General features: G+C 39.3%; 3 protein-coding genes and 1 long non-coding RNA gene across 4 annotated transcripts; 2 read left to right on the plus strand and 2 right to left on the minus strand.

Moving 5' to 3' along the window:
- The first annotated feature begins 10,951 nt into the window (after window positions 1–10,951).
- Window positions 10,952–196,103, plus strand: nrxn3a (neurexin 3a). Its single transcript, XM_036150709.1, is given in 26 exon segments — window positions 10,952–11,182; window positions 27,096–28,189; window positions 42,365–42,385; window positions 45,135–45,161; window positions 47,452–47,463; window positions 104,101–104,402; window positions 105,738–105,899; window positions 119,833–120,126; window positions 120,280–120,427; window positions 121,428–121,811; window positions 134,364–134,567; window positions 136,071–136,097; window positions 141,611–141,730; window positions 141,952–142,072; window positions 143,042–143,302; window positions 143,450–143,640; window positions 145,224–145,397; window positions 150,592–150,711; window positions 173,690–173,871; window positions 174,569–174,740; window positions 177,007–177,096; window positions 178,613–178,920; window positions 180,777–180,861; window positions 193,453–193,700; window positions 193,703–193,886; window positions 193,889–196,103. Coding segments are annotated over 25 exon segments (4,986 nt in total). The 5' UTR covers window positions 10,952–11,182; window positions 27,096–27,504; the 3' UTR covers window positions 194,353–196,103.
- A 12,407-nt stretch (window positions 196,104–208,510) lies between these two features.
- LOC105917770 (trihelix transcription factor GT-3a) lies at window positions 208,511–211,318 on the minus strand. The gene is made up of 4 exons (XM_021310116.2): window positions 210,811–211,318; window positions 209,404–209,466; window positions 208,831–209,126; window positions 208,511–208,741 (listed from the first exon to the last, which is right to left on the minus strand). The coding sequence occupies exons 1-4, from the start codon at window positions 211,169–211,171 to the stop codon at window positions 208,580–208,582; spliced, it is 882 nt and encodes a 293-aa protein (XP_021165791.2). The 5' UTR covers window positions 211,172–211,318; the 3' UTR covers window positions 208,511–208,579.
- A 2,735-nt stretch (window positions 211,319–214,053) lies between these two features.
- On the minus strand, window positions 214,054–223,529 carry dio2 (iodothyronine deiodinase 2). Its single transcript, NM_001309956.1, is given in 2 exon segments — window positions 214,054–218,349; window positions 223,166–223,529. Coding segments are annotated over 2 exon segments (801 nt in total). The 5' UTR covers window positions 223,391–223,529; the 3' UTR covers window positions 214,054–217,773.
- A 9,540-nt stretch (window positions 223,530–233,069) lies between these two features.
- Window positions 233,070–235,046, plus strand: LOC118566989. The gene is made up of 3 exons (XR_004933423.1): window positions 233,070–233,107; window positions 234,691–234,850; window positions 234,943–235,046. It is a non-coding gene; the product is annotated as an uncharacterized LOC118566989 (long non-coding RNA).
- The last annotated feature ends 2,454 nt before the right edge of the window (window positions 235,047–237,500 follow it).

Consider the following 237,500-nt stretch of genomic DNA (forward strand, 5'->3'; position numbering starts at 1 on the left):
TTGCTATGCCCCTTAAACAGAAAGACATTAACATTGTATATTTTTTTCTGTATTTAAGAGATATATCATTATCACAAGATTTTCCAATATTATCTCACATCACAACTTTTACTAACTTTGGTCTTCAGCCTCACTAAAAACCAGAAAATGCAGACAATTAAACAAGGCTAGATTTCCGTAAACCATCAGCCTGATCGCTGTGTTGCCACACTAAAATATCACATTAATTATTTAGAAAGGAGCCCTGAGCAAGCATTGAGGGCAAATAGTGTTCGGCACATGGATGTACTTTTTTCTAAAACTGGCATTTATCTGTTAAAATGTTTTTGACAAATCGGTCTGGAGGATTTGATTGAAATTTGACTTTGTAAAGTGCCTTGAAATGGCGTGTTGTGAATTGGCGCTATGTAGAAAAAACTGGACTGAATTGAATCGTGTTTTGTACAAAACAGAACTGTTTTCATCAGTTGTAAACCATTATCACCAACGTTATAATAAATAAACATTTAAAGCAAACTACTCTGTGTAATGAATCTGCATCATATACATATTTTACTGTTCTTAAATGGCTTGCTGCCATTAAATTACTGTTCACTGGAATTCACATTTATTCAGATTTGCCTGTAGAGAGTGAGTCATTAATCTGGTGCTTTAGATCCACTTAGATCTCCAACTTGGAGACTTGCTGACAACGTATTCTCACAGCTCTTTGCTTACTGTTTGGGCTGTGCTCAGAAGCATTAGTTGGTCATTGTCAAAGTTTTAATTAATTAATTTTTAAATTATATGTAGGTTTAAACGTAACAGCCTGAATGTTCAGAGCTTTGCTGCTGAAGTCTTGGAGAGCGCAGGAAACAAGTCAGTCTTTACACACTGTAAACCGGCTTCACTTCATCTCCCCTGCTCTCTAAAGGTACCAGGAGGCCTATAACGCTGTGCAGTCGACAGTTAAAGACTATTGGAAAGCCTGTCCTTTAAAAAACAATGACACACTTGGTTTTGGATCAGGGCTTCATCTTTGGTAATGGGGCTGCTGCTCAGTCTGTTGTACTAAAGAAAGCAGAAGTGAAACATTAAGCTTCGTTCCTTCCCTCATCTACGGTCATGAGACATGGATTGTAGTAATTGGTAAAGGCTATGTTAAATTGTATTTATGTAGTTCATTTGGTATTTCCCATTAAGTGAAATTCATCAGCTTTAACCTGTTAAGACCTGAGTTTTTGGTCCAAACATAGGCTTTTAGACACCTGAATAAGGGCTGACAGAATAGTTTCTCTTCAAACATAAATGTTTGATCAGTTGTAAATCTCCTTTACAGATTTGTCGGGAAAAATTAAAATATACGTCAAAAGAAAAACTGATCATTTCTAGGTATCGAAAAGCTTATGTTCTCGGGTCTTAAGAGCTATTAAAAATCTGTCTGCAGGGGACATTATTTACGTTAACCTTTAAAAACCTTTGATTTGAAGAGAAATTATTAGAAATGTCATATAAAATAGATTTTTTGTTTTGAATTGTGCCACTAATGTTTAAACTGAAATTCAATAATTATTAGAGCTAAAAAAATAATGTAATCAGGACTTAATTTATTATTAATCACCAATCTACTGCCATCACCTATGTTGGTTGGTTTGGTTTTTGTCTGTTCACTTTTATACTCTTTCTCATTTCCAGGAGCCCTCCTCCTTGGGTGGGACTTCCCAGGTGATGGTCCACCGTTTAACTTTCATCTCAGGCGATCTCTAAACCGCAATGATTCCTCACTTTGGTCCAAAATCTAATTCTAAATTGGAACCTCACGTGTGGGGAAGAGATAGAATATTGCTGGAACTTCACAAACATTAAAAAGCCCATACAGTAAATAACTCCTTTCTTGTTTCAACCAAGCAATGCACAAAATTATCAAGTTTGAACTGTCCAAATTGGTAGAACTTCTTAGTGCTGTGGTCAGTCTCCATCAGCTGATCAAAATAATCCGTAACCAAAACTTAACCAAGATGGTTCAGGATAAGGGTGTAGAATGCAGCTTATTTTAAATTCTACTTTCTTTGATTTAAAATCAACAACTAAATGTTTCTAAATGAATCCCAGTGCAGGAAAGGCTACATTGGTCTAAAATATTGTAAATAATGAAAGGCCTTAGTAAAATAAACTCAGCATTTAAAATATTAAGCTTAAAGCTAAAAATGTTTCTGAATATAAAACTTTTTATCACCACCTGTTTGTTTACCCTTCAGACTGTCGCCCTCCATATTGGCGGCTTCCCTTGGCTTTAGCTTTGTTTTTTTCCCTTGCCATGTCCAGCTTCAGTGGCAAGCAGAATGGTGCTCTTTGCTTTACCAAGGGAGGCTTTATACCTATAAATCCTCCTTTGATGCCCAACCCTTGATGATTTATTTTATTGCTGTTAAGGTACTATGTTCAAACTGATGCCAAACATGACAGAGGGGAAGAGGAATAACAAGGACAGAACAAGAGAAAGAGATAGAGGACAGAGAGAAAAATAAAACATGTTGACAAAAATTACAAAACCCGCCAAACACCTGCTACAAAAAAATCATCCAATGGCCACCACAGGGTTTTGATTGATTTTAAAAATACTGGAGTCTTGATTCCTCAGCGGGTGAAATTATTGTGTGTCTTTTAGTTGTAAAAAAAAAAAAAAAAAAAGAAATCTGCTTGAACCAGCCTGTTGGTGTCAAGTCTTTTCAAAATGTGGTAGGACTCTAAAAGTTGTTTCCCCAGCTTAAGTTGCTTAAGTTATTTTTTAGTGTGTGCACGGTTGTCAGTCCTGTGTGTCTCTGTGTTACCCTGTGTTGGAAGTACCCCACCTTTTACCCAATAATTTCTGGAGATAGGTACCATGGATGGATGGTTTAAATTATCAAAAGCAGCGCAAACAAAGTTTAACACAGACTGCCCTAGCTGGCTGCAAGCAGCTTTTCGGGACGTAAAATCGACATGATGCAGGACAGGAGAAAACTGTCAGAACAGCAAAAGATCAAGTTCAAAGAAAACCGCGCTTGTTTCATTTGAAAGGCTTTAAGCACTGAAATGTAAAAAAGGAAAGACCCTGGGAAGCTCTAAACAGCCAGCGTTCGATAGCACTCCTCTTTGTTAGAAAGTGCCTAGATTTGCAGGATTGAGGCTGTAAAAAAATAATGTCCTGAAGTGACAAGCAGCTTGAAAGAAGAAAGTTTAATGAAAATTATGAAATGGTTGGTGCTTCTGAACTTTTATTGGGGCAACGGTGGTGTAAGATTATTGAGGTCGTCCTGTAACGGGTAGGTTGCTGGTTTGATCCCCCTGCTCCGACCGTCTCAGTTGTTGTGTCCTTGGGCAAGAGGTCTTGCCTTCACCCACACTGTGGCAGCGATGTACGGCTTCTGTCAGTCAACCACAGGGCAGCGGTGGCTACAAACACAGCTCACTATTGTGAATGTATGGCCGAATTTAGTGTAAAGCGCTTAGGGTGTCGTCTGACTTGATGAAGCACTATACAAGTACAAGCCATTCCCCATAATAAAATCCAATAAAAGCATCCTGTGATGTTGTTTGAGATGATTTCTGCTCTTCTGCCCCACGTCTTCATATAGAACAGCCATGAATCTGTTGGTGAGCGCACGCTGAGAGGTTCATGTGCTCATCTCCGGAAAACATCTTAATGAAACTAATATTGATAATTTAGAATGAATTTGGCACGGTTCCTAAAAGCTGAAACGTCGGACGGTGCTGTGACTGCAGAGGCATTGAGAGAGCATCAGTCTGCAGTTTTAATAAACACCGTTCATTAGCAGGTTTCCATGGCAGCACGGTGGAGTTGAAAGAATTTTTTAATCATGTGTGCACACGATGGGCTCCACATAATATCTGAGATTTTATCAAACATATTGCATTAATATTATTAATATTTCTGATTCGTTTTGCTCTCTCCATTATGCGTTTCGTAACCCTTTTTACGTTGTTTAACACGCCTGAATAATAACATTTGATAACCCTTGAAAAAAAGATTAGGAGAAAGGATGGATGTTGCTGCTTGGTCCAAACTGACAAGGGAACTCATAAATTTCCCACCTAAAAAGGCTGTAGAACCAGTGTTTGCACTTACACTCTTTTCTTCAAAATAGTCATAAATTAATACAAAATTTAGGCCCAGTTTACAACGATAAACGATAATCCATTGTAAACAGGATTATTGTTCCGTCACACATCTACATGACAACATTTTAATTATGATCTCCTCGCACACAGCACTGGTAAAAACATTTAAAACTGTGTAATTCAGCTACCTTTATAGTTTTACTGCTATAGGCTTAGGTTACTGGAGTATATCAGGATCTAATTTTCTCACTATATTGAGTTCTACTGTTCTTCAATTATGCATTATGTGTTGTCATTTCTGCTTTAACTTTCTGTTCTCTCTCTTTTCTCTTCATAGTAGGTACACCTGGTCTGGCGTTCTGTTAACTGTGACATCATCCAGAGAAGACGGCTCACCCGCTACTACCATCTAATGTAGAACAGATTACTAGATCAATGTGTGCTTCTGTGCTTTTTGTTTCTCTTGTTGTGTCTCTGTTCTGTCTTCTGTAACCCCAGTCGGTCGAGGCAGATGACCGTTCATACTGAGCCCGGTTCTGCCGGAGGTTTTTTTTTTCCCGTTAATGGGTGGTTTTTCTTCCCAACTGTCGCTTCATGCTTGCTCAGTATGAGGGATTGCAGCAAAGCCATGTACAATGCAGATGACTCTTCCTGTGGCTCTACGGTTCCCCAGGAGTGAATGTGCCATGCCACTAGTAGGCAGTTTGTTCTTTGAAACGCAACAACATAAGCATGTGTGCAAATACTCCCTGCTTATAAAGGCGCAACCACTAAGACATGGGCTCAGTCCGAATAGTTTGTCAGGGGTCGCCATGATAAGTGCTGTCCGAATAGTGCAGTCAGTAAGGAAGGAGGTAGGAAAAGGAGCCTGCATGATTGCTTGCACGGCTAATATTGCCTATGAACCCAGTGACATCCCTTACCGGCGCTAAGAAGCCTTAAGGTATCCCACAATCCTTTGCATTGCATAATTTATAAGCACAGCCCCCTCATGGAAATCAATGAAGATGTCCGAAGAGAAGACATTGCGCACTTTGTAGTTCATTTTCGGAAGGCCTGGATTTCCGAAAGATCTGGATTTGACTCAGATCGTCCATGTGCGTTTTCATCTCATAATTATGTTGGACTTAGAGCAGTCTGAAGCTCCTTTCCTGTCCACAATAGACTTCTTACTGTTGACCCTGTGAAAGGTCAAGGAATAGGAGTTAGGAAGATTCCAAAAAAGTTAAAAAACAAAACAACTGGACTTTTTTCCGAAATTTGAAGGCGGTTCGCTTCCGGTCCAGAAAGCTTTCTCAATTCAAAATGTCTGGAGTAGTGTGGAGATCCAAGCTATATAGTAATGCCCAACAAAGGGCTTGTAATGGCTTAGATAACATGCAAATTGAACTGAAACAGGTCCACACCTCTGCAATGGGGAGTCGTTAGCGTCGTTATTGGCCTGGTTTACAAGAGCGACGTTTTGATCACCTGTACGGAGGTGAGGATTGAGGTGATCCTCAGTCTACAGGAACAGGAGCTAGAAGATATTATTAAGGGTATTCAGACGGAGCCCAATATATTGATGTATAATATATTGAGATATTTTGACTGATTGTGTCAAATCCATAAATCCCTGTATTCATATTTTCACTTTGCAATAATAAATTAAAGGGACCAGCATTGCTGATTTTAAAGACATCATTCCAAGGGTGTTTTTTTATTTATTCAGTCAGATGTTGTTACAGTTCTGATTAGTGTCCCGGTTTGTCATCCGTCTGGACCTTGATCTCACCCTGTTTCTCACTTCTATAGCTGCTGCATTTTCCCCAGAAATCATTCTTTTACATTGCGACCTGATGGAAAACTCATATTTGTTCACCTGGTGAACTTAATGGGCGTGTTTTCACCTGGACATCATTAGTGTTGTTTACTTTGTAAATCAGACACTGGTATGGAGCAGATGGTTGGTGAAAAAGATGGAGCTAAAACCACATCTTAATGGACCCATGCCCTGACTGTGATTCTCTAACCTCTTGGTTGTTATCTCCTCCCGATCTGTGTTAAATGTGACAAAAGTTGTAGGATATCTCAATGCCATGACTGGGTGGAATACAGCTTGGTTTTGAAGCTGAGCTGACAGTATTGTACAAGCGTCAAAGTAACTTGATTCCACGCGATGACAGGTGCGATATTGACCTGCGTTTAGTGAAAGAGGAGAGGGGTGGAAAGGTGGATGAACAGGTAAGAGTGAAGGAAAGGCAGTTGGAATTTCACCATCATCTGCTGTGTGCTTTTATTCATAAAATAGACGTGTCTTCTTTTGCAAAATTGCATGATTAGAAGTAAAAGCATTTTTGGAACATTGCGTGATTGCAAATCCACAACATTTCCTAGGTTTCCATCCTTGTGTTTAGGTAACAGGCTTAAATAAACCTCCCAGGAAGCAGTATTTGACATTTTCAGCATAGTTGAAATAAGATGCTACATTTTTAATCTGGAACTTTTAGGGAATTGTTAAGTTAATTTTGTAAGCATTCTTTGTTTGATGGTTGTGCAAACATAGTTGCAATCTGAGGCTACAAGTTTGGTCTTTTCTTAGTGACTGAGCTTGGTTTGTTAACAAATATATCTCAGCAAATAATAACCAATCGTGGATAATGTTCTCAAAAGGAAAAAGGGCCCCAGATCAAATGCTGCTTTGGGTTCCCTACCAACCTTGGTCCGGACGTACTTCGGCAGCTTAGGGGTTGGTCTTTTGACTCAGGTGGTCTGCTTGTGTTTCTATTTGTTTGGTGTTGAGGTGGATTATTCAGACACAGGGTTTTAGGAGCCCTTATGGTGTTTCTGGCAGGGAGCATCGTGCAAAGTCCAGGGTGACTTCTTGGGATGGTGGTGCTGAGAGTTGCTTTGATAAACCCTCAGGGGGCCTGTAAGTGCCCCCTGAGGGGCACTTACAGGCTCTTGGGCTCCTCTCAACACTCTGGGTGCTTTGGGGCGAGGTCTGGGGAATTCTAAGTACGTAAGGTCTGTTGGTGGCTTCGACCGTGGCACACGGTTTATGGGCAAGTGTTGGTGCGGGATTTGTCCTGTGATTCCTGCTTGCATGGTGTGTGCTTTGCTGCTGTGTGGCCCAGTGTTACAGCGTAAGGTATTGTGACAGTGAGGTAATTATTTTCTTTGTTGCTTTGTTCTTTTTTCCGGGTTGATGAGATGGGAATTGGCTAAAATAAAAGTAAACAGGAATGAATAGAAGGGGGGGACTATGAGAAGAAATAGAAAGAGAAAAAAAACAAATACAGAAGATGAGAGAAATGAAAAAAAAGGGAAGAAGAAGGAGAGATAGCCGGGAAAAATGAAAAAGAAAAGAGAAGAGAACTGAAAGAAAAAGGAAGAAACAAGATGCTGTGCATTCATGATTGAGGCCCTTGGTAGAAAGGAAAAGCTTTACGGTGGGAAGAGTTGGCAGTGTGTAGCCAGCTTGGACGTGATCTTGCGTGGTGGTGGACATATGTGAGGTGGTCCTGTGCTGACCGGCAGGGCAGATGGGTGCCTGGGCTGGGTTCGGGCCACCGGCTTTGGCACTGCTGTTTGGGCACCGCTTTTACCATTAATTGAAATGTTCTATCCCCACACATTTAATACTATAAAACCCAAGGGGCTTGAAGGCGCCTTGTTGGGGCTGACCCATGCTGTCCTGCTGAAGCAGTCTGCAGCAGAAAAGGTTTGACAATGTTGCTTTTTCATCATTTAATTTTGTTTTGCTGGAGTTGGAGTGTTAGTGTTGGGTCGTCTAGCCGTGGCTCTGTCCATGGAGGCAATTTTCTTTCTTCTCCCTTGGTTGGGATACCTGCCCTGTTATGGATGCACTCCAGCTCTGGTTCGTGGGGAGCTCCTGTGGGGGCTTTTTTTTTAGTTAGAATCTTTTGAGTATGCTTCTTTGCATTTTCAATTGGTGGTTTGCTAAAAGGTGTGCATGTCCATGTTGATTCAGGCCGTGCCCTGGGTTCTGGAGGGAATTGTGGATCGGGTATCGGTGGGGTTGTTTGGTGCTGTGGGTGAGTGCATGGACTACTCTTGGACCTTAGTGAGGCAGGCTGTTAATTCACTTAATAGTATGTTGTATATTTGTGTTTTTTTTCTCTCATCTATTTTCCTCACGGTATCATTGTCGGAGTGACAAGATGAGGGTTATTGTTGCTCTAACTTAATTTAGTCAGCTATGCAACACAAGGAATATGACATTACCCCCATCTTGTGGAGCAAATTGGCCTCAATACAATAAGGTATCAAGACTCACCATATGATTTGCATAAATTGTCAGATAGAATCCATGTTACAAAAAAAAAAAAACACTTATCATGGTGGTTGCCAGCAGGCATTGGGTCTTCTTTTAGACCTGCTGTCATGTGAGGCCAGTCAGTGGAACAGGTGACTGAAATCAAATACCTAGGAACAATAACAGATGACAAGCTGACCTTCCAGCCCAATGTCGGCTGTGTGTACATAAAGGCTGGACAGCATTGTTGTTTTTTTTAGGCTAGGGGGCTTCAATCCCAGTAAAAAACTCTTTGTAACTTTGCAAAGTGTTTTCTCCTTTGTTGCAATGTCCTGGTATGGAAACCTCCTCACCAATGACAGGAACAAGTGGAATCAGGTAGTTAAACAGGCCGGCAAGACAATTGGTCACCAGTAAATGTATCCTCCTGATATACATAAACATGGTTTGAATAAAGAAGTAATTTAGGTTTAAAATAACCCAACACATCCCCTGCAATCCTCATTTAAACTGCTGTTATCCAGTAGGAGACTGATGGTCCCACTAACAAAACCTAAGCACTATGAAATCTTATTTATCTCCTTGGCGGCGTTCATTGTGAACAAGGAATATATTAAATAAGTGTTGTCTTTTAGCAATACAGTGATTTTTAATTAATTCAACATCTTGCGTCCATGATGCTGTTAATTTTAGCTATGTTGTTTTAACAATGCATTTTGTTTCTGTTTTAATCCATGCATGTTTAACACTTGCTTATTTTTGTCAAGAGCCAGACAGAGGACCCGGAAATTCAGTCAGACACAGAATTGCATTTTAAAAAGCTTATTTAACAAAAATCCTGGTAACAGTCAGGGAACCACTGTAGGAGCAAGCTGGTTTGAACTTGGCAGAGATGAGAGCAGGCTTTACTCACTGTAGAGTCATCGGGCAAGGTTCATAAACAGGTAGGTAGAAGACGGCAAACCTGTGAGCTTAGTCAAGCAGAAACAAGGTCATGGTCCAGAGATTAAAAGCTTAGTAAGAGCCTGTCAAGGAAAAGGCAGGGAAAGCCAAGGAACATAATCATAGTCAAAACATGGTGATCAGACATGGAAAACCGCTGAACATCTACTGGCAAAAGCTTTCAATAATCTGGCACTGAGTCGGTGGCTGTGGAGTTGTCAAGTAGTGTAGGAAGCAGGTGCAAGGCATGAAGCTGACTGCAGTGGAAAACGTGGGCGTGGCAGAATGCAGACGGCAGACAGACATAAATCGTTGTCATTATCAAGCTAGCTGGCCTGGTTAGTTTCACTGACACGCCCACTCCTGTGCTTTTCTGTGGTCTGCCACAGAGCCTCAGAGCCAGCTTTGTGCCACTTTTGAGACCCCAAGCTCAGGCCTCTCCAACACCTCCGTCTCCTGTTCCTGAGTTCTTCAATGAGGGCGTCCAGGTGGATTTCCCTCCTTCTCCAGGGGTCCGTTGCGTTTCTCCTGGCTTACTCTCCAAGGCTCGTTTGAGGGTGCTCCCAACCCCCACAGTGTTCTCCCGGGCTCAGTCGACGTTCCAGCAGTCCAGCCACCATTCCCCAGAGCTCCTCTGTGGGTTTCAGGGATCCAGCCATCAGTCAGTCTTGGGTTCCAGTCTTCAGAGTCCTAACCAGGGTTTCAGTCTCCAGGATCATCCATGTCACCCGGTAGGCTCCCTGATAAGATCCTCTATGGAGAATCCAATCACTCTGTGGTTTCTCCCAGTATACTGATTTGCCCCAAACCTTTGCCACCGCTGACCTCTTGGCCTCCTGGGCCAGCGATCTCCGGACCCCTTTTGCCACCAGAGATCAGAAGCTGCTGGCCTCCAGACCCCCAGGATACCTGTCTGCATTTTGTTCCTGTGGAAAACTCACCGTCCATGACAAGTTCCTTTGTCTTCCAGTAGTGTTTGTCCTTCCTTAATTATCTCTAATGAAAATATGTAGCCTTGACAAAACAGCTGGATTTATGTTAAGATTAAATTAAACACAGGTGAACCTTTATTTAAGGTTATCAGAGTAACGGATGCTAAATAGGAAATTCACATCACACTATTCTAGGATTTTTTTATTTGGGAAGTATCTAACAAAATAACAGCAATGCATTATTTTCCTTTGTATTACTTTGTGATGGTTTGCATAAAATATTAATAAATGTGGAATGGTTCAATGAATATCATTACCTTCGCAACGTTCTGTGTTTATCATCTTTTTAACAATAAAAATAGCACTGAAAAACATGTTAACTCTTGAAGATTAGGTCTTGGTACTATTTTCCCTATTTGTTCCACCTTTTTTTAAATTAAGAACTGAATTCAAATTTCTTCTTAAATATAAAGCTCCGTCTTATATTAAAGATCTTATTGCCCCATCAGAACTGTCCGACCTCAGCTGCTAGGTTCTTTAAAACAGGATTTTTCTTTACATGTTGAAACTAACAGAAACTAAATGAAACCATAGCATCCATGTGCGCCTTCGCGCACATTGTGCGCACTCTCCTTGCGCCTTTAAAGGGCGCGCGCTAGCGCTGAGTGGAGGGCGGACCCTGTTTGGCGCGCGCGTGCGTGTCAGCGTGTGCGCGCCTCTTGCCCGCAGCCGCCGCGAGTGGCACAGAGCAAACAGCGGCTTTTGTGCGCATGATGCACCGTGTTGGACGCACCTGCGAGGAGCGATAAAGGTAGCCCGAGGACGGCGCTGCTTCCAACTGGATCCTGGATATTTTTTTTGTTAAGGCAAAGAAGGAAAAAAAAGTGGCTCCGTGTACAGTTGGCAGCTGGATTTTAGCAGGTGGACACTTTTGGTCTGTTGATCTGAGGTCAGTAACGCCGTCTGTGACAGTTCAACCTGTTCATGTTAGTGTCCGCCTTGAGAATGGGTGTTAGAGGAGCAGAAACAGGAGGCGAGAGGAGGCAGAGAAGGCTCGAGTTTCAGCTCCTGACGGACAGGTATCACAGGGATTTTACAGGAGTTTCTTTTCCCCCCTTTTACCGGTTTTTACGCACAGACTCGGCGGATGTTTGCGGGTCTCCTTGAAGGAATGGCGACATGTTGGTGTTTTAAATACAGAATTCCTGCCATGTTGGCCTCTAACGTCTCTTTGACAGACAAGTGTAGAATTACAGACCTCTGCGCAGTCCTTATGGTTACAGAATGAATTAGCAATTCTATATTTTAGTAATTAGCATACAGCAAACACTGTAGGGCGTCAAATAGGCCCCAAGCTTCTGTTTGTTTTAACAGAGATAATGTAATAAAAAAGAAAAAGATAAAAAAGTGGACCTCCTTAACCTTGTTTGGGGCTGATGAATAATAAATCCTATGCGCGCCAAGTGTCCAGTTTCCACGCATTGTGTTCACGCATTGTCTCGGCTGCATTCGCGTGTTGAAATGGCACGCACGCTTCTCGTGGACTATTTAAATATTGATGCATATTTTTCGCGTAATTCGACCAGCTTTTCTTTTTTGGTGCATGACCTTGCGTTTGCGCCGAGATGGGCAGCAGTGACCGTTGCATTCCTCCATCATTCCTCCTGTTGGGGAGGAGAAAAAAACGCACGCTGCTGCTGGTGTTTTCTTCTTCCCACCCAGCAGGTCGGTTTAACAAAAAAAAAAAAAAAAAAAAAAAAAATTACAATTTCGAGATTAAATGTAGATTCCTGATATTTGACGATTAATACTAGGCTAGGAACAACCCCCATTCGATCATTTTCATATTCAGAATTGTCGAACAAAATTGAAGCAGTCCGTTTGTAACCCGACGCGACATCAGCGAAAGGATGTAAGGGATTTAAATTGTGAGATGTTCTCAGGAAGCGGGATAAATTGGGCTCCCTGGCCGATAAATTGCATCTGCAGACGGGTTCGCTGAAATTATCTCACTGGAATGCATTTCATGGTGCATCTTAAGCTGATAGTTTATTTTTTTTTATTTCAGTTCATCATGAGTTAACGTTTTAGCTCAAGTCGTGCAGCTTTCATCTGTGTCACCTCCACTGCGACGGATGGTGCGAGATGTCCCATTTATAGGGAGCATCTTTGGAGTTTTTTTTTTTTCATTGCAGAAAAATACCAGGCCTTGCGTGCATTGTACGAAATAAAAACAAATAATAATATTTGAAAACAGGCCTGGATTTTCAATCTGCTTCTCTAAAATCGTCTCCAGGCCGAACAGTGGAGTTTTGGTGTTCAGATTTACCAAAAAAGGCTGCTTTTCTCTTTCCCTCCGTCGTCGCTGCTAAAACTTAATAGGATTAAAAACAATTCCTGTGCCTATATGTATGCATAGATGGATGTATGCAGGGGGAATTCCTAATCAGAATTTTTTTCACCCCTCTTTCCAAACCGCCTACAAAATGGGCGTGACCCGTGTCCCAGAATTTATTTATTTATTTATATACTTTTTTTTTCTTCTGAAGGCCCAAAGATGTTCCTTCATCTGATGTAGACTGGGGCGTTTTTAAATACACAGGCTCACGTAGAGCAATTTGAAATATTCAAGTTTCTTCTTTAAAAAAAAAAAAAAAAAAAAAAACACAAAACAAATCCAATCTACTAAATTCCAGCTTTATATTAATTAAATTAAGAAACGTTTTTCTTTTCTTCTTCTTCTTTGCTTGAGCAGGAATCTCACCTTCCCCCGTTTCTCCTCTCTTTGGTTTAATTCATTGTCTGGGATTTGGATTTGAGGTGGGGGGTATTTGTAATTTAGGCTTTTCTGAAAAATTTCCCCCCTCGTGTTTGACAGCTGATTAACTGCCCTGACAAATCAGCCGCAAAAAGCCAAGGGCTCTCAAGGTAACACTAATCCCTCTGGGCGGGGACAGACTGATACTACGCAGGATTTTTTTTTTTTTTTTTTTTTGGAGAATGCTCTTTTCTTTCTCTCCAGCGTCTCAGATTCGAGCGTGGAAAAGTGCGCGGCCCTGCGGTGCATTAAACGTTATGCACTCAGTATTTATCTCACTAAAATGCAACAGAAACGGTTCTACTCTGACTGCGCTAAAAAAAAACATGATGCATTTTTTTTAATTGTCACTTGCAATAAAAGAAAATAAAACAAAGGATGGGGTTTTAGAAAGCCCGTGTGATGTTACATAAACCGTTGCTGCTGCTGCTTCTGCTGCTGCTGGTGGGAGGTTTTTGAGCAGAAACATGTGCGTGGATTTTAACTCGTGCGTGTGTAAAAAAAAAAAACACGTATTTTTTTTGGTCTTTTGCTCGCCTGCAGTCGTTTGTGGAAGCATTAGGTCATTATTGTGGCGGGAACAATTATCCGTTTAGTGCGTGCGTGTGTGCGTGCAGATGTTGTAAACGCGGGCTTGTACGCGTGGGTTGGAGGTGTCTCTGATGATGTAATGCCATGAAGGGTGCTGCAGCCCGGAGAAGGTGTGTCCTGCCTGCTGAGGAGCTGGAGAACCGCTCGGTGCCCACGCTGCATCGCTATCACACACACACGCACGCACGCACCCACACGCACGCATCCACGCACTCTCCTCCCCTCTACATTTACATGTCTGTAATTAGGACCTTTTTAATTGTGTTATTTTTTTTTTAGACGGACATTTGATTTTTCACCACGAAAAGGAATCTGCATAAATGTTTTAAAACACGAACTATGGACTTTGCGATTTAAATGGATTTATTTCAAACTCTGCAATAAGGATTCAGGTCTGGACAGGCAGTTTGGGGGTTAGAGGGCAATCCCTTTCAAGCCATAATGTTCGGTAAACCTAGCTCTTTTAGTCTTTATGTAATTATTTCTTTAAATCATATAAATCCTAACAGTTTACTGGACATTTATCAAATTATATTTGTAGATGCATATCATCATCAGAGTCCTCTAGATTTAAACTGTCACCAAAAACAGACCCTCAGCATCCTAAGCCCCCCTCGCCTTGACAGAAGGAGATCTTTCCACCATCCAGCCTTGGCATAAAGTCTGTTCCTCACTGCCTTTAAACCCAGAGCTTTATCAGTCATTTTATTTGGCAGCCTTTTATTTTAAAAATGTGAAAGTTAATTCTACTCAACTGATAATATTTTTATATAATTTGAACACAACTGCTGGTGTAGAAGGTTTCTGCTCAAGATGTGATCCATGCAAACGGGCCCCAAAATACAAGATACACGTACAGGTTACACATTACTTAACAAAAAAAGGTTATTGAACATATAAACAGTAAAATTTGAAAAGCATTCAACGATGAAATGTTCCTTCAGATTCAGCTGAAAGACCGTTTTGCCTTATTTAGAGTGCTTAATACAGACGTAATAACACCAAATTAAGAACATTAAACAGATGTTTCACAGAAGAGGTATTAAAATAAACAGGACCCTTATTGTTTTTGCAGAAAGATGAAATGAAGATCATCTTTCTGGGGATGCACTGATGCACCGATTTCTGTCTTCATTTAGGGTCAGACCTGCCAGTTTCCAATTTTGGCTGATTCACCTTTTTGTTTAACACAGAAGAATGAAAGAAAATATGTTCCCAGCTTGCTTAATGACGTGGTAGTTTGGAGACCAACACAAAATGAAGAGTGCTGAAATTATTCTGAAATGTATGCATCAAACCACATGAACTTTGTCTTTTATCTGATTTTTATTAAAACTCAGCAAAGTGCATCTACGTATGTGCTGCTGGTGTTTATAGACTGAACATTCTGTCTGATTTAGCTGATTTCTGAACAGACTCCACACCAATGGGACAGAATATTTGAGCTGTTCCAGAATATTTCATAATAAAACAAAAATAAGTGTGAAATGATTCAAATATATTTTTTAGAGGGGGGCATAAAGATAAACTAATTTCTAGGATGCATCAATCAGGTGTTTTCTGGTTGATATGAATTTCCAGTTTTCTTTAAGATCCGACCTCCTGATTTGGATTTTGACCAATTTTCTTTTTCCTCCCTAAGTACCGTAACATGTAAAAGATAAATAATTGTGCTACACTTTGTTTTGAAAGAGGTATTAATTCAGCATCCAACAGAAAATGAAGGGATTACAAAATGATCCATGATTTAGGCAACAAAGCACGTGTTCCTAACATTTTTTCTGGTTTCTTATAAACTCCAAAAAAGAGCATCGAAGTGCATGATTTCAGTTGAGGCGTTTATACACTAAGAATGGGTGGGGTCCTTCGGTTTTATGGATTTAATGAATGGGAGAAAAATAAAATCAGATTTGAAACGATCACAGCCAATTAAGCAAAAAATAAATAAATAATAATAAAATGCTCTGATTCTGATTTCTAGAAGATCCCCCTCCTCTCCCATTTTCTGTCAGTGTGTGTCTGTTTTTCTGTTCTAATAAACTAATATAATCTAATTAAATCAAACTTAATTTTAGTTTTATCTGGTCATAAAAAAACCAAATCAAATTCTAACAATTGTCTGAAATTAACCAAGGGCAAATTTGTTATGGGAATTCCGGAAACAGTTTGCTTTTATATGCAAATTAATGTTTGTGTTTGAATACGGGTAGCAGTATATATTCCCTGTCACACTTTTACCTTTTTAGTTTTATTCTTGTCGGGCGTTCTGCGTGGAAACACAACCCAACAACTCCTCATTCTGAAACGAATGCCCTGACCTTAAACCCTCCTTAGATGCCTTGACTGCAGCTTAACTTCAGGTGAGATAGACTTTAACCTTGATTCATGATGAATTCATTTGAACGAGAGGCTCTGTGTTTACGCTGATGTAATGTTTCTGTTCTGCAGAGACTACTGGGTCTTAATTAGGAGGGCTCTGAAAACATACTAATTAATATCTAAATATGATAAAGTGAATCTGAAGTATAAGGTTTTGACCAAGCCCCTGTCATTTTCTTCCTCACTGTCATTCCCACCATGGGTCCAACAGAAAATACATTTCCCATTTGCAAGCCTTTAATGAACTATTGCACAATTATTTTCCTGTTCTGTTTGGGCCTACAAGTAGTTTTGGAAATGTAAAAAAATATTTATACCATATCAGACAAATTTTATATTTTTAGATTTGAAGACTGTTTTTTTCCTGCAGAGGAAGGCCTGATTTCTATTTTGTTCCATCTTCTCCTCTCATCCTGAGGATAGATTTGTAGATTTTTTTTTTTTTTTTGGAGGGGGACTAAATAACAGTGTGACGATCTGATGCATCACTGTGGAGGACGGTGGGAAATACGGGCCAACCCCTTCGAGCACCGACAGATTTGAGCCTAAAATGGAGACAGGATGCTGAAGGTGCGTGTCTGAGGTGTGAGGACGAGCGTGAGTGGAGCATCCCTCCCTCTCTGTTTTGTCTCTCCTCCTCCTCCTCTGCCCCCTCCTCACGTCTTGCCCAGATGATGGTGCAGAAAATCGACTCCACAGCAGTGAGATGTGAGCTGCTCGCTCCTCGTCAGTGTGCGATGACAAACTGCCGCGTGTTCTCTCCGAGATCTTATCGCTGTGGAGGACATTTTGTCACCGCTGCAGTGTTTGATCACGGCCGTAAAATACCACCAAGTGGCTCCTATTAAAGCACAAGAGGCCTGCTGGTGCTTTTATTTGCATTCGCACACACACACACAAACACACACACACACACATACACACGCTTGTAAGGCTGTTAATAGGATCCAGAGTGCTGCAGCCTTTTGTCACTGAGTGGATGTGGACTCGTCCCTGCGGGCCTCGTCAAAAGAAGCCTTTCAGAGAGAACAATGATCCATGCCGTTTAGCCTTTTAACCCCTGACGCTCGCCGCACTGCAACACGACACAATGAGACCATCTGAAAATGATGTCTGCATTGGTAAACATGAGTTTACGCCGCATGTGTGTGAGTGCAGTGAGTGTGTGTGTTTGTGAGGGATGATCTGCTGCAACAGAAAGCTGTAGAAAACACAGGCAAAAAGACAGCAAAGCAAAATTACAATGTAACAGGTAAACATTATGTCTAGATTAAACAGAGCAAATCTTAAGTTTGGATGCAAATCAACAAATTGGTGTCTTTAAGAATCAAGCGACATGTTTCATGATCTCATTTTTTCTCAAATGTGTGTAAAAATCTGAACTAATACAACGTTAAGTAAGCTTTCCTTTAAAATACGGCTCAGTCTGCGAAAAATGAAATGAATCTTATTGTGATGATTTCAAAGAAAATAGTTGATGCAATGTGACAACGTGAGGAAAAAGCACAATCACAGGGTTTTATCGTCTAACAGATGATGCGTTTAAAGATGGACACATTTTATTTCTGGGAAGTGATCTGTGTGATCAAAAAGGGGAGCAGGTAAATGGCCAGAGATTAAAGCTGAACCATTTTGTTATTGATCAACTCTGATTGATCAAACACTGAAGAATTAGACTTTGTTACCTGTTACTTATATTATGCATAATTAGTAATGCCCACAATTATTGTTCCTTAAATGCATCAACCAGTGTCATGCAGTTTAATGCTCTCTTTTGAATTTAATAAAATCAGATAAAGGTTAGGCATTAATTAACCTACAGTACATTTGTTTATCTGCTATGTGTCAGGATCCCTTGGAAAAATATCTGCATGTGTCAAAATCAGAATTGGCAGGCCAGAAATCAAAGAAAACCAGTAATTATGCAGGACAACTAGAGTGAATGCCAAAAAAAAACTGTTTTGCATTATTTTCACTTACATTTTGTCTTTTTTTCCCCTCCTTGCTTTTTCCTGCCTGTCTGTCTCATTAATAATCTGCAGCCTTAAAACATTTTGAACCTCAGTAAATCCTTTGCATCCGAGTATTATGCTTAAACTGAAATCTGCTTCTGCATAGCATATTTTCCATATTTTTTCTCTCTTTTTTTCTAAAAATAGAATACATTTCAATTAAAAAGAATCTCTGAATTTTTTTTCCTGCCATGTCATCCAACTGGTGAATGTATACAAATCAATTTGTATTAATTTGTATTCATTCAAACAACGCAAATCATATTTAGTCAAATCATTTGCTGAAACCATTTTTATTTTATTTTAAATCCAGTTTAGTTAAGATCTTTTAAACACCAACCTAGGCCACTCTGATTATCAGATACATTAAATTAGCAGATCTTTATATTTAGAACCAAACCATTTAAGAGTGGAGAGAAGCTGTTGTACCCCGACAACAGCAGTACGCCTTCAGATCTCAACAGGTCCCGGAAAAAAAAAAAATCTTAGTTTGATTGGAATATTAAAAAGTTTTCAGACTCATCAGTAGAAAACTCAGGAGGAGATTATAATAGAACACATTGACACTGTCTTAAAGTTCAACATGAGGAGCTGACGTAAAAAACGCGAGATGCAACAGGCTCTCTTTTCTCAATGTTTTGGTCAAAATATTTGATATATATGAAACTAGTTAATAACAAATACAGCTGTTAAAAAATGGTAACTTGAAAGATGGTTAAATGAAAAAAAACAACATCAATTTAACACTGAAAACCTACACAGAAATGAAACGCGGTGCTTAAAACCTTAATCTGAACCTGACACCCCTGTAGGTAACGGACATGTGGTTCGATCCGATGAGACACAACCATTCTCAGGTGTTGGACTTTTGCTCCAACGTGAGGAATCCAGCACCCAAAAATATTATGGCTGCAGATAAAACTGAAAAGGTGAGAGTGTGTTGAACAGGTTTTACCAGCACAGATGTTTCTGGTTCTGTTTTAAATCTTAAAGCTGAAACCTTTTTTTCCATTTTTAAGCTTTATTTTCAAAGATTCAGCAGAAAAACAAAACTTAAATGAACTCTTAAATTAAAAAAAGTTCAACCCCAGAAAGTCATTGAATGTTAAGTGAAGACTGTTTGCACAACAAGCTACCATAAACTGTACCTTCTCTGTGAAGGGGGAAAAAAATAAATATATATATATCCCACATAAGAACCATGAGGGTAATATTTTTCTGAAGGGGAAGATGCCAACCATCCAGTTAAGGTACTTATAATTGCAATTTAAAAAATATTTCTGGTTTGAGACGGACACTATTATTAAATCGTAGGCATCAATTGAATATGAATATAAACTGTCTTTTGAACACTTGACAGTGGACTTGGATGGAGATGTTGGTCTTGTCCTCCCATGAAGAAATTGAAGTGTTTTTTTCCCCTTCAGAGTTATGCATACTATTTTTATTTAATTTATTTAATTCTATTGTTTACTAGGATAACAAAGAGTATGGACAAATGCTGTCTTATGTTTGTTTTTATGTCAAACATTAAAGCAACTTTAATCAAAAAGATGGCTACACAAACTGCAGCAATCTGGAAATTCTGCCCAGCTGCAGCGCCGCATTGTCAGGGTTTCATCAGCTTCCCATTTTAAATCTCAATTCCACTGAATTACAGAAAATGGCGCCTCAAGGCACCCTTACAATGCAAACAGATACAGTTTAAATCTGTTTTAATGTGGCAATAAGTAGAGATGCTAAACTGCTGTTTGAAGATTGGCGTCTGAAACCTGAGGCCCTCTGTGGATTTGTCTTTTGCCGGGAAAGAATTAAAGTGAATGACGCATCCGTGAGATAACCAATGGATAAAAATGCAAGAGTCTGAAAGGTTTTTATTTTTTTGTTTACCATGAAATGAAAAACATGCAGTCCACGTCTGGGCTGCACGGTGGTAAAGTTGTTAGAATTCTGGGCCTTGCTTCTTTCTTCTCTCCGGGTACTCCGACTTCCTCTCAGAGTCCAAAAACATGACTGTTAGTTTAATCGATGTCTCTGAATTGCCTGTAGGTGTTGCCCAGTGATAGACTGGTGACCTATCTAAGGTGTACCCAGCCTTTTCCCCAGACATGGTTGGAGATGCCTCCATCATGCAAAGATGAGAGGGTATAAAACGGATGGACAATCCAGGTCCTTTGAGATGAGATTAATGTCTCTGATCGTCTTCTGACACCTTGGGATGGCTCCGTTTTAGCAATTATAATAACCTAATGTCTTCAGATGCCGACGTGTTCAAACGGAAAACCCCCATTAAGGACCCCTGCTTTGAAGTCTAAAGTGTTGGGAAAACAGTTGCTCTTTTGGTGCTGCCCTGTGGATTAAACTGCTCTCCCGTGATGAGAAACTCTCCGCGTTATCTGCGTTGGAGTAGAATCCTGTTCACCAACTTGAAGCTGTCTAACATGGCCATTACAGCACTCTGCTGTCGGAGCAGTCCTGCTTGTTACAAAGACAAATTAGAGCGAAATCAGCCTCACGCCGCTGTGCTCAGTGACCAGCGGTAACTCCTCACCTACAGATGGTGTTTCTCAGGTAAATGGCAGTAATGACTCTCTGTTTAGCTGAACTATACACGGCGAAAAGCTTTCCAACTGTCGCAGTTTAAAGATGGAAAGACAAAAAAAACAGCGAGGGGTGGCATTGTTCCTTAGAAGTGGTTGGTTTTGAGAGAAGACTAATTGCTGCTTTTGTCTGAGCCCCTTCTGGTTCTGTTGAGTCTTATTCTGAACGTCCTAGATATTCTAAAAATAGATCTGCCGGCTGGTTAGTTGTCTTTAGATTTCCTGGATCCAGAACTCCAGAACCCATGTACGCAGTCGGTACTCCCAGCTGTTATGTGTCGCGCTGTATTGTTGTTGCCAGTTGCAGCGTCATGGTTCTTAGGCCCGTTTAGTTTCGCGTTGAACGTGCTCTGAACGTTAAGCGTTCGCTTTAAAATCAGTAAATCTCTGTGTTGCTTTCAAACCGTTAATGTGCAGCGATCAGGCCTATGTAAACCAAGAGCGGGTTCTTCCATCTGAAATCAGATCATGGTGGTTACCTGTGCAGGAGGGAAACCAAGACGTCCTTCTCCACACACGCATTCAACGGAGCATCCTGGAGCAGGTCCGGGCTCCTCTGGTCCTCAAGGGCCAGTCTCCTGCATATGTTAGATCTGTCCGTGCCTCACCAAACCCGAATGAGGTTGTCGAAATAGCTTGTAGGTTTAACAGGCATTGAATAAGTCTGCTTATTTCCATCAAACGGGTTGCAGCAGGACAGCACCTGAGACCTGCAGGAAGGCAGCAGTCGAGTAGCAGAGGTGCCAAGTTCACCCCGGTTAGAAGGGGAAATACGTCTCCTCCGCAGATTTCATGGTCTGCCACAATGTCTCCTCCCCGTGGGATGTGACTGTATAACTTAAAAATGTGGACCTACAGGAGGAATCACGTCTGACGCCCGAACCACTTCAGTTGACTCCTTTTGATGTGGAGGAGCAGCAGCTCTACTCTGGGATCCTTACCTTATTTCTGGGGCATCAGAGTCGAGCTGCTTGTACAGAGGTAGCTCATCGCAGCTGTTTGGATCCAGGATCTCTTTCTTTCGGTCTCAATCCAAACTTCATGACCATAGGTGAATATTGGAACATAGATGGAGCTGCCAGAGGCTCACTTTAACAAACCTTTGTCACACATTTCTGTGATATGGTGCATTTGGTTTCCTTTCCATAACAATCCAGTAACCGTCTCGTGTTTGTTCAGATCTGATACAATTCATGTTTTAGCATTAACAGGGAATTACCAGAGGTTTATTGATCATGTTGTGCAGACAAATTACATTTGATGGGCTAGAGGCAACATTTCTGTCCTTTTCGCTTGAAACATTCAAAACTAAATAGAAAAAACACATCTGTAACACGCTCTGAGTTCAGATACCAAACTTCTATCATTGCTGTATTTTGCAACACCCCAGGATGCTTGTTGAAAGCTTTCTTCTGCAATGAGTCTTTCCTTTTTTTTTTTAGTCCCAGCTGAAATGATGAAAGTGGAAATTAATCTATCTGCGCAGGTTTCTGAGACCAAACATCAGCTGGTGATCCAACGGTGGCGCGAGCTGGTTGCATGGGGGGGTCTTAAAACTCCCCTGAAAAGGGATAATCAACCCCCCCCCCCACCCCCCCGACCCCCCATATGCCCCCCCTCCCGATCTTAGCATTGTTGATAAATATAGATTCATATTTTGTGGTTGGTTATCTGATCCAAAGTCAGGTCAAATCACGGCTTCCACGCCTGCTCTGTGTGATCTTATGTCTATTAAACAAATTTTGTAGACAAAAAAAAGCGTTCCCATTGACCTGTGGCTCCTTTATCGTGCAATTTGATTGGTCGGAGTACAAACTGTGCATTACTCAGGCCGCTGGCCAGGCTCTAGCTACAAGCCACCGGGAAGAGTGAACAAAATTGACCGCTTTATTGTACCTACCCGCTCCACCGTAACCGGACAATGAGTCAAAAGAAAGAAAAAAAGCCTGAAAAAATTATTTGTGCATGTGTTCACTGCAGCTGCGCTACTTGCACAGGCAGGGATGGACTGGCCTGCCGCGCTCATTGCTCGAACAGGGCTACGATAAAGGGACACAGCTCATTTCAGAGCAGCGGCGGAGCCAAGAGGAGAGCCTGGAGCACGTGTGTGAGCACAGGAAGAGGTGGCATAACTCGGGCTGAAGTTAGTCGTAAAACCTGAATGCTGACCGAGAATGGGCTGATTGCAAGTTATGGCTGATCATAAAAATTATTTAAAAGATAATTATGGTTACATAGTGACAATAAAAACTCTTGATTCTTACATTCACCCAGCAAGAATCGAGGTGGAGGTTTATTCTAATAAGCATCAGCAGAGTCCTCTGAGGAACAGAGTAGAAGGACTTTCACCTGATATACAGGTAGACTTAAACGCTCTGGCTAGGATAGAAAACAATATGAACCCTCTCTGGGAGCTTCTAGCTGGATTTGCGCTAAAAACATTAAAAGGTAATTTATATCACCACGTTAATTTTCATTCCTACAGCCGGTCCAATTCTCTGCTGACAGAAAAAGGTTTTGCACTGTAAACTGGTAAAATATTAAGCATCTGCACAGTAAGCTCAAAAGTGAGCCTCCCTCTTCTCTACCACATTTTCTGTGCCGATTCAATACGTACAGCTCCGCGTTGTTTAAAGGTGCAGTTAACGACGACAATTGATCCCAAATGTACCATTAATTAATGTCTTTATTTTTTCAGAATAATATGTAATATTATATAAACTAAACAAAGATACAGCTTTATTCAAAATAAAACATAGATACCATTGTATGTATTAGTAACTGAAATATTAATACTGGTAAGACAAAAAATGAGGGTCCAGGATGATGTTCTATGTATTATTTTCCACTCTGGTAAAGAGGTTTAGTGTGGTTTTTTTTCAATTTAGTTTGAGCTTCTGTTTGATATTTGTTGAATTATTAGAAGCAGTTAGCAACCAGTAGCATGCATTTCACAATTTTAAACTCATTACAGCCTGGGATCAGTAAATCCACCATGTCTATATTACTATCATTCGCTGTATTAAATGTGCTTTTTTCCCTATAAATAACTTTGTGATGTCCCTTACTGGCTCAAAGGAGCTACTAGGAATCCCACAATCCTTTGCATGACATGACGTATAAGCACAGCCTATCTCATGGAAATGAACGGAAATGGCCGGAGAGAAGAGAGCGTGCACCTTGTAGTTAATTTTGGGAAGGCTGTAGGCCCGGATTTGCATTGCATAATGACGTCAGAGCCGAAATCAGAAATCGTTTACTGTTGATCCTATGAAAGGTCAAGGAGAAGGAGATAGGAGCGGGACCTAGGCAGTATAATTAGAGGTATTTGGATGGAGCCAAAATGTTTGGTAGTTCATTATACCGTCCCTCAGCATACTACAAAAATGGTGCTTTAAAGCGACCTCAACACAATGATTTGCTCTCAGATGCACCTCAGAACAGGTGTAAAAGAGGGAGAATAAAGGGGTAAATCTACAATGATTTCAGATCAATGCATTGCAGTTTAATTTTATATAGACCTGAACCGAATGATTTCAATGTGAAAAGGAACACCTAAAATGCATGATATCTCCCCTTTTAATCTTGTTTTTCAAGATATCTGTTTAAAGATAACTGTCAATGAGGACAGGGCCTTTACTGCCTGATCCAAAAGTTAAAAGCCTATGGCTATAATGCTAGTAAAAAAAGAGCTCTGTTTTTTTATATTAGGAATAACTGTTTGACTTTGCAACACATCATTCGTTTTTGTTTTCTCAGTCTTGGACTTGTCACTTGATTAGCTATTTATAAAAAAAAATTCAGTTTGAAATTGCAAACAAGGACAGATCTTACCTAGTCTGCACCTTTTGGCCAGTGTTTCTTTGCTGGCTTATATACCGATGATATTGTGATTTGCAAAAAAATAAAATAAAAATTGGTTTTAGACGAATAAAATGGAAATGTAATAAGTCAGAAAATAACTGAAAAAAATGTCACCTTTATCCTTTCCCATATTATTAAAGAAATGCATAAATCAGCACGTATACTGTTAAGCCTTAGGATGCAGATTTGTTTTTCTGCACGTCTTTTATTATTCAGCTGGATTCAGCAGAAAGCTTTTTCTGCATTCTGGTCATCAGATAAAAGGCGGTCTGCCTGGCTGACTCACAGTCATTTGGAGCAATGAGAATAATGGCACTAATTTACCCAGCAGATGACCGATAACTCCAAACACCCTCTGGAGGAGGAAGAACGTGGCTCTTTCACAGGCAGGAGTGATGACATCAAATCAACATTTTTCACTAGATGATTAAAGCGCGGTGGTCTTTATTAATGCTTGTAGCTGCAGGTTTAAAAGCTTTCCCTCTGCTCCTGTGCTCTCCTTCTTTATACAAAATGAAGTTGGTGGTTTTTAAGTGAAAGATTGTTGGCTTCAACTTGACATGGAAACAGAGCTTTAATAGTTGTAAGCACTTTTGAGGACCATAAATGTCAATATGGTAGGTTGATAATGCTTCAAAACAAGTTAAATGCTCATAGAGACTAATGCAATTTTGGTGAGGAGTGAGAAAACCCTTTTCCCACATTTTGGAGCTCCATAGCGCAGCCATGCTTGTCATTCAAAACATAATTTGGTTTAAAAAGGTCACAAAACCTTGGATTTTACCTAAGAAAAATTGCCACTTTCGATTGTACTGTTTTTACACAATCTCAGTTGCAGTTGTATTGAATATTATTGCCCTACAGGATGTTAAGCTTAAATACCGTAGATTTTGACCCTGTGAAATACTGTGAAGCCCTTTGGTTTAATCTATTTTAATGTCCTCAGTTTTCAAAACATTTGCATTCTGTCTCCTTTTGCACTGTGTGTCTCCCACTGCTATAGGACTTTTCTGCCAAATCATTTTCTGCCAAATCCCTCCAGAGTGCTCAAACCAAAACTTTAATTAACTCCATCATATTTTAGGTCTGCAAGTTTCTTGCAAAACTGGAACTGAAGCGTCTCTTTAAACTGCCATTTCTCTAACAGAAAAGACAACAGATACATATGGATTAGATGTAGGTACAGTGTTTTTTGAAACAACTTAGACACAGTGGTTTGTTTGGAAATGAAATCAGCGTCTCCATAAAGCATGCCAGCAGATGGAAGCACTAACATTTACTGGTAGATGGCTTATGTTGACTTTGGATTACAGACAATACAGTGGACCAACACCAGCATAAGACATGGCACCCAAATTATCACTGACTGTTGAAACGTTTCATGGGACTTCATGCAACGGGGATTCTGTGCTTCTTCAATCTTGCTCTAGACTCTGGACCACTCTAAGCTGTGGGCCACTGGCTTTTGACCAACTTTCTCTAAACATTTTTGGATACATCACTCTGTGAACAGCCAGCTTCTTTAGTGATGGCCTATTGTGAAATACCCTCCTTGTAGAAGGTATCACAGACTGTCTTCTGGACATTTGTCCAATCAGCAGTCTGTCCCATGATTGTTTAGCCAACTGACAGACAGAGAGACCATTTAGACGCTCAGGAAACCTTTGCTGTTTTTCTTTTTTTTTTTGAGTAAATTAGCTGATTAGGAAGCAACCCCATGAGTTCCTAAATCCCTATATATATATATATATATATATATAAGGCAGACCAATATACCTTGAAGTCACTGTGAACTGTAAACGACCTATTTTACGTTTTTATTTGCAGAATTATATATATAGTATTCTGCAAATAAAAACGTAAAATAGGTTGTTTACAGTTCACAGTGACTTCCAGGTATATATATATATATATATATATATATATTCTGCAAATAAAAACGTAAAATAGGTTGTTTACAGTTCACAGTGACTTCAAGGCAGACCAATATATATATATATATTTTTTTTATAAGATTCAAAAACTAATTTCCAGACACAGAATATTCGTAAATCCATAATCATAAAAATTACCAGAAAGAAAGGATTGAAATATTTCACTCTATGTGCAACTGATCTATATAACTAAGCTTCACTTTCTGATATGATTAAAAAAATTTTTTTAACTTTTACACAATGTTCACATTTTTTGAGACGGGCCTGTGTATCACTTCTGGCCTGGGAACACCTGATTCCCCAGAGTACCACTAAGTATAGCATTTCCTCCTGCATCTAGTACTTACTGAGAAAATGAACAGTGGATTTAAATCTTGTTCTCAAAAAATTCTAAAAGACTAAGAATGGGCAGATTATTGGCAGAAATTGGTAGTAGGTAAAAAAAAAATGCAATTGTTTGAAGATGTTGGCGTTATCTCAAGAATGGTACCTTTACAAGTCTTGCATTAACTGACCCCTAGTAACTTTGCATGCTTCACCCCCTTATTTAATAATTGTAAACTTTTAGGATATGTTTGATGGATGCATGTTGAAACTATTTTTGCAAGTTAAGTGTTGGTGACCCTTTGCTGATCTCCCACCTTCCTCTTTTTTTCCCCAACAGTGATGAAACTGAGAGAAACCAGAGGATCCACTCACACCTCCACTTCTCATATGACAACATGGAGGAAATCCCACTTACCCTTATAACCAGAGACGATCATCGTACCAGACCGTACACCAAAAATAATGCTCTGAAGATTAAAAAAGCATAATAAACAGAAAAGGATTCCTCTGCACGATCACTGCCTTGAAGTACCTGGACAATTTCTTATTCTTAAGACTGTTAACTCCAATGACTGTTATCCTTCTATCTCCCTGCTCCCTTTAAAAGCATATTTTTGTAAGAAATATCTATATGAATATATCTCAGTACATATTGTGGATAGAACTGGACTCCTGAAATTCAGCCCAAATATTTCCATCTCATTAAATCTCTGCGGAACATTTTCGAGGATAAACTCTTTGCAGCAATGGATCTTGTAGGTTTTTCTATCAGACTGCAGTTACTCCTCAGCTCCTGTCTCGGATTGGAATTTTTAGGTACTCCAGGTCAGTGGGCACGCTACCTCCGCTGGGACGCCAGCACTCGCGGTGACCTCAGCTTTCAGTTCAAGACGGAGGCCTCCGAGTCGCTGCTGCTGTACTTCGACGATGGAGGATACTGTGACTTTCTGCAGCTGGCGGTGGTGGAGGGTCGGCTGCAGCTGCGCTTCAGCATCGACTGCGCTGAGACCACAGTTGTCTCCGACAGGCGGGTGGACGACGGCAGCTGGCACGCCGCCACGCTGAGCAGGTATAACCTGCGCACGGTACTGGTGCTGGACGGCCAGGCCAAAGCCGACGAGGTGAAACCTCAGCGTCAGTTCATGAAAATAGTCAGCGACCTGTTCCTGGGTGGAGTACCTCAGGATATCCGCAACGGTGCACTTACACTGCCTACAGTGCGAACCATGCAACCCTTCAGGGGAACAATTACAGACCTCAAGTTTGGCAGCTCACAGCCCCTGTTCCTGGGAAGCCTTAAGGTGCCCCTGGAGTCAGAAGGTTGGTGCACTGTCAACCCGTGTGAGAACGGTGGAACGTGCATGGTGATAGACGGAGAACCGGTCTGCGACTGCTCCAAAACGGAATACAAGGGCCGCTTGTGTAACGAAGGTAAGACGAGACTTCTCTTTTTTTCTCTTTTTTTTTTTTTAATGATGCATCCTGAGGTTTATCAGAGCTCCAACTGTGAAACACACTCCCCTTGAAATCATTTTAGCAAATTAAGTAATCTGATCTTAAAACTGCTTTTTAAGACCTTTCTATAAACTATAAATATTTTCCAAAAATATATATTTTTTTAAATAACGTCTACCTTTTACTGTAAATGATTGATAGTACCCTCATGTTCATCAGTGTTTCATGGGATACTTTATGTATGATGCTTTGTATGTGAAGAACTCAATGGATTGAACTAGTGTTGTATAACCAAATCAGGAATTGGTCTTGAAAAGTACATAAGCTCACATGTGCTTTCCTGCCTGAAAAACCCACTTTGGTCTCACAAGGAGGGATGGGAAATACCTATAGTAGATTGATTACAGGAGCAGAATGAAAACTTTGTGCTCTCCCCTGTGGAGATATCAGTGAATCCATTGATTCTAATACAGCTACCCTTAAAGACCAAGAAGACACAAGACTTTTCCAACCAAAAATTAACCACAGCAGTAGAGATGTGGTATATAAAACCATCTAGACTGTATTTTAAGAGTTGCATATCAGATGTTTTAATTATTTTTTTTATTATCTCCAAAGTGGTTGCATTTGTAAATCAGAGCTGGTGCTATAGCAATTCTTAATAAATATAACAATTATTTCAACCAAAGTTTGTTCATGCTAATTTTCATTAAGCTAGTGAAAGCTTTTTGAATATGTTTTAATGTTAGCAAATTATATTCAATAATTTCCACTCACTTTCTTTATTAGTTGCACATCAATCCATCTGTGTCAGATTGGTTATGTTGCCAATTGGTGCTGACGTTCACCTGGTTGCAAATCTTGCACATCATGTATTTTTGATCCATGCTTTTGCCTTAGAATCCTAACTGTCCCCATACTAATCAAATGAGTTTACCTTTTTTATTTGATAAATGCTGATGATGCCAGTCATTCCTCTCCTTCGCCATTTCGTACAGTTGCTGTTGTGTACAGAAACAAGGGACATTTCTATCCTTAACCCGTCTTTCTGCCATCTTTTTTTGCTGACTTTCCAACCTAAGGGCATTCTGCTTTTGCAAAGAATAGACATTTTCGGAATTTAGGAGACTCCAGAATAGGTGCACCCTTCTTTCATAAGCGGGTTTTGAAGATTACAGGGTTTTGTGAGAGTTTTGGAGACAAAATTGAAATTTAATGATCAATTTGAAAAATTGAAGAGCCCTACTCATTCCTCAGTGTGGCAAAATCATGAAAGTGGCATTGAGAGCCTGCAATCATGTATTAAGTGATTTAATTAGCACGGTTTTTGGTGGAAAAACCCCAAAAGGTAAATAATGACCCTAAAATTTTCTTTTCTGTTACGAAGAATCAAAGATCCTCATTTTAATCAGTTTTATGTTAGGTACTATATATATATATATATATATATATATATATATATATATATATATATATATATATATATATATATATATATATATATATATATATATATTGAAGGTTGTACGCTTGTGAAAGATACTACATGCCTTTTAAAGTTCCTGTTTATTCCCAATCGGCGTGCCTTTTTCTCTGTGTAGATCGTTCCTGCCCTTCCACCCGGTATCATTGTATCAGCTGTGCTGTAAAATCAGAAAGCTAATCAAAGCACAGTTAACCAGGGAGGCCCAGGTTAATGGCATCGGTCCTGCAGGCAGTGATAAGGGTGCCTCTGGGGAGAATGGAACCTCCTGAGCCTCATTTCTTCTCCCAATCACGAGATGGCAGGTGTTTTTATATCACATCCCTTTGTGCAGAGATTTCTGCGTGTTTCACTCGCTCTGCAGCTGGCAGACTAAAATTGATTTCTATTAAAAGCAAAGCCTTTTACTCATTTCCCCTCCCTGCTGGCCAAATACCAGAGACTTTCATCTGCTTTACGCTGAAACTTCCTGTCGCTGGATGAGTCGGGAGCTGAGAGTATTCAGTGAAATTGCAATCAAGCAGCATATTAAACAGATTCAGGCACCTCTTTTTTATCTGCTCTGAAAAAGGAAAAAAAAAATCAAACTATGAACTTAATTATTCACAATCAATACACATTCTTCAGGTTTTCCAAATCAGTGGCTTCCAGCTGCTGAGGAGACACAATAATCTGAAGCCGTATAAAATAATCAATACTACTTTAGATGAGAAAGTTTCTCTGTAATTAATTCAGATCAGATGTGATTACTTTGTATGTATTGGTTCTACAGTTTTTACCCTCTTGATCTCTCATTGTGAGGCCCTTCTCCTGAGTAAATATGGAATTTACATCCTATTTGGGTGGTTTCCAAATCCTCTGCATACAGAAATGGGGCCAGCAAATCTGGAATTCAAAGATTACAAAATGAATTTCAGTCCTTCTTGGTTTTTTTTTAATTTGTCTGCTGATTAAATGTGTAGCATTTTCCTGACAAGATGATCTTTGTATTCTTTGTTGTTTGTTGTATTTCAATGTGTGTTCATTAAAACAGCAGTGAACAAGCCACAGAGAGAAGGATTAAAGAAAATCTAATGTCTAATATCTTCTTACATCAACCAAGACTGAGTTGAGAGCAGCCTCAGTAGAAACACATTCCACCCTTCTTTAGTTCCAGGGTATCAGAGACGAATAAAAATGATCTGGTCTTCATGAGTTTCTAAAATTGTTGTCATTCCAACCACATGTCTACAAAACAGCAGTTATTTTTTAGCATATATGGAGGAAAAATAAAAAAAGAAACCGTGTGAAGACCTAAGCTCACCCCATGAACCGCGTGTAGCTCCAACATTAGCATCTGTAACTATAGGTGTCGTCTTTCTTCTTTCTCACATTGGTACAGAGGAACTTTGGCTTACTTACCTTTTTAAACGGTGCTTTAGTTCATGGATGTTTGAAGACATTTGTTTCTGGACAGCTCCGTTAAGGTATTAACGCAGCATTTCATGGGAACACCTTGATTCTTTTCTTTCCTTACCATCCTGTTGTAGATTTGCTGCCTTGCCAAGCTCATTGTACTGTTGATGACCTAATTTGGGCCAAGCTTCAGCTGTCAAACGTATTGCATCCTTTTTGAGTCTGGAGCACTTTCTTATGTAGCCCTCCATTACATCGCATGCCATTTGGTATGGATATACATGCAAATCTGCTGCTGTGTTTTAAAGCCGACCATCTCTATTTTGGTCTCATCTGTCCAAAGGGCATTGTTCTAGAAGTCTTGTGCTTAGTTGTAGATGCAACATTGCAAACACAAAGTTTTGCTGCCACATGCTTTTTACAGATAACAGTTTTTTTTTCTTTTAACCTGAACTAAATGTCCTGTTTTTTTTAACCTTTGCATTTAACACGCTGACTGGGACAGCAACTTCCAGTACTTCTTGTTTTTCTTTACGCTGAAATCATTTCTTAAAGACCTTGGCTAGGTGGTTGGGGTTCATTGTCCTCCTGCAGAAAAAGGGGCCAGTCATATCCCTCCCTGATGTTATTGACTGATGGATAATCGTCTGCCTGTAGGTCTCAGCACTGACAACACCAATAATCCTGAACAAATCTCAAGCTCTATTTGCAGAAATTTAGGCCCAATTTGCAAGGAACCTCCACGATTGCCTCTCCAGCCTTTTGCCAAGCTAACTGCATTCTGCTATTGCCAAAGATTTCAAATATTGTCTCATCATTCCAGAGCATGAGCTGCTTCTTTCTGCACACAGTTACCATGTTTTTATGTGAGTCATTGGACCTTGTTTCCATGTCAGAGGTGCAGGATTTTGGCTTGCACTCTTCCATGAAGACCACTTCTGGCCAGACTTTTCCAGACACTAGAGATGGGTGTGGGAGCCAAATTTAGCTCATATATGTTTTAGACTATAAATGAGTGCAGTGTGTGTTTTGTATAAGGTGTATCTCTTTTATTAAAATAAGCAATAAACTGCTAATGTCATCGAATAGGTTAAGCTGAAAAACATTTGTTTATCTTAATGTAGATTTAAAAATGTTAGTCTGTAAAAAGTCTTATTTTGGTAAATTCCTGGTAGAGCAGTGAAGGGGTTACTACTGCTACTGAAACGCTGTTTGTGCCTAAGGGTGGCTGTGAGGCAGCAGCTACAGTTTAGGCTAAAATGAACTATAAGTGAAATTTCACCACTAGGTGAGCTGCTGAGCACTGTCTGTAGACCAAAGCAGGATGTGTGACAAGCCACGCCTCTTTCTACCTACAAAATCTGAGCTGTTATCTGTTTCAATATTAAAGTGCATAAGGATCATGGTGTGTAGCTCACAAATCCTCGGGGCTGCACTATAACAATGCTAACTGTTGAGACTGAGCGATTTGGCTTAAAAATAAAATCTCAGATTCTGTCATAGCAAATCCAACTAATCGATTTTTTTGGAAACTCCTTTTCATTTCACAAAAATACATTTAAAAACGTACTTTTATTTGAAGCATTTCATCTGGCAGTTGACCTGAATTCAAAGTGCAACTAAATACAAGCTGTGAAACATGCTTGTAAACAATGAAAATATTACAAAATTTTGCTGCTAGTGGTATTACACAATAAGCTAAGACATACTTCACTTGTGTAACTTCAAACTAACTTAAAAAAAGTACATTAATAAATTAAAGCGGTTCGTATTGAAAAAAAAAGTTTCCTCTTTACAATATTTTGACAATATATTCATCAGTGCTTGCTGTTCCTCTCTATCAAAGCCCAATGAGTGCATTGGCAAATCAAATCCGACTTTCAAAAAATTCAATCTTGAAAAACAGGATTTTGAATTAATCGATTTAAATGGATTTATCGCCCAGCCTTAGCTGGGCTATCGGCTACTCGCCTCACATAACACTAACGCCAGGCCCATTTCTGGTCAAATTCCAACAATTAACCCACATGTCACAATTGTAGCATTAAATTTAATCAAATCAACATAGCAACACAAATATAACAAGACCGTTACACCAACAAAAACAAACATTTGTCTGGAGGAGTAAAGCTAGCTCTGAGTCAAATTGAAGCTGCTTCTGCTCTCGACCATGGAAACACGAGGCCAAAGTTAAACCTCATTTAGTCTCTTTCCTTAAATGACAACTTCTTTGTTTCTTCTTTTGTGTGTGGTAATATTAGGTCCTGATCATGTTTAGGTGAACGTGGTGGTGGCATTTTATGGGCAGGGAGGGGCAAAGCCTTGAGTGGCAGCTGTTCACATGGATATACATGGATGACCAGCTTGTAAACGAGAGACTGGAGAACAACACAGTTGTGTGACTTCATACCGTATCGTTGATTATTACTCCTTTAAAAAAGCTCTGAGCGACATAGTTTTCTTACAGTAGCCTTTTCTGTCTTAGAGATGGCAGCCTTTGACTACTCCTGCTAGAATACAAGTTGTGGAATAAACCTTTGTTTCTTTCACTGGAGCCATGTGCGCGTTTATTCATCTGTGACCAAGGACACTGCATGAGTAAACCCATTCAGGAAGCCTCAGCTGTATAATGGGTGTACCTGGGTCCAACTGATTTTGGCCAGATGGGAACTGATGGCACAGCTGGATGCCTTTCCGATTCTGTGTTTTTAATCTGTTGCATTTGTTTCATCGGCCGACCATAGTGTCCACGATCCTCAGCGTTGCCCTTTCCTTCTTCAGAAGAGCTTGAGCAGCAAGTCTTGAAACACCAGCATGCTCTGAATTATTTGTTTGAAACAGACCTTGCTGATGCAGTATAAGTAACTTGCGTCTTGTTGCTGGGCTCGGGGCCTGCCACGGTGTATGACCTAGGACATAAAACTGTCTTCCAAAACCTCCACTTGGTCGCAGAGTTTGGCTGTTACCCAATCTTACGCCTCCTACACAGATCAAATATTGAAGTGAATTATATATTTTTTGTTTGCTCATTTTTGCATGTTGTAAATTGATAAAAAAACAAACTGGGATTATAAAATCTTTAAAAGTACATCTTAATAACTGTTGCATGAGAACATTTTGTTCTGAGATAATGCTTGGAAGTTCCAGATCTAAACAAAACAAGAAGACCAACAGAAAACAGCCTATTTATTAAGAACAAGCGTTGAAAACACTGCAAAGGCCGATTGGAATGCGAATGTTTCTTATGCTGCCTAAAATCACCAAACTTTGAACAAATTTCAGCCTCTAATGAAAATCCAAAAGGAGAGTGCCCTATTGCCTTTACAGCAGCTGCTAAGTTCAGCCAGGCCAACCGGCATGACGTCGACGTCGACATTTGAAATATGGTATACAGACAGAATCCTCCAAAACACGGGTTTAAGAGTTGTGTCCCAAAACAAAGAGGAAGTCTGCCCCTTTTGGTCAAAGGGTAATCTTTCAGGATTTTTCAGATGTTACACATGTCTAACTTTGACAAACTCCTCCTATAGATATTGAGATATCGAGTTGAAATTTGGTTAGGATCCACTTAAGGCATGGAGGAATAAAAGACATCCTGGCAGTAAATTTTTTAGCTATCTAGGGGGCGGGTACAGGTTTCAAACTTTGCCTCGTCGCCACAGGTTTCTGTGGTGACTAACCTTCCATGACAGTCTGTAGGTGTTTCAAACTTTGTCTAACAACAGTTAAATATTTTAAATGACACATTCATACTATGGGAAGTCTTCATTATCCCTTTGCCAACAAACAGGAAGTGACCAAAATTTCCTCCAAGAACATTGGATCTTTGCTAAATTTGGAAGACTTCTCTCCGGAGCATAAGCAAGCCTGAGTGAACGTAACATCGTGGCTTGCTCATAGTACCGCCTTGAGCCACAGGCCCAATATGAGGTGGCGTTGCAGAAAAACCGCGGTCAAAACACATGCCAGGGCAGCACTGAGGTGCCAGGGCTTTTCAACGGTGCTAGCAACTTTAATTCGTGATAGATGTGCAAATTTAAATGCATACCCTTCACTGCCTCGTGTGGAAGAGCGTCTGGTTTTACCTGACATTTGATAAGCATCGTATGATGGCTCATTATGACAGAGTAAAAGGTTCTCCTTGACTCTGAAATGCAGTGGGAGGGCAGTACATGCAAATGCAAGAAGCATGATTAAAATCTTCAGGATTTGTCTTCTGGGAAACATGAATATTCAGCTCTCAGTTTCTGCAGCTGACCTAATGTTATCAAGAAAAAATAAATTGAATTTAAAAAAAAAAGAAATGACCATAAAATGCACTGAATGTTACTGCTTTGGTTCTTAATTACCTGGCATTAATTCCATGGTGCCTCCACTTCTTTTTCCCAGAAGGATACAGTATTCCACACATCTTTTACCAAAAGGTTGTTTTCTCCTAATTCTATTGCTGCACACCTTTTCCCTCAGTGGTTTGTCTCTCTAAACAACCACCTCCTTCCACCGCCTTGGAACATGATGCATGACTCAGCACTGCTTCGGAGTGGCTGCACCATTGACCCCCGTACGATAATGGCCTGCTTTTCCCTACCTTGATTTACAGTCTCCATGTTGGAACCTGTTTCTGCTCCAGATTTATGTCTGGCTTTCCCTCTCTCAGTCGTCTGGCTGCCTGGCTGCCTCCTGCGAGGCGGTGATAGGTGACAGGAAGCAGGGAACCTAAGCAGCCCTGAGAGAATTTAGATTAGTTATTGTTAAGGTATAAATAACAGCTTTAATGAGGCTGACTGAGCTGGATTGGTGGGGGTGCCTGCTGTTAGGATAATGTCGAATAACTGAAAGTCAGCTAAACACAGTTTTACAAATGTTAAAAATAATTTTCCCTACTTAAAACATGAGAAACCTCCAAGATTATGTGGATGAACAGTCAGGAATTGAAGAATGTTTTTTTTTCTTTTTTCTTTTTCGTTATAGCGTGCAGATAAGCAGTAGGTCCGTTTCTGCAGGACTCTTTAAGGGCTGGATTAAATAAATGTGAGGTAACAATAACGCATTTCCAGTAGGGGCTCTCCAGGTGATCGAGAATGAAAACAAAAACTGGAAGTCCTGACAGAATTCCAGACAAACCTGAAGAGAATCTGAATTAATAAGAACACAAATACTGGGCCTCCCTACTGAAGCTGCTACCCCCGTGACCCGACCCTGGATAAGCGGAAGAAGACGGACGGACAAATACACTTTTTTTCCTGTGGTTTTAATATACTAATGTGAGTAATCAGACTTCAGCTTGTTTCCTTTCTGCTACCTGCCGTTCTTGTGAGTCGGACGAGTGTTCAGGCTTCAGTTTGACTTCCTGCAAGGATTGAGTAAATTTGGAAATGTTATGCTCCAGCACATTCTTATATTTGTATACCTCGGGATAGCTTTGCCAGATAATTGAGACATCTGAAGCACTTTAGTCACTCTCAAGACAGTGTCTAATGTGTTATGTAAGGACCATTACAGGATGGGGGAGTTAAAGTTCACCCACTACTGTTATGCCTCTAATACTCCCAGTGGAGGTAGTCGAAGAGTTATGTTGATGACTAGATGAGAAAGGGTAGGTGGTGCATCAGTGCTTCGTTATAAGTTATAAGTACAGCTGCTACTGGCTTACTCCCATGAAGGGTTTATTTACCTAAGCACATCCCATAATATCACTGAAGTGGTTGGAAGGCTCAGCATCGTGATGGTTTTACTCATTTCCAAGGCAGCTGAGAACATGGCTGGCGCGATGACCTCACAACTGAAACACTAAACCCGGGCATCGAGTCATTACCCAAAGTCTGTCCAAGACAACTGCAGCGACGGCTCCAGCTCAAATCAGAGTCCACAAAGTGAAGATTTATATGACGTTTAATCTAGTGAGGAAGAAGACGTCCATGCAAATGTTGCTTGAGTGGAGTCAATTGAAGACTTGAACTGGCTCACTGCGAAGGGATGTGAGAAAGTGCTGGAGAACAGAGGGTTCTTTGTCAAGAAGAACAAGATGCAGGCTTTTTATTTCATCTATCTGAATTTATTGTGAATAAAATACAATTAAATAAATGTCCATGACTACTCTCACTGTTGTGGAACCTGGGCCCCGATCGATTGTCCCACCCCGTATGACACGATGTCTTTAAGAAGGCGCCTGGTTATTGGGATTGCTTTGAGTGAAAGACTAACTTCTTGAGTACAAACCGATACTTTTACCCTGCTGTGAGAGGCTCCCATGCTAAACATAGATTGTTCACTGACTTGCAGGTTTAGGTGCCACAAATGCTGGGTTCAGGTGAAAAAAAAGTATGTCGAAGAAAGGGAACACTGTATGTACATAGATCATAGTTGGCAGGGTTCAGCAAAAAGAGCATCTGAGCGCTGCAGGATGAAGCAGCAGACCACAACAAATGAAGCCCTGTTGTGACACCAGACTGATCACGGATGAACTGTGCAGATTTTAGATGACTGGAGGTCTGTCTCTAGTGATGATATGAGTACTGACTCATTATGATACAACAGAGACTAGAAGTCAGCACAAATTTATGGTGGTCACTATGTCATGTCATTTCAAAAGACCTCGGAATCCGGGTGAGGAAGCTGTGTGGTGCAACTGCCAACAGCCAGACTCTAGCCCGGAGCGTGAGTGTTTATATGATATTACTGAGAGTAGAATAAAATGACATAAGGTTTAGGTAAATAAAACATTTAACTTTGAAATTAGGTGAGACAGTCACCAGTAAATAGCCTGTCAAATAAATCTGATTTTATTTATTCATTTGATAGGGGACAGTGCAATTTACTAAAACATATGACATGACAATTCATGAGATAAAAAATCCAGAATTAGCTAAAGGCTATTTTTCATCTGTAGTTACCTGGCCATTATGTTAAAAAAGCAGTACAATACAGGAATATAAGGCATTAGATTGAACTAGACAGATCCTGACACAAAGACAATAAAACACTGCTGCTAAGAAAATAAAAACAATACAGTACAGCGTAAATATCCAAATATAGCACAACCAATGTAAGGCAAGGCAAGGCAAGGCAAATTTATTTATATAGCACAATTCAGTACAGGGACAATGCAAAGTGCTTTACATGATTAAAATATAGCAAATTAAAACAGAATAAAAGCAAGTAGGAATAAAATGTAGATAGAAATTAGAACAAAGAAGTGGTGATTCAGTTAACTAGAACAGTTGAAGGCAATCCTAAACAAATGTTTTTAATCTTGATTTAAAGGAACTCAGGCTTTCCGCACCTTTACAATTTTCTGGAAGTTTGTTCCAGATAAGTGGAGCATAGGAACTAATGTAACTAACTAATGTAGTTTTAGTGTTGAAAGATGGATATATCTACAAGCTATTTTTTCAAATGTTTAGTGGATGCCTATAAATTGATATTTGTCTGATTTAGTTTAGTTAATTCTGAGCAGGATTTAGTCAAATCTAACTTTTGACTGTTGGATGAAATATTAGTGAAATAAAAAGTTAAAGCAAATATATTTAGCCTTTTTTATTGTATTTTATTTTTTTACAGATTTGCATAACTACCAGTAGTCCACTGGTACATCCAGACTGAATGTAATGTTTACCTATATGATTCTCCCCAAAATGTTTCTCTTATAACTTTGGTCCCAGTAGTTTATGCTGCTGTGCACATTTAGATTTGCTCACAAATTCTCCTCAAGAACCTTTAAAACAGGTTATTACCATCTTAGCATGCAGGGAGGACCTATAACCCCACAGCTCATACTAGCACACATCCCAAATGGGAACTTCTGTTGGATATTTTTAAACGACCTTTATTTTGCCACCAATCCATAAAATTCCAGTTTATGGAGTGCATGATGTACACAAAAGCATGGCACACATTTCAGATGTATTTATTATTATGTAACAGCATATACAGAATGTTTAAAATAATTAGATGAAAAAAAGGACAAATTAAGAAAAAAAAATGCTAATGTAAAAAATTGGTTACATTGGTGTACATTTGCAAAACATTTAGGATAACTAGGAAGGGAACATATTCATTTCCTGATTATGGATTACTTTGCATTGATGTGTTGTGTAAAATCCCAGTGAAATAAAGTGAAGTTGTAGTTTTAACGTCAAAAATGTGAAAACTTGGCTAATGAGGCTCCATAACCCTCAGATTCCACATGCTTCGTGATCGCTCCGTTCCGTTCACATACATGCACGTCCAACCGACGGAGCAACCATGTTGTTATTTTAACTAATGAGAACAGATCCACATTCTTCGTCACTATGAACGTCACCATCAGCAGACACGCTCTACATCGTTTGGCGTCAAATTATGGAACAACGCCAATTTCCTGCTTCATCGGGTTCCGGCTGGGTCAAGATCCACAACAAACTGGAAAAAGAACGTCAACAACTTCCAGTTTGTTAATGATAAATAGTGTAAATAGAGGTCGCTAAACACAACATAACTTTTTAAATACAATAAAATTAACTGTTTTATTTCAATATCAGATACAAACCACTCTTCTTGCACCAAATAAGGAGGCAGGTTTGTCTTTTTTTAAACATTTAATTTCAAACGTGGTAATCTTTTCCAAATAGATTTGCATTCTGCTTGTAATGATGATGATCGTACATGATCTCCTCAGCCTCCAATAAACTTCGGAGCGGGCCTGGACGGAGTAATCGCGGATGTAGTAGCCGTTGCTTTTCACGGACTCACGGAGGCGGTCTGGGATGGAGCGGACATGTAAAATGTGAAATTACGGGGTCATGACCAGCAGGGCTGTTGATTTGTACTGTTGGTAAATTTCAGGTTTATGCTCTTATGGAGAGAAAGAGTGGCGTCCACAGTATGTCTGCTTTAAACTGGCATTATTCGATACGCGTGCCACTCTGGTCCGACTGTCAGCAAAACGTTTCCGAGGACACTTAAGCTCAATGACTGTTATCAGATTGGCGACTGGAGTGGAAAGTCAAGCAGCTATGGTTTAGGCTGTCTCATCCCTGTCCTCCAAACCTGTTCCGTTCCACATCCTTGGACATCAGATGGGTTCAGCAGGCCTGCCTCGCTGTTCCTCTAGTTGTCCGTGTGTTTATAATATGAACATTAAACGTGGCTGCTGGTGAAATGAGAGATCCTGAAGCTTTTACAGTAAGGATGATGATGATGATGATGATGAATATTAGCAGTAATGGACATATTTATCTGCAGATGTCGTTAATAATCCAGCAGTGGTGAAATACCCCTTGAATCAGTATGCTTTCCCAGTTTCTGCAGCCCATCATGAATCATCCTTTAAGTAATCCACTCTAATCCCCAGATATCCTCACCTATTGAGGTAGAGTTAAAGCAGAATCAAGCACATTCACTTGGATTATGCTTCCGCTGATGAATAAATAAGTTTTGTCTAAAACACGGTGAGATGATATGTGTGAAATTAATCAGGGGGAGCTTCTGAGCTTGCAGCTGTAGGCAGGCGTTAGAAATGCTTGCGACTGTTTGATGGCTCTGCGGGCTCTCACCTTTTTTTATTAAATATTTACGGCTTCACTATCTTCATCTCTCTTGCTGTCTCGCCGAAATGTACTACAAAGTGGCACAATGCGGGAGAAGGAAATCGTCAAAGGAAGTAGGTCAGGATGGAGAAGCAAATGACAGAGCAGCAAGGAGGGCGGAGGATTCCAGCTGTTCATCGGAGAGGCACAATCTCCGCCTGAGAAAAAAACGCAAGATTTACATTATATGAATTTAAACCTCAAAGTTGGATTCTCATTGGCTTTATTCATAGTGGAGTAATTACTGTCTAGGATAATAAGGGCACGGTGGCCGAAGTTATTAACATTTTACATTTTATTTTAGCTGTACAGTATTCCGGAGTTTTAATCTCTTTATATTTTCCTACATGTCATCCAGATTTTCCTGTGACCTTTTAAAGCGCTCTTGATTAGCACTTCCCCACGCTTTTTTTACGGTCTTTCTAAGGCTTTCCTGAGACCTCAGCTATTCCTCTTTAGTTATGTTATGTGCGTTTACCACTTGTATGTGGTGTTGGCTTACAAATAATCCAGATCAACTCTTTTGGCATACTGTTACAATTAAAGATTTTAAGTCATTTTAAGTCATTCTCTGTTTACTGCCCTTTGCAAAGGTTTTCAGATCCCTTTGACATTTTGTCGTGCAACAACTACCACAGACTGCACTGTGATTGGAATTTCATTGAAAGACCAACACTAAATAGTGTTTACTTGTGAAGCAGAAGCAAAAAAGGATACATAGCTTTTGAAATGTATTACAAATAAAAATCCTAAAAGTGTAAGACATGTTTTTATACGCCCCACCTCTTCTTTAACACCCCTAAACAAGTCAAGCCCAACCATTTGGCTTCACAGCAAATACGGATGGGGTTCAGCGCAATATGGGAAACTACGAGATGAGCTGAAAGGTTTTCAGGTTTTATGTTAAGATTCAAAGAAAATATTAATTGGAGTCGAATACTGCTAAAAGTTTATAAAAACACAAAGGAACTGATGTATTTCCCAACAGAAAACCAGCTCTCTTTTCCTCGTAGTAACTGGACTTCTTCCATGTTGGAGCAGCTCAGTTTAAACTGAATTAATATCTAATGCATACCAAATCAACCACCATCTGCTTGTGTTCACGTATTAACACCATAACATGCCCAATTAGTCCGTGCTCCGAACATTTAATGCATCTCAAGTTGATTACTGTTCATTTTTTTTCTGGCAGCTACATTGCTTCTCAGGAGCCCAACTAAGTAGAAACTGCTCTGTAATCAAAGTAAACCTGCAGTTTTCAGATGAAACTCGTCTACCCAGTACGATGTGTCAGCTTCAGGTTTAAATGCCGACAAATCCTGCACTCAAAGCTGATTTTTATTTTTTTATTTTTCAATAAATGTTTGATTTTGATTTGTTCCTGGAAAAGTCTTGGATTCAAAAATACCTCAACCTCAGAGATCTGCCGTTTGATTCAATGGTTGAATTTCTTTAACCGAGCAGCAGTAGAGTAGGTTATCGTGCTTTTCTTCTTTTCAAATGTCATATAACAAGTGTTGCTTGTTTCTCTCCTCACTGTTGGAGCTTCCTGAACTGTAAAGCAGATGCAAATGTTCGTGCAAACTGCCGGCCATTTGCATGGATTGTAAAGTGTTTGAACAGTTGCATGACAGTCATCATGCAAGAACAAAGTGTGTTTCTAACGCTGGTTTCTCTGCTTCTTCTCTCTGTTTCCTTTCATTGCAGGAGTCAGCAAGACTATACCAGGTGAGTTCAAATGGACACCTAATGAAACCAATCAGAACAGAGGACATTGTGCAGTTGCATATTTATAAACGGAGATAATTGAGTCTATCTACATCATGGTCCTAAAGTACCTGCAGAGACGCATAGTTTTAATTGGAATTTGACTCATTCTTTAATGACGTCAGTCAGGTTTTTAGATAATATTTTATCATCAACAGCTACAACTTCAAATAGTGACGAATGAAAAAAAAAACAATGACAGATTCTTCTAACCTATTAGGTTTTAAAGCTATTTATGACATTTGAGAGACAAAACAATGCTGAGACATCTTTGTGGAAATCAGTAAATCAATTAAAGACTGGTCCCAGTTCTGTTGTTTAGTGCTACCACTTGGTTGTTGTAGGAAAGAATATGTTCCTTCTGTTTTTAAAAGGTATTGGATAACAGAAGTATGCTTAACATGTGCAGCTGCAATCACATGTTTCCATCCCATCACCATGATCTTGAATGCTATATTAATTAGTAGCTTTTGATGATTTATCTGAGGCCATATTTTTTTCCGGGGTAGAATGATTATACATCATAAAGCTGCAGTAAATCCTAAAACCACAAATAGGGTTTACTAGCTTGCATTTACTGTCGATTTTCTCTTATTCACCCAAGGCCAAGGTTATACACAAGGACTCAAATATATACATACATCCCCCTACAAGTGCTACTGCTGGTCATTGATTGTATTTAATTTGATAAAGACGAGACCAGTTAAGGTTTGGTGATTGATTACAATTAAGTGCAGCTGCCAACGTAGAAAAAGGAAGAAAGTTTAACAACATCTATTGGACTGACAAATTGTCCAAGGAACTCAGTTATGGTCGGAGAAGAGAAGGCGTAGGATTGCACAAGTTGGGAAGCTTTTTGGAGCCATTTCCAAATAACTAATCGGCGGTTCAAACAACAGTACAAAGTTCAACTTCTACTGGTGTGTCACCACCTTGCAAAAGTCTAGAAGACCCATATTTTCCCCTCTCAGATAAAAGGAAATGTTTGCGCGCAGTGTTCCAAAACAATTACATTTTATGTATATAGGGACAATTCACAACACGTCATCTCTCGGCTCTTTCCAAAGTCAGATTCAATCAAATTCTCCAGACAGATTGGCCGAAAAGTTTCCTATCTAAGGAATTTCAGTAGATTGCATCAAGTCTATGACCAGCAGCATTCACTCCTCCTGAAAGAGCGTAGAGCCACAGTGGACAGTTGTCTGCATTATCGATGGCTTTGCAGCAATCCCTTATACTGAGCATGTATGAAGCGATGTTGGAGAATAAAACTCCCCTTAAACAGGGAAGAAAACCTCCAGCTGAACCAGAACCAGGCTCAGTGTGAACGGTCATCTGCCTCAACTGGCTGCGGGTTTGAACCATCACAGTGCAAGCCTATGTAAACTGGAAGACTGGAACATTGTTCCAGATTGGAACCCTGGTCAGTGGCAATTTGACACTGCCATGGACTAAAAGGCTACCAGCCAAGAAAGAAGGCCTATCTCCATAATCGGGATCTTCAAACTAGATGTGCAGCGGCCCACATAGACAAGCCAAATATCTTCTGGAAATGTCCAGATGTTTTCCTCTTACTCCCATCGGCGAGAGCCAGGGAAAAAGGTCAAAATGACCCTAACTCCCATAGAGGTCATTTAGAATAGATAAAAACTGAACTATTTGGCCACAATGACAAGAACTATGTTTGAAGCGCCCAGACCTACGAACACGTATCAACTCTCATCTATGCCAGTGGTAGCTTCAGGCTGTGGGTCCGTTTTATTCTGCTTGTGGCGTTGGAGTTTTGCAAAATGTGAATGGCATAGTCAAGAAAGACGACGTACTCCAAATTCTTTATGTTCACCTCAGATCAACACCTAGAGGTTTGAAACTCAAATGTGTCAGTTGCAGGTTTTGAAACTCAAACATCGAGGAATCAATAATGTAGCTTCTTAAATAGCCCTGATCACAACCCTCTTGAAAATGTTTGGAGACGGCTGAAAAGTCAGATCTTTGCTCTGATTCAAACCCATTCAAATGAACTCTGCCAAGAAGAGTGGTCCAGTATCCAGTCAGAATGAAAAGAGAGTCCAAAAGTGTCAGAAACCTTTGACAGCAGCCGTATCTCTTTGCTATTTTCTAATTCCCAACAGTTTTATAGAATAAATGTTCATATAAGAGTCTAAAGTCACTCCTTATTGCATGAGGCCCCAAGTTTGTTTTTTAGATTTTGTAAGGTCGTGGCATTTTCCCTCTTGGGTGAGATATACATTTTAGTCTTTAAAACATTTTTACTCTAAGTTCAAAATAAGAAACTCTGTACCTTTTAGGAATAGTTGATCTCCTCATCATCAAGGCAGACAAAAAAAAAAAAGACCAAATTATCATCATGCAGCTTTAACTGGTTTTAAAGTGAAGATTATCATCTCAAAGATGAAAACAATGTACAAAACTTGTTTTTCCTCCCTAAACATAAATCCTACAGTTATGGCAGGTACCAATTGGTTCATCAGGTCAGTTCTGGTTCTGATGTACTGTTTTAATTCTTCTCTAAAAGTGTGGGTTTTTCCCGGGAAGCCTCCTGCTCACACACAGGAAGCTTTGGAAAGTGATTGTGTTCTGATGTCATGCTTTCTCTTCTGAGGGAAAGCATGTTTCATCCCAATACCACAGAGTATTGAAGCTGAGTGTTATCTTTCCTTCTTTCACTTCCCTCTCTTTTCCTCTCAAGGCCTGGCGCACATGATGGCAGAACAAGGTACGCCTTCTTTACTTCTTCTCTGTAAAATTTACTGTTTGTGATCCTGGTGTGGAGCTGCATGTTTTGATGTGGACTGCATGTGCAAAGTGCATGGTTCTGTATACAGAGATGTGTGTGTGTGTGTGTTTAAGAGCTATCATAAGAAATGATCCAACCGGGATTCTTCTGTGTTTACCCAGCCATTTCTCTAAAATATGTCCAGGTAATCTTCGAGAGGCTGAATCACTTATAAACAAGTCCCAAATTTTTGCAGTCACAGGATTACATTTTGTTTAAATTGTTTGGTGCCGTCTTTGTGCAATTTCAGAATTTATGGTTTAAAAGCAAAAGAAGGTAAAAAAAAAAATACAGAAACTCAAAAGTAATCATTTTCCATGTAATGTTCAGAGCTTCACTTTTTTGGCTTAGCACTTTCTTCATAATGACAGACTGGAGCAGTGCCCGTTTTACCGCAGACCAGGCACTAATTGATCTCTCCATCTCCCGCTCCATCCTACAATCACCCGTGAAGAACATACACATACAAAAACAACTCTTATAACTCCTATTTCTCAGCAGTTCTGTTGCAGATTTACTGCTATTTTGGTATTCTGCCCTCTTATGCACCCCTGTTTGAAGCAAACTTTGCCTGTTTAAAGCAAACTTTAGCTCTCGGATGGCTTCACGTTTGACTGTGAAATATTTAAGCATAGAAAGGTGTTAATTGTTGACTTGATCTCTAAATTCTGGCCATTAACCAGATCAGTGGCAGGTTTTGCGACTACAAGATGACTGTCTATCATGAGGCCAAATTTTCTTATATTGTATTGAACGAATGCCCAGTTTGTATTGGTGGAGCTGAATTCTGGCCAACCACCATTCAATATGAGGAAGATTTGCACGCAGTAGAACTGTGTATGCTCAGGTGGGCCCTCATTTTGTCACGACTTGATCAAAGCAAACAAGGAGGAGAGGTTGAGACACGCCGACTTCGGTATACTCATGTCATCTGCAAAAGTAGCCAAAAAAGCCTTAGGTCCCACCCCAGTTGGATGAACATAGTAGAGGTGGCTTTATCAAACAAAACTGGGCTCAGAAATCCTCCCAACACCACCCTCGTTTGAGAGGAGCTTAGGTCAGCATGCAGAGCAGTAGAACCTACAGCTACAAGATGAATGCTAAGAAAATTATCTTGAGTCAAGACACAAAGAAGCAGGAAAAAATTGCATAATAAGACCCTATTTAAATTTAAGTTAACAAAAGCGTTTTTTAGTCCAGCATAGTGAAAAAGTAAGTTCCTGCGTTGTGCTGGAACAAAGTGATGAGGTTGAAGCAACAACGCTGTTTATTCCAGTTATTTACCTTTCCAAACCGTTCCAGCGTCCCTACCTCATTTATTCATCACCAGACGTCCATGTTTTCCATCTGTTTAACAATGTAGCATGTAACCTGGCAGCTTAGACTAGTACTCGCCATTTTTTTTTTTTTATAAAATGGTTGCATTGCACTTGTAATAAAACAAAATTATAGGACATATTTCTTGAAGATATTTTATTCTTGATGCCTAAACAATGCAAAGAGGTGACAATCTCTAAATATCCGAAAAGTCATCGGTTTGACCGAGGTGTCCTCGCAGAATCAAATGTCTAATTTAAAATAGCTTAACTGTGTTTATTTAACAGTAAGATAATAGGTTAAAAACGTTTATAAAGAGCAATCCAATTCTAACATTATCTGAAATCTAAGATGAAAGTATAACATCAGGTTGAAATGGAGATGGATGTCCTTTTTGAAATCAAAGTTTACAGTAATTACAGAACTGAGATTAAATTAAATTGTATCTCCTTTTAACCAGGAGAACCTTCGGGTCAAACCTGAGCCTTGTAATAATGCAAAACAGCAGGAACATTTTCCTGTTTTTTTTTTGCTGTTGTTTGTTTTAGTTTTTACTTTCAGCTTGTTAGCTTTGGAAAAGTGAACCAAAACAGTGAAAATGACTGATACATTAATTTAATTTAAACTCACTTGGAGCACAGAGTACCTGCATGCGTTGTCTGTGCGGTTCAGGAAGAACGGCAATAATTTAAAAAACAAAACAATGTCATCAGTGCTGTAATTACTGCTCCAGGATTCCTTTCGACCTACTGTGTTTGCATGTTTCAAATGTTTTAGAGATGCTGTGTTCACTGATTAACCCTCATGAACTCACTCTTCGTCCTCTTCTTCCTCCCTCCCTGCCTGGCCTGGCTCGGCTGTGGACTTTCTGTTTCTCTCCCTCCTGCTGCTGCTGCTGCTGCTGCTCTTCTAGCTAAAAGCAAAGGTACAGCCTTTTCGAAATCTTTCCTTTTCCGCCTGTATGAAAAGCGCCGATTGCTCTGTGAGTGTTTGAGTGGAACGTGTTTGATGTTTTAATGTGTTTACTTGTCTGTGGTCTGTAATGCTTTCTCACTGAGGGTGCTTGTGTTAAGTGAGTAATTAAGCCAGCAGCAAATGAAAGAGGGAGAAAAGAGACTTACTTTGTGTGTTCTCTCTGTGTGTGTGTGTGTGTGTGTGTGTGTGTGTTTAAGCGTGTTTCATGATTTGTAAAAAGACTTTAAGAGGACGCAGGAAGGCCGCACAGCGGATCAGTTTTCAGAAGAACCCTCTCCAGCTTTTCTTTCCACAAACCAAAGTGTCCACTCAGCAGCTGTGATCTGCAGGCGGGATTTATAAGATGCTCACATTTTTCTTTTTAGCAAAAAACTTGTCTGACAGAATGTCCTGTAAAGTTGAACTGAAGCATTTCTATTACTGTACATATATTGGTATGTTTAGGTGACATTAATTTAATACTTACTGTAAATCACATCCAGAAAGAAGAAATATATATATATATTTAAATTTTAAATAATTAGAGGCTTCACTATCCATTCCTATCATAGTATTTCTTTAAAGCGTGAAGCCAAAGGCCCTTTCTGTTTAATTTTCAGTGCCATTCCCTGCTACCCACTTTGATGCCCGTTATCTTTGTAGACATCTTGCAACTTCAATCTTAGTCATGTTCCGGTCCTGGGAAAACAGATAAAAACAGGTTTGTAATGATTGTAGGGGTCTCTGTGGTTAACTCCAGTAACACTTGGATGAATTTACAGAATGTTGAAGACCATTCAGTGCCTGAAGGACCAATAACAAGTGTTTAATCTATCTATTTCTTCATGAGCCGAGTCTGTGCATGGATCAAAGCTTCACTGGGAAATTATCTATTTCCCTGGTGTTTGCAGGACTTTAGCTGCAGCATTTTGGAGGAGCAGCAGCCTGAGTGTTTATTTTTATTTTTATTTTTATTTACTGAGATCTATCAAGACATCATTACAATACTATAAGCTGCTGTAGTCGCAAGGATTGCTGCACTGGTTCATGATTTGACAGGAAAATCTTAATTGGCTGAAAGCAGATGACGCCATTATGTTCTTTCTTTTTATTTCTCCACATTTGACCGGACGTGGTGGAGGAATTGCCGCTATTTACAAGGACATTTTTAAAAAAAAGCTGAGCTCACACATTTTCTTCCATGTGATTGTGATTACCGCCCATCTAAATGAACCCATGTCAGAGCTTATGTCCCATTGGTTGTTCGTCTCTTTTTGTAAAAAGAAATTCAGACTCCTATCTCAGGTCATTTTCCTATCATCATTGATTTTGAAGCTCCCTCTCCAGCCAGTAGGCCCTTATCAGCAGGCTGTTCTGGCCATATTCTTACGCCTGCAACAGCTGGACGGTTCACTACGGCTTTTAAGGACTAACACCCCTATATGTCTGATGCACTGAGCACCTCGTTTTGTCCTGATGATTTCCTTTCATCTTTTGACTTTCTTATGAGACTTTCCATGATATTGTGGATTCACTTGCCCCCGGTAGGTTTAAACGTGTCATACCCAAAGCTGAGCCTTGGATAAATGATGTCCCTCATAGATTCTGGTGACAATGTAAGAAAGCAGAATGAAAATGGAAGTTAACATTATGAAAAAAAAACCTTGCTCAGTACCAGAGATCTCGTGAAGAAGCAAAATCTTTTTTTTTTTTTTTGTCTGATGTAATTACTTTTGCAGCAGTCATTGTCCAAGAGTGTTATTTAATACAGTCTACTCTATTATTAATCCATCAGTCTCTTTTATGCATCAGTCACCACGTGTAATAATTTTCTTTCCTTTTTCACAGACAAAGGGCATCTTTAAGATGTGACTACTGTAGATGTCTCTGTTGTGCCCGCTGTTTCAGCTTTATTTGAACCGTTTGAACCGGTGTCTTTTTCAGTTTTCGATAGGATTGCGGTACATATGACACCTAAAGCCGGGCGTACACTGTACGAGTTTTTCAGTCGTGGTACTTATATACATCTCAAACTGTGCGAGGGAACCGCGGGGTTTAAAAGTTCACCGCTCACGATCTGTGTGGCGCGACGCTCGGACGAGACCGGACTGCTCACACTGTACGTCGTGTCCCCTCTGGGACCGCTCACTGTGGTGGCAGAGGCAGGCGAGCGACGGTAGGTGACAGAGCAGGGGTTCGAGCCCAGCTCTGGCGAAGCCCGCAGGAGGCACCGGGCGTCAGGGGAACGGAGGGGAGAGAGGAGGGACGAGACGCACCGGCGGCCGCGCGGCACGGCAGGTCGCCCGGCCCGCCCCCCCAACAAGCGGAGGAGTGCCGAAACAGGCAGCAAGCGCGTTGCGGACCGCGGAGGAATGCCGAAACAGGCGGCCAGCGCGTTGCGCGGACCGGACGGCTCGCCCTCCCCAACACCGGCCGGAGGTTGCTTCAGGGACGCCCGCTTCCCTCCCTCCGCTGGCGGGGACGGGGAGGGCGCCCCCTCGTAGCTCTGCTTGAACAGCAGGATGCGCTCACGAAAACCTCACGACAGCCGACTGAATTTCAAACATGTTTGATTTTCACCGATCGTCCGATTCCTGATCTGGAGGTAGTCGTGAGAATCCAGTCCCCCCTCCTCCCCCCCTCTACGATCAAGCTGAAATTCGGCCGATTCAAAAAATGCTCGCACGACTGAAGAATCGGCCCGAAAAGGGGAAAAACTCGTACAGTGTACGCCCGGCTTAATGATTTTCTAACTGACTGTCTTCCATCTAGATTGATGAAAGATGTTTTTGTTACTGTGGGCCCTGCTTTTCTAACTTTTATTAACTTTTGTCTCAGCTCAGGAACTGGTTTTAACCATGCTGTTGTTCTTATAAAACCCCACTTTGATCTATCTCATTTTAGACAAATTTCTAATTTACCCCCCCCCCCCCAAAAAAAAAAGGTTTTAGATTTTTTTTATTTTTTATTCAACTTCAATCTTTTTTAAATAACAATGGCATCTTTGAAAAAAATCAGTCTGGCTTTAGATCAAGAGATGGTAAATAGACGCTTTATCAAAAGTACATCATGATTAGACCAAAAGTCTGCAGTGGTTCTGGTTTTGTTGGACATCACAGCAGTGTTTGACACAGTAGATCAATCATTTATTTTGTCATGATTGAACCACCATGTCAGCATCTTAGGCACAGCATTAAAGGGGTTCACCTATGACAGAACTTTCTGTCATGATTAATAATTTTACTTCTCATCCGGCTCCTCTTTCATGTGGAGTCCCACAGGGCTCCATTCTTGGCCTCTTTTATTTTCATTTTATATCCTGCCACTTGGATTTATTATAACTCATCAGCAGTTATCCTTCGCCTGCTGTAGAGCTGGTCTACAGATCTACTGGCCTCTGAAGCCAGGTAAAAGTTGCCATTCTTTCCGGGATTGTATTACTGCTGTCAATCAGTGGTTGGGCTAGACATTTTTTTTCTTTTATGCAAAAGATTAAATATATTTGGTGCCAATGCCACTACAGATGTCAGTGCTCTGATTTTTAATCTAACAAACAGTGGTAAAACTTTGGGAATAATTTTTGAGAAGAGTTTTACATTTTAAAATTAAATTGACTCTGGGGTCAGGACACACTTTTTTTTTTACAGCTGATTCTTTTGTCCAACTCTAAGGCTTTTTTAAATTCTTTCTGACCTGGAGAAGATCACCCATGCTTTTTTTGTGCTCCAGACTCAACTGTCGTAATCCTTTTTATGCCTGTGTCTCACAGTCATGCCAAAATCACTGTCAGCTTGTCCAGAATTCACCTCCGGACATGCGTACATTACTCCAGTTTTATATTCTTTAAAGCGGCTTCCTGTTAATTTTAGAATTGATTATAATGTTTTACTGTTCATGTTTAAATCTCCTAACAGCCTTGCACTTCTTTGTTTATTTGAACTTTTAAGTGTTTGTGTGATCTTTGCTGTCATCCAGTTAGCTTTTATTAGACATTTCTAGGACTTGGATTAAGCCCTGGGGTGACCATTTTGTTGATGGCACCCACTCTCTGGAACCAGCTTCCCTAGGAGGTTTGTGCCATCACTGAACCCGGCCTTTTTAAAAGCAAATTGAACACATTTTTGTTCAGAAAGGCTTTTAACGTTACTTAGCATATAGCTTTTTAATTGAATTGTTTTGCTTTGCTTGAGTTTTTAGGATTGTATTGTTATGCACTTTGGTCTCCTTATTTGGATATTTTAAAAAGCTTTATAAATTAATGAATGAATAATTCCCTGAACAATAATGATTTCGATAATCTTTATACAGTTTTAAAAATGCAGCTCTGAGTGCTAAAAGTGTGGCAGAGTGTTGTATCTGAGCCCTGAAACCATGTCTATTTTTTCTGCAACTTATAATGGAGTCATGACCAATCCACTCACTGATGGACACATTAATGTTGTGGGTTCATTGCCATGTGGTGCCACAGAATCATAAAGCTATCGCTCTTCAGCATATTTCAAGAAATGTTGTTATTCGCTATAATCTGAGTAAAGGGGAGCATGCAGATATTGAATAGAAGTGGCACGGGTAAAGGACCCTTGTGGAACCCACATGTGCTTCATCATTGCAAAATGACCCAAGGTTATCCTAGTTTAATCTAAACAATTCAAATATGTTTAGGTGCAAATAAAATTAAAGTTGAAAATAGATAAATTCACCAAGAACATAAAATATACACCTCTGGAACATAAAGTCATAATGTGATACTGATTACAGAATAAAAAGGGGGAAAAAAACACATTTAATCTTAAAACAACCAGAAGCTGAGACAAAATAATCAAATCACCAGTAAGTCTGGAAGAAAACAGCTAGAAATTAGTAGAATTGAAAATTTTATATTTGATGTTTGTTTCAGGGAATTTAGCTGTCCTATTTCCTTTTTTTAACCTGAAAAGTCTTGTATTGGAATGGAAATTTTGTGGCTTTCGCTTCATTATATTCTGCCAAGAGTCTGAGCGGAACCTCAGTTTCTGCAAGTATATTATCAGCAGCATTTCTAAAGTGTTGGAACTAAATTTAAAATCCTTAATAGGCTTCTTAAAAAATGTATTTGTCCCTGTCTTTAATTCACAGATAAACCACCATCTATCTCAATTTCACTCCAGAAAATGTTGATGCTGTGCAGTGATGCTATGAGTGATTATATGAATCCAGCTAATGTTTCCACTTTAATGTTTCTTTCACTAAAAACGTGGATTTTTTTTTAGATAACGTATTCTGAAGTTGATTGTGGGAACAAGCCATCATTCCTCTGGGAGGCTGAATGAGCAAAAACCTGATACAAATGTTTCCCTGTAAAGATTAGTTGGTTTTCAATTTTAGAGTTAAACTCTTTGAACCAAGTCTCTTTAAAATTTCTATACATTTAAAATAAGGTCTCCTGTATCAGTATATTAGGTTAAGGTGAGGTTGGGACCCCCACAGTTAGGTATTAAACAACAAGTTTGAGGCATAGGTTTTAGATCAAATTTAGTATGGAGACCCTAGGATACATTCTGTTGCACTATGTTCCAGATATGTGTTTAATGTAACTTGTAGAACATTTTTTAAACTTCGTTAAACGTTGTCTGTACTAGACATACAATGACACTAAAAAGTGAAAACATCCTTTTAAAATACCAGATTGTCTGATTTATAGTCTAACAAAATTAGACTATAAACACGTTTTAAAACTTTTATTTTCCATAACACTGTAGAAAAAGTAAAGTTTGATTTAAAAACAAAATCATTTTAGAATTAAAGATAAATGAATAAAGTTCAAATAGCCTGGTTGGAGTGTGCTCACCTTTACACTAAAACTTCATTGATGCACCTTGTGCTCCAATTTCAGTATTAAGTCCTGGTTGATGATGATAATAATAATAATCATCATCATCATCATCATCATCATCATCATCATCAATCTTCGGCTTTGTTGTAGACATCTTGAGGTTCTGTGTCAAAGCTAAATTGTATTACGAACTGCTCTTAATTAATTTTTCTATAATAAGAAACCCAAATCTGACGAAAGAAAGGAACCCCAGGGCATGATATTGCCGCCACCATGTTCCACATTGGGCACTGTGTTCTTTTGATCATACCCAGGGTTGTTTTTTTGAATAATATACCTTTTGGATATTCTGGGCCAAACGTTCAAGTTTGGTTTTGTCAAACAATAAAGCCTTTTATTTAATTTTAGCAACTCATTTGGATTAAAACATGATGTATATCAAGGCTGCATTCTGCCATCTAGGAGGGCTTTCCTCTAAATGGTGACCCAATGTTTACACAATGCCCACCATGTTTTATTGAAGAATATTTAATTTTTTTGATTGAGTTAACACTTTTAGGTTCTCAATGTTAAAGCTGTTACAAATAACTTATATAACTATTGATTGCTGTTCATCTGTGAATTCCATCTTTTGTTGTATATGTTATATACATATATAGTAAATTTAAAAATAGCTCAAAATGAATTGAACAATATAAGAATCTGAATCTGGAGAGAATTTAACATTTTAAAATAGAACATTGAATCCAAAGTTTACATTGGCTGGAAGACATGTCCTTGTATGATTGACCTAATATCATGTTTCTATGCCTGATCCAGTTTTTTTGTTAGGGTACAAGTCCTTATCTGTGTCCTTGTGTTTTGAAACACTTGTAAATCACCGTTTTAGAAAAACTGGAAATGTTTGTCAGAACACCGACGTTGGATTAGAAGAAGGCATTGCAGGTGCTTTGTGTATGAAACGCATCCAGGCCTCTTCCCTGCCTGTGATTAGTTCTGCACCCAAAATGGCTTCCCCGGTACATAAGACTGGTGCTCACTCCAGGAGATTTCTGCTCCCGGAGATTTCCTCTCCCCTCCCTCACCTCCGCTCTTGTATCTCCTTGTTGCTTTAATCCCTCTCTCTGCGAGATGGTTGCCATTATTAGGTATTGCACGCACGCAGGATCCCTGTTGTCGCCTGTTCGGCACACGAGAGGCTCCATTCTGCTGCCTGCATGCCAGCTAACTAGTGGCAGAAGAAAACATACTGGGAAAATGAGATAATAGGAAACTGTCTCTCTGCTTCAGAATGGTCTTATTTGACGGTGATGAGTTCAAGCTAGATTCTCTATATTCACTTTTAGACTCCACTTTGATTCTTTTTGTTTTTTGAAATGTTCATTTTCCCTTATCTTATCAGCTGATTCTTTCTTTGCCTCTCTTCCACCTGCAGCAGTTTGTTTAATCAGACCCAGTTTTGTCTCTTCTCGGCTTGATTAGTCTTATTCTCAGTTGATTCTCGCTGTCTTATCGCCTCCCTCTGGTTTAAACACACCATCCGTATGAGTCTTCATGGGACTCTTAATAGAAACACAGGTATGCACAGATAATTGTGTACTCAGATCTGTTCAGTTTTTCCTGAATGTGTACAGCGTGTTTCTCCTCAAACTATGACCACTTTGGAAAATGATGATAATCATTCTTAAATCTTAAATTCCCTCCAATTCAAAAATGCTGTATCTTACAGCACTTTCAGATGAGCCTCTATGCTCATTCTGTTGTTTTTTTTCTCTCCAACTAGAAGAGCACCCAAGGTGACCTGCTTGTTTCGAAATCTGTGATGAGTTGCAGATTAATGGCTTTCATTAATATATTTGCTGTTTATTTTTTTGGACTGAAAACTCCCAAATATATAAATCTGCCTTTAAAGTGAAGGTGTAAAAAAAAAACAAAGTTATGAATGGTTCATAAATTAAGTTTAGACAGTGTCAAACATTTGCTTCCATCTAGCAATCTGAGAGGTTTTCAGAGGAAATTGGTCCAACACTCCCCTCTCAGGCAACATTCTCCACCTTCTTCCGAAGATCCCAAAACACTCTTTGACTAGAATAGATATAATCCTTCTAGTCTAGAGAGTTTTGGATCTGCGCTCAGTGGGATGGCTGGAAGGAATCCTAAACAGAAACTTTCAAGACAGACCAGAGCAACGTTCATAGGGCTGCAGATAAAGTCCGGATCTGTTGATCCCCCGGTCCATCCTTTCCTCAGATCCTGACACCAAAACAGACTATGAGAGACTTCTTTCTCTGCTCAAGTCAGAGACTCTCAACTGAGCTGATGTCTGCATTTCAATTTCTTCCACTTGGGAAATATTGCATTGGAGCTTGAGGAGCAGACTCTTATTCCAGGTGCAAACGGCTCTTGTGCTTTCTGAATGCCGTCATTTGAAATCCTGTACTTGAATACCATGAAAAGGCCTTGAGGGGGAGCCCTGTTTGATGATTTACAATAACTGGAAATATACTGGTTAATTTCACGTTTAAAGAAGCCATCATGGCAAAAGTCAAATTGAGATTTGCACACATTACAGATTGGTGACAGGAGACTGACCTCTGAAGAGGCTTCCAGACCTGTGAATCAACCTTAATCTGGTTGTTATGGAAAATTATGAGACTGTCTGAACTACTGAAGCAAACAAGGGTCATGTGTTTTAAACTGGACAAAGAGATTTATCTCACAGCAGCAGAATCCAGTGAACCTGTTCATGAAAGAGATCATGACTGGGTGGCTCAGTGGAGGTCAGAAGTACTTGGACAGTTGGGATCTGTGCGCTTGACTGAGTGCTGATAAACGAGCCAGACTGGGATCACCCAGCACAACTGTTAGAGAGGGGGAAGGTGGACAGGTTTACTTGGCAGAATTGAGGTGACATATTCAAATCTGTAACTGAAACTGAAAGGAGATTCTGTTTTCTGTTGACAATGGTTTAAAATTGGGTCCCTGAAATGATATCCAAATCGGAATTATTAAGTCAATTTTCATCTAGGTTCTGACAGACCTAGTAGATAGTATTTGCATCAGAAAAGCTGTGTCTGTCTGCATTTTATTTTGTCACCAAATATTCTGTTGTTGGTTCTCGTTTGCAATCAGAGTGTGGATGGATGTAGCGCCGTAGTGTCTGTCTGATTGGACTGAGTGTGAGTTCCTGCGTAACAGTGCATATGTGCTTGGATTAGTCCATATTAAGGAATACATTCATATTAAATACAGTAGACATCCAGAAGCAGAAACAAAGTCACACATGGTCATGTGACTCAGACCAGTCTTGGCGAGGTGCTCTGCGGCGCCACACTGTGCTGAGTGCCTGCTGGCACAGCCGCTTTGCCAAGAAACAGCAGTGAGAACAAAAAAACAACATACCCAGACAAAATGGAGAACACTACACTACCATAACATAAGTGGCAAAAGCAGTCAAGCCACTCAATCACCTGTGACAAAAAAACAACAAACAAATAAGAAATGACTCAAATCTGTTTTTAACTGGTTGGCAATACGCTGATATTGTTTACATTTGGGGAAAAATTCAGATCTACCAGTGCAGGACAATCAGAATAATAGAAAACTGGCAAACACTACCAATACACTTGCACAGTAAAATACCATTGAATTACTGTGCAGCTAAAACTCAAGGATAAGAGACAATTTTATGAGGGCCAAAGTGTTTATATTTTGGACGAACAAGAAGTCAAAATTACGTTGCATGCATAACACCATCCTACCTGCTCCTCCACTCCTCAGAGGGATTGTATGAAAGAATCTCTCGAATACACTCTGGTCTTATTTCTTTCTTCTGAGGCCTTCCTCTTCTTCTCATAAACTTGTAGACAGTTTGCTTCTTGAGACTTTCAGCCATTTGCAAAGAGCCACAATGAATGACTGAAACTGAAGCTCACTGGATATATAAACACTAGTGCAAGGAAACTAGCAAGGAATGTGCACGCATATTGGTGTTACGTGAGCGTGTCACAATGATTAACATGAGAGACAACCAATAGATAAACCAATAGTGATGCCCCTGGAACTCAAAGCTGAAAAAAAAATGTCCACTATACCTTTAAAGCATAAAGCTTCCCAAACCTAAATATTAATTTCTTGTACTTACACGCTACTTTCCAGAACTAAGTAGTTACTTTTCCTAAACCTACTGGAACTCATGTTACTTTCGATGAAGTACAGGTTACTTTGCAATTTGCAATATATCCTGTGCTTTACCAGAACCTAACTTTACTTTCTGATACCCAGGTGTTACTTTCCAGGTACTTGTAAATATATATATTTTTTTAAATAAATCTTACTTTCTAGAAACTTAAAGGTTATTTTTCCACAACTTACACATAAAATAAAATAGCTTCCATGGGATTGCACGATTATATGTAATGCGATGCATACACCCTTGTTCCATTTACCTACAGTGTTCTCTCACTTTAGTAGTGGATAGTGGATAGACTTTACATGGTCTTTAAGGGGTGTTTACAGGTGTATTAAGTACTAAGAACACAATGGGCTCTTCATTACATGTGATGGTGGGTGCTTTTATTATAATAGTTGTTGCTTATTGCAATCTTTATGGTGACAGAGTACACACAAAATGGGGTTTGTGTGCCAGTTCAAATAATATGTAGAGGAGGCCTATCTGTGTAGAACAGTATGGCTGCAGACATAGTCCCCAGGCCCACCTAATAATTTTTTTCTCATTCATTCTCTTATTATATAATCCATAAACATTGTTCTAACCACAACATCTAGCCCCTGAAATGTTGAAGAATGAGGTTGATCTTTGCTCATGGGTTAGGGTTAGGGAAATGCACTCTATCCTGTTTGATTAAAGTCGTTCAGTCAACACTTGCCCTCATATTTGTAGCATGTGTGGGTGTTGTGTCTGCATGTGTGCAAAGTGAACAGGTAGGAGTGTGCATCAAAAGATCATCAAGTAATATGCTAATCAGGTTTGATTGCACTATAGAGGGGTGTGTTCGTGGTAACCTTGAGAAGGCCTATAATCGTGAGATGATGAGTGCTGGGAATTGTCTCACTCACGCACACGCTCCTAAATCAGCCTGGCAGGGACTGACAGCGTAGGTGTATCAGTGTTTAATTTAAAATTCTGCTTTTAAACTTCATCTTGGACAGATTGCACATTGAGAGATTGTGAATGAAAAATCAAGCCCAAGTCAGGTTATGGATGGAACCTATTTAATTAAAGCCCAGCCTGAGCTAAATTAGACCAATGCTTACATTTTAGAGTAAAACAGTGTCAAATGGCTTAATCTGTTTTAAATCTTTTCAAAATTACTACAAGTTTATCCTTGTAAGGAACAGAATAAACCAGGGATGTTTTCTTCAACACGTATAACTGATTTCACCAAGGTCCTTCAAAATGGCCTTTGCTAAAACAACAGATTTAGTGACAGCATTTAATCCCATGCTTTTGCCATACTCAGTGTACAAGTTTAAAAGGTAATTATATATTCTTTTTCTTTCCCTTACATGCCCCTAAAATTGCCTGATGTGTAAAATTAGTCTTCCTCTATTTACCGAAATTGTGTCTATAGGCTCCATTAGTCAGTTTATGATGGAGTGATTTGGGTCTTCTTCGCTGGGTGAGTTAGTGGGTGCGACACACTGCACACTCTCATACACCTGACTACTTTGTTGAGTATCAGCCACCATTGACACATTAGCAAAAGAATATGGGCTAAGTTCAATATTTCTAACTTTCTTACCTCAGAAGACATTACGCCCCTTAACAAATAACCTGTGCAGTCGCAACAGCAGATGCTACTTCCTTTTCTCCCATGTGCACAACGCTAGTGCAACGCTAGTGTCATTTCAACTTGTCGCCAGAGGGGGCAAACTTCTGCAAAAACTCCTTTAAAGTCTGAAAGTTTGGGTGACCCTGAATTAGGTTTATCTTGTCTGAATTACCTTATGGAAATTGTCCTATTTTGCTCATCTAAAAATTCTGAAAATATTTTACAAAATAATTATTAGTCAACCTTAACTAACGATTGTGTTAAACTCTAAAAGTGACCTTATTTTTTATTTTCAATGTGATGATTTTTGAAATAGGAAACGGCTTCAGCCTTGATATTCTATTTTCCTGACTTTGTTTAAATTTCAACTCTCTCTTGACTAAAATTGGATCTGGATAAAGTACTGTAATCCATGTTTCTTTCTCACTGATTAGCATGATGTAGCCGAACATTTCCCAAAGGCACATTACTTGTTGATCAAGCATTGCGTCGGACTTTTGAGGCTTCCAAGTTCTAAGATACACACAGGAAAATAGAACAACAGAGCCAGCAAAAAAAATGGCCTTGCCAAGTCAGCCCAAATACCTGTTCCGTATTCCCAAAGAATCCTAAGACTAAAAGTAGCTCTTAGTGATGTAATTTTAGGAAAAAAATCTTAGAATTTCCCAAATTCTAAAATAATTCTAAGAATTTTACCCCGGTAAGATTAAAGTTATTCACAAATCATCTTATTCCTTAAGAGAGCTCCTAAACATTGTTAGGAGTGCTGAGGAGGACTTTTAGCGAACCTTAAGCAGGGAAGATCGGGAAAACAGAGTTGTTTGGCTGATCCACCACCTAAACAGTGGAGGAAATGAGCACATTAACTTCCTTATAGGGACAATAAGCGAAATATCATTATTTTAGCAAGAAATAACTAAAAAATATTTTTTGAAGATCTAAAGGTATCTTTTTAGATGCACTGTGTTATGACGTCACACATCATCTCTCTGTGTTGTTCTCCAGTCCTTTGTTTACATACCCAGGCCAGCTGCACGTGCATGTTCGTGCATGTGAACAGCTGCCACTCAGGGCTTAGCCCCTCCCTGCCCATAAAATGCCACTGCCAGGCACAAAATGGCGGAGAGTGGACAAAAACGTTCTCTTGCTAACAGCATTATAAACTTATGAGTCAGTTACTTCTTCACTAGACATGTTCCTCTGAAAGGTGATGCTGTTTTGCTGTGTTTCTGTCCTTTTGCAATTATACACATACGTGGCGATGGGTGAGAAAGGGAAATGGGTGCCTGGTTGCAGCTAGAGCAGAGGTAGGCTGAGGCGTGGCTTGATTCACGTCTTGTTTTGGGCCACAGACAGTACTCAAGCCCCACCTAGTGGTGAAAATTTGCACATTGCTTCTTTAACAATACAATTACTAAACAATTATTCATATTTAGAAAAGATAAACTTCATCATCCACATAGGGAGAATTGATTAGTTTCAATGCCCCAATAATTTTTTGAGGATAAATAAATTGTTGGACAAATGTTGAATAATTATGAGTAAAAATTGGATAAATGTACAAAGAATATAGTATAGGATAATTTTTATATTTTATTTACAGAAAATCATCTCGGTACTAAACATTTTAGTAGAAATGGAAAAGTCAAAAAAGTAGGAAAAAGCAGAAAATCTTTAAATACATACCCTAGACAAGATAATTAATACGAGAAAGTATTTCCCTTATTGTACATGATGACGTCAGTAGCCTATATAGTCATTGATAAGTTTGCTTGTGTGATTCCATCTCCTCTCTGGCTTTTGATTGCTGCCCTGAGCGCTTCTCACTTTCCAGGCTGGTGTGTGAAAGTAGAGAAAAAGATGCATTGATCTGCGTGGCAATGTACTTCAAAGTCCAACCATATGCGCCGGTAGCCAGGGACCAATTTACCTTTCAACACTCCTCTATTCTCTGTACAGAGCGGTACGGACAGAGGCACTGCTCCTCTGTTTAGTTCGTTATTGTCCACCTTTTTCTCCACATTGTGTTGATCATTTTATAGGTGAGTGCACATTAATATCAAGTAGATAAAGTAGTAAAATTACCAGTACGGCAAGGAAATATACGAGCCAATCAAAATTATGCGGATGTAAATACATTTTGATGCTGTGTGACAATGATTCAATTTTGTTAAGTTGCATCATCATGACACATTTCTTATTCCAGTATAATCAGTTGATTTCTCTTCTTTTATTTGTAGGAGTGTGTGTGTGTTTGTTTTCTTATATTAACCAATCACAGCTCTTAGAAGACAGCGTCACACCTAGCAACTGGGTCAACCACATCTTCTCGCTAAGATAATGATTTCTGTCATCTCCTTAGTCGCTCTCAGCAACTATCTGAATCACTCTTAAGCTAAGACTCCTAGGTGCAAATTTTTAGGTTAAGATATGAGCTCAGTCAGAGCACTCTGGGAGTCTTTGTGAATATGAACACAAATTTACAGATTTGGTTGTGATAAATGTTTTCGTTTAAATTGCTGCTAAGCTTTTTGATTTTCCTCTACACCTCCATTGTGCTCGGGGGTGTCTTGTGACTTTCTTTTCTCTGTGAGTGGTCTGTAGTCTGTTCTACTTTGTCTAAGGCTATGAATCTGGACAGAAGAAGAGTGGATTGCCCTTGCGGGTTTGGAGACAGTTATCGCAGAAGCATTTTGATGTTGTTTACAAGGTCTGGTAGGATAGAGCAGACTTGACATGTCAGGGTGTTATCCGTGGTAATGCAGACGTTAGTCCAGACTGTCATGGTGAAAAAAAGAGTAGAGCAAATAAGCCTGGCTCTGCATTTACAGAATGACCGTTCCATGTCTTACTTTTGACAGGGATATGGACCCCTAGCAAAATAGCGTGATCTTGAGTAAGTAGCCGAAGTTTTGCTTCTTGTGTAAGGGTGCTTATAGAGATGTGAAATAGAGCTCTGTCATTTGGGGGGAATTTGAAATAGATCCACGGCTCTACCTTATTCAACAGCTGTTGGCAGAGGTATTTTCCAGTTTCTGGGAGACTTGCATCAGAACCACAGGTCCAGAAAAGCAGTCCAGTTCATTGAGAGATCCATACCACAGTAAGCTGCTGTGCTATTTCATTAAGGGATTTTTATGCCGCTGGAAAAACTAACTTGTCAGAGACAGTGTCTGCAAACCCTGAATTCCTTCCTCCTCCTTTCCCTTCCCATATTCTCCCCCTCAGATAAGCTTTAGGCTCTAGAATTTAGCAGTCTTGTTAAGTTAAACCTTTCATCAACTTAGATAATGTGTAAATTAAATCTTTTATGCATAAAATAGTCCCTCTTGGCTGTTGTACTGTTTCAGAGAATTAGTGGTAGCATTTTGCTTTATATAGTTAGTTTTAATTAACAGAAGGATTAGGAAAATGACTGTTGAGTATTAAATATAATTGTGGATTACATGTAAATTAATCTGAATATCTCTGAATTTGAAAACATACATAGTTTCCATGATTTAAATTTGTGGTTTAGGTCATTTACTGACAAGGTAAGAATTTATTTTGCAGGCAAGGTTTTCTTGTGGTATCAGACTGATTGCTAGAATAAACAAACAGTTTATCAACTGCCACGATATGCATAATATTTCAGTTTTACTTACTCATGCAAGCCTCCAAAAAGTCTGTTTTATGAGGTGCACAAGTTCTTGGGGATTGTTCTATTAGAAATAAAGCTGTCATCTTGTGCAACCTGTTTTCTTTGTGCACCGGAAAACGAATGCAGTCCCTACTCTTTAAATACCAGCATAAGCGTTTTCTGTTTTAGAATGTTTATAATGAACAAGCCAGGGGAGAAAGTTCATGCTGCAGCCGATCGATGGAGCGATCCTCCAGCCGTTTGGAAGTCACAACCTGCCACACTCTGAACATTTTTACTAGTTTTGTTTTGGTGTGTGGTAATTACAGCCAGTTTGAACTCCGTGTGATTGCAGAGATTCCCAGGTGAAACTGGCTAAGTGTGGGAACAAAATGTGAGGTCTCTACAGGGTTTGTTTTATTTAGCCACATTGAAACGGTTTAGGACAAACAGGTAATGATGTATTTAGGGATAGACAAGAAATATATTTGGGTGTCCTGAAATATTTTTACTGGTTGATGATCAACCTACTCCTTCACTTGAAATGGTGACAAAAAATATTCCACCTTTTTCCAGTTAAGCATCATGGCCACGTGGCCTGCAGGAAATTTAAGCTCACTCTTATTGTCCTCACAAAAAGCATCTTCCACCAAATAAAACCCCAAAAGCACAAACCTGGGGTCACTTATAAAACATTGAGTGGAATCCATACTAAAAGTGTATGTATGCCCCCCCCAAATGGTCAATGTAAAGCATCTGGATTATTTTTTTTTTTTAATTATTATTATTTATTATGGCGAAGTGGCAAACACGGAGTAAAAGCAAAGATACTTTAGAAAACATTCACAGAGAGGTGTTTATTTAATTTGTAAATCAGAGGTAAAAACTCATAACCTAATGAGCCAGATGAATTTCGTTCCGCTTAGCTCCGCCTACGAAATTCATTTGGCTAGGGTCAGGTTAAAAAACTCATACGTTGGCCACATTAAAAGAACCCGTTAAAAATGAAACCCGATTGCTGTTTTAAACCGCGGATAACAGCCGTGCTCCCTGGTGAAATTCCTCTGAGGCTGCATGTTCAGATCAACACTTAGTGGAGGAAGGGAGACCAGGAGGAATGAGGTTTTCCCCACGATGATAAAGAACCCCCCAACCTCTTCAAAGAAAAAAAAAAAGAAAAACACACTGCAAAAAGCCTTTCAGGCAGCCGATGGATGCTGAGCACTGCATGTGTCTGAGTTGCAGGCACACCAGCACTCTGGGGGTTGGAGAGCGGCCTTTCAACACCTGGGAGGGAGGCGTCGCCACTTATGCAATTAAGTTATAGCAGAATTCAATGCTCAGAATCTAAAGCGGCATATTGGTCATTCCTGGTCATTATCATTGGCCAGGAAATATTTGATCCCTGAAACCACGTTTCATTTCAATTCTCACATCTGCAAGGTCTTCAGTACCTATCCACCGCGCAGCATTACGCACGAGGGTATTTGAATGTTTACAGCAGTTAAAGTAATCGCCTCGCACCTTGTCACAATAATCTGTTAATCTGTGGAACACGTCACCCTGGTGATCATCGGGGAGAGGAACGTGATGGTGGAAAATCCCGATAAAATGGGCTTTTATTCAAGATTCAAGATTTTTTTTATTTATTTGACAGGACCTTTTGTACAGTTATGTGTCACCAGCACAAGCATGAATAACACTGCGGTTTTGAATGCTTACGATGAGGTTGAGCTATAGTTAAAATCTGATATGGTCTAAGATTGAACGTTTGAAAGAAAGCATGATGCAGTTTGGCTGCAATTCACCACTTTACCGTCTGTGTCGGTAATTTCCCCTGTCTCCTAAATGAGCGTATGCATGGGTCAGAGTCAATGTGACGACCGCACATTTTTCTTTTTGATAGATCCAAACTTTTGCGTGGAAAGTGACGTACACACGTTTCAGGCCCCATTTTGTGCAAGCTTTAGAAATGAGACCCCTGGTCTGGTGAGAGTGATTTTTGTTTTTGTTTTGACTGATTATGTACATCTGCATTTTTGTAAATTTGTTGTGCATGCCTTTTTTGTGTTACTCCCCAAACAGGAAAAGCAGTATTGATGTGAGTTCCACAAAGATAATTGTCATTAAATAACGCCCAAAGGATTACTTATGGCATAACGTTACATAAACATCTTAACCAGCCTAATGTTAAAATCTCTAAATTATGTAGGTTTTTAAATATATGTGGAATGACGTGCACTTCCTCTCCTACCTCTTGTGGAGATCAAAAGTTAGCACACAGCTTCAGCTGCTTCAGCTAGAAACCACTGATCAGGCCCGAAATCTGGGAGTAGTGATGGACTCAGACCTGAACCTCCAAAAGTATCTAATGACAATTTCAAGGTCGGCTTTCTATCACCTGAAAAACATTTCCAGGATTAAAGGACTAATGTCTCTGCAGGATCTGAAAAAACTAATCCATGCGTTTATTTTTAGTCAAATTAATTACTGCAACGGTGTTTTCACCGGTCTGCCTAAAAAGTGGATCAGACAGCTGCAACTGATCCAGAACGCTGCTGCCCGCGTCCTCACTAAGACTAAGAAAGTAGAGAACATCACCCCAGTTCTAAAGTCCTTACACTGGCTCCCTGTATCTCAGAGAATAGACTTTAAAATACTTCTGTTAGTCTATAAATCCCTGAATGGCTTCGCACCTAAATACATCACAGACTTGTTATCAGTTTATCAACCCTCCAGACCACTCAGGTCTTCTGGCTCCAGCCTGCTCTGCATACCTAGAACCAGAACTAAACAAGGAGAAGCAGCATTTAGTTCCTATGCTCCAATTATCTGAAACAACCTTCCAGAAAACTGTAAAAGTGCGGAAAGCCTGAGTTCTTTTAAATCAAGATTAAAAACACATTTGTTTAGGATTGCCTTCGACTGTTCTACTTAAACTGTGTTACTGAAACATCATTAGTTCAACTTTGTAGTCCAACTGTTTTTAATGTTTGCTTTTAGTTTCTATTTTGCCATGTTCTATTTTGTTTCTACATTTTATTCCTAGTTGCTTTTATTCAGTTCCCCCCCCCCCCATATTTTAATAATGTAAAATACTTTGCATTGTCTCTGTACTGAAATGTGCTATACAAATAAATTTGCCTTGCCTTTGCCTTGTTCAATACAGACAGATTTTGATATCTACTGTTTAAAATAAGAACTGCTTCTGAGGCGGCACTATTAAACTGAACTGACTCTAACCCCAATCATGTCCAAATCTTTAAATAATCTGACTCCAACTGGACCGCTAGAGTTTTATGTTAGATCTACTGTTGAATAGTCTTCCGGTCAAAATTTCCATCCTATCTTACAAAATGTAACCTCTGATTCTGATGTCTAAAATCACTTAAATATTTGAATAAACTCTTTTAAATGGAAGTAAATTTAATCTTTCTTTAAAACAGCAGGATCTAGAATCCAGGATTCAGTGGGACTACTTACCAAATGCAAGTAGTGTTTGGTTGCTAAAGAAATCGTACTCTGATTTGCCACGCCTTTGTACTTTGGGGTAAAGTCATAACACTAGGGGCATTAAATCCTTGACCTTTAATTTATTTTTGTTGTGTCCTAGCCTTTTCCATTTGCTGGTTGTTACTAACACCCATCCAAAGCCCTGCAGCATCGTTGTGCAGCCCCACAAGGTTGTGATTGTAACCCGTTTGGTTGAAGATGTCGACCCCAATAGTGAAATCGCCCTGGAGCAAACATATTTCAGCAGCAGAGCGCTCCCCAGACGACATTTCAGGCACGGGGGGAGGGTTTTGGTTGCCCGCTTGAGGGGGGGAAAAAAAACATGCCGGTGATCTGAGAAACGATTAAATCCAGATTCCGAGCGACAACATTGCTCGCCCCCCCCTCCTGAGGGGATTGACATGGGCAGCAGCACAGGAGGGAAAGATGGAGGAAGAGGATGAGAGATTATGAGGGGGAGTGTGCTGGTTATCTTAATTAAATGGAAGTGCATTTTATTCTCCTCCTATTGATTTGTGCCAGGGGCTGTGTGCATTGTGTGCGTTTCAAAGGCTCCGTCTGGTCGGTGGAGCTGAATTTACTGATGTGACGACTGAAGTCGATGAACTATTGAAAGTTACATTGTACTACAAAAAAAAAGAAAAGAAAAGAAAGCTGGGGTGTAACAAACAGTTTATGACTGCTAGAAAATTTAATGAAGTCAAGAACTCAAAAAATAGACACCAGGGGAGTGTTTGGATAGGTGTCTACTTTCCTGACTGCATGGATGCATCTATTTCATCGGGCCAGTTCTAGCTGGGCTACACACAAACCAAAAGCATTACTCTTTTCCTCCCTTTCCGCCCCTTCTGCCCTCCTTCCATTTATTTTGATTCCTGAAAGTTAATGCTAACAGCTCTGTCAAGCGACTGTGCTCCAGGCAGCACTGCTTAAATACATCTTTTGCTATTTTAGTGACCTGCTTTCTGGCATGTGTTCTTTTTTCCCATTACTGGGAATGACATTTCATTTACACCACATCATTCATCTTTCCCAAGTCAACACTCTCCTTCTCGTTTCATTCATTTTTGATGTCTTTTTGTTTTCTTTTGACTTATTTTACTGTTTTTGAACATGTTTATACCCTTCAGTTAACACAAATCTACCATCTTTTGTCCACTGCATGAGACATAAAGCATCCTACATTTAGTTTTTCAGTGATGTGTGTATATAACAATACCAGCATGTCGTAAGATAAGTTTATAGAACCATAATTCATGTGAGATGCACAGGAGTTCAACTTCCTCCAGTCTTAAGCTAAAAAATATATACAGACTAAAATCAAAGAGTGCTCAAAGATAAGGAAAAACACTGATTATTTTTCTCCAAATGAATTGTAAATAAAAGGTGCACTTTTATTTACAAAGGGAAATTAGGCATTCATCTCTACTCAGCAAGATTTCTGTGTCACACTTTCAGACTTTTGACTTGACTTTGGTTTACTAACTGTAGCGACCGGGCTTAACCAGTGAAGGAGAGAGTGCAGCCGCTGTCAGATTGTATACCAGTATTTCAACTTTAGCTTGAAGTGACCTTTTAAGGCCAAATGACTTGTTTTTGTGGGGAAAAAAATAAAGTGTAGACAGACTTACAAAGTTTGAGTGGAGTGACAGATGGTCTAGTCATCACATTTTGACCCCCTACATTTCGACCCCCTATATTCCTAGATTGTAGGTGAACATGAGGTGACAGACTTTTAGCTGTTTCCATCCACTGCTGCCATGCTTTGCATAACCACTAAACAGCTGGGTAATGTGAGGTTTTCTGGTCACACAGTTCATGAGAGAATGGTGGTCAGAACAGGAGCTGAAATTGCAACGCTTACCTGAATGCGGCCAGAAAGAAAGAAATTTTTAATGGGAATTTTTCTTACAAGGGTTAATGTGTTACAGTGCTCACTTATAGGGATAATTAACCCTCAGGAAAAAGAGTATGCTCGGGTTGTAATTCCATTTGAGACTGTAATGATGAAACTAAACTGAATCCTGATCAATGAAAGAGATGAGCTTTTCTTAGTTTTCAGGTATAAAAAAACCATGATGTTTGGTTAAAGATGAAACCTCTGCCTCTCAGGCTTGCCATTGTTCTTGTATGTTCAAATGGGGGCAACTCATGCAAAATCCACCTTTGTAGCTGTATATTTGGAGCCTCTAGGAGTGCAGAAATTGTGAATGCAATCTCTCCAGGAGATGCATTGATATCTTTATTTTTGGGTCATATTTGTCAAGCCTTTCAATTTCCGCAGTTTTCTATTACTTTGCTGTATTTGCTACAAAATAAGGTCATGGGCTTCAAGCTTACCAGTCCCTTAAATCCGCCTTTTGTATCTCTGAGTGATTTTTCTAGTCCAAGCTGAAGGATGCCGAAGCCACAAGTGGATAAATCATCAGTTGTTCAGAACAAAAACCCGGTCTATACTCCAACCATGCCCCTACTACCAGCCCTGACGATCCCCGAACCCATCCATCCAGATAAAGGGCCAAAACAATTTGAATGCAAACCATAGCCTTCTCCATGAACCCAGAGGTCCTCGGACCAGCTGGTCATGCCACCCCCACATGACACACCCCTATCACGAAGGCTACACCGAGCCAACCGGCTGGTGCCACCACCAAGGCTGCAAGCCGCCCATCCCGCTCCTCCACACTAGAACTCCACACCCCATTCCTAGGGAGAGCAGAAGCATTTGCCCCAGCCCCATTTGACACCCGAGACCCAATGCCCAACCCCAGCCCAGACCCCGACTAGATGGCCTGCTCCTCGCCCAACCCTCTAACCCCAGATGGCAGTCAGAGAACAAGGGTGAACATTTTAAAGAAAGCTCGGCATCAATAATTAATCCCGGGTACCTGTAACTAGCTCAAGAGTTTTACGTTGGGCAATTTTAATTAAGGGTATACTCTCAGAGGAAACAGATGAATTTGAAAAAGCACTATTTTGGATTTTGGTCTTTAAAACCAGTTTCAATTGCTCCGGATGCATCGGCCTCAAAGGCTGACTGCAGAAACTCAAATGGCTGTTTGCGTTAACACACTCCCCCTTTAACAGAGATACCTGATTCAGCGTTCAGATGGATGATGGTTATTAAAGCTTACCTCATCAAAACTAAAATAAACTAAATGAGACCTTAAAAAGCACATTTGATATTAGGAAAACTTTCCAGGAGCCTGAGACTCCTCCCCAAGCCTGTTTTTTTTATTATTATTTTTATCAAACTCATTCAAACAACCTTGCAGCTAACCATACCACAACCTGCAGCATCAATCAGCACGGCAATTTAATATTGCCACATTGCCTGTCTTTAACCTGTGATCGCTTGCTTTTTTCATGCATTCACATCGTATGGGTACTGCAAAATGGTATTTAGCTTTTATGCAGTTGCATAAAAGAATGACAAAGAATGTCAAGCTAAACTGAATCTGAACAGATCTTTTTGAGGGTTTTTGAGGGAGCTTTTTTAATCTTTTGGGTGGCTCTATGAAAAACAGTGAAGAATTATGCAACAGTCATTTGTAGAGTGCTAATTTGGACTTTTTGTTAGTATTGCTGCCACTACATTTCCCTGAATAGAAATCCCTGAATGAGCCTGGTGTGAAAAGGGAACATTTTTCTGCTGGCTCTCGGTCAAATGCTCCTGTGCAGTGCAGTTTGAGTCGGTGGCATGGCACCAAGGTTAGCTTTGCATACATTTTCTTCTTTGCTGTGTGTCTGACAGTCGGAATGGGCCTTCCTTATCTTCTTCAGCTCTTGCTTTGTTCCACATGGCTGAGCTCCCAATGAGCTGCGGTGATGGTTCGATTGCCTTTAGCCGACCTTAACTGCAGCAATCTTAAAGTTGTGACAGAGAAACGGTGGACGTTTGAGGAGAGAAATGATCTATTGTTGCCATCTAGCTCTGAATGGCTGCTATCAGAAGCATTCGACCCCAGAGAGGAATTATCTCAGATGAAGAAAAACTCCAGTGTTTCAGTGCTGAAGGTGACCTGAACATTCTGGCTCGGCAAATTAAAGCGGCGGCGCTATCAGATGGCGAGGAAGGCTAAGCGGATATAAACACCACATCCATGCGGAAGAGGTGAATGCCTATCACTGATTGATCTCCTTCCCAGATCCATTTCATGTAAGTCCCGTCAGCATAATTCAGCCTACTAAATATTCCCTTCAGCCTCTAAAATTAATGCAAAGTCCCGCAGAATGAGTTGACTGGAAAACATTTGTGCTGTTGTGAGAAAATAAGATATACCTGAGGGCTGTGTGCTCGGCCCACTAAGCTTTTAACATTTATATCCAGATAAGAGAAGTCCATTATGTTGCATGCTGAATGCTCATCAGCTGGCTTTGATGCCACAAAAGCGGTGGAGGCTTATTTTTTCCAGAGGCTAATGCAGAGTCGCTTCAGATCAGTATGCGTGTGTCCTCTGAAGTGGAGAACTTTTAACACAGTTTGTTGCAAAGTTATGCAAATTCCCCTCTTAGACAGCATTTTGACTGATTTATTCAAACCTTTCATTGGAATATTCACCAGATGGCTGTCAAAAATCCAAATATGACAAAAAAGTGTTTGTCTCCTTTCAGTCTATTGTTATAGAATGTCGTTAACATAACAAGCTTTATACCACATACTTTAGCATATGCAGCACCTGGAAAACCTAAAGATGAAAACATCAGGTATTGTAATCAAGTGAAACATCTCAACATACTCCTGTTGATTTAATGGAGAAACTCCTCTGTGGGGTTGCTGGACTTTACAAGGCAAAGTCCAGTTACCCCACAGAGGAAGCTGATTTCAGTCACTTGTATTCAGGTTCCTGTTCTTTCAGGCTTGATACTTATCTCAAAAACCATATCTGAGATTTGGAGTGAAGATGAACCAGTAAATGTAGTGCTTGGCCTTTTAAATTGCAATAATGTAGACAAAGTCCCTGTCTGTGTATGTATTTCCTCCTCTGATCTGGTATCACCCAGGAACAAGACGGAAAATATTTGAATACCTATCCTGAGGAAGAGACTCACCCTAAAGCTGAGGAATTATTCCACCTTTTGGAGTCTAAAAACAAATAATTAGAACAGAAACTGAGTCACAGGCGCTTCAAACTCGGAGCTAAAAACAATCCAATAATCACATCATCCTCATAATACTTTTGGACATCTTAACACTGTGTAAAAGACATGTGTCCCTAAGCAGGAATCAGGAATAAAGATCGTATTCAGGGGAGGACCTAATGAAATGTATTTGGTTCTCTTTTTTTTTTTTTATCTTAACTTGGCCACAAAATCTTTTATCACAAATCAGGTATGTGATTCCACATTATCTAACTTTAAATGTAGTCAAAATGCTATACAGGTTTAACTTGATCTTTTTTGAATATAAATGTTTTGCTCTACAATGATTGCCTGAGGCACTTATGCGGTCTATTGTTCCAGATCTGCATTGACAAATTAGTTTGCTTCTTGTGTGTTTTTCACACCGATGCTCACACTGGCGCCCTCTGCCCTCTACGTGTGTTGTCTCTTTGCTGTGTGTGGATGGTGGAAATCTGTGTCAGTTTGGCCTCGGTTCTACCGTGGGAGTGGGTCACGCTTGGTTAGGTAATACGGCGTGAACATAAGAACTGGAACCAGCCAAGCCTGGGACATTTTCCAAAGCTGCACACATGCATCTCCCTGCTGGCAGCACACCAAGCTGAAGGCGTCCTCTTACTGACTCATATCTGCAGGTTTTACTGTGCAAAAACAAACTAAACCTCCGCTGGTGGTTCTTTGAAGGGTGTTGGAAAAGGCGCCAGTCTCTGTGATGTGAACTCTACATATTTCCATTCACCGATGCCCCCAGAAAACACACTGGATTTTATTATATATTTTGCAATACAGATGATTATTAATTAATGTATTTGTTTGCGGGGTCTTACATTTATCATATATCTGACTAACCCGGAACCTATGGCTATAATTGCGAGTAATACAAGAAGAGAGAAAAGATGTTCTAGTGAAACTATGGAAGACCGGCATAATCAAAAGGATTTGAAGGTTAATTTAAATTATTAATGAATTAATATTTTTAATGATTACATGTCTAACAGACAAAAAAAAAATAATGCTTTTTTTTAATGAATACTGTAAAGATTTCACAAAATACATTTATTTTAAAATAGTCAGTTATCTGCAGAGTTAAAGAATTAAGGTTTTATCAGCCTGGTTTCAATTTTTATCTGGAGATGATATTGTGTCCAAATTCCTTTAAAAAAGCTTTTTCTTGGAGGTGGGAATCACATTTTAACTTTAGCTTTGTTTCTAAATACATTGAAAGAATACTGAAACATCTGTTTATGCTATTACCCGCAGTATTGGGTCAGAGAAAACATGAGATTTGTACCTTATTTTTGTGCAAACTAAGATGCCCCACTTTAGTTTTCGCAATTAAAATGCATGTTTTGCAAATGGTGTGTGTTTGAAGGATCTGTAACCATTCTAGAATAAAATGTAAAGGTCTGACAAGCCCACATATTGCAATGTTCATGCTTGTCTAAATTTAAGGTGATCCTAATTTGCGGGAAAAAAAGCATTGAGAATGCTGCTTTTGTGATTTACAAATGGATTAAGCTTAAAAAATCTCTAATTATGTTATAAGGAATCTATGATCAGTGTAGAATGGTGCAGTCTAGGGGTTTGCCTTTCTGAGTCATTTAGATTTTGATTATAGATCTAGCGCTGTCTAGACTTATTGAACAACAGTGAAATACCCCTTCACTACCGCACCGATAGGTAGTACAGAAGCACAAAGTCTCAGCCAAAGTGCTTTAGCTAGTCGTGGTGTTTTCACATTGCTGACAAATTGTTCATAATATGTCTGTCGCTGTTACTTCTTTTACCCATTGCCCAAAATAACGTCAACGGAAACGATTCAAATGTGTTGGAGCCATTTATTTGCTGTCAGGGAGATGTTTGTCAACTGTTTACTTATTTGCATTGTGCCAGCAGAAGAAAACGAGAAATGATTTAGGTATATTTGAAGGTGGAGCTGTGAAGGCTTTGGTTGGACAATAGGTCAATAGACCAGTTCATTATTATTGTTTTGATGTGGGTTTTTCCCGCATGCGTGCCGGACTGGTAGGCAAAAGACGAACACAATGGCGGACGCAAACAGAGAAACTGACGAGTTCTCCACGTATGTTTCTTCTTTGGATAACGTAGCACAAGATCGTTTTAAGAGTAAGTTGATGGTTGCTGGTATCAGATTGCCAGATCTACACAGCAAAAGCCTGAAGTGATGAAGCGAGTCTGTGAAATGCTGGCCAAGTGTTCCGTACTGCGACATATACAGCTACCTTATAAACACGCAGGCCAATAATTGTAACCTGGACGGCTACAATTATTTTATATTGGGACATAGGCACCAGCAACCCCCGCGACCCCATGAGGGATTAAGCGGGTCAGAATGACCTTTCAGTCCAAATTTAGTCAGATTGAATATTTTTCTGAAACTTTGGCCCTACAACCACCACATCTTTTGGAAATGATGTGTAAAAACTGGCTAGATTTCATCCATGTGCTAAATATATACTGTGGATGTGTCTGCAGGTTAATTTGGTGCAAGAGTACCACAATAAACACTTGTACACTCCTTCCAGGGCTTGTTTATCGGAACTTGGAACAATTCAAGCAAACTCCTCTCCCCAGTTTGGTCTGTTCATGACCATTTTCTGGCCGTATCAGTGTAAGCTGTCATCACAGCACAGTCCTACTTCATTGTCCCCTCATTATTCTGTCCTCGCTGAGGCCTCTGTGCAATGTATCAGAGGCATCGCCTGTAGCCGGCGGTCAGAGAGCGATGACGGGCGTCGACACTCTGATGCAGACATTATCTGCTTATCACCATCCTGCCGACCCAACGTTACTTTCTATGAACTTGTGGTTCCGGCAAGTGGCTGTATAAACACAAACACTGACACGGTACCAGATTGCTTGGGATGCAAGGTTTGATCGATGCACAGAGAGAAATGAGGTAAATTTGTTCAATTGCAGTGGGAGATCTGTAATCATTGCCTCAGTCATCAACTCCTCATGCCTCCCTAACACCCACAGGCCCTCTTCTGGGTGCCTCTTCCTGTTTGCAGTTGGGTGAATCTTAAAGAATTGCATTGATCCCATTTGGATTTAATTACCTCTCCCTCTCCCTTTTGGAAACCAAATTAAGCTCTATTTAGATGTTATCATTCCTTGAGGTGTCTTTGGTAGAGGAGACAATGGGACACTGAATGCTATCAGTGCTTACTCAGGTATGGTAAAAAGTGAAGCCCGTCTTTAAATCAGGTTTATTTTATTTTTTTGTTTTAGTTTTTTTGCAGAATGGGATGTGAAAAAGTCAAACATCAATCTCATGATCCAATTACTAGTGGACTCAACTTTACCAGCAATAACTCTTGATTGTCTCACATCTCTGTGAAGGGATTTTGGCTCACTCTTTCTTAACATTACCTCAGCGTAATTATATTTGCAGGCATTTAGGTTTTTTTTCTCAACTGTCTTAAGATCCCATCAATTCAATTAAATTTTATTTATATAGCGTCAATTTACAATACATGTCATCTTAAGGCACTCTACAAAGTCAAATTCAATCAAATCAGACAGATTGGTCAAAAAGTTTCCTATCTAAGGGAACCCAGCAGATTCATCAAGTTTTGACAAGCAGCATTCACTCCTCCTGAAAGAGCGTAGAGCCACAGTGGACAGTCATCTGCATTGTTGATGGCTTTGCAGCAATCCCTCATACTGAGCATTCATGAAGCGACAGTGGAGAGGAAAACTCCCCTTTAACAGGGAGGAGAACCTCCAGCAGAACCAGAACCAGGCTCAGTGTGAACGCTCATCTGCCTCGACCCACTGGGGCTTAGAGAAGACAGAGCAGAGACACAGAAAGCACAGAAGCACACTTTGATCCAGGAATCCTTTCTTTGTCATACGGTAATAGCGGATGATCTGCCTCCCCTGGAACATGTCACAGCTAACAGAACGCCAGACCAGGTGTACCTACTATGAAGAGAAAAAAAATGACAAAGAACAAAAAGTTTAAAGCTAAAATAACAACAAACAATGCAAATTGGAGAACAGTAGGAGAACTCAGCAGAGTGAGAAAATATACCCCAATGTCCTCCAGCAGCCTAAGCCTATAGCAGCATAACTACAGCGATAACTCAGGGTAACCTAACCACATCTCCGTCAGATTGAGGCCTGAACTTTCGCTGGGTCACCTTGGATATTTTTTATTAGGATTTGTGTTGTAGATTTGGTGTTTGTGTGATACATTTTCTGTTGAGACATTTAAGATTTCAGACAACTGACCTCACATTTCCCTCAAGAGAACTTCATATACTAAGGTTTCTGACACATTGGCTGCAAGGTGCTCCCTTGCTGCGGCTACAAAGGCAGTAAGATGACCCCCACCACTGTGTCCGACAGTTATTAAGATGTGTTTGAACTAATATGCTATGTGATCTGAGCATTATGGCAGAACATTTCTAGTCTAATTTCCTCTGTCAATATGGCAGTGTTCAAAAAAATCTTATGGCTCATTAGATGCCATGCCTTTCTCCTTTAACCTTTTATAAAGAGTCATACTTATTCAGACCTTTTCTTTTTGTCCTGTCCCAAACCCTGAAGGGGACATATCATGCACAATCCACTTTTTTAGCCCTTAAATATATTTTGACTTGCACGTTCTAGGAGTGCAGCAATTTTGAGTGTAGTCTCTCGAGATGCTGTGTAGATAACTTCATATTCTTTTTAGGTCACATTTTTCAAGTCGTTCAGTTTTCTTGTTTTCTATTTTCTGTTTTGAACAATTAATCAGAATATTTGCTGCATAACTGTTAAAAAGATCATGGACTTCCAGCTTACCAGTCTCACGGATCCGCCATTTTTGTTTCTCTGAACAATGTTGTAGACCACCCTGAAGGATGCCGAAGATACAAGGAATGTGGGCAAATAAAGAGGAAGTCAGATCATTGCAGTTCCACTTTATATAGATCGATGCTAAATAATTTCAAGTTGAAAAGCAAAGAATTGAAAAGCATAATATGTCCCCTTTGAAATCCACGATGCTAAGTCCTTTATATTTTTGCCATTTCTGACCATTGCATGGTCTGACTTTGAGGTATTTACTAGGACCTCCACTCTTTGAAGGTTGAAAGCTTTCTTTAAATGTCTTCCACCTTTCCCTCATTAGAATGATGAAACTCAGGTATTTAGGGCATGGCTGTATAACCCTTCTTGAAAATGAGGAATACATTTTAAGAATGATATTTAGAGCAAAATACTGTCTGTGATCAATTCAGACAAATGTAGTTAGTATACATAGACGTAAATGTTCCTGTAAATGCCAAAGGTTTCCTTTATATGTCCTCTCATAGAGCTGGGCAGCTCATTTTCCTCATTGCCACCTGCTTATTGGTTTACAGAGTTTATAGGTTCAGCTGACCACCTCACCTGAATAAATCTGTTAATTGATAAAGTGTCTATTTCAGAGATTTCTGTGCATTTGTGAGTGTTTGTGTTAGCTGTGTGCAGAGCAGATTACTGCAGTGGCCCCTGCTATCTTTATCAGCCAGATGCTCGCTGTGACACTACGCTCACATGACGACTCGGAGAGAGGGGAAGCTGTTATCTCTCTGCCTCCAGATCCTAGAGCGTCTCCTCACCTCCCCCCAGCTCTCCCCATTCCTCCTCCTCCCCTTTCCCCTGTCCCCCTCACATTTTATCCTTTCTTCGACTCTTGTTTTCATTTTAACGCAATTGTTCGTTATTGGTCTGTTGTTTTTAAAATTATGATTCGAGGAGCTAGTACTGGAGTCAAAAAACATTGTACAGACATGTGCTGTATTGTGGCAGGTGATAAAACAAAGATGGAGATGAGCCAAGTGCAGACCAGACAGACCATAGGTGGTAAAAACAAAGCCCATGGGTGGCAGTTTGGATTTCGATGGCTCTCTGAAGCTGTAGCAGAAAGAAAAATAATAGGCAAGCTTTAATGTTGTTTTGGTTCATGGGAGGTTTTCCGAACGTCCTCTAATGTAAAAGCTCTCGATTTGCAACACTTTCTCACAAAACAGTAGAGGAGATGAGTGTACGATTGTTCCAAGAGCAAAATAAGGGATAGTGAGGAAAAATGACACTGGTGGCTGAAAATGAGCCAATCAAGACGAAGCATGTGGTCCGTTCCACACCAGTAACTACCACTTTAATACCGCCCAAACCCCCGGCTGTTCAGCCCCAGTCCAAACACACACACTGAGCAAAGGACAATGCACACAATGGGTTTCATCTATCATCTATTGTTTTTTGCACGGTCCACCAAAGGTGCAGTGTGAGTTTTACCCTCACGGTTTCCCCTCACACACACATTACACCTGATAAACACTCCATAATGTGCACATCCCAGGTTAATTTTATTGACTGCATTTCGTTTCTGCTTATTTTGTTGTTAAAAAAAAAAGGCTCTCACAACTCAAACAGGATGGGTGTTCTGGCTAGTCCGTTCTGGAAATCAATCAGAAAATCACAACCAGCTTTTTCTTTGTGTGGATTATTTTTTTTTTGTGCATCATCAGGTCTTTTCTTTTCATAAAATGTTCTGCAAATATTTATGTAGGATTATACCTTGAAGACATAATCGTAATATATATATATATATATATATATATATATATATATATATATATATATATACACACACACACACACACACAATATAATGGCTTAAAATATATTTTAAAACAACTTATCTTTTACAGTCACACTACATTAAGATAAAAGTAATGAGATAAACAAATCAGTTAAAAGAAAGACAACAAAATGATTAGGGATAAATCATCTGGTATATTATTACATATCGAGGATTGATTTATTCTTCATTGACAAGTTGCAAAGTAAATTTAAAGCTGCAGATCCTTTAATATATATATATATATATATATATATATATATATATATATATATATATATATATATATATATATATATATATTGGATTTCTTACTTCTTTAAATACATGGGCTTAATATGCAGAATATTATTAATTAGTGTAGATTAATTAAGAAAATAAATGTGAATCTAGTGACATAATATTAGCTAGTTAATTAGCTCAGGTTGTGAAACCTCAAGTATTTTGGTTGGAAAACATGTCAATCCAAACTGCTTTTCATGCTCTTCAGCCTCTGAGTTAACAGTTGGATTATGCAAATATTAGCAGACTGCAGAGAATTCAGATTTACATAGTACGCATAGTGTTGGAGGCTAATGCTGATGGACTGCTGGAAGCAGTATCATAGATAAATATTTAGCAGAAGTCTGTCAGTCAGTCTGCAAATTTCTGAGATTTAGACAAGGTTTAACTACTAGAGGAGTGAGGTTCTGTAAGTATTGACTGTAAGCGCTGCAGGGTTGTTGGCTCTTGTGTCTCTCTGTGATAATTGCCCTTTACATCCGGTTGTATAACAAGATTGTGTGTTAAAGTAATCCAATAAAATGTCAATTAAACCTGTATCAAAATCAAATCAAACTTTTTGAGGTGGGAGTAAAAATGGTTAAGGATTGTTTTTGAGTTTCCGTGATTCTGCGACACTGACAGACGGACTAATCTGGAGCCTCACTGGGCAGGGGAGGGGTTGATCATTGTGTGATTATTAGCCCTCCTTGGGGGCTTTTGTCTGGGCCCCATGAGAGAAAGGAGGTTAAAGCTACTTAGCCCGAGGCAAGCCTATCAGTGCTGTCGGGGAACATTATCGCTCCCCTGCTGACCAAAATCAGTTAACGTTTTTGTCAAATCTTCACCGTCTCCTGTCAGCTGAAATCTGGCACAAAGGTTGCTACTGTGGACCAGTTTAAAATAAAAATGTGTAAAGCAGATTTTTAGTTAATACCCATGATTTTAAAGTGACTTTCTGACAAGTTTATTAGAGGGTCAATATCTCACCTGAACTTGATACTGTAAGTCTCTTGCTTTTAGTTAATATAAATCCAGATTAGTTTGTTTGCCCTGGGGCTGAAGTTAAATAGACAGACTTTTGTTAATAGTTCCAGTTCTTATTTAGCTCATTGAATGTCGTTTTTGACTCTCCAGGATGAGCTCAAATGTCAACCTATGTTCTCTGATTGTCACCAATGTTGTCTGAGGAAGTGAAGATCCCACACTTAAATCCATTTTCTTGCAGTTTAATGTCAGCATTATATCCCACGTTGATCCTGAGGATCATTTGTCTTCTGTTTTTTTATATGCAGGCCTATTTAAGCCTTGGTTTGTCACGGCTGTCAATATGAACCCACAATTATGCCAACACAGAGTACATTTAAAAGGTTTATTGAAGAAGGTGAATAATGGCAGGCAGGCAGAAATGGGCAGGAGACCAGAGGATGCAGGTGGTGTAATGAGCAGGAGTTACAGGAATTGCAGGCAGTGACAGACTTGAACAGGGGATGAAGGCAGGAGATGACTTAACCAGAAAATGCAGACCGATGTCTCACCAGAGTGGACAGAGCAAAAAGCAGGACCTCATAGGAAATGGGGCAGAAGACAAGCACAAAGACGCTGTAAAAGCTTCTTCAGTGACGGCTGGTCACAGGCAGAAATCCTGGGTCTGGCAGGCTGAGAACACAGGAACTGGTAGTGGCAAACCGGCAGTACAGAGTTGACTCTAATTGATTGCAGCTGATGGAGCTGATCTGGTGGTGAGTGGTGACAGGGAGATGACTAAGCTGACTGGATGGAGACTGATGGCTGAGAGGTGACAGAGCTGATTCCAGAAAAGTCCAGACAAAATACTAACAAAAACCTAAATCATGACATTATTGAGAGTACTCGGTCTAACTTCCTTCTTTTCAGTAGTACCTATTGAGCTCAACTCAGCTCTACCCAACGCTACTTGGTTTGGTTTGGTTTCCATTACAATTGAGTATCTCCTCAATGACTGGAGTTGTCCCGGAGTCTGAAAAAGTAGTGTCATGTGATTTGTATGTGATACAAACACAGTACAACAACGGAGGACATGGAAAACCTTTTTGTCAGTCTATGTTTTTTTGTCAAACTCTGGGCAATGAAACACTCTGGAAAGGTGTCAGAAGCCACTAAATGGTACAGAATGACAAAGAATTCCTTAATGTAAAAGTACTGTCACTAATGAGTATCTTCTGGTTTCTTCTGTAATGCCACATTGTAAAATAGTAATTTGTGTGTGACAACTTTCCCCAGTAAGAAAATTTACTTCTTTAGGTTACCTTTTCTTGAAATAAGTCATCAATGTACATAAATGTCAATGCAATTCTTGGGGAGTACTCTTGACACTTCCCACCAGTGTATGCTCAGATCATCAAATATAAAATCTTGATGCAAGCACATACGTTCCATTGTATTGATTTTTTAAATTACTAACAGCAGCAAAATATACATTTTAATCATAATTATTTAACTCCTCACACTGTTTTTTTATGTCCCTTAAATAAGAAGTGTGGGGGAGGGCATGTTGTGCTTGACATTGGCTATGTTGGAGCTGGTGTCTGTGTTGAATCCACAGACTGGGCAGAAGTAGGGAAGCTTGTAATAGTCCAAATTAAAAGAGGTGGAAGAATAACTATTGCACACAGAAACAAAAAAACAACACGCACAACACTTAACAAGATCTGACCAGAGCACAAACTTAGCATTTATGCTAACTAGCTAACCCATCCTCTTCATACAGGAGAAAAATGTTATTACCGAGTATATCCTTGTTAATTTAAAGTAAGCTCGTCACCAATAGGATGAGCTATGCAGAAGATGTTTAGAATTACAAAACACTCACCATCATCCCTGGAATCCAGTAATGTAGTGGCTGAGTTGAATCAACTCTTCCGTCCATCAAGGAGTCACTCAAGGTGTCACTCCAGTGATGCAACAAAGATTCCACCCGCTTGGCAACTGGTGACCAGCAGTCTACTAATGTGGGATTTTCAGGTTGCTTCGAACCCTGTCCAAGTAGGTAATAATAAATGAGTTGGTACCAAGAAACCATAATTAATGGGGAACCCTAACAACCAAGTACAGCCGAGTCTAGCTGCAGTGAGTAGATACAGGTAGGTACTATAATCTTATGTCATCAGGTTGAGTCCAAGACTGCAACAGACTTCCATACCTCTGCTGGGCCATTGAACAACCAACCAAAAGGAAAAACAATGCAAACACACCTGACTAATTTTCTTAGTTCAAAGAACTACATTAGTTTCCCTCTGCAAACTACCCAAGAGGTCAGGCAATTGTATGGATTTCAAAGGCTCTTGCTGAATTTGTAAAGCACTGTAGATATCCAGAGGCTGTTCATGTCAACATGGCAATTGGTGTTCTCATAGTGATGAAAACAACATAGTCAAGTCAGCTTAATCATAAAGCACTTTTAATAAAAGCAAGCACTGACTAAAGTGCTTAACAAATAGGCAATGCAGTAAAAAAAATGTACATAAATTTGAAGAACACTAGAAAAAAAATAGAAAATTACAGTAAAATGAGAATAACAGCATGATTAAGAATGTACAAAAGGTGGACATGAGGAAAATACAACTAGATTTTTATGGTAGAGACGCATCAAACTTGTCTGATCTGACAGACAGAGCCATACAGATTTTTTTTTTTTCTGCAATGTGCCTGAAAGCTGTCCACACAGGACAACCCACCATGTCTTTATTGTACTCTTTGATGTCAAAAACCGCAACCTTCAGTTCCTGAAGAGCAAACGTCAGTCCTTAAATGCCGGTGCTTTTGAGATCTGCTTTAAACCACCTGAATCATACAATTTGGTCTTTAGTATCACTGTGTATCTAAAATGTAAGACTCATCTAACAGTTGCAGAACAACAGCACAAAGAAAAGCCTTAGGTGCTCGTACGTATAGCGTACTCAACCTTCTGTTTTTAGGGGCCAGTAAATCTAACTTTCATCTGTTTAACAATGGCAATGTTATTCAAGGGGAACAAGAGATACACATGTACCTGTGATAGAGTGAGCACCATTTCAAAGACTGCTAAATGGTGATGCAGAGATGTACAATCTGATTTGTGTAAAATGTGTCCGTAAAAGTCAACTGGTATCACATCTGGGTGTCATAATCTCTAATGAACTTTATCAAATGAATGTAGAACTAAACACACAAAGTAAAAAACTAAAATAGATATTTCCAATGTAAACAAAGCTAAATAAGCAATTAAAGCGAGACAACCGACTGCAGAGGGGGAGTGGAGGTGATGAAATATGTTTGAGAAACTTTCAACTACTTTGATTGACTGTGTCATTTTCTCATTTGTAATCACTTACCTGCAGTAATTCAGTTAAATTTGAATAATCCTAATTGTAACATATTGCTTTGTTAAAAAGTCAGATTCATCCATCACTAGCCTTACCTCTACAGACTCTGACAGGCGTCTCATTTTCTCCTCTGCAGCATCTCCTCATTAGGACGTGGTGGGCACGCAGCATTAGGCCTGCCACATCTCATCGCAGCAGACGTCCACTCCAGTCTGGACACAGTGTGCGCAAGCACCATCTTACAGCTGTCCTTCAGAAATCACTTTAGTGCTGTGATTAATGCGTCCCCCGTGTCATCTGTACCCCCTCAAAATGCAATTATGTTTTTGAGTTAAAGGACAAACTGTCCATCAGAGGAGCATGATTACAAATCAGAGAGAAATGGTGACTGGCAGAGAAGCTGCAAGAGGAGCTCTGTTTGAAATGGGTTCAATGCGGAGGAAAGCAGTGAAGAAAAGGAAAACATCATAAAAAAGGGGCAAAGAGCCGAGTTACAAATCAATAACTGTAATACAAATAAAAGATGGGGAAAAGATCAGGACTATATAAACAAAACAATCCAAAACCGAATTTTATTGTAATTTATTCAGTAAACAATCGACTTACTGACATTTCATACCTGTATACAGTGAAAACGTGTGTGTTCCCGTGCAACAAGTCTGTGTGTGTGTGTGTGTATATATATATATATATATATATAAAAAAAAAAATATATATATATATATATATATATATATATATAAACACATATATTTTTTGGACTGTATTGCACCCTTAAATTTGCTCAACAATTTATAGCGAGCCTTATAATTGGGGTGTCTCATATATTGTTACCGTTGTGCTTACTGACCGATTTTAAGTGGTATAATGCGCTCAAAAATTTGTTAAGATGTGTAAGTGCGAAACTGCTAACTAACGAAGTCGCTCCGTTCAGTGGATATTCAGAGCATTACGGTACACTGTGTCACTGGATGGACCCCTGAGCTGTCTAAAAGACTGCCTGACTATAATGTCTAAACTAGAAGTGCATTCATGTGAGACAGCCCTAGCCTGGAGTACGCACTAGCAACAATAAACCCAAGTTTTCAATTCAAAATAAAAGTTGTTTATTTTGGCCTTATGTTAGCAACAGGGCAGTGTAGTCCAACTACTCTGTCCTCCCGACAGAAACGGATAGCTCTTTCTCTCTCAGAAGAGAGCTGTGTACCTGGAGGGGTGGAGTGATATTACACACTTGGGAAGAATATTTAATGTGCCTTATAATTCAGTGCGCCTTATGGTGTATATGTCTGTGTGTGTGTATATATATATATATATATATATATATATATATATATATATATATATATATATATATATATATATATATGAATATATATGAATGTGTGTGCGTGTGTCTGATGGCGGGGGTGACTGAGATGTGGACATCAGTCCACAATGAACTGATGTGCATCTTTTTGTGGAATTCTCATCACCTGGTGTGCTTCCATGCACTGATGGGATCTTTTACCATTTTAGGATGAGATATGAAGCTTTCAGGAGCTGTGAGCTGAAGGTCACTGGCATATTTTACAGCAACTAGAGGACCTGTTGATGAATGCCATTGGTGATGGAAGCTATAAAACTGAAGCAAAAGGCCTTTAAGGCTGGCAGGTACTGGGTGTCCAGAGGGTCTGTTACATCTGTCTTTGCAGAAGCAAAAGTCGGGCATGCGAGGAATTTGTGGAAATTCTGGAGGACTTTAGGTCACCTTGAGGAAGTTGAGAGGAGGCAGTCTGGGGGTGTTCTCTGGAAGACCACGGTCATCTCCTCACTTTTGAGTAAGGTAAGCTTTAGATAGTTCTGACTGCACCAGTGAACCACCCAATCAACTTCCTGTCAGTATGCTGACTCGTCATTGTCCTGGATTGGACCGTTAACAGTGGTGTCATCTGGAAACTTCAGGAGTTTCGCAAATTGGTCCACTGAGGTGCAGTCATTTGCGTACAAAGAAGAGGAGTGGGGAGAGTCTGGTGAACCACTGACAGGTGGAGGCTGGTACAGTGAGATGGGTGAACTTCTGGTGGAAGACCTCTTGGTTGATGGTGTCAAATGCCAAGCGGAATTCCACAAGCAGGAACCTGGCAAGGCCCTGGGTGGTTGAGGAGGTGCAGAATGACGTGTGCTCCCAGGTTGGCTGCATCCTCTGCCTAGTAGTTTGCAAACTGCAGGGGATTTAGCTGTTAATGTCCTTAAACACTAATGGTAAAAAATTGTTTAATGACCACAGACATCAAGGAGACAAGAAGTCTGTAGTCGTTTAACCGCATGATGGTGTGTTTCTTGGGGACCCAGATAATGGAACCTGTAGAGTGAAGTCAGTGTTTTGAGACCATTCCAAACTGATACTGGAGTCGTTGAGTGGGATTTTTTTTAGATTTCTGTACAATTCTCTGCCCTCCTCTGCTTGTTCAGTTTGTTCATGGCCTGCTTATAGATGACTCAGTCCTTACTGCTGTAAGCCTCTTTCTTAACCCTACGCAGCTTTCTCAGATGTAAAGTGGTTTATTATTGTTGTATATGCAAAAGGTCTGAACTCATGTCCTCAAAAAAAATCTGATGTAAAAAGTAACAGCTCCAGCAAGTTTGTTTAGGTATATAGGTGAAGCTTCAAAAACACTCCAATCTGTGCAATCAAAGCAGGCCTGTTACATTTACTTTGACGGCTCTGTCTACTTCCTGACAACTTGAAATACAGGCTTAGAAGTTTTAAAATTTTTCCCTATAGGTTAGAATGCAATGAAGCCGGCAATGATCAAAAAGGCCAAAAGCAGCCCTGGTGACGGTAATGTAATTTTTTTTAAAGCTGTGTAAAAGTAGTCCAGTGTGTTTTTATTCTTGATGGGTCACTTAAATTTGCTGTCTGTATATTGGAATGTCATCGGAGAAATGAGTGTAATTAAAATTTCCAAGACCAATGATGAGAAAGCGCATTCTTTCCCCGCGTCTTTTATCGGCTTAGCGAGCTGTTTTTCAGCCTCCGATGAAGGGAGTGATTTTTTGCCAAATGGATTGAGGACAAGGATGTGCAGAATATCCGTTGCCAAAGCTTCACGAGAACACCTGCCTGTTTTGTCGCCTGGGTCTCCAGTAAATCCCACGGTGAACCACTCTTAGCCGCAAAGCTAATCACAAAATTGCTTCCACATGTTACTGCGAAGGATCTCCGACCATCGAGAGCCTTTTAGAATCAGGACTTTTGCGACATGAAATGCTCTTTTTATATAACTGACGTACTCCCGACAACATTATATCTTTAATCAATTTATAACCGCATTGTTGCCTTCTGAATCATAATTGAAAGGATTTGCTGAGAGCTTCAATGTTCCCACACCTAACATAGCCTATGTTGGCTCCCAGATGAAATATTACGTGGCTGGGAAGAAAAACACCAAACACCAGTTCAGTCTCTTGCACAGGTCACAAAGAGTCACTGTGTAATGATTGGAGAAGAATATACCATTTTCATGATCAAAGGAGCACACAAATAAACAAATTTTTCATTTAGCGACCTCCCGTGCTCATTTATTCGGCTTCATTTTCTTATTGTAAGACTTCTATTGCCCCCTCAGTACCCCCTCCCCACCCCCCAAATTCTTGTAACCATGGTGACCGCCAGCTGAGAAATGGCAACGGTGGCCCTTCATTAGCTTTCAACACAGGCTCCGACAGCCCAGATAATAGCCTGTGTATGTGTGTGTTTGTGTGGTGTGTGTGTGTGTTTAGGGATGTGGCATTATGTCGGGCAGTAAATGAAAAGCCTGCAGGGATGAAGCCAAACTCACTGTTATGGTTCAGAGAATTGTGTGTGTGTGTGTGTGTGTGTCATACTTTGTGCATATGTGGGAAGACGAACACATGCGAATGAATGCCTGCAGATATACACAAGGATGCCAAGTGTACGCATGAAGACAACCCACCTTGCACACACACGCCGGGACACTGCTAGATAACTCATATTTGATCCAACGTTCACTACTTCATTTATCACATTTGCTTTTTCCATGAACTGAAAAAAATCTACATCATTCATCGTTAAAATGCAATAGAGTAGAAATATTATAAGAAATTAAAATCAATTTTAAAAACCTGAAAATCTTGTCAAAGTTCAGTTTCCACCTGCCTTCTAATGTACACTTTATCCTTTCTATAAAAGGTGAAGAGGGAGCAATCTTTTTATTCAACAAGCCAGGGGAATTGTTGTGATGAGCAGAAGGTGTCGGCGCTAGTAACTCTGTTATCATGAGGAAGGCCTTTTAGCCTGGGGCTGTGATAGTGGAGATCAACCCAGTATCCAACTGTACAGAAAAAGACAACTAACCTAACCACAGTTTAATCCTAATATCTTTGTAAAATACTGTTGTTGTTTTTTTTACGATGTATTGTCATCGTACTCTTTAATGTATTTACATCCAAACATTGTGATTAAAAAGCAGAATGAATCAACAGTAACATGGGGGTGCAGTGGAGTAGAACTGATCCTTTGATTGTTCATATGCTGTTCAACAATAACAGACCTGTGTCTTTAAAGTGGTTTTTAGTTCCGTAGTTTTATACCCAATGTGGGCTATTTTAGATTTTCTGACCGAATCAACTTAGATTTATTAAGAATGCCAAATACACAGAATGAAGTTGCTGCCCATGTACAGCCTACTAGCACAATATTTTTCAAATCTTCCTTCCTTCCTTCCTTCCTTCCTTCCTTCCTTCCTTCCTTCCTTCCTTCCACTGATGTTTAAAGGTTCCAAAAAAACTTGCCCATTTAAAAAAAAATCTACCATAACTTTTTTTAAATACTGTATTTTTCGGACTATATGGCGCACTTAAAATCCTTACGTTTTCTCAAAAATCGTTGATGCGCCTTATAATCCAGTGCACCTTGTAGTCCGAAAAATATGTTATCTGCATCATTATCAGTCATGAAACTGTCCCACGACAGTTGCCTCCTGACAGGTTTCTCGGTTGTGAAAATGCTTGTATTAAACTCAAATCTTCTTAGCTGCGTTCTTGAAAGGTTTTAATCTGGTACATGGTGGAATATTGTTGAAGCCCGAGGCATCGTGTGTTCCTCTTCATAACATGAGGCTTTAATTGCCTTCAAACAAGACTATGAGTACACAAAGACTCGATTGTCCAAATGCAGTCAAAATGGCAGCACTTCATCATTTATTTTCACTGTGTGATGATGCTTCAGTGCTTCCATTCCGCTGCCTGCTGCCGCTTCTATGTGTTTTAGTACCACACCGCCATTTGGTGCAGACATCCCAACGCACCATTGGTCAAGCCACGGAACAAATGGAAATCCACCAGCATGCTGAAATTGCTGATGGTTATCTCCACTCCTTCCCCCTCCACCATCTTTCCTCTCCTTCTGAGTTGCTCTTCCCTCAGCCACCCGATCAGTCTTTGCACAGTTCAGGGAGGAGGATTACTCTTGTATGAGCCGCCTTCATCTTTTTAATTCCCCACATGCTGCTCTGTATTTATGTCATCCACATGCTGCGACCATTTAGGTTGATTATAGTAGTTAATAATAAAGACAGATAGGGTTTTTTTTCTATTAAGTACAAGTCCAAATTAGCTATGGTATGCCTCAACATTTACTCAAGAGTCTAATTGTGATTGTTGTTGAATATCTTTATTAGATGCACTTTGTTCTGAAACTTGTTTCTCAAAGAACGTCGGCAGCTGTTTGGAATGTATTCATCTGCTTTATTCACAATAAGAGAAAAGTAAGGAAATGTTAAAGCAAGAGCAGAGGTCTGTGCTCCAAACCTGTCTTATTCCACATTTCTCAGAGTATGCTAAAGATAAACAGTATGGCCATTTTTAAATGTTGGTTGTAAGCATTTCTTGTACAGGTAAACATTGACCCTACAAAGTGCATAAACAAAATCAATATAAAACTGAATGTAGCTAAAGATCGTTATAGGAAATAAAACAATTATCTTTTTAAAGGAACCACATGAGAAAATTGAATGAAGTTAGAGGTACATATATATCAAACTTTTTTGTTTTTAATCTTTGATTTTGATATTCCATCTTTAGATACTCTCATTTCGTATTACACTCCAGTATAATGACCAAGTTTTCAACGACCACGAAACGGTCATTGAAAATATGCAGCAGGACTTGGCATACTGGTTTCATGTTTATGGCGTTGTGCTCGCCAAAAGTGTGATCTGGTGCAGCGATGAATCGGTTCCAATCCTTCAGGGACAGAGTCGTACATGTTCTTTAATATTTCTCTGCTCCAACATACCTGAACAAAACAGCAGAATTTTTTTTTTTTTTTTTGCAGCACTCCAAAAATACTGCCTTATAAACAGTATCCCTCCACCCTTGAATTAATCACTGCTCTCACCTTCTGGGTGCTAAACTGATTATGTTGGTGAGAAAAGATTGGCTTTGTTTTCCAGAAAAAGAAAATAGCGTAGACTTTGGCATTTTGTTTAAGTTAACGTCTCTTACAGTCACATAAACATTGCAGCACAGCAACAAACTTACAAAGGTTTTATTAAAGCTTGCTGTTATAGAAGGTTGAATACATTAATTATGCCATCAAAATCATGTATAAACAATTTGATGTATAAATAATTACATTTACATTATTGTATAAGTAATGTTATGGTAAAAAAAAAAATACCATTGGCATTGAAATGCTGCAAATATAGGGACGGGGACACAAAACAACTCAACTCATTTTCTTGGAGACACAACTTTAAAGACAATGCATTACCCAAGTTTTTTTTTTTGGCTTCAAGTAAACAGCTCTAAGGTTTTCAATATGATGATTAATGTAAACAACATGGTTCACATATACCCATGGTCAGTTGGAACAGATGAAGAGAAAGAATCCCAGCACTGCAATCAAACTGAATTGTAGCTTATATTTGGCATTTTCTTCAAATTGAATCAGGTTACACTCAAAGAGTATGCTGTTACAGATCAAATATTTGTTCTCCTTGAATTTTCTTGCTGAAGAAGTAAGTTTTACTAAGGGGAAATAAATAAATTAGAAAGCTAGCCTTTGGCTTTCAGGAGTCTTCTGTTATGTTTCTAGGTCTGATTTTTTTGTTTTTTTGTTTTTAGTTCCAAACCTCAAACCATGTGTGGATTCTGAAAGACCAGTTCACATTTACAGCTCTCTCACAGTTCATTTTTCCTTTTGGTGTTAAAGTTCCCCAATAACCATCTTTTTGTTCATTTGAGCTCATAAACTGGGCCACATAACTATTTATTTACTTTGTCTTTGTACTTGTTGCAAACATAGGTAAGAGGAAGGAGCATTTGTTACATTAAACCCTATTAATATGAAAATGTTCCTGTATAAGGGCATTGGTGTTCTTTACAAATATAAGATCAAGGCAGATCTAGCTACAAACAATCTTCATGGTCTTTTGGTGATCTTCCTGGCATGATTAGTTCGGTTCATCACCACTTCAAAATACTCACTATTTTCAAATTTCCTGATAGCTAATTTATTGTGGGTGATCAATATGTTAATCCACAGTTCAAAGCGTAATCGGTTCACTGTAATGTTTCGTTTGTCATCAGCATGCGTATAAAACCCTCAATAGAGGTTGGTTGCAAAGAACAGGACTTTCAACAACAAGGAAAGGGGCTGTTTTGTTGGAGAATATATATAGAATCAGCTATAAATTTGATTTAATGAAGGAATCCTTTCATTTGCTGCTCATTTAATTTGTTTTTTTATTTATATTATTTTTTAGATTTTCTCCTTTTTAACTTCTCCAGCTAATAATTTGTTGAGAATTTAAAAAGTTGGTTGCGCTGGCATATACTTTAGGATGTGTTTGCAGTAACAATGGTTAACATAAATTATGATATAATAATATAAACTGCATACATTTCATTGTGCCAAAGAAGGCATTTAGATACGTTAATGAAAATTGTTTTCAGAAGCTCTATAATGTGGTCATCCATCCATCCATCCATCCATCCATCCATCCAATTTCTGAGATTGAAACTTGTCAGGAAGTTTCATTTTCAGGCGCTTTTATCATCGGGATCTATAGGATCTTTTTCTTTCGTTCACAGTGTTGGGTTTTGAACTCCACTCCTTTTTTCACTATGAGAGGGCAATGCAACACCGATTTTGCAGCAGACGAGGCTTCAGTCTCTCCATCAATCTCCTGCTCCATCCTACTGCCACTTGAAAACACAATTATACTTATTTAAACTCCCCCACTTCGGGCGAAGATTGACCCCCAACCCGTGGGTAGCAATCCAACTTAAAAAAGTGGAGCTCAAAGGTACAGTCAGCAATTTTTCCAGAGGTTTCCCCAAGCCCCATTTTAATAACTGTCTTATCTGCTCTTCGGCTCTTCAGGGAGGTCGCGTGAAAAAAACTCCCAAGTCCACTCTGGTCTTATTTTTTTCTACTGAGGTCTTCCTCTTCTTCTCATAAACATAAACACGGTGCGTTTCTCGCGACTCTCAGCCATGTTCAAAGTATACAGTGAGAGCAGTGGAGCTACTATATAGGACTAACACCGACGCTAACCGCTAAGCTAACGGGATACATACAAACTAGAAGTGCGCATGCTCAGCCGTCAAGCAGAAACTAACGAGGAACGTGTATGCACATTGGCATTATGTGAGTGTGTCAGAATGATTGGCACGTGGGACAACCAATAGATGAGGTGATAGCCCTGAAACTTGAGGGACAGAGGCGGGTGAAGGCTGGGCCAAACCTCTGACAAATCCCTGCCCTTTGGACTGAACGGCAGGATTGAGTTTTTACAGCCCTGCAGCTCTCGTAGAGATTAAAAATTTTTTTATCTCCTTTTTCTGATTACATAATGTATTGAAAACTGTCACAATAGAAGGACGATTTTACCCAGTATAACAAAAAGCGTTTCTGAACAGGATTACAAACTATAGCTTTAACCGTGTACAGTATAGAGCTACATTCATCAAACTTGCCTGTGCAGAAAGGAAGCCTTTGCTTAACCTTGTCAGGATCACCGTCTACTTCTCTGTGCTCAGAAGCATCTGGGATGCACTGAGAAAGTGTGAAGCTGGATTGTGAACAGATTACAGGTCTTTGTTGAAGGAAATAGAGTAAAGAGGAAGAGGAGAATTCATCCTTTTTTTCAGCAACATGCGCCAAAGACAGAAAATGTTGAGGAATTTACTGTAGAAACCAAAAGTCAAACACAACTGTAGATGTGCTTGTGGAATGGGACAAAATAACACACCTAAAACTGTGCATGGCTTGGTATTCTCAATGCCATAATGGAATGGGAACATTGCAAGGTGGAAAAGATGCAGAAGACATTCCATTATATTGTTTAATAGGTTTCTTCAAATGAAATTAAGGTGATAACACAAAACATAATATAATGTTATGGTATCAACAGACCGATACGCCAAAATAAATAACAGCACCATTTTTTTTTTTTTTTTTAGATTTGACAAACATCTCAACTTTGAGAAATGCAATTTTCAATATGAAGCAAGATGATTTGTGAAGAAAATGTGTTTTATTCATTGAGAAACTAATCTATTTTGAGTTGTCACATAATAATTTGAGTTAGGTGCTGTCATTCTTCTTAGCTGTTTTCCCACATTGACTGTTGACATCTCCCCTAGAAATAATTTAAGGACCAATTTTAGGGAGCTCAGTCATTTCTTATAAATTTGCAAAGATGTCAGGGCATGTCCTGCTCTTTTTGTTCACCTGTCTGCTGAAGGAAATGTCTAAATATTAAACAGGAAAGTCTTCTTGCCCTGTAGCTCGGGTAAGTCTTTCAGGTGCAGTAAAACTCTACGTATCAAAACCACATTTTACGTAAATCAAATTATTTTCTTAGTTTCCCCCCTTTTTTGTAGTCTTCTACTTTCAAAGAAGATAACAGCATAGTAACACGATGCTCTCGGCCTGCCTTTCCTTACATATTTCACAAAGCTCCATGTTTATCTGGATGAAACCATTTTAGGTTGAACCCTCCTTACAAGTGGAAACGTTATCTCCAGAGCTGCTGGAACAAGGCAGCCATTTTGTGCCTTTCGTGTCCACTTCTCGTGTTGCGGCCTTGTGTGAATTCTCCTCTTTGAAATTTGTAGTGTAAGTTTTAGTGTTTGGTATGCAGTTTCTGTGCGGAGTCTCCCTCTGCTCTAATTTACAGTCTCTGCCCCGAGAGGAAGGAAGAGCCCAGCAATCACATTCGTATTCAGTGCAAACCGAGATAATGCTTCTCTCAATTTGCCGCTCCTTCTATCCTACACTCACCACCTGCGTTTTGACAACCACTTTTCAGTGTCTTTTTTTTTTTTTTTTTTTTTACTAGCAGTGCTTCTCCTCTGCAGGTTAACATGTCCTCACAGCAGCAATGTCAGCTGCTTCTTCAGATGATCACTCAGCTGAAGAAGGATATAATCTTGAAATTTTTGCATGCTCTTATCTGAGTTGATCCTGTGCTTTAAACAGCCCAATTTTTTATTCCTCTCTGGAAAATGTTCGACATAGTAAAACGTTGTAATTTCATGGTTCTTGAACATACCTTAAATTTCTGTTTGTCCATAAACAGAGATGAAAAAGGGTGTTTGGGGTTGCCAGAGAGTGCAGCACATTTTATATTCTCTAAAGAGGCACGTTTACCAGCTTGGATGTCTGATATAAAGTTTTCAAAACTGCCAGTGGCGACAAAGGCTCAATTTTTGGCATGGGCGTACCGGCCCAGTAGCCTGGGGCCATAAGATTTTAGGGTTCCAAAAATACAGCATTTCATTACTTACTAGTTACAATAAGATTTTCAGTATTTTTTTATTTATTTTTTTTGGATGTAGACAATTTTTTAAGTATTTTTTTGAAAAAATAAACACTAATTTTTATTTCAGACATAGCCTGAAAACCTTCAGACATATGTCCGTATAGCCATCACTCTGCTGTAATTTGTATATGGGAAAGAAACTCGTATGAGAAGGGCCCCTGCAATGTACACTAAAGGGACCACATCTTTCTAAACTTAGTCTTAGACAAAAAAAGAACACTTTTTCCTGGTGTGTAGGGCATATATTTCACTTGTTTGTGTCATTGCAGAAATAAATCTGCCTGATTTTCTTTTAAAAGAATCAGAAACCGTGGCAAGGTTATCATAGCTGGCAAGCCTTTTTCTATTAAACGAACTACACCTGAATTTATTTTTATCTGGTTAAGAAAAAGTTTTTGTTTCTACTATGTATTATGAGTTAAAAGACATTTGTGCAGGATCAGGTATAGTTCCTTTAAATGCAGTTACTGGTTGAACCTCCACACTGTGAGCTTTTCATATTGCTTTGCACATTCAAGGATCCTTTAAACATTTTTTAATTGGTATCATGTGATATTGTGTTTAATAGAGGTAAAACTGGTTTTACAATCTATTTTTTGAGTGAATCCAGTAAAAGATCTTTAATGAAAACTGAGGAAGTTATAAAGACCTGTGTTTTCTCAAGTTTTTACATTTGCCTGTGACTGACCTGCATTAAACAGTCTATTTTTTATTACAACCCTGTCTTTACTAGTTGGAGGGCTGATTAGGACAATCTTAAGTCTTTAGTGTTCAAGCAAAGGCAAGAAACCTAATCCTGTGAAGAATAGTAGGCTGAGCCAAGAGATTAAGAGAGATGTTAGGACCATAGAAAAAGATCATTACCAGAGTAGAAGACTGATGGGGCTGCTTTCCAGGAGAAAACACTCCAAAGTGGGGCAGGAGCAACACCTAATGAAAAGAAATGGAGACGAATGAGAGTCAGTAAAACTAGGTTTATTGATGCTAACAACGTTATTTAAAGTTTTGTGGATGCAATGTAGTCCAGAGTTGGGTTTATCTCTGTAACATCAAGTTAAGGAATTATTTATTTTTTTATTTTTTTATTCTGATGTGAGCCATCAGATTATGGTGACGTGTTCCCAGCATTGGGACTGTGCCAAAAAAGAAGAACTGACGGGAAAAAAAAGGTTTTGTCTCAAGTTGTTATTCCTTCAAACTGGTACATGCGTATGTGTAATTACAGTATGTGAATTTGATGACATTTAGGTACTGGCCTAAACGGCAGCCACTAGACACCTTCCTTACTGAGGAGTTGAGACCAGTGGCCTACTGTGTCTCTGTAATAGGTCTGAAGAAGCAATTAGCTCTCTGGTGTTGAATGTATAGCTGTTAGTATCTGAAGCAGGAGAAAATAAATTTCTCCAAGTTTTGTCTGCACACGATTAAGTGGAAACCAATTTTTGCTGACACGCTAACGGTAGCATTAAGAGAAAGTATGCCACAAAGAACAAAGGGCAGAGTCCATGGCATCATCCTAATCAGGGGCCTTAACCGCCTAAACTGATCCTTGTTGATGTAAAGCTTTACTCTAAGCCTTCTTGAATAATGAAAAAATAACCTTGCACTATCTCTATGATCGAGCTTGGTCACCAAAAAAGAGAAAGCTTTCATCCAGTAGCTTGTGCTTTTGCTTAGCAATCATTTCTGAGAATAGGTGAAAGTAGTTGGACTAGTACATCTGTAGTTAAGCATTTTGGTTCCACTTCGTTAATCTAGACAGAGCAGAGCAGGCTCAGGTCCCTTTGCCCCTTTGCCAGTTCATACTCCCATTTTGTACCCACATCTTGCCATTATGTTCCTTTCTACTTCCATCTTGTGCCTGTATAGAAACAATTTCCCATGAAATTGCAATGATGAAACCAATGAGTATCAGTGTGTTTTTCTTAAAGGTGCCATGACATTACTGTACAAACCATTTCATGCAGTTGATATTGCTGCATATGTAAATTCTCCAAATATTTACATTAAACAAATAACGCCATGTTGTTGTTTTGTCGGGCCAAATGTCCCTCCTCAGTAAAACGGAAGGGTATGTTAATGATATGCAGCTCTACCAAGTAGACTACACTCTGATTGGTTACAACCATATTTGGAAAATTGGTCAGCTGTCAGGCAGCTCTTCACCGTGGTACAGCAGCGGAGAACTCGCTGCCAGTACGTCAGCGTCACAGAAACGTTATGCAGCTGGCTGCCAGCTCTCTGTGGAGGAAAGCTGGAAAATCATGTAGCTGGAAGCGGTTTAGCTTCTGTTAGTCTACCAGCTTTTAGAGACACACCTTCCTTACATTTAACAGCGTTTAGAAATGAGAAGGGGAGGGGAAGGCTGTTCGCTTGGTGACGTGCTCTGATCGGAGAATATGGATTATGTAGAAAGAAAAACTGCGTAGAAAAATAACCTGTTTTCTGATCTGACCTTTTTTGAGCAAAGAGACAAACCTGACCACCCCTGAGCAGGTCCCTTGGTATTCATCTTTGACATTCACACAGTCTCATCAGTGGAAAAACAGACCACATTGAACCGCCAAAACCTCAGAAAATTTTAATTTGTTGTCATGGCGTTGTTCAACTACTATTACAATTCATTTGTACAACAATTTTGTTATTACACTCTATTTCCATTTATTTTCATTCTGGTTGGCATTTAGAGTTGACCCTTGGGATCCCTGATCAAACTCCAACAACTGACTGATTTTCTGTTGGTAAATGTCATTTTTTTGAGGAATACTGCCACATTTCCTTATAGTAGAGATAAGTGAAACATAGAAAACCATCTCAAACAGTTGTTTGTATGAAAGGTCAACCTGGTGGGAATGGATTTAGGCATGGTTGATACAAACCATCCTGTAAAGACAGCTCCATTTTATATTAAAAAAATAATAGGATATAATGTCATTGTACTTCAGATAAAAGCCTGAATACATTTAATTTGGGGAGAAATGCTCTACCTAGAATGTTTCACAAAATCTGTTCTTCCCAAATTGTGATCCTCATTGAATCTAGCGGCACAAAACTCCCACAACACTCATGATTTATCATAGTAAGCCATAGAGAAATCAGTAAGAAAGGCCACACCTCATAGATCATAATGTCAATGCATTATTTATAAACCAATGACTTATTTATTGCTGGTTTATGTTCAGACTAAACTTATTACCCTGGTGCCAAAGAGGCCTGTCAGAACATTAAAAATTGATGTAAAACAATCCATATTATTCATTTATTCTCATCCACTCAAAAGTATGTTAAAGTTATCAGAGGTGGATTAGCCTCTGTAGTAATTCTTTGAACAATAAAATACAGGAAATTTACCACGAAGATTTACTTCTTTGGCACCGGGATTGGCTAGCAGCCTTCGGATATTAGGAATATTTACCGTGTCTATAGCTTTTTTTTTTTCTTCTGCCATCTCTCCTTGTGACGTTTTTATGGATGACCCCTCACAGGACTCATTCCAGCTCATCCATCAAATGAAGGCTCCAAATAGAACAGCTTACGGATGCCATTAAAACTATTATGCGGTGATAACAATCTCCTCACCTCATCCTCATTTCAGCCATAAAGACCGTAGTTTCATTCTCACTTCATTAATATACCATCTTTCAAGCACTATGGCTTCCTTTCTGGGCTACTTCAATCTCGTATAAATTTCTTTGTGACACTGGATCTCCACATCCATAAAATGGAGGAACGATATATAGAATATACAGGATGGAAACATAGTATCTTATGACTGTATGTGATATATATATATATATATATATATATATATATATATATATATATATATATATATATATATACTTTTTTTGGAAAGTAGGGCCATATTCATATTCTGTCCCTGGAGGAAAAGTTGCTTATGGATGCACTGGCGTAGTTCCTCTTGCACACAGACGGAGCTGCATTTTTCCTCACAGTGGGCTGTAGATGGATAGAGAAACAGGGATGCTTTCTCACCTTGGGGGAGCTATGTTGGAGACCAGATGCAATTTGACTTTGCCTGCTCCAGAAAAAAAAAAAAAAAAAAAAAACAGCAGATAAGAAGAAGAAGCCTCATACTTTAAGGGAGAAGTACTGTATTTATCGTCTTTGCCCCTTTTCTCGATACTGCTTCAGTTTTGGGTGATATTGTTCAGTGTGTCTAAAACTCTGATATTTAAAACTTCAGTTTCAACAGCTTGAAAACGTTCTAAGAGCACAAGCAGTTTGAGTTGTTTAACCCCAGCGTGTGACCTGTCTTATTCTTATTTTAAAGCAGGTGTATCGAAACACAATGACCATAGCTTTGTGGAATGTTTGAGAGAAATGTGAAATTAACGCTGCTGCATGAATACTTTTCAGCAATTTCCCTCTGGGATTATTACAGTATTTCTGATTCTGATTAATGACACACACATATCGCAAAAATGACATCCATTCATTCTTAATGTTAGGTGTCCATACTGAGAATAGCACCAGAGGAAGTTTGACGTTCTTTTGATTCCTGTATAATGAGTTATCACGAAAGACGGTGACTCTGTGTGTGTTCATGGAAAACCTGTGCACATTTTTCTGGCCCACTGATTCACATTCAAAGCAAGCAGGACTTTACTCTGGCATTATGATCTGTACAAAAACCATAAGCCTCTAACTGGACTGCACAGTGGATTGCTAGGTAGTACTGTTGCCTCACATCAAGTAGATCCTGTGGTCAGTGTTGACTGCAATTTTTTTTAAATGGAGTTTGTATTCTGTCCAAAAAAGTTACTATGAGACTTTCACATAGAATAAAACCCGTCCAGCCTTTAGTTCTTGTCATTTTCATGATTATGGCTTACAGATATTGAAAACCCAAATTTAGTTTGAGGAAATTACTACATAAGATCAATTTAAAAAAGGACAATTCAACAAAAAAGTATCACAAACATGTGCATTTCTATGCACTTGGCTTGAAAAAAAGCCTAAAATATATCCCTCTACGTGTAATGAATCTATTTAATATGAGTTTCATTCTCTGAAATGACTAACAAGAATGTTTTTCCAAGAATTTTTTTTTTTTTTTTGCTGTACTTGTACATCCATGGTTTTTTCTGGGTACTCTGGTATCCTCCCACAATCTAAAGGTGTACCTTAGGTTCATTGGTTGATTGACCTGGTTAGATCTCTTTTAGGTGTCTGTGTGTGGGTGCATGGTTGTCTGTTCTGTGACGGAGTGGTGACCTGTCCCGGGTGTCCCTGCTTCTTACTCGCTGATTGCTAAAGATTGGCCCGGTTCCCCAAGGTCCCAGATCTGGGTTGGGCAGGTACAGATATTGGATGGCCATCCAGTCAGATATGGCAGGACATATTACAGAAAATTGAGTGGCGCAAAACTGGAAAATAAGAACACTGACCACAGTCAGGGATTTTAAGCAATGAAAAGCATTAGGGTTAGGCTGTATCCTTTTATAATTCAGCCTGGAAAGGCTTTTGTTGTATAATTAATGCATGTAATTTATGGTGATTTGGGGCTTTCTCATGCATAATATTTAATGACAGTATTCAAAGGAGCTGAGTTTTATATCTATATTTTTAGATCCCCCAGTATAGCTAAATACTGCACTATCGCCAAACCCTCACCGCTGTCACATTTTAACACATCGATGTCATCTTGCAACAGTGGGAAGGAATCTGTTTTCAAGATGCAAGGATCTTTGTTGTCATTATTTACACCAAAGGAGTTTTTGGTGGTACACCGGCTCAGAACTCACACATAACACACAGACACAAAACAATACATCATTTTCAAGTTGAATGCATCAACACCACTTCCTGATAAGCTAAAACATTACTAGAGTATTTGTTGTAGTAGTTAAATCCAAGCACACTTTTTAATGTTTTTTTTTTATGTTTTTATGTTACAACATATTTTTTCTTTTGGATGGAAAGGATGACATTGATTTACCCTCTAGGGAAGTATAAAAACAATAAACCATAATTTTACAGAAATTGTCTTTTTCGTGTAAGCTTTCCAGTTCCATCTTACCCTTTTATTGTATCCACTGTAATTATGGTTTGGTGTTTACCTTTTGCTTTTCCTACGGTCTTTATTTCCAACATTTTTATTTTATTGTCTTTAACTTTTATTTATGCAGGTTGCCCTAAACCTGTCCATTTTCTCCACAACCCGCTCAGGCACTCATCTTCCATTGTTTCATTCTGCATCTTTAATAACCAGGTTGGCTCTTGTCCTTGACATAGTAACGGCTTACTAAGTGTGTTTGACATTTATTACATATTCAGTCCACTATTCATGAAAACATAATATGAATTTCAGGCAGGATGGCATGCATGTAGATGTGTATGTATGTAAAATGTAAAAGCATTTCACTCTATTTTTCTATTGTTTTTTTTTTTCTTTTTTTCTCAAACTAATATGAAAAGTATTTATGCAGACATACAGCAGCCAAACAGACTTGCGGTCCATTTATACAATTTTAATGTACACTACTGATACACCATTAGGTTGTGGTCTTCTGGACACATTGTTTTTTCTCAGTCAGTTTTGTTCTCCTCTGCAGTGTTGTGTAAATCTGCAGAGCCATAAACATCTGAAACAAATGTGGTGTTATTCTTCGTTTTAAAACCAGACTGTTATATTTCTAACAGTTTTACGAAGTTTAATAAAATAATTTAACCAGGAACCTCAGCTTGTAAGATAAAGTGTGCTGATCTGTTTTACTGTGAAATGCTGACATTTGTGATAAGATAATTAAAACCACTAGAATTAAGAATGTAAAGTGATATTATTTGAACAGGACAAGTTGATCTGCATTGTAAATAGCTCTATCTATCTGTCTGTCTTGTACCTTAGGAGTTGTACTGATAAAACTGATAAAACTCAATTATTGATATGAACACTTAATATTTCAGTCCCACGCTGACCAGATATTTGAACTAATCTAATTTAGTGAAAGGTGTTGCACTCTCACAGTGAGAAATGAAGGTTCTGAATCTAACATACATATGGCTGTTGAAGCAGGCCTGTGTGTTTTTGAGAAGAGAGCATTGTGTACACACATGCAAAGAAATATGTTTTTGCAACTTTGTTAACAGAATGTTAAGGCATAAGTAATTCCAAAACGTCCTCTTTAATATTTTATTTACTTATTTTTCTTCTAAAGCAAAGCAATGCTGACCAGTTTGATGTGTTTTGGAACTGTACAAGTGATCTATTCATCCACCACAGAGTCTCCTCCAAGTCACCGGCGTATAGCACCGGAAATCAGCGCTGCAGGTGATGGGCTATGTGGCTCTCAGATACTTTATTTCAGCTCAGCTCACCCAAGGCCTCAAGAACCAAGGTTTTACCACAAGGTGCTCGTTGGTGAGCTACCCCCGCCTCATTGGAAAGAAAACTTGCTTTTCACGGGTTGCAGAATATCCTTATCACTGGAACAACAGGGTGTGTCATTGGGGTTTTGAATGAGGTCTGAATGATGGCATCCCCATTTTGGTTTGTACAGCCTGGTTTGAGGTGGAGTCTTCCTCATCTTAGGCAGCTTTTCTTCTCTTTCAATAGTCATAGCTGATTAAAGTATCCAACGCTGCAATCTTCAAAATCTTCTTTATTGATTATTTGTGGTTTTCCAACAGACCATTGTGCAGGAAATGTGTCCTCCCTCTTCTGTGTATAATTTTCAGACTCCCTTGGTTTTGTCGCATTGACTTATTCCCAAAAATTCTCATCAAATCTTCAAATATTGCATAATACCACAAATATCTTTACTGCACTAAGTCGGGCGTGGTCTGACTAAAAACATCCAATATGTGTGAGTGAAACGGAAGGAGTAGCTTCATTTTTAAAGCTCCTCCACAGAAACCGATCCTGGTGGACTGCACTGTAGTCTGTCTGGACACAAAGTCCAGTCTTAGCAAGAGAGCACGGCACATTAATTGAAGATGATGTTCCAGATAACAACTCCTGAGTGGACCGTTTTTCTGTGTTAGACCTCAGCTCTCCTTTGCCCTCTTCTCTCTCCCTGCTGCTTTCGTCTGCGTTTTCTTCCCCTGTGTCATAAAGGCATCCAGAGTCGGTGGCTTCCCTCTGTTTGATCACAAACATGACCACAGTGTCTCTTCTGACAGGCAATTTCACTGGAAAGATTATTCCTTTGATGTTGGTGTGTGATAGCTCTCAGCAGTCTTTTCTGTCACGTGCAGAGGATTTCTGAAGGTGTCTTATCTTGATGCTTATTTTAGAACAAATTTACAAAGATTATCAGGGGATTATTGCCTCCTTTCCCTTCTCTAGATCAACAACACTGTCAGTTTAAGAACCCAAAGCTTTTCGATTGAGATATAGTATACAGCTCCTTGCAAACATATCCTAAACCCATAAAGAGTGGCAAGAAGATCACACTTTCTTATAGAAAGCCATGAGAACCACTATTTCCAATTTTTCTTACTGAAGACACCAAACATGTGGAGGAAGGTGTTCTGGTCAGATTAGACCAGCATTTAACTTTTTGGCCTACACGCTAAATACCATGTGCAGGAAACACTACATTTCACCATCCCCACAGAGAAAATTGGTGGGAGCAGCATCATGCTGTTGACATGCTTTTCTTCAGCAGAGGCAGAGAAGCCATTCAAAGCTTAGAGGACGATGGATGAAGCTAAATAATGAGCAGTCCTGAAAGAAAACCTGCAAAAGCCAAACACGCAGCCAAAGCTACAATAGAATATTTGCAATGAAAGTATATCCAACTTAGAGTGGTTCAGTCAAAGACCAGACCTGAATCCAACCAAGAATTTATGATAAGACTTGAAAATCGGAGTATACAATTGCTCTTGATCTAATCACACTTGGGTTGAGCTAATTTACTCAACCTTAGTGAATTTAATTCTAAGAAGTATTCACTCAGGCGAGCTGAATGCAAACACACCACCATTTCCAGATCTTTGTAAAAATGTTTCAAAATGTATTTTTTCCTTCCACTTAATAATTATGCTCTATTGATAATGTCCTCAGTGCCATGTTTTATGACATTTTAGTATTTACTGTGTCATGTCAATGTGTGACATGGTGAATGTTTGAGTCCCTGAAGCCACCGCTGTAGAATAAAAACAACTATTGGGTCTGTCTGTTCTGCCTTTCATTGTTCTGAGACATTTGCCAGACTGTGGCAGTTTGAACTAAGGGCGTCCGGAGCGTGTACTGTCCTTGACGATGCTGTTTGCCATCTCTTTCATCTGCTGCTTGTCACCCTTTTCCTCTTTGAGTGGATCCAAGTGTGGGATGTCCGTACTGACAATGCACTGCACCACCATTACAATTTGTTGTAGTTTGTATGCCTAACTGAGTTTGTAATTGTACCATAACAAAAAATTTTTATGGGACATGGCTTCTTCTTTAAAGCCTGACAAGAACAGAAAATCAAAATGTAGGTTTTCCCTCTAACTAAACTAAAGTCATGTCAGAAGAGTAGGTATGCAGTGTGTCGCACAGAAGTAGGTCTAGTGCTCCATATTAGTCCTTGATGCAGGCCTCCGGGGTTTGATTCCTGACATTGGGACCCATGCTGCATGACTTCCCCCGTTCTTTCTCCCAATGTTCTTTCTAATTATTTTGAATAATCTCAATCAGAATCAGTTTTAATCTGCAAGTTGCTTCATACAACAATGCATTTTTACTTTAGCTCCATCTTTGCACTATAAAGACACTTTAAGTGCAATGTATAAAAAAGGTAAGTAGAAAATACGTTTGTTGTGAATATGAATATATACATTTTAACAAGAGAGGAATGGATTGGTGCAAATACATGTGGTCTCAATACTCTGTTACTCTGTTAGGTGTTAATCAGATTGACAGCCTGAGGGAAAAGACTGTCTCAGTGGCGGCTGGTTTTTGTAAATGGCACACTGTAGCACCGACCTGTTGGTAAGAGTCCAGTTAGTATGCAGGATGTGTGGGGTCTGCGGAGATATGAGCTGCCCTTTTTCTGACGTTGCATCTGTACAGGTCCTGGATGGAGGGAAGGTCAGAGCTGATTCTTTCACCAGACCTAACTGTTCATTGCAGTATGAACCCATCCTGTTTTGTGGATGAACAAACTGTGATGGGCAAACCGGACAGACTGAGTAATTGCAGAATAGAAGACATACAACTGCTCCTGGGGAAGGTTGTACTTGTTGAGTTGCTGCAGGAAGTGTGTGGACCATCTCAGGTCCTGGTAAAATGGTGATTCCCTTAAAACCAGAAATGATCCACAGTGTTGTTGAGGTTGGGAAGAAGAGGCAGCGTACGTGGTGTTCTCCAGAGGTCCACCGTCATGTCTTGAGTGGGTTCAGCTGCATGGGGTATAGATCACACCAGTAGACAGGTGATTCCACTCTTTCTCTGTATACTGACTCCTCACTGTCGGGCCAATGACAATGGTGCTGTCTGCAAATGCAAGGGAGCTCTCCTGTCATAGTGTGACGTGGATGAGTAAAGGCCTTTAGTCCCACAAGATCTTAAAAACAAAAGTGTAGAGTAATGTGAAACATAGAAAAGATTAGACAGAAAACTACTGAGTAATGCTGCCTAACATAAGATCATGAGGCGGACTAGTTTGATGTTGTCTTACCGATATTTCTGATCCAGATTCTTTCTTCTTTCTTCCCACCACAGCAAGGGAAGAGAACGTCGCCACCTTCCGTGGTTCGGAGTACTTTTGTTACGACCTCTCCCAGAACCCGATCCAGAGCAGCAGCGACGAGATCACGCTGTCCTTCAAGACGTGGCAGCGTAACGGCCTCATCCTACACACAGGAAAGTCAGCTGACTATGTCAACCTGGCTCTGAAGGACGGCGCGGTCTCCCTCGTCATCAATCTGGGCTCCGGAGCGTTCGAGGCCATCGTGGAGCCAGTCAACGGGAAATTCAACGACAACACGTGGCACGATGTGAAAGTGACCCGGAACCTGAGACAGGTAAGGTTCAGGGGTGGGATAGTTTACTCCTCCAGCAGTTACATTACACACCTATTTTGCTCTGATTGCATACATCATGGCATTTCCATTCATTTCATGCTTTGGTTCTCCCCCTCCTTGTTTATGCGTACACAGATGTTACTGTCCAAATGCACTTCGTTTGTTTGTAGTTTTTTTTTTGTACATTTACATCTTACCCAACCCACCTTTCTGCCAAGCCCACAGGCACTGGACCCGACTTGGTAAACAAACTCCATTGTATGGTAGATATAATTTATCTCATTGTCATTCCTAAGTTTGTCATCTACCTCTTTATTTCCTCCTGTTTTGTTTCTGGCTGCAAAACGTACCAACAGAATTATCTTGTAAATTATGGGAATGGATCGGTAATCTTTTAAAAGTGGAGAATAATTAACTTGCAAACACAGGGTCAGGACCTGCACTTGTAGATACACTCACAAATGCTCTGATAGCATATTTTAATGTCAAAATAGCCACTGTAACGGCTAGTTTGATGTATTTAGATAACTATCTTTGCTTTTTGCTGTTAGTTATTGTTTACTTTTTAAAAAATTAGTGAAGATTGAATTCCAAAGTATTTGGACCAAAAGCAACAATCATTAGAATGAGTAGCTTAATTACTATCTGTAGTTGTTTCATTTTTTTTCATTTTATCTCAAAAAGCATTATGGGGAAAAAAAATTAGCATTTTACTGTAAAAAATACACTTTACACACAACAAAAACAGGAAACCCACTGCAGTGTTTGATGGTTTCTAACGTATTATCCCAGGGAAAAATTGAAGTACTAAATGTCTAAATCTTTGACATGACTGAATTTGCAGTCAGACTAATCATCAATTTGTTTAAAGATTTGTTATTTTTGAAAGGAAGATACTTAAAACAAGTCTTTGACTCGCTTCAAGTAAATTAGTGTTATCATTATGTATATTAGTACTATTAGTGTTTTTGTCTCCATCTGCAAAACTATATCTATATTTATACATAAACTATAACTGTATTTAAACTTCTATTTAGGTACCAAGAGACTGATTATGTTGATCACCTCTTTAAAGCACAATTGCAATTTTTATTAGTTAGTATTTTCTCTTGTCTGGTCTGCAGTGTGAATCTTTTTTTCTGCCCTTCTTTGTCCTGCATGTGTGTGTGATTTGGATGTAACACAAAGTCTTTGCATCATTTCGGCTGGCTTGTGTTCATCAGTTCTCTTGTTATTGCATACTTTGGCCTGTTACAAGCTGCAAGCTTAAAGACAACACTAAAGAGAAATAGTAGAAAATTTATCTTTTTTTTTTCCCCCCTTCGTGGTCGTCAGGTGACGATATCTGTGGATGGGATTCTGACCACCACGGGTTACACCCAGGAGGACTACACCATGCTGGGCTCAGATGACTTCTTCTATGTGGGTGGGAGCCCCAGCACAGCCGACCTGCCGGGTTCTCCAGTTAGCAACAACTTCATGGGCTGTCTCAAGGAGGTAATGTAGCATACTTGGATGAAATGTGATGCATCTGAATTTCAATTGGGGAACCAAAAAAAAAAAAAAAAAAGGAAGAAAAAAAAAATCTATAGGCTTGTAGCCCAAATCCTGACTGCACTACCATTTATGTGGAATCCACTTCACCCTGTTAAGATATAAGACATCATTGACTTTGGGACTTTATCTGGATTTTTCCTATGCAACTTTTGAACTTGTAAAAATCCAGTTAAATAGAAACCATGGACACAAAATCATTTACATGAAGGTCTGTTAAACTTGTAAAAACAGACAGTTTATTAGTTAATAGTCATGGATAAAAAAATTCTATACCAACTCCACTCTGAAGCTACAATGGAAATACGTTTTGGATTAATTTAGATCTTAGAGGGATTCCTTTGAACAGTTATTTTAACTCTACGGAATGATGAGACTGTTTATCAAACAACAACAGTAATTTATGTTAAAAAACAGAACAATCAAGTTTACGAGTTTGAATTTATTGATCATAATTAGACACATGTTTAAATATACCAGTAATAGTTAGTTAAATGTTCTTAAGCAAGTTGCACCTTGACCAGCAGCTTTATGTAGCCAGAAACACACTTCTGACATCATTCTGGCAGAATGTGTGACTGCTCTTCTTCGCACGATTAATAGAGTTTGGTCAAATTGATTTTGTTACACAAACAGGCCTTTTAAGCCTAGTCTATACATTATCATTAGTGATGAGATGGGGCCTTTAGGAAGCTCGTCATTATCCAGCTTCAAAAACTTCAAAACCAATCAGATGAGTGTTTGGCATCATTGGGATCCTGATTTTTCCTGTTGGAACATGAAGCTAACATATGTGAAACTAAGGCAAGGCCCTCTCAGTCCGTAGTGATTCTAAACTGGCCTCACTGTGGAAAGATTTTGATTTCCTGGGAGTTTTTGGGAAAATCCAACTTCTTTTCATCTTCCAGGCCTTAGCAAAGTTGTGAAACATCTAACAAACATCTACTTTGGTTTAGTTTTTTGTAACAGTGATCTTGGAATCCGCTGTTATTCCAAATTTTCTGAATGACTACTACTAACTTAAATTGTCACGGGGTTCCTTGGAGTTTCATTGTTTAGAGATTTTGGTCAGTCCAACGGTTGCTGTCAAACAAAGCTTCAAACTCTTACAATCGCTTACAAGACGATAACAATTCTTGGTACTGGTCAAGTTAAAAGACGCTCTAGAGCATTTCACATCACTCATTAAAAGATTTAAATACATGTTTTAATTTAGCCTGTAATAATAGATTTGACCGTGTGTATAAGTGAGGGTTTGTAATTTTCCACTGATGTACATGAAGACATTATGGCGTCTTTGATGCATATATCGCCTCAGGATTCACAAGTTTAGCTTTAACCACATTGGTATGATGTTTCATATATTTGTGTTTATTATAGTGAATTCTGTTCAGGGAAGATAACGTTCCCTTTCAGCCAAAGGCAAGTCCCCCCCCCCCCTCCCCCCCATGTGTAATATCATTAACATCATGACAATTATTTGCTGCACATCCAAACATTGCAATAAAGGTTTACATTTTTGTTTCAGTTATTTTTGTTTTGTTTTATGCTGTTAAACCCAAGTGCTAGTGTAGCTGAGCAGCATACTGTAAAAGTGGCTTTAAAAGGTTATTGCATCCTGATACCAATACCCAGGATGTTAGACTCTGCTCGGAAAGTTAACACACACCAATACACACCCACATGCAGACAAATACATTTCTCCCTGAAGCTCATGATGTCATATCTTTGCACTTAAGCAGAGCCAGTGGAGTGCACTGTGACTGCAGGGGCTTGGCTTTCTACATCTCACACACACACACACACACACACACACACACACACACACACACACACACACACACACACACACACACACACACACACACACACACACGCTCTCTCTCTCTCTGAGGGTGCCGCATCATATGGCTGCAGGATGTTGGAGGAAGTGGCGCAGCAGCCATTTAATCCCCCTCTGGCCTACTTCCTGCTCTGTGGCACGCTGGGCCTGTTTCGGTCTCTGCACCGCCCACTTCCACTCCTGTCAAGCATGTGGACGGACAAACACACGCACACATGCACAAAATAATTACCGACATATCCATGCATGGACTGATTCGTTGCCTCTTTCTCTTTGTGTGACGCCACCTTTCATATTTGACTCTGTGGCTCAAACACTTTTTTTCCTCTGCTTTGAGGTGCACACAAGCGAAACTCATTAACATACAATGGAGCAGAGTATCAAGATGCACACTGCAGCGTAGTCTCCAGCAAGACGAGCTGCTTTTTTTTAGGTTTCTTGTTAACATTTTAAGACACGGTTTGTCTTTTTGTGCCTTCAGATTAGAACCAGTTCCGGTCCTTGGATTTATTTCTCTCCATCTGGCACAGATTCATTGCTTTTAGTGAGTCTGCACACAAACTTTTAAAAATCCAGAACTCGTCTATAAGCTTCACTACAGTTAGCCTAAATTTACTCCCTGGTTGACATCACGTGTATTCAATAAGAAATTATTTCTAAATAGTTGAGGGTTTTAAAAATCAACAGCTCATGTCTGTAAAAGTATCATTGGTATGCTTATCTTAACCTGATATGAGAAGAAATGAGCAGAGACAAGTACAATGCAGACTTTAATCACAAAGTTCCTCTCATGCTTTGATATAACAAACACACCATATTTGTCTTGATTATTCCAGCTTTTAGTCATCTCGATTTGTGATGTGACCAGGCAATGCATTTTTTTTATTCATTTATTTATTTACTCTATCTTATTGCCTTACGATTACTTTACCATTTGCCACAGATCAAAAACATAACATGATCAGGGTGAGGAAAAAAGCATTACACCATCGCTGAAGCTGAAGTGTGTGTTTAACACACCATTATGCATGTTCCTTCACGAGCAGGAAGTCAGATCGAGTATTGTTACAACCACCCATTTTTAAAAAAAATATTCCTGCCTTATGGCAGAGTCTTCCAATAGGTTGCCAACATTTCCATTTGTATATCCAAGGGAAGAAAAAGATTAAAAGTTTCATAGAATATAATAAAGCAAATTTTTTGTAACTCATTTTACCTTCCTTTTGCTACTGAAGCTCCTTGTTGCACCTTTGTAGAGCTCCTGAGTTTTTCCCTTAGTTATTACTGTAACACTCCAACATAGCTTTCCACAATTTGTGTGCACGAAACACATGAAAACATTAACTTTTTTCTTAAAAAAATTATATTTTTGTAAACAATTCGAACTTTTGTCAGCGGTTAGAGCTGCTATTGTGGTTAGCATTGCTAATACAGCTGCAATGGCTGACTCTCCATGTTTTATACACAAACATTTCATATATCTATTGTATTTTTAGGCATAATTTCTTTGGCTGTCAGATCAAAATGACAAAAATCTGTCAAAAATAAACATGCAGCAACACAGGAAATGCTGAATGGATTGATTGATTGATTGCATGGATGGCCCATCCAATCCAAGATACAATCACATCTCATACAAGTATTGGGTTGGATTAGACCTACTTCTGATACTAATTATATGTAAAATAGAGATTTCCTGATCTTTAATGCATTTTCTGATTGTAAACAAAAAATAAATTGCTATTTATGATCCATGATAATATTTGGACATGTTTGAGTTTAAGTTTTAATGCAATCATTTCTTAAGTAATTTTAATTAGATATAATATAGATGTGATGTTCAGAAACATTTACTAATACTGGCTGCACTACCAGTATTAGTTTTTAGGTCAGTGTAGGACCTAAAAACTGAAGGTCATGCACTGAACACTTAAATTGATAACACACATATGTAATGATTATTCAGACTGTGAAACAACAAGTAAACGATACATCTTGACTTTAATGTTTTTGCAGACTCAGCTTGTCAATGTCCATAACGGTTTCTGTTTGGTCAACCGACAACCCCCTCATAAAAAAGAAAATCCACCTGCTTTACGCTGAGCACCCACCTCCCCGTCAGAGCCCCACCCATCCAACCTCACATCTGCAGCACCCACCAGTTCCCCTCAGTCTGCCGGCCGGCACCTCCTCGTTCTCCTCTCCCCGCCATTAGGGCTAATTTCCCTGCTGCCAGTGCTCTTGTCCTCGCCATCCGCTGTGCAGCATTACGGATAAATGTTTTGTTACCATGGCACCAGGTGCTGGTTGCCCTTGGTAGCTCCTTCGGCTGGCCGGCCCGTGATTATTATGCCTTTCATAACCAGCAATTACAAAAAAGCCTACATCTCCGAGCCTACAAAATACATAATGGCCTACAATAACACATAATTGCTGTAATTGTGGTTGTCATTACACCTCCATCAGCCACTCGTATGGAGGCCTCTGGCTGTGGCGCGTATACTGTCGCCAACAAAGAAACACAAAGGAGGAGTTCATGGGCCTGATAGTGACTACGAGCAGAAAAGAGACAAACGCTGGCTGTTGTCTGATGACTCTTCCTCCTTCACATTGATTTATTATTATTTCGCCATCATTTATTCATCGTTTTTATGCTGAGGGGACTTTGAAAAAAAATTTGCCAAATAAATTACACCTAGCCCAACTAAAGTCAATACCTTATCCCCTTACCGATTTAAAAAAAAAAATATATATATAAATTAATTGGCGAATAAGGGCCATGAATTCACTTTAATTATAAACAATGGATGACAGTACAGTACCAGCAGCACATGTACTGAGATTTTCTGCAAATATTTATTAATTTTTTTTCATAAAGAAATTTTTGCAAATTTAGAGCGAATTCGGAGAGACTATGGAGAGAGAATTTCAGGTCAGCGAACATTTTGGAAAACCACATGGTGAATCGGAAAAGGGATGAAAGGTCCACCCCAAAATGTGCATTCTTTGAGAGGGGAACTGTGGACCCTGAGCGGGGGACATCATGGGGCGATGGAAGGAGCACTTTGAGGGTCTCCTCCGTTTAGTCACCATGTCCTCCACAGATGAGACGGAGCCTCAAGACTCTGGAGAATGTGTTTCCATCAATGAGGCAGAGGTCGCTGAGTTGGCTTCTTCAGGCCATGGACTCCAGTGTGCACTGGAGCAGATTGCTGCTGAGTGTGACGGGGGCCAGGGTGAGAGTGACCTCCTTTTTATCCGAGGCTAGGGTTCTCGCCCCAAAAAAGAGAGCGGACTGCTTCCTCTGAGTTGGGGGGTCATTCTCTGCCTCAAGCGGAGGAGTTTAAGTATCTTGGTGTCTTGTCCACGGGCGGATGGAAGGATGGAGTGGGAGATGAGCAGTTGGGCCTTCGTCTGCAGTGTCGCGGGCGCAGCTCCGGTCTGTTGTGCTGAGAAAAGAGCCGGGCCAAAAAGCATAGCTCTCCATTTACAGACCCATCTGCGTTCTTTTGCCTCACCTGTTTTTATGAACTACAAATCATGATCTAAAAAACCAGATCTCAGACACAAGGTCTCCAGAAAGAGGCCAGGCTCAGGGATAGGGTGATGAGTTGAAAGTAGATCCACTGCTTCACCACATAGAAAGCAGTCAGTAGAGGTGGTTTGGACATCTGATCAGGATGTCTCCTGGGCAGCTCTCTTTGGAGGTTTTCAAGGCACAAGGGACGTGCACTTTAAGTGTTTAAACACTTAAAACTGCAGAGCTTGCAATATGCAATCTCTGGTGGCGCATGAAAATTTAATCGCAAATATATGATAACCTCTTGATAAGAACAACAACAGTCAACATTTAATAAAAAAAACATTCTCAGTAGTTTCAGGCAGGCACTGAGAAGTTTCTGTAAAACTGAGGAAGGCACTGAGGATGAGAAACTCTGCAAAGCCACAATTAGATTAAAAAAAAATTGTTTTTTTAGTTCAATTAGCCTCAATACTTAATCACTGGTCAGTGTTTTACATCAGATTCAGTCTGAGTGACACACACATGTGCCCGTGTACTTAGAGTTTGTCCCTATCCCATTAAACAAATCAGTTTACCAGGGTACTGTTTTTTTACTGGACTGATTGTGGGCTATGGGCTCATGTTGTGATCCTCCGCAAAGCAAATCCTGCCCCCCTGTGGACAAGAGCCCACACTGTCTGGGAGTGCAAAAAACACTCCTCAGAGAGTCTCGTGTCAGAACCATGTGATCACTGATACTACAAGACCAACACCAGCAGCGAGGTGTTGGTTGCAGGTGTGTCTACGTGACGATTAAATGAATATGCAGATGTTTCTGCCGCAGCAGAGATTTATTGGCTAATCAAACATCAGGAGAGAAAAAAAAATCTTGTATCTAGTTCACAGAGAGGAAAAGGCTCAGGAGTAAAACAGTGTTGATCTCAGAAGAAGGGTTTTTGTTTCATATTTCTTACCTTAGTATGATTTGTGGGACCACAGGTAGAGGGAGCGTTTGTGTGTGTGTGTGTGTGTGCATTCTCTGGGGGAGATAACACCTGAATCTGTGCTGGTCGGCAATCCAGAGAGGTAATTTCAAGCCTCAGTCATATTGTGTAACAGTGCTGGTTCTCACACACTGATAAGGGAGTGTGCGTGTGTAATGATGTGTGTCCTGGATGCCTGGTCAGAGAGATAATGCGGTGATGGATTTCTTTCATCTGACCATTGTCGAACATTTTTCCCTCACCTCTGCCGCTGACACACACACCTTTGAATTTCCAAATGCGCGTTTGTGTGCACATGCATGTTTCCTTCGCTCAGAGCGGGTATTCCTCGAGCTTCACTCTCATGTTTAACCTGTAGCCGGATCTGCAAAGTGCTGATAAAGCTCCCTCTGCATGTTGAAAGGCTCTTTCTGCCTGTATTGTTTGGAGGTGGCAGAAAGCTGAAAGTGACTTGTCAAGTTGTCAGCTACACCCCCCGTTTGTCCCTCCTCCTCTCCATAGCCCTTTTAAAAATGATTTAGGACATGTTCTATCTGTGAGTGTACCGCATCCGCACCAGCAAAGTGTGCATGTTGGGATCTGTCAGCAAATAGGACTTACTTTTTGTAGCAATCCTGCATTTTCTTTAATAAGTCATCGTCATAGATGCTTGAATGATAGATTGAAGATTTTGTTTCTTTTTTTGCTATATACTTTTCAGAGAAAGATATTACAAGTGAATAAAAAAGCAAATGATTATTTCATCTATGAAGCAAAAAAGCTGTTAAAACCACCACTGACCTGTTTGAAAATAAAATGTCAAACTCCTAATAAACGAAGACTTAACTGCGGTGAGCCGTAGTTTTTGGTTTCATTTCTCAAGACACAGCCTGGCCTGTTTGAATCAATAAATCACTGAAGTAGAACCTGCCTGAAAACATGAAGTCATCAAGGCAATCTTAAAAAGAAACGTTAGTGCTCTGATCTAAAGAAATATAAGAACATTAGAGATGAGAAACAAAGTCAAATTGTCATATTAATCTGCAAAGGGCTACAAAATTTTTTAAGGGATTGGGACTAGAATGAGAATCGTATAAAGGAGGCCTGGAACCGTTGTGAATATTCTAAGTAGTGGCCGATCTTCCCAAAATTAATCCAAGAACTCAATGACAATTCATCCAGAAATTCCATGAAGAACAATGGAAAACATCTAAAGCACTGCAGACCTCGCTTTCCTCAGTTGCGGTCAGAGTTTATATTTTGACAATAAATATGAAAAATGCATTAATAAGAAAAATTCATGCTCCAAAATAAACACAAAACAATGTCTCACATTTCCCCCAAAATTTTAGGACTCAAGAGAGGTAGTAATAATGTCAACCTTCCTGGACCATTATGAGATTTTCACAGTATACATCCTTCAGTAAAACTACGATTTCATCGCATTGACACAAAAATGTGAAACAAAATCACAATCTCAGTGTTTTCATTTGAAAAGAAAAGCAACAATTATTACGTGCAGGTTAACAATTTTAAACTGCTGCTAATAAAATAATTTAATAAAAAACACAGACAAAAAGCTTTTTTCCAAAAAAGTGTCTAAAAATATGAATTCACAAAGCTCTCAGATACTAACATTTAGGGAACATCTCACTGTAAGTGATCTCTGAAAAAAGCCAGGTAGCATATGTGTATAAATTCTGCACAAGGACCATTAGCTGGTTAAATGAAGCCAAGATGTCCTTCTGCAAAGCAACAGAAACATGTTTCCCTCCGTTAATCTATAGATTCTTGGTTGTTTTCCAGGAATGTTGCTCTATCCCTGCTAGAAGGACTTGTTTTTTTGCGGCTCCGTTTTCTCACTCCGAGTGCAGGTATCTCTTATCAGCACCAACACTTCCCAAAGACCAGACTGATAATCCTTTCTTTTATTCCATTTCGGAGAGGAGAGACTGAAGCTGTTCAGTCGGAGAAGAAGAGGCGGCGCTTTATGAAATGTTGGAAAATCCAATATATCGACAGTGGCAGCGAGAAGAGGACAAATGAAACAAGGGACGGGAAGAACACAAAGAAAGAGAGGGAGAAAGGGAGAGAACTATCTGTGAAGTCCCTCGGCTCCTTGAGGGATGATCTGATTCACTGTCAAATGTGCAGCTGGATTATCAATATTCTGAGCCAAGACCCTCGGTCTGCCCTCACAGCCAGCAGAGCTGTGCTATCTGAGACGTTGAAATAAAACAGGAAAACCAAACAGAGCAGAGGCTGTTTGTCTTGTTCATGTCTGGGAACCCACCCCAGACAGACTCCTAGTGTTTCTCTGTCCCGAGAATTAGAGGAGAAAAAAAAAAAAAAAGAGGCCTTCAATTTTCCACTCGAGCAGATTTCAATTTCCACAGTCATCCCCCTCCATGACTCCAGCCTCCCTTTTGTTCGCGACAACATTTAGGCTGCCGGGATGAAAGACACTGTTTCTCAATCATTTGTTTCCCATCACTCGTTCAAATAGAGGAACCGGGTGTTTGGGAGAAGCTCCGGGATACAGATGAATCAGGGATCAACTGGAAGTCTGCACCAGCATCTGTGTTTCTCTTTTCCCCCAAATGCTTTACTGGATAGAGGAGCAGAGACACCCTGTGTCAGAAGATAAAAGTTAATAGTAGCTTAAATTTTATTGATGAATTCAAGCCCAGAAGGTTTGTTGGATTTATCCATCGTTTCTAGTAAAACAGCAAGGAAAAAATTAGTAACACTGGCAGCGTGAAAGACTTTTGAATTAATCTGTGTATTCTATTTATCTGAATATTCTATCTAACCTGTTTAATCTGTTCTATCTACAAAAGAGGTAAAGCATCCATACACTTGGCAGGTTTAGATTTAAAGTAATTTATTAATGTTACCAATATATTTCTTTTTATTGGCCCAAAGTACTCACTTGAATATGAGAATCTGTGAAGAGGGCAAAATATTAAGATTATGGTAAAGCAGATTTATTTTAACTCTGTCTTGAAGCTCATCACTTTTTGTCAAAGTACCAGTGGAAACATTGGGTTATTGAGGTGTAGATTAATAACATGCATATGTATAGAGTCCACTTAATCCAAGTTGCTGCAGCAGTTTAAAAAAAAAAAAAAGCGTTAGTAAAAGCAGTGGCTGTAAAAGATGCTGTTACACACAGATTTGCCTTTTCTGCTCGTCACATTTGAGAGCTGCCTCCAGTGACACAGAAACAATACTGTGGAGAGAAAGGCTTCCTGATGCAGTGCAAATAGCCACATAAAAAAAAACAAAAAAAACAAAGCATTCTGAGTCGTTTTAATTTGAGGAGGATGTTCTGCTTCTCTTCAATGGTAATTAATTCTGCTGACACCAGTTCACTGCAGAGAGAGGACAAAGGATGATGTGATGTTTAAAAGGAAACAAGGTCGGTTTCAGGTAAATGTTCAGGATGTGAATACACATACTGTACATACAGCCCACTGATCTTAAAGTCCTGAGCAAAACAGTTTATACACAGGAGAATGAGCTATGATTAGGCTATGTTAGATATTATATGAAACTACAGGTTGCTGAAGCTGTTGGAAGCAGTTACTCGGAAAATAACAGATGATTCATAGACATTGTGGATGTCAGATAAATTACATACAGAACATAGAGATGGACAAAGAGGACTGATAAAGGAAATCGGATCAGTTATCCCGGGGGCAGCATGCTCACTTAGATAGTCTGGGACATCATGATTTTACACAAACTATCAGAGAACACCGAAGTGGCGATATATTTTCCACTGATGTCAGGTGAAGAAATGTACAGCACCTTGCATGGGAGTGTATCTCGATTCTAGATTCAATAAGAAGCTGATACAACCTTTATTCTGGGCTCGCTCTTCCTTTTTCCCCAAGTAGAACCTGTACAGAGTCTCAGTACTGATCTGTACCATTTCTCTGGCTTGTTTAGATTAAATGTTAAAGTATAGTTTCTGTTTCGAGAGTCATTTCCTACTAAATAAGTTTTTTATTCAATGAAGACGACTCCTTAAGGGTAAAAGTATCGACAGGGGGCAGTAATCATTAACACTAACTGAAAACCGCAGGGAAAAACAAATCTCACCCACCTCTCCTGATCCTGGGCAGGCTCTTCATCTCAAACTTGGGTCCTCTACCAGAGGCTTGGGAGTGTGAAGCTTCTTCTTAGGATCTGAGTTGTTCCTAAGATTGCGCTCTTCTGGACTGAGATGTCTGATGTTTCTCCAGGTATCTGTTTGACCCATTTCTACAGAGTGGGGGTTATTACCCCGAATGCTCCGATCACCACAGCCACTACTGTTGTCTTCACCTTCCAGACACTTTCTAGTTGTTCCCTGAGTTTTTGGTATTTCTCCAGTTTTATTGTGTTCTTCTTTTACTTGATGTTTCCATCCCTCTGGATGGCCACATCGATCTCAACAGCTGTCCTCTGCTGCTTGTCAATGATCAGAATGTCCGGTCGGTTGGCCATTACCATTTTGTCTGTTTGTATCCAAAAGTCCCACAGAATCTTAGCTCTGTCATTCTCCACCACATTGAGAGGTGATTCCCGTGTTGACCTGGGAGGTCTCCAGTTGATATTCTGTACAGATGTTTATGTACACTATACCAGCCACTTGTTTATGGCGTTCCAGGTATTCCTTTCCTGTTTCTCCTCCTTTCCTTCCTTTTCTATGTATTAAACCCTACTGTGGGAGGCTGGTTGTTTTTGGGGCCATCTTGCCATTGGTTGGACTTCAGTTCCTTCTCTTCCAGCTTCCATTGTCTGAGACATTCACTGAGCACTTCATGCATCAGGGCCATCTTCCTGATATAGTCTTGGACCTTGGATGTTTCATCTTCAATGGTGGCTCTGATGCTCACTAGACTGTGGAAAATGGATTTGGGGTGCCATCCACCATGCATGGTGGGTAGCTTTCGACATTTCGGTGCAGAACCCTGGGAAGTTCCATATGATCGGACACTAGATTTGATTGAACACTAGAGCTCAAAAAAAGCACATCTAGAAACCCAAATTGATCAGTTTGAATACAATTAGTGTGCCAATTGAATTTGAAATCTAAATCGAGGTTCAATTGAACCAAGTTTACAAACTTCCCATAATTCATAGCTTTTGAAATATCTCCACAAGTAATGCTAATATTTTTCAAAGACTAATACAAATGGTAGGCATTTAATAACATTAATAATGGCTCTGGTTTATCTTCAAGTTGCAAGAACAGAACAAGTAAATTATTTAAAGATTCCCACCTAAAACTGCATTACAATAATTGCAATGCAGGATACAGTGCGATAATGGTAAAGATTTGGGTAAATCTTATGTACCCAATCAAAGAATACCAAATGATAAATCCTCATCTGTGCGGTATAATGCTTCTTTCCTCCTATCCAGGGAAATATTTGTGGGTTTGATCTTGTAGGTCTGAATGCAGCTGTTTTGTGTGTTGCAAAAAAGTATTTTATTGACCTGAAAGCAAGGAGACTGAGGGGTGGATTTAAATTACACCGTTTACCTACAAATAAATATTCAGCAGATTGCCATATATGTGTAATCACATCAGAGGTGATGCATCATCTGAAGAAAACTGTCAGAGACACAATGGAGGAAAAGATGAGGGAGAAAAACGTATGGGTGTACCTGCCCTTCATAATAAATCAATAACAGACTGCCTGCACAAAGTGGATAAACTTCAGTTTATTCCTAATCTCTCATTTAGTATTGAAGGTACAAAAAAGCTCCTTTAAAAGTCAAGTGTAAAGTGAATGTATGTCTATATTGCAAAGCCTAAAAAAGTGTTTTTCTCAAGTAATCTCTTCTGCATTTGGTTTCATCAACTATTGATGAATGGTGAATGGCTGTTGTTGATCCAGTGTCGGTTCTAGATGTAGTGCCGTCCATCAAAGGAATCAGAGGTCCCAGCTGTCCAGCTTAGTCCTGCTTTATGAAACTCTTCCACATCCTTTAATTATGTTCTACTCTATACAGGGATAAATATGCAAAACTTTCCCTTTTCTGTAATGTGAACTGAAGTTCATATGTTTTAATTTTTTTGTTTTTTTTCTCTCCTTTTACATACCTATACAACACTGTGGACAAAAACCACACAGTACAGGGCATAATACAAACTATAACCAAACTAATTACAATTAAGTTAAAAAAAACAGAGATATGTTTTGATATTTAAAACCAAAAAATAACTAAATTAAGTAGTTGCTTATTGAAAATACACATAATTTACCAAACTGACATTCCTGAAGAAATATTTTCCAAATACAATAGACATACCAGTATTAATCATGCATTATTATTGTTTGTTTACGCAATCCAGCCCAGACATGATATCATTGCAGAGATAGACATATTAGCATTATGAGATTACAACAACCATTGACAGTCATTCCAAAACGAGTAAATAACATCCCAAACCTCAGATCCATGTTCCAAACTATCATTATGAGTTTGCCTAAGAATACCGTCAAAACTATCCAAATCCATTTCACTCGTGGATTAATATTTACATATTTCAAATTGCATCTCATTAGTTTTACAGCGACGTGTAACAGAAATAAAACCCATCCAACTTCCACTGGTATTAATGCCACCCACTGGCAGGCATGTTCCTTCAAATAATGGTATTCGCCAGAGTTTCCATGAGTGTTGAACTGTTTAGTTAGCTTTCGTTGGTCTGAAACGAAGCTGTGAAGTGTTTGACTCAAGTCCTTCGGTCCTGAAACAAAAACAGCCTGTTGGTTTCAACATCTAGTCTTTCTTATCTGTGATTACTGTGAAACGTGTCTTGTGTGTCACCCGGTTTGTTTCAAATAAATAATTTTATGCAATTAACTCTGAGAGCCAATGCCATTGGATTTGTGGCTTTAATTCTGATGCTTATTTAAAGACCTAAAATATTAGTCTAAAACTGATATATTTATTTAAATAACTAGTTGTGTTATCCCTAGACATCTGCGTTGTTTGCAGATCTCCATCCAGTAGCTCTAGATTCACTCTCAGGAGGACCTGCACTCATCAAATATCAAGCTGTATCAATGGGCTATTTGTTTGTGGGCAAATAACTTAAAAAATGGATGAAACTTTCATTATCCTACATAACTTAGAATAATCAGGCTTTAATTGTGTAATTTTCATGTTTGAACTCTCAGCTGTTGAACAATGTCAGGATGCATGAGTACTAAGATAAAGTAAATCTCTCTGTATTAGTTTGAATTCTTAATAATAGGTTAAGCCATGTTTTTTTTTTTTCAAATGGAGACAGTGCCCAATATTATACAATCTGAATAGGCTTCCTGTTAATTAGCAGGCGCTTGAATAGAAATTCATTTTCACAGATGAGGATTGCATTCATCTGGAAAACCCTGATAAATCCATTTTTTTTATTTCTTTGTCTAATGCTGACAACATAAATTAAAGTGACTTTATTTTAATGTCATGCTTTTTAGCTGATTGCTACTTCTCCATTGTTGCATTTAGAAAAGGAAACCCAAACCCATCCTTTTCTCTTCACAGGTGGTGTACAAGAACAATGATATCCGCCTCGAATTGTCCAGGATGGCTCGGATTCTGGATCCAAAGATGAAAATCCAAGGCGAGGTGTCCTACAAGTGTGAGAACGTGGCCACTTTGGACCCAATCTCCTTTGAGACTCCAGAGGCGTACATCAGCCTCCCCAAGTGGAATACTAAGCGGATGGGATCAATCTCTTTTGACTTCCGCACGACTGAACCCAATGGACTCATCCTGTTCACCCACGGAAAGCGACAGGAGCGCAAAGATACTGCTCGCAGCCAGAAAAACACCAAGGTCAGTTCATAACCCCTGAAATAATTTCCCATTTCATCTTTCATTTGTATAATGTTTCCCTGACCCCGTATACAAGTACAAGGTCACAGGATGCAGAAAGACCAAAAGACGTGTTGCTTCTCCTTATTGGTGCTCTCCTGTTCTCCTGCACAGGTGGATTTCTTTGCCGTGGAGCTCCTGGATGGCAGCTTGTACCTACTATTGGATATGGGTTCAGGGACAATAAAGGTAAAAGCCACCCAGACAAAAGTGAATGATGGGGCATGGTACCATGTGGACATCCAGAGAGATGGACGTTCAGGTCAGTGAAGTAGCTGTTTGTGAAAACTGGAATTGCTGTTGAGGTCCTGAGCTGTGATGCTTGTACCTTTTGTAAGTTATACTCGCTACCTCAACAGATAAGCACTTAGGAGGAAGGTCAGGTTTGGACTTAATCCGGTTCAAATGCCTACCAGCAATTTAATTTGCAAGGAGCAAATCAAACCTCACCAATGTTGGTAATGTGTGTACTTCCTGCTCAGAATATCAGATAACAAGGTAACTACATGTAAGACGTATGGCAACTTGTGCCATTCTAGAGAGTCAAGCTCCTTATAGATCAAATAATTTACTCCCAAATGTATAAACTGGACTATTGAATTTTTTTTTCAAGATTGGAAAGAGATTTAATACATGTAGCTTAGTCTGCATCTGTAGACAGTTGCTTGTTGGTGGTACATTCTAGTATTTTGGTCTGTACAGGACAAATACTTGAGGACAAACTGTCTTTTTACCAGAAATATTTTGATGCTTCTGGCACTTCCTTTCTAGGGCTTTGAACTAGCTCCAAAACCGAAACAAGGCCAACCGTTGTTAAAGTTTCAAATCCGGTACCTTTGCAGCACATCACAGTCTTTACACATTATTTGCAAAACGTCATTGTTGGTGCCTCACTTTTTGAGTTTTGTCTTTAAGATTAGGGTCTTCTTAGTTGAGGTAGCCCAAACAAAATCTACAAAATATTCTGAAGCACCCAGTTATTCTGCTTCAATCCCACATTGCCCTTTATTAGGATTTTAGCCCCATAAGGTCCAAGGATAAATTCAAGACTTAATGCCTCACCAAAAGAGCACTGATCAGCTCCAATTAAGACCCTGAACTAACAGCTGAAATTCCATGGTCCACTTGTATAATGATGTACAGTATATGGCATACTTTGGTACCCACAATGCCAAGCAAGTGATAATGTGAGAAGGTCATAGCGATACATTTTCATAACGTGCTGCGGCTGTTTTTTGTTGACACGTCCCTGTTTTCCTTAGGCACCATATCTGTAAACAGCAGACGGACACCGTTTACAGCAAGCGGTGAGAGCGAAATTCTGGACCTGGAAGGAGATATGTATCTGGGAGGCCTTCCAGTTGACCGCTCCAACCTCATCCTACCCACTGAGCTCTGGACGGCAATGCTCAACTACGGCTATGTCGGGTGCATCCGTGACCTGTTCATCGACGGTCGGAGCAAAGACATCCGTCAGATCGCGGAGGCACAAAATGGTGCCGGTATAAAACCCTCGTGCAACAAGCAACAAGGAAAGCAGTGTGAGAGCTATCCATGCAAAAACCGGGGAGTCTGTAAAGAGGGATGGAACCGATTTATCTGTGATTGCACTGGCACTGGGTACTGGTCACGCACCTGTGAAAGAGGTAAAACTGTGTTTGGTTTTGCAATTTTGTGTATTCTATGTGAAAATCCAACCATTCATTATCTAGAATATGAGGCTGGGGATGGTTGTGTTGGTGCCTATCTCCAGTGGTCATTGGGCAAGAAGCAGGGTAGCCTGGACAGGTCTGTATGTGAAAATGAAGGCCAGTTATTGTTTAAGTCAGAAGATATAGAGCGCAGTGACAAAATGAATAACTGAGGAAGGAAAATGAGGTTGTTGGTTTAAGAAAATAAGTGACCATGATGGTCTGAAAGATTCAAATTCACTAGAATCATGTGACATAGTCAGCTATCATGCTCTGAGTGTAAAAAGACACCTGCCCTAATTACAGCAAACCACCATATGACTGACATATGACCTGAAATGAGAAGGAGCTGAGGAAAAAATTAGACAGGTTTTACTAAAAGACAGGATCTCTAAATACTCAACATAACAAATTTAATATCAAAAATGCTAATCTGAGTTAGACAAAACATTATTTGAGGAAATATCATTTTAAAGAGTGATTTGCTCAGTAAAGATCAATAACCTTCAGGACACTTGATTTTGTTCATGTAATTATTTCTCCTGGATGTAATTACACTCCACTTGGTAACCTAGGAAGCTAGAGGTTGCCTTAGTGGACGACCGGTTATTAGTTTGGTGGGCTACCATATTTTTTGGACTATAAGTTGCACCGAACTATAAGTGGAAATTGTTTAGAGATTTATTTCACACAATCCAAAACTAAAAACTGACATTTAATCTGGTACGTCGATTTATTCAATTACACAGCTGCATCCATCGGCTGAATAATACAGAACATACCTGGGAGGTTGGACGGAGTAAATAAGCATAACAAGCCAGAAACGGCAACCAGGAAAGTTCTCATCAACGCATTTCAACACAACGGGAGGTTACGCTGAAAGTTGTTTACACTGAAATTAGACCGTGAGCGTAGTGGTGTTACGTGCTAACCTAACAGTACGACGCGGATGTTTCACAGGAACATAAAGCTCCGGTGAATCAGCTAAGTTGTAACCCGCCCGGACAACAGACCTGTAAGCTAGTGCTAGCAGTTTTTAGCTCCACGGACAGCCCGATAACAGGGTTCTGTCACGGTCTGGGCCCTTCGCACTGCATCATGCAACACTCCACTGCGTGAATGATACTGAAACAGTGAAACAACATACAAACGTATTCTGACTTTGTTGTCAGTAAGTTAATTTTTCAATACATTTTTAAGTGGTGCAGGAGCAGCGTATAGTTTTCACAAGCCTAGAGCACCGTCTTGCAGCTAGAGATGGCAATGTTCACTACTTGGTTCATGTTGGTAGGTGTGAATTACCATTTAAAATTGATATATAAGTCACACCTGACTATAAGATGCAGGATAGGCCAAACTATGAAAAAAATGTGATTTATATTCTGAAAAATTTGGTAATCCTAAAATTACACAAACACCATTAAATCAACATTACTCTTCCCTATTAATGCTGTACTAATGCTCGTAGCACTATCGAACGAGGGCGGAGCAAACCAAAAACCAGCATTGTGTTTAAACACCATAATCACGTTTAGTAGCCATAGGCTTTCTGTGAGGATAATAGCGCTACGCTAGCAGACATTCTGCACTAATTTAAAAAGACTTTTAAGCTCCATTTGGTTGTAATGAGCGGACCGGACAACAAAAACATTGATATCCCATTGTTGTATAAAACCCTTATGGAAATAAAGTTTGTTATAATCGTAGAAACACACTCATACCACATTCGTAAACGGTGGTTTCAAGAATGAATAAGCTGCAGGTCTGTTACCTTGGTCAAACCTTAAACAGTAAAACACATTAAAAGTAAACTGTTTTAAGCTTGCCCTGCTTATTATATGCCTTTGTGTCTGTTCTGTTGACTTTGGGTAACCAGTTGGAAGCAGCTGGTCCATGCTGAAGCTGGTTTGGGCAGCAAGCAAGCACTAGCTCAGGGGAAACTCCTCGTGACCCCCGGACTGGGATGCATTTACACAGACTCCAATGGGCAGCACTTGGGTTGTGGACACGGGGAGCTTCTTGTGAGGGCCTGCACTCGGCCAGTGAAGGGTGGGGGATCACAGCGTGGCCTTCCTATTGTGGCCTTACTTGCGTGGCTGTGTTCTTAGTGTCCCTACACAACTTAAGGGGGCGATTTTTCGATCAGCTTTTCTCCTGCCAAAGCTGAGGAAAGGTTACAAGCAGCCTGTTTCCATGGCAGTCGGCTGGTTGAGTTCCGATGTGTAACAGCAGGCTGTACTTGGCTGCAATTCTGGACTGCATCCCATGTTTGCCGGTCTCTCCAGTGTGGATACTTTCACAGTACACAGGCAAAGAGGGTGATCCGAGGAGGCTTGGTACATAGCAGTGTTGGCATCCCTTGGTGTGATGGCCAATCCCCTTGGGGCCTCTAAAAGTCTCACCTTTCAGTGGCTTTAAACTTACAGTCGGATTTTATCCCACATGGCCGATTACACAACATTCCAGACAGAGTATTGTGTAGCTTAGCTTGAAAATGCAGTGTATCTTTACTATTTTTGATGTTCTATTTGAATTAAGGTAAGATTCAATTTCAGTCACAATACATTGCTTAATTATTTTAAACATTTTAGTCTGTGTTATGTGTTTAATTTTAAATGTTCTTGAAATAGCCCTCAAATATTAATTTCCTACAGTGAGCAGATTTTTCAAATTACCTAAAATATATATTTTCACATTTATTTTAGCTCACATTTATTTTATTTTTAAAAAGACAGCATATTGTCAGTTAACCATTTTGACCAATAAATCACTACTTAAGTTTAAATGTTTTGTTTTCTGTGTTTTTGCTGCTTGCATCCTGCTGCTATGCTCTGTATAAAACCTTCTTATTGATGTATTAAACAAGCGAATCGTAGATTACAACACAGTCTCACCTGAGTAAAAAACTGTTTCGCTCTCCCACATCTCTCTGCCTTTTCATAATCTCACCACCGTCCGGCTTTACTGCTGAGCTGACTGCAGACGTTGTCTTCAGAGAAATGTAAATTAATTCCTAATCCGTTTACAGCTGACACACAAGTTTTCTGTTCAGCGTTGAGTCTCTCCTGAATTCACCACACAGCTGTATGGAAGGTCTTCCCAAGGCCAGGAACCTACCAGGAGAGCAATGTTCACAGTTAACGAACTCCTGGGAACAAACCTGTTTCTGCATAAGTATCTAAAAATATTGACTTCAATAAGGTTGGTGCTGTATAGCAGAGCGGTTTAAACAGAGTCAGATTCAGTTGGCTTAAAAAAAACACTCTCATAATAATAATAATAATAATAATAATAATAATAATAATAATAATAATGATGATGATGCTTTTTATTTAAAAAAACTGTAAAAAAAAATTCAATCAAATAAATAGCAATACAGCAATGCATCAATCTGAAACAAATAGGAAATAAAACATTTATAGAGAGTAGGCAGCTTTAAAAAGATAAGTTTTGAGGCAACTTTTAAAATAGGGGAGTTAACATTACGGATGTTAGGAGGCAGTTGATTCCAGAGTTGAGGGGCAGAATTGGAAAATAGCTCTGCCAACCATGGTCTTGAGGCGGATGGAGGAGACAGAGAGACAAATGGAAGAGGAACACCTAATAGAGCGAGAAAGGGTGTGAATATGTTGAAGTTCAGACAAATAAGGAAGGGCATGGTTACTAAAAGTAAGGAGGAGTAACTTAAATTGGAGCCTGAATTGGATGGGAAGCCAGTGTAGCTGTTGTAGAATAGGGGTAATGTGTTGGAAAGAGGAAGTTAGGGTCATGATACGGGCAGCAGAATTCTGAACCAACTGATGTTTATTGAGGGTTTTCTGTGGTAGACCTTAGAGGAGAAAGTTAGAATAGTCAAGACGGGAGGTGACTAAGCTATGAATAAGGACAGAAATGGAGTGGGGACTGAGGCGGTTTATGGAGCAACGGTGGAAATAAGCCCAGCGAATAATGTTATTAATGTGGCACTGACAGGAAAGGGTGCTATTAAAGATGACACCAAGACTTTACCTGGATAGAAGGGGAGATTGAGAAACTGCTAGTAGTTAAAGAAATAGTTTTTGGCTTTAGAATTGATACCAATTAGAAGAGCTTCGGTTTCATCAGAATTTAGTTTAAGAGAGTTTGCAGTGAACCAGGAATGAATAGCAGAGAGGCAACATGAGAGGTGAGAGGGAGGTAATGTGGCGGATGATTGGCAGGACAGGTATAGCTGGGTGTCATTGGCATAGCAGTGAAACTTGATATCAAAGAGGGAAGAGGTATTCAATAAAAAGGCCAAGGATAGAGCCCTGAGGGTCATCAGAAGTAACAGGAGAGTGAGTGGAAGGGAATGCTTTCAATTGAATGAACTGAGTGCGGCCAGTTAGGTATGAACAGAACCAGGAGAGGGGTGTACCTGTTATGCCGATGGAAGAAAGTCTATGGAGGAGGAAGGAGTGTGAAATGATATTGAATGCTGCACTCAGATCAAGAAGTATCAGGAGGGGGAGAGGGTTGGAGTCAGCGGCCAAGAGAAGATGGTTGGTGATTTTAATAAAGACTGTTTCGGTGCTATGGCGGGGACAAAATCCAGACTGGAACTGCTCATATAAATTATTGGTGGTAAGATGGGCGTGAAGTTGAGAGGCAACAATTTTTTCAAGGATTTTTGAGATAAATGGAAGGTTTGATATGGGCCAAAGGTTACTGAAAGTATTAGGGTCAGAGCCAGGTTTCTCTGAAATGTCAGTGATCACTGCAACTTTAAAGGCAGTGGGAACAGTTCCAGTGGTCATGGAGGAGCGGATAATAGTTGTAATGTGAGGGAACAAAGGACAAGTGGCAAGGGGATCAAGGGGACAGGTTGATGGTTTATAGCTGGAGATGATATTTGAGTATAGAGAGGGTATAGAGATTGAATACATCCTTTTAGAGCAATACAATTTTACAAGTGTCAACATTATTTACTAAATGTGTAGCATAAAACGATAGTCATGGCATTTTCTCACAGGACATCCATACATACGTCCATTCATCCATACATACAAGTCTGCCAGTCTCCCATTTAATTGACAAAATTCTTCATTATTAGATTTATGGTTACATTAAGTATGTCAGATGTTCCCATGCCCGTTTGAATCAAACAAGCCCCAATCTTGATACTTCCATTGCTGTGTTTAGCAGTAAAAACCTGCTGGTTTTTGGTATTTCTCTACCCCACCTGGCACTTGTTGATTCTCACAAATACACCTTAGCCTACCAATCACAGATAACTGTCCCGTCTGCCTGACCAGTTTCCTTCTCGCATCCAGACCGTTTATTAAAGATTGATCTGATACGGAAACTAATTTTCACATCCCTAACCTTTCAAATTGTTCACACTTCCTTTAGCGTATCAAATAGCCACTTTCTGATCATATCTCCTAATTAAGTTCTTTTTTTTTTCTTTTCCCCCCCTTATCCAGCAGACCACTGAATGATACTAATACCTCTCATTATTACTTTGGAAAAGAGAAGTTGCAGGGCATCAGTGGGTCAATTTGATTGGAAAAATGTTCCAACATATGTTAGAATTAAAATGTAACAATCAGGGGATATTATTTTTCCTACATATTCAAATGAGTAAAACTAGCTTCTTTATGCATTTAATGAGTGTTATATTGCCTTCATAGTTTTCAAAAAATTTCAAGGGAACTGGTTGCACTGTTGCGCTGTAGTAATGATTGCTAATCATTTAGGAGACTCCAGCTTTATCTAAAAGAAGCACATATGTAGGATTATGTGTTTGTGTTGGTATCATAGATGGAATCTGGCAGTTTCTGGGTTCCCTGGCATCATCTTGTTGTGTATTAGAAAGGATGGGATATTTTTCTGCTTCCTCAGAAGCCGGTCTTTCATGTAGAGCTGATTTACTCCACTGGTAATAAAGTGTTAAAGTAGATCTGAGGATGAGCAGCAGCAACCTGGCGAACTGTGGAGACGAAGGAACTTATTTGCATTTAAATAGATCTGTGCATTTAAAATGAGCCAAAAGGTGTGTAGAGCTATTTTCCCCGTTGCTATAGCCAGAAGGAGATCCCTGTTATGGCAAGAAGAAAACTTCAGCCATGATAAAGTGTTTGTATTATTGCTGTGCTTTTTTTATTTTCAACTTTTTGGCTAGGAGTTATTATTATATAGATCCATTTCATAAAGAGCGTTGCAGTTTTAATGTTTATTTATAGTTTTGATGATTATGGGTTTCATCTTACAAAACCCCACACCATAGTTTGTTAGAAAACTTGAATGTTACATAAGACACTGTGTATTATATGCACTTAATACTTGGTGGAGGGTCTTTTAATGAAAGTTACTGCATCAAAGTTTTGTTGAATGAAGGCAGTCAGCTTGTGGAACTGTAGATGACGTCTTAAAGCTATAGTTGGTAATCCTGTTTAGAGATACATTTTGTAATACTAGGTAAAATGGTCCTTCCATCCTGAAAGTAGTTAATACATTATGTATTCACAAAAAGGAGGTTGAAAAAACGCTTTCTGTGGGAGCTATAGGGCTGTAAAAACTCTAACAAATCCATGCCTCTCGGAATCCCTTCTGGATTTGACAGGTTTTGTTCCTGCTTTCATTCCCCTCTGTCCCTCAAGTTCCGGGGGGTATCGCCTTATCTGTTGGTTGTCCCACATGCCAATAATTCTGACGAGCTCACGTAACGGCAATGTCCACGCTCGTTCCTTTACAGTTTCCGCTTGCTGGCTGCGCATGCGCACTTCTAGTGTTTATGTATCCGGTTAGGTTAGCGGCTAGTCGTTCATTGTAGCTCCGCTGCTCTCACCGTAGACTTTGAACATAGCTGAGAATCACAAGAAGCCAACCACATTCATGTTTATCAGAAAAAGAGGAAGGCCTCTACAGAAAGAAATAAGACCAGAGTAGATTTGGGAGATTTTCTCACGTGATCCCCCTGAAGAGCGAGGTCTTGCCCATGTGCAGATATTCAAAAAGAGACTTGGGGAAACTTACGGAAAAATTGCAAACCCTGGCTTTAAGGAAGCCCAGGCCTCTTTAATAGTGGCCTTTGGTTGTCTGCATTGTTGGGTGTAGTGTCTCTCGTCTTCCTCTTGACAATACTCCATGAAATCTGTATTACACCGCTTATTGGTTTTCCTTCTTTTTTTTGTGCCTTTTTCTATTAGATTTTTTCTTTCCACCTAACTTTCCATTGATAGGCCTGGATACAGGAAATTGTGAACAACCAGCTTTTTTTGCAGCTTGCCATCTCAATGCAGAGTGTAACAGTGTGTCATGTCAGCTGTCCTCTCCATAATTATGCACTGTAGACCACAATATAGCTTTTCTGTACTGAAGTCTCTTTTTAAAAGTCCCCTTGCAATATTGTAAACAATTTAGAAAAACAGATTTTTGAGATTTTATTGGCTGTAAGTCATAATTATTAAGATTAACAGAATGAAATGTTTGAAATACAATATACAAGTGTTACTTTTTGAACCAAATTAATGAAAAGAGTAACTTATTTGTTTGTTTTGTTTTTGTTTTATTATTGAGAGACACACTGCATGGAGGTCTTACTCAGAGAATTGTAAATATATCAATTGCGGGAGTGGCCTCCATCTCACAAGCAGCTGCATCCAAGTAAACATGAAATGTCGGCATTAATCTGACAGGCCACATCGCAGCTGGTATGAGGGCTTAAATAGTAATGCGACACCTTCTCAGTCTCAGCAGCCTTCCTCTGCTCAAACATCTATCTGGTGAAAAACATGTAAACAAGTAACATGTCAAGTCTTTATGTCAAACCTGATATGGGTCAAATTTTGGTGCAAACCACTTTATAAAGCTGCAATGATACTTTCTGCCTTTAATTCTAATCTTTTAATTTACTACAGCATCTTTTGGCAACAAATGTTTGGAAGCAGACAGGTGGGCTGTGTCTCCCCCATGTGGCCTTTTGACACCCCTACATCCTGCTGATCATGCAGCAAAAGGGAACAAAAGGACATTTAGAGGACACCTAATGCTTCAGCACAGTGTTAGATCATTTATCATATTAAATTCTTGTGACAGGAATAATAATCACGACTGATTGATTCCAACAGAAGGCTCGAAATGGAACCCAGCCCTTCTGTTCAACTCGGGACAAAAAAAGTCAGGGCTTAAGCTTTCAGGGCATTCTTTTGTTTTTAGGTTCTAGAAAAATAATAATAAAAGAAATTCTAAATTAACCTTTAGAGAAATGTTCTAGCTAATTTGCTTTGTTTGTTGTTTGAAAGATTTAACTTCTGGTAAATTCAGTATTTGAAAATTGTTAATATCTGTTTTGTTTTTTTTACCTTTTTTTCACTATTTATAGGCATTTTAGAAGGATTTTATGTAGCCTACTAACACAAAATAATGCATAATTGTTAAGTGGAAAGAAAATACTTTATTTTCTTGTTATTTGCAAATCAAAATAAAAAACGTGAGACATAAATTTGCTCCAAAATTGGGCCTTATCTGTGTACTGAAACCGTCTTTTTGTTGCCTACATCCTGTGTGAATGCCATATAAAAGGCTTCTATGTAAAACTGAGAAGATCACATGCTTTAGAATCCATTCCATGAAATCAGGTTTATGTTGCTTTCAGAGTACATACATTTTAAATATAAATATAACTTTGGTGGTCAACAAAAAAGGGTTTTAAAAGTAAATAGTTATAAACACATTGCTTTTTAAAAATGGTGGAATTTGTAGATATTTGCGTAGTATGGATATGGATCTCATTCGTAAATAACACTCTACAGCAGTGATCGCCAAGGGGGTCACGTGAGGGTCACGAGATGACATCTCTGAAAATGTTGGAGCGCTTTTGCAACTAAGCAATATCTGGATAAACTGTCATCTGTCTTGCCTACATCATAGTAGTTCATTTTGTGTTAGTATAAGTGTAATCAAACTTTAATCTGCGATAGCCGAGATAGATTTTTTCATTACAACAATGAAGTCATAATATTACCAGGACAAAGTCCCACAATCGTTTGCTCCATAATTTCAAAGTCCTGATACCAAAAAAATATTGCAGATGTATTAAAAAGATTTAGTATTTTGTGAAACCTGGGGTCCGTTCTTCGTACGTCGCTAACTCAGTTAGCAGGATTTCATTGTTGACGATTTGGCATGATCTTGGATCGTTTGGTTCTTCGAAAGACATCCTGCACTTGTTGTCATAGCAACATGTGCGCCAGCTTAAACCTGCTCCAGAGCAGGCTTATTTCATGTAAACAAGATTAGATCACGGCTGCATAAGCGGAGGAGATGGAGAAGTCTGCCGTAGCCATGTCCATTTTTACGACAGCAACCTGTTGCGGAAGGTGCAAGAATAATTTGCAGAGTTTTTCGAATTAATCGCGTATTGCGCAATAGACAGGATCCTTTAGCGCAGCGCGACAGTGTAGAGAGATTTTCTTGGTGGCTGTTTTAAACAGACAAACACATGATTTAACACTGGCTTTTAAAGAGGAAAAAGTGGTGTTAGAGTCATACATCTAAAATATTTAAGTTATTTGTACTATGGTTTGCTTTTTATTTTTATCCTATTCAGTAAGAGGATTTGTTCGGGCCATTTTATTGTGAAGTTTAGCTTTACTTTGAAAGGCTTGCTTCCTGTCGAGCCGTATATTGTATTAGAAAAAACTATGGATGCATTATCTAGCCACGGAGCAATACAGTTTTACCGTGTAAACTGTGGATGACTTGGAAAAGGAAGATTTTTATTTTTTATGGATAAAGATTTTTTTTTAATTAAAATTCCCAGTTTGCACGCATCCTTTACTTCCCGTGCCTAGGAATGACACCGAAATGTGGATCTCTTGACATAACAAGTGCCTTTTTAAAATAAATTATAATAATTAAAGGCTACCATTTTGTAGAATATTCTTGTATTTCACTTTTACTTGTTCCCATGTTTTAGTGGGTCCCGTGGAGGCTCTGATATCAAAGAACAAAGTAAATATTAAATTATTAAAATGCAAAAATTAATACTGTAGAATGTGATAGAAACATCTACCATGGACAGTATTTAAGCATTAATTTGTCTGCTGCTTTTTGCCGGCCCTCTCTCCTGGCTTTAACAGACTTTGAGGTGTTTTAATTAATGACTCAAATTCGGCATAACCTTCCATTAAAAGCTCGTGTTCTGCTGGGAGAAAAACTGTGGGCGTTCTTTGGCCATGCTGAACAGCCAATAGCAGCGTTGCTGATCATTGTTTCTACTATCGATACATTTCCCCTTTTAAACAAACGCATGAACGCGCAGTTGTCTCAGATAACTCAATCCAGCCATACTAATCATAAACAACAGGTGTGTTCAAAGAACCCAATTAGCCGGATCATGATTAGCCGGATGAAATCATCTTGGATGTGTCAGTTGATCTCGGATGTTTTAAGCAACGTACGAAGAACGGACCCCTGTACCAAATGATATCTTGTTGTTGTTTTTTTATTTGGGGGGGGGCTTGCCAGTTTCTGCACTACAGCACTGACCCTAAGGTGAAACTCTTAACAGTTTGCGCCCAGGATGTGTGGCATCTGCAGAGATGTTAGCTGCCCATTTTCCTAACCCCAAACCTTTTTCAAGTCCTGGATGGAGAGAAGTGCAGCCCTGATGATCCTCTCTGCAGACAAATTGCTGTTTGCGCTCTGACCCTGTGGATGAGTCAAACCACACAGTTATGATTGATCACAGGACAGACTGGGTAATGGCAGTGTAGAAGATGACCAGCAGCTCCTGAGGATGGTTGTACGTGTTGAGTTGTCGCAGGAAGTACAGCTTTCTTCCAAACATTGTCTGTGTCAGGACCGTATTCGGGCCCAAACAACGGTGGTTCTGTTAGATATTACATGAAGCTACAGGTTGCTGGAGCTGTTGATAGATGTTGTTGGGAAAATAACAGCTAATTCACAGGCGTTGTGTACATCACAGATATGGCATACATAGATATGGACAATGGGGCTGATAAAGGAAACAGCCAGGTATCACGTGGCAGCACGTACCATTGGATAAACTTGGACTCCATGCTATTTCGTAGTCTGTCAGATTATTCCCAAGTGGTGGCACGTTTTTACTTACGACAATGGGAAGAGGTGATTGGCTTCTATAAAGACTCATGTGACCAGCATTCTGAACTTGCTCTTCCACATCCCTTTTTTACCATGTTGACACTTGCTAACAAAGCCTCAGTGCTGACCTGTACCATTTATCTGGCTTGTTTAGTGGTAAATATAGTGTCTGTTTGTTTTTCTTTTTTCTTTTTTTCCCATTTTTTCTGAAAAAAAGAAAAGAGAAAAAAAAGAGAGAAAAAAAATATACATACTGTTTCTAGAGTAATTTCCTACAAAAGAAGTAATTCAATGAGTGACAGTTTCTCTGGAGTAAAAGGGCCGCGGCTTTTACAAATTGGTGTTTCCGCCCGGTTCTGAAAGTGGAAGACCACTATTTTTTTGATTCAGGGCCCACAGAAGAGATGATGTAACACCAGGCGGTAGCAGTAAAGGTTTTGTCACGACCCAGTCTGTACTGGTTGCACGATCCGTACCATTAGCTCCTTTGCGCACCCCATAAACACTAATGCTTATACAGTGTTTCTAGTCCTGAAATGGTTAAAATTTTATTTTATCATTTAGCAAGTATGGATAAGTACGGACAATGTCTCGAATTCCATCCGTTTTTCCCCAAAGGACCAAAGTATAATATTGCTCAGTTGATGATGTATTTTGCACCTTTTTGAAATGTCATTCATTGTCTGTGATTTGCCAAAAAACATTTTGATTTTAACATGTTACCAATCTGTTTTTGGAGCTACAGACAAAATGCAAACTTATGAAGAAAAAAAATCAAAAGGGCAAATTTCTCTTCTTTTTGGGCTCTTGACAATAAATTTGTGTTGAACTTGACCTGTCAGCGTCTTAAACTGGGTGAAGTTAAAATGCTAAACAAAGCTTGAAAATTAAGATGAACACTGGTTCAGCAGCTGGGATTTAATCTGCAATGAAAATTGGAAAACAACATCTGTGTTTTAATGTTTTAAGATTTGTCTGACCTACAGTTAGGACCTGACTATTTATTCAGCAGATTTCAGGATTGATGTTTTGTAATGCTACAAAATCTGCAGGAAAAAATATTTAACTTTTAGACTGGAAAAGTGTGAAATTTTGACATTAAAGATGTGTATAAACTCTGATTTACAGTCATGTATGGACTCTGTCTAAGTTTTTTGAATTTTCAAATGAGCAATACGTGATTATTTGTTGAAAGGACTTTTATCAACAGACATTCAGACAAAATTCAAGAAAACAAGGTAGATCTCAGGACACTACTTCATGAAATCTAAGGTTCCTTTGACTAGACCTATGATCCAGTACAGACATTTGTAGGGATTGGGACAAAAGCTGTTCTTTGTAGGTTGAACGCCACAGGTGACATGTTCATGTGCAGGGTCATGTCTTTTGTTTAACATCCATCCGGTCTTTCTCCCACAGAGGCCTCCATCCTCTCCTATGATGGAAGCATGTACATGAAGGTGGTGATGCCGACCGTCATGCACACCGAGGCCGAAGACGTCTCCCTGCGCTTCCGTTCGCAGCGGGCCTACGGCCTCCTCATGGCCACCACCTCCCAGGACTCGGCCGACACACTGCGGCTTGAGTTGGATGGGAGCCGCGTCAAACTCACAGTCAACTTAGGTATCGTATAACCCCAACACCAGCAGCACCAGCAGCTCTTTTGTCATCCATCTGCCCCCACATCTCCATCTTCGCCATGAGATGCTTTTACCTTCCAGGGGTAACGTCTCCAGTCCACTGTTTTTTCTTCTTCTTCTCTCATCCTCTCAATTCTTCCAGTGACCTTAAATTTTGCAACAGGCTATAGTTAGCATTTTCTCTCTTGTTTGCATGAGTATTAACACAGTTTCTGCACCCAACTGTTATCCTAGTGGTAAAAATATTTAGCACATCTTTGAAAAGGGAAGCAGAAAGATGTGTAAGATAAATATTGCAACACATGCAGCACAAACAACCAGAATATTTCAGTTTTGGAGTTGATCAGTTAGACAATTAGAAGAAACTCTTGCTGCACTCTTCACTAGCGTCAGGTCATTTCTCTCGTTTGCTAGGAGCAGTATCTTTAATGAACTGTGTGCTTTCTCTGCGTCTTGTTCTTTCCATTCTCCTGTCGGCTTCATTCTTCCATCATGCTGTGTCAAAAGATGGTATTCACCCCTTCAAAGGCCTTAAGCCTGCGGCCCGTCAGGCGAACAGCCCGAGAACAGAGCCCAGCAAAACCTGCAGCTGGCTGCGACCCCATGAACCTCCAAACATTGAGGTTTTTCTTTTAAATTTGTAAAACAATCTTTATTTATACGTCTGACTTATAGCACGTTTAGGATTGATAGTGTTAACAGGCATTAGACGATCTATAAATCCCATTTAGATCATTTTCTTTACTGATTACATTAATCCCTGTCAGATCTTAAACCCCTTAGATTTACCCAGTGCTCGTATCAGCCTGTAGTTTCTTTCTTATATTATAATTATTCCCAGTTTGAGCTTCTGATGCAGCTTAGAGCCAAACATAAAAGCAGAGTAGCACTCCAGACTTCACAGCTGGGGATCCGGTGCCTCTGCACGGTGCTGGTGCTGATTGGATCGAGGCTGTTTGCTCCCACTTTTCTGTTGCGGTTGACGACACATGACCCACCAGCCACGTGGTGACCAACCCACGGCGTCCTCACAGCTGCAGGCAGCAGCTGCTCAGGCCTCGCATTGCATCGTTTCGCACTATTCTTTACCATGAAAAGCTAATCAACCTGCTTTTCCTCTGCTTTACAAAAAAAAAAAAAAGAAGATGATTGTGGCTCAGAAACAAAAAGAATGCAGCAAACCTTTAATCTCTGGCGTTGGGTTGGAAAAGCCTCGTAGCTGGTACCAAAAGTGGCCATTTTACATCAAAGAAAATGCTCAAATGTTAAGCCTAAACTTTATGAGAAAACCAAACTCTTTAACTTCTTGTGTGTACGTTTCTCCGATCAATTGGATATGCAATTAAGGATAAGAATCCAAAGAAATAAAATGGCCACCCTCCTGCATGTGTGCGTCCCCGGAAGGGTGGACTTCTTGTTTTTGGATGTCTGCAGCTGTAACCTTGAAGGATGCAATTTCATCTGTCATTTATTCTTCCCCATCTAGACTGTATCAGGATAAACTGTAACTCCAGTAAGTTTACACTCAAGTTTCATTTTGTTGTTCTTGTTGTCTTTTCTTCTTATATCTGCTCTGCACTGCCTTCCACTTTACTTGAACCTTTATTATGTGGGTGTTCAGTTTGTTTTGGGTTTTGAGTTTAAACATTTGGGATGGGAAAATGTTCCTTTTGGTTGACTTCTGAAGGGTTTATATTCTTAATTCTGAGACAAAGCAAGCAGATAAAAATCGAACACAACCAACAGCCTACACATAAACCAACAAAGCGCTGCTAAACCCTGAGAAAGGGTTCCCAAGAGTTCAATTATCAGGCAGAATTTCTAATGTAGTGGTCAGGAGAAATTAGATGCATAAAAAATAACATATAATAAAACCTATACATTATAGACAAAATTAACCAATATGGTAAATAAAAGGGCATAAAAAATGGGTGACTGATATTAGAAAAATGCACATTGATATACAAATTTTCAGCAATAAACAATTGCTATTAACCGAAATTTTCCCTTCCGCTTCGCTTTCTTTCCCATCATCAGGGAAACCTCACCCATGTCCGTGGTGTGGGCACATACAACAGTGAGAATCAATTCGATTGGCCTAATAATTGTGGGTATTGCAAAACACTTAAATTGCAAAGTGGATTGATTCGAATGATTCATTGAGCAAGTCCACATCACACTGATGTAAACTTAGAGAACCTGACCTCCACCTTCTCAGACAAGTTTCCGAATGCAAAGACCTGTCGCAAATTTGGCAGAGAAACAAACAGAGAGATTTCTACCATATTTGGCAGCTGAGCCAAATATGGTAGAAATCTGCAGATTACTGTGTGGCTCCTGATCCAAAACCCACTGTATCGAATTCCAGACTTTATTTCATAATAAAATAATCATTTAAACATTAATAATATCAACCCAGCAATCCCTGATGGGAACAAGTGTAGTGTTGAGGCTGAAATAGGGGACAAATTGACTTGGAAGTGGGTGGACTGTTGCTTGACCGAAGAGGCAAAATGACTATCTGCATATGAATTCTTCATGGTGAACAACCCCTTGCCAGAGCTAATTGAAAAGATATTGGTTACTAGTATTGATTGCAAAAAAAAAAGCATCCTTACAGAAAAAAAGAAGATTTAGGATTAATTCAAAAACAATATACCGAAAAGACTGCTGTAACTTCAGTTCAGTATATTTACATAGTACCAATTCTCAACAAATGGCACTTCTATTCAATTCTAGTTAAAATAAAGAGCAGTCAAATTCAGTTTATAATGCCAATTGGTGAAAAGTCTAGCCAAAAAAAATAGTGTTAGATTTTGGTTTAGAGTAATCTTTTAATTTACCAAAATGTTGCTGGAAGTAAAAACAAACAAACTAAAAACAACAACTTTGAAACCCAAAAGTTACATCTTTATCTAGCTGGGCTCAGTAATGGTGAAAGCCAGAATGGCCCTCCCCAAAGCAGAGGTCCAAAATAAAAGCATTACAATGGATTTAAGAGCTTTGAAAAACAAGGAAGAGCTATAAATTGGCACATTTTGAAATTTAAGCATATATATATATATATATATATATATATATATATATATATATATATATATATATATATATATATGTATGTATATATATGTATATATATGTATGTATAAATATATATATGTATATGTATGTGTGAACAGAAGTTTGACATTTTATCTTTAACACCTAATTGCTCAAGTGATCAGTGGTTATCCCAAATCTAAAGCTGTTGAGAGAGCAGGGTTAGAAACTCTTCAAGCAACAGCATGAAGACCTCGTAAGTGATCAGTTGTCAATGTGGTTCTATCAGCTCTTAATGTGTGTTGGTTCTTGATGCAGCACCTTCTGAGGGATAGGAGCTCATGGCCTTCCAGCTTAGGTTTACTCTATGAAATTCCCCCAGAGTCCTTGAGCGGTTGAATCATATTTAGCATTGTAGAGGGTGAAATATGCAAACCCCTTCCAGTCTTTCCAAACTGGAGATCCTCTGCTTAGAGCGATTCAGTCTTCTATGCTGTTGCCGTTTTATAAAGATATATGCATGTGTTTTAGCAAATTAAATTAAGAAAACAAAACATTAAATATCTTAGTTTTATACTGTCTACAATGAATTCAAATTCAAATTAGCTGTAATAATTTTTAGTACCATCCACACTGTACCAGTTGTTAAAAATTCTGATTATATGTGGAATATGACAAATCTTCTCTAATATAATTAAATTACCAACCCTCAGTACATTAAGCGTTAGAACCCAAATAAAAATGTTGTATTGTTTAGATATCCACAGGTTTTTTTTAGATATTTTTTTCTAACACCAACAAAAGTCAGTAGTGTTGTTTTAATGATTTAATGAAAGTTTAAGGTGTCATATGTTTTTTTTAAATATAATTTTATGCTTTTCACAGTGTCTTGGTGCACCAGTGAGCTCTTTCTTTTGCTGCTCTCACTCATAGTGGGTCCATAGAGATTTTTCAAGATATCATGTTACTTCAAATCAATTACAATCTAAATATACCAGAAGAAAAGAGTCAGTGGTGTTTTCAGTCAGGTAACTGCAGTGGCCACTGTTCACAAGCTCTGGAGATTTAGAAAAAAGAAAAGAAACATTGGTAAACACTCCACAAAGTTGGCTGCAGTTCAGCCGTACCCATGCCAGAGAACTCTTTATGTCCATCTAAGAGGAGTACCAGACTGACAGCATTTCACATTGTATTTCTTGCTTAATTTCAAACCATTGGACTCTACTCATCAACTGCATACGCATCTCAAAGGTTAAAATACATTCACTCGAGTAGACAAATCAATGCACATTCAACTAAATCCAGACTCGTTTAAACTAAATTCAGTTTGAAGGAGATAAAAATATTGAGTTTAGGTTTTGTTACCATGTTTATGCTCAGTGAGATGTAAAAACCTAAAAACATTTTTTCAACAAACGACACATTTGGTGTTTTTCCCACACAATGATGTGGTTTTCATTAAGAGTGAAGCAGTTCTGTTATTTCATTGAAACGTGTATGGGTTTGGTTAACATAAACTTTTAGGGTTCCTTCAACCGACTCCCCACTTTGGCTTTTCTGAGATGGACTGGTAGGGACGACCAGTTCAGCAGGGATTCCTAGACCACTTTACCTTACTCCAGCTACCTTCTCCATGGAAGACTTTGCTTTCCAAAGTCAGGCATGGAGCTAATCTCCCCAGTAAGTCATGAGCCTGCCACGCTTGTGAAACATGTTTAAAACCTCTCCCTGGGATGACATCCTGAGATGCCCGAAATGCATCAGCTGCCTCCTGTCAATGTGGAGAGGCTGCAGCTCTTGAATAGCCAAGCTCATCATCATCTTATGCCTAAGGGTGATTCATATCATCCTGCCGAGGAAGCTTGTTTGGGCTCCTTGTATTCACACCTTATCACAGTATGATAACGCGCATAAGAGCTCAGCACCAAAATCTTGGACCAAAGTTTAGTGAGCAGTGACTGAAAAGGCAGGCTTTTAAACAGCCTTTTAAACACACGTCACATTATGAGTCACGTAACGGCTGTTCTAAAAGAAGAAGCCGGAGGGCTAGACGAAAGCAGCCCCAAAGATTTAAAGGTGCCTAGTCACGCTCTATGACTTTGCCAGTCTCTACACCAGTAGCGCTCTCTGGTTGCATACAAAGTATTTTCGGATTAAACAATTGCTCCCTGTTGCCTTATGACTTTTTATTTCTGTTTTACACTTTGTTTCTGCTTTATTTGTTAATTAAAAAAGCAGTTTTGTGTGTATTTACCGTAACAAGACCACGTGACGGGAAGTACGACATTGCACATGGGGTCCAAAAAGTCAACAAGGGGAAGCAATGGAGCCCACATATGTTATGTGACGTTATAATGAATGAATACAGTCACAAGTATATGTTCATTCTTACCTGTGAAAGTTAATGCCAATAGATCTGGTTTGTACTGGGAATGGGTTGGTAAAATTACACACAGTACATGAATGAGGTACCTCCAAATCCCTCCACTGTGGCACTTCCAATGTCGCAGCGGCATGGGGTTCACCGCTCAACAAGGCATCTACGTATATATGTCTGGAATGGAGCCGAAGGAGTCAGCAGTACCCAGTTTGTATTGTTTTATTTCATGATTAATGTACGTTTTTTTCTTTTATTTTAGGGTCAAAATTCGGGACCCCTTAAAAACCTGCCAAACACAACAAAATCCCAATGGCTGACGCAACAATATATTGCAAATACAAGCCAAACGCTAACATATTACTGCTTTATTTTAGTGTTGATCAATTTGAGCAGAACCCTATTAACAACCATGATTTGTTGATGGTTTTTAGATTTATAATAAATATTGTAAAATGCGGTCGTGAACTTTATTAAATATTTTTTTCTTTAAGGCAACATAGGTCATAAAACAACAAAGAACAACAATTAAGTTCTTCAACGTCTTGTCCAATAGCAGCCAAACTGCAGCTTTCACTAACTCAAGCAGTTTTGACGAGCTGAAATCTATTGTCCAGGGTGCTTTTGTGTTAAATGTCATGTTTTTTCAGGATCTCTTATCAGCACTCTTTGATCCAGAGCTGTTTTCCTTTAGAAACATATTGCCCTTCTATTAATCTGACATCTTATACTGAAGACTGGGGAACTCCTGTTAGGCTGTTTACATTTTCAACAATGTCTCTAAGCTATCGCCGCTCAGCGAGTAAATAATCTGCTTGCTCTGCAGAAAAACTGTCAATTTAGACATCACATTTGGAACAAAGAACAATCTATTATATACAGTTGAGATATAGCCCAGCTCTTATTACTAGCAAAGAAAACCAATCTTTTTGTTTGGTTGTACAGTGACTGAGTGTCCCTTAGTCTGAAACACTATACGGCCAAGGAAGGAACAGCGAGAAGCTTTGTGGGAGCCGTAGAGTTGAACTGAGCAGTCCTTCCAGATTTAATCATATCAGTCTGATTGTTTCATTTTGATTTGTACTGTTGGTTAGAGTTCATGAGACTAAAATCAAAGTATCAGTCCTAAAAGATTATGTAGACCAAGCCAACATATAGTCGGTTACAAAACCGGTTTATTTAAAATAACTGCTTCATTATGAATGAATGTCAGATAATTGTGTGGAAATTATTTATATATTTGACAAATTAATTTAAGAAGGTGTTTTTTTTTTTTCAATCAGTGTTTCTATTAGTTTTATAATGCAGCTGAAGGGAAATATTTCTAAAAGCATGTAATGAGTAAAAGCATTTTTCCTTTGCAGCAGCATTAATCTGGTGTATGATAAGAACAAATTTGACAACTATTTTGTCGTTTTTTTTTTTCCATTGTGTAATTCACTGGCAGAACCAAACCTTTGTTTCCCCAAATAAATTAGATGCATTCTTGGAAATATTTCCAAGCCTCTGCTCAGCCCTCAAAGCCTGTGCCCAGACTGACTGGTGGGATGACAAAGGTTTGGTTTGAGGCTCACTTTGTCCTTAACTTTGTGACTGACCATTGTTCTCAGGCAAGGGACCGGAGACCCTGTATGCCGGGCAAAAGCTCAATGATAATGAATGGCATACAGTGCGCGTGGTGCGTCGGGGCAAAACCTACAAGCTAACGGTTGACGATGATGTAGCAGAAGGTACTTAATCCTGCATCAACTGGAAATGTTCTCGGTGTTGCTTTTGTCAGTGTTTTCACCATGCTGGGGTGTGTTAGCTATGAAACATTCCTCTAATACTGTTAATGTAATTTTTTTCCTTAAATCAGCCCTTTTGTGTTAGTGTCAGACAGAGTTCTCTTTTCTTTTCGTTTTGTTTGTCTTTCTTTTCAACCCATCCCCTGCACCCTCCCCGTCTGCAGGACAAATGGTGGGCGATCACACGCGGCTGGAGTTCCACAACATCGAAACGGGAATCATGACCGAGCGTCGCTTCGTTTCCACCATCCCATCCAGCTTCATTGGTCACCTCCAGAGCCTTAGGTACACTTTATAGTCATTGGTACATTGAAATTGGCGTAGAAGAGCAAAGGAAAAATAAGTTTAAATCGATCATTTGGACATCTAGAATTTGAGATCTTTCTTAAATGTCCGCATTTAGAGGCAGATGCATATCAATAAATTTGAACATCATCAATATGAGAATTTCTTTCAGTAATCAATTACAAAACGTTTAACTTGTATGGGTCAGTTACATACAGAGAAATCTGTTTCTCAGAAAGTTCCAATATTACAAGTGGGAATTATAAATCATAATTATGGGTAAGACTGCTCACTTGACACTTGTCCAGTGGTCATTGATGCTGTGCACAACAGGGTAAGCCTCAAAGGTTCATATCCATAGGAAGCTCATAGTGTTGTAACCAAGCATAGCAAAAAATTAAGAGAAAGGAAAAGATTGCTATAAGCCCATAGAGTATTATTTCAATTTAAAGTGTAATTTATGCTTTGAATTTGTATTTTAAATTGTAATTTAGCAGATGAACAGTATTCAAAAGTCTTGTTTAAAAATAAGACAAAAATCCAGCAGAGGCCTGAAACGTGGCCTGAGAGATCCATAATCCTTCAGTTAATCATCTGTGAAACAGCTAATAGCTACGATCTCCAAGTCAGAATAAAGCTTAATAAAGACCCAAAAATATACAAATATTCTGACAATAATGAAAAAGTACTAGAATGAAGAAGGGTATATATCAGCCTAAGTCCAAAAACCCTCAGATACCTGGGAAACTCTTGATCAAGACATCTCTAAGTTTGGCCGACGGGGTGCTTTTAAAACCTTTGCACAGTGCTGTTGTTTGACATTTTGGTTCTTTGAGAAGAAAATGCTTCCCCCATTGCTCTATGTTCTATTATAGCTTACCAACCTACATGTTTTTAAACTCCGAAGGACATTATAACCTGTATGGTTGAGGCAGACATATTAGCTGCATGTTCTCTTCCTTTCCTCAGATTTAACGGCATGCTCTACATCGACTTGTGCAAGAACGGTGACATCGATTACTGTGAACTCAATGCTCGCTTTGGGGTTCGATCCATTATCGCCGACCCGGTTACCTTCAAGACGAAAAGCAGCTACCTGAGTCTGGCCACCCTGCAGGCCTACACATCCATGCACCTCTTCTTCCAGTTCAAGACCACGTCTCCTGACGGCTTCATCCTCTTCAATTCGGGGGATGGCAATGACTTTATTGCTGTAGAATTGGTCAAAGGGTAAGTGCTCGTTCGAGAAGGCCACTTTTGCTTTTTGTGCCTGGCAAAGATTTGTTCAAAGAGCTTTAAAACAAATGTCCATGGCTTGCTTCGGTGGCCAGAGCTAAAACGTATCTGAAAGCAAAGTTACTGTTGTTCTTGTTCCAGATACATCCACTATGTGTTTGATCTTGGAAATGGGCCCAACCTCATCAAGGGCAAAAGTGAAAGGCCGCTAAATGACAATCAGTGGCACAACGTGGCTATCACCCGAGACAACAGCAACACCCACACACTGAAAGTAGATGCAATAGCCACAAGTCAGACCATCAATGGAGCCAAGAACCTTGACCTGAAAGGTAGGCCCAGAATAATTGTCACATGATTTTATCTCATTTTGGCTCCAATCAGATGCGTTTTACTTTACCATGTTAAGGAAAGCATTTTTATTTAAATGTATGTGGATCTTCTCTTTCAACTTTTACTTTGAAAAAACAAAGGGTTTGTAGGCATACAATATACATTTTTAGTGTAGAAATAGACAAGCCTAACCCAATTTTGGGAGACCTAGTAACACAGCTTTTGAATTGCAACCAAATGCAAAAAAAGAGTCCATGGTGCATTATAGCATTAACATTACTAATGAAGCAAACAGACCTTATAGCCCTTAAAATATGTTTAAAGTAATTCATAAGACCCTTCCAATCTTTTAAAATGTATATGTTTTTTTATCCATTTTTCACAAAACAGGAACTGATCTACCTGATGTCTTGGGGTTATTGTGGAGTTTTTGGTCTGTGGATTTCCCCATGGGAAACTTTACAGCAAGGTTTCTTTAAAAGTTACACTTGAAATGGTGCAACAGTTTTCTGCCGTTGTTGACAACATTTCCATTGGTTGAAAAGTTGGTTTAGTTAACATTTAGAGGGGTGGGACAGTTTCCCCATACCCACCAACACCACCTGCACTAGAAACTGCAAAAAAATTGAGCGGTTTTAAAAATGATTGTTCCACATTTTTTAAAATAAGCTTTGAACTTCAAGCATAATCTGAAATATGGCTGAGAAAACAAAATCGGAACCATTTTTTTGGGAAAGTCTTTAAGGCAACATTGCTTAAGCATGCTCTGGATGTTCTGCCTTTGAATTTTGATGTGACTAATCAATGAATCAAAATATATTTATATATCACCCTTCATACTGAAAGCAGCACAAAGTGCTGTCGAAGTTTTTTTATAAATAAAACAAAAACAAAAAAGTGCTGTGCAAAATTAAAAAATAATAAACCCGCTGCCCCCGCCCAAAAAAAATAAATAAAAATAAAATAAAAACAGACATGTGCATATAAAATGTGTGAACTGATACATTTTCTAATCAATTAATTGGAAATTATTTAGCAGATGTATTGGTTTATTCATGCATTATTTGCTTTACTAGTAATAGTGTCTTTAGTGTAGTGAAAGTAACATAAACTGTTAACATTAATTCGGCCAGACAACTTTTACCTTCAACTGTTATATTTACTGTATATTTTCTTTATTATAATGTTTGCATGTATCTTGTAGCTGTAATTCAACAGTTTACATACAAAAAATAATTATTTTAACTACAAAAATGCAACCCCTTATATTTAACCAAGGAGTCATTGAGATTACTGCCTCTGCCAGGAAGTGGAAACTAAGCTATACTTATATCTCTACCATGAAATAGATATATATATAGATAGACAGATATTGGTGGATGGATCAAAATAAGTCAACAAGAACATCAACAGGTTATCTTGGACAGGAAAGTCAAATTATTGTGGAAAATTTACCTCGGAAGCTGTGATGAAACAACAAAAAAAAAAAACTGGTGTAATTCATTCATATATAGTTTTTTACGATCTGAACCTGTAAGTACACGTCACATGAAAATATCCCTCTGCTCCCTTTCTTCCTCAGGCGATCTGTTCATCGCAGGACTGGGTCCAGGCATGTATGGAAACCTACCCAAACTGGTGGCTTCCAGAGACGGCTTTCAGGGTTGCCTGGCTTCCATGGATCTGAACGGTCGGCTGCCGGACCTCCTTAACGACGCCCTGTTCCGCAGCGGCCAGATCGAGCGCGGATGTGAAGGTACACCGTCGCTCAGGTCTCAGCCTGATTTAGACTCCTACAACCCAAAGTCCAACTCCAGCTCCAGCAGTCCTTTCTTCCTGCTCAATGCAAACAGTAGCTCCTCAGGTCTGCATCCATACGGGAGTAGCTCCATCCTAGTAACTGTGCTCGTTGCCTCATTTACCCACAGCTAGATCTTTACCAAACATCCAACGCTTCCCCATCTGCCCCACCACCATGTTATTGGCCACATTGGCCGTTCATCTATTGTACCATCGCAGTCACAGTTTTGCCAGTTCAGCAACAAAAACTACTCACTGGTGCTGTTTTTTTTTTTAACCAACACTCTTTTGTAAGATGTTGTTTTTTTTTTCTCCACATTGATGTAAATGTTAAATGTTAATAGATAGGAAAATAAGAATAGATCTATACTGCACGGTCGTTATTGGATTTCTGATTATGGTAAATGGTTCAAACACAGAAAGAGGTGAAAACACACATGTATACCGACACTCTGCTCAGAAGTATATATTGTGTAACATACTTGGCTGACCGCTTACCAATCCCGCCTGTTTGGCTCACAGCTCCTGTTCCTCTGCAAAGAAAGATCGACTCAAACAGGAAGATCATCTAAAATCTATGTTTTTTTTAAACAATAGAAACTGGATTTCGCTCACAAAAGAAAATCTTAAAACGAATCAGTAAATTTGAAATGATCTACAAAGACAGCTTCTGCTTGTCGTCTAAATGTTTTCCTCTTGTGGCTTAGCTTTAGTTCAGCCGACCGATTCACACGGCCATACTTTCTGAAAGGGTTAGTCTGCTCTGATTTGTCAGCTCCACTGGCCTAAACAGGCATCCCACTTCATTTATGACCAGTTTTGATAAAAATCTTGGTAAATCAACAGGCTCACTTCACAGAGGGGGAAAAAAATAAATCTATGATTGACCTCTCCAAAACATGCTGGTGGCAAAAAAATATTTTATAGCTTATTAAATACACTACTTTGGCATGGGATGACATGCATGAATATTTATTTATATGCCTTAAGGTTTGTACAGAAAAAATGTGTTTACCATATTGTGACTGAAAGCAAATATATGTATATATTTTTAGATTAGACAGCTAAGCATTCCTATCATAGACAAGGACATGACTGTGAGGATAATTAGTCTCTCTAAATTACCCTTAGGTGTGAGTGTGTCCATGCTTGGTTGTTTGTCTTGTGTGTTTCTTCGTTGTCCTGCGACATGCTGACGACCTGTCCAGGTTGTACCCCACCTCTCACCCAATGACTGCTGGAGATGGCCAACAGCCCCTGTGACTCTGCAGATAGTGATGATGGATGGATGGTTGGATAAAGAGCTTAACAGATCATATAAAAGCACTTAGGTACAATAATTTTGAAATAGTTGCCTTAGAATTACTTTCTAAATAGAAAATCTAATGAAGTTCCAGTTGTTTCTGGTGTAAAAATCCATCATGTAGTTGCTGCGCATATTTTATTTAGTTCGGCTGAAAAAAATAGCTATTGTTTTAGAGGTAAAAATGCATAATAATAATAATAATAATAATAATAATAATAATAATAATAATAATAATAATAATAATAATAATCTAACAGCACCAATAAGCTGGTTGTATAACATGAGATGCCTAATAAATACCCTGTCAAATAACCTTTTGATCAGTTTTAGCATTAATTCTTCATGATTTTACACCTGCTATCATTTCTAATTTATCTGAAGAAGCTGAAGCAAAGCATAAGTCATGGCTGGATTTTCTTTATTTTGCTCAACTACATCCTTTAGCTAAATCAATAGGTTGCAGTAAGGTTTTCAAAGATCAGAACAAAGGAAACAAAACATTTAAATCATAATTTTTACAAATACAGTTAAGTCCAAAATTATTTAAATCACTGGCAGATTATATTTATTTCAATAAAGAAGTTTCTGATAAGAAATGAGCTTTGACTTTGTCCACAGATTCTTAAGGCTCTGGCTGGGCCATTTCAAAATGTTTAGTATTCTTCCATAGTATTTGTTCACGGCAAAATAGGGAACTAAAAGTAAGCACAATTTTCTTGAAATTTTTGTATTTTTCCTTGATTTGAGTAGCTAAATAAGACTATTTGCCAATGGAGTGAGTATTTTTACCCCTAAAATAAGATGATTAGATATTCTGCAGATGGAAATGAAGTGTTCTTATTTATATAAGTGAAAATCTCTTATTCCATTGGCAAATAGTCTTATTTGCCTGGTCAAATCAGGTAAAAATACACTCATTTCAAGGAAATTTTACTTTTAGAACCCTTTTGCAGTGTTAATCTAAAACTTATAAAAAGGTATTAGATTGTCTAATCTCGCACATCCTCCAATTGTCAGGAGTAAAAAGCAGAGTTGGTAAACAGCAGCCCTTTGGTTGCAGTGACAAAAAGTGGTGTCAGCATGTTGGGTTAGGGTTAGGGTTTTCTTTTTGGGATATCTTTTTCCAATGCTGAGTAATACCAGTCAAATTTGACCCAATACCTTCAGGTTTCTGGAAAACTAAAGATCCCAACTCAACATAAGATGGGCTTCATCAGAGCAAAATGAAAGTGTGGCTGAACGTCTGAACAGAACTTAATCTAACTAGAGAAATCTGTTGCACCACTGACGGAGGCTGTGGTCATGAAACAGCCTCACAATAAGAAAGACAAGGGGACATTTTGCCAGTCAGGTTTTGGCATGGTGAAGGACTCCTGCCAAAGACAACAGCGGAAACTGAATCAAAAGTTGTTGTTTTTTCAACAAAGCCCTTGTTTAACCGTGTTCTTACTTATGCAACTAGTTATTGTAGCTAAAAAATGCCACTACAAAAGAGGATGTATTGAGCTTCTAATTCGATTCAACCCAAAAATGTATTTCAAATTCCTGTTTCAGAAGATGGATAGCTGTTTATTGTTTGGAATATTCTCCCAATATAGAGACGACAGCAGACATGCCTGACCTCACGATTACCAAATTGTGCCTCGATGTTGTTCTTTTTGCCCAAGGACAGCTGCTGCTTGGGATTAAGTAAACGGTCAGCTGTAGAGGTTTATTTTCAAGATCCCGAATGCGGTTGTGCAGTTTAAGCTTAGGCCATGAAACGTGTGTCAGGACTGCAGTCTATGCCGATTGTTCTCAAAGCAAAACTTGCCAATGTTTGAATGTTTTGTGCTGCTTCTTGCTTTATCCATGGCATCAATGTAAGGCTCCATGGAAACATTTTGCACAGGCGAACAAACGTCACTGTGGATAAAAATGTTTCCATCCTTCAGTGCTTTTCTTTTCAGTTTGGTTGTTTTTTAACATCATCTGAAGGTCCTGGGCCATCTTCCACAAACTCGTCTTGTTTGCATGGACGTTTTTTTTTTTTTTTTCTTTTGTTTTTTTATACCTGCCATCAGTCGGACATTAAGTACTCTGAATGTTACATTTTTAACATTAACTCAGAGCTCAATGGATGTGTTTGTTGCTGCAAAAGAACAATGTGAACTGTTCTGTGTGATGTTATGCATTGTACTGTATTTACTGTGGGGAAAGTGACGGTTGATTAGTTTATTTTTCCAAATAAAATCTCATCGATCACAGCTGGGTGTCCATCTCATTTTAATAAATCATTTTTGTGTGCTTTATGTTTTGCTTCATGTTGGCGCTCTCATTCTAACTGTTTAACCTTCTTTTGTTTTTCATTTCAAGCTTCCATCACATGAAGCTGATTTGTTGTTCTTTGGCATCTGTCAAAGCCCACAGTTGAAGGTTATAGTTCCCAGCCGCGACACCACTCTGTTTCCGTCACTAGATGGCCCTGCAGTCCCTCTGGTAACCACTGAACATCTTACATGAAATCCCTCATTCAGATCAGACACTAAGTCCCTTTATTTTAGGCTTAATTCTATTGTTCAAGCTCAGATTTTAAAGTCCTGATCAGAAATCCTTCTTTAACAGGCTGGAACCAGGTAAGTGTTCACACATTTACTCAATTAAGCTGGCTGCTACTTCTGGGGGGAAAATAAATGAATAAATTGGGAACACAAACTTCCAGGAATGTTTATAGAGGTTTTCACAAATTCAACAGAAACATTGAAGCCTGGGGAAAAAAAGTTCAAAGTTTAAATTATTCAAAGGACAACATAAATACTCAATTATTTTTCTTTGTCTGTTTAATTTCAATGAATTATAACCCACAGGGGAAAAAAATCTGTAGTGAGGAGGAAGAAGTGGGGGAGGAGATGTGAAGTTATTGATCTATTTTTCCATGTTTGCTCCAACCTTATAGATAATCAGTTTGATAGTAGTCTTGTGCTTTAGAAGAAAAAATACGAGTGATTCAACTATACCTCTAAGTATTTTGGACTTTAGTGTAATCAAACGTTGGCCAGATTGCTTTTTTAAATAAAAGGTGGGGAAATGTGCCTTAATTTATTATCGACTTGACAGCTGAGATTTGACCACTTCAGAGTCATCAGTGAACCACAGAGCACAACCATATTTACAGTGCTTCCATAGGGAGAAACACACGGTACTGCTGCTTTATTGACAGGTCATGCAGTTTAGAAAAAGAAAACGTGTTTAAGGTGCAACCATCATGTTTCCAACTGATGAAAAACGGACAAATTCCAGGTTTTTATTTCATTGGGTAAAAAAAAAACTTACATTGCTGTGGCAGCAAACCACACCGGGGTTTCCAGAAAGAGTGGTCAGATTGGGATATGATTTGGTCCACGTACGGACCAGTGATGATGATGATGCATGTTACAGTAGCACAGAACAACCACCAGAGGGGGTAGTTGGTGATCTTATTGGAGGAGTTTAATCAGGCATTTACCGGTGTGTCTGAGACAGAATAGTAAGTGAAGGTCAGGAAACATGGAGGATGCCTCGTAGACATTACATAGCGTTACAAGCACTTCCTGGAATCTGATAAAGGTAAAGATTGTGGGTTTCCAAGAGACCAGAAAGCCATACAAGCAAACTGCTGCTTATTAACAGATTAAAACAATGTTTGAGAGGAATAAATGTAGCATCTAACATACTAAGCCCATCCTTGTTCCAAAGGTACAACACAATTTACAGCAGGAGTAAGGCGATGAATGCCATTAGTCTATGCTACCTCTGGTCATTTAATGATTTTTGTTAAACATAGGGTTTGTCTGTGTGTTTGGTGGCTATGGTTGGACTCGCACAGGTCCCAGCACAACGTGTCAGGAGGACTCCTGTGCCAACATGGGGATCTGCATCCAGCAGTGGGAGAACTACACCTGCGATTGCTCCATGACCTCCTACACTGGGACGCAGTGCAACGACCGTAAGTTAATTTGTCATGCTCACAGGTCAAATGTTGCACCACTGTATTAATGTTGTAATTTATTCAGCCGGGGGACATGCGGATTACTGTTTGTTACACAACTTATCGATTTCAGAACATCCTACTGAGCTGCTTCACAGAGACAGCCTTTGGCAGAAGAAAAAAACACAGAACAACAGCTTCTGAAATGATCTATACCTGATGAGTGAAAAAGCTTGGATGAGTTTGAGTAGTTTAGGAAGTTTCAAGGGGATGTATCATAATTTTTATAATTTTTTTCGTGTGTACAAGCCTGTAACTCGTGACCGTTGTTCAAAATTGTCCCAAACTGAGAAATATGTAAAAAAATAAAAATAAAAGGAGCAAAATGAAAAACACAAGGCAGCCAAGAATGAAGCTGGAAATGGCCTGTAGTTTTGTTTGGAATGCCAAAGCTGGTCATCGCTAGATTATACAAGGGCCATCCAAGACAAACAAATATGAAAACAAAGCCTCCAGCTTGAGTTTCAGCTCATAAAGTAAAGATGTATCTGAATTAACAAGCCATGCAATGGTTGCACAAGTCTCATTTTTTTCCCCACATAAGCACTCTTTGTGTTGCTGTGAGGGTTAAAATACAGTACATTTACATCACTGTCCAAGTGCTTCTACAGTTATTTGTTTTGTATCACAGCAACATAAATAAACTGCTACACATGTTGGCAGGGAAGTTAAATAGTCTGATAGCATCGACAGTCCAACATTTTCTCCCCCAATGTCTAATTTGGATAAGAAACAATGCTGGTAAACTTTAAGCTCAGAAATGACATGCAGTCACCTCATTGGTTGGGCTGTTAACTCCCTCCTTAAGCTATTCATCAGAGCCGTGGCAGGAACTATGTTGTGTGCTTTTCCTTCAGCTTTGGGTTGTTCTTACCTTTCAATTCAAAATTCCAGTTTTTTTTTTTAATCCAGCAGCAAACAATGTTTCCAACAGAAAGACATCAGTCCTCCCCACCGGTGTTTACCTCCTTGGAGCTTGCTTATATTGGCTTCATAAATGAGCTTTGTGGTACCCATTTGATATACTTGGTCCCTTATAATAAAAAAAGGTCATCAAAACAATCTATTTTGTGTAGGGCTGGGCAACGATTAAAATATTTAATCGCGATTAATCGCCCTGATTAATCGCGATTAATCGCGATTAATCGCATTGTATTTACAAACTCCAAGAATGAATTCAAAAGTAGTGTAAAGAGCACTTTTATTTTAATGTTCTGTTGCCATATGAACAAAAGTGTTGTAACATTTGTAGCACTTATTTTATACTGGATATTTTCAACCCATCTATTGAATTTAGTGCACTAGTTGATCTTTTCTTCATAAGAGAACAGCAAGCACTGCAGCCAAAATATGGCCTTTTTTGACCTGCTGTATATTAGCCAGTCCCTAAGCTTGATGTATCATGAAACTGTTGACCTTTTGGGTTTTGTGGTTTTTATTTTATTATTACAATTAAATAATAATAATAATAATAATAATAATAATAATAATAATAATAATATGTTCAGTGTTTTTTCGCTAATCCACCTCTTATATATTTCAATCCTTATGTAATTTTGTCTGTGTTGTGTGCACCTGCCTGTTGCTTTAATCCTATAAATTTCCCCGTCGTGGGATAAAAAAAGGATTAGCTAATGTTATCTTATCTTAAATAACACTTTTTAATATATGTACTGGGTTCTTTCAAGGTCTTAATTACATGTTATGTGTGGGCTCCAGTAACATCCATCCATCCATCCATCCATCCATCCATCCATCCATCCATCCATCCATCCACTGATCTACCTGGATGTTCCCTGGAGGACTGAAACGCCTCAGTCAGAGACGTCTGTGGGTCTGTCGGGGCAATGACAGAAGTTTCGTCTCCTCTCTCCGTTTCTGGGGCTCGACGTTTTCATGTTTTTTCACGTGCTTAGAGAAATTTGTTGTGTTTCCACTGAAATGAACCGGCTTTTTACAAAACATACAGCTTGATTTCATTTACGGTATTAAAATAAAGCCAAACGGTGCTACTTCCCCTGGTCATGTTTTTTCGCTGCTGCGGTCTCTCTCAGCCGTTTGTGTGTTAAGTTTGTGTGAGAGCTGAGTGGGCGGGCCAGGCTGAGCCTGCGTGCTGATTGGCTGGCGCCGCTGAGCCATGTACTAGAGGGGAGGGGGAGCGGGAGAGTGCTGCCGTGACAGCGCGCTGCAGTCAGCGCGCCTGCTGACTGACACTGACTGAAAGCATGTGAGCAACATGCGTTAATGCGCGATAAAATAAATATCGCCGGTAATAGTTTAATGAATTAACGCGAAATTAACGCGTTAACTTGCCCAGCCCTAATTTTGTGATTAAAATGAGAGCTTTCCCGACAGTGGGACTGATGAAAAGTTTGATATATAGCAGTGGCTTAGGATAACTCAAAAGGGCATTTTTGTTTCGAAAAAGTGTGTTCTAAAATTGCAATATATGCTTTGAAAAATAAATTCTTGGCAATGTTCTGAGCTCAGCAGAAAGATTTTTTTTTGTTCCTGTGTTTTGGCTTTCAACTTTAAATAAATCTTATGCAGTCATCTGCATAATCTATAACTTCCAGCAGCTAATTGGTAAATTGACTGAATTTATATAGCGCTCTTCTGGTCATTTTTAACCAATCTAATTACTTTAGATTCTTTACATACAGCAACATCCACCCAGTTGCACTCCCAAATGTGCACTATTACGCACCATTAGGCAGATTCGTAAGAAACTTGGGGTTAAGCACATGGCCAAGGGGCACATCAACTTGTGACAGGAGAACGTTGGAATCAAACCTATAACTTTCAGTCACAGTCACATATAAAAAGCATGCACAATGTTTCTTAAAGGGAGCATGAAAGGTGCAACATTGCACATGATTCCATGAGAGTTTCATCAGGGGATGAATTCTCAAAAGCAGTGTTTGGACCCTTGGAGAACACCAAGTTATAGCAGAGCGATATGACATAAGCCAACATCTATTCAAAGATGGGAAAACCACACATGGCTTCTTTTTGCTGTTTGTGGCAACTAGGGTGCAAGTGGTTTGAACGTTGTGTAGTATACGACTACAGGTACATCTGAAATAAAATTAATATTGCATAAAAGTGCAATATTTTTTTGCTAGTGATATGCTGAAATGAAATGGTTATTTCATAGCGATTTATTATACATTGAGTAAGATATTTCAAGCTTTTATTTCATGTAATTACGGCTTACGGGTAAAGAAATCCCAAAATTCAGTGTCTCGGAAAATTAGAATATCACATTAGACCAATAAAAAAAGCATGCTTTACGCGCAAATGTCCGGCTTCTGAAATGTATGTCCGTTTCTATCCACACAATACTTGGTTGGATTACTCCATCGATGCACCGTTGCATAGAGGCCATCAGCCTGTGGGACTGTGTAGGTGTAATGGAAGCCCAGATTGCTTTGATAGATGCTTTTAGGTTATCTGCCTTGTTGGGTCTGGTGTCTCTTATCTTCTTTTGGACAAACGGCTCTAGATTTCCTATGGGCTTCAGGTCAGAGGAGTTTGCTGACCAATCAAGAACAGGAGCACCATGATTATTGGACCGTCTTTTCATACCACTGCCAGTGTGGGCAGGTGTCAAGTCCTGCTGAAAAATAAAATTAGCATTTCCATACAGCTTGTCTGCAGAGGGAAGCATGGAGTGCTCTAGAATTTCCTGATACATGGCTACATTGACTTTGGAGTTCAGAAAACATAATGAACCAACTCCAACAGATGGCACGGCATCCCAAACTATCACTGAGAGCGGAAGCTTCACACTGGACTTCAATCAAAATGGATTCTCCACTCTTCTTCCAGAATGTGGGACCTTGATTTCCAAATGAAATGCAAAGTTTGCTTTCATCTGAAAACAAGAATTAGGACCCTTGAGCAACAGTCCAGTCCCTTTTGTCCTTAGCCCAGGTAAGATGCTTGTAGCCCATGTGTAGCATTCGTTTGTGCGTAGTAGCTCTTGAGGCACTGACTCCAGATTCAGTCCACTCCTTGTAAAGCTTCCCCAAATTCTTAAATGGATTTTGCTTGACGTTCCTCTCAAGGCTGCAGTTCTACCTGTTGTTAGTCCACCGTTTCCTACCACACTTCCTCCATCCAGTCAATTTTCTGTTAATATGCTTGGGTGCAGAACTTTGTGAGCAGCCGGATTCTTCAGCAATGACCATTTGTGTCTTGTGAAGGTTGCCGATCACTGTCTTCTGGACATTGGTCCAGTCGGCATGTCTTCCTCATGATCGTGTAGCCTGCTGACCGAGAGTGAGAGCCCATTTAAAGGCTCAGGAAAACGTTGCAGGTGTTTTGAGTTGATCAGCTGATTAAAGTGTGACACCATGCATTTCCAATAATTAACATTATCACAGTATACTAATCTTCTGAGACACCGAATCTTGGATTTTCTTTACCTGTAAGCCATAATCTTAAAGAAATACATGAACAAAGGCTTGGATTATATCACTCTATATATATTCTATATATCAAATCACTTTATTTATATAGAGCTAAATTACAACACATCATCTCAGGGCACTTTACAGAATCAATTCAGTTGAAACATACCAACAGATAGTCAAAGAGTTTTCTATCTATGGAAACCCAGGAGATTGCATTGAGTCATTGAGTTGCAAAATTCACTCCTGCTGAAAGAGTGTGTTGCAACAGTGTTCCTTGCCTTGTGTCGTTGTTTATGCAGCAATCCCTCATACCGAGCATGCAGGTAGCGACATTGAGTTTGACTTTCCAGAAAATCCTCTTGTTGATTTGAGCAGAGTACCAACTTTTTTAAACCTTCTCAAATGTGTGCCAAAATGTCGGTTTTAAACATGTACACAGCTTAGTTAGGTTACTATGTTTTTTTTTTCTGTTGTGGCAGTGAATGTGGATCCTGGATGGATTGTAGTGGTATTAACATTTCTGTACGTGACTCTTTAGTTGTTAGTGGTCTATTATTGAATCGTTTGCCCCTTTTTTATTGTTTTCTCACACATTTCACACAGTATATACACTTCCGCATACAAACAAATTATCCAAAAAAGTATGTTTTTTGTTGTTTTCTTGCAGTTTTCATTGCTCTGCTTGGCTTATTCTCATTTCATAAAATGAGTTGTGAAAACATGAAGATTGTAGCTTCATTTTCTATGCATTGCTATACTATATTAGATTAGTTTTTAAACTACCACCACTAAAAAATAAAAACAGCAGCCTTTTCTTGTAGTAAAATGTGTCTTTGAAGTGATGTAGGGAATGAAAACAGCAGGGGCATACAGGGCTGCATGATAAAACATGAACTGCTCAAATCAAAGCGATACAAAACACTTTTTTGACATTCATGAATGTCCTCTCTAGGGTGAGTTGCAGCTCTTGGATGTTCGCGCAACTTGTGCTATTTAGATTGAGTCTCACTGCTCTTTTTTATCCAATCTTTGGAGCTTTTTTGAAATGCATTTTCTGTCAGAGGAGCCCAATCCCCATGACATCTGTGTGTCCTACCAGAACTCATTCTATGCAAAATTGAATGACCCTATAGTCTATAGTTTTTCTACCTTATATTTCTCCCAGAGCAATGAAATATGTAACTATGGTTTGAAAGCCGATCACTGAGAAGTTTGGGCTGTTTTTGTTCTCGTTCAAATGTAGGACTTTATATTGTGGAATAAACTTCAACTTTTCTGTAAAAAAATAATTTGATAAACGAATATCAAATTATGAATAATTTGATAAACGATTGTGAATTTATGCCATATGCTACTGATGCTGTTATTTATGTGATCCTGGATATAAGCACCTGGTATGAGCATTCTTTGTAGTGTGGCTTTGCTGTATAGATACAGTGAGGAGTTCCATCATATGGAGGAACTCGGAATAGACCTGCTGCTCCTCCTTACCTGATGTGATACATTAGGATGTCTCTTGAAAACAACAAGAGCAAACTCAGAAATATTTTTTTGATTATTATATATCTCTTATGGCATGGGAACACCTTGGGATTGCCCAAAATTATTCAGAGAGTGTTGCAAGGGGTAGGGATGTCTGGACCTGATACAGCACAAAATGTTATGGATGGATGGACTGGCAGACAGACGGACCATCATCCATACCACAGAGCACTAAACGTTAAGATCTGCATACACATTCAACAATATAAATCAGAAACAGTTTTGTCAGTTGCTGCAAATAATTTTGTCCACCTTTTCTATGGTTTCACTCATCTCTTTTTGGTTCTTCTGGCTGCATGTCAGAGAGAAGCGTTAATTCCCGTCATGCATTTGAACACATCTAATAATGGTTTATAACACAGGTTTTTGGTGGTTCTTGTGAGTTTAGAATATATGAAAATACAAAAACTCTTAGTGTTTCTGGGAAAAGACATCTGATATATACTTAGTTAAAAAAAAAGCCTGTACAATTCAATGTTTCGAATAAACAAGTGTTCAGGGACAATGTCTGGGGCTTGTTATTCTTCACAGGCTCAGACAGGAATACAGTTAGGTTCACTACAATACTCCTTTGAAACAGGCAGCTGACTCTACGTTGAAACAAGGTTGCATCAGTGCCCGTCAACATCTCAGCCTCAGCATTGAAAATTGACTTTACTGTTTCATGTTCTTCCGATTTGCTTGTTTGCCTCTGTTTCATTTCAGTAAACAGTTGCTGTTGATGATGTATACCCTGACGTTGGGGTCGTCGTATCAGTGTGCGTGTCTCTGCAACAGATTGAAATTCTAATTAAAAAAACCTGTAATGATTAGTGAGGAGACGAACCCGGTATTCAGCCAGACACAATCTTCATGCTTTTACGGTTGTTTATTGAAGGACAGGCGAGGAGTGGGGACAAGGCAGGTAAACAGAACGGGGTCCAAAAAAGGGTAAAGCAGACATCCAGACACACTTGATGGGAAACAGGCGAACAGAACTGTGCAGAAAATACAGATCAGGTTTACAAACAGGCAGGATCAAGGTGCTGGAAGCTCTTACCAAAAGCAGGACCGAAAACAGGAGATGCACACAGACGTGAACAGATGACAAGTGAAACATAAGCGAAGTCTCGGCAACAAACAGAAAACTGAGGGAGGTTTAAACAAGCGGGCGGACAGGTAAGCAGGGAGGGACTAATTAACCAAAACCAGGTGGAAGTGATTAAGGGCGCAGATAGGAGCTAGAAAATAAACCTAAGATAAAACAGAACAAATAAAGCACAGAACTAAAATCGGAACTAATACAGGGACCAGATAACTAACACAATAAAGACACTAAACCAGAATCCAAAACAGAAATAAACTAAGAAGCAGAAATAAGCTACTTAACCAAATAATAAACATAAACCAGAACAGAACATTACAAAATATTTTAAGTTGAGGAAAAGAAAGTGGAAACCACCCTGCCACTTGCATTTCTAAAACAAACACCTGCATTAACTCTAAAATTGTATGAAAACTATTTTATAAATTTTCCATTATTCCTGTAATCTATCACAATATTTTTGCAATATCCAAGGCAATGATGGCATTACTCATTAAAAAAGCTTGCATTTTCCAGGTTGGGATTGTGCCTGCCTCAAGTGGAGGAGATTAGGTATGTTCACAAGTGAGGGGAGAACAATCAGATGCTGCCGCAGTAACGTGTACGCTGCACTGATCCGGTGTAGTGAAGAGAGAACTTAGCCACAAGGCGAAGCTCTCGATGTACTTGTCAGTCTGTACTCCTACCCTCGCCTGTGGTCATGAAATGTTGGTCATTACCAAAAGAACGAGATCTGGGATAAAAGCAGCTGGGCGCGCTGGTGGCACAGCAGGTAGTGCGACCCATGTACAGAGGCCTTAGTCCTCGATGCAGTTGACCCGGGTTCGACTCCGACCCGCGGTCCCTTTGCCGCATGTCACTCCCCCTCTTCCACCCCCTTCCTGTCAGCCTACTGTGTTAAAAAGGGAGCCACTAGAGCCATGAAAAACCTCCAAAAAAAAGCTAAACATGAGCTTCCTCTGCAGGGTGGCCGAACACTCCTGTGGAGACAGGGTGAGGAGCTCAGCCATCCGGGAGGGGCTTGGAGTACAGCCACACGTTCGAGAGAAGTCGGCTGAGGTGGCTTGGGCGTTTGTTCCAAATGCCCACTGGATACCTTCCTCGGAAGGTCTTCCAGGGGACATTATAATACATGTCTCGCGGGGAGGAGGCCCAGAACACACTGCTATATCTGTCAACTGGCCTGGGCTTCCCTCATTGGTGCTGGAGGCATCTTTGGATAGGGACCTTTGCTGAGTCAGTGGGCCCCGCAACTAAGCCCCGGACAAGTGTGAGTATGAATCATGAAAACAAATGAGACAAAACAATGAAGGAAAGGTTAGAATATCCCTAATTCGTTGAGAAGGATCTCAACAAGGGATAATGGATGTTTAAAACACTAAACTGAATAAAAGCGCAACTTCCATGAAAGGGTTACTCTAAAGTTAAAAGAAATTACTTCATGGTCTAATTTGAGGCCATAACACCTGCCGGTATTTTTGCATGGGAAATATGGAAAAGAATGCAAAAAATAAAAGTAAAATAAGGAATAGCCTTTGAGTTCAGCAGCTTCTCACATCAGAACCACCATGATGCATGAAACAAGAAAGGGTGGTCAAACAGCTGTTGATTTTGTCTTAATTAAATTGCATTTCTGCTTTGGGGTTTAGTCGCCTCTATCGTCTGCTGGAGGTGTAGTCAGCTTAATCTCCAACAGAAGTTTTTTTCTACCCATGAAGGTTAGTCAAAGTGGAAGGCTCTGTTTAGGGATTAGTTTGTATCATGCCTTGGTTGATTCATCACTTTGGATCAATGATCTTGAGAACTGTTTGTTTTCAAATAGTGATGCTCTGAAAGCAGATCTCCAGACTTTGCAGTGGTTTAAATTCCCAACAAAATGTGAGTGTAGGAAAAGAAAAATCTTCATGTAGACCAAGTGAGATGTCAAAGCATCAGGATGGAAAACTTAAGGCAATATTTTTGCTTTAAGATCAAATATGAACAACAGAAGAAATTACAATCTCTTGACAAATGCTAAATGGGCAGAAACATGAGTCAATGAAAGTAACTGAAGTTTAAGAAATCAGTAGAAGGAAATGGGATCCAGAAAAGCTGAACTCGAAGCATGACAAGCACTTAAACAAAGGAGAATATGGTTTAAATGTGTGAAGGAAGGCAGGTGCTGACTGTGGACGATTCGTACACAGTTGGTTCAGACAACCAGCTTCAGCCAAGGAGCTCAAGGTGCAATGCATATATGCAGCAATCCCAATTGAATATGTAAAGCTGAGTGGTTGAAGAAAAGCAGCAATTTTCCAAAGTCATTGATGGTTTTTGATCTTATTAGCTCCACAGGAAAATCACAGGACGACGCGTCTTCATCAAGTAGCTTTGCTGATGATGAGGTAGACTTCCAGGATGATAATGCATCTGTCCGCTAAACAAAGAGTAGTAAAACTTTTCTTTAGGACACAGAAATCAACTCAAGAGCATGGTTAACATGTCCAGCTCCAACCTGGAATTTAATGTGGAAAGAAAACTGGTGCATGAAAGGCTCCTGTAGTACGAGAATGTTGGGATCTAACTGACAAAGACTATTGTTTTCCATTGGTGAAGCTCACGCCTCAAAGAATTAATGTTGTCTGAAATAACAGAGGATCTCATGGTTCATGATTCCATCCTTTAATCTCCTGCTTGATCTGAAAATAAAAGTGTAATCTCAGCCTAATTACGACTTTCTACTTTGACGATACTGACGCATTGCACCTTTAATAATTCACAGACTTCTGCCATATCTTTTCCAACCGTGACACCAATTTGTAATGGGTCACAAAAAATGTGGCCTACGGCAGACAAAGGTAGTACAACACTAACACTATAACTTCCCTTATTCATGATAACGCTTTGGTGTCCGCTGCAATGGCTCTTACCTCTGACGGTGGATTTCTACAACTTTCATTGTAAGGGATTTAAGGTGTCGATAAACGTTGGAGCTGGAGTCCATATCCATCACACGTCTCTCATATAAGAGCGAGGGGACCAGTAGAAGATGAATTGGGGAAGGAAGGCAATAAACAGCATTTATGACTGAGCAGCTCTTGAAAAATGGGGATGAATAGAATGCTGGAAAACTAAAGGGATTGTGGAATTGGACTGAAATAATTTATTTCTTCATGTGGGTCTTTTGGAATAAGAGAAAATTGGGGGAGCCTGTGTGTATTAAAAGAGTCAAAGGACTGTCGGGAGAAGTTTTATGAATACGAATTGAACCTGTTTGTCTTGTACAGCTGCTTGAGATGACATTTGTTGTGACTTGGTGCTGTATAAATAAACTGAAGCGAACTGCCTTAAAATCAAACCAGCTTTCAGCTCCCGGGCATCACTGCTCAGTGTTTCTAACATTCTTCAGCAACTCTCTGCGTACACTTTTGTCCAATTTGCGGCATCAGATTCATGAGTGGAAACTAGTTAATACGGCGTCAGAACCCAATGTTCAGGTTGTCCTAGAGGTATTGGTTATAAGGCAACCTTCTTACCTGTCGTCCCAAGAGTGGACATCCCAGGAATTTACCTCAAGAACAAACCATCCAATGATCAGAAAGATAAAAAAAAAACCTAGAGGTCTCACTCAAACTCTAAAAGCCTTAGTGTCTATGTTAAGGTTCAAGACAGGACTAAAGAAGAGACTAAATTACGATGGTTGGTCTCAAGGTGCAGCAATGGAGAGTAGTGTATTATGTTTGAGAAACAATGGGGGTTTCATTTTTGCAGATGATGTGATGTTTCCATCTTCAAGCCATGACCTTCAGCGTGCGCTGAAGCGGTTCACAGCCAAGTGTGAAGGGGCTGGGATGATCAGCTCATCTAATTCTGAGACAAAGGTCAACAGAAAATAAAAAAAAGATTAAATGTTCTCTCTGGGTCAAGCCTCTGTCTTTGCTCCATGTTGAGGAGTTCAAGTATCTTAGTGTCTTATTCATGGTTGATTGGAGGATAGAATAGATGGATGGTCTGAGTTCAGGCTCATCTGCTGTAATGTGGGCATTACTGTTCCTTTTATTTTACTATCTTTGGAGATAAGGCAAGAAGTAGAGCTGCTTCTCCTCCATATTGGAAGCAGTCAGGTGGATGGTTTGTTCTTCTAATCAGGTTGCCTCCTGGAGAAGACTCCCAATATCCCCAATAACCATCTTTCCTCTCCTGCTAGGGGAAGGATGTCTCTCTTAAATGTGTTACCAACATTTTGGATAAGTGAAAGATTATAAATGCACAAAGATATCTGTGTTGTTTGGAAGGATTGAAATATAAAATTGTTTTTCCTGCAAAATACATGAGTCGGCAGGACTTTGGTTTGCACAGCTGCATGTGGATAAACCACAAAGACTTCAGGAATGATATGCTTTGGAGAGACAAGTTTCAAGTTCAAATAAAACAAAAGTGTATATGAGTGCCAGGTGGAGAGCTTGTAATCTGAGCCAGCTTTCCAGCCACAGGACCTGAGCTTCCCCCAGTTGACCCCAAACTCCCCTTTACACCCAAATACTCTATTACCGAAAATGAGTCAGTGTGGCTGACATACAGTCGGGGAAGAGATGTTTGGCCAAAACTGGGTCATCAACAGGACAATTGCAAACACAGCTGAAAATCCACCACAGAATGTGTGAAAAAGAAGATTGGCCATATTGAAAAGGTGCAGAGGGACCTGAAGGGAAATGTGCAGAGCTGTTTAAATAAACTGAACCCATGCTGGAAAGAAGAGTGGGTCAAAAGTCCTCCAATGATGAGGGTTATTGCTACTAACGGGGATTCTGCCTCCTGACGGATCATAATTTGGAACCTAAAGAGAAAGAGACCTTTGTAGCGTCTTCATACATAAACCATCTGAAAGATGGTTTATGTATGAAGATAATAAGATGTTTATTCACGTGGCTCAAAGCTGTGAAACGCTAATTCTTCACAAGCTGCGAAGCAAATTTTCAACTGAGGCAGGTAATCGTTGGAATGGGATGAGGTGGGGCAACTGGTCACAAAGTGAGCCGACTGGCAGGCAATCAGAGCGATTGGCAGGGTGACAGAGAGTCTATTTTCCTCTCCACTGACCTTTATATGTGCTCTGCTGTGAGCTGGATCCTTCATTGATCTACCAACCTCGGGACTAATCATCAGCACCAAGTGCATCCATGAAGCTGCAGAGCAGCTCCTCCTGCCCCGGCCGGTGGGCCGATACAGCTTAATGTCATTAACTTGTTCTCGCAGATATGTGAAGTTGATGAAGGAGCAGCTGATGCGTCCTGGTTTATCTCCGTGCAATGCAGGTCCTGAATGAGCTGCATTAATGTGTTGCTGATAAGCTTGAGGATAATGTGGATGTTGTCCTTCACCTTGTTGGTCTACCTCAGCCATTGTTTGTGTAATCTTTGCCCTTTTGCTGTTCCAACCCACATAAATCTGGAGCAGGAGGTAAAATAAAAAGCAGGAGAGCAGGAAATAGAGAATGGGTGGTTGTGGGAGGAGGTGGAGCTGGTGTTCTTCAGTTGGTGGGGGAAAGAAACGGCCATGCATCACAGCGGACAGGTCATTTGAACAGTGCAATGCTGCGTCTGAGGGTTTAGGAGATTAGAGGGGCTAATAATTTCTAAGGGCCATGCTTTATGTTAATGTGACAGGCTTCACTGTATATTTCTGCTGAGGCGCCGTCTTTGTTGGTCTTAATTTTCCTTTAATGGAACTTTTGTGTTTGTTTCAACGGCCGTCGCACAAATTTCACCCGCTCTGGAATTACCTTGCTTTCTGAAACAGAGGTCGTCCTCTAATTATTTCTCCCAGACAAAAGCAAGGACGTCTCTGGCACACAAAGTTTAGCAGAACACGAGGACAGGAGTAACAGATTTGGAATCATTATTGCAGTTTTACATTCCATCTCTGGATTTCTGTACAGCATTTTGACCTCAGTGTTTGTTTTAAGTGCTTTATTAAAAAAAAAAAAAAAAAGAAAAGTTGGACTGAATTGGATTTCTCACCAGCAAAAGAAACAAACCGAGATTAACCAGATTAAAATTTCCAGAGGTTGTACAAACACTTGGGGGGAATATGATGCTTAAAGGCTAACGTGTACAAAATGTGACAAATTAGGTCTTTATGACTTATGATTTTCTATGAAAAGGAGATGAATCACTTTTGTAAAAGAAGTGTATTTAGATTAAAAAGCTTTAGTTTTCTGGTCTAAAGACCTCAAACTTTTCCTCATTACAGGCCAATTTTTGTATTAACATACTTTACTATAATTTCCTATACTGCTGTCTATTTACACTCTTTAGCTTCTTAGGCAGTGTTTGTTTGGACATTCATGCGAACAGGACTTTTTTTTTTCCATTGTTCTGTATATCGCCTGCTACTCTCTTCCTTTTTAACTGGAATATTTCAATTCACTCTAATGACTATTTGTGCACTTTTAATTTCTCATGAGTTTATGTTATGTACTTTCATGCAGTTGTACAGTATTTTACATCACTTTGTAACTTGACTGACATTTTTTGACTTGAACAATTCAATGTCATCAGCTGTAAAGCACAATTTACACTCATTAGCTTCTCAGGCGGTGTTGTTTGGTACGTTCAGCTTGAACGTTTTATTTTTATCTTTATATGCCGTACTATCTAATAATGATTGCACAGTATTTTTCCCCTTCTGATGAGTTTTTCTATTCAGCTGTACGGCTTAACTTGAAATGTAGCTTTTTTTATAGCGTGTTTTTGCATTTTTGTGATCTTCTCTATGAATGCTCATTCTTCGTTTTTCCATGGAAGTCTTTGATTTGTGGGTGTATATAAGAATTATGACCTGGTGTCTCACCAAGATTTAATTATGGTCACATAATGACGATAAATACTCTTGATTGAGCTTCATTTGCAAATAGATAAAAATGTTTGTTGAGGGGCGATCATATTTTAAATTTCAAACCTCTGTGTGACGCAGTCGTTTTGTTTGCCGCAATTTCCTCGTTACCACATGTGGCTGCTTGTTGTGTTTGTTGTCAGTATCACATGACCAACAAAGACATAAAATAAAAGTACAGAGTAAATATTCTCTGTTGTGATGCAACATAGAAGATGGCATTGGTTGGTGCTTATTTACCCTGTTGTAAAAAAGAAAAAAAAAGTTCACTAGTCAGATTTCACCAAATTCCTTAACCTGATTGTCATTGAGATCCAAATGTAAATGTCTGATCAGTATATAATAGGATATTTGTCACATACCACTTCTGAGACAGCTCCACATTTAAGGTGGTCATTATTTAGGGCATAATTATACACGCACACATACAGTATATACTATCTATCTATCTATCTATATATATATATATATATATATATATATATATATATATATATATATATATATATATATATATATATATATAAATAATATTGCTATTACATTTAAATGGCCATGTGTAGCACTGCACAAACTTTAAAGTAAATAGGCTTTCCTACTTTACTCAAAATTTACCTCTTGCAGCCACATCTTATCATGTTGACGCTGGAATGAGCACATAAACTCCGAGGGGAGACACACAAGACAGACTCGCAAGGTGAAAACAGTTCCAGCCTATCTGTCTGAGCAGGTAATAAAATTTCTAAGATAAAGGATATTGCCTATAACTTTAGAAATGTGGAAGTGATGCCTTTGCACAATGAGGACACACTGAGAGCTCAAGACAAGCATTAAGTGAATAAATGATCGAACATGTCTTATTTTACAGAGTAACAGATTGCAGGCTTCACACACTCGGTTAAGGATTCTTGGTACATCCAAATGTGCAGTGAAACCGAGATTAAAGTAGCTCCAGTTATAGTGGCATCAACTCTGACTTTGGCAAAATGTAGTGATGCAACATCCTGCAACGGCCTTGGACTAGTTTTTTTTTTTTTTCTTTTCTTTTCTTACAATTTCAATTTCCAGCAGTACAATAAACATTTTTTTTTCTTTTATTACTGTCGAGGATGCATAAAAACAAACAAGCTTTAAAGTGAGTTTGATATCACATGCAGGTATGTGGTCTCCAATGCAATGCAGAGAGGAGAGCAGGTTGATGGGTCCTTTCATGTAGCCAAAATGATATGCAGCCTGCCCACTTTCTCCCCTCCGGCGGAAAAGCAGTGAAAGGCCTTCCTGGCTGCAGCCATCAAAGTTGACTTTCAAAATTCGCATTTGAGTTGTGTCACAAGGATGAAGACATCAGACGAACATACCTCCAGATGAAGGTCATTTCAGAAGTCCACAAATTAAATAATTCATGGCAACCAGTAAGAACAGCACCTGCAGAAACATACTGTATCGGCTTCTCCTCATTTTCCTCATGAAAAAACAAAAACAGGTTGGTTTTGGGAATATCTATTCACTTTTAGAAAATGCAGTTATAAAAATAGTAGTTGTTTCTGTCTGAAAATTCAAACTTAAACAAAAGTTGCAACTTTGGTGGGGGGAGCAATTAGCAAGCAACTTGTTTAGGTTCCCTGTGTTGGTACAGTTTTTCTGTAGTAGGCAGTAGATTAGTTAGCAGAAGTGTGTGAGACAGACTGGATGAAGATCAGAGTCTGAAAGTCTAAAGAGAGAGTCCTGAGCTGGAAAATGGTGGATTGCAATGTTTGGGCTGGGAAATTTTTTTATTTTTTTTTTTTGACTAGCTAAATGAGAATGAGGTGAGATCAGTGGGTGGATTAGAGCCGGATGGGCAGAATGCAGAGGCGATTACAAAACTGGCCACTTGAGGCTGGCTGTATATATGAGTTATGCCATGTTTCATTGGTACTCAGAAGTCACACTTAGGAGAAATCAGCTGGAAGACCCTCAAAATACAGCTTATGAGTTGGAAAGTCTGACTTTGTCACAAACTCCGTAAATCAACGGGACTGCAAAGACTCTTACCCAAAGACCACTGGAGAGTAGCACCAATCACCCCACCCCAAACTTGCAAGGTTAGCTGGGGATGGAGGGCTGGATAAAATATCATAAGCATTAAGCTGTCAATCAAAATAAAATAAAAAAACATTAATTGTAAATGTAGAAACAACCTAGGATTTTGTTTTGTCCTCACTTGCACTAAATATTGCAGGATAGCAAAGAAACACCTCTGACCATTCAGCTAAAGAGAGATTGTTCCTCAGACTCCTGTTGCTTGAGATGCATTTAAATTATTCCAGAAAATAATCGGTGTCGTTTTATCTTCCGTTTGCTTGCTCTTTGAGGATAATCGTATCCATTCTATTTTAAATTCTGCCTCAGAGTAAACAAACTCTGCCTTTGTAGTTTTGTCCCCAGTTCTCCGTCTCATCTTTCCTTCCCGGATTTGTCTCCACATTCCTGCATCCTTGCAGCCACTCTTTCACCTTTCTTTTACCTCAGTCATTTCTCCCAGCACCTCCTCAACAGCCGTCCAACCCCTCCTCCTCTCCTCTCCTCTCCTCTCTTCTCCACTCCACACCACACCACTCTCCCTCTCTTTCATCCTGTGACAGCTATGGGATCCAGTTCATTGCTGTTCCCTTCGTTAAACAGCCAGGGTGTCCAGACAGAGCGCATACGTCAAACGAAGGCTCTACATGGATTGTAGGCAACGGCAAACAGAAAAGGAGTTTTTACTGGCGTCAACGTTTTAGAGGCTGTTTGAATCTTTTTTTTTTTTTTGGAATTAAAAAGAGGAAGAAACAAGAGGAACATGATGAAGTAAATAGTCTGGTGGATTTACAGAGTTTGGTTTTGCGAATGGGTTGCTCATTTTGTGATTTGATTTTGGGGGATTACTCGAGATGTCTTCCTAAGACTGAGTGGAGAGAGGAATTAAGAATAGTCAAGCACATTTGGCGCGTCCACACAGGAGCGAAACCACAGCTTTCACGCAGAGGAGGATGCAGGATGTGTTGATCCATCCTGAGTCTTCATGGGGCCATTTTTTTGTGTGTCTCAAAACAACACCTGCTTTTCCTCAGGTGGATACTTCTTTTCATTGAGTTGACTAAGTTCAACCAACTCTGACGTGACGAGTCGGAAGTGTTTGGAATTACTGTCGATCCATCGACTGCGGATCTGCTTTATTTGCTTCAACATGAGATTATTTCACTTCAGCATTTTGCCGTACAGCGTAACTGTTTAAATGTTCGCCATCATGTGCCTCATTAGTGCTCTGCTTCTGAGGGGTTCAAATAAAAGGAGTTCGTCCCAGATTCCTGGACTGACTGTCCTTTACCAGATTGCTTGGATCTGGTGGCTCATTCTGGGATGTGGCGCTGCATCTACAGAGCAGAACTCGTCCCCCAACCAAAGACCTCAGGAGGCAACAGACTCACTGGATCATCCGCTGTTTGTGGGGAAGCACCGCTCCTTTCAGACTATACGCATGTACGGCTTTCCTGCAACTCTGAAGAGTGCTCATGGTGAGTCGTAAAACGAGGAGGAATTCAAATGAAATTTTGTTGCACAAACAATATTTTAATGAATTCAAAATATAGTAAACTGATTTAGAATGTCTTTGCCTAAAATAGAAAAGGAAGTCCACTTCAAAAGATGAAGGTGCATGTAATACGTCTTCGCTCCATCAAGAAAAAACTTTTGGCGGGCGCTTTTGGGGTTTATTGGCTGTTTTTGACAAAGAAAAAAAAGCTGCATAGTTTCATCTATTTTTTTTTTCATTATTTGATTTAATGAGTTGATGTAAAGAGAGACAGCCTCTCTTTCAATATTGTTTTTGGTAAATTGTGAAGTTTTCTATAGGGATGTCTTATTTTTTTTCTCCCAAAGTTTCATGTAGATTTAGTCTACATTCCTTTCCTTTAGGACAATGTAACATCGTTTTACAGTAGGGGGAGCTGATGAGCAGCTACCTGAATTTTAGCTACCGTTTTTTCCTGTTGTTTTGCATGAACAAATTAATCCAAGGTTAATTAGATCCTGTATGCCAAATTTTAGATTTGTTTTTGTGTAAGAACCTCAACAAAGTAAGTTTTTTTTCCTCATCAACACTGTTTGCATCAAGCAGCATTCAAGTCTAGATGGACCCTGTTTTAAGGTGGTTTCCTTATCAAAGCACCTGGTTTGTTTTGCTAAAAGGCAAATTTTATTCAAAGTCACATTTTGACTATAAGAAAATTCAGGCCAACGAGCATAAAACTGTTTATGCAGTTGTATGGCACAATAAGTCTACAAGCAAATATTTAGTTTTATTTCTCTTTTGAATAAACCAGAACTATAAGATAAAGAAAAAAAAAAAAATAAATAAAAAAAAAAATATATATATATATATATATATATATATATATGTATATATATATATATATATGTATATATGTGTGTGTGTGTGTGTGTGTGTTAGACGTGGCTCGGAAATCATATTATTGCTTTAAGTGCCCAGATGCACCCTTAGATAATGTCAGTATGAGGTTCTAGTTTATATTTTATTTCATCACCTAAATTAATAGGTTGGGGTTACAGTAAAGCTTTGGGGTACTTTATATACCAGTGGCTCTGACCTGAATCAGTCTAATCATTGAAACAGTTTGGAGTAGACAGTCATTAACAGGGTATTGCCCAACATATTATTCAAAATGTTTGTTATTATGCAAAGTACTGGGTCTTGGTTAATTTGGGACATATAAGTTGTGGTCCTTGAGCCTTTTAACATTTATTGCTAAATATCCTCACACAAAGGACCCGGCTAGGGGCTCTTAGCCCTTGGTGTTTAATTTGTAGTTATGTGACAAACATTTTTGTTTAGGTAGGACTACTAGTATACGACATATTGCCATGGTTTTAGGAGGTGGGCAATATATAAGATGTGAGGATTAAAGGAGCAATAATCTAAATTCAATCACTAGGTGGGCTGTTGAGCACTGTCTGTGGACCAGAACAAGATATGTCCCCTGCCCTTGTCATCCATCACCTCATATGCGCAATTTTGTAAAGGATATTTATGCAGTGAAACATCATCAACGTTTCGATCCGCTGGACGTGCTCGCCTCCATTTTGTTCCTACGCTACACTAATCTGATGGTGGCATTTTAGGGATGGGGAGGGGCTGAGCCCTGAGTGGCAGCCATTTATATGGACGTACATGTACGTGCGGATGGCCCGGATTTGTAAACAAAAGACTGAACAGCACAGAGATGGTGTGTGATGTCAAACCATATAAAAGATACCGTTAATTCTTCATATCAGTAAAATAATGAATCATTTCTAATTGCTCCTTTAGAGAGACATGCAATTTCATCGGGGCTAAAGAAATTGTTTTGGCATAAGGATTTGGCCCAGGGACACTTGCTAAGTTCAAGACAAAGTGCTGGAACGTAAAATGGTTAGGATTTAGATAGGGTTAGGCATCAGTTTAATGAAACTAAGAGAAGTAAAGCACAAAAAAACTACTCAAACTTGTATTTTTTTCACAAGTTTTACAGGAAACTGAGTCAATGGTAGTGGGGCAGCAGACCAAGCTTGTGATCCCGTTTTTATTGAGAAGACCAGGGAGTAAATAATCTATTTGGGGGATACATTGCTCTGTCTCCATGGAAAGTTTAGTCTATGGTACTGAAAAGGAGACACAACTTTGTTCAACCTGGGGTTAAGGAGGAACTGTGTTTTTTTTTTTTTTTTTTTCACCCAGGACTGTTTGAAAGTGGCCAGATCTTTACCCTGGTAAAGTTACTAAGGGGTCAAGGAAAGTATTGTCCAGTCCAAATATGTTTCTTGGATCGAAAAAGGCTTACATCTGTCTCTCCTGAGGGATTTTGTAGACATGGGTACTCTGGAAATATGAAATGCTGGGTTTTAAAAACCAAAGAATTGTCACCATATTTTGACCTGTTACCTCTACACCTGACTTCAGATAAGTATAGTATAGATCAATGACGCGTAGTATTCATTACATACAAACATGTGACCCCTAATAATAAACTATGGTGTTGGTCCTGCTTTAACTAAATATTTTATTTTCATTGCAAATGTAAAGATTTGTAATTGCTTCGATACACTAAAGTACTGTCCCAACAAAAAACGTCTATTTTTGCCAGCATTTCAAACTGCTAATCCTCTAATTATTATTTGAAGGCTAAAGAGGATTTCACCAGCCACTTAACATAATAAAATGTTCTGTTTCAAACTCACTGAAATGATTGCATTCCTAAAGCATTCCATACAATTTCTTGGTTCCCATCATCACCAGAAGATGTGTCAGACTCAGTTTACTCAACTTTGTATCGCTGTCATGACGCTAGGAATTATAACAATAATACGCTGGTAGACGACGGCTGGTTCTCAGCTTGTTAAAGGCGCCAACACAGCTGTCCTGATATTTGGTTTAGAATTGTTCCCTTTGTTTTACTGTGATCATTGAATAAGTACTAGTTGTGACATGGAAGCAAGTCTTTCCCTGTGAAATAAGCTAACTTCATTGTTTTCAGATAACAAGATAAAAAAAAGTAGATTCTTGTCCATTTTGGCTTGTGTCTTTTTTGTTCATCATGGTGCAAAGCCACAGGGCGAACAACAATGGTATCCATAATACATAACTTATTGAAAATTGTGTTTTGACTACTGACTGCCCCCAAGTGAAAGCAGCAAGATATAACGTCTAGAGGCCTGCTTTTCACAAAGTACGGCGGCTTAAAAGCGCAACAGTGGAGAATCAACTTCAATCCTTCCAAACTGAATAGGAATTATAAGAAAATCGAAAACATTTCCAAAGATAAGAGCTCTGATATTGAAAACCAAACAGAAATTGAAATCAATGCTTTAACCCTCATAGTAAAACGTTATTATGGAGATTCTCTTATAAACCCTCTGGAACGTTCTCCCCTTTATTTCCCTGAGTTGGAAGACGCAAATCTCTTGAATAGTTTATGAAAATTCCCTCAAAACCTTTAAACTTGCTGTACAGTCTTTTTGATGTGCCAAAACACATGCATTAGTTGTTGCAGAGAAGCCCCTTATCGATATCTTTATTTTTGCTCTTCTTGCTATCAGATCTACATTTGACACATGAACTTGGAACTGGGAGTTTAAAGCAACAGGCTCGCAGTAAATATTTAATTGTGCAGTGAATCCCCAGGGATAAAGACACACAGATCTCCACATTTCCCTTCCCAGATATCTAGGTGAGCAGTAGAATAAACAAGTGGGGGATTATTTGGAAAGGCACTTAGACTTGCCTCCCCCATTCATTATTAGCATATTCTGTTGGGGGTGAATAAACATTACTTTTTATATAAATTTTTTTTCAGAGGAGACTGCAGTGTTAGGTGACTAATTTGCACAGACTAAAGCAGCTTGAGGAGAGCAGGATGGGGGTGGAGGGTGTAGGGGAAGGAGGGGGGGGGGGGGGGGTTCTGGCTCAAGCAACAAAGTGCTTTTGTGACGAGCATTATCAGCCGGAGCCAAGATTCATCTCATCTGCCTGGGTCTGCTCATTAGCATTAGCAACCTACTGTGTCTGTGCACACATGTGTCAGATTGTGTATTTTTCGTTTGCCCACGAACTGAGTTACGGAAAAACCTGCGTGCGTTAACAACCTTGTTGCGTTTCTATGAATACAGATGCATTCATTCTCCAACCCTAGTTGGTCCAAGCAGTGTATTCCGTGTACATTCATATCTAATTAAGCTTCACCTTAATGAACACAAAAGTGGAGAACAATTTGGGGCATTTTGCCAAATGATTACTGATTAAAGAAACCTGAATTAAAAGGCCAAATTATACAACCTATTGTTCTCGATATGGGGCAGCGAAGTGTTGGTAGCACTGTTATCTTACAGCAAGAAGGCTCTGGGTTCGAACCTCGGCCCGGGGTCTTTCTGCATGCAGCTATCATGTTCCTCTTGTGCATGCGTGGGTTCTCTCCTGGTACTCCGACTTCCTCCCATTGTCCAAAAACCTTACTGTGTTAACTGGTCTCTCCAAATTGCCCTTAGTTGTGTGTGTGTGTGTGTGTGTGTGTGTGTAACTTGATACCAAGTTTGTCAGCCTATATTGCTCCTATGCCAAACGGTGGCACAAAACACTGTTTTACTAGTAGGTCATTTTCACCCATACCGGCATTCAGTAAGGTCAAAAAACAGCTATTGCAAGACACAGGAGGGGGCTAGGTTTTCTCAAGTGGGCTTGTTTCGATCGTCCCGATCCACCCTTTCGTTTGGTACCAAGTTTGTCAGCCTACATTGCTCCTATGCCAAACGGTGGCACAAAACACAGTTTTCTAGTAGGCCTCATTTTCTCCCATACCAGCACTCAGTAAGGTAAAAAAAAACAGCTACTGCAAGACACAGGAGGGGGCTACATGTTTTCAAGTGGGCTTGTTTCGATCGACTCGATCCACCCTTTCATTTGATACCAAACGGTGGCACAAAACACAGTTTTCTAGTCTTATTGGACCTAACAAGTGCAGTAATAATATAAAGAATTTTTTTTAGAAATATTAGAAGTTATGATAATTTCTTTACATTTTTTTCTGATTTATGTATGTCATTTTAATGTTCCTAGAGTGTCTAGAAAGCATGGTCCTAAGAAGGTAAGATTTTTTTGGAGGAGCTAAATAGGCCACAAATGTGAGAATGTGTGTGTGTGTGTGTCTGGTTGTTTGTCCTTTGCGTCTTTGCGTTACTCTGTAATGGACTGGTGACCGGTCCATGGTGGACCCCCTACTCTTGCCCTATGACTGCTCGGGATAGACACAATAGACCTTGATAGCAACCCCTCCAAAATCTATTGAATAGGGCACGTTTGATCTCAGTTGGATATTGATGGCAATATATCTATGCAGTGTGTTTAAATAGTCTGTTGAGCAATATTTTTTTTTTAGATACACTGACCGGTCTGTTGCTTATTCTGCTATATCCGATGGTTAATAAATTCTCTTTATCTTCCCATCAGCTGGAACTACGTACATCTTTGGCAAAGGGGGAGGTCTCATCACGTTCAACTGGCCGGCTAATGAGAGACCGAGTACCAGAACCGACAGGCTGACCGTTGGCTTCAGCACATCCCTCAAAGACGGCATCCTGGTCAGAATTGACAGCGCGCCTGGGCTGGGGGACTATCTTATGCTGCACATAGTGAGTACTCACGAACACCAATTCGTTCTCGCCTGCTTTGGTCTCCTCTGATGTTCTGGCATGCAATTGTTTAGATTAATCCCGGCCATTACTGAAACTGTCCCCTTAAAGATTAAATTTTATCTGCATTGTTATGCAAGTTGCAGTTTGAGTCATCTTTATGTTTTCTTTTTTCTTTATGTTAACGAGGATGCCCTCGGGTTTATTCTCGCTGTTGACATCATGTTTGCAAAGAAAGAAGCAGTATTTCAAGTTTTTAATACGGAAAGCTGACAGGATGCAATTATATTTCGGGCTGAAGTTGTCTCGTACATGTTTCAAAATCACTTTAGCTTCAAATGTATTTGAGCACATGGATTTACTTTTCTCAGTAAAATGTTCCTTGTTCAATCACCTACAAATCAAGCCCAGAGCAGGATTCATCCACTCCCTTGCTTTGAATCAAGAGAAGCGTTGCTTTCATAAATTCTGCACACATCACCTACGCAGAAATAATGATCCTCTGTCTGTTCACATTTCAGTACTTTTCTAAAACAATAAAAAAAATAAAAGCTGCCATGCATTTTCTGTTCCCCTTTATGGATTCCTCACATGCGATGGAACTGTATTTAATTTGTTGTATTTTTTTGTATTTCTGCACAACTAAAAAGAAGTCCCAACTTCCCAGTACCTCAAAAATTGTGTTTTCTTATGTCAGGAACAAGGGAAGATTGGAGTGACCTTTAACATTGGGACTGAGGACATCCTTGTTCAAGAAAACAGCACCCCAGTGAATGATGGAAAGTATCATGTAGTTCGTTTCACCAGGAATGGTGGGAATGCCACCCTGCAGGTGGATAACTGGTCGATCAATGAACATTTCCCAACAGGTACAACCATAACGGTTAATTCTTGATTATATAACCTATTTTACAAAGAGCTATGATGAGGGAGTGGAGTCATGTTGATGTGCCACATCTGGAGAAAGTCACTGGGCAGCATCTGCTTCAGAAATGAGTGTCATTTATTAACATCTTATCTGTCACTGGGACACCGGTGTCCCCACTGAACGTATTTCTGACTTTTAGGTGTCACAGTTTGTATCGGAGGCGTTTATTTTAAAAATTCTGCTTTTAAAATGGTTGTCTAGGCCCTGCTCCTTTGATTGACACCTCTTTTGACCGACTGCGTTGATCTGCGTTCTTCCTGAACCAATGTTGTTCACTACAGCTCATTTGTCAAACTCCCTCCTCGTCGTGTTTTCACACACATTGCTCGGGCCTCTTAGTGCAGACGCACATTCTGACGCATGCAGCTTCTAGCCAGTAAAATTACTTTGACATGGACGTATCGCTTCTTGGGGCTTAAATTTAAATCCCCGTAGCGGTGGGATGAATAAAGCAAATCAGTCCGCTGCACCTGGTGTGCGTCCTTAAGCGTAAATAGACTTATTTTTTTGTGTTAGACATTTATTCTTCCCCTACTGTATTTCAATCATGTTAACAACTATTCCGTGCATAAAATAGGAATCATCTGGAGATAACCTGTCAATAGAGTCCTCCTTGATGTCTATATGTAGAAAAAACAGGGGTTACAGCCTCTTGAAATTGGCATCTCCATTTTGGCAAAGTTTCAATGCATTTGCAAAACAATGGCAGAACTCTTGCCTGGTCATATCCACAGAAAAACAGGTCCAGGATAGTAATTTTTTTCTGTTATTGACTTCACATTTGAACCTGTCATAGAAAAGAGTTGTCTCCCATAGCTCCTTTATTTTTTCAGCCAGTAACTCAGTACCAAAGAAAAAGATTTGTAAGATGAGAACAAACAAAAAAAGCAGAATTTGTGTATGTTCCCATTCAATAAATAAAAACTGGTTTCTGATTGTTTAAACCAGGTTTAAAGTGTTACTTTTACAAAGATAGCAAGCTTTTGCATCTACTCCAAACTTCAAGAACAGCATCTAATTAATGTTTTTTACATCTTGGGGGTCACAGTTAACAGTTATAGCTCTTTTTTTTTTTTTTTTTTTTTTTTTTTTTTTTTAGAAATTGCATCAGAGGTCTCTGCTGTTTGTTCTATGCTTGTTCAGGGGAAAATTACACTTAAAAAAGTTATTTTTAAATAGAAATGAGCTCCTCAAATTTACTTTAGGATGAGTGAAATCCCCTATTTTATCCCTTCCCAGCAACCTAACTCATGATTCCCTAAAGTGATTTGCATCAGGTTCCACTACTTCATATATGTGATAAATGCTCTTAGTTTTGCTTTGACAAGTGGACGCATACATGTCTCAGAGTGTGTCAGGTTTGATGGGAAGAAGAGAACTGGCTTCAGAGACATGCCTGGATAGCCTCTTGAGCCTTTGGACAAAGTAGGCATAGAAAATGTTGCTTATGGTGCGTTAATTCATCCACACTGGTATGCTATAGCACAGAGGTCTGTATGGCGATAACTGAGGTGTGTTTAAAGAAGGTTCTAAACGGACTTACCTTCTGCTCCACCGCTGTTCTCAACTTAGCTTTAACCCCCAAAAGACTTGGTTCATGTATACAGTGGCCTTTGTCTTTCTCTCTCGGCTGAATCACCTGTTACCTGATCAGTAGACTGAATTTTTGAGATCCTGATCTTTTCAGTGAAGGCGGTTGAATTTTCTCACCTTGAATCCAGTGGTAAAACAAAACTCTTGTTTAATGTAAGAGAGGCATGTTTAAGCTGTCAGTCTTGTGAAGACAGTTAGGGAAATCTGTCCTATCCGGTTAACATGAGCTCATGCTGCCCAGTGACCTGTGTATCATGGTTAGCTTGATCCTATCAAGACCCAAAACTGCAGTTTGATAACATGTTGTTGTTCTGAGGCTACCCAGGGTTCATTCATTTCATTCTGTAAGATATAAACCTGATCTAAATAAGAATAAAAATAAAAAAAACATTCACAAGTGATGAAGCTCTTCTACAGATAGAGAATGTCCATATCCACATACACTGGTAATCATCATGTGAGAAAGCAAATGTGTTTTATTTTATACAAACAAGGTCTAATCTCAATCTAATCTTCGAGCTAAAATCATCTTAATCTGATGTAAAGTGTTCTTCAGTGTTTCATGATCCTGATATCAATAAATGTCTTTATAAATGTCTCCTTAAACTTTAAAGGGAACAGCGACATTGAACGCTATCAAACGGCCAATAAGAAAATCCCTTTCAAATATGCCAGACCGGTAGAAGAATGGCTACAAGAGAAAGGTAATTTATATAAAAACAAATATTATTTATGTGTGTCCCCACTGTCCTGATGTTGCATAAAGTAGTAGCATTCAAAGCATGTCTTTGTTGCAGCATTTGATACTTTGTGTGTTTAGAATGCTTTAAAGAGATTCTGTGAGAATTGCTAACTTTGAAGTGATCCCATGAGTGTTCTTGTTTATCTAAGCAAATGAAGCTATTTTATCATGAATTTGAATGCATATTCATCTAAAAGGCACTTTTCTGTGTGAAAGCTGAATAAGAACTGAACAGGTGTGAAGTAGCCAAATAAATATTAACAAATGAACTAATAAATGTGAAATAAATCATCTCCAACCTTAATGTGAAAGACAGCAAGACGTCCAGAGGCTTTTATGGACCATATACCAATGCATGGTGATATGTAATCATAAAAGAAACATTACTTTAGTTTAACTGTTTGTAGTCCACACAAGTGTCAATTTATTTATAATCTTATTTGTTTTTCTGTAATATGTTGATACAAGGCACCAACTTTAACATTTCAGTGGTATGTTTAAAAACCAGAGAAAACGCAACTCAATTTAAATCTTTTTGATCTATCAAGAAAGCTTTAAACTAACACACAAACGTAAATTTAGAGTCAAATTCCCCTCATTAACTTGAAGCCAGTGATTACCGTATGAAAGAACCAACAGCAGCTAATTTAGGAGCTCAGACTATCTGTCCATCCATCCATTCATTTGCTATATACTCACTTATCCTCTCAAGGCCGCTGGGATGCCGGTGCCTAGCTTCTTCTCTAGCTATAAATGGGCGAAAGGCACGGTGTACCCTGAACAAATCACCATCACAAGGAAACACAGAAAAAACAAACAACCATACACATGCGCTCACTCCCAAAGAGCAATTAAGAGCGACCAATCAACCCAACACACACACACTGTACGTTTGAACTGTTGGAGGAAGCAGGATTATTTGAAGAGAACCCACTTATGCCCAGAGAACATGCAAACCGGTGGTATTCAAACTCAGGATCTTCTTGCTGTGAGCAAGGCAGCTTTGCCACAGCACAGCCTGCCCTCAGACCAGCACGTAGCTTCTTGAAAGAAAGATGCTTGACTCTGATTACCAGACAGAAACAGTAAACTGATGTCAGCTCTTTAAAACCTGGCTTGCTCTGTTGCCCATCATTCATTCTTTTTTTTCCCCCCGCCCATGGCAGTTTTAAGTTATCTTACCTGGCTAGCTGTTAGAATAAAACACTGATTTAGTCACAGATTTATTCACTTTGCTGCACTGAGGTCAGACAATACCACATCTGTTTATGGCCATTTTATTTCTTTTTTTTTAAAGCTGTACATAAAATCAAACCGATTAAACCGCAGAGCGGGGAAAAATATCCAGTAACTTACAGTGTTAATAAACACAACTTTGAGTTTGGTTTCATGGGAAAGTGTCTCATTTTAGTGAAACTGTGATGCTTATTTAAAGACACTTCTTGATGATAATTTCTTACTGTGGATGTCTTCTTCAGGGCGACAGCTAACAATTTTCAACACTCAAGCAACAATCACAGTTGGAGGTAGCGACCGAGGCAGACCTTTCCAGGGTCAGCTGTCGGGTCTGTATTACAATGGCCTTAAGGTGTTGAAAATGGCGGCCGAAGCCAACCTCAACATAAAGATTAATGGCAGCGTGAGGCTGGTGGGGGATGTGCCCAGTGTGGCGGGTTCAGCCAGGACCACCGCCATGCCTCCAGAGATGTCCACCAACTTTGCCGAGACGACCACCATGATGTCCACAACGACCACGCGGAAACACAGATCCTCCTCCACGGTACAGGTGGGAGTATCACCCAAACTGTATGTGAATGCATTTTTTTTCCCCTACCTATTATCCACACCTTCTTGTGATCTTTTAAAGCGGTGTGGATTAATAGTTCTCAAGGATATGCAAAGGTCTCTCACAATTAGTTGGTTATTTATACAAAATACCCAAATGAAAAGTCAAAGACAGCTTTATTTGATCAACTGTGAATTAACTAATTTAATATTTTTTTAAGTCATGATATTCCAGTAATGATATAACTGTGGAAAAGGGATTCATTTTTATTTGATTTTTCTTCTTGAGAGAACTGTAGGACGGAAACTTGGATGAGATTTAATAGTGGCGAGCCGTCAGGACCTTTAGGTCATTTTGCAAACACCCTCAGTGGCCCCAGAAACCAAAACCATAATAATGAATAGATTTAAATTATGATTTTATAAAACCACCTATTTAAAAATAAGGAAATTAAATAGAGGAAAACTTTCTCAGCAGTGTAATGATACAAAGTGAGCACGATTCTGAGATTTCTGTCAAAGATCTTTTTCTTACGCAGATGTTAAAGCTAATGAAAACGACTTGTCTGCAGTCACCAGGCATAGCTTGTCTACTCAGGGGTCTCCTGTTTGGCTGTCTGAATACTTTCAACATAATAGGTTTGACTGGTTCGTCATGTTTAGATCTGCAGTCAGAGGGCATTTTATTCACCATATTGGATGTTGTAGCTGCTCTAATGGCCAACAATGGGACAATCATGCCTCAGACCAAAATAAAAGCAGCAGAACATGTTTAGTTACTTCTAGCATGAAGGTTATGCAACACTGACACAATATCTCTGAGGCAGATTGGGAATGGAGTTTAATCTATTTGTAGAAAAAGGTCAATAATATTATAGCAAAAGGTCATGGATTTATGTGTGCATCATGAAGTTGGCAGTTGTAGCTCCTCCAGTAAAGGTGTTGTGTTGGTAAATGAGAGGTCATCAGTTTGAGCCCAACTCATTCTACTCACTTATGATCATTTAGACATTTTGCAGATAACTTTCAGCTGATAAATTGCACCAGATTAGCTCATTTCTTCTTAGGTTGTCTTGCTTCGTCTTGCCTTAGCGTATTTTGACAAAACTCTGGCAAACAGTAAGTCCATCAGTCTGACTTCAAATCAAGATACCAAAATGACCAATCAACAAAATGTGACGACTTATATTTTTGTACAATGTGTTTCTTAATTAATCAGTTTTATGTTTATGTCTAGAAATGTTTGAAGAAGGTTTTTATCACAAGATAACTAGTCAGTCATTCACTATGCATTTGTGAAATTGGCTTTTAATGTAGACATTAAAAGCTTTTCAAAACTATCAGAGGTATAATTCATGATTTCATATTCCACTTTCAGTGTTTATCTTTTTTCTTTTTTTTTGGGATCAATGAAGTTTTTATTATACTGATTAGTTTAACTTGATAAATGTTGCTGAACTTACTTCATGTTAGGGTTTCGTCAGCAACGAAAAGATGTCCAAAAAATAATTCTACATCACATTTTCTGCCTCCATATTAGTTTTCATTTGTATGGTTTGGATCTTGTTTTGATTTTATGTGACCTGGGGACAAAGTCAAAAAGACGCTAAAACTGCAAACACTGTTTTGCAAAGCAAACAAAAACAGGTTCAGATACCAGAAAATAACCAGTGGAGCAAAATTTGACACATTTCATTAGACCCAGGGTCATATTCACCTAAAGCGTTGCTAATTACATGTTTAATGGTTCTTCCTCACTAGAGTCTGTCACTGACTACATAGGTCATACGTTTGTTCACCCTGTTTGTTGCTTTCTCCTCTCTTTGGATGGGATTTGTAATCAATGTTCTCCCCAAGAAGCACACGCCAGACGACATGGGCTCCTCCGCGGAGTGTTCAAGCGACGACGAAGACCTGGAGGAGTGTGAAACGAGCCAAGCAGGTGGGCTAGGTTAGTTTGCATTTGCTTGCTTTCTTTGTGCTTTCACGCTCATCTGCAGCGGAGGATCAGGTGATCCTCAAAGCATCACCCCCCCCCCATGGTTATACAAAGTGTAACTTAAGTCTTAGCAAGCTTCAGTTACCAAACAGCCAGTGTAGTAACAGGGTAAAACTGGTGTTTTCACACAAAAAAAAGAAAAAATAAATAAATAAATGCAAGAGTTGAATTTAGTGCGATATTAGCTAGCACTAGATCGAACAGCACGAGCTACACTTGCACATGGGGACTTTTAAAGTGGTTAACATGGTTTCCGGAACACATACAAATGTTGGCAGCTGAGAGGAGCAACCAGAGCTAAAACCTTTTAAACAAGTCTGTCAAATTTGTATGGAGGTTAACCATGTTCTCTACACTGATGCTGCTGAATGTGTTTCATCGTGTTCTAGGTCATTGCTCCTGCAGTTCACCGCTCTTCTGATTTTCATTTAAAGAGTGTATATTTTAAATCTGTTCATAGATACAATGAGAACTGTCTCCAGATTTGATTTCGGTCTTTTCCGTTCTCATTTGTGTTTGTTTGTTTGTTTGTTGTTGTTTTCCCATTTAGAAGCTTGCATTGGTAGATGTGATAGAGAACAGATATCATTGAATTTCTGTGTACAGGTTTTTCTTTCTTTGGGTCATACTTTTGCTCTTAGGTGTACTCATTATTCTGTCTTTTTTTGTATCCGAATAGATTTGAAAATTTCGATAATTTAAGTGAATCATTTTGAAAAAAATTGGGAATCTCCCATATTTTAAAATATATTTTAGTCCTCTTTCAGTGGTAAGGCCAAATTATAAAGAGTTACATTTCTCTATGGAGAAAAGATAACAATTAAAAACTGAAACTACACACTTCTTGAATAAAGAATAAAACTTTACATGTGAAGCTTTGGGTATCAGAAGTGTTGTTTAACTCATAAAAAGTGAGACCGTTATGAATAATATACAGTTAATATGAAGTCATTTTCATGGAAATAAAATTAGCATACAATTAGTAGCAAACTAAATGTTTATCTTACTGCTAAATCAGACATTCAGACCAGGTTTATTTTCCATAAAACAAATATTATTTAAAAAAATAATATTAATAATTTAAAGAACAGCTTTTGACTTTAGCTATCATGTGAGATTTTAAGTTTTCTTCAAAATAAGGTTAAAATCTCGTCTTGTGAGGAGCACACCACACATCATCATGTGCATTGCACCTCAGATTTTCAGGAGATGAATATAAAATTGCTACTTAATCCGTATTGTTTCTCGATTTCCGGGTTGTGACAAATATCCACATTGTTCAGGTTCAGTAAATCCAAAGGAATCACTGATTGCGTTATTGTCCTGTTTGCAATAAATATAAACTAGTCATGACACAGTTCAAACAAAAGAAACTGGGAAGTTAGACACTCTACGTTAAGTCATTAAACATACATGCGATGAAGCCCTACTTTAGGCTGACCACATCTTACTACAAGGTGAGCTTTTATATACCAAACCAGCATTGTGGAACCAAAAAAGACAGGGAAAGAATGTCTCTCATTTTAAACTTTGCTTCGAGCTTTCCTACGCTCAACCCTGCGGTAGGCTATTCCCACAAGCTGTACATTATCTGTAAATCCCACCACTCAGCTGCGACACCCACTTACCCTTATGTGGGCTAAGCTACTGTCGCTTCATCAAACAGTGCTGCAGTGTTACATTTTAGAATTATAGCCAGAAGGTCTCCGTCTTGTCTACCTCAGGTAGTGAATGGCAAGGACACAAATACCTCTAGCAGTTGTACAAAACTATTGTCCAAAGCGTTTACATGCTTAAAAATTCCTATTCAGAAACAATTCAGTAACTGATTTAGTTTTGAAGGCGCTTCAATGAGGAACAGGAAGCCCTGTTTTCTAAGTTAAAGCTCTGGAGCTGGAAAATAAATCACAACAGAGTGGGGAACTGCTTAGTTGAGAGTGGGAAAACCGTGAGATTTGTTAATTGCTGTAGTACTAACTACTATTAGCCCTGTGAGTCGAAGATGCATTTCTCTCCATTCTATTTTTTTAAACAGAAAAAAGGTCACAGAGATCTCAAATACATGTTTTACAAGGCAGCGTGCCTCTGATTTACCAATAAAAACCATCTGAAGTGCTAAAAAAATAACCAATGCTTTCGTAACCCAGTCCTAATTAGGATTTTTGGGGGTAATTTTTGTTGTATTTCTGTCTAGGACCTCGGGAAAATCCAACTTGCACGTACAAGTTCTTCTTGAAAACCAATATGGCGGACATCTCGCCATAACATCTCATCATAACAGTTATTTTAAATTTATTTTCGGAGCTAAGAGGGTAGTTCGAAAGCCATGTCTACACATGTAAAGTTTTATGCTTTCTGGAATAAGTGAACAATTCTTGTGAAAAATTCACTATAGCCGATCTGCTGTTTCACACTTGTATTTCTAGTTCTGAATTTAAAACTATGTCAGATGTTTAAAGTTGGCATAAAATAAATTTACTGGACCGACTTGGCTAAATAAATATTGGACAAATCAATAAAAAATAATAATAATTGTTTAGATTACCAAGATGTCTTCTGGTGAAGTCATGTCAGTTAATTCTACAACATCACCCTAGTTCGACGGGTCATTCCCAAAAGTTTTCAAAAAGACTGTGATCATGTGGTGTAAAAGGGGATTCAAACGGTGCTGTGAAGCCTGAGATCCATGGGGATTTGTGAAGAAAGACAAAGACAGGGCCCCAGTCATCCAGTCATGTGTTTACACAGAAATTCACACCATCCTAACCCTAACATCATGCTGGCGTTGGTTGAAAGCTGCATGCTTTAGGTTTTTTCTTCTTTTGTTTTTCCTTCAGTTGGAAAGTCAATGCTATTTCCTGGTGTTTTGTTGCCGAGATTTCATTCCCGTCTTTCCACCCAAGCTGTGCCAAGATGCTTTCTTGTATTTTGGGCTCTCATCATGTGTGGCACGATGTTTTGGTTGGTTCTAACTGTTTCCTCGCATCTCTCGGTGTATGGCGTGGCTTTGTGTCTTGCAGTTCTTCTGTGTTCAAAGATAAAATAACATTTTCATCGTCATCTAATATTTACCTGTCCACCCTGAGCAGCCAAAAGTCAACAGTATCTGGCACACTGCTTCAGGTCTTCAGCGCAGTCTCAAACTTATTTAAGATGCCTAAAAATCTCTTTAGCGAGTTGAAATACTTTTTTGTTGATTACCAAAACATTCTGTTCAGGGTGAATGGGGTGCTTTTTGATTGGCCCACAACACCATGCACCTCCTCCATTGAGCTCAGTTGTTTTATCTGCATTTGTGTTGAAGTTGTGAACTTTTTTTTTTTTTTTTTTGCGGTCGCAGCGTCATAAAATCGCCTTTTTATCCCACACTTTTAATTTGTAAGTAGGACTGTCTGTTTTTGTTTGGAGAGCTCATCAAGTGATTCTGTTCTCTGTTGTAAACCTTTCTGTCCTTCTATCCGTTTAATTTCATAAGATGGCACCAAAGACAGGTCTTAGGATTATCCATGAACCCACATTTAAAACTTGTATAATTTATGACTTTGGTGAAATGTTTGGAAAACATGATAATGAATTAAGCAAAATATTGCTCTTATAAAACTGTTACTTACTAATAGAAATCATTTATCAGGTCTTTATATATCTGGCTACACATTTAGGTCGTACTGGGGCATTTAAACAAAGGAAAAAAAAATTTTTTTAATTTAGGTTAAGATATTATCCATGTAGTAAAACTACATGTATGACTGACAAAATGCTCTTTGAACTTCAGTTTCTTTGGAGTTAATGTTTTACAACAAAAGGAACCCAGCAGGATGGCAGCCAGACTTTCTTTAGAATGAATTCATCAAAAATGTATTGACTATTTGCAGAGAAGTTGGGCCGTCTTTAGTGAATTGAACTTTCAGCCCAAGATGGTCAGGAATTCATTAATTGTAGCTAAGAAGATAAATGACAAAAACAAAGTAAAAAGTACTTTACTCTGTTCAGATACAGTAGCAGAATAATAGCTAATTTTGTCCCCTGTTCGTGACCAAACCAGAATTTGATGTGCCATCTTGTAAAATTAAAATAAATCTCTAACTACACCTAAAAAACATAATTTACAAATCACTGTGCCATTTGTTGGAGGAGAAATCAGATTCAAAGCTGGTCTCCTTAACATTTTCTTTCAGTAACTGTTTTTAGCTGTTCCTATGTAACAAAAACATACGGTAAAACACTCCAGAAACTATGGTTGCTATTATCTCAGTGGTGAACTGTTGGAGTTTCCATCAACTGTTTATGGCCGACAATCAGAAGACCCATACAAAAATACCTCAAACCAAACCAAAAAGTCATGAACCCCCGAAACCACGGAGTGAACCAACATTGTTCTTCTCCATTATTGCTACCAATAAAAATGTATTGAGAGGCTCTGCAGAATTCAGTATGTCCTGTCCTTAAACTAGAAACAGGAAGAGATTTTAATTTAGACTTTCAAATAATGCTCACAGATATTTTTAAAAATAAGACCCTAGCTGTGTCATAGCTTTTATTATTAGCAGATTCAAAAAACCCTAACAGCCTGTAAATATATAAATTAAGATATATCTTCAGGAATTAGTAAAAAAAAATTTTTTGTTATATTTATTATACCATTAGAATAAACCAAATGCTAACTAGTAGGGGTGTAGCAATATTTAAATATGACACTATTCTTCTCAATGTCCCCCTCACAAAGCTCTATCTTGTATTAGCCTGAGAAAGGGTGCAAAGGATTCATAAGCACTTTAAAAATATGTTGGCTGTTGGCCATTAATGGTACTAAAGACAGCATCTGATATGATGATTCAAATTACTGCTGAACTAAATTACTTTATCTGTACTGCATATGTTCCCCTCTATTTAAAAATCTATCAATTAGATCAGTCAAATCTGAACTGAGCAATTCTACATCGAACAGAAATGTGTATGAACACAGTTTGAGATTATAAACCAATTATTCCATTTCTGAAAATAAAAACAAAATTATATTTTTTTAATGCCTTTCATGCCTCAACATTTCTAGGACAACCTCATAATGAGAAAAAATGTGAAAACCAAAATAATTGGACTTATCAAACATATACTTGACTATTTTAGACTGATTAGAGATGATATAATACGCAGTTTGTGAATTGATAAACAATATTTTTTTGTGCAAAAAAACTGATCCTTAGTTTTTCCAAAAATATTCCTAAAATCCTTTTTTCTTGTGCACTAAAACTGTGTATCGTCATGTCTCATGAGCAAAGTACATCATCACACCCCTCGTTACTAAATGTTATTGAAACAACACCCTCAAGAAAACATTAGTCTTTGCTACAATTGCTATCATTTTACCCTTTCTTCTCCTTAAATTAAAGTTGTTGTTTTTTTGTTGTTTGTTGTAAATTTTAGTGGGAAAATCAGTGTTCAGCTCAAATAAAGTGATTTATTATACAAATTTCTATCCAATATGATAAATTAATTTTTTTCTGTTTTTTTTTTTTCAAATTTTCCTTATTTCCATTGATACTGAGATGATCCCTTAATACCGGTGAGCAGCCAGCTGTTTCTGTTTTTTGATATGAACTCTATTGCAAAAACTTGTCACATAATCCTAAGTAAAGCTAAGGACTACTTGAAAACTTGGATTCATCTTTAAAATCTCCCGATTTTCTAAATCTTATGTAAACTACAAATTAATAATGTGAGCAAATAGGTTAATTTTGTTTCTGTCGTATTTATATAGTTCAGATTAGTTTTCTGATTTGCTCCTTTAAACGTACATGCTGCAGTCCATTAAACTCCTTTCTGACATCTAAAAATGTTCAGGAAATCAGCTTTACCTCTGACTAAAAAAAAATACTCCTGCTTTATTTCATTATTTGTGGATTAGAAACATGTGTTTTGTGGTTTTTGGTCTACCTCTCTCATTAAATGTGATCCTGTGTCCCAATTGCATACCACGGTCTGCACTGAATTTAATACAATTTAACCGACTAATTCCCAGCGAATCGGTTTGCATACTGAGAACATTTTCACTTTTTCATAGTTCATTGGAAAACTGTAATAGAAACTTCATAAAGTTGCATCAGGATTTTGTTTTGTGCCAGAATCCGCTGTTTTAACTGCATGTTTGTTTTATGGGATTGGGACACAGTGTCCGTCTCATGTTCTTACATCGGTCAGTCCTGCTAGTTTGCTGTGTTGTTTCTTTTTTTTTTTTCTTCTTCTTCTTCTTCTTTTTTTTTTTACTTTCCCTAAATGCAACTTACTTTAAGCATGCATCAACATCCTGCAGTACGACTAAAACAAACCCAAATGACAGTAGTGGTAACCCATTCTCAGCCAGTACCGTCTCCCTCTGATGTACACCCAGACTGCTCGGCCGGCTCATGTTTAAGGACTAACATTGCAGGGAGCACATGAGAGAGGAGCCCGTCCTCCAGTCGAGTGCCTCTCCCATCCGTGTCTGTTTTTTATTGTGTGCATCTGGTTGTAGTGTGTGCAAAATTTTAAATGGCTTTGTTCCTTCATCTTAACATATTTTTTCATTTGATAGTTGAAACTGGTCATATTTTTTACCCAGTTTATTGCTGACGTTTTGGTTCTGGTTATGTTTTTTTTGGCATATATGTTTTCTTTTTTTTTCCTCAGACAATATCTAAATCAAAGTGTGAAATATTTTTCCTATATTTTGACTTTTTTTGGATTTGGAACTCCTTCAGTGACTAGCTTGTGTGTTTCATTTGCAGGTAAACACCGATATATTAAAGTAAATTTAATATAAAAAAAAATACATATCCTCCACTTTAGGATGAGATAGGAACATATGCAGAATAACCTCACACAGATTAGGATCTGAAGCAGTTCCAGATCTACTTCTCGAATAACTATTTTAGGATTTTTAAAAACTATTTTGCCTAAACAAAACTTTTTAATACACACTCTGACCAAAGCGGTCAAGCACCAATGCGAAGACCCTGAAGGAATGGTCCAGTTTGGACCCATTTTGGTCCACATGCAGACCAGTGATATGCATGTAAATGATTTTGATTTACATGGAGCCGACATGTTGAGGATGGCCATCAGAGAGCATCAGTGGTGACACCAAAGCAGCGATAGACATATTGTTACAGGAGCATCCAACAGTTAGTAAAACTCCAGGTGAAGGTCAGCAGATGCAGAGGATTCCCTGCAAATGCATTAACTCAGCATTACTAGTGCTTGACGGCATTTGAAAAGGTCACATTGAGGGTTTGCAAGAGGCTGGGAGGTTGAGTCACCTATGGTGGTTTTTAAATGCACCTGCCAAGTGTGAAATTGTGTCTCTTGTGAATGACCGTCTCATGCCACGGTTTCAGAAGACCCTAAGAACTATGCCGCCATCGTCTAATAAGTTCCTACTAGAGATGATCTGAACTTTATGGCTCCAAACGCAGTGATGCCAACATGAAAGGCAATATCCCTCCTGACAAAATGGACAGGATTGGTTTTCTCTTCTTTACGCTTCTATACATGGACAAAATAATTCATGGGAATGGGACGGTAGGGGAAACCTGTGATCTATGTGACGCAAATGGTTGAAAGTTCTAGTTCTAAGCTTTGTTCAGTTTCATAGTTCCTCGCCTAAACAAACTAAGCTAAGTTCACATTTCCAATCTTAATCATAATGTAGGTCATCAAATCATGCGTCAGCTAGCCTGTTCATTGTGTAATTACCAAGAATTTGCAACCTGCTCTTATATTTTTCATCTGTTTGCTTCTCAGCTGTACTACAAGGCACCATAAATACACAAAAGTCTTTATTTGAACACATACATGTATAATATTGCCAGTCCCGTTGTCCAAATGGAAGATGCCATATTTATGGAGTTTGGATTTGTTTGTCCTACGGCACAAAGTTTTTCCCTGGTCTTGGGTGACCAGAGCGTTGACAATGTTTTTGGATACTTTTAATTTACCCATTGGTTTTATCATTGGACAAATGCAACATTGTTTGAGCCTCCTGCAACCACTCGGCTTGATGCAAACTCACATCGTGACCCCTACAGCATGCCATGAAGTGCTGGTAACACTGTTCAATCATCCTCCCTATCCGCTAACCTTAACTCCCTATTCTGACTTATTATTGGTTGCTCAGGTAACTGCCTGAATGCCGTATCACTTCGCTGCCGGTTCCAACCCCCTCGTGTCTTCTGATGCCTTTTTTGAGACATGCTAGCTGCTGAAAATCGAACCATTTGCATTCTCATCACTGGTCTATGTGTGAATCAAATTAGACCCATGTTAGACTACTCCTTCTGGGTAGGTCACTGTTTTTGTCAGTGAGTGTATCTTGACTGTAAGAACAATAAAAATTGAATTGCATGGCTAAGAAGTTGCAGTTTAGGGTTTGTAAGACATGTCAGTGTTAGAGTTCTTCTGTTCTTTTCTGTAGATGGGCATGTATATTGCTCATTGTTTGTATATCCCCATCCCTTCCTTACAGCCAAAAGCTCTAATGCCGCCCGACCGCTTCGTACTGCCTTTACATGGACATGGCAACTGACTTACACTGTCACCCTCATCATCCTCATCTCCTCTGTACTATGTTCATAGGTCCAACCCCTTCTTCACCTCCTCCCTTGTCTTTAGAAATATTAAAATATAAAGTCATCCATCCATTCTACACTAAAGAGCAAATTAAGCAAAAATTGTAACATGGATAGATTTTAAGCTCACTTGAAGTCTCTTGAGATGGGAAAAAATGCAGATTTTTTTTGTTAAAAAAATGAAATTATTTACAAGGAAAGAGAAACAAAGCATAAAAAGCAGAAATATGGTGTTTATTTTTCTGTTATGTGGTGTGGATGTATGTGCTGTTGCCTCCCTGTACCGTCATTGTTTTAAAACAGAACCCATTTTAACGTGGATAAAAATGATCTTTAACGGTACCAAGTGGCTATCCAACATTTTTACACATTTTTTCCTTTGTAAATTCTTTTCCTCTTGCCTAAAAAAAAAAAAAATCATGCGGGCAAATTGTTGATGTAAGTTAATGACACACAATGTGCATGTTCTGATTCCCTCTGTGCTGCTCGTTTGAGATGCAGTTTGCAAACTGAAGCATTTCAAAAGCTTTTAAAATATGTCCCGCTAAAACCAGATGAGGAGGCTGGTTGGATCAGCCGTCCCTCGAAAGCTTGCAGACTGCATCTGTGGTGGATGTTTGGTCATGTGACCAGCTGATGAATCTTCAGTCAAGTTTGCGATGACACAAAAGGCCTTTTGTTCAGTCACTGGTTGTTCGCCTGTAATTGGATGTGTTTGTGGTTGGCGTGTGTGAAGCAATGTTTTGTGTGAGGTGTTAATTTGCATGAATGACTCCAAAAAAACATGCTAAATCACAGTGGATTACTTTTCATATTAACGAGTTAGTGGCTCTTTGAATGTTCACTCCAATGTTAGCAGTGTGTGGGGCCCGCATTTGATTACTAATGATGTTTTTTTTATGTTATGCAACACTCAGCAATTAAATAAAAACATAAACACATTAGCAATTGCTCAAAATTTACTGTTGGCTTTTCATTTGGGGGAAATTAAATGAACGCAGTCTGTCCATCCATTGGTTTCGGCTCATCAAATGTTGGGTCCTCGCTGTAACGGGACAAAGGAGAAACCCAAAGATTCCTCTCCCAAGGTGTTGCCGGACCACTTTTCGGCTGTTTCATTATGTACGCCTGTTCATTCTAGCTCATTTTTAGAAGCTTTTGTTCTTGAACATGTTCTTTCAGTTATCGTCCATCTCTCATGACCATAGGTGAGGGCTTTTTACACATTAACGGACAAGTAAATCCTGAGCTCCATCTTTTGGTTCTGCTGGTTCTTCACCATGACAGACAAGAGCAACTGTGCCATTAATGTAGGATAAGATTCAATCTGCCAGTCCATTTCCTGCCATCAGTTGGTAACAAGAAACAAGATTACCTGAATCCAACAGACATTCCCTTGAAAAAAAACAAAACAATAAAAGCAGGTAACTGAAGTTTGAGCAGGATTTTGTGAATCCTTTTCCACCTTTTGCTGACTCAGGCGTGTCTGTAAAGGAAAATAGACCATGAGAATGTCTAACATTGTCTGAATAAAACAACAACCGTCTTTCATTTCGTGTGCTGTTTCACAAGGTGTGAACATTTAGGAGCCACACTCAAGGCTTTAATACAAATACAAACTGAAGAGATGTTCTCTTGTGACAGAGCTGCTTCTGGTGAAGGAATTGTTAGACAACAAACAAAAACAAAAAACTTTAAAGACGAACATGACGTAGTTTTGTGTCATGTGAAAAACTCTCTCTTGCCATATAAGTACTTTTGTACCATGTAGGGAGGGCGCTCCTGTTGTTGCAAAAGGGCCCACCTACAGGCCTTGTTAATGCCATTTCAAAGTGAGCGCATATTTTTTACAAAAAAAAACGGGCAAATGACACGCTAATAGCATCGGTTTACTGGAGTATTTAAAATGCAGCACTTATCCAAAGAAGGAATGCTGACTTCATTCCTTTGTTGCTAATTTTGAAATGGAAATCTGGATTTAATTCATATTAACTCTATAACACTATTGAAGGATTGGTCATCTTCAAGATGCAGCTCTGAACTTGAGAACTATTTATAAAGCTTGTGCTACATTTTTGTGTGCAATCATCAGCAATCAAGAAGTTTAAGATGACCTGGGAGCCACTTAGTAGCAATGCTGCTATTGGTTTTACAATAATTAAAATCAGTTGCTTGGATCATTTCCCAGCCTTCCAGTGTTGGCAGCCGCTTGTTATCAGGATCTGCGGGAGGCTGGTAATTTAACCTATGAATTTAAACCAGGTGTGCTGAACAGGGCACCAACTAAAACACGCGAGGCAGTATTAGGAAATGCCCAGTTAACATTCACTCACCAAACATGGACAATAACCCGTACTTTTTTCTCCGTTTGTCACCTAAAATATACCATTTATGTTTGTATATATTAGATATTATGATCTTTAAAAAAAACAAATGAAAAAAAAAAACATTTTTATTTATTTCTTTGGGAAAAACTATATAGATCCTCCCTGCTTCCAAGAGGAAAGACATCAGTCTTGTCCTTAGAGAAGCAACTGTTCCTGTCCACCAATCTCGAAAGGGTTATCAAGCCATTTCCAAACTACTTTAGTTTCACCATTCTGCAGTGCACAGAGAAATGTAAAAAAAAAAAAAAACTAAATTAAGAGCTTAATGATTCTTCCCATAACATTTCAAATGATTGTGTTCATGACAGAACTTGAAAAAGACTATGCAAATGTGCTTGTCTGTAAGGTATAGAAGGACACAGTTTCTTCTCTAAAATAATGTCAGCATGACATGGAGAATATCAAGTAGAGTATTTTGCCTAAAACAACTTATACCACCATGTTAAGCATGCTTATCGGGGGCTGTTGGTATTGTGTTGTTCTGCAACCAAACAAGCTGGTAGACTTTGGGCAATTCAATCGACCATAATCTGTCAAATGTGAGGCCATCTGAGCCAAACTGGGTCATGCAAGCAATGTGGCAATGTTGAAAAGAAGTGGATTAGACTTTCCCCTCAACATTGTGAGTGAGGTCATTCTGTTTGGATTATGTATTTGCTTTTCGTCGTGATCGTAAGAAAGAATGAAAGAAAGAAAGTCATGAAAAGCATTTTGTTGTTTTAATTCAATAGGCATTTTTGTAAGTAGAAACCTAAAAACTTAGCAGTTAAAATGGTAAATGGCCTTTATCAAGTCTGAGGACTCCAAAGTGCTTTACAGTAAATTCAGTCATTCACCCCTTTACCCACCAACGGTGGGTAGCTACATTGTAGCCACAGCTACCCTGGGGCAGACTGAGGCTATCGTACACAGGCACCACCAGGCCCTCTGACCAATGCCAACAGGCAAAGCAGGTGAAGTGTCATGCCCAAGGACACAATAACTGAGACAGTCAGAGCGGGAGTTCAAACTGGCAACCCAACAGTTACAAGACAAACTCCCTAGCTCCTTGTGCCACCATAGGCAACAGTAGGCAATCCCTGTGTCTACAGAGTAATGCTACTGAAGTTAATACTTTTTTTTTACATTGGTGATGAAAAGGATGTCTTACCTTTTGCAAAGAATTTAATGCACCATGTGCTCCAATCAATTAACTAGCATTTTCTGGCAAATATCATGCCCAACCAGGTTTAGTGGCTAATCCCAAGTAGTAAAAAGGATATATACACGGAAGCTGAATACACGCAACAGACTGTGCCTCAATGTAACGCAGAAGCTTGTAAGCAGAAGCAAGTAATTCTTCCTCCTAAACCATAACTGAAGTGAAAAAGTGAGTGAACATACACAGGAAAAACTTACTATTAGAAGCACACTGAAACAAAAGCAAAGTTTAAATAATCCCTCTGGCTCCCGGTTTACCTCTTAAACCTTTTACAAATGTTTTGGTGTGTGGGTTTTGCTGGCTTTGTTGTGTTGGCCTCTAAAAGAAACTTTTTCTCCACTTCCAGGAGCTGAATTAGTCATTGAGGATCCATTAGAGCACCCCTTTGTAGCTCCCCGTGCACCCTTCATTCCCACTCCCTCAACCCACCACCCACTCCTCACCATTTTTGAGACCACCAAAGAGTCCCTGTCCAAGGCCACTGAGGCGGGGGTACCTTGCTTGTCGGACCGAGGCAGCGATGATTGTGATGATGATGGCTTGGTGATATCGGGGTATGGCTCTGGGAAAGCGTTGAAGTCTTACCTGCCCCCACTGATGATGATGAAGATTTTCACTCGAACTTCTCCTTGTTAAGACCTACATCACACTTTCAAGGTGACTACAAGGCACATGCGCCCTGGACTTTTAGACCAAACAAACCTTCCATCTTCAGACGCAGTAGGACTACCACCATACCAGTAACCGCCAACCAGAGCCGCACCACTACCACCTCTGCCTCCACCGCAGCCCTCCACAATTCTCCGGCAAAACAAATAACCGCGAGCTAAAACCCCAGCCCCAACCTAGTGTTGCTTCTATTGCCACATCCTTTGAGGTAGACGGCAGCAAGCTGAGGGGCCCATTAATAATTTCCGCCATGTTCCATAATATACCCACAGCAATCACCACAGAGCCAGGCGTCAGGCGAGTCCCGGGGCCCTCGGAGGTGGTCCGTGAATCTAGCAGCACCACCGGGATGGTCATCGGAATAGTGGCGGCCGCAGCGCTGTGCATCCTCATCCTCCTGTACGCCATGTATAAGTACAGGAACAGGGATGAAGGCTCCTACCAGGTGGACGAGAGCCGGCACTACATAACCAACTCGGCTGTGCAGAGCAACGGCGCTGTCATGAAGGACAAACAGCAGAGCCTGAAAGGCAGCAACAAGAGACAGAAAAACAAGGATAAGGAATATTACGTGTGACTGAGACTTTGGTCAAGCCGACAGAATGAAGGAAGAAGGCACTGAGAGAACTTTTATTACCAGTTTCCCTGTGAGGAGCTTTGACAAATGATGGTATAACATGGAACTTGAATTATTCTATACTGTGCTGAATAGTTGAACTGATATGTACTGTAACATAAAGCACACTTACTATTAAGCAAAAAGCTTAATGACAAGGTTAAATAGCAACTTTAGAAACCTTACACTTCTATCTGGTCAGAGACATTGTCGGTATACAAATATTTCACAGCATCATTCTCCTAAGTGACTTTTAGAGCTATGTGATCCTTGGCATTAAACAATTTTTGTGAAATTGTTAATTACAAAAGGCTCATTATCTTAAACGTTTCCAGCATGTAAGCAACAAGTAGTGCTTAATGAGAGGGGGTCAGGCACACAAAGGACTCTTGTAATCAAAAATATTACAGATTTTTATGGTTTATACATAATATAAGTGTGGTGTCTTACTTATTTTTGCTTAAAGCAAAAGAAAAAAAAGACTAAAAGAGAAAAGTAAGAAAAGAAAACTATTTTATGTGTATAATATGAATCCAAGTGAGCCAATTGCAAAGGGCAGACCTCATACCATCTGTTTGCTCTGGCATCTAATTCACCACAATTATTCTCATTGTCTGACGGACACGGTGACACTCTTTGTGGGACGAATTGTGTCGGTTCTCTTGGTAAGAAGCGCCTGATTGTAAAATGCATGCCATCCTGAATCCACAGTGAGGTGCAGTACAGTAAAAGCCCTGTAAAGAGTGTTCAACTTGGATCAAACAAAGGCAATTCTCCATCTAGGATCAGGAGTTCCCCTCTTCTCAAAAACCCCTTCAAACAGATCTCTTCTTGCTGCACAGACCGTGGTGGTTTTATCTTTCTGCACAAGTGTGTGTTGGTTCATTGCCTATCATTCTCTTTTTCTATGGAGGTGTCAGGAAGAACACAGATGCAGTACTACAACACTGTTAACAAATGTGTACACAGAAATAAACCAGATGTTGAAAGTGTGAATTTTATCTCTGCTGTCACAGTCAACTGTGTCCAAAAAATGAAAAATTTGTTTACATATTTTATTACATGCTATCTGTTGTACTTTGTAGGTAGTAAATTGTACATATATCATGACAGTTGTAATTTTTAGTACCTCTATTGTACAGACTGAAGATATGATTTATCAACAGAGTTCATGACAAAAATCTATCTATCTGTTAATTTACATGGATAAAAACTTTAACCAGACTGTGGAGAATCATATTGATATTCATGAAGAATAAAAATGTATTGTTAGCCTAGAAATCTACACAGAGATGTTTCTAAAGTTGCATGAATATTTAACTACTTGCAGTTGTCCAACAAATACAAGGTGCCCTTTCTTCTCAACCATGGCATTCTTGTCCTGGGGTACGCTGGATTCTGTTTTGCTTTGTTTGTACTTTTTTATAGAGTGAAAGAAAGAGCATAAACTCAGACTCATGGTCAAGACAGAGAAGCTCAAATAAAAGCTACGAAGGGGGGTTCACTGTTTAAAAGGACGTCATTTCTTCTTTATCATTAGTTCACATCTTGCTTTGGAAAACCTTTACCACTCATTTATGTTCACATTTTCTGCCCTTGCTATTAAAAAAAGTGGAGACTTCTTAGAAATCATATTTCCGGTCACAGCTGTTATGTTCCATACCTTTCTTTCATCCATTTTATAACAAATAAAACTTTTTTTTTCTCTGAAATTATTCTCTTATCCCTGGGTAAATATAGTTACATAATTGGTCTAGAAATGGTTTTCCCAATAGTAAGCCCATTTCAATATTTCCCTCTCCTCTGTAGCCCTACCCTCATGTCCTCTCATGCAGGGAAGGTGGGGGGCTTTCAGAAAAATGTGTGTTTTCTCTGATAGAAATATTTTTTACCACTATATATAACATTATAACATTGTAAATTTCTTTTGACAGTATTCTGATGTATTAAGTTTAATTTCATTGACCAGTCCCTTAAAGGGACAGTGTGTAACAAATTTGGCTTGTAATTAGCAAAATTCAAGTATTACTTTTATAAACACATATTCTGGCTCCACATCAAAAATGAAAGCATTCTCATAACTCATAAAAACATAGATGTCGCTGCACCAAACGGTAGGCGCCATGATGTGTGGCTATTTCTGACTTCAGTAGCCGAATGGGGACAAACTTGACAGCCAAATGTGTTACCTGTCTGTCTTCCATATAAAGACATGTTCACAGTGGAGGAGAAATCTAAAGAACCAAAGATGACCGTAGATAATTTTATTTGCTGTTTTCTGTTGAAATGGAGGACCATCCTTACTCTTTGCCCAGCACGAGGGAAGAGAAAGTAACCAAGAAAAGAAAAAGAAGTAATAACCAGGAGAAACGAGGGTCCACATATCTGCACAGCTATTATTACCAGGTGGAGTGGAGATTCAGAGGTTGCAGGTTTTCTGCAGGTAAGTTAATTCAATTCAACTGTTTCTTTTTGGCGTCATGTTAGAAACAGGGCAGTGTAGTCCAGTACCTACTCTTTTTTCCCGGCAGAGATGGTAATGGTAAATGGCTTATCAACCGACGACCCCAAAGTGCTTTACACTACAATCAGTCATTCACACCCTGACGGTGGTGAGCTATGTTAGTAGCCACAGCTGCCCTGGGGCAGACTGACAGAGGTGAGGCTGCCATACATCCTCGCCACCAGGCCCTCTGACCAACGCCAGCAGGCAATTCGGGTGAAGTGTCTTGCTCAAGGACACAACAACTGAGACGGTCAAAACAGGGGATCGAACCAGCAACCTGTCAATTGCAGGACAAACTCCCTAACTCTGGCGGTTCACGGCTGGAGCATTGCAGCGCAAGCACATCTCTGTAATCATGTTTATAGTCGCATATTTTAGAGGCCAAATAAGTGACTGCATGTTCAGAAATGAGTCCAATAAACCGCGACTCATGGAATTTACAAGGGACTTTAGAAAAAACTAGCGGACTTGGCAACAGTGCCAAAATCCATTTCACATGATGACCGTAGCTATTAGCAGTAGCTTGGTACCAGTTACATGGAGGACATGTTGACATTGACACATTTATGATGCTCCGCGGCTTCTGTAGTAGTTATTATGCGCTTAAAGGGAGGTCGTTAGTAATTAATTTAGTGCATCACTAGATCATGTGCCAGTGAAAAGCTTACACACTGGGGCTTTAAAGGATTAACAATCACAAAGGTGGGCTATTGGCTATTTAATTGGTAACAAAAAAACAGTAAGTGGTTTGTTGTACACTAAACAGCCCCCATCACAGTCTTCCTTCAACAGGCTCAGAAAAGAGATAATTTAGGTCTCTGTCGAGAGAATATTTGTCTTGTATTTTCGAGGATTTCACAGACCTTGAGTGGGCCACTCCAGTCTCTAGGAGCCAGTGTCCTGTTGGTTCTAGATGTTTCTGCTCCAACACCCCTGATTTCAATACTCTAATCATCTCCTCAGGTTGTTTGCGAGATCTACAAGAGGATCAGAAACTCCTGGCCCTGACATAGAATTTGCTGTTAATTAAAAGTACCAAATAAATCTATGATTTGTTTTTTCCCAACAGCACTAAATTAGTGGAATAAATTAAAGAAACCCCATGATAGTCTCCCTTTAACAGGCTTAACATTCCTGCTGGCATTCAGGCTCCATCCGAATACCCTTATAGAGCAAGGACTCTTACTTACTGGCTGTCCGAATAGTGTAGTCAGTAAGGAAGGAGGTAGGAAAAGTAGCCTGTATGCTCCCTCCCATGCCAAGGAACCCTGCAATATCCCTTACTGGTGCTAAGAACCCTTAAGGTATCCCACAACCCTTTGCGTGACATGACGTATCAGCACAGCTCCCTCACGGAAATCAACGAAAATGTGAGAAGAGACAATATCCCACATCTTGATGTTAAGGCTCCAACACACACCATCCTGGGCGACGGTGTAATGAATTGTGTGGGTTAATACACCCAACAGCTGAACATTTTGACTTTTCCATTTATAGCTTTTCGACATCCTTGAGCTTGGACTACAAAATTCTTGCAAGAAATACACATGGTGGAATTGCGAAATGGGTTAGCTGGAAGTATATGACCTAGTTTACCAGCTCCACAGCAAAGTGTGACGCTACTATTCATAAAACGTAATAATAGAGAAAACTAAATGGATTGAAAAATATGACTCAAACAGAATATAAGATATCTACGCAGCAACTGGAGAGACTAAATCCAACTTTTCTGCACTACTAGAGACTTCAAGTACACAACAAAATGTATTTAAGGGGATTTTTTTTTTTTTTTATCTTGCATAAGTCCCTTTAAGCTGTCGCACATGAAAGCTTTGGATCTGCTCAGTTTGCTTTAGTTGGATATAGAAATCATTTAGACTGTGGTCCCTCATTAAGTTGAAATGCTTATACTCTAATTATTTTCAAAAGACACTAATTGTGTGAAAGGTTATGTCATGTATCCCTAGTTAAACATCACTGACTCACAGGACTCGTGCCCTTGAGGACTGGAACCACTCACCGTTGGCTTAAAAATTTGGATTCAACTGAAAACACCAAATTGCTCAAGAAATCCTGCAAACAACACCAGAATTGGGTAAAAAATAAACAAAACCTCCTACAGCCTCCCTCTGTCAAGTTCAGGATTCCACGTGGAATTCAGATTACGCAAGCTTTGGGTGTTTCTTCTCCAACACCCCAGGATCAATTGATTTTATCCTTCCCTCAATTTGTCGCTATGGTCTGCTTGAGCTTGCTAATTACACATTTATTTAAATCAAGCATTTTCAAGCTGGTAAACTTCAACAACGCACAGAACTATTTCATATCATAGAATGTTGCATTCAAGTGAAAATGCCAAATCGCTCAAGGAACCATATGGCAATTGTTTCATCGATTTCCACTTATTGAAAGATTATTCTGTTTTGTGGAAGAAGGTTTAAAACATTAATCTTTGGGACGCTGAGCTAAAAACAAAGATTCAAAGTTTTTTTTATTGTCATCATGTGTTACTGTGGTGAATTTCTTTTCTGGCCACTCCGGTTCAGCCTACATATAATGAAGGCAAACAGACAAACAAACAAGAAATGAACAAGTGCTACAGTTTTTTTTTGTTCTTGTTTTTTGGGGGGAGTGTTTGTACCGTTCAAGAGAGATTAAAAAATAAGAGGATGATTCAAAAGCTAGTATGAACTGGTTATCCTTCATGAGTCACAGATAATGAGGTAACAAGGTGCTTATTGAGCAATGATGATTTGAGGCTTCATTTACAGAATTGTGCATTTAGTCAGTCATTTTTAAAGACCCCCTTTTGTAACAGCCTGAAGTATTTTGGGGGTATATTTCTATGGTTTTAGCGCATCTAAAAGATTTAGTTTGCCCATTGATAATTAGCAGCGTAGGTGAAGCACCGTCAGATTTGATAGAGGACAACAATTTTTGATGTTCCCTCTCTCTGCTGGGAAAGATAAGCATCCCCACAGCATGATGCAGCCATCACCATGTGCAACTGTGAGGATAATGTGTTCTGTGTGGTGTGCAGTGGTAGTTTTCCACAGGAGCCACATGTTCCATGAGGACAATGGATCCTACATGACTTGTAGTAAAGTTTGAACTGGACTTCTTGTTGCTTTTTTAACGGTGCCGTTATTCTTCCCATTTGTCCACTAGACACAAGATTTGTGGCATCCACGACTAATAGCTGTTCTTAAACTTCTCCACAGCTTCCTTGCTCTTGATGATGCAGTTGATGAGGCATGTCTGTTTACTGTGATTAAATTACAGAGGTGAAATATATATGCACACATTTTTATTTTATTTTAGTTGTGAAACATTTTTAAAAGCCATGTAGATATATTGTCTTCGTTATGTGCTATGTCGTGCGCACAACTATACCACATAAAATCCCAATAATGTACACGTTGAGGTTCGTGGTCGTGGTGTGACAAAAAGTGAATAGTTCAGGTTTCATCCATGATGTATGATGTATACTTTCAATCTTAGGCAGAGCTTCCTTAAAGAAATGTTTTTTGGTCATCTAGAAAAAGCAGATTCACTACAGTCAAAGGAAAGTTAAGTATTAAAAGACCAAATGTTTTCCTTACTAATATTTTATCATCTTTAATTCCTCATCTAACTAGGTTGTGGGGCTGCTTTAGCATTATCTCAACAGAAATATTTTCAAGAATATCTGTAAGGTAGCTGGTAAAAAAAAAAAAAAGTTGTTCAAGTGTGCAGTGGGAAGAATAGCAATACTGAGTATAGAAATTGGTATGTTCAAAATGGGGTCTGCCTATATTCAATTGAGTTCACAGACTTACTGAATGGGAAAATTCAGTAAGTTCAGTCTTTGAAGATGTCTGACAAAGGTTTAGTTGCAGGTCCTGCACAGCTAAAGCAAGATTTCTATGTTACTATTTGAGTAAAAATGCTCCAGTGGGTCTGACTTATAATTCCTTCAGTTGCCTTACGAGTGATGGGAGCATGCTCTTTGAATTGTGAGACGACTGACCTTCCAGCTGGATGTCCTTCTCAGATCTGTAGGTGAATGCTTTGGATACACCCACCATGCTTTTTATCAAGGTAATCACACAAACATTGGTTTGCATGTGCAACAGTAATCTGTGTAAATATGCTGCCAGAGGGGGAATCAAACTTTTACTCAATCAGATATATCAATATTCGTCATCACTCATCATTTCAACTTTTTTGCATATTTTTCTCTTTATTTTTCTAAAATATTACCAACAACAAAAACTCCCTCCATTTTTTCCTCCGATTGGCCCGATTCTTGATCAGAAATGTTAAACATCACCGGTGAAGATGACTTTTCTGAAAGATGAAACAAATAAACAACAAAAAAAGACTAATCAAAGGAGCATTGTCAATAATTAAAATAATTATTTTAAGAATTTTTTTTAAAGTGTGGTGTGTGTGTGCATGTCTATGTATGTATGTATGTATGCATGTATGTATGTATGTAAGAATTTATGTTCAGGCCCACCTTAGCTGTACTGCAGTGACGTGCGGTAGGGTTCATAGCTGGTGAGGCGCTGACATCATCAGAGTCAGATTTACAAATATATACACTCTACAGAGTAGACTCATTGCAAAGTGCTGAAGGAGACTGATTGAGACAAATCAATTCACCAAGATACATGGAAAAATATTGATTCTTTGATGAAAAAATAATACTAAATTATTTATCATTTGATTGGTAACAGTTTATGATGGATCTCTGCATTTGTAACACATTCTAAAAATATAACACACATTATGCACATTTCATTACAAAAACAAAACATGAGTAATTATCGCTGTCTTACCTCTACTTATAGATTAAGTCCATGCCGCGCTCTTTCTAAACAAAAATATCGGTAATTTTCCGGAAAAAGTTCTCTTTTTCTTCTTCAGTTTTAAATGTCTCTCAGTCTCAATGGAACTCACTGCCAGGGAGGAAAGCCCTCCTTGATCAGTCCTGTTATTGCTTTTGCCAAAGTGCTCCGCTTGATTTATATATGCAAAAAGCTTAATTAGACTTTATGCTGGGACTATTTCATGTTCAATGGACACAGAAACGGGAAGGTAGGAGAAGGACAAAAAGGACAGAGAGAGATGAGATAAAATGCTAGGGACAAAAGGTGAAAGAGAAAGAGGAGAAGAATGGGAGAGAGCAACATTACATCCTCTGAGTCTGCTTCTACACCTGCAAAGTGAGATACAAAAAAACAACAAAACCAACTGACAAAGTATTACAGGTACAAACAACTAACACCCTGATACTGTCACTGAAGAATATACAGTATTAATTAATGCGACATGTATAAAGTGACAGCTAAAGATAATAATATTTTTTTTTGTACAGAAGTGAATGTTCCCACCCCAACACTCCTACCCATAAAAAAAAGAAACAGTACACACACTCGCACTCACCACACACATCCTGTACTCCCAGGTCAAGGCACCAGCACCTCAGACCCAGGAGGTGAACCCCAACATCAAGATGGGTGGGGGGTGACCACCACTACCACAACCCGACCTCCTAACCCCCCACCCCAATCCCAGCCCAGCCGACCCATGGGCCAATCCACCCAGAGATGGGGCCAACATTAACCGAACAGGCCAGCCAACCAGAGCCCTCCCCACAAACCCTGAAGCCCTACTTCCCCCACACTCTGCCCTCCATACCTAAGTCCTACCCCCATATTCCAGGGGAGAGCAAAAAACGCTAGCCCCAGCCGACCCCTGGGACCAAACGCCTCTCCTCAGCCCAGACCCCGAACAGGTGGCCCGCTCCACCTCCAGGCCCAAACTCCTGATAGCAATCGGAGAACAGGGGTGTGAGAAAGACCCCGAACCTGCCTCTACCTGCTCAAATGTAATATTGTTGCATTCACATTTAATGTTTTAAATTGGGAGCAAGGAGAAAGTCATTAAGAATGTATTATGAGCTCTGTGTGAAAGCAGTTCTTGTTTTTTTGTTTTTTGCTGTTTTTGCAGTTGACGTGAAAACTTAACCTTGGGCCAACATAAAAAACTGCCACTCTGCACATCATTCTTTTAATTTTTCTTTTCTGTTTATCTTTCCAGAACACATAAAACCAATTCCCTATTGTCTTTCTGGTCCACACAGTGCAGACAACTCATATTTTCTAAAATGTGTATGCACCCATTATGTCTATCTCAAGTAATGGTAATTTATAAGTGGTTTGCAAAAGACTTGTCTACAGGCATGCATGTCAGAAGATGAAAGTAAAAATCAGGCTCCCATTTATTTGGATTTTAAAAAGAACAACACAGAAACCAGACTGTTCTCACAAAGGATCTTTATTTGAGATCCAGGGCTGGGAATTTAAAAGATAACCAGACATGTGATGAGTTTAGAGCCAAGACAGAATTACAAAGATATAAAGATTATATCAGAGAAGCCATGCCATGAGCTGCAGTTCACAATGTTTAAATGTTCTGCATACTCGCATGTGGAGACTTTGATTGTTTGCATCTGCGTCCTATTTTCTGGAAACTGTAGAGTCCATTGTGTCTACAGCGGATAGATGAAGCGGATGAATCTCCTGTAATCTGATGTTTTTATAATATCCAGACATGTGTTTTAACATAAGATTAGCTGTTTTAACTGCTGGAGATGTTTCTTGTTAAGATGAAAGTCTGACAGTTGTTCTAAATCACTCCTCTGATCAGTTTCTACTGACCAGCCCAACAATTTCCAAATAGTGATTTATGATTCAGGCATATAAATATTATTTTCTTCATCAAAAAAACCTAAGAGCTCTGTTGGCGCTGGACAGAATCCACACAGTCTCAGAAATGTGAGCTTTTCCAGCTGGTGGTTAAATAGTCGACTTTTCTTCCACTTCTTATGGCCAAAAAAAATAAAACATTTGCGAGATTTTATATAGAAAAACACATAAAGTTCACTTATGATCAGAGGTGGAGACAATGTGGTCATACTACAAAATAGTAACAACAGAGGTAAAAATCAATCTAGTGAAAGCAATATGGGAAATCGTGTGTGTTTTACCACATTTGGTAGCCACATTTGGGTAAATGTTTGAAGTGCAGAGTTAATTTTATTAGCCCAACAGCCACAGTAGTGGGTTTGTAATTTGGTCAGGGGAACAGATTGGTTTCTACAAGGTGGACAGTCACATGGGAGAGACCTGAACACAGATCAACCCACTGTTAAAACACGTTACAAGCCAAGTGCATAGTTTGAGAAGCAGAAGAGCCGCTTTTTCTGTATTTCTCTTATCTGCATGCAGAACTGCAACCAAACCATTATGGGCCGAGTTATGAACAAGTCGGCAAAAAACAGCCTGTTGTTTCTTTGAATTGTAACCCACTCAATTCAATTCAGTTTAATTTATGTAGTGTAAATTTTCAACACATGTCATCTTAAGGCACTTTACAAAGTCAGATTCAATCAAATCAAACAAACAGATTGGTCACAAAGTTCCAAATCAACCTCCAAAATCAGTCACTCCAAAATCAACTTTTCTATTTATTTAAAAGCATTTTCTTTTATTTACAGATAACCTGCATAAACTGGGCCTAAGGGTGCTACTTTAATGTTTCTATGCAATTCATTTTTCATCTAACCCACTTAAGGCTTAACGATGGCTATTGCGGTTGAATTTTCATGTTGGTTCAAGTGGCACATGCTTTTATCATCATATCAAACCCCCCCCCCCCCCCCCCCCCCCGCACACGTATAAAAGCCAGTCACACATCCCAGTAGCAACTCAGACTCAGGAGTTAGAATTGCAAGCATTGGGAGCATTGTTCGATAGTGTTTAACATTTGTTACTGCTTTGAATGTTGCACTTTCCACACACTTATCCCTGCCCCTCAGAATTCCTTGTATTTTGTCTGGGGGGCGGTGTCATGATTTTACAGCGGTATGAGTTACAATTTAAAACTCTTCTCTTTGAAGAGATCCACAGCAGAGCAAGATGCACATCTCCCAAAGATTAGTTGTATTCTTAGTGCTTTTGATGAGAAATAATAAATATCAGCATTTTTTTTGGTAAAATGTTGGTAAAACTTGGCATTCATTTTCTAAAATAAATAAATAAATAGATAACAACAATGTATGAGACAAAATATCGGTCACTGTTAAATCTTTCTTTACTTTCATAATAAAGTCATACAATACTGTTAAAAATCACAGGTTTTTGATAAGCGATAGCTTATATAGGTGATAATAATAAGTGATAATGACACCTAGTGGTTAGAATCGGAACAACACATGCACAATGCCGTTCACGGAGAGCTGCCACTTACGGTCCTGCGGCTGTGAAACGCTACTAAATTTTTACTTTCACAGGATATGTATATGATGTTGCATTCTGTTCTATTTCTGGTCCACTTCTCTTACTGGCTTTCGTGTTTTCAGGCTGCTGCTCTTTTGCCAGAATAAAATACCAAATGCTGCGCTCAGTTTTGGGAACTCTGGGAACTCTCATATGATTGGCTAAGGAACTAAGAACTGAAGTATTTCCGGACCGTAGGCCTACCTCTAGGTTTGAAAGGAAAAAAATTTGACATAAAGATATTGTTGATGGAGAGGACCAATTGCCTGTAGGGAATGTTATGTTCATCCCAGGTGACAAATGAGAATGATTTAGGCGGATTTTGCCGTAAATATCTTACTTATGGCTCATTTAGTATTTGTTTAAAAACTTCACAAAGACCATTAAATTAAATTAAACTAATTAAATTTATGTAAACTTTCTGTTGGATTTTTTTTTTTTTTATTAACACCCCATTAAAAAGATGTTTTTGGTAAAGGTATGTGTTGACTATGTTGTATTTAGAAAAAAAATATAAATGAGCCAACTCATTTGGCTAGGCAACAAAATTTGGGAAATAAAACTGAATTATAGGGCTCGAAAGTACACATATAAGCCCCATTTACACTACCCATGTTAAATCGATCCGTGCCAAGCTCAGTCCGAGCTTGGATCAGTTAACCATGCCGAGCTTGGTTCTGACGACTATTTACACATCACGCTATCTCGGTTCCTCGCCGCTTAGTGACGATCTACGGTACTACTGCTCTCTAGAATTGAAGGAGGGACTCAAGCAAATCAGAATGACGGCACCCGTAACATTCAGGAACTTATGCTTGATTATTATTGTGATATTTCGTTGTTTGCGGAGAGTCAGGCGAAGAAGGCCATAGACATATACGTAGACGCGTCGTTGGGCGGGTTCTGCCTAAGCTGCGATGCGTCAGAGCGTCCGCCATGTTAAATGTGGCAAATCTACAGTTACTCAGTCACTTAAACAGTATCAGAGGGACTTTAATCTCAGAATATACTTTGTATTCGTAATATTTTCATTTTTGTAATATTACAAGTTTATTTTTGTATCCCTTTAGCTTCATTCTCCTGAATTTATTCTCTTAAAGAATAAAAATAATTAAAATAATCTAACCTGGCCCTATTACTCCAGGAGTGAAATAATTCTGCAAACCTGTGACTATTCTGGAAATGTTCCCTCTTAATTCTCATAGTATGAGGTTTTTCTCATAACATTACCACTTTTGTGTTTTGTTTTTTATTACTTTATTGTCCTAGGTCTTTTTTTTTCTCATATTAGTAATTTTACCTCTTTAATACTCCTCCAAAAAGTATGTTCCTAAAGTTTCACATGTGACACGGTTTTATGAAATAATGAAGACCACAGTCTTTAGATTTAACAAATTAACCCTGATATTTATAACACATACACATATACACAAAAAAAAAAAAAAAAAAAATATATATATATATATATATATATATATATATATATATATATATATATATATATATATATATATATAGTTTTGCCACTCTACAGCTTTAGTGTGTCCAGTTTTGCAACATGGTGCAGCCTAGTTTTTAGAAGGCAGATACAAGTAGTGAAATCAGCCCGAATACATTTCCATGCAGCACAGGAATGAGGCATCTTCTCTGATCCACGTTCACTACAACAGAACTTAACTTTTTTCTGCCACATACAATATGACGGTGACGTTGACGTGCGAACCTGCGCCCAACGCCGAGTCTACGTATATGATGTCTATGAAGAAGGCAACCTTTGGTGAATTTAGTTGAGAGAGTCGGCTTGCTTCAATCAGCTGTTCATGTTTTATTATTTATTATCCGGTTTTATTTAAGTCTCCCTTATTTTTGTTGCGCTTACAGAACTGTTTGGATGAGAGCGGAGCAAACCCTCAGCAATGAATCGAAAACTTCAGGTAATAATTACAGAAAAAATTGCTGATTTTCTTCAATTTTTATACGATAGGCTATTGTTTTGTTTAAGTTATTAATACTTCAACTGATAGGCCCATTTTTTTCCCGAAAAGCAATTAAATTAATGACAGCATTATTTGTTTTGATTGATTGCCAAATTAATACGGTGAAAAATGTACAAAGAACTGCGTATAATAACTGTAACATTAATATTGTGATATTTCATTTTTTCAGAATGAGCTACAGAACCTTCCAATGGCTTTGTGAGTCGCTCAGGCCTTATATCTCCAAGGCAGAAACCAGGATGTGACAGCCTATCCCCGTGGAGCAGAAAGTTGGTGCTGAATTGTGGTTTCTCGGAATCACATCAGATTATCGGACCATTGCTCACCTTTTTGGAATGTCCAAGAGCCTCACTGTGCATCTTTGTCAAGGATGTTTGTGAGGCAATATGTTATAATCTGACACCACAGTTTGTGAAGCTACCCACTGATATAGAGGCTACAAATATTACGGAGTAATTTAAAGAAGAATGGGGATACCCTACTTGCATAGGTGCCATTGATGGCTCACACATACCCATTGTTGCCCCAAAGGAGAGCCGAGTTGATTATTTTAATAGAAAGGGCTGGTATAGTATTAATATGCAAGCACTTATAGACAGCAGGTATTTGTTTAGAGATCTCTGTATTGGATGGCCAGGAAGTACTCATGATGCTCGTGTTTTAGTTAACTCCCATCTATACAGTTTGGGGAAAATGGTGTGTTCCCCCATCTTCAAACAGAAATTGATACCCCCAGTTATACGATCCAGTATAGTATAAATGTTCTGAATGTCATAGCCGCCTGCTGTACCCTACACAATTATCATGGATGTGTGTGAGAATGTGCTATTTTTAATTTATTAGTTGTTTTTATCAGTTATTTGTTATTTATTTCTTATATTGTGTGTAAATTGTGGGACAGAGATTTATTTATTAAAAAAATTTTTTTAAACATATGCACGGATCGATGGCACTTTTTTAAATTTCGTTGTTCTTGTGACAATGACAATAAAGGTTTCATTCATTCATTCAATATCTGTGAGACCCAAGGAGAGGATTTCCTTGATCAGTGGGCCAATGAGGCAAATCATCCACCTAGTAACAATTTGGTCGATGGAGATAATAATCCTGTTATTAACAATGCCCACAATATAAGAAATGCTCTCTGACGTTACTTTGCAAATCAAAATTAGCCTTACATTGACTGAAATATTTTATGTATTGTAAATAGTTTCTTACAGTTGAGTTTCATATGTATTTTTGCAATTACTGGTGTGGCGTATAATTTGAAAAAGTCAGTAAAGAAAACAAACAATTTTTGTATGAAACATTTTATGTATTGTAAATAATTTCTAAACCTTGAGTAACATATTTTGCAATTACTCATATGGTCCATAATTAGAAAAGTTGGGGAAAGAAGATGAAGGGGACGCAGGATTCAGAGGCTGTAATTGTGCTGGTTGCTGCGACATCAGTTGGACCATCATCTGCATCAGTCTCATCTCATGTTCCTGTTCTTGTTTTCTCATTCTCTCTTCAGCCTGTCAAAAATAAAAAGCACATCCATTTACGTCCATGTCAAATATATTTATATTACAAATTTTGATTAATTAAAGAAATGCATTTTTACCTGAAGTCGGTTTCTTTCTATTTCTCGTATCATGTTTAGCTGATGTTGTTGGTGGCGTTGGACTGACTCCTGCTGTTCTTTGAATGCTGCCATCCAGGGGTCATCAGAACGTCTTTGAGCTTTTACGAATTCCTTTATTATTGAATCCAGGGCTTTTACTATTATGATCTTCTTCTCAGGTCTAATATTTACTTCAGGAGCCTCAGCAGCAGGAACTTCAGCAATGCGGCTTCCTCCTGGCTCCTCAGAAAAAAAACTAGCTATCGACCCATTCAAAGATTGTTCATCATCCATCTCTGCAATAAAAAAAGAGCAAAGACAATTGACAAATATTTAATTTGAAATACATGCTCACTCTTTAAATTTAATTAATTTACAAGTGGAGCTACTTCCTTTAATGCCGTATTATAAGAATTATAATATGATGAATGCTTAAATTTGATAGAGAAAAATAATATAAAGATTACATTTTACACATTTTATAATGGCAGCATATTTGGCATTTTAATAATGACACTGTAAAAAAAAAAGTTGTTGAAGCATAAATGTAGAACTGGTGTAGAGCCTACTTACCATCCTGTGTGCTGTACTGGTTCTCATACTGCTCCTCATTGTCAGATGTTGCATCATCGTCCTCTAAAATTGAAAATGAAAAAAAAAATTAATGAAAAAGTACAGGTGCAGAGTATAGGGCTTGGTCGTCATGACGTATTACTTTGTGTGGCCGCCATATTGAAAGCCTCCGCGGCCCCGCCCCCGCTACTCAGACTACTGCCTATGACTACCGCATACTGTACTCCCTCTCTCAGCCGTGTTTTAATTTGATTAATTTTACCGTAACTTCATTTCAACCATGGTAAACCGTTGCTGTGTTGTGGGCTGTAACAGCGCAACACATGATCGCCATGGGAAAAACATAGAAAACGGGTTAACTTTCCACCGCTTTCCTGCCTGGAGGCGCAACCACGGGAGAGACAGCAAGCGCAATGGAGTTGTCGGCTCGCTTGGATCGCGGCTTTAAGACTACCGATCATAACTTTCCACAGTATCCCGATGTCTATGAGAGTGTGTTCCCTGCATTTTCATTCTGGTAAGTTAAAGATGCACGGTTTTATTTAATAGCCTACAGTTTCTTTCCTTCAGCCGTGACACCACATACATGCACATAAATAATAAAACGGCAGCGGGAAAAGGCTCAAATACGTGAGAAACCCGGAGGGTTTAGGGAGGGCTGGCAGTTAATGTTACTAACTACACCTTTGAAACACATGGCAGCTAGTTAAAAGTACATTACATGCGTGAGTGGTTGTTAGCACTAACGGTTAGCAGGTGCCAGAGCCCGTCTGAACACAGCTTACCTTTGTGTGAGTTACTGTGTTCCCACTGTTTGCTGGCTTTATGATCTGCAGCTCCTGAACCCATCCATTCATGAACTGCACATGAGACTCCAAGGACTTATAGCTTTGGAACTTTTATGAAGTATAGGCGCTCACATCGCAAACAAGGTAGCCGAAGACGTCCGATATGCAAAACAGTGGCAACAAGTGGTCGTCGGCGCTCCATAATAATGCTGATTTTGTCAACATACCGGTCCCTGATTTCTCTATTTAGTGTGTCCCGGTAAATTTCAGATCATTTTCGGGATTTTAACATATTTTTTCTATCTATTCTTTCTCAACTCTACTTCTACGTCTCTTCGTTCAACAACGTTATGTCAGAGGTATTTTAACGTTGCGTTGCTGTCAATATGGCCGCCACATCCCATAATGCAACGCGGATCCCGAGCCCTATTGACCTCTTTTTAGTTTTCAAATATTACTAGTGTGGATTTTGAGAAATAAGTTTTTGACTAGCCTACTCATGATAAGCCAGCTAGTATTTATTTGCCATGTTTTATATTATTATAGGCCTACAGCAGACATTTGTTAGTAGATTAGTAGATCTTCAGAATAAAAAAAATAATGATTTTCGGGAACTTACTCGTTGCTGCGGAGTTCAGAGTAGAGGTCTTCAAAAGCACTGGAGTCCTGGACGATGCACGGACGCTTAACACTTCATCCATGGCACTATAGAATTTCCACGTTTTTTTTCCGCTCCCTGATCTGTTGTTGTGGTCCAGAACCTTCTTGTATTGTGTCCTAAGTTTTTTAATCTTCTCTCGGCACTGTTTCGGGTCTCGGACGTATCCCCTCGCCTTCATTTCGTCCGAAATTTTTTGGAAAACTCTGTGATTGTGTTTAGCGCCCTCCAGCATCGCCTGGATAGCGTCCTCCGCCCAAATCGTGATAACAGCCTCAGTCTCGGCGTCATCCCAGGTCGCGCCACGCTCTTTTGAAGCCATTCTGTAAAATGTAGCGTGGAGGAGGTTTCGATTGTTGTTTACAAGTCTTCTTCTTCTATTGTTTTATTGTGGTTGGCAAGCAACTTCCGGAGGGGCATTACCGCCAACTACTGGAATGGAGTGTGAAACGGGATGTGAAGCCAGACACGCCGGAAAACCCGCGGGAAGTCAGCTGACTGTAAGGAGATGACGCGGTCTGCTCATGCGCTCTTTAGCCCCATTTAGACTAGCCTTGTTAAACCTATCCATGCCGAGCTCGGTCCGAGCTTGGATAAGTTAACCAAGCCAAGCTTGGTTCTGACGACCGTTTACATATCACGCTATCGTGGTTCCTTGGTTTCCTCGCCTCCTAGTGACGATCTGTGGTACTACTGCTCTCTAGGATGGAAGGAGGAAATCAAGCAAATAAAAATGGCGGCACCTGTATCAATCAGGAAGTTATGTTTTGTTATATTTCGTTGTTTGCGGACAGTCGGGCGAAGACGGCAACTTTTGGTGAATTTACTTGACATAGTAAAGTTTGGGGAAGTGGATAAGACAAACAAACGTCTAATAAGGATTTACAGACGCAGGAAACAACGACAGACGCTGAGGTTCATCACACTGCTGAGCAGAATCGTCAGTAAGGAAGCTAGTATTTTTATGAAAGTCTGAAATTTCATTATTACGGAGGCTTGTTAACTGTTGCTTCCATCAGCTGTTCACATTTTATTATTTTATTATTTATTATTCGGTTTTATTTAAGTCTCCCTTATTATGCAGAATCATCACTGGAAACCGTGTGGCACGGTAGATAAGCAAGTACTTTTTATGAATGTTTGACGAGATGCGCTCTTTGTTATCTGAGAACCAGGCCGCTGAAAAACCAGGCCGAGCCCACCCATGGAACCTGTCTAGATTTAGCGCGGTCCGGTTGTGTCTGGCTCGGTTCAGTTCAGTTTGCTTTCCATTTACACTCAATAGTTATCTCGGTTACCGAGCTCGGACCGGTCTCGGTACGGTTAAAAAAGGGTAGTGTAAACGGGGTATTATACTCTACTTTTAGATTTATTTTACATTAAAGTTAATTTACAGCACAACAATAGATGACTAAAAGTTTTTAATAAACAAGTATTACCTTTTTTCCCCCAAATTTTCAATATAACGTTTTTGTATATAATTACATAGCAGTATCAATAAGATATATATTTATAATGTAATGAAATATTTAGTCAAAAGCATAAAAAAGTTATATTTTTAAGTGAATTTTGAGCTATTTATTGTATCAGGATTTTTTTAGGTTAATGGTGTTAACGGTGCCAAAAAAGATTTGTTTCTTAACTCTAGTTAGAATGATAGCAATGATAATTACCTCCCGTTTCTTTAATTGTACTCTAGAAAAATTGAAAGTAATCCCCAAATATTTAACAATTACAGTAAAAAATAAAGTTGGAAAAAATCCCAAACCAACGAAACAACCAAAACCACTTAAAATTTAAATTATTTGGTATTAACTAAATTATCACAATGCAAATGTTCAGATTTCTCCATACAGCGATCACGAATGAACTCAGTTTTGCGTGTTTTCCTCTCTGTTGGCCCTGAGTTGCTAATTTGTGTCTTTTCTTTGCAGCGCTTCTCTCCCCTGTCTCCCTTCCAGCACTGCTGGGAGTCTGGCTGGACTCTGTGTGCTTCTCAGGGATAAGGAGACAGCCGGTTTCTCGTAAACACTGGGTGTGATTGCCCAGAATCTGCAACAAAAGCTTCTTTTTCAAACACTGTCCAGGGAAGGCTGTAGTAACCTGGATTCGTTATCACAAATATCGGATGACAGCTTTAGGGAGCAGAATGGGGAAAGACTGGAAAAGTAGAGGCTTAGAGTTAGATGGGAGAACAATAGTTGTGAGAGGAGTTGGAGGGGTGCCTTTCCACATTTATTCTCCTAAAGATTTTACTGTCCATCTATTTTATTTGTCTAAACTGGTCACTCAAACGGATAATTTTCGAAGTTAAACATTGGACTTTATAAAAAGTCAAGATGATGTACTTTGCTTTAAAAGTAGCAAATACAAAATGGAAAAAAGAACACTGAATATTATTATACTTAATATATAATCCAGATATTTTGTGCAAAAATACAAGTCTCAAACTGGAAGGCTGCAATCTCTGACCATTCCAATACCACTCCATCCAGAAACGATACTCTAGGATGGACCATCACTCGGTATTTTCCAATAATTTCTGATCTTTGTTGAAAGAAATGGAGCAAGGAAGAAAAATGGCATCCAGTCCAACCTGTTTTCCACAGCAAGTCCCAAATCCAAGTCCTGTGACGTCAGCATTAAAGGAGAAATGTCCAGCAGAGGTTTCTAGAAACATGTGCTGCTGTCTTGAGACCAAAGTTTCTCCAGGACTGTCGGTGAAATTGGAAGAACCACATTCTGCAAACCTTCTAAAGGCGTGGCTGAGGAAGATGGACGGGCTGCAGGACTGGCCTGCCTTCAGTCACGGCCTCTCCACGGCAGAAAATGTTGGAGAATTTCTAAACCACAAATGGGATGACGACACTTTTAGATGTGTTTGTGGGCGAAATGGGACAAAGTAACGCCTATAACACACAGAAACTTCCAACATAATGGCTTGAACTGCCTGCAGGAGAAGTAAAAGGAACATTGCAAAGTGGAAAAAGCAGCACTGAAACAACAATCTGTATGTTTCATTCTGCTCTTTTTTTTATTGTTCATATGAGAAAATAGATATTTAGATGATATACAGCATCTGAAAACCCACTACCAAACATCAGTGCCCTACTGTGAGGACAGCAATCACTGTCATTGTCGTTCACAGGCCTCAGTAATGGTTTGATATAACTGACAAAATGACTCAAAGATCAGGCACGAAAGTTTCAAAGTCAAACATTCACCTTTATTTTACACCAGTGGTGTTTCCCCCATTGTACATATAAAAATAAGCGTCACGCTAAACAAACATTAAAAACCAGAGGTGTCCGCATGAGGCTGCGACACGGGACAGAACTTTGAGACTGACAGTGAAAACAGATGCCATCAACCTGCATCATGATGACACGGTGTTGTCTACTATCCAACCAGAGACTGAGCCACGGACTCTTTCGTCAAAGGTTTTCATTTGCACACCATAATCACTTTGGGCAGAGCAATCCATCTGTCCAGAGGAAAAAAAAAATTCTGTCTGGTTTCCTTTCATATTCCCTCACTTCTTCTGACGTCCATCCACCCACCTCAACATGTAGAGAATACATGAAATGCGTATTTATGTACAGATTTGTGAATTCTGGCCTGGACGCTTGCAGCTTTCTTTTTTCTTTTTTTTTTTTTTTACTGCATCCTTGACTGAACTTGTGGAGCTCAAACTTTCAGAACTCAGGAAGCACATTGTTGTTGCTAAAAGCCTCTCTGCATGGAATACAATTCACTCTCACCTGACTAAAACATCTGCAGCAATCCGGTCAGAGATACCCTTAAAGATATCCTGCAAAACAACAAACTGGTCTATGAAGGTAACATGTATAAGTTGCATCAATATATGCGTCTAACTGTAATCTAGCAGGCTGATTTACAATGCTTTGCACCTGTTAACGAGTCAGTTTCCATGTAGGTTAGGAGCTGCTGGCATGTTTTTTTTTTTTTTTTTTTCCCAAAAATATGCACTGATGCGTTGTGGATTGTTGGCAGACAGGTTAGTGCAAAAGTTTTTTTTTTTTTTGTTTTTTTTTGCTATGATTATTTTGGCAGCATGTATGATCCTGAAGCATAAAACATCTCAATCACTTAGAGTGAGCATTGAAGTCTTACGGATGAACACGGGGGTTTAGAAAAGTAGAGTTTGATGTACTTTTTTCAGTCTGAGCCAACTGTTCCATCTCACACACCTAAACAAGTGCAGTTTGCAAATGTATGCACGGTTGCTCCTGGTAAACTGCGGCCATCCTTAAAAATGAACTGGTTAAAATATCAGCTCAATCTCAGACTTTTAAAGCAGCAGCTCAATCACGTTTCTCGGCAAGAAACAGAACATATTTTACATGGCTTGATAAATCTTTATCTGCAACCAAAAATAGATTTAATGTGGCTTTCAACCTCTTGTCACGTGACTTCTTTAGTGCAAACGTGCTGAAACAGAAGGCATCTGGACTTCTTCTCTTTTCTTTTTTCCCCTTGTTTCCTCAAGAATTTTTAGGTGCCTTTTGTTCAAGAATGTGTAACAGATCCCTGATCTGAGGTCAGTGTACTGCCATTGTGTTTCCTCTGTGGCAGCAGAGATCGTGCCTGTTGATGTAAATCAGCTGAATGTACACAGTTAGTCACGCCTCAAGTTGCATAAATATTATAGCAGTGCAGTTTGGTCACTTGCACGTTGAGGAGTATGTTAGGAGAAACGGTGATCTTCATATGGGATTAAAGATGGACTGATCAGGTTTTTCTTGTTGATACCAATTTCTGGTTTTCCTTGAGGTCTCACTTGCTGATTTTTTTATTTATTTTTTCCTGAGGACTATAAGACACAAAAAAATATATTTGATAGAGATTGTAGTGCAAAACCCCATTTAGAATAATGGAATAACGAGATTAGACCTATTTATTTGTCAAAGAAAACATTGAGAACTGTCCTGATTTTTATTAAGCTCAAAAAGAGCAAGTTAAAGTACCTGCTGTTTTCGGCACATTTAGAAGAGGAGTTCTTAATGTACTATTCCTTCAATGAACAGGACAAAAAGTCATGTTGTTGTTTTTTTTTTTTACAAACTCGACCTGTTGATCAAAGGAAATTTGGACGATTTATTTGGATTTAATCACAAATCATCTTTAAATATGTTTGTAAAAGTTTTTTTTTAATGACATGCATTCAGGCTAAAGCTGCCTTTCACAAAGCCACGCCTATAATCTAGTAAATAGCTGTTTTATTCAGTCAATGATGAGGATTAAAAGTGCTACTTGCATATAAAGAAATACTCATGTCAAGCTGTTTTAAAGAGCTTATGTCAAACTATAAATGTATTTAATCTTCATCAATAAAACGCTGAGCATTTTGTGCTTTACCTGGAAGAAAATCCAAGCTACTAATTTGCCAGCATGATGATAAACCGTAAAACTTCGCTTATGACTTTTCATGCATCCTCAAAACCCTCCATGACTTATCGTGCTCTGCTCTGCTCTAAATGGAGCCAACTGGATTCATCATGCTCCCCTGAAGACCTCACCAAGACCCTGAAAGGACCGCCAACTTGTTGACTGATATTTGCAGTGTCTTCATTCAGTGTTTAGTGGGGTAAAAGATGAAAGTGCTTGTCAAGCAGCAGGAACCTGATTACCTCAGACCAAATGCTACGGAGCAGTAAGTTGGATCTACCTTATTAAAGTGATTTAAACTACACATTACATCGCTTAGCCCTAAATTCAGCTAAATTAGTTTCCGAATCTGTTCAGAAGATAAAGGACTTGAAAAAGTTTATGAAAAATGTGGAAGAAACCTGTGACTACCAAGTCAAGCTTTCACCACAAGCACCAAAAGTGCCATTTGAAACAAGCTGTTTGAAGGTAGTCCTCTAAATCTAGTGAAGTCCAAGTATGTTGTTTGAATCAGATTTGAGGTCTTTCAGAAAGCCGAGCTCCCTGTGATTTCTACATAAGTCATCCTGTGAAAAGTGGGAGTTTAAAACTGCTGTAAATCTCTCCAAAGCACCAAAAATCGAACCACGAGAGAGCTGGAAGTGCTCGTAAATGTTAATGAAAAAGGCAAAGTTTCTGTCGGAAATTCACATGATATCTGGGCAACAGTTTAAGAAACGAGAAAGCTATGTTTTTTTTTAATCTACGTCAGCTGGAGGATAAATTTAATGATCTGATAAGACTCAAACGGGGCTTTGTGTTTGACTAAAGGCCACGTGGACCAGAGCACGCAATTGTCATCCTGAATCCCTGAGGTGTTTTTAAAGTAGCGGGGCTCGGAAATAAAATACAGATGAACTGAAAAAAAAATCTGTGAAGACAGATCCTTGGAGCCTTAAGCTAGATTTCGCTTACAAGTGAGATAATATCCTCAACATGCAGTCATTGTTCGAAAGAAAGAAAAAAAAAAAACTATGGGAACAAAGAGGAACAGTCATTTAGAGTCACGCTTCTGCCACATTAAATCTATTTTGAGTTTATATTAAATCATGAAAGGTGGAGAACAATGCTTTCCTTCCTGTCAGAAATACCAGGAAGGAAAAGGTGTAGAGAAAAGTTGCGTTGTTGGAATAGTGCAAATGACATCTTACCAAGATGTAAAAAATATAAAATTCTTCTAAAAATAATCACAAAATCTTCTTTTTACATATTTTCAACTTGGGACGTTAGGATTTTTCTTCTGAAGACATGATTTTTTTCAGCAGCAAAAACAGTTACAAAGGCAGACGAAACACACTCGGTGTGTATGAAAACAAAGAAAGTGCGACGCAGATCCAGGATACAGTTGTTTAGAGCCCGATGGCTGACATCTTCGTGACAGACCTGTTAGTTTTACTTCATACAAAGTCATGAGGCTTTGTGCTTTTTTTTTTTTTTTTTTACGAGTCCTCTGTGCTGTCATTCAGAGCTCATCTACTATCGTCTGCCGTAACTCAGCTCCAGCCACTGCCTCACGTCCTTCAGGCTGTAGAAAAACGGTCCCTTCCCTCCCAGGTAGGCGATCTTCCTTTGGTGCACGATGCACACCCGTTCGTTTGCCACCCCGTAAGCGACGTTGGCATTGTTATCCATGCAGTCGGCCACCAGCTGGCACTGCGGCGGTAGGGAAAAGTGCTCGATGAGCTTGCGCGCGGCTCCTATCCTCTCCTCGAGGTTCTGGTGCTTCCGGAAGCTGAAAGAGCAGGCCCCCATCTGAGGGGCCACCCAGCCGTCAGACGGGTGGGCCTCGTCGATGTAGACCAGCAGGAAATCGGCCACGTCACTGAAATCCTCCACGAGCTGCCGGAAGGCAGGCAGGTGGCTGATGAATGGGGGTCAGGTGGCCGAGCCAAAGTTCACAACCAGAGGGCGATCCGAAGACTCGAAATCCAGAAGGCGACATTCACCCCCAGTCTGGATCCTCGAGCCACACGGGACCACAGTGCTGCTCCACCGGGGTCCATCAGGAACCTTCACCACCTTGGAGTTCGGGGCCTCACAGCCAAGTTTCACCTGAGGAGGTACAAACACTAACATTTATTTTTTTTATAGACGTCAGTCCTCTTCTGTGTGATCAGATGTCTGTATTAGAGTTACGCCGTTTTGCTGCAGCGTTTTGAGCATCTTGTTGGGGAGCTGGTTTAGATCTTATTTGTCTCACAGATTAAAGTTTCTTTATCTCAGTGGTTATGGAGCTCACATGGTTTTATGCTTTCTATATATTAGCTAATCACAATTTGGCAACACAGTATGAATTTACATGTCAATATGATGACATTTATCTTAGCATCTATAAAACCTCAGCAATTTTACTAAAAATTATGGACAAAGACATCGAATGCATTAAATACCCTTTAATGTTTCTCAAGGCATAGAGAATGTTGTCAGTCAAACTGGATATCACATACCTATAATATCCTGTAATACTTTTAGGCAAAACTAGAAAACACAATCTCTTTGAATGGTATGGAGAAACTGGTACATGGATTGGTCAAAAACTAGACCGATTAACTGATTTTCTCTGTCATGAACAGTGTGGGGTGAAGAAAATACTCACAATACACCTAAGTAGAGCAAAACACTTGAGTCAAATCACTTTTAATGTTAATTTGTTTTTTTTATGTGGGATGTCAGCTCATGGTAGTATCAGCTTTGTCATTGTATTTTTAGATTTAAGACCTGAAGGTAGACCTTTAAGGGTTTCAGAGTTTGCAGTCATGTTTCTCGAGGCATGGACTGAGGAACCAAAGGTTTATCTACAATAATGGGTTAACTGATCTGGTCTCTTGTAAAGAAGACGCTGACATGAAAGGGGCATTTCTGGAGTGCTTTTGGTGCTCAGCTATGGTCAACAGACGTGGATCATGACTGTAATAACAAGATCCTGCATACAAGCAGCTGAAATGAGGTTCCTCTGTAGGGTGGCTGAGCTCGGCTTTAAAATTGATGTCGAATGTAGAATCAGTTTTCAATTGCTGGAGCGCTGCATGTGTTAGATTTTTTCTTAGTTCAACACATATGAAACAAATAAATGCTTCGTTCAAAGGCCTCTGCAGAACTTGATAAAAAGCAAAAGAGGTCATCCAGCAATTTAAAAAAAAAAAAAAAAAAAAAAAAAAACTGGACGGCACGTCTTAAAGCCCGGAGTTGGGAACTTCGGCTTGAGAGACAATGTCGGGAACTCCATCCTTCAGAACGTGCTTGTAGTAGAGCTTATGCTCCTCTAATGGAACCAGCTAAGGTGGTCCAGGTATGTCTCACGGGGTGGAGACCGAAGGGCAGACCCAGATCTTACTTGAGGAACTATATTTCCTTTGTGATTGGGGGATTCTTTGGGATTCACCCCCAATGAGCTGGAAAATGTCTTTGGGGATGTCTGGGTGCGATTACCGGACCTTTAACCATGATGACCTGATCTCAGACTGGATGAAGAGAATGGGTGGTTGGACTGTCTTCCTGCATGTTTTATGAAGGTATTTAACACTCAATAACCGTCAGTCAATCCAGGAAAGGGGGAACAAAGCTGCACTATGGAACTTTTTTGAGAATGGATTAAACAGACCTTTGCGGGGAAACCTGTGCAAATAAACCACAATTTAGGGAAGCTGAGAGGAGAACAAGAACTGCTGCAAACAGAAGGGATAGAAATTAGACGAGTGGAAACTATGACGTTGATTTGATGTGTCCAGATGTGAGAACCTGCAGTGCAGCAGCTGGATGTTTGCGGCACGTAGAGAAAAGCGAATGGATTGCGCTTGACCCGCAGTTTCCACTGCAAAAATGCCGTGAGGGTGTTGGGCTTTGCTGGTGCCACTGCTAGATGTCCGTGAACAAAACAAAAGGAGCGTAGCCGACCCAGCTCACTGCCGCGAAACACCGCATATACTTATAAAACCAGAAAAACCAAATTCTCTAAGGAATGTACACGCGGACTGCCCTGGTTCACAAAGAAGGATGTGCTAAAGCTGGCTGCTCTAAATAATAAAAAAAAGGTTAAACACTTGTGTTTACAATAAAATTCCAGATGTGGCGTTCCATGAGCTGGAACTGCCATAAGCTAAATGGGCTCAGTGGTGTTAGAGGAGTAACTGGAAAGGCTTCACACAAGCGCATACCTAACACCTGCAAAATATATGTTACGCGTGGGTTATAGAATTTATCCAGCTTGAAACTACCTGAATTCACTGGGATAATTAAGAGCTCAAAACTATTGTCATTAAGACGATAGTTTCATGTTGCGGGGTCTGTTAAAAACTTCAGGGGAGGAGTGATCGAAAGAGGCCTTAGAACAAATGAAAAGGAAGTCAAATCATTTTTAATGGTTCCAGAAAGAATCCAAACAGTATTGAAGACAAATGATGTTGTCTTTATAGCTCCAGTCTCTTTAAAAGTGTCCTAAAATAAATGATGTATTACAATGGCCTCACGTGGAGACCAGAATGCTCTTAACGCATCACATCAGGTCCTAAGGATTCACGGGGTTCTCCTTCAACATAACATTCTGTGCAGGCGATAGTCTCATTTAAATACAGGCCAGAATAAATTGAACACAGATGTGAAGTGTATTATAGGTCTGATATAGACAGCTTTTTACAGTATATTATGATTGTAAAACTATTGCAAGCTAGCTAAAGTTGTTGCATAAACACATCATTGTAGAGATTTTGCCATGCTGCACCTATGAACTTCAATGGATTTTATTACACATGTAGCTTCTTTTTGCACAGGTAGCACATAATTGGATACATGATTTTGAATTAGTTTAGACTTAGACTTAGACAACCTTATTTGTCATTTTGTATGCACAGAGTGCGTACAAAACGAAATTTCGTTTGCATACAGATTGAAAATTGCAGTAAATTACAGTAAATTACAGGATAAAGTGCAGCAGTGATTTAAAAGTAAACAATTGAAATGTAAACAATGCAGGAGAAAGAGACAGTGTGCGATCACAGTGTACAGGTGAGTATTTTTAAAAACCATTTGTATGTGCAAAAATGATTGTGCAAAGGACATTTGTGCAAGAATGCTTTTTAGAGTTTACAAGCAAACTCTCAAAAATATGGTATGTACTTTAATACTGCTCCTTTTACTCTGAGACCCCTAGATAAACACCAGTGCAAGGAATCTGCTTTGGGATTAATCTAGTTAGTACACAGAGTCAACCTGTGTGTAATTTAGTCTCGGTATGAATGCAGCTCTCCTGTGAAGAACACAGCGAGTTTTGACCGATAAACAGAGACAGAAAAATAAAGGGACACATCAGATAGGTCAGAGATAAAGGTGTGTAGACATTTAAAAGGGAGTGTTAGGTTATAAAAAAAAGAAATAGCCCAAGGACCCAAGCTATATCCCTGAGCTTTGTTCTGTTCATATCTAAAAATCTAAAAAAGAAGAGCATGGCAAAACTGCAATCCTACCAAGACATGACTGCAGGCCAGGAAAAGGAGAGCATGTTTTATATTTTGTTTCAAATTTTCTACATTTTATTCTAACATGCTTTTATTCTGTTTTTAATTTTCCCACGTTTTAATCGAGTAAAGCACTTTGCGTTGTCCTTGTACTGAAATGTGCTAGACAAACAAATCTGCCTTGCCATTAATCAAAGAAGCTCCCATTGAGAGCCACTGTAATACTGGAGGAGCTGCACAAATGCACAGCTCAGCAGACAACTATAAATCATGCACTCTGTGAATCTGGTCTTTATGAAATAGTGCCACAAAAAAAAAAGCCACCCCTTCAAGAAAGCCATTCAATATATTGTTTGGAAGTTGGCAACATCCCATGTCAGGGACACCACAAATATGTACAAGAAGGTGATCTGGTCTGACGAGATCAAGACTGAACTCTCTGGCCAACATGCAAAGTGCAATGAGTGAGCGAAATGTTAATACAGTGCATCATACTGAATACGCCATCTCCAGAATGAAACATAGTGATGGCAGCTTAATGCTGTTGGGATGCTGAGGAAACGTAAGCGAGGTGTAATCTGGTAGGAAAAAGGATGTTTAATACCTGTTTAAAGGTTATTATTTTCATAAGGTAGTTTTAATCTGACAAATTAACCTCATTCTTTATTAAAAAGGACTGTATATCTTTTGTTGATGGGATGCTAAAACTCTAAGAAAGTCTGCGAGCTGTGGGTAGATCCTAACATACTTTTGCACGGCCCTGTCAATGCTAGCATTGGTGAAATTAGTACAAAGGCGACATGCCAAACGCTGAAACTTCGCTCTTTGGTTCCTTTAGAAGAAAAGCCACAAAAAGGAGGAAACAATAAAGGCAGTGAGACATGGCACAAATAATGAGGTTAATTGCCAACAGGTCAGCAACATGACAGAGTGAGTGAATAAAGTTGAATGGGGGGGGGGAATTCAACGCTCAATAAAAGAGTGAGCAGATCAGAGTGAATTTTCACAACATACAACTGAACTCACATTTGTAGATTGCAGCAGAAGATGAATATAGCAAACAATTCTCTGCACAGAGGGAATGGGGGAATGAGGCTAAAGGTAATGCCCTATCAGACTGTAACGCTGGACTCGCAAACACTATTAAAACCAGACTTAAACATAATCTTAGACCGTTCGGATTATACTAGATAAACTAAGAGATAAAACTATATTTCATACTCTGATCAGCCTGGCTCGTAATTCTATAAATAGCATTTTTTATTTTATTTTTTTTATTAAAAAAAAAACGTTAAATCTTAGGGAGCCTGACGTTTGCGCTGCGCAACTGCGTCCCTGCAACAAACCCGGAGGCTGCAACAACTTCTGCAGCGTGGAGCGCCGCAGAGAGCGGCCGGGACGCGGCTCAGGAGGGTTACCTGTTTGTGTGCGTCAAGCAGGAAGCTGTTCCAGATGGAGCGCAGCCCCTCGGAGGTCAGCATGCGGCGCCACTCTCCGCAGCCGGCGGAGCGCGACCGGCTCAGCAGCGCCACGACGCGCTTCACCAGCACCACGGAGTCGTACAGAGCCAGAAAGAGACAGTTGGAGAAGAAGCCGGGCAGGATCTGAAGTGTGACGAGCAGGTCTTCGCTCGCACTTCCCATTTTCTCTGTTTGACGGTTCAGTGGAGAGGCTGGACACCGCGGCTCTGATCTGCTGCCCTCATAGTGTCGGATCTGCGCCAGACTTTGCTCCAGAATCTCTCTGACACCCCAGCACCTCCCTGGGAAGGATGGACTCTGTAGTTAACGTTGAGCCCCGCGGCTTATCTTTGCAGAAAGATCCTGACGTCAGATTCGGCGCAGATCTCCAGTCTCCTCCTTTCTCTCCTCCCTCAGAGGCGTCCAGAATTACTGGATCAAACCACTGATTTCCTTCCTTTGTCCACTTTGTGCGAACAACAGAAGAAAGAAAAAAGAACTCAGAGCAGAGGGTCTGCATGTTCCTAACCATTCACATCCAATTTTCTGGGCATCCTCCTAACAGGATTGCAATGGAGAAATGTTTGTAAAAGTTTTTGATCTGCGGCCATCTGCAGTTTGGACAGTTTGGTCCCAGCTTTTCCCGTCTACAAGGTGTCCTTTGGGAACAGAACATTCATTGTCACTGATGCTTGCATGTCTGAGCATTGTATAACCTGTATGTGAGTGCAAAGCAGGGTCCACCAAGTGCACCTAATAAAATGGCTGGTGACTGTTCTAGTTTTGGTTATTAGACCAATGTTCTGCGATCACAGGATTGTCTGGTTGTGATCAAAGCTTTTCAGCATTGTATAAGGGGGGATTACATTATTATAGCTAACATGCCTGCACGCTGAAACAATATACTAATGTCCCTGGAAAAGATAAACAAGAAAAAAAAATGTATACAACTGTATGCTGGAGGATTTTTTTTTCCTTTCTTCTTTTGCTCTCAGCAGATTAGATGAAAGAGAAATTATTCCCTGTTTGGTGCTCAGACATAAAGGTGAGGAATCATCTTGCTTCTAGATGATGTAGATTGGCTCAGACGATGCTGTAAAACAAGCTCTGATAGGTCCAAACTTCCATCATGATCTATGATTATATAACCTCAGATGAAGGCATTAATGTACATACACCTTGTTCTTCACAAGTGGTAGACAATCAGTTGTTTATGGAAAAAATGCCACCCCTTACACCCTTTTGTTTTGTCATACACATTTAAGACTTTATATTTTATGCCACAGATCAACATAAAGCCCTGCTGATGTCTTTCACGGTGACATGAAATGTTACTTTCCGTCCTACACATAGCCTGAAAAAAACCTTCTTCCACAAGTATGCTATAAACCCCACATAGGTTGTGGCAACTTTTAAAGCTATAGTTGGTAATGCTGTTCAGAAAAATTTGTTTTTATACTGGGTAAAATCGTCCTTTCAACCTGAAAGTAGTCAATACATTACGTATTCAGAAAAAGGAGGTTAAAAAATCTATCTCTGTGGGAGTTGCAGGCCAGTAAAAACTCTGACCAATCATTGCTCTTCGCACTGAAGAGCAATGAGTGGTCAGAGTTTTGGTCCTGCTCTCATTCACCTCTGTCCCTCAAGTTCTGAGGGTATCATTGTATCTAGTGGTTGTCCAACATGCCGATCATTCTGATGTGCTCACCTGACGGCAGTGTGCGTGCACGTTTCTTGTTAGTTTCCGCTTGCTGGCTGCGCACACTCACGTCTAGCGTTAATGTATGTTAACTTCGGTGTTAGGCGTTCATTGTAGCGCCGACCCTAGCTTTAAAGCAGACTTCTAATGCTTTTTTTTTTTTTTTTTAAACCATAGATGTTTTTTTATCCCAACTAAAGTTCATCCAGAGTTACCATGGATTTTGCGGCTGCTTCTTTGAAGTCCAGTCTGTCAGTGCAAACTGACAGCCATATTTTGGTGGGTTTCATACTATACTAACTCTATTTTCAAATGATGGATTAAACAGTGCAAAATTAGATGTTCAACGTTTGTGATATAGTTTTATAACCCAGCCCTCATCACAAAACAACTTGATGTATGCTAAGATTAGGGTTACACTCTAAAAAGGAGGTACGCTCTAGTTGAACTCTATTATTCAGTGGGTGACGTCTGAAGGTTGTTGGTTCAACTGGATTTTATGTAGGGGCATCAGAGTAAAGGGGCGTGAATACAAATGCTTGCCATGGTTTTATTCTAGTCATGGAAAAAATGAGAAAATCATAATTTTTTTTCTTTCTATCTCACAATTATGTAATGTTTTCTTTTAGTTTGTCACATTAAATAAAAAGTGAAAGGTTTATGAGCAGTTTTCAAGAGTAAAAAACAATTTTGAAAGTGTGGCTTTGGAAATGATTATGAAATGCACTCTGAGTCAGTCTCCCACCTCCTCAGGGTGTGTTGTTCCAGGCTTAATGTGTTTCCAGTTAGATCTAGTTCTAGTTTGCATTGTGAGGTTTGTCATGTCAGGTCTTGTTTTCATTGTCAGCCGTGGTCGGAGTGTTCCTGCAAACATCCGGCTTTGCAGAGAGCGGCTTTGTTTTGTTTTATTAAAATAAATCCTTTTCTTTTACTTGGACTTCCTGCTTTAATTTGGCTCTGTTCTGTAAGAGCAGCATGTTACATACAGTGGGTAAAATCAGTATTGAAGCTGTTTTTTTTTTTCAGTTTAAATATTTATAATGGATCAATTGACATAAAATTGAAATACCAAATAATCCACACATAAAACAAAATCATATCAAATTATTCCAGAATGAGGTTATGAGCTGAAAAAATGTAAATGACACAGGAAATAAAGATTAGATATATTTACTGAAATTTCTAAATAATTTTTGGAAAGCCTTTTTGGTAATAATTAATGGTGTTTGGATACGAGTACTGGTATCGGTGTCGGGCCCGATACAAGCGTCAAATACTCATACTCGTACTTGTAAAACCAACCTGATACTCTGACCCGATACCAATTTTCCTGCTGGGCTGGGCTACAATGCAACTCAAAGGTGAGATACCACCCTATACCATGTAGTTATGTCATACACCAAGAAGTTGTTTGCTGACCCTCCAAAAGAAAAAGAAGGAGAGAAGATGACTGAAGCTCTAACGGAATTCATCGCCTTTGATGGTCAGTAATTTTCAATGGTCCGTGATATTGTTAAGTTATTAGTGATCTATAAGAACCAATTTATTAATTAGTATCGGTACTTGGAATCGGCAAGTATCTAAACTGAAGTACTCGTACTTGTACTCAGTCTGGAAATAACTGGTATTGTGATACCCCTAGTAATAATAACTTCTAGTCACTTGCTAGACACTTGCATCAGAGCAAGACTAGCCTTGCTCTGATGCAATTTATGACTCATTCTTCCAAACTACGTGTCAGTTCTCTCCCAAGTTTTTTATGTAGATACCCATCAGATGACTGACTAAGTGATTCTAGCAGTTTTACTGTTTTTCATTCTCTGAAAAAGCTATCAAGAGTTGTCTCAGCTCTGTGTTTGGGACTTTTGTCTTTCTTACATTAATTTCTCCATTTATCCTCCCTTTCTTATTCTAAGGTCTCCCAGTGCCATATGATATAAGACTATCTACACCGCCTACAAACTTCAATGTTTTAAGGATGTTTTATGAGTGATGTGCAGAACCATTCCTCCCACAAACACACAATGACATCCAAAGAGTTCAGCACTGGCCTCATCTCACCAGACTTTGTTCTCCCCATTTTTCACTTGCTTCAACAAAAACCTAAATACAATACTGTTGTATACACCTTTTACGAAGCATCCACCTATCATCTGTCCAGCCATCCATGTGTCCAAAGGAAGCATCCAGTAGCCAGCATGATCAGACAAACCACCTCAGCTGACTCCTTTCAATGTAGTAGGGCAGTTGTGTCGTGAGTTTTCAGTAAAAACATAAAGCTCCTCATTTGTATCTGCCCAGCTGGGCATTAAACGTTTAAATGTCGTTGAAACAATGTTATTTTAACTAAAAACATTATTCAACGTCCACACAACGTTGAACAGCAAACACTTGAAATGGTGTTAACTCACCATGGATTCAGCATTTAAATTTCAACCATTTTTGAGTTTTATGTCTACTCAACCTTATTTTTTACGCAGAAAATGATGTTGCTATTTCAATGTTGATTAGATTTGCATAACTGAAACAAACTTCAAAAGTTATCCAACATAACTACCTGATGTTGATTCAACAGTCACTCAACGTTAAAATGCCAGCGGGGTAAACTGGATACCAACCAACCTACAAGCTGATTTTAGTTGGTTGTTACCATGGTCTTGTTCTTATTTTTGCTTTTGGCGATACACATCTCATGACAGGTGATGGCTTGAAGTTTGATGGAACCTTTTGTTCAGTAGTAGTTTTGGCCATGAAACTCTCCCATGGATGCAAATATTGCAAGATGAGATGTTGACGTGCTCTTAAAGTAATTTTGGTGGACTAGCCAATCCTGGGAAGGTTCACCACTGTTCAATATGGTACTCATTTGTGAATAATGGTTTTCACTGGGGTTGATGCAGTCCCAAAATCGTATTATTGTCTTTTCCTGACATATTGATTTCAAAGACTTTGCTTCTTATCTATTCTAAAATGTCTTTAGATCAGACTGGGGTGTATTGATGTTAGAGATTTTTTAGCCTACTTTATGTTTTCAGTCAAGTTCTATTTGTGATTTCTTGAATCTACATGTCAGGTAGTAATTCGGATTTTTGAATTTACTCAGGTTATTTTTGTCTAATGTTAATGTCTGTTTGATGAACATAATAATTTAAGTGTGTCAAAAACTAAAAAAAAAAATATGTGAGGGTATTTTCCATTTCCAACAAATTTCCATTCATACAATTTAACTTCCCAATGAGATGCTATTGGAAATCCACTTTAATCAACATATTTCACACTTTTAAAATGAACTGTGACTTTTGCTGATACAGTTTATCCTCACAGACTTTCCTTTGTTTGAACTTCCCACAAACTTCCTCTTCAGACAACGGATGCATACAATGCCAATGAACAACAAAGACAGGAAGAACTAGGACAGAGATGATGTTTACTTGTTTGGTTATCCCCCACCAGGAAGGTCTGTGTCAACATGGATGGTGTAGTTCATTAAATTCCAAAACTAATTTATTATATGGTTGAGTGGGTTTCCAGCTTTGGATAATGATTTGTGTAGGTTGGTGTCCACCACATTAGACAGCAAGGAGCTGGCAGGAGGACAAAAGTACAGTTGTAATAATAATTACACAAAATATTTTCTCATGTTCTACTTTCTGTACAGCTCCTGTTACTAATTGGTTGCTCTGAATGTTATTTGTTCTGTTCTGGTCGAGCTTAACGACTTACGTTAAGTTTTTCTTGTTTAGTTTTAAGGAGTGGAGATGGGACAGAACTGTCTGTGTCTCTTTTGTGAACCTCTGTGATCCAATCTTGGCCAAGGGGGAGAGAATAGACGTTTTGGATAAATGGATGGATGGATGAAAAGCAACTGGAAATTCTTCTCTTGCTTCTTGGACATGGTCCACGTCTTGTGTAAACAGCCTCTTCATTTCTGATCATGTGATGGGAGTTTGGCTCTTCACAACCACTGTTGAGCATTTTCCCTTATGGATAAACCTTACACACACAAGCGCACTCTCACAAACACCTACAGGTGCTTAGATCCGGTTGCTTACATACTAACCAATCTGCAGCTACCACTTTATACATTTCGTATTGATTAATACTGTATACATTGTATACACTGTATAATACTGTATGTATTATACTTCAGTGATGGTATCAAGGTGTTGCTGTATTGTATCCGTAGTTCTATATCAGTTGGTTGTGCTGTTCTTTTTACATCTCTCTTTGCAGGTGATGCAGCAGACTGATGAAGTTGTGTCAATCTCTCTCTTCTGCCTCCACTTTCTTTTACCTTTTCTCCTTTTTTTTCCTTTTTATTTTCTCCCCTCTTCAACTTTTTCAATGTAGTGTCCACATAACATGAATTATTCCTTACATAAAACATAATAAAACTATTTACATATATAAATGGCGAAAGTTATAATGCTCCACTTGTGAGAATAAAATCTGTTGGGCTCTTTATGGCATTAAGACAACAATTCTTATTGCCACATTGCCAGACAGGACTCTATTTAAAAAAAAAAAACACACATCTCCAAAGGAAAAATAAATAAATAAATAATAAAGCCAGCATGAGTGACAGCAGTGCCGTCCTTCAAGCTCTTTTCTCATCTATTTGCAAACTCTGCTCTGTGAATACCTCCCTTGGAGGCACGCAGCGGGTGCCTAGATGTTGTCTACAAGAGTTTTATGAAAGGTGCTACTCCAGATGACCTAATTTGGGACCTGACAACACTCAAGAGAGCTGGTCAGAACGGTTCAAAGACCTAAGCAATATTCTGCAGTCTCAAAAACCTAGTCTAATCTAGTGATTTTTATGTTATTTTGGAAACTGCTTTCTTATTTGACATAGGTGGCTATTTACCCCGAAGATCATGTTTGGTCCACAAAGTGTTACAATAGCTTTTAATGTGTTAAACATATTTAAAATAGTAAAAAAGCAGGGGCGTACAAAAAATAAATGAAGAAAAAACTGTTAAAAAAGAAAAAAAAGTCCTTTAGTTTTTTTATTTTTCCATCACATCAGACAATAGCTCTGCGTGGTTATGCCAAAGATCAAGTAAGTGTTTAACATAGAAAGTAAAGGACCACACAACAGCATTGTGTTTGGTAAAAACCACCTCAAACCAACTAGTAACTACCACGAAATTCATGAGACTTGATTTAGAATGGAAGAAAGCCACTATAGTGTGAGTACCACATGAACAAACTTTTAGGTAACATTATGCAAAACTTTATTTACGCAAACTTAAAGCCTTTTCAGAGATATGTACAGCAGGTTAAAGAAATGCCCTCAAAGAACGATTTTGTTGAAAATACAGAAAGATAACATTGTCTTCAGATCAAACAAGGTGGTTGAAAGGCGATAGCTGAAAGACGTCCAGGTGAAAGGGTTTATTGATGTCTTAATGTTCCTGGACATTTGTGAGAGCTTCTAGAGCCAAGACTGGGTTGCAACATCTTTATCTGGGCTGAATTTGTACAAGATGTACAAAGTCAACAAAGTTCAATTGTTGGTGTTTGTATACAAAATCACCAACAAAACCCACTTCAGTCATTAAAAGCTATTTCTGTAACCATCATTTAGGAGAAATTATATATTTAAAACACCTGGAAATTTGCTGCTGCTAACAGAGGAAAACAAATTTGCAGATTTTTGGTCAAGGTCTTTCATTAACATCTATTATCAAAACAGTAACATTTGTCCAGAAGATGAGCTATTAATTGCATAAGTTCTTAGTTAAAAACATTTGGTATTTAAATCAGGCACATACTTATCTTAAAATTAAGATAAGTATGGGGAGTAGGGGGAGTGGTGGCCTAGTGGTTAGAGCACAGAGCTTCGGTCCCAAAGGTTCTGAGTTCAACTCCCACAAGCTGCCATTCTGGGTCCCTGAGCAAGACCCTTAGCCCCAATTGCTCTCCAGGCGCCGCACAGTGGCAGCCCACTGCTCCCCAAGGGGATGGGTTAAGATGCAGAAGTGAATTTCTCCATTGTGAGATCAATAAAGTTAAATTATTTTATTTTTATTATTATTAGGAGCTTGGATAATTTTCTTATCTTTGCATATTGTGTAAAGAGTTTTTCTTCAGCTGTTTTTTGGATCTGACCTAAAAGTAGACCATGGTATGGAAGTTATTACTGAGCAAACCTACAGAGGTCTGCAAAGGAGAGCTTAAAGTCTGGGGCTTTGGCACTTGGAGCTGTTTTTCTGGTTAAAGTTTCTGAGTCTTTGATCTGTTTTTTGGATTTCCATGATTACTGTCAGTGTGGTATTAAAAAACAATATCCCCCGCTCATCTCAAGAACAGTCTGTGACAGTCAACTGATTGTCACGTCACTAAACAAAGTCTGTAGGTCCTCCCCTGGATGCTTTTTAGGTACAGACAGACTCGCCAAAGCAAATATGATCAGCAAACCTTAAATTCCTCGAATATGGGGAAATGTACCCAATGACCCAGACAAGGAGATACATCCTCAATTTTTTGCACTCTAATTAGAGGCTACTGACAAACATCCACAGCAATGCAGCACTGGCTTAAAATAAATCGTGCTCATAAGAGAGGTGAAGAAATAATAAACAAAATTGTCTCGAACATCCTTTTTTCTACTCAACTTGATGTGCACTGTTTAATTAAGTTCTTACATGTTAATACAAGTGCAAGTGTTATTGAGAAAACCTACCGAGGTCTCCAAAACAGACATGAAAGTCTGGGACTTTGACAAATCGAGCTGTTTTTCTTTTTACAGTTTTCATCTGGTTTTTGGATTTTCGTGATTACGCTCACTGTGGTAATAAAACCCAATCCCTCCCCGTCCATCCATAGAACAGCCTGTGATAGTCCATTGATAATCAAATACTAAACTCTTGGACTTTCCCCAGATGTGTAGTGAGGTACAGGCAGACTCACTACAACAAAAATTATTTGCAAACCTTAAATTTCCTAATCATGGCAAAATGCACCCGATGACCCAGACAAGGAGATAAATCACCCATTTGTCACACTCAAAAAGAGGCTGCTGACAAACATCACCAGTAATGCAGTACTGAATTTAAATAAATGCTGACATGAGAGCTGAAGAAATAAGTTTTTGCTTTCAAACATCCTTTTTCTACTTTCTTAAGGCGGTGAAATAAGATTGAATCATTAGCACTCTTCTTTTTTTCAGCACTTTTACTTTTCAGTATCTTAAACAGATTATCTAGCCTTGGTCTTTGAGGTCCTATATTATCTGTTAATGTTAATGCCTGTATTCTGGTTAAAAGCCCATTGTCCAGTGGGATTTTATCATTTCACCATAAACATTGTATTTGGTGCAATCTTTCAAGATGTCATGAATTTCTATGGTATTTCCACAAATTTCAAATTCCATAATGTCACAAAATATTTCCACTTTCTAACGTTTCTATTTTTGGTTTCAAATATGTCTTAATGGGAAAGACACCGAAGTTGCTGTAAAGTCTTTGCTGTAATTTGTTTCATTAATGCTGAAATGAGTTTTGCCAACAACATTGATAACCTCCTAACATCAGCAGGGAACACACAGGATTCTGTCACATTGAAATTGCTTTGTTTCTTCCAGCAAAGAGCTGAAAGACCAATCCCTCTAACATAACATGTTTCCACCATATGCGTGCCAGAAAGGAGGAGACCGCCCGTTGACAAGGCAAACATTTTTGAATGTATGCTGGCGTTCCAGAGCTTGACAAAGGTTTCCCAAAGTAATGCCTTTGCTCAAGTAGTTTGGTCAGGTTTTGATCACTGATGGTTCTTGATGCAGTGCCATCTGTTGGACCGGGCACCATAGCTGTCAAATTTAGCTATTAACATTCTTTCAGATTTCTTTCCCCAGATTATATTCTGCAGTACTGAGGAAGCAATCTCAAATTTTATTAAAGTTCTTCTTGAGGAAGATTGTTTTTAATTTAATTTTGATTTTTAATTCAGTTGAATTGTGGCCAAGCCAATTAACATCTTGGATGATGGGGGTTGACTGGAAGACTAATTAATGTTTTGCACTTTAACAATAAAATATGCAGGATGACCAAGACTGGCCTTTTCCAAGATGGAAATGAATGGACTTTGTTTTCATGTTTCTGTAGACACTCCACCACCCTGTGCCATCTGATGAGCTTTGCTTCAGTAAGCTCTTTCATAAAGTTGGAACCAGAACCTGGAGTGGGGACTGAGGAAGAGTAGGTCACTGATCAAACAGCCCCATCATAGACAAACCCTTCCTACACACTTCATGACTTTAGGGCAGCTCCACTCCGACACAATAATTTTTAACAAATTTCATTCAAACAGTTAGCCTTCGTTCTGTACCATTCTTTAATTTTTATAAGTTGAGTTCACAAATCTGCAACACCATCACAGTCTTTTATTTGTAAGGTTGACTGCACACATAAGTGCAAAATTACCTCAAACAATTACCTTTTCTTTCTACTTGGGTAGCATTTAATAATGGGTTATACTTCTTTAGGATTTTCTTGTAAGATGTACTTTCCGTGCGTCATCATTTATAGCGTATAAAAGGGCATATCTAGCGTTGTGAAAAACAACTGATGGGTTTTGTCAGTAAAGCCAAAGAACCTTTTTTGTATCTTAGAAAATTTTCATTTCCAAGTATACCTGAAATTCTGAGTAGGTCAATTATTCAAAGAATCCATTAACAGCAGCCTTTAAACCAAAGCCAGATGTGTACCCAGTAAACACATCGCAGGCCAGTACGATAAAAGCAGACGCTGGATTGAGGTTTTTATAATCAGATTCCATCTCACCAAACATGAGGTAATGCGTTAATCATTTATTTCTGGCGATTCGTATCTGCGGCTGCTACCCACAGCTTCCACAGTGGAACTTTCCAAAGATAAAGTGGTGGCAGGTAAAAAACAGTGCTGTTTCTGGTTTGCAAATAAATAAATAAGTGAGATAACTGAGATAGGTGAAGGCACTTATGGAACAGGATTATTGCACTGGGTATCAAATAGTTATTGCACAGTTATTGCAGTGTTATTACACCAGGTTTTAGTGCAGTGGCATTGTAAAGTCTTATGGCAGCAGGGATGAATGACCAGCGGTAGCGCTCCTTTTTACATACTGGGTGTATAAGTCTGTCACTAAAGGAGCTGCTCAGCTCCTCTTCAGTCGGGTGCAGGGGGTGAAAGGTGTTGGCCATGATGGATGTAAGCTTGGACAACATCCTCCTCTCGGCCACTTCCTCCACCGAGTCCAGAGCGGGAAGGACAGAAGTGGCCCTCCTCACCAGCTTGTTTAGTCATGGCACCACCATTAACACACATCTGGGGAAAGTGTTCAGTATTAGTCAGTAGCGGGTGCAGCTGTGTGCAAAAAGCCACACAACATATAACATAAACTACAACTGATGGTGAATTTAAGTAACCCCCATAACCTAGATAATAGGGGCTGACTATCTCCAGCAGTCACTAAATGAGAGATGAGGTTGTCATGTTTGTTAGATGTCTGACTGTGAAAGATCACGGACATGCTGCAACAATGGTTTGAAAGGTTTCTTAAAAATATTGGGCAGCAGTCGGGTTAGTTTGGGTTAATTTGCCCTGAGGATGAGAGGTAAGTGGATAAATTATTGTCTGAGATTGGAAATTATGAGGGATGTTGTTTAGTGGATGGAGAGAGGTTCTTTCTGTTGGAAACACTGATGGAGTTCTACGGACCGAGTCTTGTCTACAGAGTCTGAGGTTGACATGTGGTGGTGTGCGGCGGCTGGATTATTCTTTCCTCTGTTCTTACATTCCAGAGCAGGGGGTCATGGAACAGATAAACATTGGAGGGTGGACGGCCAGGCGAGTGAGCAATGGTGTCAAAGGAATTTAATAATCAAGGAACGAGGAAGCAGAGCACAGGAAGCCAGGAACTGAGCATGAACAAGTGAAATGGATCCTGAAACAACAGCAAAGGTAAGGGGCAGAACTTCAAGGAGATCAATGACACGTTGAAGGTATGACTGATTACCACTCATGTGAGCAAAACAATCTGGCATCTGCCTCAGGAAGTCTGCTCTTCTTCATGCTCCTCCTGATTGGGCTCGATGAGCTGCAGCTGGAAGGAGCACACCTGCCAGTCACAGTGAAAGAAGGTGAGGAGAAACACGGGGACACATCAGCCTGCACACAGACCTGTAGATATGCCAGAGTACACCCTGGAAAGGTCGCCAGTCCATCACAGGGTAACACGGAAACACCCATTCACACACACACATTCATATCTAAGGATAATTTAGACCAACCAATTAACCAATCATACAAGCATTGGACAGTTGGAGGAAACTTGACTTCCAAGAGAGAACCCTCCATCCAATTTAACTGAATTTATGAGACAAATATATATATATATATATATATATATATATTATTGCATATATTGACATTTGATATTTACTGATTAATGCCTCTTTTATGTGTGAGTAAGGCTGATACTCTCTAGTGGCAAGGCCAACACACTGGACCTGTTGACAGTGTGGTTATGCAACGGTAGCCAAAGTTATCCTTGAACAAAAAGCTTGTTGTGTATACTCTGTGGTCATTTTGTATGTTTAAATTCTTTTTGAAGCTAGAATCATGACTGTTGGTATAACCCAACCCAACTGTTAACTTTGACCCGAATATGATAGAAAACAAGTTTAATGTTTTATTTCTTGCAGTAATAAGAATCATGTATTTTAGTGTACATTCTTCATTTAGGTATTTTGTCTGCTGTTGGACCGAGCACTGAATAAAGAGACAGTGCTTCGAGAAAATAAATCAATAACTGTGACGCTGTGCTTTGAACTCTATTACGGGACTGGCTGGCAAATATGTAACAATGAGTAAGTCGGTGTATGTGGTATAACCTTATATAATGTTATGAAAGAGTGGGGCCGTATTTGAAGAGTTCATTCACACAAAGCAGACTGGGTTTTTGGCTACATTTTGCCCTCGGTGGTCAGAGATTTCGCAGCACACATTTTATGACTGGGTGAACTGGTGATAGCAATAGTAAATCTGCCTTCATGATCAGTCAGAACTCTAATGTTGTGGTTCGATTACAGCTATTTGTTTTCATTTAACATTCAAACAACATTTACACTTAGTCTTATCCTGGTATGGCATGAAATAACCAAGCAGCCACGCACGCACACATTCATGCCTACAGATTATTTTGAGACCAGTTACCCAAGCAGTCATGTTTTTGGACATGACTACCCAGAGAGAACCCACACATACACGGTAATAGGATGCATTTCAGGAAGCAGGCAAGCCAACAGAGGCAGCATAAAATGGCCTGCAGTAGTATAGCACGTTATCAAGTTCTGAGGACCCCAAAGACATTCACCCATTCATACGCTTACCTTGGTAAGCTACACTTGTGGCCACAGCTGCCGTGGGTCAGACTGACAGAAGCAAGGCCACCGCCAGCAAGCAAAGCGGTCTTGCCCAAGGACTCAATGACTGAAACAATCAGAGCGGGAGTTCGAACCAGCAACCCGGTGGTTACAGACGCCGTTAGCTCCCATGCCACTGTTGCCCCAGTGTAATATATGCAGTGTAATATATGCTCCCTCTCTTCAATGTTTTCTGTGTTTCTGTCCAAGGAATACAATATTGACAATAGTTACACTGTTATTGCTCGTGTTTAAAGAAAGAACAAAATTATGCCAAACTCTCACCTAATGTTTCCAATGGGGGCGTTGCAGCGAAGGCTAGATACTAGATACAGCTGTAAACATGAAAGCATAAAAGCTTTGATAAAGATGCCAGGGAATATTACCGTGACGGCAACTGTAAGATCGCTCACCCCATGCAAAGTATAGCCCAGGCAGACCTGACCTCGGAAAAACAAAAATGTCGTAATGGCGGCGATGGTAAAGCTCACTGTGTTACCAGAGGCATTTGTGCCATATCAACCTACATTAGAAGACAGGGAAATGAAAATGTTCAGACAAGTACTACATAAACTCAGTGTAGCCATTTTAAGGTAACCACAGACAAATTGACGTTAAAGCCAAAGTTTAAATAACCAACGTGACTTAAAATAGTCACTGTAGTAGATGTTATCATGCTGCCATTGATATATCCATGGTAAGCATTCACATGGAAATTCTGTCTTAGAAGTGCAAAGTCTACATATTAGTTTATTTTTATAGAGCACTTTTCAGTAACAAGATGATTGGAAGTGCTGTACAGTGCCGTATTAAACGCTTAGTGCAAAAATTAACTTATGCAACCAGAAAATATGCAACATACCTATGTCCAAAACGCATAAAATACATCAAAACTAGCATCAAGCAATAACCTTTAATTTAATCACTGAACATACAACGTATTTATGAAAAAAGTAAAATTGCAAGAATAAAGTAGTATTTTTATAAGAACTCTTACAAAAAGTGCAGTTTTCCCGCTATGCTAAAATGAGGACTGTTAAGCATCTTGTAAGGTTATAGTTTGGTATTGGTTTCATAAATAAATAGTATATAATTTTAGCACATCAGGATCAAATCATGTCGCAACCCATACGACGTGTCTCAGGACACCACAGGGAGTCCTGACCCCCACTTTGGGAACCCCTGTC

Source organism: Fundulus heteroclitus, chromosome 19 (assembly GCF_011125445.2).
Source record: "Fundulus heteroclitus isolate FHET01 chromosome 19, MU-UCD_Fhet_4.1, whole genome shotgun sequence".
Classification (NCBI taxonomy): Eukaryota; Metazoa; Chordata; class Actinopteri; order Cyprinodontiformes; family Fundulidae; genus Fundulus; species Fundulus heteroclitus.

Excerpts from the sequence above, each read along its gene's own strand:
- LOC105917770 (XM_021310116.2), bottom strand. The coding sequence starts at position 211,171 with ATGGCTTCAAAAGAGCGTGGCGCGACCTGGGATGACGCCGAGACTGAG. Across the intron at positions 209,127-209,403 it reads CCAGTACAGCACACAGGATG|AGATGGATGATGAACAATCT; the intron begins GTAAGTAGGCTC and ends TTTTTATTGCAG. Across the intron at positions 208,742-208,830 it reads TAGAAAGAAACCGACTTCAG|GCTGAAGAGAGAATGAGAAA; the intron begins GTAAAAATGCAT and ends TATTTTTGACAG.